The following is a 288,358-nucleotide window of genomic DNA, read 5'->3' as shown; positions in this document are numbered from 1 at the left end:
TAGAATGTTAGCTTTGGTAGCAGCCAGGTTATAGGAATTCAGTTAATAAAACTCTAAGCTTAATATATGAACTATAAACATGTAAAGAATAGATTCCTGAGCATTTACTGTAACTTCTTTTGTGCTTCAACTGTCTGTATTCACTTGTTGGTGCTTACGTTTTTGATCCCCAAATATAAAAGGTTCTTTGTCACTTTCTTCATGATTGAAGGAATACTGACTTTTTAAAATACAGTTCCTTCCCCTATCCCAAGTAATTTCAGGAACCCCAAGTCTCCAGAGTTCTCTTCTGATGGTTGCTCTTTGCTTTTGAGTGTAAATAGTTATGCCAGAAGTTCCTAACATTTCCACAGTGGTGCTCGCTCAGCTAGAGCATCACTGCCTTCAATATTTGATGGTATGGCTAAATACATCCTCACCTTGTACATATGGGTATAATCTGAAATAAATCATGTCCAGTGCCAGTGGAACCAGAAGCAGGTTCTTGTGCTTCAATCACATATATTTGTGATCGGCGCTGCTGAGAAGTCAAAAGGAGAATTGCCTTCTTTGTTACTCTTGGGAACTTGCACAGAAGACTATGGGAGGTTCGGTGTGGCCAGTGGTTACGTGATGGAGTTTTTTCAGGTACTTTCACAGTTAGTCAGGTGTGTGTTCTGCAATCTCAGTTCCATAGAGATGTAGCCCTCAACCATAACACTGCTGTCTTTATGAGTCCAAACCCAAGTGGTAGTGGAGTATAAATCTGCTACCTCTTTTGAGGGCTGCTTCTGGTAGAGCGTAAATTCAGTCACCTATCACTGTCAGCTATCATCCATGGACCTGAAGGCCTGACTTGTTCATAATTGCTCTAAGGAAGTGAGGGGAAGTCTTCAAGTCTCAAAGCAAAGTTTCATAAGCGCTCCAAGTGTTACAGATATAAATATGATGGGGCGCTTTTGACAATTCTTTTCAACATCTTTTATAACAAAATAGTGTTACCACTTTGTCCAAAGGTAGGCGGATTTTATGCTGGAGCAGGACTACCATTCATGGTTAATCTCAGTCTTTGGCCTTCTTCTCAGGCTTTGTCACTGTATCCCTCCTGATAATGAGTTTTCTCTCAGTACACTCTGCAATTTTTCCTGTCAGGGTATTCCAGTCTAGTAAACGTATATATATATATATATATATATGTCTGGACATCATTGTGGAAAGCCTTCAGGCCCCGTCTCCTCTGCCTACCCTTTCAGAAAGCAGCTCAGTTCTTATTTGATTAAGTCAATTCATCCACTCTACATATTTATTCACTGTTGACTATGTGCCTGGCAATGATGTAGGCATAGAGAATACAAGAATTTATAAAAAGAGAAATTTGTTAACTCATATAGCTTTCTCACTACAGTGATGATAGAATAAACAAATAAAAAATAATATGTCAGATGGCAGTAAGTACTAAAGGGATAAATAAAACAAGTAGGACTACAGGTCATGCTAGCCAAGATATCCAGGAGGAGATCATTCTAGGCAGAGAGGGCAAAAAGTGTACAGTCCCTCAGGAGGAAGTGTCCTGGGTGTCTAGGGCAGGAATAGACATAGACCTGAGATCTGAATTCCATGGAACAGCAACTCTCATGTTCATTCTCCAGCCCAGTCAAGATACCCATTTATAATGAAAGGAAAAAGAATAGTTGACATGATCAATCTACTGCAAATTAACATGGGACATATGGTAATCAGCAGACTGTGAAGAACCAAAATAAAGAAAAGATGCTGAGGCAGCAAGATAAAATCAGGCGTCTTGCCATAGCTGGCAAGATTAAAAGATATTGCAGGACTAACATATATTTACACTTGAAAGCATTGGCCCAAGTTCTCTGCTTAATAATCAGTGTATACAGTGCATGGAGTAGCAGTTTTAGAAGAGTTAAATAATTCTCAATTGGTTTAGTGTTTTACTTACAAATTTTATCAAAGGCAGGAACTTTTAACAATGAAAATCCAATTATAAGTATATTCGAACTTTGCTGCTTTTAGTAAATAACTAGAACAAAATAATACCTGGCAACATTTTCAGAAGCTGTTTCAAACAATGTGTTATATTTTGATGTGCCCAATTTAGCACACATCCCTTGATGTAGAGTCATAGTTATTCATTTAACATGTATTTCATAGGTATCTATTATGTGAAAGGCTCTCATATAGGTGCTAAGGATATAACACTGAACCAAATTATATCCCCACCACATATGCTCATGGGCAAGGCAGACACATGACCAGTACTAAATTCTATAAAGAAAAAGCTGGGTAAAGGGATAAATAATTTCCACGGAAAATTCTTTGGGAAGGCATATCAATAGGAATATGCTACAGTAATGAATTAACCTCCAAAGCGTAGTGGCTTTAAAAATGTAAGTTTCCTGCTCATATTATATGTACATTGTAGGTTGGCACCAAACTCTGATTATTAAAATCATTCAGTGACCCAGACTAAAGAATCAGGCACCATCTTGCATGTTGTTGGTCATTGTGCTAAAGGGAAAAGAGAGTCCTGGAGGGACTTGATCTAGAAAGCAGTGTGACACATCTCTCTTCCACTTGTAATTCATTGCCCAGAACTAACTCGTGGCCCACCCAATCACAGGGTAGCCAGAAAGTGGGCACACCTAAGTATGTTTTCACCAGCACTAATAACCACCAAGAAGGGATGTCAGACAAAGAACTTTTTGAAAAGGTGACATTTGAATTGAGACCCAAAGGAAATGAGGGAATGAGAGCTAGAGACAGATCATTCATAGCTAAAAGAAGAGTGAGGAAGTTAGAGAATATTGGCTCAGAAAGGAGTTAAGACTTCATCAAAATGAAAAATACAAAATGAAAAGAGAAGCTACAGATGGAGAGAAAATAATCAGAAATTATATATCTGGTAAAGGACATACATCCATAATATACAAAGAACACATAAGTTAATAATAAGAAGACAACTCAATTTTTTAAAAAATGGGCAAAAGATTTGAGACACTTCACTAAAGCAGATGTAGCAATGGTAACTGAACACATAAAAATATTTTAAACATAATTAATCATTAGAGAAATGCAAATTAAACTATAATGATATCACATACACACTGGAATGGCTAAAAAAACAATAAAACAATAAAACACCCAACTGGCAATAACAAGTGTTGCTAGACTGTGGAGAAACAAGATCCTTATAATGTTGCTGGTGGGAATGTAAAATGGTGCAGTTGCTTTGGAAAACAGTTTGGCAGTTTCTTAGAAAGTTAAACATACACTTATCTTATGACCCAGTCATTTCATTCCTAGTTATCTACCAAAGAAAAATGAAAAACTATGTCCATACAAAGACTTGGATATTAATAATCATATCAGCGTTATCCATAAGAGGCAAAAGTTAGAGATGTCCATGAAGCGGTAAACGGAAGCACAAAATGTAAAATATACATGGATACCAGTCAGCAATAAAAATGACTGAATTGTTATATGCTACTATATAGGTAGGCCTCAAAAACATTAGGCTAAATGAAAGAAGCCAGATGCAAAAGGTGATATATTGCATGTTTGTATTTATATTCAATTACCAGAAAGGGAAAAACTATAGATACAAAAAGTAAATCAGTGGTCTCTTGGAACTGTGGGTGGGAATAGGAATTGACTGCACATGGGCACAAGATAACATTTTTGGAATGAAAGAAATGTTCTAGGACTAGGCTGAGTTGATAGTTGTACAGTAGTATAAATTTACTAAAATCATCAAAATGTGTACTTAAAATGGGCAGGTCTGTCGTGTGTAATGTATGCTTCAATAAAGCGGGTCAAAAAAAAAAGAAAAGAAAAGAAACAGTGAGGTGGCCAGTGGGGATTTTATAGTGTGAAAATGGAAAGGAGCCATAGGGGATACAGTCAGAGGTGTAAGCCAGTGACCTTATCACGTAATCATTGAAGTCCTTGGCATCACAGTTCGGACTTCTTTATAAGTTTATGGGAAGTCAAGGGATAATATGAGTAGTAGAGAAACTGGAATTAATTTATTATTAATTAATTAATATATATCCTTTTTAAAAGGATATTGTATGTTGACTTACCATAGGAGGTAAGATTGAAGTGAGATAAGCAAGACACTTTTAGAGTAGTTCAGGCAAGAAGGTATGAAAACTAGATCAGGAATGGTGCAGTGGAGGTGGTGAAAAGTAATCTGCTTGGGATATGTTTAAAAAGTAGAGCTTCCTAGATAATAAATGTATTTGAGCATTAGATTTTTGGCATTTTTATTACCAAGTAATATGAGTAAATAACAACCTTATCCCATTCCTGAACCTCAGTCCAATGCTGAACGCAAATCTAAATCAATATTTAAGTTTCAAACTCAAGACTTAGGATTAAAGGGAGAAGCCACTGGTAGGATGCAGATCAGAGAAGTTTGATGCACACACATTTTAACTGTTAAAAACAAAGAGAAAAAAATTTTCTTTGTTTTTCATATACTTTTTTAAAATTGGAGTATAGTTGCTTTACTATGTTGTGATAGTTCCTGCTGTACAACGAAGTGAATCAGCTATATGTATACCTATATCCCCTCCCTCTTGGACCTCCCACCACCCCCCTTCATCCCACATATCTAGGTCATCAGAGAGCACCGAGGTGAGCTCCCTGTGCTATACAGCAGGTTCCCACTAGCTATCAGATTCACACATGGTAGTGTGTATATGTCAATTCTGATCTCCCAGTTCATCCCACACCCCCTGCACCCTCTGTGTCCACACATCCATTTTCTATGTCTGCATCTCTATTCCTGCCCTGCAAATAGGTTCATCTGTAACATTTTTCTAGATTCCACATATATGTGTTAATATATGATATTTGTATTTTTCTTTCTGACTTACTTCACTCTGTATGACAGACTCTAAGTCCGTCCACATCTCTACAAATGACACAATTTTGTTCCTTTTCTATGGCTGAGTAATATTCCATTGTATATATGTACCACATCTTCTTTATCCATTCATCTGTCATTGGACATTTAGGTTGCTTCCATGTCCTGGCTATTGTAAATAGTGCTGCAATGAACATTGTGGTACATGTCTTTTTGAATTATGGTTTTCTTAGGGTATATGCTCAGTAGTAGGATTGCTGGGTCATATGATAGTTCTATTTTTAGTTTTTTAAGGAATCTCCATACTGTTCTCCATAGTGCCTGTATCAATTTACATTCCCACCAACAGTGCAAGAGGCTTCCCTTTTCTCCACACTCTCTCCAGCATTTGTTGTTTGTAGATTTTCTGATGATGCCCATTCTTACCTGTGTGAGGTGATACCTCATGGTAGTTTTGATTTGCATTCCTATAATAATTAGTGATGTTGAGCATCTTTTCATGTGCCTCGTGGCCATCTGTATGTCTTCTTTGGAGAAATGTCTATTTAGGTCTTCTGCCCATTTTTTGATTAGGTTGTTTGTCTTTTTTATATTGAGCTGCTTGAGATGTTTGCATATTTTGGAGATTAATCCTTTGTTAGTTGCTTCATTTGCAAATATTTTCTCCCATTCTGAGGGTTGTCTTTTCATCTTGTTTATGGTTTCCTTTGCTGTGCAAAAGCTTTGAAGTTTCATTAGGTCCCATTTATTTTTTATTTTTATTACTCTAAGGGGTGGATCAAAAAGATCTTGCTGTGATTTATGTCAAAGAGTGTTTTTCCTATGTTTTCCTCTAAAAGTTTTAGAGTGTCCGGTCTTACATTCAGGTCTTTAATCCATTTTGAGTTTATTTTTGTGTATGGTGTTAGGGAGTGTTCTAATTTCATTCTTTTACATGTAGCTGTCCAGTTTTCCCAGCACCACTTACTGAAGAGGCTGACTTTTCTTCATTGTATGTCCTTGCCTCCTTTGTCATAGATTAGCTGACCATAGGTGCGTGGGTTTATCTCTGGGCTTTCTATCCTCTACCATTGGTCTATATTTGTGTTTTTGTGCCAGTACCATAGGAGTCAAAGACCTGTGCTCAGAAAACTGGAAGACACTGATGAAAGAAATCAAAGGTGACACAAGCAGATGGAGAGATATACCATGATCTTGGATTGGAAAAATCAATATTGTGAAAATGAATATACTACCCAAAGCAATCTACAGATTCAATGCAATCCCTGCCAAATTACCAATGTCATTCTTCACAGAGTTAGAACAAAAATGTTTACAATTTGTATGGAAACACAAAAGACCCCGAATAGCCATAACAGTCTTGAAAAAAAAATGGAGCTGGAGGAATCAGGGTCCCTGACTTCAGACTATACTACAAAGCTATTTTATTTTCAATATCAATAAAGCTGCATTGAAACAGCCATGTCAGGTTTCTCTTTTCACTCTTAAAATATATTCTTACTTGGGACTACAAACTGTTACTCCATTCCTTCATGATAACCATCCAAAAGAGCTGAGCAGAATTAGGTAAATAGACCTTAATTTTTATAATATATGATGTGCAATTTGGGTTAACAGCTTAGTACTCAAATAAATCAAATACACGCTATAGAAGTTATTGAGTAAAATTTACCTTCTCAAACTTTAAGTATGATTTTCTATTACCATAAGGCATTTTATAATATTTTTGAGGAATAATTTCAGTGTAATTTTAAGTAATTAAAATATTGAATGGTAATTTTGAAAAATGTCTATATGAGGAAATATAACAAATTATCTTTGCTTTTTATAGTTTGAACTTATGGAACTAAACACGAAATCTTTAAATTTTGAGGGAACAAATAATTTAGGAAGAAACAAATTGTAAAACTGGCTTTAAGAATTTTCACATTAGAGTTTTAAAAATCTCTCTTCAGGAAATTACGGTGATAGAAAAGTTCACATTACTACCAATTATTGCAAGTAAGAAATTTTATTCGAAAGTTTTTTCCAAGAACTTTAAACTATAAACTCCACATCTAAGTGTTCAACTATTTGTTTGTGTCCATGTAGTGAATGCTCAGTGATACTTTTTTTTTTAATTAATTAATTTATTTATTTATTTTTGGCTGTGTTGGGTCTTTGTTTCTGTGCCAGGGCTTTCTCTAGTTGCGGCGAGCGGGGGCCACTCTTCATCGCGGTGCGCGGACCTCTCACTATCGCGGCCTCTCTTGTTGCGGAGCACAGGCTCCAGACGCGCAGGCTCAGTAATTGTGGCTCACGGGCCCAGTTGCTCTGCGGCATGTGGGATCCTCCCAGACCAGGGCTCGAACCCGTGTCCCCTGCATTGGCAGGCGGACTCTCAACCACTGCACCACCAGGGAAGCCCAGTGATACTTTTATGACTATCCAGAGAGTCAATTTCATTCTTTTGGAATACAAACTCTGTTACCTGAAGCAAAATAATTGTCCTCATGTGATGCGTCTGATTATTTTGGTTTTATCATAATCGGTTTGCTAATTTTGGAATTTATCTAGCAAGAATAGTTTCGTAATTAAAAAAAAAAAAACTCTCCGGAGTAACAGATAAACACCAACATCTTAGAGGCAGAAGATAGCAAAAGTTTATTTCTTACTTATTTAAATACCAAAATAGATGTTAATGATTGTCTGAGAAGCTCTCTTCTAGTAACTGTTTCATTGAGCCAGTCTCTTTGCTTGTATCTATGCCATCTTTAACACATGGCTTTCTTTTTGCTTGTTTGTATTAAAATGATGAATCAAAAAGACTATAGAGCATCTTGCATGAGAGGTTTATCTGGGCCAGACTGAGAAAATGTGCATGTCAATACTTTCCTTTCCATAACTGGTCAGGACTCGCTCATATGATCACAAATAATGATGAGTTTGGTTCTTTGTCCAAAAGTAAAAGGAAATTAATCTGGTGAAGAACCAGTAGTCTCTGTCACAACTATAAAGGAGATATACATTACTTTTGGATATCTAGAGAAAAAATCCACATTTAAAAATTACTCTGATATTTATATAATGTCCAGATCAAGATGGGATTCTTTCATCCTATCATTTCTTTCCTTCTGTCCTTTTAAAAAAATAATAGCTTTATTGAAGTATGATTTACATACCATAAAATCCACCCTCTTCAATTATGTAATTCAGTGGTTTTTAGTATATTCACAATATTGTGCATCTAATACCACTATCTAATTCCAGAACAAATTCCTAGTTTCAAAAAGAAGCCCTGTACCCATTAGCAGTCACTCTCCCCCTCTTCCCTGTTCCTGGCTGTTAGAAACCACTAATTTACATTTTGTCTGTATGGAATTTCCTATTCAGAACATTTCTTATAAATGGAATCATACTATATGTGGCCTTTTGTGTAAGGATTCTTTCACTTAGCATGTTTTCAAGTTTGATCCATGTTGTAGTTTTGTATAGTTTTGTACTTCTTTTGTGAAATTTATTCCTAAGAATTTTATTTTTCTCATGCTATTGTAAATGAAATTGTTTTTTTAAATTTTATTTTCAGAACATTTCTTCCTAGAATATAGAAATATAATTGAACTTTGTGTATTGACTCTGTATTCTTCCACCTTGCTGATCTCATTATTAATTCTAATTGTGTGTGTGTGTGTGTGTGTGTGAGTGTGTGTGTATTCCTTGGGATTTTCTATATACAAGATTGTATAATTTGCAAATAGAGATCATTTTACTTCTACTATTGCAATCTGCCTTTTATTTCTTTTTCTTGCATAATTTCCTTGGCTGGAACCACCATTGAAATGTTGAATAGAAGTGGTGAGAGCAGGCATCCTTGTCTTAATCCCAATGTTAGGGGAACGTGTACAGTTATTTATAATTAAATATGTTAGCTGTTGGTTTTCCATAGATGACATTTATTAGGTTGGGGACATTCCTTTCTATTCCTAGTTTGATGGGTTTTTTCCTCTGTTTTTATGTTTTATTTGTTTTGATTGGAGACATAAGAAAATTTCTGTGAAAACCACAGCTTGATGAGCTCTAAAAGGAAGTTATACTTGGGGTTCACTTTTTAAAAGAATATGCATTTTAATATACAGCACTTTGTCTGCTGTGTGGCTGAGTTAACATTCCTATGGCAACACTGACTTTCCCAGCTACTCTGCCAAATTTTATGCTTAATTCACAATGTCACAACATTCTAAGTACTGTGCTTTTAAGAAAATTCAACATGGCATGTAAAAAATATTAACTAGAGAGGGGGGGGTTCAAGATGGTGGCATATGAAAACCCTGAACTCACCTCATCCCCCTACCTCCAACATGGTAATGTGCAGTCGGGAGAAATATCACAGAAGCCCGCTGTGCAGATTTGCCTACCCTGGGACACAGCAAAAAAACAATGGTTTAAAGGGCACCTAGACTACATGTGAAGGAAATCCATTTACTATCCCTAGAGCATTTGCCAAATGGACAAAGAACTACTAGTACTCTCTCTGGGGTGGGAGGTGCTGAAGAGTGGATTTTTGTGTGTGTGAGTTCCTTCTCCATCTTGATAGCAAGAGTGGTAACATGGTCCAGGTGCTCTAGTTGGCCTGAAAAGCCTGCCCCAGTGCACCCCAGGTCCCTGGTCCACACCAGCCACAGCCATCTCCCTAAGGTGGCCCTGGTGCTAGCCTGCCCCAAGCCCTCCAGCCTCTACCCACTCCAGCTCTACCTGGCCAGCCAAAGCTGCCTGGCATATGTAGTCTACACAGGAGACATTCCTACACAAAGCCATGCCTTCAATATCAGGAGAGGTAGCTGTTTTACCTAATTAATAGAAACAAACACAAAAGTGTCAAACCAAATGAGGAGATAGAGGAATAAATTCTAAACAAAAGAAAAAAATAAAACCCCAGAAAAAAAAACCCTAATGAAATGGAAATAAGTAATTTACCTGTTGATAAAGAGTTCAAAGTAATAGTCATAATAATACTTGCCAAACTCAGGAAGAGAATAGAGGAAAACAATGAGAACTTAAACAAAGAGTTAGAAAATATAAGAAAGGAACAATCAGAGCTGAGGAATATGATAACTGAGAAAATGAAAAACACACTAGAAGGAATCAACAACAGATTAGATGGTACAGAAGAACAGATCAGCGATCTGAAAGACAGAATAGTGGAAATCACCCAATCAGAACAGCAAAAAAAAAAAAAAAAAAAGAGAGAGAGAGAAAAGAAAAATAAGAATAGTCTAAGGCACAACTGGGACAATATCAAGCATACTAACATTTGTATTATATGGGTCCCAGAAGGAGACAAGAGATAGAAAAGGGAAGAAAACTTATTTGAAGAAATAATGGCTGAAAACTTCCTTAACCTGGGAAAGAAAACAAATACAGTAAGTCCCCTACACATGAATGAGTCCCGTTTGGAGAGCACATTCATAAGTCAAATTTGTTTGTAAGTCCAACAAAGTTAGCCTAGGTACCCAACTAACACAATTGGCTGTATAGTACTGTACTGTAATAGGATTATAATACTTTTCACACAAATAATACATAAAAAACAAAGAAACACAAAAAATAAAGAAAACATTTTTAATCTTACAGTACAGTACCTTGAAAAGTACAGTAGTACCAGCTACATCACCACTGCTTTTATGCTTGCTTCCGGACATCCTGGGCTTGAAATAAAGATACTTTTCTACTGTACTCTATACAGTACTGTACAGTAAAGTACACAAAAGCACAACCAATTGTAGAGGATTCACATAAGTGACAGTGTACTCCAGACACGTGAACTAACTTATGTGATTGGACATGCGAACCCACGTTTGCATCTTTGAAAGTTCACAACTTGAAGGGTTTGTATGTAGGGGACTTACTGTATTGAAGCCCAGGAAGCACAGAGATCCCAAGCAAGTTGATCCCAAGAAATCCACACAAAGACATATCAAAATTGAAATGGTAAAATTTAAAGATAAAGAGAATTTTAAAGGCAGCAAGAGAAAAATGAATAGTCACATACAAGGAAACTCCATAATACTACCAGGTGATTTTTCATCAGAAACTTTGTAGTTCAGTAGGGAGTGGCATGGCACATTTAAATAGCTGAAAAGGAAAATTTACAACCAAGAATACTATACCCAGCAAAGTTATCATTCAGAATTGAAGGAGAGATAAAGAGTTTCCCAGAAAAGCAAAAGCTAAAGCAGTTCATCACCACTAAACCAGCTTACAAGAAATGTTAAAGGGTCCTCTTTAAGCAAAAATGAAAAGGCAGTAACCAGAAATAAGAAAGTATATGAAATAAAAAAAATTTCACTGGTGAAGGCAAATATATAGTAAAGGCAGTGAAACAGCAACTTAAAAAGCTAGTATGAAGGTTAAAAGATAAAAGTAGTGAAGACACCTATGACTATATATATATATATAACTTAAATATAGTATTTAAGGAATATGAAAACATTCTTAAATGTAAAATATAGCATCAAAAACATAAAACTTGTGGAGGAGTAAGAATGTAGTGCTTTTATAATGTATTTGAACTTAAGTGACTAACAGTTTAAAATAAACTGCTATATATATATAGGTTGATATGTATGAACCTCAGTTTGGGTTATTTACCAATCTTTTAATCAGTATGTATAGTCAGGTGATTAGAGAAATTTGATTAACCAGTCTTTGACATATAGTTTCTATAGTTTCTGGAAAATAAATTCAGCTTTGACCTAAAGAGGTCTGAGAATATGATGGAGTAGTTCCCCCAAAGAAATATTTTATAGTAGAAATAAAAAGAAAATAATGGATAACCATTATTTTGTGGGAGGAAAGCCATAATTACAATGTTTTTGTTGTTTTTTAAAGTCTTCAGATAATGAAAATGGAAAACCATATAACTTATATAGTTATTCTTGCTGAGGTCACCTAGAGAGTTGGACCAAATAATGAAAAATGATCAAGTCATGCTTTCAGGAATGACAGACTGAATCATTCCAGAAGATCTTCCTCTGGAGGAAACAACTAACAACCTAGACATAGTACAAAAGCAATCTGAAAGTACCAGAGGTGAAGAGAAGCAGTTGGACTCTGGTGAGGGGTTCACACTGGCTTGGAAAAATAGAAACAGGGAACTTTGCAAGTAAGAAAGAAAATCTGCTGCCAGCAGTCCTGCTCAGTAAGAAATTCTGAAGGAAGTTCTTCAAGATGAAGGGAAATTATACTAGATTAAAAATTACAGGCAAAACAAAGCCTGTAAGACAAAGAGAGAAATCTGAAATAAGACCAGAGCTGTTGCCCGGTGTACACGGGCACATGAACAAATGCAGGCAGACTCTGATGGGGAGTGCACATTTACCTGGAGGAATTGACATGTGGGATATCAAGTAAGTTCTCTTCCTTATAACTTTTAGACTGGGGATAATCCCAATCTTCACAACATGTACAAGAGTGGTGGTGGAGGTGGGAGTAGGAGGAATTTCTTGAAAAACCTTACCATATTTCCGCTGGGGAATCAGAAGAGTAAAGCCAGGAAACCATGAATACTGAATATAGGATTCCAGAGGAGAAAGAGCTAGAGAGAAGATTCCCCAAATCTGTCTATTCACATCTCTGATTGACACCCAAAACATACATGTGCAGAACAGACTCAAAGAAGCCCAATTAAAGAACAACTATCAGAACAAAACTGAGAGCTGTTGCACACTAAACAAATTATTTCAGTCCAGGCTCAGCCTAGAAAATTATTTCCTAAAACAAAACAAACAACGATATTCAATGGAATAAAATAACAAAATCCTGAATCGTCACAATTTAACATTGATAATGTCCAGGATAAAATTCAAAATTGTCTGACATTGGAATAATCAAGAATACGAAACACAATTTCAAGAGAAAAGGAAATCAATTTTTTTCTGGCCTTGAGATAAAACAAACGTTTGAACTAGGACACATAAGTTTTAAAGACATTTTTATAACTATCATCAATGAAGTAAAACAAAACATGCTTCCAATGCATGAATGTATCAGTAGAGAAATAGAAACAACAAAAGTGAACCAAATGGAAATTTTAGAACTAAAAAAACACAATATCCAAAATAAAAGTTCAGTGGATGGACTTAAATAAATGGGCATGACAGAGAAAAAAATAATAAATGAACTTAAATATAGAATCACTGCATATTTTTCAAGTAGAAGAACAGACAGAAAAAAATATTTTGAGAAAATGAACAGGGCTTCATGAACCTGTTAGGTGATACCAAATGTTTAAATGAATATGTAATTAAAATACTAGAGAGAAAAGGGAGACTGGGACAGAAAACATATTTAAAGAAATAATGGTTGAAATCTTCCAAATTTGGTAAAAATCAGATACTTGTAGATATAAGGTTCTAAACTAAATGAACTTTAAGCAGAATGAATTCAAAAAATCCCATGCTAAGGTACATCACAGTAAAACTCTAAAAAGCCAAAAGATAAAGAGCAAGACTTGAAAGCAGCAGCAAAAAACAAAAAATGTATTCCGTGCAGGGGAACAATGATTCAAATTGTGGCTATACTCCGCCCCCCCCATAAAAAACAAGAATGGAAAATTATCTTTAGAGTGTTGAATTAAAAAGATCTGTTAACCCAGAATTCTATATATGGCTAGAATTTATTTCAAGAATGAAGGTAAATTAAATGATTTTTTTCAGATAAAGTAAAATTTTGTTACTAGCAGACTTGTAAGAACTGCTAAGTAAGTCCTCTCAAGATGAGGGGAAATGATAGCAGATGAAAATGTACATCTTTAGAGAATGAAGAAATGATAAATGAACATTTTTTCCTTTTTAATGCTAACTTTGTTATAAAACTTATAAATTGTTAAAATAAAATTATAACATTTCCTTATGGGATTTATAACATATAATTGTATTACATAAAATCTATAACATAAATGAGGGAGTAGATATAGGTATATAAGTTTAAAGATTTTTATATTTTACAATTTTACATGTAGTAATTAGGTTATGTTGAAGATTTTATATGTATGTATATATATATATGTATAGTCTTGCTTTTTACTTTTTAAATTTAATTTAATTTATTTTTTATACAGTAGGTTCTTATTAGTTTTCCATTTTATACATATTAGTGTATATATGTCAATCTCAATCTCCCAATTCATCCCACCACACCCCCCTCTTTCCCCCTATATGTATAGTCTTCCATATATAATATTTACATGACAACCACTATGAAAATAATTCACAAGAGAACAGGCAAAAAAGCAGCAGAAAAATTAAAAGTAAAAGAGAATTCTGAAAAATATTTCAGTAATCTTGTAAAAAGTTAGGAAAGGAGAAACAGGATAAAAAAAGATAAGTAGAAAACAAAAAGTAAAATGGTAGACCTCTATTATATTAAAATTTTAATGAACTAAACACTCCAGTTGAAAGGCAAAGACTATCTGAATGGGGAAAAAACAAAAACAAGATGTAACTATATCTTTTCTTCAGGAGACATATTTTGAATATAAAAACACAGGATGGAAATAAATGAATGAGAAAAATTTATCAGGCAAATAGTAATCTTGTGAAGGCTGGATAGACTATATTAATACCAGAAAAAATAGACTTTAAGTATAATTTATTAGCAGACATTGGAGGAACAGTTTATAAGGACAAAAGCTCAATACAACAAGACTATATAACAATAATAAATGTGTATAATTTCAATGACAAAGCTTCAAAATACATTGAGCAAGTTTTAACAGAATTAAAAGGAGAAAGAAACAATTCCACAATCATAGTTGCTCACTTAGTAATTGAAAGAACCAGTCAAAGAATCAGGAAATACTAAGAAGTTCTCAACAGTACTATCAACCCCAGTGATTTAATTGATATTTATATGTAAAAAATGCACTATATAACAAGAAAATACACATTTTCTTTAGGTGCACATTATATGTTACCCAAGATACAAACATGTATCAACTTATCACAATGCTTTTTTTTTTTTTAATTAATTAATTAATTAATTTATGGCTGCATTGGGTCTTTGTTGCTGTGCGCGGGCTTTCTCTAGTTGTGGAGAGTGGGGGCTACTCTTCATTGTGGTGTGTGAGCTTCTCATTGCAGTGGCTTCTCTTGATGCAGAGCATGGGCTCTAGGCATGCGGGCTTCAGTAGTTGTGGCATGTGGGCTCAGTAGTTGTGGCTCACAGGCTCTAGAGCACAGGCTCATTAGTTGTGGCGCATGGGCTTTGTTGCTCTGCGGCAGGTGGGATCTTCTCGGACCAGAGATCAAACCCATGACCCCTGTATTGGCAGGTGGATTCTCTTTTTTTTTTTAACATCTTTATTGGAGTATAATTGCTTTACAATGGTGTGTTAGTTTCTGCTGTATAACAAAGTGAATCGGCTATACATAAACATATATCCTTATATCTCCTCCCTCCCACCCTCCCTATCCCACCACTCTAGGTGGACACAAAGCACCAAGCTGATCTCCCTGTGCTATGTGGCTGCTTCCCACTAGCTATCTATTTTAAATTTGGTAGTGTATATATGTCCATGCCACTCTCTCACTTCATCCAAGCTTACCCTTCCCCCTCCCCGTGTCCTCAAGTCCATTCTCTATGTCTGCATCTTTATTCCTGTCCTGCCCCTAGGCTCTTCAGAAGCATTTCATATATATATATATATATATATATATATATATATATATATATGTGTGTGTGTGTGTGTGTGTGTGTGTGTGTGTGTTAGCATATGGTATTTGTTTTCCTCTTTCTGACTTACTTCACTCTGTATGACAGTCTCTAGGTCCACCCACCTCACTACAAATAACTCAATTTCGTTTCTTTTTATGGCTGAGTAATATTCCATTGTACATATGTGTCACATCTTCTTTATGCATTCATCTGTTGATGGGCACTTAGGTTGCTTCCATGTCTTGGTTATTGTAAATAAAGCTGCAATGAACATTGTGATACATGGCCCTTTTTGAATTATGGTTTTCTCAGGGTATATGCCCAGTAGTGGGATTGCTGGGTCATATGGTAGTACTATTTTTAGTTTTTTAAAGAACCTCCATACTGTTCTCCATAGTGGCTGTATCAATTTACATTCCCACCAACAGTGCAAGAAGGTTCTCTTTTCTCCACACCCTCTCCAGCATTTATTGTTTGTAGATTTTTTGATGATGGTCATTCTGACCAGTGTGAGGTGATACCTCATTGTAGTTTTGATTTGCATTCCTCTAATGATTAGTGATGTTGAGCATCCTTTCATGTGTTTGTTGGCAATCTGTATATCTTCTTTAGAGAAATGTCTATGTAGATCTTCTGGGGAGGTGGATTCTTAACAACTGCACCACCAGGGAAGTAACACAATGCTTTTCTAAAGTTTGAAATTATACAGAAAATTTTTACTTACCACAACAATGGAAATTAAGTGAAACAGTAATAGGAAGATAAAAAGAAAAATGTCAAATATTGGGATACTAACCATATACTTTAATTATAGAGTCAACAAAGAAATCATAATTTAGATTTAGAAAGATCAGAAGGAGAAAATATAAATTAGAATACTGTGATATGAATAATAATGAAAATGCGGTGTCAAAATTTGTGGGATAGAGATAAATCAGTGCTTTGAAAGAAGCTAATGCTTTTATTTTTTAAATTAACTTTTATTGGAGTATAGTTTATTTATAATACTGTGTTAGTTTCTGCTGTATAGCAAAGTGAATCAGTTATACATATACACATATCCACTCTTTTTTAGATTCTCTTCCCATATATATAGGTCATTACAGAGTATTAAGTAGAGTTCCCTGTGCTATACAGTAGGTCCTTATTAGTTATCTATTTTATATATAGTAGTGTGTATGTATAAATTTCAATCTCCCAATTTATCCCTCCCCTGCTTTTCCCCCTGGTGACCATAAGTTTGTTTTCTACATCTGTGACTCTATTCTGTTTTGTAAATAAGTTCATTTGTACCATTTTTTAAAATTCCACATATAAGCGATATCATACAATATTTGTCCTTCTCTGTCTGATTTACTTCACTCGGTATGACAATCTCTAGGTCCATCCATGTTGCTGCAAATGGCATTATTTCATTCTTTTTTACAGCTGAGTAGTACTCCATTGTACATAGGTACCACATCTTCTTTATCCATTCATCTGTTAATGGACATTTAGGTTGCTTCCATGTCCTGGCTATTGTAAATAGTGCTGCAATGAACATTGAGGTGCATGTATCTTTTTGAATTTTGATTTTCTCTCAATATATGCCCAGGAGTGGGATTGCTGGATCATATCGTAGCTTGATTTTTAGTTTTTTAAGGAACCTCCATACCATTTTCCATAGTGGCTACACCAATTTACATTCACACCAACAGTGTAGGAGGTTCCTTTTTCTCCACACTCTCTCCAGCATTTATTGTTCATAGTTTTTTTGCTTTTAAATGCCATTGATAGAAGGAACAATCTCAAATCAATGATTTAATCTTCTGCCTTAAGAAACTGGAAACAAAATAGCAAGTGAAAACAGAAATTAACAGATGAAAGTAAATAACAACAAAAAAGCAGAAATCAATGAAATAGAAAAAAGAAAACCATAGGGGAAAATCAATGAAATCAAATTCTGGTTCTTTAAAAAATCAGTATAATTCATAAACCTCTAGCCAAATTGATTAAAAAGAGAGAGAGAGAGAAGACACAAATTACTAATACTAGGAACGAAAGAGGGATATCACTATAATCTCTTCAAACTTTAAAATGATAAGAAAATATTATGAGCAACTTTAAGCTAATAAATTTGAAAACACATATTAAACATACATTTCTGGAAAGATGTAAATTAAGAATGAGTCAAGAATAAATATTAACTCAAAATGAAATCTTAAAGGTAAGAATTAAAAAACTTCTAGTAGAAAACATAGAAAAATATTTGTAATATTGAGTTAGGCAAAGATTTCTTTAACAAGAAAGAGAAAGCACCCAGGAATACAAGGAAGGAAAGAAAGAGAAATAAATAAAGGTAGAACAAATTGAAAGGAAATTATAATACAGTAGTTTTAAACCCAAATATATCAGTAATTATATATCAGGATATATCAGTGAGATTAAAGTTATAAGTATTAGAAAGGTAAAAATTTTGAGAAAACTTAAACAATATGATTGTGTGTATAGAAAATATAGAAGAATATATGGATACATTATTAGAATTAATAATAGTTTTACAAGGCTGCTGGATACTAAGTCAATATACAAAACTCAACTAGTATATTTCTATGAGCAGAAGTAAACAGAAAATAAAATATAAATATGTCACCTAACAGCATAAAATATGACACACCTATAAATTACCCTAACCAAAGATATTCAAGGTCTTTATATGGAAAAATTAATTATTTTATTATGTTTCTATAACATAATAGAGAATAATAAAATAAAAACCTAACCAATTAGAGAGATATACAATATTTATAGATTTGAGACATCAGTCCTATAAGGAAGTCAGTTATTCTGAACTTGATCTATAGTTTCAAATCAATCCTAATTGCTTTGTGCATGTGAGTCTGTATACATGTCTGTAGAACTGTTCAAGCTAATGCTAAAATTTATACAAAAATTCTAAAAATAAGCAAGACATTCTTATACGAAAATAAGCGGGAGGTAGAACTTGCTGAACCAGATTTCAAGACTTGTTTTAAAGGTACAATTATATAGCCAGTGTGACACTGGCTCAGGATTGGACAAATAGCGGAACACAAGACAATACTGATTTTAGATGTAGACGTATAAATTTTAGACACCTCTTTATTAAGAGGGGGAAGGGTAGTCACGTCAATAAATGATCTGTGGAAAAATTATAAAATTTATGTTTTAGAAAGTCTACATCATTTCATACGCAAAAATCAATTTCGGGTAGACTGGAGACTTAAATCACTTCTATAATGTAGTACTAGAGAACATGTTTATGTCTTCAGGATAAGGTTATTTCCTCAACAGGTGACATAAGGAAATGATTGGCAAAGTTCATTTATTCAAAATTCTTTTTGTAAAATGTTGTAGTATGGGAGATGATATTGGAAACACATATGTATAGATAACAAAAGGTTCATATAAAGAATATATAAAGAACTCCTACAAACTATAAGGAAAAATAAACAGACAACCTAATAAAGAAATGTGCCAGAGACTTGAACAAGTACTTCACAAAAGATAATTTCCAAATGGAATATATGAAAAAGTATTCAACAAAATAACTAATCAGAAAAATGGAAATTAAAGGTACAATAAAGTACTACTAGGCACCCTCTATAAGGGCCAATATTAAGACTTACAACACCAGAAGTGGGAAACAATGTAAGACTCTGCCAACTCTCATACACCCCTGCAAAGAGTGCAAATGTTGGTAACCACTTTGGAACAGTTGGTATCATCTACTAAAAATGAAGATTATACATACCTAGAAGCTAGCAACATATCATTCAGTATAGTGCAACAATAATATGCAAACTTGGGCAGCAAGAGACATGCAAGAATTTTCACTGCAGAATTTTTTCTGTTAACCACAAATTGGAAACAATCTAAAAGTTTATTGTCATTGAAATGATTACATAAATTTTTGTTCTATGTGGTAATGAATAAACAACTACACATAGCATCATGATAAATATCACAGACATAAAATTGAGCAAAAGATGACAGACACATAAAAAACCAATAATGTTTGACATGGTTTGTAAAAACTCAAGACACATGAAACATACCAATAGTGTTTAGAAATTTATAGGGATATAGACTTGGTGGTTAAAGACATGAATAAAACACACAGGTGGTTATCATTACAATCAGGATAGTGGTTTACTTTGGAAGGAAAGGAGTAATGTTTGGGAGGAGACATGAGGTAGATTTATGAGTTACTGATGAGATTCTATTTCTTGGCCAGGATGACAGTAACACAACTAAGATAATCCTTTGAGCTGTGTATCTATATTTTGTGCACTTTTCATATATGTTATATTTCACAATAGACTAATATATATTCTGTTATATTTTATATATTTTGTTAAACCAAAATTTCTGAAACAGAGACCTGATTGAAATAAAGAGGTGTTTATTTGGGGTTTGTTAGGACTGCAGCCCTGGAGACACAAATTCAAGAAGAACTTGAATTGCGTTCTGCCAGACTACAAAGTGGGGAGGTTTATAAAGGCAAAAAAATGGCAAGGTTATATAAATTGATTATCAAGAGTTGGGATTTGAGATGGCAAGAAGTAAAGGTGCTTGTTAAGCAAGAACTGGTTGTGGTTTGGAATGATTGCACAGTTGCAAAGGGGGTGGGGGAGACTTAGGAACTACAACGATGCCGCTAGCAGCTGTTAGCAGTTATTGTTTTGAAAATGGCTGGTGATACCCTTGAGTTTGATACAGTTCAGAGGAAATTCAAGTTCTTAACTGATGCAGGAACATGTCTGAAACCATATCCACAGTGGTTACCTGGCTCCACTTTGGACCATAGTTACTCCATTTTGATCTTGTAATGATCTTAAGTATGTCATCAACTTCAACAGTTCAGAAGTCTATATTTTAATAGAGTTGGGAAATAAATGGTAATTCTTTAAATCTGCCAAGGTATGTGGTGGTATGACAAGAGGGTGTTTGAAGCCAAGTGATATATGTGATACCACCTTTACTTGAAGTCTGGAAATGGAAAGGGAGAATTTTCATCACTAAAGATAAACCATGATTTTATATTAAAATGATCACAAATATAGTATAGAATGCAAGGTTGCATGACTTTGAAAGCTAATTTTGGTTCAAATATTTTTCACTTTTAAGACATGTCTTATTTTCCTTGTGCTACTTCAAGCTATATTCCTCCAAAACCCACCCAAAATATCCCAGCAAGTTTCCCCCACTGAACATAAAAATACAAACACACATACTCACATTACACACATACACACACACACACACCTGGTTTGCATGGAAATTTCTGGGGTTCACTACTAAAAGTCACTGCTGAAAAATCCTCCAATCCAGACAAACTGGGAAGGTTGGTCAGAGGCACTTCAGAAGCAAAGTTTTAAAATCTCTTTCTTACACCATTGTTTAATACTGTGAACACTAACAATTTTAAAACAAAGAAAATAAATTATAATTTCAGAATCTAGAAATATATTAAAACCAAAAAAATATTTTGAAGTTAAATTATGTTATTTGATAAATTGAACATGAATATTTTCTGCTATTTTGCCCATATGAAGTTTCTCCTCATGTTCAGTGGTAATGATAAACCTTACCCCCCAGGCTTCCTTTACCTGATCTGAGGTGAGACAAGGCTGAGCTAATTTTAGCCAGAGGCAGGCCTCAGGCAAGATTAAGAAATGACTGAATTTTGAAGGATATATAACCATAAAATAAGAGAGAAGGAGAAGACATCTGAGAAAGAATGATAGAATAGGCTGTTGGAAGAATATTATGTGATTTATGGCCAAAAAATAAGGACTAGAATTAATGATTGTGGCATTAAAACTTTTAGTATATAACATTTTTATATGAGATGAGATGAGAAAATTTAGTGTTAATGCATTAGATTTTGAATCACTGACTCATGTGAAGATATTTTATTCTCCTTTATTTCTAGATATTTTAAAATTAATTTTTATCATACTCATATCTCTATATTATGTCCCCTCTACCTTTTGACATATACCAGTATGACCACTAAGAAAGTCATTCTGATTTGGAAATCTTAACTATATTTCCTGCTTTTCTAATTTGAACAGGCATAATTTAGTGTGTCTTTTTTTTACTGTATTACAGCATAAAGACATTAATTTCCCAGAGACAGAAATGACTATGAAATTGGTAAGGCACAGAATTTAGCAAAAAAATGGGTTTTATTTTATATTAAATTGCTATATAAGGAAACGTATCTCCTGAAAGTATCAATGAATTCCCGTGAATTATATGCCTTTGCAGTTTGCTTACATGTGCAGAGGTCAATTTACCTTTTGGTGAAATAAAACCAAACAAATGGAATTATGTTCAGTTGAATGATAGAGTCTGTTGAATCTCTCGTTAGGTCTGGTGAACAAGTTCATTTTGGAAACCAGCAGTGTGCAAGAGAGGTAACCAGAGCTCCTACCGTCTGCTTTGGAGTATGCTTAAAATCTGTGAAGACCTATTTTATCCTCTTACCTTTCCAAGAAAGAATATTTCCATGAAGTTTTTAGAGTTTTATGCTATTAAATCTTACCTTTTTCTATAGTGTCGCTTTCAGTCCCATACCTAAGAATGTCATTTTAGATAGCAAGGATTTTATGAGCCTTCTTGTATCTTTTTGTGAGTAACTTGGGGAGCTGCAAAGTCAGGCAATCCACCCTGTTTTCAACCCAAAGGGGCAGAAAGGTGGAAACATGTTTTATAACACTCTCAGCTCTTTTTAACTTAAGAGACATGCTTTCTGGCCTTGTGCCCATGGAAAGAGACAAATGAGATGAAGCCTGCTTTTATTCCTGTTCCCAAGGCTTTCCCATCTAAGAATGACAAAAAAGTAAACTGCCTTGTTGGAAAGAGGCCCTACTTTCTTCACCAGGTCAGAAGTTTAAAGGAAAATAATTGTATGCAGTTTTTAAACTGAGCATTTGTTTAAGAACAACCTGGCTGCTATTTTTGGTATTTATTGTGAGGAAATAAAGAATATATGGAGAAGTTTGAAAAATTGAAGGAAAGAAAGGATTTTTTGAAAGAAAAATCCTATTGTTTGCTTTCCAATATCATCACTGTATTATAGTACAAAGAATAAAACAGAGTAAAAATTTTCACTCTCTATTTGTCTGAAATATTTAGCATGGGCCTCCTTGATTTCTACTGGCCACCAGGAAATATTTATTCTTCAATTTCAAAAGTTATAGGAAATTAGATATGTGGTAAAGGGAATATTGTGAAGTATGGAGAAGTATGAAGAACATTTGAGAGAAGTTGTTTTCCTTCACTTGTCTCAAGAGTAATGATGTTAGGTTTCAAAATTGTCATGATAGGAAAAAAAATGAAAATCAGGTAGAAATACTTAATTTATTGGTGTCTCTTCAATAGAACCTACTTACCTCTGATGATCTTTCCAAGATTAATTGAATCTTATATAATGGAGTCCAAATTGGAGTGGACACAAAAACTCTCTTACATTGGTTTGTTTCCATTTGAAAGACTTCTGAGTAGATTGATTCTTTTTATTTTTTTACCTTTAATAATATTGAGACTTCATTTTTTAAAAAGCAGTTTAAGGTTCATAACAAAATGGAGGGAAAGGTACAGAGATTTCCCATATAGCCCCTGCCATGCACATGCATAGCCTCTCCCATCATCACCACCTCCCACCAGAATGGTACATTTGTTACAACTGATAAACCTACATCAACATCATAATCCATCGAAGTCCATAGTTTACCTTAGGGTTCACTTTTGGTGTTGTACATTCTATCAGTTTGGACAGATGTATAGTGACTTGTATCAATTATTATGGTATCATTCACAGTATTTTCACCGCCCTAAAAATCCTCTGTGCTCTACCTATTCATCCTTCCTCACCTCCAACCCCAGTTCGATTTTTTTTAATAATTAATTTTGATTCTGTTGGAAAAGGTTAAAAAAAAAAATCTCATTTGGGACACTGACTCTATAAGATGCAGGCACAGCAGTGCAGGTCCCCATAAAATTCGACCCGGACCCTGGAGTAGAAAGACCTTTTATTCATTCAGTCTCTACTATCCTTGTGATTCCCAGTTACCTCTCTCCCATCTTTTCTGGATTTTTTTCATCTAAACATCAAGTATAATATGCCCAAACCTCTTTCCTTTTTCCCCAGACTTTTAAAATAACCTCTTTCGGGCTTCCCTGGTGGTGCAGTGGTTGAGAATCTGCCTGCCAATGCAGGGGACACGGGTTCGAGCCCTGGTCTGGGAAGATCCCACATGCCGCGGAGCAACTAAGCCCGTGAGCCACAATTACTGAGCCTGCGCATCTGGAGCCTGTGCTCCGCAACAAGAGAGGCCGCGATAGTGAGAGGCCCGCGCACCGCGATGAAGAGTGGCCCCTGCTTGCCACAACTAGAGAAAGCCCTCGCACAGAAACGAAGACCCAACACAACCATAAAAAAAAAAAAAAAAAAAAAGTGTCCAATAGAAAACAAGTGCTCAATAAAAAGGTTTCACCCCCTTTTCTCATCAAGAGAGCTGTTAATATATCACTTTAAAAAACAAAACAAAACCTCCTTCTACAACCACATTCTACAAAGAAAATAAGAATAAGGTGTCAGTTAACTTTTTCATCTGGTGTTACGACCAAATATTTTATGAAGAGTCTATCAGGTTGTTAGAAAAAGGCAGTGATGATCTACAATATTAAATAATTTTTGGACTTCTATAATGATATTTCACTCAGGGGAACAGATGTCACATTTTCAGAAATTTTGATGATAAAAATACATTTTTGAAATGGTAATTTATGAAAAGTTGAAATGCATATTTTTAATATCACCTTTCAATGATGTTATTATGATTTTATCAGTTTGGTATTTACAAATGCAGCACATATGTTCTGAATATTTATATAATAGTACTGATTAATATCACCATAATTAATTTTTGAATAGGTCAAAATGAAAGGAAATAGAAAAATAAACTATTGGAAAATTTCCCCCATTCTAATATCTTTGCTGAGACAAAATCAAAATAATTTACAAAAGGAAAATTATCTTCATCTCTCTATACCAAGTAGGATGGAGGTGTGAGGCTTTGTCATTTTTGCTTTACATATCTATTTACTTGTTGAAATAATTATTCTAGATATGTAGACATAATTATTTGGTCACTGGTTTCCTTATAATAACAATTGCCCACTGAGCCTACGGTGTAACTACTGACCATATATCCCAAAGCAAAATTTAAGATGACAACATAATTCCACAGGCATCAGCAAGGATCCAGTTAACCACACACAATTACTTTATATTAGCTATAACAAGTTATTACTAAATGACACTTTTTAAGCTTGAAATTATAAGAAAAAGAAAGAGGCTATAATAAGCATTTTGATATGTTTTCAGTTCAAACACAACTTCACATGTTCTGTGTAATAGGAATGAGCTTGTTTTGAGGTTTTAATATCTTCTGCGTTTTATATTTTCAAAATTATTTATGCTGAGTAATACATTCTTCGTATTTTGCCCTATAGTTGTTATTTATTTTAACATGAAGAAATAATCTGCTTTGATAAAATGATTGTATTTTATTTACAACATCAGTAAGGTCCTAGGTGAATTGAAGCAGTGTGACATAATAGTTAAGAACATACCTTATTGAAGTATAATCGACAAATTAAAAAAAACTGGAAAAACTTAGATAAGAACATGAATCTGGAGCCAGAGTAATTGAATGTAAATCCTGGATACATCACTTCTATCTGAGTATATTGGGATGAATTACCTGATCTCTGAGATCCAGTTTGCTTAAATGTAAATGTAAAAAATGGCTAATAATCTCTACTTTACAGAATAGAGATTAATGCTGAGAGACAGGAGCCATATCTGACTCATCAGAATTACTCCATAAATGTTTAATTAATAAAATCTTTACAAGATTGGACTTTTCCAAAATGAAATCAATAAAGAACAGAGAAAATTGGCATCCTTAGAGATTTGTAACAATTTTATCATAGTATAGATCATTCAATTTCATTTTTAATAATATACAGTTATAATTACATTGCCAATGATTTGATGTCATTTAATTTTTTCATTTGCATTATGGCTTTTTCAATGTAGTATTCTATTTTATTTATCTGTGTTAGTAGACAAATATAAAATAATTAGCAACTTTACTTTGCTCTTGAAATTTAGATAGATTAAATGATGAGAAACGATGACTAATAATCACATCCTCTAATCAACTACCAAAGACCAGAACTGTTGTATTGGCTCTCAACATATTAAGAAACAGAAGCAAATTTTTAAAGTACCTTCCAATTTGACCAAGAGTGTTTTTAGTTTGAAAAATGTGATAATAAACACTTCTTCATAAGATTTTTAAGACAGTGACATTATCCTTGCAAAAATACGACTACAAAAATACTTTTAGAGTTTGTCACTTAAAAAGGCACCAAACAGCAAAGATTAATCTATTACCCTGGCACATCTTTGCATTTGCCAATTATACCAAAGACTTCTGAGTTCCTTCTGTTAATAGTAAAAATAAATGGGGTAATAAATGCATGAGAGATGTTATTTGAAAATTTCTGAATTCTGTAGTTTAAATGTGAGAAGAAGAAAAATCTCTTGAGATAGTATGTTAATATTCCAGCTCTCTGTTTCTGTTTCTCTCTCTCTCTTCCTCTCTCTGTCTGTCTCTGTCTCTTTCTTGCACTCTCTTTCTTTCTCTCTCTCTCTCTCACACACACACATACACATGTGTGTGTAAGTAATTTGGTCTTTAAAATGTTTAGTTAATCACAGATGTGGAGGATGCCTCATGTACTATTGAGCAATCAATTGAATTATTTAATTTTTCTGCGTCACTTAATAGAGTTTAGATACATTAAACTATCATGAGTTTCTTTCTACTGTAATGGAGTATCAGCACCAAATTAAATGGTGTAACAATTCCATAATATTTTAGCCCAGTTTTTAGGAAACTTGAGCCAAAGCTTAATTTTATACAACCTCAATTGTGTTTCTTCCCTAGTGATGACATACTGGTTTTACTAGCCTTTCAATAGTTTTGAAACTTTCACATTAGCTGAGCTTCAATACAAATGTATGGCCTCTACCTGCTTACTCTGTCCATTTTACTGAGTTCTTCTGAAACGAACACATTAGGTAACAAAGACAAGTCTCAAATAATTAAGCTTTTGCAAAAACTGGAGGCTTAGGCTGTGCTTATTATCCACTAGCTGGGTTGGTGGCCTAAACTTTTTGGTTGAAGACACCAAAAATAATATCATAATTTAGTGTTTTCTCTAGAAACCTTTCTTCCATGCACTAAGATGATATAGTTATGTGTAAATAGTCATTTACTAAAGGGACGGATTTAGAAGGAATAGTGTAATAAATATTCAAATGTATTCTATAAAGGATGGGACTACTAGGAAATTTATTTCTGATTGCTATACATATTTTAAAAAATCATATAAAATCTCAATCACTTAAAAAGACTCATCAAAAATAAAATATATGGAAAAAGTGAAAAAAATTTTGGTAATTTTGAGTCTTTCATTTAGGATTCAAACATTTGGAAGTGCAGTGGTTTAGAGGTGATATTTATCGTGGAAAAAGATGTTAGATAAACACATTATTCTTCTTGGTTGTGTCTTCTTTGAAGTTATGTAAGTATGGAGTTACTGAAGGTAAACAAACAGTTACAATGGCATAGTGTGTCAGTTTCTGTGTATTATGTGTGTCACTAGTGTGTGTATGCTCTTTGTGTGTGCGTGTGTGTGAGAGAGAGAGAGAGTGAGAGAGAGTATGGGAGGGAGAGAAGATAGAGAACTTCAGAGAAAGAGAATGAGAAATTTCAAGGTTTACAATACAAGATTCTTCTGAATATTTTTTTTCAATATTGATACACTATTATAATCTAAATGCCACACTCCTTTGTTTTAACCTATTCTCCTTTTTCTGTTCCAGGATCACATCCTGGCTACCATATTACATTTAATCATCATGATTCCTTAGGTTTCTTTTGGTTTCTTTTTGACATTTTCTCAGACTTTTCATGTTTTTGATAATCTTGTTTGAGGAGTATTGATAAATTATTTTGCAAAATGTCCCTCAACTGGGATTTGTCTTATTTTTTCCCTTATGATTACAGTGGGGTTATGTGTTTTGGGGAGAAAAATCACAGAATTAAAAAGCCTTTCTCATCACATCATATACTATCTATATGACTTATTTCTATTAATTTTAACTTTGGTCAACTAGATGTAGTTATTTTCCCTTGTTTTTCCATACTCTTAAGAATGAAGTCACTATGTGTAGCCCATATTAAGTGTATGAGGAGTTCTCCTTTACTTCCTTAGAGGTGAAATATGTATATAAATTTTGGGGGAATTTTTCTGCTTACGAAATTTATTCTCTCCTATTTATTTATTTATTCATGTAATCATTTTTTATATTGGTATGGACTCATGAAAATTTATTTTATACTTCAAGTTACAATCTAATACTACCTCATTTTTCTTGCTTAAAATGCTCCAGCTTTGGACATTGGGAGCTCATTCAGTTGGCTTCTTTTGACATACATTGTACTTTTCTTTTCCTTTCTTTTCTTCTTTTCTTTCTTTCTTTCTTTCCTTCTTTCTTCCTTTATTCTTTCTTTTTTTAAGTATTTTCTTATTTTCTGGCAATATAAGATGTTCCAGGCTTATCTTGTATATTTCCTGCCCCAATCTTTGAGTCAGTCATTTCTCTGAGGAGCAGTAGTTTATTTTATTGGAGAATAGTATTAGAAACTAAGATCTGAGCACAAGATGTGCTCATTGTCACTGGGGTGTCATTAATTCTAGGCCCTCTCGGCTGATAGAGCAATGACATATATGTGTGTATACTAACCACATGTTTATGCACATATATATAAATATTTCTGGATGTAACCACCTGTACCTATATTAAATGGTAAACATGTGTTCATATGGATGCTTCTGAGTCTCTTCCATTGCTACATGGATCATTCTAGCCTTCTCTTCCTTATTTGCAACCTCCTACTTCCACAATGAGAAACCTGGTTCCTATCATTGACTATTCATCTACTTAATTGTTTAATTACACTACACATGTACACTTGTTTAAAAATTAACCTGTACTCCCATGGGAAACAACTTTCTCTACCAGAGTGTAGTACTTGTATGCAGTTCCTTTGTCTTTAGTCTTATAGATTCCACTCATTTCTATAGTTACCTAGGTCAACACCTTTTTTCTATCCCTTCCATTGTGGTTGTTTCTTACATATGTAGTATAGTTTGATTCTTCTGTCACATTCTGTATGCCATCCTGCAGAGTCTCCCAACCTCCCAAGTGATTTTTTAAAACTTTGCATACGTTAAGATTTGCATTTTTTGCTGTAAAGTTCTATGGGCTTTAAGAAGACATAGTGTCATGTATCTACCATTATAGTACCATTCTGAATAGTTACAGGTCACTAAAAAAATTGTCTGTTCAATGCTTCTCCCCCGGTTTCCTGAAAACCTCTGCTCTGTTTACTGCCTCTATAATTTTGCTTCCAGGATATCATATAAATGCAATCATATGGTATGTAGCCTTTTTAGACTGGCTTCTTTATCTTAGAAATATGCTTTTAAAATTTATTCATCAAGCTGTGACTTGATATCTCATTGCCTTTTATTGCTGAATGATATGCCATTATATAAACCTACCACAGTTTTTTTTATCCATTCACTTATTGAAGGGCATCTTCATTGCTTCCAGTTTTGGGGAATTATGAATAAAGCTCTTATAAACATGTATGTGCAGGTTTTTGTGTGGACATAAGTTTTCAAATCTGTCTATTTTTTTTGATAAAAAGAAGATAGCTATTTGTTATATCTGTCAAAATGAGATAAATATACACTGTTGAATTAATTGCAACATCAATTTTACTAATGTATGATTATTTCATAAGTGGTTTATTAATGCCTTCCAAAGCACTCCAGTGTCTCCGTAGTATCTAATTAAAAACTGTTAAGTGATATATACAGTAATGTTTCCTAAGGAATTATATTTTGCTTTGATCACCAATAGAAAAGTATGTATATTTGAAAAATTTGGGGCTTGACGATTGTGTCAGAAACATGAGTTGATATTAAGAAATACTCTTGGCAGGATAATTGTAAGTTTTAATCAGAAGAAAGCTTTAAGATGGGTTCCCTTCACCAATGAACTTTTCAATATAAAATAACATACTTAGAATAGTTCTTACTGACAAACTTGAACTCTGAGAAAAAAGTATCCAAACATATATATTCTTCAATCATTTTTATCATTTAGAACATGTCAAAAAATTTGTTTTTCAGTATGGTGTATAATATTACAAATACTTAAACAAACAAAATCTGATCCCTGCCTTACACAGATTAGGTAATGTCACAGAAATATCAACAGTCACTTAACAATGTGGCATGGACTGTGACAAAGGTATGTAGGATATATTGCAGAAGTACATAAGAAGAAACTTGTCCTGCAATGAACATTTAAATACTGTTCATAATTATGTGGAAGTATATTGGGCAGGGAAATAAAAGAGATGTGCAAGGAGGTGAGTGGCAAAGGCATTCTAAACAGAAGGAACAATATTTTGAAATGAATGATTTATTTGGAGATTGACTAATCATTTTATATGACCGTTAACAGTGTGGTGGGATTAGAAAAAATAGAGTGAGGGCAGATAATGAAGAACTTATGTAATTTTATCAAGGGATATATTTTGACTTTATCTGGTGGGCTATGGCAAAAAAATAAATGATATTTGTTTTAAAAATACCAAATGTTTCACTATTTGGAATTCTGTGATGTACTATAAATAATTCATTTGACATATTGGATCATATTCTTGTTGGAAATCGTGTATTTGCCACTCTCTTTAATATTTTTGTTTGTACATTTGTTATGTTTTATTTTGCTTTGCCTCACTTTCTCTCATCTTACATAATCCCTGACCTCTCTTTGTCTCTGTTCAAGCTGTGTCCAAGTTAACTTTTATATGGAAAGACCACTCGAAACATACGGAAACAGTCTTTCTTATTAGACAGCCACCACATGTGTCATGCTTTCAGGTACCAATATCTTAGTAAAGGAAGTACTTTGTGTCTAGAGTCTAAAAGCTCTATTAATCCATGGATCTCACTCACAGGACCACCACATTCTTGTGGTATCTGACAACTCACTGGACTCTTCTCAGTTGTTTTTGGACCAGTTACACTCGGTCACAATGCCTATCTTTGTTGCTATCGATTTGGATCTGTGAAACCACAGTGACTTTCTTATTTTATAGGGAACACAGAGTGAGAGGTGAAAGAGACCCAGTCACCAAATAAATGATTCACTGGTATTTGCTGTCTCAAGAGATTGAAGTTCCCTTAGTTTATTTGTACTCTCAGCTTGATGTTTCCTGGGGGAAGGAGCGGCTGCCTCCTCCCTGAGGAAACATTCCCTGGGCTTGGCCTGAGGTGAATAGTGGTCTGAGGAGCTGTGCCAGGAACTCTGTTTGCTTAGTTAGTTAAAAAGTACATAGCAAACCGAGAACAGCAGCTATAAGCTGTGCACTTTTTTAAAAAAGTGCTAATCATAGAAGAGAGGGAAGAGAGAGGTGAACAGAATAGTAACTGACAATGAAGCCAATGTGGTTTTGATAAGGATTACTGGATTATGAACACATTTATAGCTGATGAAATATGCTTTGGTAAGAAGATTGCTTTGTTTTGTAGGGAGATAAATGTTTTGCGTCTTTGAATTATGAGCATTAAATATGACTTCTGAAACTGCTGAGCTCTACATTTTGGACAATTTAAGCTCAATGAATAAGGTTTTTTCCCCAAGAAATAAATAAACAAATAAAACATGCCCCACACCCAAAAATGTGTGGGTAGCAACTGAGAACGTAAATAATCTAACTTCATAAAGTAAATTCTTTCTCACTCAGGACATTATTATTAATATGAAACTATGCAGCTCCCCTATGGGTATTATTATAACTTACTTAGAAAGTACAAGTGAAATAGATGTTTGCACTCTAAAAGCAACAAACAATAACTAAGGGTAAAGATTAAATTGATGCCTGAAGGGGTCAATGAGCAATGTGTCTACTTCTGAGTCAGTGAATAACAAACAATGGCACAAACAAGAAAAAGTTATATTTTTCTGACCCATGAACTGATTACAAAAGATATTCTGGAAAAACAGATGGTTTAACTCTAACAACCTGCACCTATAAGGCTGAGCGTTTAAGGATTCACTGACTGGGTAGAATTACAGGGATAATATTTTCTCAGTAATAAATTGCATTTGAACAAAGTAACTGGCACAAGTAGACCGCTTCAGGAGGGTGTAGCTTTGTTCCTGAACAGAAATGTTTGTATGCAGCCAGTTTGTGGAAACAGACTCTTCTGGTATTTGAATTTCTTTCTACTTGCCAGAAATGTCCAAGGATACACACTGAGGACAGAACCTCGTTTCTTTCCTGCTGGGCTTATTTGGTACATAGTGAAATACTTTCAGCACCCCAATGTGGGTGGCAGGTGGGAGTGACCTCCTTCGTAGTTTTCTTTCACAATTAGAAAGGAAAGTGGTTTTAAGCTTGGGTGTCAAAAAGCATGTTTTATGATAATACTTTAGAGAAAAAAGCAGAATATACATATGCCACAACAAGGAAGGAAAGTCACCCTGTTTCTTGAATACTAAACAGAAATCATATTTGCTGAGTAAAATCAATCACAAATGTAATCTCAACCAACCACTTACCAGCTGCTTGAATTTCCTAGTCTTCTGAGCTGCTATTACACCTGTGGTCTAAATTAACATTTATGTCTTAAGTTTGGAGCTACTTGTAAAGGGTTAAAACATATTGGGTTTTTCTTTTAATTTGTTTTTCCTTTACATTTGCAAAAACACTATTATTATTTTAAAGAAAAGCTTAGAGAAAAGAAAAAATAGACAAATCGCTTATAATTCCACTACTCTAACCGAACAATCTTCATAGACATTTATCTTTTACAGTATATCTTAAAACTTAAACCATTGATTGTTTTCCTTTGTACCTTGCTTCTCGGGCTCTTATACTGACAAAAAAAATTTGATATTTTTAATAAAACTCTACTTTTTTAACTTCAAAAACACTTCATCATTCTTCATTATACAAAATTGGCATTGTACGTCTTGTTTTAAATACAGATTTTTTAATAGGAATTTAAGTAGCTGAATCGGCTCTTCATTTGCTAAAGTAAGTCTATCATTTTAGTTAGAAAACTGCACTTAACTAACTAAATAAAAGAAATTATTATGCCAGATGAAACCCTTTCCAAAACTAAGAATGAAAGTAAAATTCTAATTCACTGTGTACAGTATAATGACTCTAAAATTAATTAATGCACACTACAGCATAATTACATCTAATTTGTTCAAAGGGCAATGTTACTCTATGAAAGCTAAAAACATCAAGGTAATTTTCCCTTTTAAATTTATCAAAATTCCAAATATGTTTCCAACAATTTTGTAGCTTTTAAAAATTGCATGAGAGAATTTACTGTCTAGGATATCTAAGACATTTTTTAAAAATTGCAAAACATTTAAAATGCCATGTTTACCAAGAGCAAAGTGCACAGAATGAGGAAAACAGAACAGCTTTTGATTTTTTTAAATGGTTAGAACGATATGCACAATATTCATGAAGCATGGCTGTTTTATGTATGCTAAGCACACAATCTAAAGCATCTTTAGCAACTATAATGCAATCATAATCCAATTTTGAAAGTACATTTAATGAGGCCAATAGAGAAATCTCAAAACTAAAGTGCTTCATTTGTGGTGTTTCTCCTATTCTAAGATATGCACATAGAGATTGGTGTTTATATTATTTTACATGATTTTATTTTATTAAAATATTTTATTTATTTTATTTTATTATTGTCTTTTTCCTCCTCTTCATTTTCCTCATCTACTTCCTTTACTTCTTTAGTTGCTTTTAGTTGTTTTCTTGGGATATTTGAAACTTTCTTTAAACTTCAATTGCAACACCTTTCATACGATTCTTAATTGTCTGCTTTACTATTTAAAGAGTGCTTCTAAATATTATTTAAATTGTTCCACAGTGGAGCACATGTCCGTTTCTCCTAATAGATATGTCTGGATGTGTAGCATTGTCGTGAGGCAGAGATTCTGAACCGAATAGGAAGAACCTAAAATAGTTTGAGGCAATGGGATCCCTTTTCTTTAGCTCTCTTTTAGATGTTCCCTAATATTTCCTATTCTGTCACATCAAAGCTTATCAGCCTTTGCCATTTTATCGAAGTTGGGTTTCGCTCCCTTCTTTTTGTTGTTGTTGTTGTTGATGAAGTCTATCTTATTTTTGAAAACCCGTTTAGAAATTTTTGTAAAACTAAAAGGAACTTTTGGATTCCTTTTTATTTCCCTCACGTACTATCTTTACAAAAAGGCATTTGCATACATCCGTTAGGTCTTTTTTGGAATAGCTTTTGATATGAGTTCCTTAGTGTTCTCTAGTGTCTATTTGATGTGTATATTCTTTTAACAACTGCATAAGCAGCTTAGGTATAATTAGCTTTCTCTATGTGTATTTGTATGTTTCTCTCTGTCTCTGCTCAGTCTTTGTCTCTGTCTCTCTGTCTCTCTCTCATACACACACACAGGTGTGAACATTCAGCCCACCTCCCCATTAACATTCAATTTTTTTAGTGGTTCCGGTAAATAGAACACTTGAGGAAATAAATGAGTTTAGTTTTAAGGAAAGTGATATTGGATTTTGTAGCAGGACATTAAAAGAACATATTTCTACCATTCTATTTTGTATAACTGTTGCCTGAATCACTGTTTAACGGTAAAATTTGTGTGTTTTATCCTCCTCTTGCATTCCCATCTTGTGATAGAATATAGGCAAAATCATTAACATCTAAAAATTTCCTATATTTTTCACACATATCTTTTTGTTATTTGCTAGTTGATAACAATAACATGCTATTTGATCAATTTGAAGCCATTATGACCAATAATCACGAAAAGATTTAAATAAGATTTTTCTTTAAAAATTGCAGATAGTCCCTACTTGTATTGCATTTTTAACTTCATTACATTAGAGAAAAATAGCTTAAACTTATTGTCTAACTAAAACTGGATACCTATCGTATTTTAAAGTTTTGACTAAAATTGTTCATAAGAATTTAATAAAACTTCTGTATAATGTTAATTAAATTATCCAGCATATTAGAATCAGAATTAAAGCAGCTGAGAGTGTGAAGAAGACCATTAGAATGTTCTCATTTTGAGGTCAAAATAAACCATGTATATTCTTGACAATGCTGATTGACAGATGTACACTAAACACTGGTGATCAACTCTGAACTCTCTTTTTCTGATTAAAAATCACTGTATCATTTTAGATCCATTGCAATTTATGTTATGGCCTTCCTCCCTCCCTCCTCTTTCAGCAAACCCAAACCTCATTATTAGATGTTGTGATGTAGTGATAAAATGTCATAAATATCAACATACTTTTTTATCTACAAATTTACTCAGTATCTCTCATTAAGTTAATAGATGTCCACTAGCACTCTGTAAAAAAAAAAATCTTATTTTATATTTAATTATAGTTATAAATGATTAAATATGCTTTAGTAAATGTCTAATACTAAAAATGTAATTTCTGTTAATATTTTCACTGACTTAATTATTGTAACAGTTTTATGTACCAAAAAATTATTATATCATATATGAAAATATCAGTGGTGCTATCTAATGCTAATCCCATTATAACTGTTAATTTGTAATAGAGTCCTTGGGACTTTCCTCTTGCTCTGAGATATTTGGTAATTCACTTAGCATAGATATATCACTTATATCCATAAAAAAGATATAACTCTTCTTCGGTGAGTCTGATTTTGAACCTGACTCTTGTCATGTAAAGGCAAGGATGCATTTTATATGAAACTCAAGAATAACAATTTCAAAATTTGTTCATCAATCAGATAATACTACTGCAAACTCTATGATAGAATTTACAATGTACTTTAGTTTTGCAATAAAATCTTGCAAATATTTTTAATCTTAAATCATTAAATAGAAAGATTTGGTGTGACCCTGGCATCTCTTGCTAATGCATCAGTGTTTTTTCTTGCTAATTGTTCTCTGTTCTCCTCTGCTTATCTTCATCACAAATCTCTCTGATAGTTTATATATTTGTTATTGTTTACTTTATGATACCAGCACTTTAGTTTTTAACATGACTATATGTATATACATATACAAAATTGGTATATGTATATCCCATGTTTTTTAAAATGGGAAAGAGTTATATATGTAGGAAATGGGACTGGCCTTAAGCATAGGAAGATTTAAGGACAGCCTGCAAACTAAACCGAAGTTTTTATGCACACTCGCACACACACTCTGAAGAATGGGTGTGAGCACCCACCCTTACCTCCTCTCATTTACTGCCACCCTTTTCCATGTGAGGTCTGAAGATGGAGCTCTTCGCGTGCCGGCCTCCATCTGCCTCCTCCACTTGTCTCTTGAGAGTCTCCAATTCGAGAACTTTTGAAAATTTGGTCTCAGTGTTTCTAAGTAAACAGAATTGTTGGGAATATTTTTTGAGTCTAAAAAACTCAGTATTATTGAGTCAAATCCATTTATACTCCACTTCTACCAAGAAGGATTTGCAGCCCAAGCCCTCAAAGTAACTTCTCTCTGAAGAGCTAATTCCCAGAACTGGAGGAACAAACATCTCTGTGGTAAGAGATTAGTGATGCAGAGATCTGCTCAGGCTACTCAGAGGGAACAAGTTTGACAGGAAACACAATTTAGGGAGAAATCTATTAAAGATGAAATACATATTCTGGTTTCATAAAAGTGGGGCTGAAGGGGTTAATGGAGAATTTTTTTAAAACCCTATTAAAGTGCAATGAAAAAAATGACTAAAACTAGCTATTGTAATCCCAATCAAGTCACCATTATATGTTCACATTCCTCTGGAATGTAGTAGAATTGTGGTGGATTTTTATGCATTAACTACTGGGGAAAAAAACACTAAATTGAAATATGGAATACATGTGACCTGAATTAATGTGAGCAACTTACTTAATCATGGAGCATGTTACTTTATTTTTTATGGCATGAGTTGATTTATCCATAAATTTCAAAAGTTGGAATGTAAGGACCCTAATATTCTTTAAGAATTTTAAAGTATGAATTTGGATGTTCTGGAATTCTTTCTTTTCTTCCAATTTTAAGCTGTCTCCTTTTATCCACAGTTTGTAACATAGTGATGGTTGACTTTTTTTTCAATACTTCTAAGTGTGGTGCTGGTAAAATATGCATAATTATGTCAATCAATAATGAGTTTTTTTAACTTGCCATATGGGAAATTTTAGTTTTCTTATAGTTAGGTTTTTCATGCACAATTATACTCCATTTTCTTTTTAAATGGGAAAGAATTATATATGTAGGAAATGGGACTGGCCTTAAGCATAGGGAGATTTAAGGACAGCCTGCAATTTTATCATTAGTGGTTCATTCCCCAGTATTAAGACATTACATATCCATTAAGACTCCAGTTAAACTATAGATACCTATGGGAGATATTGAACATGGAATGATTAAAGTCTATAATAAATTAATTTACTAGAGTAACAAGCAGGTTCCTAAAGACGTGACTGTGGAATACATAGATTTTAATATGGCATGGTTTGGGGGGATATATCTGGAGGCAAGACTCAGCTACAGACCACTAGAAGCCAAAGGGTATACATATCAACAAAGAGGAGGCTTGCGTCAAGGGGAATTTGGTCACCGCTTCCTGGTATTTGTATTTCCTTTTATTTCTGGATATGCTTTTCTATCACAATTGTCTCTACTCTCATGATCTCACATTTGTATTATTACCAGAGTATCTTACCTTGTTATCCTGTTCCTTGTCTTTCCTCCCTTCCATACAGCCTCTCTGCAATTTCCAGAATGCTCTTTGTAAAACACAGATATTCTCATATTATTACAGAGAGTATGTGAATTTCCTAGTTTGGCAGAGAATCTTTCTAGTCCAGCCTACCTCCTTTCTCTGTCTTGCCACCTTTTCCTTCCACGCCAACCATCTTAAATTACTTGAATTTCTTCAAACAGAATGTCCTCCTGGCTGTCTCTGTGCCTTTGTACATGATATTATATATAGTTGCCTGTATTACTCTTGTCACTTTCTTTTTCTAACTCATGAACTCTTTACTAATTTTTGCAGTCACAGCTAAAATATCCTCTCTTATATCAGGATTCCTTGGATTCACCAAAACAGAATAATCACTCTTCCTTTGTTTCATTTCTTTATCTGGTACAGACCTCTATTCATTTATTGCCACACTTTATTGCAAACACTTGATTAAATACATGTTCCTTGAAGACCGGGCTGTGTCATATTTGTGTCAACATTCTTAGTTTCTTGCATTATGTGAGGCATATGATATATGGTAGAGACTCAATAAATCTTTAATATAAGTGATTGTATTCTGAAACACGTCTTCGACTAACTTTCAACAATAAGAAAACTTATAAGTCTCGGTTTAATGTTAAGAAATAATTGATTAGGACTTCAAATTTCTTACTTCGTTATTTTCTTTAATATTATGGTCTTTAAAATGTTATTAAAATTTCAGACACTTTGGAATATTTATAATTTTCTGAAGTTGGCAATTAGACAACTGTTAAATTAGTCCAACTGTGTCCTACAGACTGGATTCCCTGGGAAACAAACTCTGAGGTGGGACTCTGTATGCAGAATATTAGTTGGAGCATTCTGTTGGGAACAATTCCTGGGAGCAATGAGAGAAACAAGATTGTGTAGAGAGAGAACTTGATTTGTACAATTGCACCAAGGCCTTAGCCAGTCTCAAGCAGAGTATAAGCTTGTATAAGCATTCAGAAGTATCTCAAACTGAGGCAAGGGGGCCAAGCCTCCACGTAGACCAGTCCTTTGATGTGTGATATCCCTGAGAAGAAGTGTAATCCTGGGTGAGATAGTACCCTTACTCTAAGGGCAATTCCTAAAGATGTCTCAGTTGTGACCTCAGCAGCCAAAACTCCCAGGAGCTGGAGGAATGAGGGCCTTAGTTGTGGAAGGCAGATCTGGCTAGTAGACCACAGTGTCCCCTACTCTGCAGTTCTTAGAGGTCTTCTTTTTTTTTTATTATTAATTTTATTTTATTTATTTATTTTTTATACAGCAGGTTTTTATTAGTTATCTATTTTATACATATTAGTGTATATATGTCAATCCCAATCTCCCAATTCATCCCACCACCATCAGCCCCCCCACTTTCCCCCTTGGTGTCCATACGTTTGTGGTACATATATACAATGGAGTATTACTCAGCCATAAAAAGGAACGAAATTGGGTCATTTGTAGAGACGTGGACGGACATAGAGACTGTCATACAGAGTGAAGTAAGTCAGAAAGAGAAAAACAAATATCGTATATTAACGCATATATGTGGAATCTAGAAAAATGGAACAGATGAACCAGTTTGCAAGGCAGAAATAGAGGTCTTCTAATTAATGAATGTTTTCATTAGTCTTTTACTACTAGTCTTTCGTTAGACTGGGCCTCAGACTCTGATGAGGTTGATGATTTGCTAGGTAGGGCTAACTGGTATCTAAAGTTCTTTCCATTCCTCTTACAATGAAATTCTATGCTTTACTTAATGTACTCTCCACCTCTTCGCTGCTGTAGCCACAGGCTTTTATCTTCTTTTTATGAGCAGCAGCTTTGGAAAAATAATTAGAAAAGGTAATCATTTAGAACCACACTAAAACAGATAACTCATAAATAAGTACAATTAAGCTATTGTGTTTATTTACAGGGCTGCTGTTAATATAATTAAAGAGAGAAAGTAATACTGTGTTTAGACAGAAACAGTGGGAGGAAGAGGTTGGGCTTGTAGAACAAATTAAGCCACAAGAATATGCTTTACTGACAAATATGACTCTTATCAACATGTTTTCACTTAACTGTACTGACTAAAGCAATTCTCAATGATAGTGACTCCTCTGGCTCCTTAGATCCATCACTATCTTGTTCTCACTGCAACATTTTTAATAAGTGAACTCTGTTGGATGGTGACTTTAGGAAAACATCATGTGGAAGCCAAGGAGAACAACAAACTGAAGTGAAAGAAATCGTCCTAAAGTGGCTAAAATTATGAGCTTTGAATTATAATTTATTGTAAATGGTACATTCGGGGCCTCAGGATTTTTTCACATGAAGGGTCAGATTGGTAGCCAGGGAGACATAAAAGGGAAAACTTCCCCTATGAGCACTCCCCTCTTTCAAAACAAGGAGAAATAAGATTAAATGCAAGTTTTATGATATTGTCATAGGAGCTGGACTTTTTTATGATTTGGCTTATTTTGCTCTAGGTATTATTTGTTCCATTTAACCCTTCATTTTTATTAGAAACACTCATATAATTGCCCTAGACTGTCAGTGCTGAACTCTGATTGGAGATCATAGCAGATCTCAGTGGAATTAAAATATATGGTGCCTCTAAAGTTGTTTCAAATATAGGTGTGTTTTCCTTTTCCCAAAATCATAACGTTCCACTACTGCTAAACTTTGTGTGTGTGCATGTATATATGTAGTAATATAATTTAAGTATCTCTATATAGATAACTCTAGGTTCACTCACCTTCATTGCCTCAGGATCTGTCTCAGCAGAGTGTCATGTATAAAAGAAAATGCAAGTCAAACATTAAAAATAAAAGGCTTGAAAAGTATGTCTTACACAAAAGAGGAAAGTTAGAGAAATGCTTTGCATAACACATAGCAAAATGTCCTAATTTCTCCTTTCTGATCTGAGTCCCCTAAACCTCATTTGTCATTGGATCTGCTCCTCAAGTAACTGTCAATCTCCCTTTTCCAATGTGTTCCCCATTCTAGTCTCTGCTGGTTCTTCTGTCTCCTCCCACTTCTCCCTCCTAATTGTGGGTTCTATCCCATTCTGATGTACACATGCCAACCAATTCAACTCAGCCTCTCTTTTTGTTGCAGCTCTCTCAATCAAACATTGCACTAAAAGGCAAAGAAGGCTGCTAATGAAATCCATGGTGCACCACAAACGCAGTGCTCTAAATAGGGTTTTGAATACTCAAATACCATCACTTTTGTATCTATTACATGTAATTTTGCCTATCATTAGTATTCTACAGTTTTACACTGATTAGACATTCAGTATAAAGTCCAATACAGGATAAAGGCCAATATAATATAAAGGCCAATACTTTAAGAATATATGCTAGAAAAAAGATGGTGTGTTAGGACATCTTATTGCTTGGATACAATAAGATAATGTAATTTCTAGAAAGAACCCATATGAAAGAGGATTGCTAAGGATTCTGGATGGTTTATTTAATGTGGAAGAGATGACTACAGGACCATATAGGAAGATGGTCCTCGTAATTGATTCTACTTCCTCTAGAACTGACTTTCCTGAGTTTATTAGTTGATATGTATATATTTAAAATTCACAAAACACTCATCTATATTTTATATAATTCTTTTGTCAATATTGGAATAACATTCTGCTGTTTTTTGCCTTAGCTGACTCCATATTTCATTCTGTTTAAATATGTCTCATTTGTCTCTTATCTCTGTCATAAAATTCATTTGTTTCTATCTCAGTGATCCTTGAACAGTTATTCTCTATCATAAATGGGAACAATAAGGCTCAAAAAAGTTAAAGGGCACAGAGATGAATACACATTAGAAAGCTAAACAAAGATACTAAATCCCTTCTTTTACCTCTAAATCTAGTACTGTATTCATTACACCTCAGAATCCCATTCAAAAGGGCACAATTGGGACATAAGGTATGAGAATAGACTGTGGCTAAATGTTCCACATAAAGAAGGTTTAACAGTTGATAGAATGGGTATGAGAGATGGGGATGCTGAATAACATATCCCGTCCCTCTTGCGTCTCCCTCCCACCCTCCCTATCCCACCCCTCTAGGTGGTCAAAAAGCACCAAGCTGATCTCCCTATGCAATGCAGCTGCTTCCCACTAGCTATCTCTTTTACATTTGGTAGTGTATATATGTCAATGCTACTCTCTCACTTTGTCCCACCTTACGCTTCCCCCTCTGCATGTCCTCAAGTCCATTCTCTACGTCTGTGTCTTTATCCCTGTCCTGCCCCTAGGTTACTCAGAACCAGTTTTTTTTTTTTTTTTAGATTCCATATATATATGTTAGCATACAGTATTTGTTTTTCTCTTTCTGACTTACTTCACTCTGTATGACAGACTCTAGGGCCATCCACCTCACTACAAATAACTCAATTTCATTTCTTTTTATGGCTGAGTAATATTCCATTGTATATATGTGCCACATCTTCTTTATCCATTCATCTGCCGATGGACACTTAGGTTGCTTCCATGTCCTGGCTATTGTAAATAGAGCTACAATGAACATTGTGGTACATGACTCTTTTTGAATTATGGTTTTCTTAGGGTATATGCCCAGAAGTAGGATTGATGGGTCATATGGTAGTTCTATTTTTAGATTTTTAAAGAACCTCCATACTGTTCTCCATAGTGACTGTATCAATTTACATTCCCACCAACAGTGCAAGAGTGTTCCCTTTTCTCAACACCCTCACCAGCATTTATTGTTTGTAGATTTTTTGATGATGGCCATTTTAACTGGTGTGAGGTGATACCTCATTGTAGTTTTGATTTGCATTTCTCTAATGATTAGTGATGTTGAGCATCCTTTCATGTGTTTGTGGCAATCTGTATATCTTCTTCGGAGAAATGTCTGTTTAGGTCTTCTGTCCATTTCTGGATTGGGTTATTTGGTTTTTGGATATTGAGCTGCATGGGCTGCTTGTAAATTTTGGAGATTAATCCTTTGTCAGTTGCTTCCTTTGCAAATATTTTCTCCCATTCTCCTTTTTCATTTCTAATTCTGTTGATTTGCATCTTCTGCCTTTTTTTCTTTATGAGTCTGGCTAGTGGTTTATCAATTTTGTTTATTTTCTCAACGAACCAGCTTTTAGTTTCATTGATATTTGCTATTGTTTCCTTCATTTCTTTTCCATTTATTTCTGATCTGATCTTTATGATTTCTTTCCTTCTGCTAACTTTGGGGTTTTTTTTGTTCTTCTTTCTTTAATTGCTTAGGTGTAAGTTTAGGTTGTTTATTTGAGATGTTTCTTGTTTCTTGAGGTAGGATTGTATTGCTATAAACTTCCCTCTTAGAACCGCTTTTGCTGCATCCTGTAGGTTTTGGGTCGTCGTGTTTTCATTGTCGTTTTCTTCTAGGTATTTTTTGGTTTCCTCTTGGATTTCTTCAGTGATCTCTTGGTTATTTAGTAGTGTATTATTTAGCCTACATGTGTTTGTATTTTTTACAGTTTTTTCCTGTAATTGATATCTAGTCCCATAGTGCTGTGATCAGAAAAGATACTTGATATGATTTCAATTTTCTCAAATTTACCAAGGCTTGATTTATGACCGAAGATATGATCTATCCTGGAGAACGTTCCATGAGCACTTGAGAAGAAACTGTATTCTGTTGTTTGTGGATGGAATGTCCTATAAATATCAATTAAATCCATCTTGTTTAATGTGTCATATAAAGCTTGTGTTTCCTTATTTAATTTCATTTTGGATGATCTGTCCATCCAAAGTGAGGTGTTAAAGTCCTCTGCTATTATTGTCTTACTGTCAATTTCCCCTTTTATGGCTGTTAGCATTTGCCTTATGTATTGAGGTACTCCTATGTTGGGTGCATAAATATTTCCAATTGTTATATCTCCTTCTTGGATTGATCCCTTGATCCTTATGTAGAGTCCTTCCTTGTCTCTTATAGTAGTCTTTATTTTAAAGTCTATTTTGTCTGATATGGGAATTGCTACTGCAGCTTTCTTTGGATTTCCATTTACATGGAAAATCTTTTTCCATCCCATCACTTTCAGTCTGTATGTGTCCCTAGGTCTGAAGTGGGTCTCTTGTAGACAGCAGATATACTGGTCTTGTTTTTGTATGCATTCAGCCAGTCTATATCTTTTGGTTGGCTCATTTAATCCATTTACATTTAAGGTAATTCTCTCTATATATGTTCCTATTTCCATTTTCTTAATTGTTTTGGGTTTGTTTTTGTAGGTCTTTTCCTTCTCTGGTGTTTCCTGCCTAGAGCAGTTCCTTTAGCATTTGTTGTAAAGCTGGTTTGGTGGTGCTGAATTCTCTTAAATTTTGCTTGTCTGTAAAGTTTTAAATTTCTCCATTGAATATGAATGTAGTCCTTGCTAGGTAGAGTAATCTTGGTTTTAGGTTTTTCCCTTTCATCACTTTAAATATGTCCTGCCACTTCCTTCTGTCTTGCAGAGTTTCTGCTGAAAAATCAAGTGTTAACCTTATGGGGATTCCCTTTTATGTTATTTGTTGGTTTTCCCTTGCTGCTTTTAATATTTTTTCTTTGTATTTAATTTTTGATAGTTTGATTAGTATGTGTCTTGGCATGTTTCTCCTTGGATTTATCCTGTGTGGGACTCTCTGCTCTTCCTGGACTTGACTGACTATTTCCTTTCCCTTGTTAGGGAAATTTTCAACTATAATCTATTCAAATATTTTCTCAGACACTTTCTTTTTCTCTTCTTCTTCTGGGACCCCTATAATTCGAATGCTGGTGCTTTTAATATTGTCCCAGACGTCTCTGAGACTGTCCTTATCCTTTTCATTCTTTTTTCTTTATTCTGCTCTCTGGTAGTTTTTTCCACTATTTTATCTTCCAAGTCACTTATCTGTTCTTCTGCCTCAAATATTCTGCTATTGATACCTTCCAGAGAATTTTTAATTTCATTTATTGTGTTGTTCATCATGGTTTGTTAGCTCTTTAGTTCTTCTAGGACCTTGTTAAACGTTTCTTGTATTTTTTCCATTGTATTTCCAAGATTTTGGATCATCTTTACTATCATTACTCTGAATTCTTTTTCAGGTAGACTGCCTATTTCCTCTTCATTTGTTTGGTCTGGTATGTTTTTACTTTGCTCCTTCATCTGCTGCATATTTCTCTGTGTTCTCATTTTGCTTAACTTACTGTGTTTGTGGTCTCCTTTTCGTAGGCTGCAGGTTCGTAGTACCTGTTGTTTTTGGTGCCTGCCCCCAGTGGGTGAAGTTGGTTCAGTGGGTTTTGTAGGCTTCCTTGTGGAGGGGACTGCTGCCTGTGTTCTGGTGGGTGAGGCTGGATTTTATCTTTCTGGTGGGCAGTGCTGCATCCGGTGGTGTGTTTTGGGGTGTCTGTGAACTTATTATGATTTTAGGCAGCCTCTCTGCTAGTAGGTAGGGTTGTGTTCCTGTCCTGTTAGTTGCGTGGCCTGGGGCATCCAGCACTGGAGTTTGCTGGCTGTTGGGTGGAACTAGGTCTTAGTGTTGAGAAGGAGGTCTCTGGGAAAACTCTCACTGATTGATTTTATGCAGGGCCAGGATGTCTCTGGTGGTCCAATATCCTGAACTCGGCTCTCCCACCCCAGAGGCTCAGGCTTGACACCAGGCCCGAGCACCAACACCCTGTCAGCCACATGGCTCAGAAGAAAAGGGAGAAAAAAAGAAAGAAAAATAATAATTTAAATATATATATAATAAAATAAAAAATAAAAAATTTATTAAAATAAAAAAATTAAAAAGTAATTTAAAAAAAAGAAGAGAGCAACCAAACCAATTAACAAATCCACCAATGATAAAAAGACCTAAAAACTATACTAAGGTAAAGATAAAAATCAGAAACAAGTCAGTCTCAGAGAGCAAACCCCAAGTCTACAGTTGCTCCCAAAGTCCACTGCCTCAATTTTTGGTTGATACATTGTCTATTCAGGTATTCCACAAATGCAGGGTACAAGTTGATTGTGGGGATTTAATCCACTGCTCCTGAGGCTGCAGGGAGAGATTTCCCTTTCTCTTCTTTGTTCACACAGCTCCTGGGGTTCAGGTTTGCTTTTGGCCCCACCTCTGCACATAGGTTGCCCTCACACTTCTGTTCCCAGCCAGACAGGATGGGTTAAAACAGTGGCTGATTAGGGGACTCTGGCTCACTCAGGCCAGGGGGAGGGAGGGATATGGTGGTTATAATTGGAATGTAGGGCGAGCCTGTGGCTGCAGAGGCCGGCGTGAAGTTGCAACAGCCTGAGGCATGCTGTGTGTTCTCTAGCAGAAGTTGTCCCTGGATCAGGGGACCCTGGCAGTGGTGTGCTGCACAGCCTCCTGGTGGGGTGTGGAAAGTGACCTGTGCTTGCACACAGGATTCTTGATGGCTGCAGCAGCAGTAGTGTTAGCGTTTCATGCCCATCTCTGTGGTCTGAGCTGACAGCCACAGCTTGTGCCCACCTCTGGAGCTCATTTAGTCAGTGTTCTGTCTTCTGTGGGCAGACAGGAAAGGAATTCCCTCTCCTTGCACACCTCAAAACAATGGTCTCTTGCCTCTTCTGCAGGTCCACACTTTTTCCCGGACTCCCTCACGGCTAGCTGTGGTGCACTAGCCCCCTTTAGGCTGTGTTCACACAGCCAACCCCAGTCCTGTCCCTGGGATCTGACCTCCGAAGCCTGAACCTCAGCTCCCACTCCCCACCCGCCCCGGTGGGTGAGCAGACAAGCCTCTCAGGCTGGTGAGTGCTGGTCAGCACCAATCCTCTGTGTGGGAATCTCTCCACTTTGCCCTCTGCACCCCTGTTGCTGCGCTCTCCTCCATGGCTCTGAAACTTACCCCCCCCCACCCCCAACTCCGCCAGTGAAGGGGCTTCCTAGGGTGTGGAAACTATTCCTCCTTCAAGCTCCCTGCCAGAGGTGTGGGTTCCATCCCTATTCTTTTGTCTCTGTTTTTTCTTTTTTCTTTTGCCCTACCCAGGTACGTGGGGATTTTCTTGCCTTTTGGGAAGTCTTAGGTCTTCTGCCAACATTCTGTAGGTGTCCTGTAGGAGTTGTTCCACATGTAGATGTATTTTTGATGTATTTGTGGGGAGGAAGGTGATCTCCATGTCTTACTCCTCCACCATCTTGAAGGTCCCCCTGAATATCAAATCTTATCAAACCAGCAAACTAAGAATTTTGGAACCATATACATATACTATCAAATGCTTTTTGTATCTCAAAAATGTTGTATACCTGACATCCTTTAAAATTTTACATCTGCTTGTAGCCAGGGAATGTATTTCAAGAAATATTTGTCTCCATTGCATCTCATTCCCTCAGTTCTCTGACATTAATTCTCCCTTCTTTCCATGGTGCTTTTCCATGAGATAGTATCAAAACTCTTTTCCTTTATTGCTCTTGGCATCTGGAAGAAACTTTTTGCATTTCTCTGCATCACTGATGCTATCTCTTCTTTTTTTTATATGGTTCTTGAAAGTCTCTTCTCTGCCTAAAGCTTTCTTAATTTTCTTCTCCCTTTGTGGTTATTTAACTGTGTAATTGTATTATTTAACTTTATAAATCATTTTGAAATTCTGTGTATGTAAGTCACAGTGTGACTAAAGTACTCATTGAATTGGGTTTGTGAGTTCAATGGAAAGTTTTGCTTAAACAGCAGTTCCAATAAGTTGGATTCTTTACTGATCTTTACTTTTGCAATTTAAACCAATATGATACAGGAAAGGAAAATTGTTTCTATGTGATCAACTTAAGTTTTTTATTTTGCATATAAAATTGATTCTGCATTAAACAAGTTAACCTCCTCCCTCCTTATTTTAGTGAGTTTCCCTAAACACTACAATACATTTTATGTTATTTGGAAACTGGTTGTTATTATATTACATAAATAGGCAAGATAACATTGACGGGTCATATGGTAGTTCTATTTTTAGTTTTTTACTGAACCTCCATACTGTGTTCCATAGTGGATCTATCAATTTACATTCCCACCAACAGTGTATGATGGTTCACTTTTCTCCACACCCTCTCCAGCATTTATTGTTTGTAGAATTTTTGATGATGGCCATTCTGACTGGTGTGAGGTGATACTTCATTGTAGTTTTGATTTGCATTTCTCTAATAATTAGTGATGTTGAGCATCTTTTCATTTGCCTCTTGGCCATCTCTATGTCTTCTTTGGTGAAAAGCTACTTAGGTCTTCCCCCCATTTTTTAACTGGGTTGTTTGTTTTTTTGATACTGAGCTCCATGAGCTGTTTGTATATTTTGGAGATATTTTTGAAGCAATTGTACTCCAATAAAGATGTATAAAAAAAAAAAGATAACATTGGCAAGTTTCAAATTCACTAAGCCATGTATAATCCATAGTAACAATGATAAATATTCTTATAGTTTGTTTTGGTTTTGTTTGTAGGGTGACCTTCTATTGTAGATGCTATGAATTGCTTACCCATTATCTGATTCCTCTGGTTTCCTCACTAACAGAACTTCAATTCCTCTGAGGGAGCAAGGCAACAGCAGTTAGGTGTGCCATAGGAACTGGTTTTGGTCAATGAGACAGAACCAGAAATTTCTTGGGAAAGGTGTTTGGGAAATATTTTCAAGGGGCTAAAGTTATTTGACTTCTGCCTATTCCAATTTGCCCTTTGCCTTTCTCCATTCTTAATCTTTCTCATTCTTCCTATGAAGGAATAAAAACAATGCCTATAAATTTAGGAATTATGCTGCGAGCCTAAGGAAAACAGTCACACACTATGAATGGTAGAGCTGCAATAGATGAAAAGTCTGGATCACTGGTGACAATATGGATCTGCCATACTAACTTTGGACTACCTATCTGAAAATTTTTTGATAGGTGACAGAAAATAACCTTTTATTCTTTTAAGTGAACATAGTTCAGTTTTAGTTACATATATCTGCTTGTAAAACTTAATGATTGTATTATCAGAATTGGAGTGGGTTATGGGCTCCATTCTAGTTGGGCAACATGAAAGACCGATAATGTTATCTTATGAGGGAGGCTGTCCCAACCCCTCCTTTTTGCATCTCTACAAACTATCAGGTCTGTGTTGAGTGCTCTTACTATGCTTCAGTGGTGCTGTTGTTTACTTCTGTCATATCTTTTGTTGTACAGATTTATAGTTGTTTGTTTGACTGTCATCACTTCTTAGATCAGGTTGCCTGGGAAACAAACAATGAGACAGAGATTTGCTTGGAGGACGTTTATTGTGGTGTATCTTCCAGATCAATATTTAAGGGGGACTATAGGAAGAGAGCAGGGGAAGAGGGAAGATTTAATCTGTGATATAGTCACAACAAAGGCCTCAGAAAACCTGGGAGGGGGCTGCTGGGATAGTGCTTCATAATGGACATTTTTGAGGCAAGAGGACTGGAATATTGTATTCACTCCTTTCCTTTATACAACCAATCTTTGGATATGAGCTTTTCTCAGGGAAGGAAGATGAATTTTAGCAAGGAGGCTTTCTTTGATTGAGGTCAATTCTCAAAGGGACTTCCAGCTCATGGCCATCAGCTACTAACACTTTAGCTGCTGGAGGAATGAGTACTATAGTCCTGAAAAGTAGATGTGCACTGTGGTAGACATGGAGAAGTTCTGCCCAAACTCCCTTTAAGAAAGCACTTGCTGTCTAGCTGCTGGGAACGTAGTCACCAGATAGTCGTCATCCATCAGGGCCTTCATGGTTTGGCTCAGCTGCAAAGAGCTGCCTTCACCGAATTCTAAGGAACCCCATGCAGTGACTGATCAAGGTGTAATATAAAGGCCTATCCATTTTGGCCCAAAGCATGAAAACTCCAATGAGATATTTAAGTTCCAGAGTTCCCCCTGGAGTGGACTGAGGCTGTCCAGGTCTACATCACAGCTTGACTTCTGCACCTGCCCACCTAATCCTACTTCCTCCTTCTACCTTCCACCAATGTTGATCATAAGGGCAAGCCCTAATAAATATCCTGCAAACTAAACTCTTTCAGAGTGTGCTCTCTGGAGAGCATACCTGCAAACTCAAATGACTTTCAAGCTGAGAATTATTTTTGTACATCTCTTCCCAACTTTATGTTCAGCTACATTGGTAGCTTTAAATTAGCCATGATGAGAATACTTACATTATAGCATCCACCATAGTTCAATGCCTGTGCTGGTTGGATCCACTTGCTTCATTTAATAATTTATGCAGATAACTCCTTCGGAATCCTGGTGATCTCCTTTGTAGTAGAAACTTAGAGAAAAAAGTTAGTACGGGGTATGGGGAAGCAGCCCCATTGCTGCAACTGATTTTGAGGCTGCAGTTGGTTCTTTTTTTTAATGGAAGTATAATTGACTTACAATTTTATATTAATTTCAAGTGTACTATATTGTGATTCAATATTTTTATACATTACAAAATGATCACCATGATAAGTCTCATTACCATCTGTCACCAAAGTTGTTACAATATTATTGACTATATTCCCAATGCTGTACATTACATCCCCAGACTTATTTATTTTGTAACTGGAAGTTTATACTGCTTAATCTCCTTTATGTATTTCACCCATCCCACCATTACCCTCCCTCTGGCAACCACCAGTTCTCTATATCTATGAGTCTGCTTCTGGTTTTTAAAAATGTTCATTTATTTGTTTTGTTTTTTTAGATACCATATATAAGTGAAATCATATGGTATTTGTTTTTCTCTGACTTATTTTGCCTAGCATAATACTCTCTAGGTCTTTCCATGTTGTTGCAAATGACAAGATTTAATTCTTTTTTATGGCTGAATAATATTCCATTTTACATATATATACCACATCTTCTTTATTCATTCATCTGTTCATAGACATTTAGGTTGCTTCCATATCTTGACTACTGTAAATAATGCTGAAATGAACATAAGGGTGCATGTATCTTTTGAAATTAGTGTCTTTGTTTTATTCAGATAAATTCCCAGAAGTAGAATTTCTGGAGAGTATGATATCTCTATCTTTAATTTTGTGAGGAACCTCCATACTGTTTACCATAGCAGCTATACAAATTTATGTTCCCAAAAAGAGTGCATGAGGGTTTCCATTTTTCCACGTCCTTTCCAACACTTGTTATTTGTTGTCTTTTTTTTTTAAGAAATATACTTGCTTTCTTGGTAATTGTGGAACTGCCCTTTGACAAAACATAATACCAGGCTAGACTTCCCCACTGCAGATTCACCCAGCAGGAACAATTTGAACTGGCATATTTTGCTGGCCTGGGGCTGCCCATTGGGCCTGGCTGTGCTTCTGCTAGTCATGGCTAGATATCAGAGTGGGAGAGGGTGAAGGGAGGGGGATGCCACAAAGTGGCAGAAGGGAGGGGAAGAGGGGAGGGGACATACAGGTTTCAACAGTCCTGGGGCTCTGTCTCCCCTGTTAGGTCCAAACCTATGTCAAACAGACAAACAGATCCCTCTCAACCAAACCCTCCTGCCCCTCCTCCTTCTCCTTGCCCCTATTTGTCGTTTTTTTGACAATAGTCATTCTGCCAGGAGTGAGGTAACACCTCATTGTGGTTTTGATTTGCATTATCCTCATGATTTGTGATGTTGAGCATCTTTTCCTATCTGTTGGCTATCTGTATGTCTTCTTTGGAAATATTGTCTACTCAAGTCCTCTGCCCTGTCATCAGTGTCTTATAGTTTTTCAAGTACAATTCTTTACCTCCTTGGTTAGATTTATTCCTAGGTATTTTATTCTTTTTGGTGCAATTCTAAATGGGATTGTTTTCTTAATTTCTCTTTCTCATATTTTATTGTTAGTGTATAGAAATGCAACAGATTTCAGTATATTACTTTTGTATCCCATAACTTTACTGAATTTACTTATTGGTAGTAATAGTTTTTGGTGGCATTTTTAGGATTTTCTACATATAGTATCATGTTATCCCATATAGCAAAACAGGGACAATTTTATTTCTTTCCAATTTGGATTCCTTTTATTTTATTTTATTTATTATTTTTTTGTCTTATTTCTGTGGCTAGGACTTACAATACTATGTTGAAAAACAGTGGAGAAAGTGGACATCTTTGTCTTGTCCCTAATCTTAGAGGAAATGATTTCAGCTTTTCACTGCTGAGTATGTGTTGGCTGTAGGTTTGTCACAGACGGGCATTATTATGTTGAGGTATGTTCCCTCTATACCCATTTTGTTGAGAATTTTCATCACAAATGGAAGTTGAATTTTGTAAAAAAAAACTTTTTATTCATCTATTGAGATGATCATATGATTTTTATTCTTTAATTTGTTAATATAGTGTATCACGTTGACTGATTTGTGAATATAGAACCATCCTTGCATCTCTGGGATAAATCCCACTTGATAGTATATGATCCTTTTTATATATTGTTGAATTAAGTTTGCTAATATTTTGTTGAGGTTTTTGCATTTATGTTCATCTGTGATATTGCCCTGTAATTTTCTTTTTTGTGGAGTCTTTGTCTGGTTTTAGCATCAGATTGATGCTAGCTTCACAAAATGAAGTAGCAGGTGTACTGGAAAATTTAGTGAAACTCTTGCCTTGTTTTCTGCTGTAAGCATTTCCCATTTGCTAATCAGGTTTTCTTAACTGGCAGAACCCAGAGTTGTGGGGACAGGAAGAACATATAACTTATATAGTCCCTGGAAGTAATAATAAGCAGAGCCATTTCTATACACACTCTTGGTTCCTGAATCCATACATTCTCTCTGTTGGAAATAGCACTACATAACAACTATTGATTTGATTTAAAGGGTATACTACTTTCTGGATGATGGTGCCCCATTCTTACAGAGTATCGTCTCTAAGCTGGTGCCTCATTGTAGTTTTAAAGGACCATTCCTTTTTTGGGGTAACTTCTGGGTGGTATAGTATGTGATAGAATCAGTAGACTTCATAGTCCTGGGTCTTTTGATTGAGCTTCCTTGCCCTAAAGTGAGTTATTAGTTTAATGCTCTATTATGTGGAATTCCATATCAGTAGACCCAATCACTCATGAGCTTTTAGATATTTACACTGGCTAAGATCTTGTCAGTAGGAAAGGTCTCATACCTAGAATATAGATCAATTCCAGTTATGATGGATTGTTGCTCCTTCCAAGGTAGAAAATATCCAATGTAAAAACTTGACACTCAATAGCTTTTTGATATCCTTTAGGAAGAATGCCATAGCATATGCTCAATGTTGGTCTCTTTTGCTGCCAGGTTAGAAAATTGGTAGCAGTAATAGCTAGACTGGATCTGGTTTGTGGGAGCGTATGCACTTGGGCCTACACATAATCTTCAATACTGCCAGCTTGGCCTTATTTGGCTGACACTGGGTTAGATGATGATCAATGAATTGAATCATTCTGCCTCCCTGGTAGTTTATTGCCTGGTGAATGCTCTCTAGTGTGCATTAACATGCAATTTTTATGATTGCTACACTTTATTCTTACTTGCAATGATCAGTTGACATTCCTCTTCCCTAGAAGTCTTGTCCTCAATTTCATAAACCTTTTTCTTCCACAATCCTACACCATAAACCAAGCCATTTTCTATTGTTCATCATGCTGAGATGTATCTATATCGTCCCTTAAACCATTTTTATTTACATAAAAATGGATAAGCAGGTATATTGCCTGAAGTTCTGTCCATTGGGAGGAATTCCTTCATTCATGTGTTTCACAGAGACTCTTGGTGAGACTGTGGTTTAGCAGCAGTATATTAAACTTTTAGGTCATACTCACATACCAAGCCAATCCACTCATGAACCAAGTTTAGCTACATTTATTCTCCATCAGTAGAACATAAAATTCTCCCCTTCCCACATATGACTATATCTGTGAGATTAGGAAGAGTCCTCAGATTAAACAGAGATGGATGGTATAGGGGATTAGGTCATTTGCTTTTGTAGTTTACTTGGGACGTCTGGTGTACCACTTCCATCATACAATGGATTGCTGTTGAACTTATTATGACTTCATGTATCTGATATAACCTGGCTGTTGACGGGCAGTTCGGGACACATAGTTAATTGTCATCTCACAGTCAAGTGTTTTATATCAAGGCCCAGTAGCAGATCATCTGCTCCATATGGCATGGCTTTGATCCAGAGCTTTAGGAGCCTAGATTGTGTTTTCTATTACAGTTTGCCATAAACTCTGTACAGCATTTTTCCTAGTACTCCTATACCATAGGATCTGCAGCAGCAGGGCTCCTTGTGTTGTACCCTGATCCTGCTACAGAACCTTTTTTTCTCTGGTTCCCACTCAAAGCTTGCAGCCTTCTGTGTCACTTGGTAATTGGGCTGGATCAATGTATTTCCAAGTTGGAAGATATTGCCTACAGGATGCAAATAGTCATAATAGGCATTATACTTATTTCTTAGTAATAGAAGGTACAAGTGGCAATAATTTGTCCTTTCCTTTGTCTTGTCATACCCAGGAGTGCTGGATTCCTAAAAATTATACTTTTCTCCTTCATTCAGTGGATCATAGGTCCAAAAATTGGCTATCAGAAACCTGGCAAGGTATTATAGCTTTTTGGGGAAGTGGCGACCCTTACCATCTTAATCATCTATTACTGTTTACTTTTATTTTATACGTTGAGCAATATCCTTTTTGATTGCCCATCTATCATGACTGTGGAGTACAGTGTTCTTTTACTTAACTCCACAGCTTTCCTGGATCTGAGTTCCCATGGATGCAAGTCCAGAGAGTTCAAGATATTCTAGAGCTCCAGTGCTTTGAATGCATCATCATAGATATACTCATTTCCAAATTTCAGAGTTCCACTCCTTCCACACCGGGGCCATGATCTTAACATAGCATACTTGCTGGAGCAGGGACTTCAACTTTCCCTAGAGCTAAGTAACTCTTGTAATTAAGTCCTCAGCTTTTTAGCCTATGGTTGCAGGAGATAAGAGTTTTATTATGCTGCCAAGGAGATACTCTGATTGTCACACTTTATCTTCATTTGTTGATTCAATAACCTAAACTTTTCAGTCTTCCTCAATATACCTAGGCCACTCAACAGGGCCACCAGGTTCCTATTAACTTTGTAATTAATATTTTGTATATCCTCTTAAAAGCCTGAGCTATTGTACTTGCCCATACATTCCCTTCTACTAGTATCCCACCCCAGTTACCACTTGTGAAAATTCTAACAATTGCACTCTTCTAGGTTTCTAAGAACAATTATTGCTTCACTTTCACTTGTGATGACATCTTCATTGCCCTACAGCTGGCTCCAAAATCCCTTTTCTCAGTCCTGACAACCTCCTGGCATCAACTCTCTTAGTTTGTATTTTCCATGAAACAGACTCAGAGATGGAGATTTTTGTTCAGAAATGGTATAAGAGGCAGCCTAGGAACAATACCCATTGCGGATGACAGATATGGGTTTTTGCAAAGGGAAGAGTCACAGTGCAAATCAGTCGCAACACAGGCTTCAACCAAATCACCAGGAAGCTCTGGAATTCCTGGGATGTTGCTTCACAGTTATTCTCCTTGAGGCAGGGGAGCCAGAATTTTATTAGCTCATAGCAACTAGTCATTGGATGTGGATTGCCTCTAGGGAAGAGGTATGATATTATATCAAATAGTTCTCTTCAGCTAAGGGAAATGCTCAGAGAAGGATCCAGCTGAGAGTCATCAACCCTCTCAGCAGCTGGGGGAATGAACGCCTTGTGCATGAAGGAAGGATCTGGGCATTGCATTTATTGCACTCAGTCTGGACTCTGAACTTTTTTCAGAGAATATGACTTATTAATCTTCACACCCTCAGACCCTAAGATGATGCTGGCATTTACTAGGAGATCAAGAACTTCTTGCTGAATAAGTATAATACTAGCATTTATTAACAGACTGGTACAGCTGTTAATCAAAGATTTGAAATAATTATTTACCATTTTTATTTAAATAGAAGAAAATATGAAGAGTTGTTCTTTTAAGTTTGAGGTTATTAATAGCAAAACCTATTCACTTGTTTTTTGTCATCTCAACGCTTACTTGTTGAGTGCTTTAACATGTGCTAGGCATTATGTAACACATTAAGGCAAATGATTTCTCTTAATGGAACATATATTTCAGCTTTCTCATTTTGTTAAGGAAAACAGCTAGCTCCCCTTATCTTTTGTTATAGCCTTGTTTGAAAAGGCAGCATGGAAATTGATGCTATCTCATGACCTTTGAGTCTCCACTAGGCATTATAATGATAATCTCCTCTGCTCTTGAATGGCTAACATTTGTTGTATAGGGGAAAATAATGATAATTGTTGTAGCAGCCACTCCCATTACACCTGTGTGTTTAAAGCCTTCATTCTATTTGGAGTTCAATACAGACTAGATATAGGAACAAGAGCAATCTAAAATAGACAATCATCTAAATTAAAACTTTTCAATTGTAATTCCTCAACTGTGACATGTGCTGATATAAGTATATATACAATGTGTTTCTTCCTAGAAATGAAACTCCTCTTCATAACCCTTTTTCCACAAGTCACAACCAAACTACTGCAATAGTGGATATTTGTTTACCTGTATCTGCTGCAAAGATCAGTGGCACATCATTGTCTTAATTTACAATTGACTAGGAATTATACGACGACTTTCATTGATCATCTTAGTATTGTTCACTGGTTTATCACACAGACTACCTCAGTTGAAAAGAACATGCCATGCAACTACTCAAATATAGAAATTGTTTAAAAATATACTATTTTTTTTTACAATAGACTATTGTTTCTGTGAGCAGATCACCTGCTGACTCCCTAAAGTTGATGTTTTCTAGAGCAAATTCAGTTAAAAAATAAGCAAAGCTGCGACCAACTCAACACATCTCTTTCACCAGATTTCCCTATCCTTCTCAAACACGCTAAAAGAAAAATTACCACTTTGACCCATTACAAATACCCAATCAAATCAAAAACATATATATATTAGGTGACATCTATACAGTAGAAAGAAGAATGGGTATTTCCTTTGACCAACATGTTCTATGTTGTGTTGATAAAGCCACTAGAGGCAGCACGTGCTCCAGTAGTGGGGAGTATTCAGGTCTACAGTATACTCCATTTATGAGATAATGACATATGTATTTATTATCTTATGAATAATTAATTTTCAAAAGTATTTTTCTTACATTTCAGTTTCCTGCATTATTTCTTTACATTTCTCACCTATCATCTTATCCTAAAGTTACCATCTTTCATTCTTTCAGTAATTTAAATAATCACTGTGTTTCTGGGACTCTATATAACATTTGGGTATTAAAGTATAAAAACTCAATGTTGTTAAGATAGATAATTCTGCTTTAGAGAAGTCTAGAGTTTTGTTTTGCCTAAATTAAAACAGAAGTAGCTATATAAAAAAATTTTTTAGAGCCTAATCCATTTGTATCTGCTATCCCAGGTTTAACCATCCTTTATTAATTTTATTGTTGTTATTATTTTTTTAACCAAAAACTAGCAATAAAAGAGAGTCTTACTGTGGGTATTTAGAGTAGTTTTATGTTGGTTTCTATATAGATTATTTGTCTAGTTCAGTGATTGTACAACATTGATGTGCATGGGAGTCACCTAGGGATCTTGTTAAAATGCAGATTCTGATTCAGGAGGTCTGGGACAGGATCTGAGGATCTACATTTCTAACAAGTTTCAGATGATGTCAATGCTACTGATCTATGGAACATACTTTGGTAGCAAAGGTCTAGTTGATATGTTCTCCCACTAATAAATTATAATTATAAAACTTGCCTGTGAGAAACTAAACCATTATAAAACACTCCTAATAAAGAAAAAAGAAACTAGGAAAATTATCTCAGAAGATTGGATGCAAAATATGTTTTAAAAAATGTATAATTGAAAATAACATATGAGGGAAAATAACTCCAAGAGAATATAAAAGCTCAAGATTGTGAATTCTTTCTTGAAACTGTTTTTATTTCTTGGAAATGGTGAGCATGGACATCTTTATTGGTATCATTTTGACATTCTCTCTGAGATGCCTAGTGATAGCTAGAAGTATAGAAACAGTGGGAGGTTAAATAGGAGGAGTTGGAGCAAAACTTTCCGTTTTGAGTTTAAAAAAGAGATATTTGATACTTGGATGAAGTTAGGTGAAATTCTTATTCAAACTACTACAAATATACTTATCTCTGGGGAAATCACTACATTTCTATGTCTGTCATTTTTAATATGACATATGGAAGTGTTCTATTAAATATTCTCAAATATTCCTTCCAACTTTAATATCCTATGATGTTATGATTCTGGTATATATTCATGGAATGATTTTATAGCCTACTTCCTAACTCTCACAAAATTTTTTTCTTAGCTGTTGAGATTGATGCCAGCCAACACCAACATATGGCAATACATCTCAGATTCCTCTTTCTAATCTCTTTTCAAACTCTAAAACTGCATTTTAGTTCGTTAATAAATAACTAATTCTCTTTATCCATATTTTTCCTTCCAACATCACCCACTTAATGAATTCCAGATTACTTGTTCTGACATGCTCAGCTAGATGTTACTATTTAAGGTCAACCTTAATTCAAACTTCTCAAGTTTACTTTTGAACTTCTGGAGATAATCATGAAACACAGACCATCTATTAGGGTTTCTTAGAATTAAACCATCAGGATAATGAATATTTTAGGTTTGAAACAAATGCAACAACGTTGGTAATAATAAAAACCTAACTTAAATTAAAAGTACAGACATAATTGAAAATTCCTGAACTTCATTACAAACCAGTAAATTAAGAAAACGTAAAATGATGATTCAGTTTACACACACAGGTACTTCTGATTAATGCTTTAAAAATATGGAATTTATGTATTTAAAATATAATTGAATCTTAAAAGACTTGCCTATACCTGAAGTTTCAGAAACCCATCATTATATAAAGTAAAGCAACATTTGTTTAATAAAAAAGAGGCTGTCTTCCTGAGAGGTATAGGTAAGTAATAGAAACTCTGAATTAATGGAGGATACAAACAAGGGAATACATTCAAGCTTAGCAGTTAGGGATTAAATGAGCAAGCATGATGCTGTTGCTAATGCAGTATACTAACAATCAGCTCTCAAATAGGCTCATCAATGAATTAAATTTTTACTGTAATTTAAATTTTGAGAATAACTTAAAATAAAAATAATACTCAATGCATTGTAATAGGATGATTATAATAGGCTATAAATCCTACCCAAGATATTTAAGTTTACATTTACAAAGCTAATGCTGATACACTGACAATGATTTATTTATTACTATTCATTATTACAATTAATTATTTATTACTATAAAGTCAGTTTTCTTTTTATAAACTTTTACATTCCAGGAGGCATTTGGGTTGTCTTTCAAAAAATATTTAGGTGTTTTAAAATAAAGGTGAAACCTAAAAACGTATGCCATGTAAAGAAAGGGGTGATATATAGAAACAACGTAAATATCTATTAATGGTTCAATGGATAAAGAAAATGTGAGATATATATATACGTATATATAAATACATTCATAAAAAGAAAGAAAGCACGTCATTTGTGACAACATGGATGAACCAGAAACTGGGAGGGCATTATGCTAAGTGAAATAAGCCAAACAGAGAAAATCATCATGTTGTATACTTTAAATATCTCACAATTTTATATGTCAATTATTCCTCAGTGAAGCTGAAAAAAAATCTGGAAATGTGTATCCAAGATAAATGCACAGCCAAGAGGTTATTTTTAAAATTGGCAATGATTGAAGGATAATACAGAGGAAGGATTAAAGGCATTAATTACACAACAGATAAAGAATAAATGACCTTGCTTAAAGTGTAGTATAAACCTGTCTTGATAGTCAGATAATAAAGATATTTTTATTTCATTAAAAGAATAAAAGAAAGGGGTGATAAAAAACAGTGACTTAAACATGAAATAATAATGCAATCATTTCTGCCCCAAGCTTTCTTGCAACTAATGCACAAATAAGATAATATAGGTTGTAATATCTCCTCTGAGCATAGAGAGCATATTGATACTTCAAGAGAAATAAATATTTTCCTGACAATAAAATAATGAATATTTATTATATAGTTTTCTCTATAATGGTTATTGAGGAACATAATGGAATGTTCTGAGGAAGTGAGAAAATGTCTTTCTTATACCTGTTTTTTATACCTATCCTTACCAGTTTTAAGATGAATAAGTTATGGGGATCTAATGACAGCATAGTGACTATAGTTAACAATACTGTTTTATATAATTGAAAGTTGCCAAGAGAATACATCTTAAATGTGCTCACCACAAAAATGAATGGTATAGTAAAGTGATGGAGTTGTTAATATGTGTATCAAATCATCATGTTGTACACCTTAAACCTACACAATGTTATATGTGAATTATAGCTCAATAAAACAGAAAAAAAGGAAGATCTCAAATCAGTAACCTAACTTTACAACTTAAGGAATTAGAAAAAGAAGAGCAAACTAAAACCAAAGCAGTAGAAGAAAAGAAATAATAAAAATTAGAGAAGAGAGATATAAAATAGAGAATAGAAAAAAAATGAGTGAAAATTTTTAAAAAGTTGATTCTTTGTAAAGATCAACAAAGTTGACAAACCTTTAGCTAGATAAACTAGGAAAAAAAGAAAGAAGACTAAATTATTATAATCGAAGTAAAAATGGGGACATTACTACTGATTCTACAGAAATAAAAAAAAATTATAACAGAGCATTATGAGTAACTGTACACCAAAAAAATTGGATAACTTAGATGAATTGAAGAAATTCCTAGAAACACAAAACCTACCAAGAACAATAAAGAAACAGAAAATCTGAATAGACCTATAACTAGTAAGGAGATTGAATCAGTAATCAAAAACTTTCCATCAAAGAAAAGAGCTGGATCTGATAGCTTCACCAGCAAATTCTACCAAATATTTAAAGAAAAACTAACAACTATTTTTCTGAAACTTTTTCAAAAAACTGAGGAGGAATGAACTCCCTAACTCATTTTATGAGACCCATATTACCCTCATACTAAAGACTGAGATACTACCAGGAAAAAAACAAAACAAAACAAAAAACCAAAAACTACACACCAGTATCCCTAATGAGCATTCATGGAAAAAAAGCCCTAAAAAATACTAGCTTATCTAATTTAGCAGCATATTAAAATGTTATACACCATGACAGAGTAGCATTTATTCCTGGAATGGAAGGATGGTTCAACATATCAAAATCAATCAATATAATAAACCATACCAACAGAATATAGAGAAAAAAGCCACATGATCATCTCAATTGATGCAATAAAAGCATTTAATAAAGTTCAACACACAACATGATAAAAACACTCAACAAACTAGAAATAGAAGGAAACTGTCTCAAATAATAAAAGCCATATATGAAAACCCACTGCATACAACATGCTCAATGGTAAAATACTGAAAGCTCTTCCTCAAGGATGTCTGCCTTCTCTACTTCTAGTCAACATATTACTGGAAGTCCTAGTCAGAGCAATCAGACAAGTAAAAGAAATTAAAGATACTCAAGTTGGAAAGGAGGAAATAAAATTACCTGTGTTCACAGATGATTTAATCTTATATGTGGAAAACCTTAAGCATGCAGAAAAAGTCTCTTAGAACTAATAAAAGAATTCATTAAACTTGCAGAATACAAAGCCAACGCACAAAAATCAGTTGAATTTATATTCAGTAATGATGAACAATCTGAAAAGGAAATTAAGAAAACAATTCCATTTACATTAGCCTCTGGAAGAATTGAATACTTAGGAATTAACTTAACTAAGGAGGTGAAAGACTTGTACCAAAAAATTTACAGGACATTTCCAAAGAAATTAAAGAAAGCATAAATAAATGGAAAGTAATCCCATGTTCATGGACTGAAAAATTTAATATTGCTAAGATATTAATACTACCCAAAATGATCTCCAGATTTAGTATAATCACTGTCAAAATCCCAGGGAGATTTTCTTTGTGGAAAGAGAAAAATCTATCCTAAAGTTCATATGGAACCTCTAGTGACCTTGAATAGTCAAAATAATTCTGAAAAATAAGAACAAAACTGGAAGATTCACATTTCTTGACTTCTAAACTTACTATACAAAACTACAGTAATCAAAATTGTGTGTTTGGCATACAGACAGACATATAGACCAATGGAATAGAATAGATTCCAGAAATAAACCTTCATATATAGTCAGATGTTTTTTTGACTAGAGTACCAAGACCATACAATGGGGAAAGGACAGTCTTTTCAACAAATAATTTTGGGAAAACTGGATATTTGAATGCAAAAGAATGAAGTTTGATCCTGACTTTTCACCATATACAGAAATTAACTCAAAATTGATCCATGACCTAAATATATAAAACTCTTAGAAGAAACCATAGGTGAAAAGCTTCATGACATTTTATTTGGCAGTAGTTTCTTGGATATGACACTAAAGACACAGGCAACAACAACAACAAAACAGACAAATTGGATTTCATGAAAAATTTTAAAATTTGTACATCAAAAGACACTATGAACAGAGTAAAAAGGCAACCCACAGAGTAGGAAAAAAAATTGCAAATCATATATCCGACCAGGGATTAATGTCGAGAATATATACAGAACTCCTAAAACACAACAGAAAAACAAACCACCTGATCAAAAAATGGGCAAAGGATTTCGATAGACATTTCTCCAAAGAAAATATGCAAATGTCCAATAAGCACATGAAAAATTGTTAAACGTTACTAATCATTAGGGGAATCTGAATCAAAACTACAATGAGATACCACTTCGTATATATTAGGATGGCTAATATCAAAAAAATAAAAGACAGAAAACAAGTGTTGGCTAGGATGTGGAGAAATTAGAACACTTTTGCACTGTCAGTGGGAATGTAAAATGGCACAGCTGCTGGAAAACAGTATGGTGGTTCCTGAAAAAAATTAAAAATAGAATTGCCATATCTAGCAATCCAACTTCTGAGTTGGATTATACTCAAAAGAATTGAAAAGGTCTCATCATGCACCCATGTTCATAGCAGCATTATTCACATATAGTTATTCTTAGATGGCATCCAAGACAATGATAAGCAGTCCCCAAGGCTTGTCTAAACATGAAAGTCCTCCCCAAAACCTCTGACATCTCCAGTACTTTATTGCCGTATGGAAGAACATCTGCATGTTCTTGTGCCCCTTGGAAAGGAATGTAGAAGTTGGCTGGCAGAGAGATGATGGTTTGAGGATTACTCCACTGAATAAGCCAAGGTATTTAGGACCAGTTCTGGAAAAGAGAGGTTGAACATGCCAGAAAGTGACTGAGTTTTAAACCTGAGTGAGATAACTGATAATCATTAGATTGACAGTTTTCTATAAGCAACTAGATTTTCTGTATCAGACAAAATGGAGGCTCAACATAGACATTTTACTTCAGTTGTATAAAATAAGTGCAACTGACCCTTGAGCAACACGGATTTGAACAGCATGGGTCCAGTTATAAGCGGATATTCTTCAATAGTAAATACTACAGTATTACACAGTCCTGAGTTGTGAGAGTCAGAGGATATGGAGGGCTCACTATAAATTAAACTCAGATTAACCCCTGAGTTCTTCAAGGGTCAACTGTTAAATGAAGATTCAGCACTTTCAAGTGTGTGGTATAGCAAATGTGTGCCCACCACAAGGACACAAAGTGAAAGGAGAAATCGCAAAAGTAAAAATAGCTCTTGCTTGTTACTGGATTTGTTTGACATCCTTTGGCACTAGTTCAAAAAGCAGACCTAATAGAAATGTGCCCTATCATCAGGAGATTTCCAGCCTAAAGATAAATTATACTGGTCTTTTCCAGGCTAAAGACAAATTATACTGGTCTTTTCCAGTTGTATCTGCATTACTGTATTAATGTCAGCAAGGGGGCAACACTACATCGGATTATATGGTACATTTCCTTCTACTTTCTCACAGAGGACAGTCAGACATTTGTTACATACAATGTTGTAACTAGAGACACTGAGGCATAGAGCTGCTAAGAACCCTCTCCTGAAATTTACTCATGTAACCTTAGAGCCCCTACAACTAACTGAATGATTTATCCTGTCAAGCTCTGTTTCCCATTTGATTATTTTCTCATTAAAAAAATGATTCTGGTCACTAACAGGCTAATACTGGATTTCTACTGGGAGTTATCCACAGATTTGCAGAAAAACACCCTAGGCATATAGTCCAGGACCAGTCCTAGGTAAGGTATTGGGACCAAAAAATTTACTCTTCATAACTTTCCATATCCATCTTAGCTTACCAAAGAAGAAACATACTTATTTACAATGACTTTTTAAATTGTTGGGAGAAGTTACTAGCCTGGTTTCTCTAGTTTAGGAAACATTTGTCCGTTGAATTCCCAGCCACATAACTATCTTCAGTATGTCTGAAACGTTGTTTAATATAGGTTTGTTGGTTTTTTTTCAAAATGAAAACAAACTTTTTTGAGAATATTTTAGCTTACATTACTGGATAATAATTACATAGATTTTACTAAAAAATGAACTGAGTTTGGTTACAAATAACATACTACAAATAGCACTGAGAACTAGGATGCTCTCAGTTTTTAATTCCTTTACTCCAATGAATTGAAACTTAATCTGATGAGGCTGAGGGGAATATCTCTGTCTTTACAAGAGCCATATTCTCTTCTTTGCCTAATCATCGTTTGTTTCCCAGGTTAATGACTTCCTATTATCCATGTTCATACCTTTTATAGAAATTGTGAGACCTTTGTTCTACAATGGCTCAAAATCCACATTTTAGTACAGTTGTATTCATATAATTCTAACTTTTATTGTTGCTACTTGTTAGGTACTTACTTTTCATTCTTGGAGATTTGCTTTCTTTCAGTGTTTTCTCACAGAAATGCTTGCTATAACTGCTCATGGTCTTCAAAAGGGAAGCAGGTGTCAGTCCTGTTTTCTCATGGCTTGGTATGGTCTGCCTCTTTACCTTCTGCATTGAATCTGTGGTCCTTGTTTTAATGATGGGCAACACTACCCAACAGATCCTCAAGCTGAAACTCAGAAGTCATTCCAGAAAACTTCCTTCTCCCTCTCTCCTCCACCAAATTATTTTTGAGTCTTGTTGCTTCTACTTCGTATATTTGTCTGTTGTTTTCTATCTTTTGCCCCAATTCAGGTTCTCCTCAATGTTTAGTTGAAATTGTGTAATATTATTTTGACTTAATTCGGAGTGTCGCCAGAGTGACCTTTCCAATAAGCAAATCTACTAGTGTTACTCCCCTGCCCTGAATAATTTGTATTTCTCCATTGCCTCTTTGTTTTCTATTATGTCTCTCTTGCATCTTAGACTCCAGCCATATTAAATTCCTTGATGGCTCCATGCTCGCTCACATCTTCTAGCCTTTGCATGGTGTTTTCATTACCAGAAGTTCACAGCTCAGATTTATACACTTAGCAAATTTCTACAGGTTATTTAGATTTTAGTTCAATTTACCTTTTCTGAGAAGGCCTCTCTAACTCCCCTAGGCAAACTAAGTTGCTTCTTTTTCTGTGCTACCCCTCCTACTACTTTCAAAGCAGTCATTATGTTTATTATGGGTTTGTTTCCTTTCTGACTCCCTAGCAACATCCCAAATTTACATTGACAATTGGAGAGTTTAAGTAATTTGCCTAAGGCCACCTAGCTTGGTAGTAAAGATCAAAAATTGGAATACAGATGGTTGGACTTCAAAAATCAGGGATTTAACCCACTAGTTATGCCAACTACTGTCATTTATTATAAAAATGATTGGTTACAGACTGCTATTTGATCTGCTGTGTCAGGGTAGGTAGGCTAAAGTTTTTTTCTGGCTTTGTCAATATGAAATGAGATTTTGGATTAAAAAAGGCTTTCCACCAGGCTGAAATCCTCTAACTGTTTTAAGGACATTTCTTGAGTTTTTCCTATTAAGCGATCTTTTTGACCAAAACATTTTGGTGTTTTCTGTTTGATCATTGGATATCCTCTATGTTCAGGTTACCTTAATGACATCAAACTCTTTCTTCTGCCAAAGATCCCCTCTCACTCTTCCCCTAACTCAAAAAGTATTCTGAGCTTCATTTCCATCAGTCTTACTCAAACCATGCTGCCAACTAATTATGAAAAGAATTTAGTGAACCTACAGTGTCGGTTAGCTACAATTTGCATTATAATAGGAAATTCTTGAAAATAAAAACCTTTAAGATCCAGAAGTATGGGTCTCTTGTGGAATGACATGTTGTGGGTTTTGAAAGGACATACTGTCTAGAACTTATCTCAGATCACAATGATTAGATAAATTTCTCCCTGAATGAAGCTGGTCCTGCTTAGAAATTACCTTTTAACCCTGAAAAACTTACTACTAACATGTAGCCATGAAAACATGAGACTTTCTTCCAATATTTTATTCCTCCTAACTATACCTCATAGATGTATGAATGGCTCTCAATCTTAAATTTGCTAGTAAGTGGCTTCTATTGTACTTCAGAGGCAAGAGGAAATAGACACTGCTGATCCAAACTACCTAATAGGAGCTCCTAAATTCACTTCACTTTTCTACAATTCACATCACTTCATTTCATTATATTCCTTTAAAATTATCTGCTATGATCTCATCCTCCATTAAACACACAGAACTAATTAAAAATTAATCACGTGCTGCCTTTTCTTGCATTTCTTGTAAAGTTCAACACCATATAGTATAAACTAAGGTTATTTGTAAACCCCAAATTTAACACAATATTCTATCAATCTTTTGATTAATAGGAAATATTTACTTCATTTGCACATTAAACAGGTTTAAGATAGTAAAACAAAGAGAAGAAAAATTCTCTTTTTGCAACAGTATTCAGAAATCTAGTACTATAAAGGGGGGCATAACATGACTTTTTAAACCACAAAGCATGGATAAAAACTTGCAAAAGAACGTAAATATTCTGGAGCTATGAGATGTTTCCTTGTTCGTCATGGTTTTTGAGAACAACATTCAAAGAAAAAACTAATGACATTCTAATACTTTTTAATAGTTCACTTGGAAAATGTAAAATATGGGTAAACTGTTTTTAAAATGTAAATTAGAAAAACTAAGCATAAGTTATTGTTGGCATGAAGTTTAAGAGCATTGCATTGTTTGATTTAGGTCATGTGGAGCTGAGAATATGTGGATGAGTGGGACCAGACACAGAACAAAAGATCAATTATAAAAGCAAACCTCTTCCCCCATGGGCTGTTTGAAATTGGTTGAAATTTTCTGTGTAATCTTTGCTATACCCATTACGTTGAAACATGAGCCTCTCTCTGGGAGATTAGAGAATGGAGCCAAATGGCCATATTTCATGATGCATACATTGATCTGGGAGAGGAGATGTCATGACAGAAGAGAATGACATTCCCCTTCAACTGGAAGGTAGGATTGAGAAATCAGACTACTACTGGAAGACTAGTGTTAATGCCATCAGGAGATCGCATACAACTACTTTATTTGTATACAACTACTCATTTTCACTCACGTACACACCACAATTTTATATCTCTTTACAATTGTACTTTTCCTTTTTACTAGGATGAGATATCTCTGCTATTTTCCTTAATTAATCCTCTTAGATTCATCCTTTAAAACTCTGATTAAAAAATACACCTGAAAAGATTTTTACTAATGTATTTCTCATTATATTGTGCATGTTGTTTCTTTTATATAATAAAGCATAAGTTATTTGAGGGTTATGACTATCTTTTTTCCATCTTTGTATATGAAGAATGCATTCTATAAATATTTATCTAATGAATACATGCTAAGAGCTTGACCATATTTTTGGTTCACTGAAAATTTGTTTTACCACTTCTAACAAAATGTTCAAGCTACCGGTATATGACTTTGACCTAACTAATCTGAACAAGTTCTCTTGAAGAAAATATTCTATATTTATATTAAATGCTGCTTAAACAAATATTGTTTTTCCTATTTCTTTCCTTTTTTCTTTATTTTCTTTTTTTAATTGTTTTCTTTGTTTCTATTTTCTTTGTTTTGTTTAAGTATATTAGCAAAGGACCTGCTCAATTCAAACACCTTATCAAAATCACTTTATGTAATGTTACTAGAAGCTGATTTTCTGCTCAACTTTGCATCATTCCAGGAGTTAAAATCTTAAATAACTAGTTTTTATTGAGTAGGAATGAGGGTGTGTGTGTGTGGTTTTTGTTTTTCTTTTTGTTTTTGTTTTGCGGGGTTTTTTTTTTTTGCATTAATCACAGCTAACACAGTTTCTGAACTTCCAAAAGCTACATTTATATTTTAGTTTGCAATTTCCAACCTATACTGTTGAAGTTTAACCATGACTCCTATGTGCATAAGTAAAACAATCTATTTTGTTCAGTGAAAGCTCTCCTAAAGTTTACTCTATGTTTGTTGGGCTGTTGTAAAATGCTGTCATCGAAGTTTCTAATGAAAGAGAGACAGACAGACAGACAGAGAGACAGAGACCTTGAGGACAACAGTGATACATACCTTAAACTTCTTTCTCAATCCCCATATTTCTTCTTGAATGCTGATGACTGCTGGGTGAGAAACTCAAATCCTAAATTTGGTAGTTAGAAGCTGCAAGAGAATGTGGTCACTTATTTATGGACCTAATGCTCTGAAACGGTTCTATATCCACAAAGTAGCAATAAATAAAAAATGGGGCACATTACCTTTATTTAGCCAATATTTAGTGCATGTAATATAAGCCTAGCTTGGTAATGTAACATAGTCATCTACTACTGCCAAGGCATTAGTCCAATATATCCGCTCCCCTGAAAGACTCCCCATCTAGAGCTTGTCTGAAGAGTTGACCTTTATGATAATGACAGCATCCACATCTAGAGTGAAATACTCTCCATGATTATGGGGTTTCTTGTCTAATAAATTGTTTTAGGTTCTTTAATTGCTCAGCTGGTTGAATGAAAGCATATAAAGTTACATAACAGAGATTCTGAGGCAGCTGGTGTGAGTTTGTCTTTAAGTCTAATTTGTAAAGGTCATAGGTTCTGTAGGGGTAGAGTACATATCCTTATTAATCAATGTATTATTTTTAGCATTTAATACAATGTTAAAAGGTGGAAAAATGAAGATGGGGAAAAGTAATCTAATTTTTTTAATTGAACAGTTTCCTTAAGTGAGGAAAAGTTTTAAATATTCCTTTGTCTAATTTAATGCTTGGAACAATTCCATAAGTTAGATTTTATTATTCTTATATTGTAGATGAGCATAAGAGGTTTACAGAGACTGAGAAATTGTCTAATGTTACATTGAAAGTAACTGTCTGATAAGTGTTTTGAATTCAGATTTGTTTTACTTCAAAGACTATTAAACCAGCTTACTATAGTATCTGCAATATTTTTCCACTGACTCTGGAAGTTGTATGGTCAAAAGCAATGAACTTTCCTTTTTCTCTTCCTTTTCTACTGCCTCTTCCCTTTTTTCATTCGATTTTATTGGTTTTTTTTTTTTCTTTTTGAAATCATTGAGATGTATGTAATTGACATAAACATTATATTAGTTTCAGGTGTATGACACAACAGTTCGATATTTGTATATACTGTGAAGTGATCACCACAATAAGTCTAGTTAACATCCATCAGCACACATAGTTACAAATTATTTTTCTTGTGATGAAAACTCTTAAGATATACTTTCTTAGCAACTTTCAAATATATAATATACGTGTTGATGCATATAACTTTGTTTGTTTATTTTATCAACTCTACAGGATTCCAATATAGAATATACCACAGTTTATATTCAGAGTGTCATGTTGGTGAATATTTAGACTGTTTACATTTTATTTTGTTAATAAAAGTCAATGATTCAGTGGATAATCTTCTACACATTTTCTTGTGTACTGGTGAGAGTTTCACAAGGATATATACCTATACATGAAATTTCTGGTCTTATATATGTACAGCTACTAGATATTTACCACATTACTCTTTCTCTAAATGAATTGGAACAATTTGTACTCCAACTAGTGGTACTGAAAAGTTCACATTTTTCTATCCTTTGTCAATATTTTAAATTATCGGATATTAATTATCTTGCAAATTTGGTTGTGCTAAAGAGTATTTTCTGATTGTTTTAATTTACATTTTGTTAATGAATGTTGAGCATACTTTCATATGTTTATTGATCATTAGAGTTTCTTATTCTGTAAATTGTAAATTTGCCCATTTTTTCTATTCTTTTTTTTAAAAATATATTTATTTATTTATTTATTTATTTATTTATTTATTTATTTTTGGCTGCGTTTTGTCTTCGTTGCTACACTTCGGCTTTCTTTAGTTGTGGCGAGCGGGGGCTACTCTTCATTGCAGTGTGCGAGCTTCTCATTGTGGTGGCTTCTCTTTGTTGTGGAGTGTGGGTTCTAGGCACGTGGCTTCAATAGTTGTGACATGCAAGGCTCAGTAGTTGTGGCTCACGGGCTTAGTCGCTCCACGACATGTGGGATCTTCCCAGACCAGGGATCGAACCCATGTCTCCTGCACTGGCAGGCAAATTCTCAATCACTGCACCACCAGAGAAGCCGCCTATTCATTTTTAAAAATTTACATTGTATTCTTTATATATTCTGAGTACTAATTCTTTCCCTGTTATATATTGTTGAATTATTCTCTTCTAGCCTGTGTCTTTAATTTTTAGTTATTTAATGGTAACTTCTATTGCATGAATGCATATAAAATAGTAGCATTTACAATTTTAAAAATTTATGAAGTGTGACATTTGTGTTTGACTTAAGAAATCCCCTTTTACCCTGAGGCCCTAAATATGTGCTATATTTTGTTCTAAAATTTTTAAAATTTGCCTTTTCACTTTTGGGTCTTTTATACAACTGTAATTTATTTTTATGTTTGCAGTGAAGTATATATTTGTTTCTTATATATAAATACACAGTTGTCTCACTCAACTTTCTAAACTAAATAAGCGCTTTGGCTCTCAGACAACTAGGCATCTTTCAAGTAGTCCTGTCTCTTTCTTCTTCCCTCTGCCCCGTCATCTTCTCCAAATTCATGTGAGAAACATGGCACTTAGACCCACATTTCAAGATAAGAGTTCTCTAGACTCATAATGACATTTCTGAAATTGATAGTTTTCTTATTTTAGCCATGGACACAGAGCTATAGGTCCTGAAGAAAGGGTATCAGACCTCCAATCTGAGATACAGTTCCTCATAGGTAATAAGTAAAGTCACTTCATCTCTCTAAAGATCAGTTTCTTACACCTTAACTGTGGCAAATGAGCTGGTTGAGCTTTACTTTCTATTTGCTCTTATAGAAGCTTGGTATATGAAGTTCAAGTATCTGAAGAGACTGGGGTCTTTGCTCTATAGTATCATTGTCTAGTGGAAACTTTCCAAAACTACATACTCATGAATCCTGAAAGCATGTAAAGGTAAGTTTATGTAGTACCCCAAGTCTCTTTTCCCCATTTTCTCCCTTGTTCTTTTAGGGCATTTTTTGCTTTATGGCATAAGTAGTTCTTAGGAATGGCTGGAACAAAGTCACCTGAAGAGTTTTTAAAATTTCTATTTCCTGGGCCCCACCCACTCAAATTAAACTATAGGATGAGGGAAGAAGGGGTATAAAGTTTAAGCTTTAATTAAAAAAAAAAAATTAGCCAGCTAATTCTGAGGCACAGAGAACATTGAAAAGCACTGATTTACAAGGTTCTGATTTTTTTTTTATGTGCTCTGTGTTGGCTCTCTGAAAAATTAGAAAACATAAAAATGCTGAGCCAATTTGCAGCATGAATCTTTTTTCCCCCCAGAGTGATTCACAGTTTATGAATCATCACATTTGGTTCAAAAACTACTCTTTACTCTGCATTTACACTAAATAGTCCAAATTCTATGTTTCTGTCTCTTCTGCTTCTCCTTGCTATTATCCTTCATGTCTCCTATTGAACCAAGACAGGAGTTTCTTTGGATTTTCTTTAAAAAAAAAAAAAAGACTTCATGATTTATATACTGTTTAGTTCCCACACAAATGTTTGAATGTTTGCATACTATGGGGGGAAAATAATTTTCCCTTTACTCTTCTGAGTTCTTAGCCGAGACCCCTGTGATAAAAGACAGATTAATAAGAAAAAAACATGGGAGACACCCAGGGAAAAATGAGTAACTCCCTGAGGTGGTTTGGAATTCAGGATTAAATACCATCTTAATAGGAAAAGGTGAGGGGAGATGTAGGCCTCTTAGGGAAGAGTGATTTCCAGGAAAGATGAATGGGTGCTTAGAAGAATAGATGGGAGATGTGATAGTTTGTGACACAATTTGTCCAGAAGTGGTGTCAACTTCTAGTCTCCTCTCTTGTGATAAGAGTCAATCTTCCCTGCTTGATGAAGCTCCCTGGGGAGAGGATTTATGACAATTGAGTTCCTTTTAGAGATCTGTCTTTAGGCAGATAAGGGAAGCCCAGAGAAAGCCTCTCCCTGCATTTGCTATTTTTCAAGACCCAATAGCTCAAAATAATCAATATAACAGAGCAATATATTTTGGGGTGGCATGTTCTGCTAGCCTTCAATACAAATGGCATACACACCCCTAGTGTACTTTTGAAACACCACTTTTTAATACACTAAGCTTCCATATTCAAACTCTTCCATTTTATAAAATACTCTACAGAAATATGATGTTCTTACACTGTTAAAAAATGCCAAGTGATTTTCAGTTTTCTTTGAGGAATACTAAGAGGAAACAATTATTTTCAAAAATCAGATCTGGCATAGATTGGAAAGGAGAAATTGGAAAGGAGACCACTTGTTTTTCTCTTCACCAGTTTTCTGCCTTAGTCTTTAAATTATCGTTCAAGAGGCCATCCTCCCAAGAGAGATGAAGAGTTTACTTTGTAGAGTAATCAAGATTCAAGAAGAATCTGAGCATAATGTTAAAGTCCTGAGTGCTTCTGAGGTCACAGGAAATGGTGAATATGCCCAGGGACGGAGCTAAGCTAGGAGCAGAAGCCCAGCAGAATGAAGAAACAGTCAAGGAGAGGTAAAGTTGTTCCCATATCCAGTGTAAGAATTAATGCTTAATTTTTTTATATTACTTCTTCAGATCAAAGGAAAACCTCATCGCTTGGTGCAGTGGTGCATGGTCTGCCATGTTTGTTCATCTGGCTCTCTCTGGTCAGGGTAATGATGCACGAAATTATTTTACAACTCCTGATCTTCAATCCTAATTCTTGACTCATCAATGGCTCTTTTTTTTACTGTCTTTTGTTTGAAACTGGCCAAAAGCAATGCCTACAGAAAAATCCAACTAGAAAAGGACACAGGGTTTACAGGTTGGATGAGGCACCTTCTCTGTGGGTTTGACTACCCTCCTTTCCCCCATTGCTCCTCCGCTAAAAACTTGGCAGGTGGTTAGAGGCTCCTCATCTTGTGTTCTGCCTTACAGCAGACTGCCTATTCAGCTCTCCCTTCTGCTCAGGCAGACATATCAGCAGAGACAATGGCCTAACAGATGCTGATATTCAGCCTGGATCAGCCTGTGTTGATTTTATGCTTATTAGTCTGAGCTAGTCACAGCCAGCTGGTTGCTGTTTGCCTTGACTGAGCAGTAGAAATACACACAACTGCAGTGGCCCCTTGTGTACATAGACACCCAGGTGCTGGTTGCTGTAATCATTCCCATAGCCTGAGGAGTATTTTTGGCGTATTTAATGTTTTGATTTATTTTTGTTTTTTAGTCTTGGGACAAGCATAGAGAGGGAATAGTAAGGACCCAGTGTGTAAGACAGATATATTAAAAAGAGTCCCTGATATTTGACTCTGTGGTAACTAGAGAAAGAACCTAAAGTTTAACTTTGTTTGCTTCATAGTTTCCTCCTAATAGCAATGAGAAGCCAGTACAGATTTTAAAAGACCCATAAGCAAGCTTCCTTTAAGGCATAGCAGATGAAATGTTTCCTTGGCAACCAGGTGTCATGCTGGCTAGTGCTTCAATATTCACAACTTACTCCTTTATTGGTCCCAGGAGTAAAATGTTTTGAACTGGCCATAAGCACTGGGGGCTTGCTGTGACCTGCTCCACTTCAGAACTAGAAGCTTCCTGGATGCTTTAGACATTATCCTACCTCATAGTGAAGGAAAGTGGGAAGTCCTTTTCAGGGTTGCAGTTTAGCTTTTCTGGTCTAGCTGATGTTCGTGCCTTGATTTAGTTTTTAAACAGTCTTCCTGTCTTATAATCTCCCCCGCCACCACTGTCTGCCGTTAGCAATTTTTTTCTATACACTCCTTCCCCTAAACTGCTTATTCATCCTTCCTTTTACCCCTTAATATTGAATAAACAATAGTACTTTCTAAGGTAAGTATATGTAATTAATTATTCTTTTCACACTCATATTCCCATGAAATCATATTAAAGAGGAAATTGGAGTGGCTGAACATATGACTTGTTTGTTAGACCTGCTGCTAGACTGCTGTTAGATACACCCTAGGCAGATGGAATAATATTTGTTTTCAGTTTTGGTTTAGGAAAATGTGAGATAGATATTATTAAAGTATTGAAAATACCCTTGTTCTACATTTTAATGAATGATTTGGATAAATATATAGTTGTACTTACCAAATTTGTATGTGTCCTATGAATATAAAAAAGAGCAAACATATTTGATATCAGAATCAAGATTTGACAATAGGTCAACAGACTAGAATGAGAGGCTCAAAATAATAATTAATAACCTGATAAATGTGAAGTGTGAAATTCAGAAAAATCAATTTCAGTATTGGAGCTGTCTGGATTAAGAGAATTTTAGATTAAAAATAACAAATAATGGTAAGAGTATACCACTTTCTATTCCTTTGCCCAAGGCAGACATTTCCAATAGTACTCTTTCCCTTGGAACAGGATAAAATTTTAGATCTTGCTCAAGAAAATGACTAACAATTGATTAAAATTGGCACCAGAGTTAAAACCTACAGGTTTTGGACTTGGGGCCTGGTCCTGGTTCCATCAATACTAGGAAAATAAGCCATGTGACCTTAGTAAAACAGTTTCCTCTCTCTAGTCATCAGTTATTATTTGTTCATTTGTAAAACTGGGATTTGGACTATTTGATTATTAAGGTCTTTTCTAACTCTGATATTCTATTATTCTATCATTTTATGAGTAAACCAAAATATAAAAATATGATGTTCTACATTTTAAATAATCGATAAACTGAATTTTATCAAAGGAAACAATATTTCTAATGTGAAATGCTAATAAACATGTATATAATTGGATTTTCATATAATTTCCTAAATGTTATCTTTGAAGAATGATGTTAATGAGTTGGAGTTATACAGAGGAGGGAAGCTAGATGGTAAATAATCTGGAAAAATTATATATGGAGAAACTAGGTATGTTTCATCCCACAACAAAAAAAGAAAAAGAAAAAGAAAAAAGTGGACATGAGCAGTACTATATAATTATGAATAACTATTAAATAAAAGAGGCACTAAGTTTCTTCCTCTGAAAACGTAAATGGGACCAAAGTTCCAGGAAAGTAGGTTTGGTTCAATATATGGAATGATTTTCCTCATTAAAAACTATCCAACAAAGAATTGGGCAAACTTCTGAGCTCTAAAAGTACACTTTTAATAAAGACTAAAGATTTTGGAGATTCAACTGTGAGTCAGTCTGTCTGACTTCAGGCACTGTCTGAAGTGCTTTACTCATTTTAATGTCCTTATTGACCCAATGAGGTAGGTACTACTATGATCTCTGCTTTTAAAATGAGGAAATGGTGGGGCAGAGAAATTGAGTAATTTGTCCAGTATTGCAAAAGTAGATTTAGTAAGTTTAGTAAGTTTTCCAGGGTTGTCCAAGGTGGCAAAGGCAGGCTCTGTCAGAGCCTATGTTGTTAACCACTACTCCATACTATCTACAGTAAAAGTGAATATCAGCTTGAGTCTCATATTCCAGATACTGAAGAAGAGAATGGGAATCTGAAATGTGTAATATTTAAGGCCGCTTCCCACTCTACAATTAATACTGAATTGGAATTGCCTATATTTTACCTTTTCAGTTCATGCAAATATAGAAATTTGAAAGACTGTTTTAAATTATATGTTTTACTCTAGTTTCCTGCTGTTATACTTTAGCTTTATTGGTAGAGTTGCTGAAAGTAGTTAAAAAATATAAATAGTGACAATGTTATATGTAGGTAAAATTATCTAATTTTTTTTAACATATTTTCTCCGGTTTGATAACTTTTGGTAGTCTTAACTAGAAAATTCAAGCTTAGGAAGGTATTAAATACAGATATAAATGTAAAATAAAGATTTTTCTTAAAAAGTCACTGCCTTTCTGATGTCTAACATACAATATCCCTTTCCATAAAATATGCGTCTGTATTAGTGGCATAAGAAGTCAGTTTACAATAAATGTTACTAAAATGCATGCTTACTTATTCATTGTTTGTATGTACTCCGTGACTGAAGCACCTATGAGACCCATAAAGCTCATGGGAAAGCAGACTAATGAAGACATGAAGAATCTAGAGAAAATAAAAAGCCTTGGCCTGCCGTTTGTCCATGTGAAAGTATAGCCCATTACTCTTTGGATGCACCGTCCTTCACAAGTTCCTCCAAAGTGTCTGGGACATTCATGATCAAGCAATGCAGCGCTTGGAAAATCTGCGTGGGAGTTTCTGGCTTTCGTACAGGCTCTCCAAGGAAACAAAATCATATCTATTGATTCCCTCCTCTAGGTATTTTATTTTGTTATTTTTTCTTTCATATACAATTAAATGAATAACTCAATGGTATTAAGTAAGGTCATTACAGCTACAATTCAATAAGTAATGATAGAGACCTAAGATTCTGTAATCAGATTGTCCGTCACTATTGGTGCTATCATTCTTTTCCCAACCCTTTTATCCCTCCTGGATCATCAGTAAGCCTTAGTGACCTCTGTGGATGAAGCTAGGGCCCACAGCATCATCCATCAGGCTGCTTCATCTGTTGCTACTCAGAGATGCAAGAGTAGTTCTCTGGCATCTTTCCAATAGAGTTCAGGCCCGTGTTATGTTATATTATTTATTTATTTATTTTTTAAAATATTGCCCTTGCTTTGTGGTTGTCTTTTATTCTTTGTTTTTTAATTTTCTAACTTTTTATGGGCATGCTATCTCTTGATTTTTATATCTATCTATCTACCTATCTATTTTATATATTGTTTTATTTTACATGTCTGTCCAAGTGTCTTTTGCTCACAAATTAAAATGTATTATTTATTATTTTTTTTATGTACACCTTACCAACATTTCCTCTCCTAACAACTGATCAATAAAAGGTGAAGGATATGTGGTTTCTCCTCAGTCAGAATAACATTAAGCTTGGTTGATATATGAGTTTTGATGATAACATTGGCCTGCAAGATTGCTGAGAGAAATGAGTGGTGGAAACAATATATAAGAACACTGTCCGAGTGGAAGTAGTATCATCACTTCTACTGTTTACAAAGAAAGAAATTTATTATTTAAAAAAATAGCTAAAATGATTGAGGTTTTTCTAAGAGATTCATACTTTATATACTAAAGTTAGTTACGTACTAAAATCCTTGAAGTCAAGGATTATATTATGTGTAGTTGAGCCCTCCGACCATGCTTGTGTAATTACTGTCACCTAGTAAGTGTTCATTAAATCAATAGAATGAAGGAATAAATAAATAAATACATTTATAATTAAGGTATAAAAATATAGCATGGCTCTTATTATACCAGTTGGTGTGCTACATAAATTATTGTACCCAAAGAATAATAGAACCCATCAGGAAAAAGACATATTATGTGATTTTAATCAGCTTTCCTGATGCCACATTATACATATATTTTACTATGTTTTAAAATAAAAATGAATGTGTTTACCATACTTGTTAGACAAGTATATTTACACATCAAGAAAACAGAAAAGAAATAATTTTAACATGTACCCTTAGTTGGGTATATTGTCTGATTTACTGTTCCTCATTCATTAGTGTCTCATAAGTGTCATGGAACACATTAGACTAGATGGTCTTCAATTTGAGCATTAAATTTGAGCATTAAATATTTGGTAATTTTATAGTGTAAGTTTTTCCAATAGAAAGGGTAAAAACAATGTTTATGAAAAGTTTGAGAATCCTAATCATATAGAATTTTGGGAATTCAGATCTTCACTGAATCTTAGTGTCCATCATGTCCAAACCCTTTAATTTTTAGCTGAGTTAAGTGAGGTTCCTATGAATTCAGTATAATTCTCGGGAGTTGCAGAGTGAGACTGTAGTAGAACTTTATTTTTCTGGAACTGAGATTGTTAGTACTATTTTTAATTAGCTTTGTTCTTCCCACAGAAATTCCACTGTTTGTTACAAGTTCATTTCAAAAGAACTTGTAACCTAGGTTTTTTTTTTTTTCAATTTTTTTGTTTTTTTTTTCGGTTGGCTGGTTTGTTCACGTGTTTGTTTGATTTTACACCAGCCAGGAAGACCTTGCATTGATCCAAAGTGGCCAGTAAATTTGAATTTAGTAACTCCTGACTTGGGATAGACAGTAACATGTCAAGACCATGGTGTAGTAAATCTACTAAAGTTTTGCACGTCTACTGCTCCTTCAAGGTACCTTATACTAGCACCCACTTTCCTGCTAACATCAGTTTCCCCCTACTCCATGTTTGTATGAAGGTGCTGATTACTCTTTACATATCAAACCAGTTTTACACTGAATTTTCAGCAGCTAATTGGGAGGTGTTAGAATAAAAGCTAATCTGTGGCCCTGGACCGGCAGACATCTTAGATGCCCATTAACTATTCTCTTTCACTCTTTGACTCCTTTAGGCAAGAAAAACCAGTCACTGATACCTGCTCTAAGTTTGTTCTGAAGATTTCAGAACCCTACGCAAAAGTGAAAAAGATAAGCTGTGACAAAGAAAAGAGAACCCATGCGGGCTATTTAAAGTGTTGCTAACTTATTTCCTTAATGTAGGAAAGGATGAATATTTAAGTACATTAAATCTCTTTACTCCTTAATATTCTCTTAAAATTTGGGGGTTGTAATGCTAAGCTACTTAAAAACCATTCTGCTTCTTCTTATGTCGCTACATATTTGTATCTTTCAGGATTTTTGATTTGTTTGTTTGCCTTTGTTTTTAGCCAATCTTAATCTCATTTCTTGACCAAATGTATCTCAATTTTAGTATTATTTCTGCTATGTTATCTTTAATTTTTCTATTTTCAGTTCTTTGGTGCAAAAGATTAGATATGCTTCACCTTTTCTTATGTATTCATTATAGTTATGAAACTGGTACCTATCATCTCTTGATACTATATCCTCTAGGATACAAAAGTTAGAATGTCAACATCAGGATCTAATTTGGAATCTGTTTCCAAACTCTTATACAGGCCAAAATAGGTAATATTTTTGTTTTTGTTGTTTTTGGAAAACAACTCCATATTCACTTTAGGTTTGCATATTCAATTTACATTCATTGAGAAAATTGGGAGAGAATATGAAAATGAAACTAAAATATCTATATGGGATTTGCATTTGGGGATGAAGAATTGAGTCCTAGCAATTAGAAAGTACACACACACACACACACACACACACACATTTTTTTGGCTTCAAAAGATTTCCCAGGGTGTTTTTCTTTTTTGCATTCATTTCACTTTATTTCCTTTTGGTGCTTCCTCAGTTCTATTCCTTTTCTCTGAATCTTGTCTCCACCCAACTCTACATACCTGGGAGTGGAATCACCTTCATAATGGTTGAAGGAGAGATAAAATATAAAATGCACATTGTTTTAAAAAATATATTCAAGGCTACTGGAAATTTTATCAGGGATTAAATAGTACAAATTCAATCTGAAAAGTTGGAGCTGCTGGGAAATTTTTTTAAAAAGTGAAGTGAGGGCTTCCCTGGTGGCGCAGTGGTTGAGAATCTGCCTGCCAATGCAGGGGACACGGGTTCGAGCCCTGGTCTGGGAAGATCCCACATGCCGCGGAGCAACTAGGCCCGTGAGCCACAATTACTGAGCCTGTGCGTCTGGAGCCTGTGCTCGGCAACAAGAGAGACCACGATAGTGAGAGGCCCACGCACCGTGATGAAGAGTGGCCCCCACTTGCCACAACTAGAGAAAGCCCTCGCACAGAAACGAAGACCCAACACAGCCATAAATAAATAAATAAATAAAAGTGAAGTGAAAGAATACTGAAAAGTGGAAGGATTTAGAGGAAAGATGTCTTATGAATATTGTTGAAGAAGTCATCAGCAAGTAAGTCAGAAATCAATTCAGTTTAAACCTAGAATTTTGCTAAATGTAGTTTAGTCAGATGTTACAGTAAGTCTTTTGATTCTTCAAAGAGAACTTATGAATAATGTTATTTATTATATAGTAACTTGACATAAACATCTCAGAGGGGAAAGAATGAAAACCATACATACCAGTGAAGTTAGTACAACTTCACGAATTAATACTTCATAATAAATCTGGATGCTATCAAAATGAATCCTGCTTTTAGATCAAGAGAATGATGAAATAAAATTAATATTACTTTTCTGGCTGTGGGATTTGAGGTGTGTGTGGGATTCACCAGGTGCACAGAAACAGGTTTCACTGCACTTGATTTTCTAATTAGTCAAATCATTGAAACTACAAGAATGTTGCTCCTTGTTTATTGGGTTTTTTTTTTGGTCTTTTTTTGGTTGTTATTTTTTCCAGCCTCTTTGCATCTGTCCAATATACTTTAGCCTCCACTACTCGTTTTGAAATATTTTGGATAATTTGAGGGAAGTCCTGGAACCAAGGTTGAAAGCAAAACAAAAATAGTGTACTTGTAAGCTAGGTGTTTATTTTGGCACTGACTTGCCGTGTGAACGAGTTACTCCATCTTCTATTCATAAAAAAAGTTTGGAAAAATACTCGAACAAAATATCAGTAATAGCTATTGTATATATATATACTGCATATGAGCTGACTGTAAAAATATTTGATAATTGCTTAATTTTTCTTCAGGTCATCTCAGTACTTACAGTTACATTCCTTTACATTTTACTTACGTTCCCCAAGCATCAGAACGTTACTTGCCTTTGCCTGATCCTTTCCAATTTGAGAAGCTGTACATTTTACAACTTTACCATTACTTCCCTTCTCAGTCTTTTAACCATTTTTACATTATCTCAATGTCTGCATTCATTTAAATACACATTCCTATTAGGATGCATTTTATTATTGGGAATCTTCATATACCATCACCCTGCATAAAAGAGCCCATTACTGTAATCTATGTGGCTAAAGATGCTAAAGGAGCATATCAGGATGTTGCCCATTTGATGTGTTTTGAACAGAGCCAGAAAAATCCACTGCCTTTCAAAATATCACCCAGTGCCTGCATTGCTATGGTCAAAAAAGTTTAAAACCACTGGGAATCTGATATAAATTTGCACAAATAAATTTAAACAATATAGAAAACAAATACATAAAGCATGCATCAAACATTAAAAAATAGATACTGTTTTAAATACAAAGTACATATTCAAAGTTTTGATAGCATCATGATACCATTATGTAAGTGGACCTATAACAAGAGTGGATAATTAATTTTAAAAAATTCCATGTAGAAAACAAACATCTGATAGCATGAACAAGTACTCTACTAAGTAAAGACTTGCAAATTAAAACACTGAAAAGGTACATTTAAAACCTATTACATTAACGAACATACCTGATGCTAATGAGATAGGGATAAAACTGGTACATTTGTACATTAACTGATAGCATTGTAAATTGGTCCAAAGCTTTTGAAAAACGGTATCACCATTCTGAAGACGTTGAAAATTGCTTCTACACATTGATTTCTTAAACCCATTTTAAAATTATTAAAAAAAATACAAAAGCAAAACAAAATTTTCACCTCTAACATGTTATTTACAACATTTCAAAAAGTTACTGAAACACAAGAAAATGGTTTAATAATCCCAAATCTTACATTTTAATCTTAAGAAAAAAAGAAGCAGAGCTCAAAACTATATGAACATTATGTGCGTATATGGTCAAAGACTAAAGGGGTAGCACAAATTACAAAAGCAACAGCCTATTGTGTTGGGATTATTATTTAATTGGTTTTATTTTCAAATTTATTCTTTATTGTATTATTTTAATAATAGTTTTTGTAAAGAGACAAAACTTTTTATAATATAAAATCTTTTTAAAATTGCAACTCTCCTAGGAGACATAATAAGCTTAACAGGTGTATGTCGACAACAAACTAAAATCAAGCTAGCTAGCTTTTAGGATGCAGAAAGGAGAATTGTTTAGGAAAAGAATTAAGTTTCAGAAAGAGAAAGAAGCAATTGTGGAAATCTTTTAGTGAAACAAATTCAGACCTTTTTTACTTTGAAACTTTACCTAGGACTGAGTAAAGTCAAGGTACTAATGATCTTCACTGCAGTTTAAAAATGAGTGAAAATCACCTTGTTGGTAGTTGCTGAGTTAGCTATATTCCACCTGTTAAATGTTGATGTTTTCATATGTCTTTTTTAATCTGTATTTATTTGTACTTTTTTCCTCCAAGTTATGCTTTTAGGTTATTTCAATATCAAAGAATGAAAGTATGAGTTTTTAATATATAAATACTTCATAGAAACATTTTAAGCTCGCTACTTTGTATTCTAAATATCCCTTTATGATTTTTATATACATTTATTTTTTCACTTACTGAATATCCTGTGATAAATCTATTTGAGTTGCCATTTGAATTTCTAGCCTTCCTTTCCAATGTGAATTTGATTTTATTTCCATTTATCCCTCCATATCACTTTAAATCATGAATAAGTTATCCAAGGTGACAGTTTGGGTGAGCTCCAGATGTTTCAGGAAATGCATGTTCATTTTTTTGTTAGTATCTTTAATATAAGATAGTGTTTTTGGTGTTCTAAAATCGCTAAATTATTTTTGGCCTGTATAAGAATGTAAATAACTCAATAATCTCAAGTAAGTTATTGCCTGAAATAAAGGTTTAGGAATGTTCTCATGGAAGGTAAAAGTCCTTCTTCCATAGTTATGACTCTTGCAATCACCACGGCAATTTTTACCAACATACCTGTGCAATATTTCTATGCACGTGCAGCCTTTCTCAGATGGTTTCTTAGTGTAAAATATTTTTAGGCATTAATCTTTGTTTTCTAAGTATGTGCTTGAAAACTTTCTCCATAACAGTAAATATGCCTTTCAAGATCATGAATGAAAGCATGAATTGTATTATTTTCAAACACATATTGTTACAATAAATATAATTCATAAAATCCCAGTAAAGCCAGAAAAGGTTATTCCTCTTGAGACAGGGGAGCTTAGTACTATTAGGAATTAGGTTTTATCCATTATTTAAAAATGGCAGCATGGGCTAGTCTAAATAATGTTTTAATATTTAAATGTATTATCTTCATGTTAAAGCTCATAAGCAAAATTTAAATGACTTAGCGAGGATATAACAAAGAAGGAAAGAAATATGTTCTAGAATTCCACAATCTACACAACACTTTATCTAATTCCTACAAGACTCCAAATATAATAAAGGAACATACCATTTAACCCATCAGAATGCTAGAACATAGACACAATTTAACCTCATTTTAAAGGGGAATAAAGGAACCCTCTACAATGGTCAGTACACAAAACCTTTTAGGAAAACAGATAATCCCATACCTTCCTTCCAAAAAAAAAATGTACACAATAACTCTATGTTAAAATCAATCTTTCTTTGCCTTTCTCTCTCTCTCTCCACACACACACACATGCAAATATTAATTTTCAAATTTGCTTTGTTAATATTGAAGAAATCAGATTCCATGTATTCTTTCTCTCTCTTATTTTTTTATGTTCATCTCAGATTTTTACATCCAGTAGTTGTAAAGATCAGTTTCTGGTATCTTCAATGTCAGAGAGAATTTGCACTGAACATTTGTTAAAATCAGCAAGTCAGAGTATATTTGAGGTATTGCAGTTAGGAAAGAGAGACTTCAGTATAGAACTGAGCTCAACTTATAATATAGCAAAGATAGCTAGGGTTTTATAGTGGCCCAGTGGATAAGACTCCATGCTCCCAATGCAGGGGGCCTGGGTTCAATCCCTGGTCAGGGAACTAGATCCCGTATGCATGCCACAACTAAGAGTTCACATGCCACAGCTAAGGAGCCCGAGTAACACAACTAAGGAGCTGGAAGCTGCAACTAAAGGAGCCCACCTGCTACAACTAAGGAGCTGGTGAGCCACAACTAAAGACCCCGCCTACCACAACTAAGACCTGGTGTAACCAAATAAATTAAAAAAATAAATAAAAAAATAAAAAATAAATAAATAAATAAATAAATAAATATATATATAGTCAATGTACAGAGTGAGGGGGCAGTGGATGGAAATTATTAAGAGGAGATTGATTAGGTAACAAGGGTGGAGGTTTCTATATAAACTGGACTCAACAGGCCAAGGACAAGACTTAGGGAAGAACAGGGCTTCAAAGAGCCTGACTAAAGTTTGGTCAAGAAGGGAGTCCTTGTCATCAGTTAGCCATCATTATATTTTTCTGTGTTTTTGGCCACAATCTTAACATTAGCTATTCATTGGCTGTTAGAGCTGGAAAAGACCTCAAAAATCAACTCTTAGTGTACAGATGAGAAAACTGAGGCCCATAGAGGCTAAGCAATCTACACAAAGTCACCTGCTAGTAGGTAGGAGAGCCCCACTGGACATAGATCTCCAGAGCCTAAGCCAAGAAAGCTGTTCTTAAACCTTCTTTCTTACCTATGATGGTAGAAATTATCCATTTTCCTGTTTAAACAACCAACAGGATTTCCCTTTAACCAAACGCTTCATGGGTAGAGTTATATAGATACCATCTAAAGTCAATAAACAAAATTTGTCTATGTTCACCTCCCAACTGCCCCAGAATAAAATTATGTAGAATAGTGAAGCAATTCTAAGCACAAACACAAGTGTTAAATTAATTAGAGGAATAAATGAGTGAATGGCTTTCTCCTAACCTATTCCAATACATTAAAAAATACATTATTCTTTAATGAGTAATTTTTTTAGCTTATATGTATCTCCTCATAATCCTGGCAGAGGTTCACTTTTAACCTGACTAAAATTTCTATGTTGTGAACTTTAATGTACATTAACATTTTAAATAAGAAGACTTTTTCCCCAAAATTCTCTTTACCAAATATACTGTTGCTTTACCCAAGTGAAATATGTTGCCCCTACATATTTCTGGATTTTTCTCATCCTTAATGTATTGTGTGTTTTTCTTACTTGAAATTCTCCACTTTTCAGAGATACTGCCCTCTGATTTCATATCTTTTGTCTTATGGTCTTCTAGCCTAGAGCTGCTTTGGATTTAGCTCTTTCATTTTTCTTACCACCACAAGCCTGATAAGAAAAGAAAGAAGGCTTCACACACACACACACACACACACACACACACACACACGCACACATTTATTTATTTTTGCTCACTCACTTATCACTCTATGTTTAAGACCATGTCATCTGATCTTCAGTTCAAAGCTTGGCCTACTTGTTTGCTTTGATTAAAAAGCTTAACATTTCCGTGCCTCAGTTACTCATATCTAAAATGGAGATGATAATAGATTCTATCTCATAGAATTTGGGGGAGGATAAAATGAGTTATTTCATGAGAGGCGTTTAGATTAGAACCCGGCACACTGTAAATTACCCAAGAAGTGATATGTTTGTATTGAACACGCAGTAAATTATCTCTTCAGATTGCTGATTATTTTCAATTGTACTTGCAAAAATATTTTACAAAATTGGTGCTAGTAAAACTTTTTCACTAAAGACTGTTTGAAGCAATATTGCTTCCACTTCAAATTTATACTGTTTCTCATCCTTTATTCTAACTCAGAAAGCCATCTACCTGTCTCCTGTGGACTTTCTATCATACTCATCACAGTGGCTGCTCTAATACTTTCTGAGACTTCTCACACTATCCAAACACACCACCTTCTTCTTTACTCTCAGAGAATGACCTTGCTTCCCACCTCACTATGATTAAGTTCACCTTTCCATTTGAATTGTTTTCTACATCAAAATTTTCTTGACCTGTTTACTTCTCTCTTATTTCATAAGAAAATTTTCCTCTGCTCTTGCAAGTCCAACTACTCCATGCACCAACCCTCTTTAACCTCTCTCTTTCCATCTCCTCTATTCCTTGAGACATCTGTGATACTTTTTTGTGTCTTTAAGCTCTCCCATCTTGACTAGGTTTTTCTTGTTTATTCACATGTTTCCAGGTTCTCTGTCTTGTGCTTACTTTTTCTTCCATACTACCTTTCTTTTTTCTTTCTATTTCTTACGGCTATCTTTTCCTGCTCCAGACCTGACTGATATGCTCTATCAGTACTAATAAGTGTCAATTAGCAAATTCTCTCCATTCCCATGCTTCTTAATGTTAATAGCACAATATTTTAATCTTCCTTTTCTTCTTTCATTTTTTAATTTTTTACCTCAAAAACCATTTGTTGACAAACAACTAGAAACCAGTTTCTGTGATTAGGAGGGTACAGATATCTATAACAAAAGATTCCTGCCACTCAGGAATTCCCTATCTAGCAGGAAAGATATGTGATTAATTTCACTTTCAAGGGGAAAGTGATCATTGAAAGAGACACAAGTAAGATTATTTTATTTCCTTGATGCAATGAACTTTATAACTTTCTTTTCAGGATTTTTATTTGGGAGTTGTAGTAGATGACTGTCCTTTTCTTTTGGCAGAAGTTGCAATATGGTGATGATGGTATATTACCTTAGAATGTGTTAATCTGCTCTGTACAATGACTGTTGATTACATGGTGCTCTGAGGTGAAGGATACCTTTGGGAATCCACATACTTGGATATATTCAAAGTTACATGGATGCCTTAGCCTTTACTTAGTCTTGTGTGTTAATATGTGTTTACAAGGGAAATATATATTTATATTTTCACCCAAGGCAGAGGCAAGTTTTTTGGAAAGAACACAGGCTGGAGATTAAGGAGGCTGCATTTCTAATCCTGGCCCTGGAGATCTTTAGCTGAACTAGAGGAAATCTCTTAATTAGACTGGGTTTCAATATACTCTTCAAAATAGTCTCAATTCTTTTCTTTGTTGACGCTTGTGTCTTGGATGATCTCATCCAGTCATATGGCTTTAAATATCATAATTGCACTGACAACTTTCAAATGTATAATTCTAACACAGAACTTTTTTTCCCCTGAAATCCAGTTCTGTGTATTTAACCTACTCTTAATTGTTACCTCCAACTTAACATCTATTAGAATTTCAAGCTTTTAATATCTACAAGTGAACTCTCTATTACACTAAAGTCTCCCCCATCTTGGTAAATGGCAACTCTAGACTGTCTGAAGCAATGTATGTCAACTCCAAACCTGACTCGTTCTTTATGCTAACTCAGAAAATCATTTATCTATCTCCCATGGACTTCCTATCACAGCAAATGGTAACTCCATCTTTTCAGCTGTGTAGACCAAATCCTTGGAATTATCCTTGACACCTCATATTCTCTTACACCTCATATCTGATCTGAAAGCACATGCTTTGGGATCTATTTTAAAAATAAATTCAGAATTTGTCCACTTGTTACCACTTTCTAAAATAAAAGACTAAACTGCCATCACCTCTCAGAGCTCTTGCAACAAAATTCTACCTGGTTTCCCTAATTCAGCTCTTGCACTCCTCATCATCCACTTTTTACACAAAACAGCTGGAGTAATCCTTTAAAAATTTTGGTATGATCATATCATCTGCCACATTTAGAATTCAATTGCATTTAGAATAAAACCCTAAGTTCTCATCACAGCCAACAAGACTAAATAATCTGAACCTTGAATATCTCTAAAATTTATCTTCAACAATTCTTGCCTTATTCACTTACACTAGCCTTTTTGCTATACCTCATACATACCAAATATATTCCCTTCCCACTTGAAAACATTTGCCTTTTCCCTCCTCTAGCATATTCTTCTTCGGTTTATTTATTGGATCTTGCAGATCTTCCCTTAGACCTATCCTAAAATGCCACTACCCCCTGGGACTATAGCACCTTTTTCTACTCTATTTTTTTATAGCACTTATATCTATTTGTCTATCTACCTATCTGTCTATCTAGATATGTATATGTCTATGTATGTACATACACACATATATAAAATACACACACAAACTTTTTTTTAAAACTATTTATATCTACACTGACGTTTAAACATTATGGGAACAAGAACATTATCTGTTTTGTTTCCTGCCAGGGCAAGAACATAATAGCACTCAGAATTAGTAAATATTTTTAAAACTCGCTATCCAAGGAAATCAGAAAAGCCTTCACAAGAGAGGTGGTCTCACATATGAAGGTTGTGTTTACTAGATAGAAAGATGAGAGGGACATTATAAGAGGAAGGAATAGCAGGCAATAGTAGTACCATTATTTAGTTCCATATTTAATTTGGAACAAGAATGAACAATGAAATATTGTGGCAACAGATATATAAACCAAAAAACACACATTATTACCAGATTTCTTTTAATGTCAATGGAGGCAATAGCCACAGGAAGAATGCCCTGGGTTTAAGTATAACATCACTTCAAAGACACTCTTAATTTTTCTTTTACTCCAAGTGATAGACAAGACAATCATCTTCCAGGAGAACAACAGATAGTCCCTTTTTGTCATAAAAGTTAGAGTGGCTAGCACAGTTTTAGGGGAGGTGTGTATGCATGTAGTGAGAATCATACTTAACCACTTCAGCATGTCAAATCTCCATTAACAAGACAGTTATCAGCAATGAACAATATGATGACTTACACTTATGGAGCACTGTATAGTTTTCAAAATACATTCACATTCATTATCTCATTTTCTATTCCAACAATCTATTACTGAGCATCATAGGTGCTACCACTCTCACTAGGTTGTTAAGGGGCAGCACTGCATGTGTGTGTGTGTGTGTTTCAGGGGAAAGTAGTGGATAAATGCGTTCATTAATGAGAGATAAGAAAAATGTAAAGTAAGCTATGAGATGCTGTTAGAAAACAGATGGACCAAAGGCTGACCTAATCCTGGAGAAGGTTAAAAGAATGCTTAACTAGAATTGCTTTTGAAGATACTTGCTTAGCAAGGCTATCTGGTTAAGATGAGACGTGAGTAGGAAATTCCTATTATTGTCTATCATGGTTGAAATTTTATAATGTTTAAGAATTCGGAGGGAACATTTATCACCCAAATAAATTAGAACATGTGTCTTACTGTGAGATATCTAATCAGAAATTGCAAGGATGTTGGACACTTCTGTTAATGCTTTGAGGAAAGTCTGGAGTATAACCTGGTCTACTCTAGTGCTCAGGAAAGACGGATGTCAAGGGATATTTAAACATTGATTGTAAAATGGTTGAAGATGTGAGGTAAATTTATCTTATTTGGTTATTGACAATAAATATTATAATAGCTGAAATTTTTGGACATTTGTTATATGTCAGACACTATGCTAAGAATATTATAAACATTTTCTTACCTAACTCTAACAACCAGCCTACAAGGTAGGCACTATTATTTTCCCATTAAAAGTAAACTCAGAAAGATTAAGCAACCTGCCCAAGGTCACAGAAATGTTTTGTTACCGGCCTGGAATTCAAACAAAGGTCAGTGTAAATAGAAAATCAGAACTCTTGACTATGGCATATCTTGATGGCCTATGTGGTAGGTAGAATAATGCCTCTTCTTCCCCAAAGATATCCATGTCTTAATCCCAAGAATATTTATTTTCTTACAGTTCGGAAGGTTTGAAGTTCAATATCAAGGTGTTGGCAGGTTTGGCTTCTCCAGAGGCTTCCCCTTGGCTTGCAGATAGACATTCTCTTCCTGTGTCCTTCTATGGTCTCTACTCTCTCTGCACACCCCTAGTGTCTTTTTGTGAGTCTGAATTTCCTCTTCTTCTAAGGACACCAGTCACATTGGATTAGGCCTATCCTAATGGCTTCAATTTAACTTAATTAGCTCTTCAAAGACTCTACAGTCACATTCTGAGGTACTGGGGGTTGGGACTTCAACATATGAATTTGGAAGGCACATATTCAACACATGAGTTCAGTCCATAACAAACTCCCAGTCAAGGAGAGTGGGGTAGGAGGATGTAACCTTCTTCCCCTCCAGATAACTGAGAGGGCCTTCTACGAAGCTGCTTGGCATATTTGAAAAGTGTTCTCTGAAGCTGGAAGATGGACACAGAGGGTTTATAGTTGACTCATGGCTGAGAAAACCATGTGATCCATGATGTTAAGATATAGAAATGGCTGCATGCAGATCAGCCTGGACTTTCACAATTTATCTGGGAAAGAAAGGCATGCATATTTTCCGTGGACTAGACTGTGGGCCACATGGGTGAGAGAAACAGTGTAAGGTTATTTGGGGTCTTATTCAAGGGGGCATATATGGGGTAGAAGGACCCTAGTAGCAAAAAGATAGAGGTGAACTCTGAGATTTCTAGAAGTTATAGAAGAAGTTGAAAATGGCTATCTAGAAATAGACACATTTTAATCATCCCAGATTAAAAGAATTGAAGGAGATAAATCATCAGCAATAGGACTATGCAGCAAAAGTCAAAACAAAACAGAACAAATTAAAATGCTCATAATAAAAATAGTCAGTTTAAACTCTGAGCCCAAATAATAAAATATAACGAAAAAATAGGAAACCTTCCTGCTGCCTTTCTACTGCTTATCCGCAGACAGTCTAAAGCTGTTGGTAACTGGAGAAATAGAACTGCAAAAGAGAGAGGCCATCCCAAGTTCAAAACCCATTCCTAGGATAGGTTCCTCATCTGAAAAATGCTGGAGTTTGGGGAGAGGAGAATATTTAATGTTAATTCAAGTTTTGAATATTGATTATATCTTGGACTGGTTCATTCCACTTTTTACATGTGTACTTGAAGTATCAATAGGACAAGTACTGTGCTGGTTAATAACAAGTGGTTCCCCCCAAAATGAAAGCCTTGATTTGTGACATTTGCCCTTTTCTACAATGTAAGTTCCCCACCATGGCCAATTTCTATCTACCAACATGATGCCACTGAAACCAGAGTGGGGAGAGAGGAGCATAATTGGGTCTCCCAAGCCTATTAGCTGGCCCTAGCATACCACTTGTAGTACTATTAAAACTAAGAGCAAAAAAAAAAAAAAACTAAGAGCAGAGGCATATTTACTTAGACACCAGTGCCAGTTGCAGGGTCCCTCAATGTTAGGAGCCTGGAATCAGCTCTAGCAATGTGGTCACGTGGGCACTGGTTTTCATAAATTTTGCAAATGATATTTTAACCACAATCAGCATGGCTGTTCCCTTCCATTCGAACTTCCTACTATCACACTTGCCTTCCAGGTAAGTGGCTTTTATGTGACCATGGACACACTTTTAGGATCCAGCCGTGGAGAAGTTGCTGATACTTTCATTTGGGTTCCATGGAATATATTTATGTTCTTACTTGCTTCCATGCATAGTTAATGTACCGCTGGCCATGCAGGTGTAGAAACGGCTGCCAGCAATCCCCCTGCTGCCCGGTGCATAGACTCATCTGGCACCATTACGCAGGGGTGCAGTCATACGTCATATTGTGACTTGAGTGTTTCCATGCTGTTATTGGCACCAAAAATATGAGGGAAGAAGAAACAAGGCTTGTAATATACAGACTCAGAAGTTGGTTCGTGGAAAATTCTTCCACATCTGACAGCTCATGTGTAAAGAAAACTTAATAGAAGTTTCCCCAAGTTAAAAATTATCTTAAAACTTTAACACAAGGTGTAAGCTCAAGAAACTTTCTAAAATAAGAAGAATGAATCTCATTTTTTGCTAAATCATGATTAAAAACTGATGTATATTACAATGAAAAAAATGACATCACAAAATTGCTCAAATGTGAAGGTAATCAAAGGGAATGTTGCCAAAAAATGTAAGGAAAAAAAGATATTACACAGATGTTTCAGACAGGTAACTCATACAAATACAGTAGAGATTTTTTATGAGGATGAAGATTTGTGATGTTTGTGGTATTTGAAAAGTTTTAGAAATGTGCATGTTCTTATGATTTGTTTTTTCCTTCTGAATAAATATTCATTTTTAGTGTAATTTGTATTTCAGTGTTCATTTCCTTAAGGAAGTCACCCCAAACTATCTAAGCTTTAGGCCCTATAAAACTGCATATTCTACTGCCTGAGAGAAAAGAGAAAAATCATAAAATCATGGGGCTTTTCTATGTTTAATCCAGATGCAGGAGATGATTACTTCCACTAATACATTTTAAAGGAACAGTGGGAAACAAAATAAATTTGGTTTATGTCAGAAATCCAACTTGTTCAATATACTGTTATTCCCTGAGCATTTTCTCATGGAGGATTTGAATTGGGTCTCTGAGACCTAGAGGCATGGGGTTCTACTTGGGGTAGAACGTGGGGTTCTACTGCGACCCTAATTCATGAAAAAATATATCCCCTACTGAAACTGTCCCTTCTGAGTTATCTCTGTTCTCCTTTCCAGATATGTTCTATGTATTTTTAACAATTTTGGAAAATAAAACAGAGAAGTGTGTTAGTAAAAAAAAAAAATCTAGGCTATATGTGAAATCTGGCAGGTGACTCCTTTTTTTCTTTTAAGTCATTTATTGTTATAGTTAGATGGAGTTAAGATGATCTCCAGGTAATTTCAATCATAAAGAAAAGGAAATGGTTGTCTCATCGCTCAAGCAAAAATTCATTTATTGTGATACAAAAATTTTCAAAAACTAGAGTGGCTTCCCATTTTGTACAGAAAGGGCATGCTTTGTAAACCTTTATAATACCATCTGAAAGTGTTTGTCTTTTCAAATATACACTTCTTGCTACAGGATTGGGGAGAAGAAAAACATACTTAACATTAGTCTGTTTTATATACCTTTGACAATGCTAATAGTAATAGTTAAAAAGCTTTCTGTATTTCAAAAGTATGTCAGAGATACTAAGAGAGATTGAGGAATGGGTTTGGAATTCTAACTATAAGATGAATATTAGACCACAGGGTATTTTTGAGGTCTTGACTAAAACATACCCTATTTTGGCTATGTATATTTACACAATAAACTCATTAATTTGATCAAGATGTGGAAAAAAATGTCAAGCATTAAGTGATTTAAAAGACTTTATTTTTTTCCAAGACAAATTTGTTGATTTTTCTTACTGTTATCAATGATGCTAGAGATCACTCTTCGAAGAGAAAATAATGCCTTTTGCAATAATAGCACACCAAATAATTTAAGTTGTGTTAGAAAGTGCTATTTTGCATCATCTAGCTTAAATTTTAGGTCTATAAGAGAAGCATTTTTTAAGTCTTGAAATCTCTCTTTATTAAACATCTGTGCTCTTGAAATTCATTTGTAAACAACATTTATTCACAAACACATTAGAAGAGTGGTTAGGAGAGCAGGCTTTGGAGTAAAGTGTAACTAGGTTGGATTTCTGACTCTGCTATTTATCACCAAGTCACTTAGCTTCTTTGAGCTTACATTTTAACATCTGAAAATAAGGAAATGATAACTGCCATAGTCTATTATTGTTGGGATTAAATGATGTATAAAATACGTAAAATGTTAGAAGTAGCTATCATGCAGTAACCAATAATTACATAATAGCTATCAATACTCTTACTTCATTATTCTCATATCAATTATTTTAAAATAAAATTTTATATGCATTTTTGAGGAAAATATTTGCATGATTTAGTATTTTATGAAAAAAAAATCTGCACTTCAAAGTACTCATTAAGATGTGAATAATTTTCTATAACCAACCTAAAAAAAATCTGTGAAAAAATTACTTCACATTTCTCTTTAAAAACACCATTATGCTTGAATTCAAGTTCCCAAATTCTCCCTCACAGGCTTCCTTCAGTTTTTACTTGGTGGAGACTTGTCCTAAATGGCCATTGTAAGAAAGATCGTCTCTATATCAGAGAGTTCAGGTCAAACTCAAATCTTTATTTGGAAAAAGTATAAGACTGAACTTAATCATGTGAAATGTGCATGGTGAAAAAAGATAAAACTGTGAAGCTATCTTTACATTTGACACAAAGGTCAGTGGTAGGACAAGAATTCCTTCTTTCCCCCACCCAGCCAAGAGCATTTCTATTCTGTGGCATGTTGTGGAAGTTAATGGATTTTTAGATGTGACCTGGACTCTGGGCTGAAGGGAAAAGGAGACAGAGGAAGAGTAGAGGGACATATTAAAAATTCAGCATTTTAAATGGACAAATGGAACTTTATTTGCTGTAAGAGACAACTAAGATTCTGTAAAGTGATCCTTAAGGTATCAGATTCTCTCTGATTTTGACACTGTAGATAAATGAACCTTCTTTATATGTAAAGCACTATTGAAAATGTACAAAGTCATTTTAAATGTAATTGCGGAGATTGATTTTTTTTTTTTTTTTAAACATCTTTATTGAAGTATAATTGCTTTACAATGGTGTGCTAGCTTCTGCTTTACAACAAAGTGAATCAGTTACACATATACATATGTTGCCATATCTCTTCCCTCTTGCATCTCCCTCCCTCCCACCCTCCCTATCCCACCCCTCTAGGTGGTCACAAAGCACCGAGCTGATCTCCCTGTGCTATGCGGCTGCTTCCCACTAGTTATCTATTTTACATTTGGTAGTGTATATATGTCCATGACACTCTCTCACCCTGTCACATCTCACCCCTCCCCCTCCCCATATCCTCAAGTCCATTCTCTAGTAGGTCTGTGTCTTTATTCCCATCTTGCCACTAGGTTCTTCATGACCTCTTTTTTTTTTTTTTTTTTCCCTTAGATTCCATATATATGTGTTAGCATACTGTATTTGTTTTTCTCTTTCTGACTTACTTCACTCTGTATGACAGACTCTAACTCCATCCACCTCATTACAAACACCTCCATTTCATTTCTTTTTATGGCTGAGTAATATTCCATTGTATATATGTGCCACATCTTCTTTATCCATTCATCCGATGATGGACACCTAGGTTGCTTCCATGTCCTGGCTATTGTAAACAGAGCTGCAATGAATATTTTGGTACATGACTCTTTCTGAATTATGGTTTTCTCAGGGTATATGCCCAGTAGTGGGATTGCTGGGTCATATGGTAGTTCTATTTTTAGTTTTTTAAGAAACCTCCATACTGTTCTCCATAGTGGCTGTATCAATTTACATTCCCACCAACAGTGCAAGAGTGTTCCCTTTTCTCCACACCCTCTCCAGCATTTATTGTTTCTAGATTTTTTGATGATGGCCATTCTGACCGGTGTGAGATGATACCTCATTGTAGTTTTGATTTGCATTTCTCTAATGATTAATGATGTTGAGCATTCTTTCATGTGTCTGTTGGCAATCTGTATCTCTTCTTTGGAGAAATGTCTATTTAGGTCTTCTGCCCATTTTTGGATTGGGTTGTTTGTTTTTTTGTTATTGAGCTGCATGAGCTGCTTGTAAATCTTGGAGATTAATCCTTTGTCCGTTGCTTCATTTGCAAATATTTTCTCCCATTCTGAGGGTTGTCTTTTGGTCTTGTTTATGGTTTCCTTTGCTGTGCAAAAGCTTTTAAGTTTCATTAGGTCCCATTTGTTTATTTGTGTTTTTATTTCCATTTCTCTAGGACCTGGGTCAAAAAGGATCTTGCTGTGACTTATGTCATACAGTGTTCTGCCTATGTTTTCCTCTAAGAGTTTGATAGTGTCTGGCCTTACACTTAGGTCTTTAATCCATTTTGAGTTTATTTTTGTGTATGGTGTTAGGGATTGTTCTAATTTCATACTTCTACATGTACCTGTCCAATTTTCCCAGCACCACTTATTGAAGAGGCTGTCTTTTCTCCACTGTATATGCTTGCCTCCTTTATCAAAGATAAGGTGACCATATGTGCGTGGGCTTATCTCTGGGCTTTCTATCCTGTTCCATTGATCTATATTTCTGTTTTTGTGCCAGTACCAAACTGTCTTGATTACTGTAGCTTTGTAATATAGTCTGAAGTCAGGGAGCCTGATTCCTCCAGCTCCATTTTTCGTTCTCAAGATTGCTTTGGCTATTCGGGGTCTTTTGTGTTTCCATACAAATTGTGAAATTTTTTGTTCTAGTTCTGTGAAAAATGCCAGTGGTAGTTTGATAGGGATTGCATTGAATCTGTAGATTGCTTTGGGTAGCAGAGTCATTTTCACAATGTTGATTCTTCCAATCCAAGAACATGGTATATCTCTCCATCTGTTTGTATCATCTTTAATTTCTTTCATCAGTGTCCTATAATTTTCTGCATACAGGTCTTTTGTCTCCTTAGGTAGGTTTATTCCTAGGTATTTTATTCTTTTTGTTGCAATGGTAAACGGGAGTGTTTTCTTAATTTCACTTTCAGATTTTTCATCATTAGTATACAGGAATGCAAGAGATTTCTGTGCATTAATTTTGTATCCTGCTACTTTACCAAATTCATTGATTAGCTCTAGTAGTTTTCTGGTAGCATCTTTTGGATTCTCTATGTATAGTATCATGTCATCTGCAAACAGTGACAGCTTTACTTCTTCTTTTCTGATTTGGATTCCTTTTATTTCTTTTTCATCTCTGATTGCTGTGGCTAACACTTCCAAAACTATGTTGAATAATAGTGGTGAGAGTGGGCAACCTTGTCTTGTTCCTGATCTTAGTGGAAATGGTTTCAGTTTTTCACCATTGAGGACAATGTTGGCTGTGGGTTTGTCATATACGGCCTTTATTATGTTGAGGAAAGTTCCCTCTATGCCTACTTTCTGCAGGACTTTTATCATAAATGGGTGTTGAATTTTGTCGAAAGCTTTCTCTGCATCTATTGAGATGATCATATGGTTTTTCTCCTTCAATTTGTTAATATGATGTATCACGTTGATTGATTTGCATATATTGAAGAATCCTTGCATTCCTGGAATAAACCCCACTTGATCATGGTGTATGATCCTTTTAATGTGCTGTTGGATTCTGTTTGCTAGTATTTTGTTGAGGATTTTTGCATCTATGTTCATCAGTGATATTGGCCTGTAGTTTTCTTTCTTTGTGACATCTTTGCCTGGTTTTGGTATCAGGGTGATGGTGGCCTCGTAGAATGAGTTGGGGAGTGTTCCTCCCTCTGCAATATTTTGGAAGAGTTTGAGAAGGATAGGTGTTAGCTCTTCTCTAAATGTTTGATAGAATTCGCCTGTGAAGCCATCTGGTCCTGGGCTTTTGTGTGTTGGAAGATTTTTAATCACAGTTTCAATTTCAGTGCTTGTGATTGGTCTGTTCATATTTTCTATTTCTTCCTGGTTCAGTCTCGGCAGGTTGTGCATTTCTAAGAATCTGTCCATTTCTTCCAGGTTGTCCATTTTATTAGCATAGAGTTGCTTGTAGTAATCTCTTATGATCGTTTGTATTTCTGCAGTGTCAGTGGTTACTTCTCCTTTTTCATTTCTAATTCTATTAATTTGAGTCTTCTCCTTTTTTCTCTTGATGAGTCTGGCTAATGGTTTATCAATTTTGTTTATCTTCTCAAAGAACCAGCTTTTAGTTTCATTGATTTTTGCTATTGTTTCCTTCATTTCTTTTTCATTTATTTCTGATCTGATCTTTATGATTTCTTTCCTTCTGCTAGCTTTGGGGTTTTTTTGTTCTTCTTTCTCTAATTGCTTTAGGTGCAAGGTTAGGTTGTTTATTCGAGATGTTTCCTGTTTCTTGATGTAGGCTTGTATTGCTATAAACTTCCCTCTTAGAACTGCTTTTGCTGCATCCCATAGGTTTTGGATCGTCGTGTCTCCATTGTCATTTGTTTCTAGGTATTTTTTGATTTCCCCTTTGATTTCTTCAGTGATCACTTCGTTATTAAGTAGTGTATTGTGTAGCCTCCATGTGTTTGTATTTTTTACAGATCTTTTCCTGTAATTGATATCTAGTCTCATAGCGTTGTGGTCGGAAAAGATACTTGATACGATTTCAATTTTTTTAAATTTACCAAGGCTTGATTTGTGACCCAAGATATGATCTATCCTGGAGAATGTTCCATGAGCACTTGAGAAAAATGTGTATTCTGTTGTTTTTGGGTGGAATGTCCTATAAATATCAATTAAGTCCATCTTGTTTAATGTATCATTTAAAGCTTGTGTTTCCTTATTTATTTTCATTTTGGATGATCTGTCCATTGGTGAAAGTGGGGTGTTAAAGTCCCCTACTATGATTGTGTTACTGTCGATTTCCCCTTTTATGGCTGTTAGTATTTGCCTTATGTATTGAGGTGCTCCTATGTTGGGTGCATAAATATTTACAATTGTTATACCTTCCTCTTGGATCGATCCCTTGATCATTATATAGTGTCCATCTTTGTCTCTTGTAATTGTCTTTATTTTAAAGTCTATTTTGTCTGATATGAGAATTGCTACTCCAGCTTTCTTTTGATTTCCATTTGCATGGAATATCTTTTTCCATCCCCTCACTTTCAGTCTGTATGTGTCTCTAGGTCTGAAGTGGGTCTCTTGTAGACAGCATATATATGGGTCTTGTTTTTGTATCCATTCAGCCAGTCTGTGTCTTTTGGTGGGAGCATTTAATCCATTTACATTTAAGGTAATTATCGATATGTATGTTCCTATTCCCATTTTCTTAAATGTTTTGGGTTTGTTATTGTAGGTATTTTCCTTCTCTTGTGTTTCTTGCCTAGAGAAGTTCCTTTAGCATTTGTTGTAAAGCTGGTTTGGTGGTGCTGAACTCTCTCAGCTTTTGCTTGTCTGTAAAGGTTTTAATTTCTCCATCAAATCTGAATGAGATCCTTGCTGGGTAGAGTAATCTTGGTTGTAGGTTTTTCTCCTTCATCACTTTAAGTATATCCTGCCACTCCCTTCTGGCTTGCAGCGTTTCTGCTGAAAGATCAGCTGTTAACCTTATGGGGATGCCCTTGTGTGTTATCTGTTGTTTTTCCCTTGCTGCTTTTAATATGTTTTCTTTATATTTAATTTTTGATAGTTTGATTAATATGTGTCTTGGTGTGTTTCTCCTTGGATTTATCCTGTATGGGACTCTCTGTGCTTCCAGGACTTGATTAACTATTTCCTTTCCCATATTAGGGAAGTTTTCAACTATAATCTCTTCAAATATTTTCTCAGTCCCTTTCTTTTTCTCTTCTTCTTCTGGGACCCCTATAATTCGAATGTTGGTGCGTTTAATGTTGTCCCAGAGGTCTCTGAGACTGTCCTCAGTTCTTTTCATTCTTTTTTCTTTATTCTGGTCTGCAGTAGTTATTTCCACCATTTTATCTTCCAGGTCACTTATCCGTTCTTCTGCCTCAGTTATTCTGCTATTGATCCCATCTAGAGTATTTTTAATTTCATTTATTGTGCTTGTCATCGTTTCTTGATTCCTCTTTAGTTCTTCTACGTCCTTGTTAAATGTTTCTTGCATTTTGTCTATTCTATTTCCAAGACTTTGGATCATCCTTACTATCCTTATTCTGAATTCTTTTTCAGGTAGACTACCTATTTCCTCTTCATTTGTTAGGTCTGGTGTGTTTTGACCCTGCTCCTTCATCTGCTGTGTGTTTTTCTGTCTTCTCATTTTGCTTATCTTACTGTGTTTGGGGTCTCCTTTTCACAGGCTGCAGGTTCGTAGTTCCCGTTGTTTTTGGTATCTGTCCCCAGTGGCTAAGGTTGGTTCAGTGGGTTGTGTAGGTTTCCTGGTGGAGGGAACTAGTGCCTGTGTTCTGGTGGATGAGGCTGGATGTTGTCTTTCTGGTGGGTTCGTCCACGTCTGGTGGTGTGTTTTGGGGTGTCTGTGGCCTTATTATGATTTTAGGCAGCCTCTCTGTTAATGGATGGGGCTGTGTTCCTCTCTTGCTAGTTGTTTGGCATAGGGTGTCCAGCACTGTAGCTTGCTGGTCGTTGAGTGAAGCTGGGTCTTGATGTTGAGATGGAGATCTGTGAGAGATTTTCGCCGTTTGGTATTACGTGGAGCTGGGAGGTCTCTTGTGGACCAGTGTCCTAAAGTTGGCTCTCCCACCTCAGAGGCACAGCCCTGATGCCTGGCTGGAGCACCAAGAGCCTTTCATCCACACGGCTCAAAATAAAAGGGAGAAAAAATGGAAAGAAAGAAAAAAAGAGGATAAAATAAAATAAAATAAAGCAATTATAATAAAAAATAAGAAAAAAATTATTAAGAGTAAATTTATTAAGAAAAAAAAATTTTTTTAATTTTTAAAAATTGATTTATTAATTTTTTATACTAAAAATAAGAAAAAAATTATTTAGAAAAAATTTATTAAGAAAAAAAATTTTTTAATTTTTTAAAATAAAAAATATGAAAAAACTTATTAAAAATTTTTTTTAAAAATAGAAAATAAGGAAAAAATTATTAAGAAAACATTTATTAGGGAAAAAAAAAATTTTTAAGCCAAAAAAAAAAAAAAAAAAAAAAAAAAACGGACGGACCTAACCCTAGGACTAACGGTGAGAGCAAAGCTATACAGACAAAATCTCACCCAGAAGCATACACATCTACACTCACAAAAAAAAGGAAAAGGGGAAAAGTTAATATATCCTGCTCCCAAAGTCCATCTCCTAAATTTGGGATGATTCGTTGTCTATTCAGGTATTCAACAGATGCAGGCACATCAAGTTGTTTGTGGAGCTTTAATCCGCTGCTTCTGAGGCTGCTGGGAGAGATTTCCCTTTCTCTTCTTTGTTCGTACAGCTCCCGGGGTTCAGCTTTGGATTTGGACCCGCCTCTGCATGTAGGTCCCCTGAGGGCGTCTGTTCCCCGCCCAGGCAGAACGGGGTTAAAGGAGCAGCTGATTCGGGGGCTCTGGCTCAGTCAGGCCGGGGGGAGGGAGCGGTACGGAGGAGGCGGGGCGAGCCTGGGGCAGCAGAAGCCGGCGTGACGTTGCAGCAGCCTGAGGCGCGCCGTGCGCTCTCCCGGGGAAGTTGTCCCCGGATTACGGGAGCCTGGCCGCGGCGGGCTGCACAGGCTCCCGGGAGGGGCGGTGTGGAGAATGACCTGTGCTCGCCCACAGGCTGTTTGGTGGCGGCAGCAGCAGCCTTAGCTTCTCATGCCCGTCTCTGGGGTCCGCGCTGATAGCCGCGGCTCGCGCCCGTCTCTGGAGTTCGTTTAAGTGGCGCTCTGAATCCCCTCTCCTTGCACGCCGCGAAACAAAGAGGCAAGAAAAAGTCTCCCGCCTCTTCGGCAGCTGCAGACTTTTTCTCGTGCACCCTCCCAGCTAGTTGTGGTGCGCTAGACCCTTCAGGCTGTGTTCACGCCGCCAACCCCAGTCCTCTCCCTGCGATCCGACCGAAGCCCGCGCCTCAGCTCCCAGCCCCCGCCCGCCCCGGCGGGTGAGCAGACAAGCCTCTCGGGCTGGTGAGTGCTGCTCGGCGCCGAGCCTCTGTGCGGGAATCTCTCCGTTTTTCCCTCTGCGTCCCTGTTGCTGTGGGATCCGCGCTGATAGCCGCGGCTCGCGCCCGTCTCTGGAGCTCGTTTAGGCGGCGCTCTGAATCCCCTCTCCTTGCGCGCCGCGAAACAAAGAGGCAAGAAAAATTCTCTTGCCTCTTTGGCAGCTGCAGTCTTTTTCCCGGACTCCCTCCCGGCTAGCACCGAAGCCCAAGCCCCAGCTCCCAGGCCCCGCCCGCCCCGGCGGCTGAGCAGACAAGCCTCTCAGGCTGGTGAGTGCTGGTGGGCACCGCTCCTCTGTGCGGGAATCTCCGCTTTGCCCTCCGCACCACTGTGGCTGCGCTCTCCTCCGTGGCTCCGAAGCTTCCCCCCTCTGCTACCCGCAGTCTCTGCCCACGAAGGGGCTTCCTAGTGTGTGGAAACCTTTCCTCCTTCACGGCTCCCTCCCACTGGTGCAGGTCTCGTCCCTATTCTTTTGTCTCTGTTATTTCTTTTTTCTTTTGCCCTACCCAAGTACGTGGGGATTTTCTTGCCTTTTGGGAGGTCTGACGTCTTCTGCCAGCGTTCAGTGGGTGTTCTGTAGGAGCAGTTCCACGTGTAGATGTATTTCTCATGTATCTGTGGGGAGGAAGGTGATCTCCACGTCTTACTCTTCCGCCATCTTGCCCCTCCCTCGGAGATTGATATTTAAGTAATCTTATTTTGCTTTTGGTAAATACATGAAATGTTTGAGTCAGATTTATAGCCATTCCCACCAGTTTTTTAATTAATAAGTGTTTTCCCTATGAAGTTTGATTTTAAAAAAGTGATCAAGCCTTTACTGTCTATACTCTGTTTTTTAGTTATAATTTTAACACTGCTTTATGTTTTGGTTAGTTACAGTGATTTTCTCTTGTTAGTCGGATAGTTCTCCCTTCCTTTTCCAGTAGAATTTGGTCATTTGATATGCAAGAAAATGGACATGTAGATTATACCTACAAGGTCACTTCACTGATTAGAGAAAGTGAAACTCCAAGCCCGATGTGTGGTTCATTAGGCTACTCTCTTAACCAGACCACCGACAGACTTAAAGTCCATCGTTTGTTTTCTTCACAGTTCATAAATTACTAAATATTGTTGCAACCACTAGAGTCTGGATTTTCATGCCATGCTCTAAATAAGATGATTACAGAATGTTGATCTGTCAGTGAATAATTACTGTTGAAAGGTTTTAGAGATTTCAAAAGATTTAGAAAATGTGTCTTTAAAATTAAGATGAATGCTTTCAGACCTTTAAAAATGTGGACTCTCATTTCTTGAATATTAGTAAGATAAAGTTAAATGCTATCTGTGAAAAAGGGCAGACCAAATTATAGATGCTCTGACTTTGTGAGAGGAATTACATTTCAGAGGAATTTGTTTAAAAAAGAATCCTATATTATATATTTCTAAAGAATCAGAAATTGGGTAAAAAGAAAATCATCAACTACCAGCAAAGCCTTTTATGTAAAAATCATAACAAGATTATTATATTTTTCTGTTTCTTTCTGAATTATGATTAAGGACCAAACCTGAACACTGATGGTACTAAACACCCAATATTCTATGTTCAGAGAGACTGCAGCAGTGGGGGCAAACACTTCTCTGTTTCCTTTTGGACTTAAGAGGCACCAGAAATGGTCTTATAGACCTTAACATCACCCTAAACTCAAATCAATAGGAAAGGAGAATTGGAGAGATAGGAAACTAAAGCCTTCGAGGCATGCAGAATTCAAGGTGACAGAATAAGGAAGAGACCTCAAGAGACACATCTGTTTAGCCAGCAGACTTGCTGAACTGCTCTGTGTTAGTTAAACAAAGGAAAAGGACTAGAAAAGAGTTAGTGGAGTCAAGAGAGAAGGAAGCTATCTTCCTCCTCACACTTGCCATTTAAAATTGAATAGATAGGGAGTTTGCTTGAGTCAAATAAACACTAAGAAAGACAGCTGGCTCTGTCTTCTCAATTTTTCACCCAAGAAGGATATTCACTGCCTGAAGGTACTCCAGCAACAAGAAGTGGTGGAGTAGAGCTCTTCCACAACAGGAAACTACAATAGGAAGGCTCTTTTTCATCCTTTCCAAAGAATCCACACATATATTCTAGGGGAGAGTTAGGGCTTGGATGGCTGCCACACACAGTCATTTCTCTTTGTGTGAATGTCCTGAAGTGCACTGCCAGTTCCAAAAAGTGACTTTTATTTTGTGGTCTAAATTGGCACCATGCCAATATGAGCCAAAGAAGCAGAAGTATTAGAAGAGAGATATTTGCTATCTCAGTGATCATCACACCAAGAGAACCACAGCATGATAATGGATTACAGCTGAAAGAGCTGCAAAACAAAAGAATTTTCTGAGAAGTACTAAGGATAACCTAAAGTCATCAAGAGGGGAGACAAAAGCAAGGATACTAGAGGAATTTTAAGACTTTGGAAGGCAGCTATGCTCACCACTATACCACCAATGACACAAGTTATTTGAAGACTTTGGTACCTATACCTAAAGCAAACATTAAACACAGCCCAGCTTCTAGCCAGATTAACATAAATCCTCACACTATAAGCCTATTGATCTCAATTTTTATTACTGAAAACAAGACACCTGGTTTTCAGCAAAAATTATAGGGTGTTGATGAGTCTGGCTCCAGGTCAAAACCCTATGTATGATATTTTGGGCCCAGACATAGGCAATTACAAGCTTTGCCTGTCAGGTTTGTGGGGAGAGGAGGAGGCTGTCCTCCCCATACTAGACTAGGTAAACTGCCAGCCAATTGCATTTCTTTGGAAGGAATTGCAGGAATGCACTTAGAAACCCTCTCCTTGGGTCATATCTGCATTTCTAGCCCAGACACCTCCATTTGGAGGCCTTCTTACTTAGGGCCTTGGCTGATGCACTTCCCAAGGGCCTCTTTAAGACCTCCTTATCATAAGACCTTGGCTGAAGTACTTTTTCCCCACTCTGAATCAGTACTTTTCCACTTGTAGCCATTCCCCTTATTCCTCCCCTTCCCCCTACCACCTTAGTTCTAGAAAAAGGAGACTTGTGGTTAGGGCTTCTTAACAATGAGATGATTCCCCTTACCTGGGCTGAATATCATCTTACCATCACTCCTTATCATTGTGTGGAGAAAAAATGAAACACTATGGAGCCAGCATCTATTTTTAGCTCTTGATTACACTATCATATAATAAGTGAATAAAGCTTTAACAAATTGAAAAGAGCTGAAATCATATAAAGTATGTTTTCAGACCACATTGGAACTAGAATCAACAACAGAAAGATAGCTGGAAAATCTCCAAATACTTGGAAATTAAACAGCAGGTTTCTAAATAACACATGGGTCAAAGAAGATATCTTAGAAATTAATCACTATTTTGGACTAAATGGAAAGTAAAAGACAACTTATCAAAATTTGTGGGATGCAGAAAATGCAGTGCTTAGAGGAAAATTTATAGCATTAAAATGTATATTTAAGGAAAGAAAGAAAATCTAAAACCAATATTCTAAGCTTCTACATCAGGAAACTAGATGAAGAAAAGCAGTTTAAGTCTATCTAAAAGAAACAGAAAAATTAAACATAAAATTCAGAGCAAAAATCAATGAAATTTAAAACAGGAAAACAAATAGAAAAAACAAACAAAAATTCTAGTATTCTAGTTCTTTGAAAGTTTTAATAAAAAAATCTACAAACCATTTGCCCTGCTAACCAAAAAAAAAAAGAAACAAAAAAAAATAAAGAAAGAAAGAAAGAAGCAATGCAAATGAATAAAATCAGAAATGAACAAGAGGTCATCACTACTGATCTCATGGACATAAAAAAGATTATAAAGTGGTATTACAAACAACACTATGATCACCAATTTGATGTCTTACATGCAATAAATTCCTTGGAAGACATAAACTAACAAATCTCACACAAGGAGAAATAGATCATCCAAATAAGATTATCTATATCTATTCAATGAATTAAATCAGTAGGTAATAACTATCCAAAAAAATAAACCACTAGGCTCATATTATTTCACTGATGAAGTCTCAGGGAAGAAATATGACAATTATCCAAAATATCTTCCAGAAAATAGAAGTATAAGTAACACTTTGAACTTATTCTGTGAGGTCAGCATTACTCTTACAACAAAACCAAATAAAGATGTTATATTAGAGAATAACTACAGACCAATATCTCTAATGAACATATATTAGCAAATCAAACCCTACAATGCATAAAAAAACCAAGTGTTACTTATTCCAGGTATGAAAGGCTGGTTCAATATTAGAAAATCAATCAATGTTATCCACCATATTGACAGACTAAAGAAGAAAAATAATGTGAACATATCAATTGATGCAGAAAAAGAATTTTGCAAAATGACCACACATTCATAATAAAAACTCTTAACAAAGTAGGAATACAGAGAAAAGCCCTCAAGTTTATAGAGAACATCTACAAAAGTCCTTACAACTAACATTCTTAATTAATGGGGAGAAACTAGATCATGGAATAAGGCAGGGATATTCCTCTCTCATCACTCCAATTCAATATTGTAGTAGAAGTCCTAGCTATTGCACTAAGACATGGGAGCCAACTGAAAGGATTCCTAATGACCAAAGCTGAAACAATTTTAGCAACAAAATGGTGCAGCATCTTATGAAATAAATATTCATGAGTCCAAACTGATATAAGTAAATGATTAAATACATAAATAAATGGAGGAAAATATACAAACTTCTTTGTAGAAGAATTTTTAAAAGTATGTAGATACTTCACTCTAAAGGAGTTTGAGCTTAATTCCCACTTAAGTGTGGCTAGCACATAGTAGAGTATCTAAAGAGGCATACTAGAAACGGCATTATAAGGAGCAACTACAGCCAGGTGATTAAGTTTAACATCAACATTAATAAATAATATTAAAAAATATGCACCCTTGGTATGATGTGATGAGAATGGGACTTTACCTCTTTTTTCTTCCTCCTAAAACACATAACTCCAGTTTAAACACGAAGGAAACATCATACAAATTCTAATTGAGGCACATACTGCAAAATACCTGAACGATCCTTCTCAAAACTATAAAGGTCATCAAGAATAAGACTCTCACAGCCAGAAAGAGCTTAAGGAGATATGAGTAGTAAAAGTAATGTGATATCTGGGGTGGAATCCTGGAAAAGAAAAATAACTTTAGGTAAAAACTAAGAGTATATGAACAAAGTATAGTCTTTAGTTAATAATAATGTATCAATATTGGTTAATAAATTGCAGCAATTGTACCATAATGATATAAGATTTTAATAATAATGGAATTTGTGCAATAGTTTTTGTGCTATTTTCATAATTTTTCCAAAAATCTTCAACTGTTCTAAATAAAAAATGTATTTAACAAAAGGTTTTAAAAAACCACAAATCAGTGAGAAAGCAAAGAAGAAAAAAAGATGTCTAATGCATGCCGTATCCCTTTAGTAGCATGATCCAGAAGTTGTTCACATTATTTCAGCTCATATTTTATCTTATGGATTTTGGTCATTCAATCTTACTTAACTGCAAGTTTAGGTTATGAGCCTACTTGAAAATGTTTCATTGCTAAAAAAGAAAGAAAAGAAAGTAAAGAAAATGGATTTTGGAGAAATTTTAAGTTTATTCCACAATTCCGTGAGATTATTATTCTATTAGCAGAAATTCATATAAGATAAAAAATCCACGGAGAACACCCCGAGTTTAAAACACTCATGAAGAATACTCTCAGCGATGGACATGATATTTAATTATCAAGATTAAAAACTAGGTAATCACTATCGTGTTTGAGAAAAATAAGTCTAGGTGATAAACAGGATTATTTTCAAATCCAAATGGGAGTAATAGAGAATAGGTGAGTTCTGAGTAGCTCATCATAAAGCAGGTGTGTGTTTCTGTACGGTGTGGGTTGAGAGAGGAGATGGAAATCAGTGGACCATATGACTACAACCCTAAGTGACAAGGTCTAGCAGAGGAACCTGGAAAATTTGAAATGGATGACAGACAGTTCACTGCTTTAAACTTAATTAAAATAACCTGAATTAGGTAAAATGTGTAAGTGCTCTCAATTATACCTAGACTGAATCTCATAATTCACTTCTATTGTAATGGTTCCCTTCCCATGTCATGCACACACACACACACAAACTGAATCCAGTTAAATTTAGAGGGTCATGTGATGAGGAGATGGACTCTAAATTGAAACAACGGTAAAGGTAGGTGACAGTTACTGGCCATGTTTATTAACTAGCACTTCAGTATGCCAAATAAAGGCCAGGTGAGAATTAGGTTACAGAACAGATTAAGAAGCCAACTAAGGCAAGTATGGTACAAGTCAGAGCAGTAGGCCAGTATTAGACACTGGTGAAGACCTAAATATAAAGGCAAAGAAAGAAGAGATAATCAAGTTTTTCTCAGGGGATATGGCAGGGTTGTAGTGGTTTAGAGTGTCAAGAAAGAGGCTAATGAAACAATGCCTCCCACTTTTATTCAACCAGAGAAGCTTTATATTATTTTTTAATGTTGGGGTGATCTGTAAGATTTCTCTTGAGGAAATAGGGCTTAATTACTTTTTAAAAGGCTAAAAAGTAATAACTGAATTAGAGAAAGATGCAGGCATAGGCAGCCCTCCAACTTCTGAGGAGCTATGTCTTAATAATATTTTAATTCTGTTCCATTAAATATTTACTGATACTCTTTTTCAGAGTTAACTGGGGTTACAATAATGATAGAATTCCTGAAATGAGTTGAGAGCTCTCTTCTTCACAATCCTGTGCACATTCATTTGCTCTCTGTAACGTCTTCTCCTTACTTTTTTGTTTTCCACTGATCTTACGAAATCAAGGATTCTTCCTCAATCTTCCAACCAGTCAAAGTTAGAAGGTAGGTCTTCCAGCCTCATTGTAAGTCTGGATTGCCTCAAACACAGTTGGCAGATGTTTGAATTTAAGAGGGTGGAGAAGGTGAAGCAGAGCATGGTATTCTTTCTTATACTCATCATTAACCTAGAGATTGCATACTCAAAGGACAATGTCCTTTGTGAATGGGCTTAGCAAAAGGCAATAGTGAGTGGTGGTGTCAAAGGCATCTAAATTTAATTTTTTTTGTTAATGTCAATGTGCCAACAAAATATCTGAGTATTTTGTGCTAAACAAAATATCTGAGTATTAAATATGTCACTTCTGTGGCATATTTGATTGTAGAAAATATACCCTATGGAGAGTTTACCTTCATTAGGCCAAGGGCAAGATTGTGATTTGAGGAGGGTGCGTTATTGGAACACTTGAACAGACTCAAGCTGCACTATAAGGAAAGTGATACTAAACATGTTATTACAGGAGATGGTGGTGAGCAGGAAAGGGTCAAGGTGCTGACTACTTGATAATGTCAAAGCAAAATACAGATTGCTAAAGGCTGCAACGAAAAAGGCCAATGAAAGGCCAGGCAGAAGAGGCAGAAGGGGTGGTCTTGCCTGGGAAGTTTCAAGAGCTTGTTGCCAAGGTGTCATTGGGATCCACACATAGAATACGAGTCCTAATTTAAGTCAGAGGAAGGCTGTGGACCAAAATCAGCTGACTACTAGAGAATAAATCTTTTGAAGAAGAAATTTGTTATTACATCAGAAACCATTTAGGTAAAAAATAAATAGGATCCTGATTGGAAAGGCAGGTGAGGTCAGTAGGGAAGAATTTTAAGTGACAGAGCAAAATATAGCCCTGATTTTGTCTTTTGTGGTCCTTTTTCTCATAGTTAGAGGCTTGAGCAGAATTTCCTATAGTGTTTCAAAACCATGGAACAAAATTATTGCTTGGAGACCATGTGAGCAACCATTTGGCTGAAGGCAGTGATATCATTGCATCTTCTGGCATTAATTTGGCTAGGGTGAATTCCCACTGTGAACTCAGGCTTGTAGCTACCTATTGTCTTGGCAGAACAAAGAGTGGCAGCAAACTATGCAGGAATATTTCTGGAATCTTCAATCAAAAAGGAGTTGGTGAGGACATACTTAGAGTGGAATGCATTGGCCAGGGAATTTAAGAGACCTTTGTTTCAGGGCTGTCATTTCACAAATAATACTTTTCTTTGAGCTTGGGTTAAGAATAAAATTCTGTCCCCTTGCATCAGTTTCCATCCAAAGTAGGAATTCTGAGAAGAATAACATTCATAAAAGGAAATTAGATTCTATGGACAAATAATCACTATGCAAATCTAGGTTTTAATAGCTATAATATAGTTTCTATTATTGGGAACTGTGTAGAATTCAGTGATATTATAAGGAGTGAATCTTTTATTGATGTTAGCAGCCTATGTACAATTTAATATTCTTGGTCATTTTGAATTTTAGTTTATTTTTAGAAATGATTGAGGAAATTGATTTTGATTTAATTTTCTTTTTTTAATTAATTTTTATTGGTGTATAGTTGATTTACAATGTTGTGTTACTTTCTGCTGTACAGCAAAGTGAATCAGTTATATATATACATATATCCACTCTTTTTTAGATTCTTTTCCCAGATAGGTTATTACAGAATATTGAGTAGAGTTTCCTGTGTTATACAGTTGGTTCTTATTAGTTATCTATTTTATATATTGTAGTGTGTACATGTCAATCCCAGTCTCCCAATTTATCCCTCTCCCTCCCCCCCTTTTCCCCTTGGTAACCATAAGTTTGTTTTCTACCTTGAGCTAAAAATACAGATGGAATATTATTAAAAGACATCATCAAACATTATTATTATGAGATGTTGTATATCCCATTATTGTATACTGCTGTACATCCTAATACAGTAAATCAATTTTTGTAAAGAATTAACTTGTAATCCGAAGGGTAAATGCATTAAATTATACAATATCATTTTAGCTTCTATGCTTGCACATACTCTTTGATAAAGATTGGGTATTTCTTGACTCCTCTTAGTCCGAATTTTATAATTTGCACTCTCTGGCTGGAGAGATTGAATCTGTCTGAAGGAAGCCCATTTAATGGTGGTTTTCAGTGTGAGTCTAGATCCAGTCATATTCTGGGAATGAGTGCTACATAGCTGCAGGCCTGTCAGTGGGAGTGTGAGTGCTACATAGCTGCAGGCCTGTCAGTGGGAGTGTGACTGTTTAATTACCAACTCAGCTGTACTCTCTGACTAGATGTAGTGACAATAACTCTCTAAGTCCAGTGTTTTTCAATTTTCTTTTCCTTTATATATTTTCTGACAACTTTCTTTACATGTATGTATATATGTATGTGTTTATATATACACATATATATGTATTTATGTACATAAATATGTACTTAAATATATGCATGTGTTTGTGTGTAGAGGAGACTAAGATTGATTGACTAGAGTACTGATCAACAAAATGTAATATATTACCTATTCTAAGTATTATTAATTTTTGCTAATCTGGATTTCAGAAGATATTTGTTTTTTAAAATAAGTAACACAATGAAGAATGACAATTAACTGGACTGGAGAAAATGAATTCTATAGAATATAAAAGTTGCTTGTTATGCCCTAAAAAAGACATTTGAATTTACATGTTAAGATACCTTAGATAATTCTCTCATGCCGATCTTCAAGAAGCTTTCCTTTTTCCCCCAGCTTTTGAGGTATAATTGACAAAAAGTTGTAAGATATTTAAAGAGTACAGCATGATGACTCGATATTTCTGTAAATGGTGAAAGGATTCCCCCTCATTGAGTTAATTAACACATCCATACCTCACGTTTACCAATTTTTTCCTTTGATGAGAACATTTAAGTTCTCTCTTTGCAAATTTCAATTATACAATACAATGTTATCAACTCTAGTCACTGTATTATATATTAGATCCTCAGACCTTATGCATCTTGTAAATGAAAGTTTGTATTGTTTTACCAACCTCTCCCTATTCCCAACCCCCTGGCTCTAGCAACCCAATTTTCTACTCTGTTTATGATTTCAATTTTTTTTAAGATTCCACATATAAGTGGAATACCATGTGGTATTTGTCTTTCTCTGTCTGGCTTATTTCACTTAGCATAACGTCCTCCAGGTTCATCCATGTTGTCACAAATGACAGGATTTCCTTCTTTTTATAAGACTGAATAATATTACATTGTATATATGTATATCCATATACCAAGGAGCTTTCTTAAAACACAAAACAAAACAATAAATTTACTTCAGTTCTATAGAGCAAGTCCTTAATAATCTCTAAAATAGATGTAGTTTTTAAAAAAGAAATACAAGAAATAATTGTAATTTACTAATGCAATCTATGCATATGTAAGTATATTTGACATTTCTGGTCTCATAACTTGTAGTTTTACTTTTTAAAGTATTCTCTTGGGTAATAGAAAAATCTTTTCTAATCATCACCATATTCTGTATTTTGATGCAAAGTGGAAGAAATAATTTTTATATTAGAATGAAGGAGAATTTTCATTGAAAATAGAAGTATAAAATAGAGCCCCATTGTTCTTCCATTCTAAAATAAAGCCACATGTCTGGAAGAAGAAATGGAGAGAAGATTATGTAACATAAAAATATTGACTCAGTACACTATCACTTTTGCCTCTATTAATCATTTAGTTACTTCCAGTAGTTGTCCTGTAACAAAAAATCATGACTTATCTTGAATTAGTATAGAATAAATAATATATATTTAAATCTATACCATATCTTCTACTTTTCTTTTTAACAACTCTTCACTGCATAGAATATACTTTTATTTTAAGCATTACAGTAAGATGACACATGTTATAAAAGAAAGTATAATGGGGATAGGAGAAAAATGTTATTACAAGTGACTTAAAGGCAAATTATCCATTCAGCAGATGGCTACCAACAGTTCTTTCAATCTCTCATAAGATATGGAAGCTATTTTGCCTCTCCTGAATCGTTGCTAGTCTTATGACTTGTTTTGACGAGGAGAAAGAGGCAAAAGTGATATCGTGTGAGTTCTGGTGCATGGCCCTTCCTTATGAGACTTAGCAGCTTCCATTTTCATTCCTTTGGGATCCAGCCATAAAGTAAAAAAGCTATGGGCAAGATTACTGAGTGATTACTGAGTGAGAGAGAAAAAGCCCAAACCAGCCTGCAGGCATTCCAGATACAACAGAAGAGGTACCATGAGTTTGAATGAAGCCCTCTTGGATGTGCTGTCCCAGCCACATTCCCAGCGGAAGGTAGCCAAATAAGTGTTTTGTATCCTCAGCCAACACTCCGTGGCACAGAAAAAAAGCTAAGTCAGCCAATTCAAAAAATAAGAAACAATGAGAAATAGTAAATCATTGCTATTTTAAGGCACTAGAGTTTGGACTCATTTGTTACATCGAAATCCAGAACTGAAACTGGTTTCTTTGAGAATACACATTATTTTCAAGTATAAGGTTTTTTTAATTGAAGTATAGTTGATTACAATGTTTATTAGTTTCAAGTGTACAGCAAAGTGATTCAGTTACATACACACACATATATATTCTTTTTCATATTCTTTTCCATTATAGGTTATTACAAGATATTGAGTATAGTTCCCTATGCTATCCAATAGGTCCTTGTTGTTGACCTATTTTATATATAGTAGTGTGCATATGTTAATCCCAAACTCCTAATTTATCTCTCTCCCCACTCCCACTATACCCTTTGGCAACCATAAGGTTGTTTTCAATGTCTGTAAATCTACTTCTGTTTTGTAAACAAGTTCATTTGTATCATTTTTTTAGATTCCACATATAAGTGATATCATGTGATATTTGTCTTTCTCTGTCTGACTTACTTCACTTGATATGATAATCCCTAGGTCCATCCATGTTGCTGCAAGTGGCATTATTTCATTCTTTTTATGGGTGAGTAATATTCCTCTCTCTCTCTCTCTATATATATATATACACATATATATATATATGTGTGTGTATATATATATATATAAAACACCTTTTTTATTAATTCATCTGTCTATGGACATTTAGGTTGCTTCCTTCCATGTCTTGGCTGTTGTAAATAGTGCTGCTATGAGCATTGGGGTGCATGTATCTTTTCGAATTAGAGTTTTCTCCAGATATATGCCCAAGAGTGGGATTGCAAGATCATATTGTAATTCTAATTTTAGTTTTTTAAGGAACCTCCATGCTGTTCTCCATAGTGGCTGTGCCAACTTACATTCCCACCAACAGTGTAGGAGGGTTCCTTTCTTTCCACATTCTCTCCAGCATTTGTTATTTGTAGACTTGTAAATGATGGCCATTCTGACTGGTGTAAGGTGATCCCTTATTTTAGTTTTGACTTGCATTTCTCTAATAATTAGTGATGTTGAGCATTTTTTCAAGTGCCCCTTGGCCATCTGTATGTCTTCTATGGAGAAATGTATATTTACACTTTCCTCTCATTTTAAAATATTTTTTATATATTAAGCTGTATGAGCTGTTTGTATATTTTGGAAATTAATCCCTTGTCAGTAACATTGTTTACAAATATTTTCTCCCAGATTATAGGTTGTCTTTTCGCTTTATGGTTTTCCTTTAATGTGCAAAAGCTTTTTAAGTTTAATTAGGTCCCATTTATTTATTTTTGGTTTTATTTCCATTACTCTAGGAGACAATCCAAGAAAATATCGCTATGATTTATGTCAGAGTATTCTGCCTGTTTTCCTCTAAGAGTTTTATAGTATCCAGTCTTCCATTTAGGTTTTTAATACATTTTGAGTTTATTTTTGTATATGGTGTTAGAAAATGTTCCTATTTCATTTTTTTTTTACATGTAGCTGTCCAGTTTTCCCAGCACCACTTATTGAAGAGACTTTCTTTTCTCCATTGTATATTCTTGCCTCCTTTGTTGTAGATTAATTGGCCATAGGTGCATGGGTTTATTTCTAGGCTTTCTATACTGTACCATTAATCTATATGTCTGTTTTTGTGCCAGTACCATACTGTTTTGATTACTGTAGCTTTGTAGTATAGTTTGAAGTCAGGGAGTGATTTCTCCAGCTTCATTCTTTTTTCTCAAGATCATTTTGGCTATTCATGGTCTTTTGTGTTTCCATACAAATTTTAAAATTCTTTGTTAAGTATAAGATTTTTAAACTAAATAATTTTTGTTACAAGTAAAAAGGACCAAACTACTCCATCTATATTCTCATGAATTGGAAATAAATATAGTTTAATTATAAGAGAACCTGGGGTGATCAGTAGTTGTATCAGTTAGAGTAGTTTCAGCTGCAGGTACAAAATTCCTTACTTATACTTGCTTGAAGCAATAAAAACGTTAATCATGCCCAAGTCTAAACAGACAACCCTGTACTGATAGAGCCATTTAACAACATCTTCAAGCATCTTCTTTTCATCCTTCTGTGTATCATCCTCAGGAAGTTACTCTCTGTATCATGGTTATAAGATGACTTCTCTTAGATTCAGACATTATATTCAGGTTCAAGGCAAGAAAGATGCTGCCATCTACATGCTTCTTTTTTGTTTTTTTTTTTTGTTGTTGTTTTTTTAGATCTTTAAATCATTGGAATTTATTTTATTTTGTGTGAGTGTTGTCATGTGTTTCTTTTTGATAGAAAGTAAGTGTTCCTAGAAGCAATTCTAATCAAATAGTAGTTGAGGGCTATGTTCCCTTTGCCAGATGGGGTCTCATGGTCATAACTGGCTACAATAGGAAGCTGGTAAATTCCATATCTGGCAAATGAATAAAGATTGTCATAACAACTTAGACTGATTTTGCTTTGTCATGTGTGGAAGGACACCAATGTTATTCTGAACAAAACTGGATTCTACTAACAAGAAATAAAGGATGGTGAGTAGGCAACCAAAAAGATATCGTATATTGAATGAATTCACACTAGTACCCTATTATTCTGAGTTTGGAGAAAATATTTTGTTTGTTTTCTTTTTAAATCTGTGAGAGTTATTGTTTACAAAAACCCTGGCAACAGTGACTATAATCTTTTAAAGTCAATTAAAGGAAATTCCTGTTTATTCTTAATTTGTTGAGAGTTACTTTTAAAATATATATATGATATTGAAATTTGTCTAATTCTTTTTCTTTATCTATTAAGATTATCTTGATGAATCACATTAATCTTTTAATTTAGAAAGTAATTTTGCATTCCTGGGATGAATCCAATTCTATCATGATGTAGTATCCTTTTTATTTTTTAAAGTATTTATTTTGTTAATTTTTGTTTAGAATTTTTGTATTTATGTTTATGAATGAGATAAGCCTCTAATTTTCTGATGTTTTAATCTCCTTTTCAGATTTTGCGACTCGGGTTACTCAACATCATAAAATAATTTGAGGGGTATTCTCATTTTATTTTTCCCAGAAATGTTTGTATCTGATTATACTTATTCGTTCCTTGAATGTTATTCCTGGTTTGCATTGAAGGAGTGATTTTATAGTCAGATTTGTTGTGATGTAATTTATATGCTAATATAAAATTGACCCATTGTAGTTATAGATTGATGATTTAGATAAATATATACTAACTATATGTTTTTGGTAATTCCAACTACAATCAAGATACAGAATAATTTCATCAACCTCAAAGTACCACTTTTTGGCAACTGCTTATTATCCCACCCTCAGCCCCTGGCAACCAATGATCTGATTTCTGTTCTTACTGTTTTGCTTTCTTCAGAATATCCAGAATTATACCAGGAATTCTAAGATTCACCCTTTCCTCTTACCCCCACTCATTCCTGAGCTAAGATAAAACAACTTTTCTTCTTAATGTTTCTAAGTATATAAAATACCTCATAAAATCTATGCCTGTGTGGTAGGTAGCCTCCAACATGACCTCCAAAGATCCTTATCTCCTGCTATGCATGCCCTTGTACAATATGCTCTGCTTGAATGTACTTATTGACTCACTTCTAACTAATAGAATATGGCTATGTGATGGAATTTCACTTCCAATATTAAGTTAGAAAAACACTGTGGCTTCCATCTTGGTGCCTTCTCTTGCTCTCAGACTGCTCACTCTGGAGAAGCCAGCTGTTGTGAACTGATGCATCTATGTGGAAAGTACTGCATAAATGAGTTTGGAAGCAGATCTTCCGAGATCAGCCAATAAGCTTTATGAGTGAATTTGGAGAGAGATCTTCCCCAGTTGAGCCTAGAGATGATTACAGACAGCTTGATCATGGATCTGTAAAAGCTCTTAAGCCAAGGCAATCCAGCTGAGTCAATCCTGTATTCCTGACCCTGGGAAACAGTGAGAAAAATAAATGTTTGTTGTTTATAGCTGCTAAGGGTGTATGAGATTCCTATGGCTGCTGTAACAGATAATCACACATTTGGTAGCTTAAAACAGTAGAAATGTACTCTTTAACAGTTCTGGAGTCTAGAAATCTGAAAACAGTTTCACTGAGTCAAAATCAAGGTATCAACCAAGCCACACTTCCTCTGGAAACTATAGGGGAAAATCTGTTCCATGCTTCTAGCTTCTGGAGTCTGCTGTGTTGATTGGCCTGTCACTCCATTCTCTGCCTCCATCTTCAACTTGCTGTTTACTCTCTGTGTCTAATTTCTCTCTGTATCTCTTTTATAAGGACACTTGTGATGGGATTTAGGGCCAACCTGGATAATCCAGAATAATCTCCTCATCTCAAAATTCTTAATCACACCCCAAAACCTTTATCATATAAAGTAACATCCATGGGTTCTAGAGATTATGACCTGATGTCTTTGGGTCTACTACATAGGGTAATTTGTTATGTAGTAATAGATAACTAATACACTACACAGGGTAATTTGTTATGCAATAATAGATAATTAACACACTGACCTTTATTGCAGAGTTAAATCTTCATAGGTCTTTGACTCTCAAAGTCCCTCTTAGTCTTATGTCTTACCACTTGAGGTCTAGAAACAATTGCCTTTTCTGATTCTTCTCTGCTACAATTTTTTTTAAAAATTTATTTTCTTTTATCTTGGCTGGCAAAGTAAAAAATTCTTATTTGAGGTTATATCTATCTTGTGATACCTTACCAAAATCAGAATTCAATGTATATTACTACACTGACTCTTTGCAACTATTTACTAGGAACAGCAGACTAAGAAGACATATGGTTTGCCTTCCAAATTATCATAGGTCACATATCTACAGGTGTTTTGCCAGCCATTTCATGGTTCCCCATTTTTTTTATCTTTAATAAGAATTCATCACAACCTAATGTGTATATATGTTTATATGCTGATATATATTTATGTTTATATATATAAAATGATGTATTGCATTATACCACTTCTGATATCAATTTCTGTGTTAGATATAATAACACTAGCATTTGTAACAGATAAACTCAAATCCCAGTGAGTTAACAAAATATAATTTCATTTCTTTTTTGTGTAAAGCTTCTAACACATATGTTCTTGATTAGGAAGAGGCTCTTCTCTAAGCAGTGATTCAAGATTCCAGGCATTCTTTATATCATGGCTATAGTATCTTTGCACAGGGCTTCCGTTTCTTTATACTTATCACCATGAAGGTCATATGGGAATGAGCATGGAGAATTATTTATGAGAGGTGTTTATAGCACATGCTTGGAAGAAACATACATCATATCTGCTCACATTCCATTGAATAAAATAGCATCTGTGGCTAAGTGTGCTACATGCACTTTCTTGTCTCAACTGGGATCAAGTCTGGGAAGTGGAATCCAGCTATTTTCTCAAAAAGCAGATATGGGTTTGGTGATGACTTAACATTCTCTACCACATTGTATGATATCCCTTTTTTGAAATTTGTTATAACTTGTTTTTTTGGCTCTAAACATAGTCAATTTCCACGAACATTACATATATGCTTTAAAAAATTGTATTTATGACAGTTTTTATTTGATCATTCTTGTTAAGTATGTTACTTTAAAATGCCATGTCTTAGTGAGTTTTTCTCTTACTTATCTAAAATTTGGTGAGCAAAATTGTGATAAAATGTCTTATACTGATGCCAGATTTATAAATTTCTTTTAATTATGATTAAATTTGTTATATATTTTGAAACTATTTTATTAAGTTTATATATTTAGAATTTTTAATTCTGTCCTTATGAATTAAACACTTTATTAACACAGAAAAGTCTATCTATAGTAAATTTTTGCCCTAAATCCTATTTCTTTTCTGAAATTAACATGCCTACATCAATTTTGTTTTGGTTTATATATGCCTGGTATATCTTTCTCTTTACTTTGTCTTATCCTCATTTTATGTTCTTATACACTGAATACCACTAGCTCTTTTTAAAATACACTTGGATAATCTTTATCTTTTAAGTAGAAAATTTTTCTTTTTACATTTAATATTATCACAGACAGATTCAGATTTATGTCTGTTACTAATCTTGTTTTGTCCCTTTTATTTGTTGTATATTATATAGATTTTTTTTCTTCCTCATTGCCTTATTTTACATTGAGTTTTTTTGTCCCTTACATCCACTCTTTTTTTATATATGTCCTAGTTTGGAAATTATGTATTCTAATTTTTCCTTTTATTAGTCTCCCTAGAATTTACCATAACTGTTTAGCTTGTTAAAGATTAAGTTAATATTTACTTTACTCTCCTCCTGAACAAGGACTTAAAAATGTTCTGACCAATTAGCCTCTTCCCATATCATATTACTGACTATGATTCCAGTTTTATCCCTCTTGATTCTCTTAACAACACAAATAAGATTTTTTAATTGTTTTATATATTTTAATATTTATACATAATTTTATTATTATCTTTGCACATTATTCCTTCTTAAATTATATCCTTTAGAACTGCTGTCTAATACATAGCCATTAGCCATATGTGACTATTTAAATTTAAATTAATTAAAATTAAAATTTAAAATTCAATTCCTCAGTCACAGTAGCCACATCTCAAGTGCTTAAAGTTACGTGTGGCTTGTGGTTACCATATTGGACAGAACAGATGTAGAATATTTCCATCATTGCAGAAAGTTTTATTGGATAGCACTGCTTTATAAAGCCTTTTAGTGATACTTTTTTGACAGTGAACAGAACTTTTGTTATTTTGAAAGTGTGTTTACTTTAACCTATTTCTTAAAAGATAATTTAATGGATATACAATTCTAGTACGGTGGTTATTTTCTCTAATTACTATGAAGATATTATCCAATATATTAGTATTTCCATTACGATATTGAGAAGGCAGCTGTTGGACTAATTGTTATTGAATGGTAGGTAATCCATCCTAACTCTAACTGCTTATAAAATTTCTCTTTCTCTTTGGTGTTCTGCCATTTCACCATACTCCATCCAAGGGACATTTTTTACTTGTGCTCCTTGGACTTTTAAGTATCTGAATCTGTGATTTTATCTTTTCTAAATTCTGGAAAACTATTAACATATTTCTCTTTGATAGTTGCCTGTCTCCACTTTTCTTTGACATGCTTCTAGATATTTAATTTCCAGTCTGTCTTTCTCTGTCTGCTCTCTTAACTTTTCTTAGATATTTTTTCTCTAGTGTTTTCATGCCTCACTTTACATAATTTCTTTATATATACATTTTCCACTTTACCAAATCCTTCTTTATTTAAGCCTAATCTGCAGTTTGATATGACCATTTTTTTTTCAGATCTTAATTATTCTATTTTTGATTTCTAAAAATTATATTTAGCTGTTTCCCTAAATAAGCTTGGTCTACTTTTTTTCTATTTTAAGTATTCTCTTCATATTTTTTAAACATATAAAATACTTTTATATTTTATAGCTTTCAACTTCAACATATGAGATCTTCAAGGACTCAATTGTTTAGTTTGTGTGAATTTTTTTTTTTGCTGACTCCTATTTATGGTGGTAGATTTCTTCATTTGTATGTTGATTTTTTTAAAAATTGTGAGCTCCTGTTCCTATGAACTATTTGTTGGAATCATTTGAAAATTGTATTAAAATGCACTGCTCCAGAAATAATTTCTGCTTGCTTCAGTCAGCGGCCTAAAAATTTGACCAACTTATCACCCTTTAAATTTTTGACTTGGAGTTTTTATGCCCATGCTGGTAGAAATGCTGGCTCTAAAACTACAAGGATGGGACTTCCCTGGTGGTGCAGTGGTTAAGAATCCACCTGCCAATGCAGGGGACATGGGTTCGAGCCCTGGTCCGAGAAGATCCCACATGCCATAGAGCGACTAAGCCCGTGCTCCACAACTACTGAGCCTATGCTCTAGAGCCTGCGAGCCACAACTACTGAAGCCCATACACCTAGAGCCCATGCTCCTGAACAAGAGAAGCCACTGCAATGAGAAGCCCACACACCACAATGAAGAGTAGCCCCTGCTTGCCGCAACTAGAGAAAGTCCGCGCACAGCAACAAAGACCCAACGCAGCCAAAAATTAAAAAAAAAAAAGACTCAAAGAGCACAAACTTGATGGATTTGACTGTATAAAAATGAGAATTGTTCTTGAACTAAGGGTACATTAGACAAAGTAAGGAGACAAAGACAAACAGGGAGGAGATATATGAAACAACAAAACCCAGCAAGGGATTAATAATTAGATATGTACAGACATGCAAATCAGAAGGAAAAAGGCTAGAAACTCAATAGAAAAAATAATAATAATAATAAATAAATAAATAAAGCTACAAAGATTTAATAGATAAATAGTTAATTATTCTGAGAATCTTCTGATATCTGGTGAATTTTGCTTGTTGTTTTTATTTTTCCTTAACCAATGATGTGTTAAATCATGTCCAAGTTCTATGTGGGTGGAGAGTTCTCCTCCTCTGCTTAGACCCTATGATTTGCTTCTGTTCTCATTGCCAAGAGGCCATGAAAGCCCATGATGTCTTTAGGCTGCCAGAGTTGAGCAGATGTCCTCAGTGATAATGTATTTCCAGGGTTCACTATCTCATTGTGTACTCACTTTCCAGCATTTACTGGAATAGGTTATTTGTTTCCTTCACCACTAGCTTGGCTGTTTCTATAAAGAAATTAGCATGCTGACATCATTTATCGTTTTAAAAGTTTGATGTTTCATGAACTTAGTAAACTGAGATGTTTGAAAAGCTTAAATATTTTCATCTATGAGATTTTTGTTTTTCATAATTATTCCGTATGGAATTATATTTTCAAGATCAAATGTAAAATACATTTTAAAGTTTAAGGTAGTATATGCTGCCTTAGGTTTATTCCTCAAGTCGCATGTGATATAAACAGCATATATACCACAGTAATCAGAAATAATCAATTTTTCCCACAAGATACAAGTTTTAAAACTGTAACCTATAGTCTTCATAGAGTTCAGAGGCAGTGACTCATGTCACAAAGTGAGATAGTAGGGACAAAATTTGGGCATAACCCCTCCCCATCCTATCCTGCCTCAACCCAAGTAGCTCAACTTTTTCCTATTTTACAAACTGGAATTCTAAGCAATATTTTATCTGAATAAATGACTATATCAGTTTAGAAATGGTTGATAATTACTGCTGAAAATCCCCATATTTTCTTCTAATGTTCTGGGCACTGATTCAACTACAGAGGGGAGCAATGATTATCTCCTTGAGAGTACTCTGGTTTGTCTGGTTAATTAGATTCCTTTTGGAATAACATTTATTCATCCATTCATCTTGAGAGCAGGTAATTAGGTGCTAATTCAAAGATTCTATAATATAATTTATTATATAAGAATTATGAATATATATGATAACTATAAGGATATATATATATTATGTATTACAAGATTTATTGGTAAGGGGTTTTGTTCATACACTTGTTTAGATTATAAGACCTAAACAGTTCTGAATGTAGCATAAAAGTGTAGATGGTCTAGGAAGCAGAAAATCCACAAAATTTCTTGTTATCTGAAACGTGTATGGTGATTATGAGTCCTTGTTAGCCTGTATGTGTAGTGTACAATGCTTATATAGACTTGAGAGTTAAACTGAAGGAGAGAACAAGAAGATGGACAGAAAAGCAATGACATTTGAAAGAGAATTGAATCTTTTGGATGTTAACTAAATTGGCATAAGATAATAATGGAACTTAAAGCAGAAATTGCAGTTTGAAATATGGTTATTGAATAAGTTTAGGATGATTTATAATCACATTAAATGGCTAATTCCTGACACCATATTAGACATCTCTGGGAAGGAAAGCAGTAAAATACTTGGAAAAGAGAGGGTATCTTGACAGAGATCATGGGGAGGGAACATTTCTTAAAAATATGTAAAATTTCCACCAAAATGACAGAAGACATTTTTTTGCAAATATATCTTTTGGTCACTGAAATGCACCAGAATTTCACAAACTCTCTCTGTTTTTTTCACCTGCTGCAGATGGTAAAAAGTGTTTGGTTGCCAAAGGGGTAATCTCTTGAGAGGGTTGAAAAATAAATGATCTATTCTAAGATGACAGAGACCTGTTTTCTTACCAGCTGTTCAGTTTAGATATGGAATTCTAGGAGGAATTCCCGGAAGTGATTTTGTATCTGTTACAAGTTTATTAGAGAGAGGCATGATATGTCTTAATGGTCATTTCCAAAGAGAGTGGTAACAATACTTAAGTTGATCAGAATCTGACTGGTTAAAAATTAAGTGCTTGATTCTCTGTGCAGAGAGTTAACTGACTGACTGCAGATTAGCAGTTATCTTAAAGGAAGAAACATTTTTAGATATAAGGATATTTTATACATACAAACATTAAGGTAAGAGAGATGATTTCCATCATTCTATAGATTTGACAAATCTAGTTCTATAATTAGATCATAATTTATGTCATCATGTTGGGAAATCTTAGACAATTAAGATCAGATTTAATACTTCCTTTAATACTACCTAAAAATGTTGTTGGTGAGAATTAAAATCTACTTGCTCTCTAATGGAAAAATACAGATGATAGCAGATCTCATTTACCACTGACAAATGGGAGGATAGAAAGTAGATTACCCATGAGAAAATATACCAATGAAAAATTATTGTTCAGAAGTAGCTCTTTGATTAAATATGTTTTAAGGCCAAAGTATTCCATTTTAAAAATGTGCATTCTGGATTATCTGCCATTGAATCAGTAAGAGTTTCCTCTTATTTGTTACATTAACATTTTTTATTCTTAAAATCATTCTATTACATATTTAATTACATGTTTCTAGCTCCTGATGGGAAAACAAGGACATCTCTCTCCTACTCCTTCAAAGTCATTATAGAAACTACATAGAAATGGTGTTACTTAATACTTATAAAAATTTTTCAGCTATAACAGTGTTAGAGTATAAGAAAGTTTGCCATAGGAAAGTTTGAGTTATTTCAGCAATACTGACAGTAGAAAGAATGTGAATGGGGAAGAAATCAGAGCAAATAATGGCCCAAGTCTCTAGGGATGTGAGGCTCTTCTCAAGGAGGCCTCAGTGAACTTCTAAGTCAAGAATCAACAAAGCAGGATGTGGAGGGTGGGTGGGAGGGGAAGCATCAGATTAATTCATTAAAGAACTATATTAAAGTAAGTTGGCTCTTAGGACAGCTTTTGTTTTACTCTCTGTAAATCAAGCACTGACTCTTGCTCACAGTACAAATCTTGAGAAGTTTTGTTAAATGAATTGATAGATACATATTTAGAAGAAATTAGAAAGGGTGTTTGTCCTAATAGTGTAGTGAACAGAGTGAGGTGTCAATTGAACCTCTTCAACAGAAAAGGAGAAAAAAATATACGGTGGGATAAGGCAGACACTTTGGTAGAGCAATAAAATACCCTGAATTGCTTCACCTTTCCAGGGTAAAGCCCTATTTATTTGGCAGTTGGAATCTGTTCATTCTGTCTGCTTTCTTCGCTTTTCATTCCCACTTGTGAAGCCTGCCTGTTAAAATATCAGTTCTAGTTATAAAAAAATAGTTCACGCTCCCATTCAACAGAGAGGTTTGTTTGCAACCTAATACTATCCTTTGCCAGCTACCTATTCTAACATCATCCTCCGTTAATAAATATGACTGAAGCACCAAGGACACAGCCTCTTAGTTAAACCATTAGCATGAAAGAGAAGGCCCACGAAGAACAAAAAGACAGACCCTAGGGGAAAAGAAAATGTAGCTGTAAACATAAAAACAAATTCCAATTAGTATTCTCAGAATCCTTGAATAAGTATTTCCTGCATAAAACTAAAGCTATCTAATGTGGAAAAGGGTGTGAGAGACATGTGGAGGAGAGTTCAGATTTCCTTATCTTCATAGTCATCCCAGGTGTTCCAGTCAAAGGCCATCCTAGAAGAGACAAAATCCAGCCAACCTCTAGACAGGTGTAAACATATCAGAGGACTTAGACAGGAACAACAAGGCAACTGCCTCAACTTTTGACTAATTGCAGACAGGTGAGTGAGTTTAGCCAAGACCAGAAGAATGGCTCATCTAAACTGTATTTTCATGAGCAATATTAAATGAGAGGGCATCTGTTCTTTACTCAGACAGGATGGGGTTAAATAGCAGCTGATTAGGGGGCTCTGGCTCACTCAGGCCAGGGAGAGGGAGGGGTACGGAATGCGGCAGCAGAGGCCAGCATGATGTTGCAACAGCCTGAGGTGTGCTGTGTGTTCTCCCGGGGAAGTTGTCCCTGGATCATGGGACCCTGGCAGTGGTGGGCTGCACAGGCTCTTGGGAGGGTAAGGGAGGTGTGGATAGTGACCTGCACTTGCACACAGGCTTCTTGGTGGCGGCAGCAGCAGCCTTAGCATCTCATGCCCATCTCTGGTGTCCGTGCTGATAGCCGCGGCTTGCGCCCATCTGTGGAGCTCGTTTAGATGGTGCTCTCAATCCTCTCTCCTTGCGCACCCCAAACCAATGGTCTCTTGCCTCTTAGGCAGTTCCAAACTTTTTCCCAGACTCCTTCCCTGCTAGCCATGGTGCACTAGCCAGCTTCAGGCTTTCACACAGCCAACCCCAGTCCTCTCTTTGGGATCTGAACTCCAAAGCCCGAGCTTCAGCTCCCAGCCCCCGCCCGCCTGGGCGGGTGAGAAGACAAGCCTCTCAGGCTGGTGAGTGCTGGTCGGCACTGATCCTCTGTGCGGGAATCTCTCCACTTTGCCCTCTGCACCCCTGTTACTACACTCTCCCCTGTGGCTCCAAAGCTTGCCCCCCGCCACCCCCTGACTCCACCAGTGAAGGGCCTTCCTAGTGTGTGGAAACTTTTCCTCCTTCACAGCTCTCTCCCAGAGGTGCAGGGACGTCCCTATTCTTTTGTTTCTGTTTTTTCTTTTTTCTTTTGCCCTACCCAGGTACGTGGGGAGTTTCTTGCCTTTTGGGAAGTCTGAGGTCTTCTACCAGCGTTCAGTAGGTGTTCTGTAGGAGTTGTTCCACATGTAGCTGTATTTCTGATGTATTTGTGGGGAGGAAGGTGATCTCCACATCTTACTCCTCCACCATCTTGAAGGTCTCCCCCCATTAGCATATTAATCATAGATATTTTTAAATCCCTGATGGATTGTTCCAATATCTGGGTTGTATCTGAGTGTCTGCAGCTCCCAAGGGTTCTATACGCTAAATGCTAGCTGACACTAAACCTTCAGAAGTTTATTAATAAAATCTTCTTACTCTCTTTTATGCCAGTCCTGTATTTGTCTCTTGCTCTGCCCCAGGTAACCTAGAATATTTGACCACATCTCTCTTTGATGCTTTCTACTTCTCTTTAGATTTAAGGCTAGCTGATTGCCCTCTGATCTCAGCTCTCTGATAGGTTCAAGAAAATACATGGATTTGTAAATCACCCTTCTTTCTCCTAGGTGCTAAGATGGGAGCAGCACTCTTTCCTGTTTTCTACATCCTTTAAACAAACTGGAATTCTTTTTTTAAAGTTTTTTTTTTTTTTTTAATTTATTTATTTATTTATTTTTGGCTGTGTTGGGTCTTTGTTTCTGTGCTAGGGCTTTCTCTAGTTGCGGCAAATGGGGGCCACTCTTCATCGCGGTGCGCGGCCCTCTCACTGTCGCGGCCTCTCTAGTTGGGAGCACAGGCTCCAGACGCGCAGGCTCAGTTGTTGTGGCTCACGGGCCTAGCCGCTCCGCGGCATGTGGGATCTTCCCGGACCAGGGCTCGAACCCGTGTCCCCTGCATTGGCAGGCAGATTCTCAACCACTGCGCCACCAGGGAAGCCCCCAAACTGGAATTCTTAGTTACCAATTTTTAATTATCGTTTTTTTATACCTTTGTTTCTTGACTTAACTTTAGGTAGTAACTAGAAATTTTCATTGAGTAAATGAATCTATTTATATTATATTTTACCACTTCTACCCTCTCCACACCTTCTAATTAGAATAAATTTTTCTAGTTATTCTGATGATTGTCATTACCATAAACACAACCTTTAAATCTCTATTTCTTAATTTATAAATTGTAGTCATATTCTACTTCTAAGTATGAATGTTGAGAATTTAGAGCACTTTCACTCTCACATGAATTACAGGTTTGTAAAATTTTTTAAATTGAGATATAATTGACATATAACATTGTATTGGTTTTAGATATACAACATAATGATTTGATATATGTAAATATTGTAAAATGATCACCACAATAAGTTTAGTTAACACCCATACCCACACATGGTTGGGAATTTTTTTCTTGTGATGAGAACTTTTAAGCTCTACACTTAGCAACTTTTAAATACACAATACAGTATCGTTAACTATAGCCACCATGCTGTATATTGCATCCCCAGGACTTTTTGTCATAACGGGAAGTTTTTTACCTTTTGACTACCTTCACTCATTCTGCCCACCCTCTACCCCCCACTTCTGGCAACCACTAATCTGTTCTCTGTATCTATGAGTTCCGTGTTTTTATTAGATTCCAGGTATAAGTTTAGATTCCACATATAATATTTGTTTCTCTCTGACTTCTTTCACTTAGCCTAATGCCATCCAAGCCCACCCACGTTGCAGCAAAAGACAGGGTTTCCTTCTTTTTATGACTGAGTAATATTCCATTATATGTATATACCACAATTCTTTATCCATTCATCATTGATGGACACTTTTTTTTTCATGTCTTGGCTTTTGTAAATAATGCTTCAGTGAATGTGGGGTGAGGGGTGCAGATATCTTTCTGAGACAGTGATTTTTTTCCTTCAAAAAAATACCCAGAGGTGGAATTGCTGGATCATATGGTAGTTCTACTTTTTTAATTTTTTGAGGAACCTCCATACTAGTTTCCACAGCGGCTGTACCAAATTACATTTTCATCATCATAATATTCTAATTTTTGTTTTTGTGAGTAGTTATCTTTATTATTTAAAAAAATTTAGCATTGGTTGAGTCTACAGAACTATAAAGATGAAAAACATTATGTGTTTATTCTTTATTTCTGCTCCCTTCTCCAAAATATTGATACTTAATTTAAAATTTGCAAGCTTTTTAATACTTATACTCAATTTGTCCACATTTTTCTAAAGATAGTTTCTAAATATGTAATCTAATGAACTGATTTTATGATAGTAATTTGTTAATACCACTGAACCAAGAAATAATACTGTGCCTAATATGTGCACAGTTGATTGTGTACACAATAATAAAGATGTGCACAGAGACTGTTGTTTTTCAGACTACCAAGTGGAACTTTCACCTGAGTGTCTATTTTCACACATCCATGTCATTCTAAATTGCAATTAAGGGAAAAGATACCCATCTGTATATAAAACACTAAGCATTTAAAGAGTACACAAGAATTTGAAATGTACATTTCTTATGTCTTTTCTCTGTGTAACCAACTATTGCTGAAAATAGCTACAGATCGATGTAGCTCAAATGCTCTTACTTTTTACAAATATATACAAATCAAGCAGCTATAATAGACATAACACTACATGTACAACATTAGTTTTGTATGTCACAAAGAGCCTGAGTATCTGTTATTTGTAAACTATTTTTACTTTGCTTTGGGTTGTAAATTCTTTTAATTCAGTTTTATGATTTATACCAATCCAGTTTTAGTTCTTACGGCTATCTGAATGTAATAAAGATACACAATCCCCCACACAATGCCTCTACATTCATTTACTGTAGACTTGACTGAAAATGTTTTGTAAGAGACCCACTCCAAAGCTTTAAAATTCTTAGACATAAATGGTGTATTTTATACCTAAAACTCAAAGTCCAAAAGAAATTGCAATATCTAAACTGACAATGAAAATTGAGTGGCCTTGGTGAAATAGGGATTGCTACCAGCTTCATAACTAGTTAGTGGGTACACATTCTGGGGGAGTTAATAATATGTCAAATTTGTCATGCAGCAAATTGGTCTTATGAAGAATGGCTATTGGCGAATGAATTTTCTGAAAATTGATCTGGGGCATTTAGTTCAACAACCCAAAATGATAATCCAGGAAGGCATCCTCACCATGTTGACAAACTATTGAAGGTAGCATGCAAGGATATACAGATACACTTGAATGGATGGTCTTGAGAATACAATGTCATGCCTATAGGTTTGCATTGCTGCTGTGAAGAGTATTTTCTAAAATTTTAAATATGAATATAGATTGCTTTTGGAATTATATCAAATAAATGAATGGAAAAGCATATAAATTAGTAACATTTATAATATTAAATCTGATTTCAAGTATTTTCTCCATAGGTCACTTTCAGTCCAGTCTTTTTTTTTTACTTCTATTTTGAATCACCTCCCAATTCATATGTTTTATTAAGGTACACCAAAAATTACCTATTCAAATAAATTTTCACTTTAACATTAATTTGAGGTAAGATATAGATTGGGAAAACAAACTAATTATGATAGTTTTGAGCATACCCATTCTAATAGATTCACATAATTGTGCCAATTAAATTAAAGAAAGAGTTGTAAAATACCATATTCCCTCTTTTTATGCTTGTGTTTCCCTTTACTAATCTTTATGAAGAACTCCAAAACTGGTTAATTCTTTCATAGTATTTTCTTTTCATATGATTTTTTCTTGTACTGACATTGTATTTTTTTTTCTTTCCTCAGAGAACCATAAACTGCATTTTTGTGCCTTCTTTCTGGTTATGCTGCTTGGGTTACACGATCCTACTTCAAGAACTGCTTGATCCATAACCATGTGACTTTGTGTAGTTTATTTCAGGCTTTTCTTTTCTACCTTCAGCTCTCCAAATGTGTCTATTTTCTGTTACTTGATTTCTGAGTTAGATTTCTTATCCTGAATCAGAAATTTGGCTTCAACCTCTAGTTGACTTCCATTTCATTTTCTTTTGGCTTAATCTTCCTTTGTTTGTATTAATGTCTTCCTCCTCCAGTCCCTTTTCCCCCCATAGTTAGACTTCACACAAAGCTGTGTGCTCAAAAATAAACATGCTCTGTCTCACTCACTCTGTAAGAGCTGTCTTCCTCCTGCTGCTTTCTTGCTGTACTTCTTGTTTATCTCTAGCTACTTTACATTGTGCCCCTTATCTTTCCTCATCACAACATGAAATCCATCTTCTTTATTTTTCACTTCTATTCTTAAAACGTCTCTTATTCCCTTTGTCTTTTATTTATTTATTTATTTAAATTAATTAATTAATTTTTGGCTGCATTGGGTCTTCGTTCCTGCATGCAGGCTTTCTCTAGTTGCGGCCAGCGGGGGCTACTCTTCGTTTTGGTGCACAGGCATCTCATTGCGGTGGCTTCTCTTGTTGCGGAGCACAGGCTCTAGGCACGCGGGCCTCAGTAGTTGTGGCTCGTGGGCTCTAGAGTGCAGGTTCAGTAGCTGTGGTGCATGGGCTTAGTTGCTCCGTGGCATGTGTGATCTTCCCAGACCAGGGCTCAAACCCGTGTCCCCTGCATTGGCAGATAGATTCTTAACCACTGCACCACCAGGGAAGTTCCCGCTTTGTCTTTTAGAGCCCCAGAAGACTCCCCTGCAGGTGGTATGAACTGAGAAATTTGTTTATTTAGTTATTTATTTATTTTTACCCCCTTGAGCCAATGAAAGAGGTCACACTTTGCCTGCCCAGCTTTATTAAAGAATGTTCTGGGGAAGCTTGAATAGCTATATTCTTTTAATCACAATGGCTATACCTATTTCCAATTTTAGAGGAAGAACTGAGAGCTAGTTTAAATAAATATTAAGAACATTGGCTTTGGACTCAGACTCCTTTTGGACTCCCAATTCTACCACTCACAGGTTTTGGTTCTTAGGGAAATTCATTTAACCTTTCTCAGACTATGTTTTTTTCATTTGTAACAATATTAGTATGTATGGTAACTTGTAGTCTGTATGTGTGTATATGTGTGAATTAAATGATATTTATAACACTTTCCTGAATGTCTGGCACATTAACACTTAATAAATAAATGCTGTAATTAGTACTTATTACTTCTGATATGTAATTGTTCTTTGTATCATAGAGTCTTTCTGGTTAAACATCACATTAAGATGATGTCCTAAGCCTCATATTGAGAATTATTGGGGCAAAATTTTGCAATTATTATTCTCTCCCCTCACTCAGTGAAGTCACCCATAAAGTAGATAACTTACCCTCCCCTTGCTAGAGCTCTATTTTATAATTCTATTAGCTAGACCAAGATCCAAAATTGTGTACTATTTTAACAATATCTGTTAATTTATCCCAATTTACCTTAACTAGTTCCCAATTTCTCCTGTGTCCACTGTGTTATTTTAAAAAAGAAACTGCAATTTTTGGTTTTGACCTACTAAGTTGAATCTCATTGAACTGGTCCTTTTTTCAATGATAAAAATTTTTACATGACTTTTGTTGTTCTCTAATTTAGATCTTTTATTAAACCCCTAAGCAATTGAATTACTTTGATAGCAAATTCAGATTTATTTAAATGGAATATTTATGACCCAGTACATTGTTTCTTTCTGAGAAGATGTGCTAATATTTATAAAAATGACCCTGACAACTTCTTCTTGTACAGGAGTCTTTCTGCTCCTCTTCTCCCCTCCAGCAGGGCTTAATATTGTTTACTTTCATCTGTTCCTCTTTTCAAACCTCACCCCTCACAGCCTTTTAAGAGAAACCTGGCAAACAAGAACACCGTTTTTTCTTTCTTCTTACTCTGTAATTTTTTTTCTCGCCTATCTACTTTCCATCCTTTTTCCGTTCTCCATTATTTTGACTTCTTTACTCTTTCAGTTGTAGGTAATTAGTAATCTTGTCCTTACTCTTTATTCAGATGAGCAGGGTAATTTTGGACTCCACAAGTCTTGTTTAGTATGGCTCTCCTCCTGATGCTCTTCTGGAAGCTTTCTTTCTACCAGGTTTTTATCCTGGCTTGTGCCTCCATCATGATTTAACTGCTGCACCTTCCACTACGGCTCCACATGTCCTTCATAATTGCCATTTGTTCTTCTTGGCTTTTCTCAGGATCCATGACCTCTGATAGGGGATGTCACTTAGAATTCGCAGCAGTTTTTGTTTTTTTAAAGATAATTTGTGTAAAAGGTTATCCCACTCCCCAAAGTGACATTCAGAAAAATCGAAAAGTCATCTTTTACAGAGAATTCATCACTTGATTTACACTTTTGTATAGTTATACTTTCCAGCCTTGTACTTTAATTAACTCTTTAAAAAAATAGAGAGAGAGCACATTCTGCATGACCTGGACATTTCAGTTTATTATTTACCACTTTTCTTTCAAGTAAAGTAAAACATTGAGATCCTTTCCTGGTATGAACAGGTTTAATGCTTCTAGAACTGGGATTATGATTCCACCAAGGGTAGTTCAAAGAAGTAGTGAATATATATATTCACTACTATATATATAATATATTATATATATAATGTTTAATATTAGACAGGAACAGAATAGATGGCTGGTTGTCTTGACTTCATTGTAAGAATATTTATATAAAAGACAGTCTAAGATTTTCATGACTTAAAAATCTAATTAAAAGACATTCATGAGTGTTACAGGTTTAAGCAACACTAACAAAGCTTTTCAACTCAGTAGCCCAGATCTCATAGAATACTTGTGCCTATTTCATAGAATCTTGTACCACATTTCACACAGAGCTAGCATTGTATCAAAGAAAATCTCCATAGTCCTTCTTTTCTTTAACAGCTGATCATATTCTTCCATAAGGCTTTCTCTAAACACACTGTACAGAATCCTTAAGGATGTGGCTTGTAACAACTTTTCAGTAGTGCATGGTGTGACATCACCACACACACACACACACACACACACACACACGGCTGGTAGCTGAGAACCCATTCACAGAACAGCATGGGAACGCACAAGCCTTTCAAAGAGTCACAATGTAATTTTGCAGTGTGGCAAATTGCGATCCACGGGAGATGATGGCAGCCAAAGGAGAATCTCTCCTTTGCAAGATTTAGGAGGGGAAGTCAAGGGCTTTATGGGGCAGAATCTTTTTTTTTTCCTTCACAGTAAAGAAACTCTATAATGAGTGTTTCCACAGCCATTGCCGAGTCATGGCTGAAAGAATCAGGTTGGTAGGTTTAAAGGGTATTTTACTTCCAAAAATTCTGGTAAGGTATTTTCCCTGAGTTTTTCACCTCACTGCTTTTACTAGATGCCAGATGTGGAGGCTATATGGTGACAACCAGATGATACAGCTTGTCTATGAGAGAAAGGGTGTGTGTTTAATCCACATGCAAATGAGCACTAAACAGTTTAACAATAAGCTCCTGGAATACAGCAAGCAGGTAAGGTGAAGTCACAGCAGCTGCTTTGGTGGAACAAAGTTGGAGTTTCTTGATAACTGAAAGAGGAAATGACTATACAGGGAAGAGAAGATGAGAAATATAGGTGATTTTTGCAAGTAACATTTAAGATGATATTTTCCCAGTATCATCTTTTTGATAATATTGAAGAAGAGAGGAGATGAATAAAACCAGTCCCACCACAGATGAAGCAGGCAATCTGGAAAGAGCACTTTGTGGAAGGCATTCCATTGAAAAGAGCTTCTGAAAAGACATTAACAGATTTTCTTTCCCTACATTTGCTATTTCACAAGTACAGGAAATATAAATTGTAGTAGATATAACTAGAAGAAAAGAAATTATTGATGAAATATGTGTAGTCAACTATTTATCCTGCTTTAAATACTGATCTTTAAGCAGTTTCAGACAGAAAGATAATTTTCTTTAATTAATATACTGGCTCTGAATAAAGAAAGTAAGCAGTCTGCTATTGTCCAGCATGAATCAATGTGTATAAAAGCAGATAAAAAACAATCATGACAGTAAAGGAAGAAGAACATCTTGACAGGGTGAGAAAGGAGATTTTTCTCAGAAAATCATAACTAATGATTTCCACCAAAGCCCAAAGAAAAGTGATTTGTAATTAGCATAAGAATCACACTATAGTGATGTGTAAATTTTTTTCATTTTTTCTATACATTTAGGCTTATGTTCAATGTTTTAAAACACTGCTCATTTCTCAGTGTGTTTAATTATTTAGAAACTAAATTTAAAATTATTTTTATAAGATTGCTAATTGAAAATAATGGTTAGACAGTACAATGGGAGTTACCTGAACAAGAAGAATCTAACTGAGAATTTTATTCAACATATTTTTGGGGACAGATAATCTCAGTTCCACTTTTTGTATGGTGTCTGAAAAGGTATAGTTTCCATTTGGACAGGCCAACCAATGTGCATTATATTTCCAGAGATTTTGTGTTCAAGGGTTAGGCCAATTTATTACTGGATTATGTTTATATTTGAGGAAAAAAATGCCACTGACCACAATTGCCTGACATCCTATTTGTCAATCCTGGACAATCTTGCACTTTCCTGTTAATTGTTTTCTATAAATCAACATTTAGTTATTTTCTATTAAAATTTTTTTCAAATGTTTCTACTTTAAGTTTTATTACCCAGTAGTTGGGATTATGGCAAGTTTTAAAAAATTCTTTCCCTGTCAGTAAAACATCTCTAATAATTCTTTAACTCGTATTCCTTTTCCAGCTGTGTCCGGAGAGAGACTGTACTTGCAACTATGCTTTGCATTGAGGCGGGGCCCCATTCAACAGTTAAGGCCATTAGTGTGTGAGTGGAAGTAATGAGTGTCATTTCCAGAGGTCCCCAAAACCTCTTGCACAATCCTCCATGGTCTCTCATTTCCCTTATTTGCCAGCTGGTTGCAGACTCTAGTTGAGGGTACCAAGGCTCTAGAGGTGTGAATAGCAATTTTTTTTTCTGAAAAGGCCAGATAGTAAATTATTTGCTTGCCATACACATTATTTTTTTAAAATATCTGTTAAAAATGTAAAAAACACTCTTTTTCCACATGCCTTACAAAAACAGGTTTGGGGCCCAAATTGTTCCATGGGTCGTAGTTTTCTGACTTTTGCTCAAGATGGTGGATGAACTTCATGGCAGAAATCTGAATTCCTAAATAACTCCACGGGGCAGTACCCTGCTTACCCCTTTCTTCAACCCACAGTGGACTAGGATGCAAGCATTAAACTTCTGAGATTTGGAAGTTGTTTGTTTTACCTGTTTCTCTGGCATAATATATTCTCTTTCATCTAATGCTTGATCCTATTATGATCTAACCTAAAACTGAGCTGCAATATTTTTCCCAATTGCCTCTTAAATTTGCTGTTTAATAGCCTTCAGATATTTCTAGTGTGCTTTGAATCCCATTCCCTATTGTAGTTTGACATTCTGTTTACATTTAACACTTTTAATCTTACCTTGTATCCATCCAGATTCTTAATCAGTGAATACTTTCTGCTTTTCCTCCTATTTGACAGCATCTTTCTGGAATTCAGGGACCCAAACTGTTGATAGCAGTAGAGAACTGGTAGAAGGTTATTACCAAGTAACGTGATCTTGCCATTTGTGAACACTAAGTACTCCAATGCTTCCCGTAAGTAGCCCTATCACTCTAACCTGCAAAACCATTTGTTGGTTTCCTCTTTCAAAATGAACAACAAAACTCTGCCAGCCTGGGACCGAGCACTGAGATAAGCTAAAAGTAAGCTGTATCAGGCAGCTGTCATGTTAGATTCTGGCCTTGTTGGGCACTTTAGAGAATTCAGGTGTTTAGATTAGTAAGCCAGACAAAACTTTTAGTTCATTTCATACGTGATGGCATATCACTCACACATACAAAAATGATTGCACTCTAAACGATAATGACAAAAACTCTAGATCAAAAAAGAAGTTTGGCATGAAAATGGATAAGTTTTTTTTTTGTTGCTGCTGAACAAATTATCACAAACTTTGTGACTTTAAACAAAACAAATTTATTATCTCACAGTTTCCATGGGTCAGGAGTCTGGGTGTTAATTAGCTGGTTCCTCTGATCACATCTCAGAGGGTGAAATCAAGCTGCTGGCTGGGGCTATGATCCTCACATGAGGCCTGGGGGCCTTTTCCAAGCTCATTGGCTGTTGGCAGAGTTCACTTCCTTGTGGTTTTAGGGCTAAAGGTCCCTGTTTTCTTGCAGGCTGCCAATTCAGGGTAACAATCAGCTTCTAGAGGCTGTCCTCCAACAGCAGTTCAAAAAGTAGCTGTCTGGTTTTTTTCTTCGAAGTCAGCAGGAGTGTTTTTGACTTCTTTTGCTGCATCTGTTCTGTCTCTAGGTGGAGAAACTTTGCTGTTTTGAAGTGCTTGTGTGATTAGATTGGGGCCACCTGGATAACCTCAGATTATCTCCCTATTTTAAAGTCTGTAATTTCAATCACATCTGCAAGGTCACCCCTTTTTCTTGTCAAATAAAGTAACATATTCACTGGTTCCAGGAATTAGGATGAGGATGGTGTTTTTTTTGGGGGGGGGGGGTGTCGGGCACGGCACATTATACCTACCAGAATGGAGCTTCAGGAAAAACACACAATTCTAAATATATTTTGAAAGGTATAATTCTTGTTAGTGTCTGTGCTATTTCTTCATAAAACACATAGAAAACTTGCTGAAACAAAATAAAAAATACAACTGTGGCACAATATGTTACAAATTAGAGCTTATGATTTAGATAACAGAATTCCCATCAATTGTCCTTCTCATGTTGAAAAAATAATTTAAAACTTTTTTGTTTATTAATTTTTTTCTTCCTGCCAGGAAGAATTTTGAAAGACTCTGAAATGAAAAAAAATTTAATGTGTGTCCTGTCTGGTTCACGTATATGTGTATATCTGTCTACTATCGACTTTGGGTTTTAAGTTATAGAATACTGATCATAATGCAAATGATTCTTGTATAAGAAATGCAAATTAGTTGTGACCAGTGAAATGCAAGTGATTATTGCTCTGTGGATAGACCATTTTGCATCTATTTGTAAATTTATTTCAGAATTCATTATTCTCTCTTTTTATATATGGTTCTTAGAATTCTTCTCTGAGGGTTTCCCTGGTGGCGCAGTGGTTGAGAATCTGCCTGCCAATGCAGGAGACACGGCTTCGAGCCCTGGTCTGGGAAGATCCCACATGCCGCGGAGCGACTGAGCCCGTGAGCCACAACTACTGAGCCTGCGCGTCTGGAGCCTGTGCTCAGCAACAGGAGAGGCCACGACAGTGAGAGGCCCGCGCACCGCGATGAAGAGCGGCCCCCACTCGTCGCAACTAGAGAAAGCCCTTGCACAGAAACGAAGACCCAACACAGCCAAAAATAAATATAAATAAATAAATAAATTTATTTAAAAAAAAAAAAAAAAATTCTTCTCTGAATTTGTTGCAACATATTACTGTTCTCCACATTAACTGTTGAGTTAGGTAATATCTTGGACATGTGTTCATTCTGTATTTGTATAATAGTCATGATTTTATCCTTTTAAAAAAAGTGATCCTTTAACAATTTTCAGCATGGAAACAACCATTCTTTCTTTGTTTTCTACATTCTTACCTTCTACCTCAAGGCTATTCTTCAGTTGGAGGCTTTTCGAAAAAGATGTCCCATTGGGAGATTCCCCTATTTGGTATGAGATAGCCCCAAGGTCATACCAGAAAGCTGAAAGGTCTAGGTCAGTGCTCTCCAATGGAAAGGTAATGGAAGTCACAAGTGTGAGATACTTAGGTAATTTTAAGTTTTCTAGTAGCAATATTTTAAAAACTAAAAAGAAATAGGTGACACTAATTTTAATAATCTAATTTATTTAACCCAATATGTACAAAATATCTTTATTTCAACAGATAATCAATAAAATAGTTAATGTTATTTTACATTTTTATTCTAATTCTTCAAAATCAGGTGTGTATTTTACACTTACATCTCAATTCAAACTATCCACTTGTTAACTGTTCAATAGCCACATATAGCTATTGGCCTGCATATTGGGCTGCTGCAGCTCTAGCAATACCTTGAATTCTATTCATTTTCAAAACATTTCTCCTAGGCTTTAATTAACTTTGAGCACCCAATACATTTCTCATAAATTCCTTTTTTTAAAAAAACTGTGATAGTCCTAATATTTTTGCAGCTTACAAAAATATTTGGTATTCAACAAACAGAACATGAATAATTTTTATTTATATAGTTGTTTTAATTTACAAAGAGCAATCATATGTGTTAGTCCACTAAATCTTAACCACATTAGGAATAGATTATTTTAATCTTATTTCTTAAAGAGAAATTAAAGATGTCAGAGATTTCAAAGATAGTATTAGAGCTAACAACAGCTCCTAGACATTTTTATTGCTGTACATATTTGTCAAGAGAAGTTACCTCTGCTGCCTAGGTAATAACTGCATAACCTATGCTGCAGTAGTAAACAACTTCCAAATCCTGATGAATTAACACATCAAATGTTTATTTTTCATTCACTTCACAAATCAGTGTGAGTAGGGTGCCTCTCATAAGGGCTCTCCGCCAAAGTTTGGGTTAGAGATCTAAACCTCTTCCATTTTGCAGCAACTCCATTAAGGTATCCTTGCTTTCCAGTGCTGGGAATGAGAGAACAGGGACAGGAATCACCTGCTCTAAATTGTCTCATTCTTGCTGATGTTCTGTTTGTATAAGAGTTAGTCACATAGTCCAACCAGGATTCATGCCACTGGAGAATTTAGAGCAAGACAGGTTATTTTGTCTACAATAATAACCTCAGCCACTTTGAGCAATGGTCAACCCAGTGATTTAGGAAAATTTATTTTGTTTTTGAATATACAAAAACCTTGTGTTTCTTTCCAAGTTTAAAATGCCTAAAATGAAATTTGCCTTCTTCTAGTCCCTATTTTCTGGTTTGTCCATTTTGCCTAATGGCATAACAATTTTCCCTGATAACTTTTCATTCTTTGTACCTTATTGGCTTTCATATCCATTTTATTGTCCTATGCTGCATAATCTGATGATATAATTTTTTCACTTCACACTCTTTTTTGTTTCATTCATACAATTGGTATCTTATTTCAAAGCTCATAACATCTGAATCATTTGATAGACTCTGATTAATATTTTCTGAATTTAGTGTCTCTCCATTCTTTACTTGAATCCTGGCTTTACCAGTAACTCATTGTATAACCTTGTGCAAGTTGTTCACCTTATTTGTGCATCAGTATTCTCACATGTAAAACTTCAAAAATAATAGAAGTATTTTAATAGAATTGATAGGAGGATTACATGAGTTAAAACAAAGTGCTTCGAAGAAAGCTTAGTGTATGCTACACACTCAAATATTAACTCTTATTATTACTAGTTCATCAGTGCTTCTTATACTGTTGTTTTCATTATGATCCAGCATTGCAAATCTCTTAGATTGGCATTTGATGCCTTCCACAATAATATCCCAAACTATTGTTATATGACTATATACCAGTATCTCCATCCAGACTGAACCATTCATTAATTTTCAAACACTATATCAGAATATCTTCTCCTGTAATCATGATCTTCTACTTGAAGCAGGTTTCTCCTGCACTTCTGTCAAAAATTGCATCTGTTTACTACTACCCTAACAATGAAGGGTTTCCTGATCCTGCAAAGGGTGGAGGAAAGAGGTAGAGATGTGGCAAGGGAAGAAAACATAAAAATATATAAACAATCTTGGGACTTCCCTGGCAGTCCAGTGGCTAAGACTTCACCTTCCAAAGCAGGGGGTACGGGTTCAAGATCCCTGGTCAGGGAGATAAGATCCCACATGCCTCGCAGCCAAAAAAACCCAAAACATAAAACAGAAACAATATTGTAACAAATGCAATAAAAACTTTAAAAAAAATTTTTTAAATTAAACAATCTTAGTCATTTTAGGGAAAAATGTTTCATCTTCCTACACAGTCCCAGTGGCTAACCTCTTACATTAGTCAGGGTTCTCCAGAGAAACAGAACTAATAGGATTGATTAGTTTAAAGAATTGGCTCACATGATTATGGAGGTTGATAAGTCATGAGATCTGCAGTCAGCAAACTGGAGACCCACGGGAGCCAATATGTATTACAATCCAAGTCTGAAGACCTAAACACCAGGAGAGCTGATAGTGTAAGTTCCAGTTTGAAAGTCATCAGGCTCAAACCCAAGAAGAGCTGATGTTTTAGTCCAAGTCTTAAGTCCAGAAAAGACCAATGTCCACGTGAATGGATCTAGAGACTGTCATACAGAGTGAAGTAATTCAGAAAGAGAAAAACAAATATCATATATTAACACATATATGTGGAACCTAGAAAAATGGTACAGATGAACTGGTTTGCAGGGAAGAAATAGAGACACAGATGCAGAGAACAAACGTATGGACACCAAGGGGGGAAAGTGGTGGGGGGTGGTGGTGGTGGGATGAATTGGGAGATTGGGATTGACATATATACACTAATATGTATAAAATAGATAACTAATGAGAACCTGCTGTATAAAAAAATTTTTTTTTTAAAAAGATCAATGTCCCAGTTCAATTTGTTAGGCAGGAGGAGTTCTCTCTTACTTAGACTTCTTGTTCTTTTCAGGTCTTCAATTGATTGGATGAGGCCCACCCAAATTAGGGACAGCAGTCTGCTCTACTTGTTCTGCTGGTTCAAAAGTTAATCTCATTCAGAAACCCTTTCACGGCATACCCAGAATAACGTTTCACCAAATGTCTCAGTATCCCATGGCCCTTTCAAATGGATAAATAAAATTAACTATCATACATCTCCTTCAATTATTGTTGCTTTTAAAGTTTTTAAAGTAATATAATTCTATCTTTAAATATTAATACTGACTATCTCATCTTCTTGTCTGCAAATTCTTGAAGGAAAAGATCACATCTCATTTTTAATTTTCTTCTTTTCAAGAGGTTGTACAATGATGTGTAGCTTAGAATTTCTCAATAAATACCTGACCAACAGACCTTGAACTTGATCATATGGCATAGAGGGAGACAGAACCTAACATCAATTACTGAATGACAAGTCTTCTGAGCAGCAACTAGTTTTAATCTCATAAATAGTACCCAGTGGCCCAGATCAAATAGTCAATGAGACAGCACATGTGGCATGCTGCAAGTTTAACATCAGGAAACAAATGGATAACCAATGCTTACCTACAAATCTATATTTTCAATAAATTTTAGGAGTTGTGGAAAGCCTACAACAAATTCTAACCTGTATGCAGTTCATCCATAAAAAAGAGTACTTTACGCCCCATTTTTGGAATATTTTAGATGTAGAATTTTGTTTATATTCTTAATTGTTTTGACATATATTTGTTAAGACTACAAATCTTCTGTTACTTCTTGCAAATTAAATTCAGTGGACATGTTTAAATGATGTCCTTTTATAACTAATAAATATGTATTTTTCTACATAAGAAGTCTGCAAATATGAATAATTGTTTTAAATATTGATTAAATATTTATTTTTATTTATTGAAATTGCTGAAGTTTTCCCAAATGTGATACTTCCTTAAATACAACACACACACACACACACACACACACATATATATATAAAACTCTTTATATTTTCAATTATTTAAACAATGTTTGGTAAGGATTATTTATTATTATTTTATTAGTTATTATTAATACTGAACAGAAATAAATTTCCTAAGAAATTATGTTACTATGACAAATTATGTACCAATCTGTAAATATTGTAGCATATATATATACATATACACATATATATATATATATATATATATATATATATATATATACACATAGACACACACATATATAGTTTAGAAAGTTTGCTAAAGCAAATTATAAAGCAATTGGGACTCTTCATATCAGTAGACTAAGAATTAAAGTCTCCTCATAAGGAACAAAATAATATCAACTGTGATGTTAGTGTGGATTTTTCTTTTTTTATGGGAGTCAAGTTAAATACATGCTTGACCTTAACCAGCTTTAAAATTCTGTCCCCATGAGAAGTAAAATACAATTAGTCGGAAAAAAACATGAACTGGATAAACTAAATCATGGTCAGCCAATGTTGCTCCAGGAAATTCAGCTTGATGTAATGATTAATCTGTTTAGATTATATGAAATACACATATGTAAATATTTAAATTATCTAGATGACTTTAATTTTTCCATTTTAGAATGATTAGTATGTTCTCTAACACAGCTGAAAATGCAAAACAGAGAAAGCAAAATATGACATTAATTTCTATTTCAAACTATGGTTTTATTTTCCACCCAGGATTCTGCAATTTTTCCTTAATATCCTACTATCTAAGTCACCTTTGCCATTTCAATGCTGTTGTTGGATTGCAAAATACATATTTACACATCCATATATTTTAATCATTCAGTTTGAGTCTGCCAATATAACCAAAAGAAGTCTTTATGTATAGTTGTAACTCTTTTTTATGAGATGACTTTGATTTTACAATTTCATGTTCTAATCCAGACAGTGGTCTAAAATATATTTTATTTGCATTCTCAGTTTTAACCCTACTGAAGTTTTTTATAATACCAGCAGAATCCTGCACTGAAACTGCTAACGCAATAAGTATGCAGAGGGTGTGAATTATTTATTTATACAGATGACTTTTAAGTTGAGGCCAACATTAACTTGACTAGGTCACTGGCTTTGGAGAGCTGAAAGCCATGTAAATAGCTGGGGAGCCAATGTCTTTTAATTAGCATACTAAAGCCTACAGTTTTTGAATAATATATATTCACTTCAAAAAATTATTTGTTGTTGATAAAAATGATCTTTGTTATATATCTTCATTAGTCAAATTTTCTCATGTTTAATAACATGACTTCATATAATTTTCTGATCATTTATTGCTAAATGCCAAAACTCTTTATATGCTAAATTATGTTAAATATGGAGCTAACACTGGTTCCTCTTCTGCTGTTTTATAGATGAAGGTGAGCCTTTGCAAGAATTATAAATCAATCCAACCTTCTTTCCCCCTCATCACCATGTACAGTTAGCAAATCTGAGCTAATTTCATAAACTCTTGATGGATTTTTCGTTGATTTTTCAAGATCCACATCCCCAAGATAAGAATCCTTGTGTTGAACTAAGATATGGATTCAAGTTTTAGAGCATCTGAGGTCTCTGCACAGGGAATACTCTCCATTATTGAGAATTTCAGGTTGCTGCTCTGATTTCACTTCACCTTGCAAGATGGATTTAACGGTGGAATTAGACGTAATGCCTTTTGTTAAATAACACACTGATCTCTGTTAAAACAGCTCACCTGCTTTGGTTATTTAAATTCTCTTCTTTTCCTGCATGTAAGTGTACTCATTTGTAAGTCTCTTTTTATTTATTTTTTTTCTCATGCTGGCATTTTTATGCTATGGGAACTGTGTTCTCTCTAAACTACAGATTTTTTTTTTCTTTTCCTGCAATTAATGGAACATATGCATTATGTAGGAGTCCCAGTTTTCATCTGGCCTAGGAAACAGTTTAGGCAACAACATGATTTGTTTCAAGTTTATAAGTGGACAAAAGCCAACACATTTCTCACACCTCATAGACTTGCTTGGCATTTTATGCAGCATTCAGTTTAAGCAAACAGTCTTTGAGTATGGTTTAAAAGCATCAAAATCTTGCTGGTTTAGTTAGAAGCCACAATGCAGGACTTAAACTCTCTGGGAAGCTGCTCATTTTCCTACTCTTGCCCTTTGAAGGGGTTCAGAACAAGTATCCCCAAAATATGCCACTTTGGCACATGGACTATTTTGAACTGAAAGCAATCAAGACCCAGCAGATTCAAGAAAAACATTTACCTCTCCTTTAACTGCCTAAAATAATTTAGATAGAGGGCCTGGTCTAGGAAGATAACTATCACCAGAGATAACTATGAAGACTATGGGCTGGGTGTGGTGAGCTGGGGGAAGCTTAGATGGGTCTAGAGACCAAATTCCTCTCCGTGTCCCCTTGTCTCTGCATGGCATGGTAAACATTCATTTACCAAACATTTGTTCTTCCCATCTTCCTGTGAATTGTCTTTCTCCCCCTTTGAAGTCCCAGACCCTCATCCCTTTTTCTTAGCTCAGGATGGCATATAAGCCTCATTTGTCCTACTGCCTGTGGGTCTCATAGTCTTATGGAGCCCCCATACATACATCATTAAATGTGTTTTTCTCCTGTTAATCTGTCCTATGTTGTTTTGATTATTAGACCAGCCAAAGAACCAAGAAGGATAGAGGAAAAGATACTACTCCTCTACATTTCAGAGAAGCAGAGTGTTGATTCCAGACAATAGGCAGTTAGTTAATTATGGTAACATTTATTTCATATTTTCTTTGCTTAACCACACTAAAACATAAATCTAAATTTGACTGTACCTTCAGGGTCTTTATATAAAATATAAATCTCATTTATTTCTCCACACATCTATTTTATTGGTCAAAAGAGAGATCTTTTGGTTAAAAGGTTTGGAATCTCCTTTTAACTCCTAAGTAACTCAGGGAACCTGATCAACCTATATGTGATCAGCTATTCCACAGTACCATCTGCAAAAGTCTGTACCTGTCTGACAAGTCAGAGTTACCTTCAGTAAACTTTCCAATATAGTTTTCCAATAGTTTTCTCTAACTCTCCAGGTTAGAGAAAAACAAGTGCCAATTTAAGACATTCTTCTCACTGCATACTCTTGTAGTATAGGAGTGATTAAACTTCTTTATAAATAAAGTTGTCAACCTAGTTTAAATTTTTTTCTTTCTAAAACTATAAATAAATACAGCCAGATTCAGGTCTATCTCATGGTGAGTTCTGCTATTGGGTGAACACAGTTATAATGAAATGACACTGCATTATTATGCAGATGCACGCATATATTGATGTGTTTTTTTCTTTCATGTTTAGATTGAAATCAATTCTACTTTAGTGTCTGTACATTCTGGGTAGAAGGGCTATCCTACTGTGATTTCAGCATAATAAAGTCTGATTGAAGTGTCAATGATTCAGCTGTGTTTTGTATTACAAAGTTAAACATGGGCTTTTCATTTAAACAAAGTGGTTCAGAATAGATGTAGGTGTCAGGACAATAGGTCACCGCGGAACAATTTAAGTACATGGCAAACTCCATTGGAAAATAAAAAAGAATTTATTAACTTGACCCTGACCATGACTGGAGTTGTACCTCCCCCTCTCTCACACTTCAAGAACAAGATCTTCACCAGCAGCACAACTTTCTGAACATTACTTTTTATTTTCTTGGATGTTATTGCAGATGATGTGATACCATTTGACTGAATTGTTTAAAATTTTGAGAAAAGGGGATTCTAAATATTAAAAAAGTCTAGAGATTTTTATTCATATATTTAGAATAATTTTCTTTTTTGGGGGGATGGAAACAGGTGTGGGAGAATAGCTTCCAAATACAATGACTGCACTCTTGAAAGTGAAATGGGATATCTTTGCAAAGTGTAGATAGCTTCATTCAGCTTCTTAGTATGGCCCTGGATTTTAAAATTACAATAATAAAAGAATTTTGAGATTATAGTAGGAATTTAGAACACACCCTTCTTTTAAAACATTACATATATGAAGATAAATTGGGAGTGAATATTGTTCATAATTAAGAGTCAGAAAGCGTGAGTATAATCTTACCTCTGCAGCTAACTAGCGGTCCAACCTTAGTCAAAATTTGGCATTCTGTACCTTTATCTGTTAAAATAAAGAGTTGGGCCAGATCTCTAGTCCTCTACTTCAGTGTTCTACCCTCTTCTGATTCAAAAATCAATGCTCTAAACTTGAGTTTTCTCACTTATAAAAGTGGGACAACAACAGCTGTACATGATCTATAAGATTATGTACATAAAACCCTAAGCAGAATGCCAATATGATGTAAGTGCACAATATATGCTAATTGCTACTATCATTATCATCACAATTGCCATTGTTGTTGTCATTATCAGTCATCATCATCATCACTGTCATCATCTTCAGGTATAAATATTATGGGTGATTGTTATTGTCTTCTTTGTAATTTTTCTATGTATTTCAGAATTTTGAATACTTATTATTTATTAATGTTATAATGTCATCTACTTATTGTAGGTTCATGGAAGAGGTATTGATTTTTGTCATCTGATTTAAAACTTAAATTTTGGTGTTACTGAACTAAACTTGGGTCTGCATACCTGCATGCAGTAAAGCCAATCTATTGACACCAGGCTGTGGTGAAGGAAAGTGCAGCATTTATTGTAAGGCACCAGACAAGGAGTCTGGGACAGCTAGTGCTCAAAAAGTCTGAACTCCATGATGGGTTTCAGGGAAACATTTTTAAAGGCAAAGTGAGGGAGGGGATTCACAGGGTATATGATTAGCTTGTGCAAAATTCTCTGATTGGTTGATGGTGAGGTAACAGGGCAGTATCACAGGAGTTTACATTATCAATCCTTAGGCTCCAGCAGGCCTGGGGGCTATGTGCTCATGGTCGTCAAGTAGTTAATGTCTTCCATTTGGTGGGGGTTTTAACATCTGTAAAACAACTCAGAAAATGTGCATCAGATACTATTATCTAGGTACTTCAAAGAGGAGCTAAAGCAGAGGATATGGGGGAGGGCTCTGTCCCAGGAAGGCCCCATAGGGTCCTGCTCAGTTACATTAGCAGAATTCCCTAGAACAGACCAGGTTATACTCCCCTCCTTTCCTTTAAAAAATGTTACTTATTAGACCCTAGGAAGAGACAGATTGTAGCTAAAATTAAAGGACAACAATTTGTCTTACTTATAAAATTTATTCACTAGAAAAGGGAGAATACGGTGCATTTTGATCTCTTCTCCCCAAAAGTTTGACAAAATCTGCTGGCACCTCACCAAGTGACCATCTCTGTCTGTGTTAGCAAGGGCACTGTCAGGGAGGAAAAACTTTTCCAGTACCCTCTTAGGTTTAGTGTATGTGGTCCTGCAAATTAAAGTGACAAAAGACAGATTAATAAAAGAAAAGCCAAAATTTAATCATGTATTTTTATTAACGTACATATGGAAGTTCACAGAAAAATGTGATTTCAGGAAGTGATTAGAAATTGAAGCTTATACACCGTTTTAAAAGGGGAAGGAAAGGGGGAGAGGGGCACTTCTGGGAAAGTGAATGATGTCTTAACATGGGAAGAGGTGAAGAAGCAAAGGAACTTATGGGAAAACAAATGACTTTTAGGAAAGATAATAGATGGGCCCTTAAGATAATAGATGGGCAATCTGAGTTTTGTGGCAACGTCTGTTTACGTGTGGTTCTGACTTCTCCCATGCAGTGGTAAGAGTCAATCTTCCCTGGTTGTGAAACTCCAGGGTAGGGTATTTATGACAACTGAGTTCTTTTGGGAAGCTCTGCTTTTAGGAAGATAAGAGAGTTCAAAAAAAAAAAAATCTATTCTCAAATGCCTTCAGCTCAAGGTAACTTTTATTCCACAGTGGCTTATCCTGGACCCCTTCAGTACTGTGCATTTCATGATGTGAGACAAGTTTTAAAACATGTTGGATACTCCCTCTGAATAAACAGCTTACTGGAATCAATATATTTTTTACCTTACTAGGTGGCATTCCTTTAAAAATACACCCAGTGTACCAATGGATATTATGGTTGTACAGAGTCTGAAAATTTGCTGTTGGCTGATAAAGAGTGACAGAGAGAACCTGCTTATTAGTGGATCTTCAGGCCTTATCCTTTCTGGGACCTCCCTGTTTAAGTGGAATCACTGCCCAAAGGTTTCATAGAGGCAATATTTGTGTGATCCTGGCATTCACAGATGGAAAGAGTAGATTATTTTATTTATTTTACATTTGAAGAAATTGAGATTTTCAACACTATTCCTCACTTGATTTATACTGTTCAGATTGACTTAATTGTGCATATCTGATAGATGTACATTCAGTTAATGCATTAACGTTTTTATACCCATAACTCAATTTAGCTCTTAGATGACTCAGTGCCACACTAACATTTTCTTTCCAGCAGCTTGTTATCAAGAACGGATTTTAGAATTTTTTAATGTAATTAACCCATGTTCACTGTAAAAAGTAAAATAGAAAAATCATATAAACAAAAAGAAAAATGAAAAACCTTATACAAATATATGAACAAGGGATAACATAGTTAAAAATTTTATGTTTTTCCAGGTATGCAACACAAATTTATATAAATTATTTTTATGAAATGGGGGACCTATTGTCCATACTGTTTTGTAATCTGCTTTTCTCCGTAAGAAATATGTCGTGAATATTCTTCCATGTTAATAGGATAAAATTCTTTTCAAAACACTGCCTTTGTCCACTTATAAAATTGAAGCATACTTTAAAAACCGTAGCCTATAATTGGATATTCAGATTGTAACACTATTTCAGTAATAAAAGCATTTTACTTTGAACATCCTTTTTATATATGTTCAAACATATGTCCCATTATATCAGATATACATCCTTATTCCTCAGAATATATCTGTAGAAATATAATTCTTCAAAGTTTACATATATTTTTAAGTAACCAAATTATAATCTTTATTTTTGCAAATTATAATATAATTATAATTATAATCTTTGTAATTGCAAATTATAATCTTTATTTTTTATAAGTAAGTTTTTTCTATTTGCTGTTGATAAATAACCTCCCTCTGCCCTCCTCTCCTTTGCCCCCATTATAGTCCCATGTTCTTGCTTCTCTGGTTTCAATTTTTTTGGTGTTTTCCTTTTTCTTCTATTTAGTTCTTTTAATTTATGTTTCTTACTGCCTATTGAATTGGCAAACAATAGATCAAAGATGAAAAATAAAGTGATAGTTCAATATTACTTAAATGCAAATGCATAATATTGCATTTCAACTTAGAACTATAAAACTTACATAAATGATGAATGGAAAGTAATTTGGGAATAAAAATATAGGCCTATGGAACGATGGAGAGATACAAATATTTAAGATAATAAAGAATTTCTCTTTTTTTTAATACTCTACTTTCCTATTCTCACACCAACTTATGAAAGTACTCAGCCTCAGTCCTACCTTTGACTGCCTGTGAAGTACACTATATTCATATCCATTGTTGTCAAGGGATTTATATATAAAGGACTTTCAAAACTTTACGAACAGTGAATAGAGTAAGAATGTTTTTCACCATTTAGAAAAGTAAACATACAAAAGTAACTTGTCAGTTATTGAAATTAGTTTACTTTATGCTGATAGTTTACAAAATGAAAGTTATTATTGAGAATAAAGAAAGTAGAGGTACAGCTTTGTGGAATCTTGGATAGATTAAATAAAAGATCCATGTTTCAGAGTTCAGGTGGGTGGTTGTAATGAAATGATCTGACATATGTCACTCTTTGATAGAGCTATTGAGAAGATTACAGAAAGACTATGTAATCAAAATCATAGTTCTCTTAAAATGAGTAAAATTGTTTAACATAGAGATTATTAAATTTTTTAAACTCTTATATTTGAAAATCCTTCTTTTGTATACCCAAGGTCCACATATCTATTAAATAAAACTGAAATGTACCTGAAGCTTCCATGATATCACTAGGATTCGTTGTTTTCATTGCACTTAGTGTATTCCTCTGTTAAAGCTCTTTGCCATATCAGAATGTCATTAATCATTTAAAATACCTTTCTTCTCTTCTAACTTTTGAGCAGCGTAACTCTTATTCATTCTTGTGTCCTTAGTAGCTAGCTCAGTGATTTGTACATTGAAAAATGTCCAGATCAGGTACTGCTTTGTCACCCCAAAATCTTACCTAGGTATCACCTGTTGGCTTCACCTGGGTGATACTGTACATATCACCCAGGTGAAGCCGATAGAGAAATTGACAAGCAAGTTTTTGGGCACGGTGGAAAATTTTTTCTTTGTAGATTCATTAATGTAGTATAGGAATAATCCTGAAAATTTAAAAATTGTAGTTTTCCCTTTGCAGTGGATGCATTCTTATAAAAACAAAGGTTTTGTAAAAAAACAAAATTTGCTTATAAAACTAAATAACTTATAAAAACCAAAATTAGATATAGATTCCTCAGTGTCAAATTTGCGTTTTGCATTTTACACATTACATTTATTTTTGTTTCGTTTTGTTTTTGGCTGTGCCGGGCAGCATGTGGGATCTTAGTTCGCAGACCAGGGATTGAACCCACGCCCCCTGCAGTGGAAGTGCAGCGTCCCAACCACTGGACCACTTGGGAAGTCCACATTTGTTTTTGTTAATGTAATAATAGGATAACTCTGGATGGGCTTTGGTGGGAACCTTTTTCAAGGTATAAAAATAAGATTATTATTTGTTAATAATCATTACTAAGTAGTAATGAAGTGCCTGGCATGTACAGACTTTCTTTTCTGGCCTCTGTTACATTACCTCCCATGTTATAACAGTTCCCTGAATAGTTATAGAGGCTGATGAGATCAGCTGTCCTAGTGTAGGTATCCGTGCCTAGATAGAGGTAATTGCCTTCCCATGACATTTCTCATTTCCACCGGTCATTGATTGGAAGGAATGTAGAGGAAATAAAAGATAATAAACATTGAGTAACTTCAATTCTTATATTTCTAAAGATTCAAAAATATTATTTTTACCTGGAGGTTTTACCTTTTCTATCAATAAAAATGAGAACATATTATCTTCATTTTAATTAAAAAAATTTTTTTATATGAATCATTATTACTATACTTGTAACTCTTCATGGGGGTCAGACCAATTGCTGAAATTACATTCAAAAAAGATATTTTTGATATTTTAAATGATTACTGCTGAAGTTAATTTAGCTTGAAAAAGATAAATCTGCTGACAATCTAATATACTCAGCTTTTGTTCTCCTGTCATTCTCCCAGCATGTGACCTGCTCTTGATTATAATTTAGAGGTAAGTTTTTTGCTGTCACATAGGCTGAACTAGAATGACATTTCTTTTTCTGAAGATATGCATACCGTGGAGATGGTTGGTTAATTATAATGTGAAGCAAGAGGTGAAATCATGTGACACATGAAAATCAAACACTGTTATGTGCCCATGATTTCAAAAGGCTCATTTGGGTTTCTGGAAGACCATGGGGGAAGTTTGGTAGAGATAAGAATGTAGAAGTCTGGTCTAGAGGGATGATCACCTGGCCAAGAGAAATTACGTGCTTTTAACTTCCCAAGAATGTCTATACTCCATGGGAAACAAACTTAACAAAGTGACTATTTCTGGGACAGGAATGAGGGGAATAGGTTTCAGGAGGGATACAAAGAGATGTAAACTGATTCTATACTGTTTTACTCCCTAAAAAAAATGAATATGGGAAAATTTTAAGATTTTTAAAATCTTAATGGTACATAAATATTATGAACATTGGTCTCTGTGCTTCTGGATACGCTTGAATTTATAAAATATAAATTGAAATAAACAATATGTTAAACGGAGAAATGCAAAGGTAATTCCTCATTATATCATCCTGAAATTTTAAGAAGGCAAAAATCTTTCAGATAACTAAAATATTGAGAAATATGACCTGAAAATAAATATAAATAAAGTTAGTAATAATTTACTGCAGTAGGCTAGATAATAGTCTTCACAAAATTTTGAGTGCATTTATAAGTGGCAGATCATTTTTTTTGTATGAGGAAGTAGTGAACATGAGAAAATAATTTGTATTATAATTATCAACACTAAGGTATCATTTAAGACCTCAGTCTAACAGATAAAAGCTTAAAATTTGACTTGATCAAGAATACAACTAAAATATCAATCATTAGCATATGTCATATTAAAAAGAACATAAAAGATATTATCTAAGTCTTTGATACTATTTTGATGCTTTGCCATCTGGAAGAAATGTTTACAGCTTTAATTGTCACAGCGTGAGATAGCTAAAATTGAAATAGAAAAAGTCTAAGAAAGGTTGCAAAAACAATGCAGAAAAAGAGAATAGGGTGAGATGTTGCATGAGGATTTTTCAGTTGTGAAAGGTAAACTCTGGGAGAAGGTATACAGTTAATATCAAGAAAAGTATGGACACTATGCATAGGGTACCTACCCACGCCTAGTGTAGCTTACAACTAGACATACCCTCACAAAACAGATAACACTTCTTAAGAGTAGGGTGAGATAAAACTACAGATGGATTGAAAGTTCAGAAAAAATCATTAACCATTCATCTATAATGGCAAACTGAGGGAACTGCAGCTGTTTAAGAGAAGAAAATCACTATTTCTCTCCTATCCTACCTACCATGTGACAAAGACTCTCTCTTTGACCAAACTTTAGGCAAGCTCCTCTAAGCCTTCTTTTCAACTGGGTTTCATCCTTGGGCCCTGTTGGGCCTGTCTAGTGTAGTTGTAATGGGAAAACTGCTAAGTCAATTTAGTGAGAATCCCTCCACCCGTGATATCTGATAACCTTGGTCTATCCTCAGTAAGAATCCTGCTAGGTCAGTGTAGCAAGAATCTCCCTACCCTTGATGTCTCCTCTTAGTAATTTTCCATCCACTGACACTGTTCATTTTCCTGGTTGACTCTAACTCTCCAGCTGCCTGCTGTATCTCTCTCCCCTGTTGGGATAATCTTGACACCTACTGCAATAATCCTGATAAAGTTTTTCTTACTGTTTTCACAAGTGTCAGAATAAATTTTTTCTTTATACATGTTTGTTCTTTCTTCTGTTACAGACAGAATGCTGGGGTCAAACCCAGCGTAGGAAGTCTCATGATCTTTTAAACATGGTATAGATAGGAATAAGATATTTTAAATTAACATTTGTGTCTTGAGTGGTTCACAAATGAAGGGTCCTGTTTGTACTAATCACTTGGGAATATATATAACTTCAAAAGCTTATGGGCAAAATAAAAAAATCACACAAACGCAAAATAAGAATAAAAGCACAAGGGAGAGATCACATTGAATCAATATCAGTAGATTTCATAAAGAATTAGAGGAATGTATAGGATAACAAAAGGAAGAGATGGAGTGGATTTCACAAAGAAATAACATTACAATGATTCAAAACTGAGAGGCATAAGTAGTAAACTTAATTAAGGGTGGTGGTGATAACATATAAGATCAGAGTGGTACAGTAAGCCCTCCCAGTGGAAGACACTGAATGGCTAAATGAGAAAAGTTCCTCTGTATCAAAGAAGAGTGGATCTGAGTACAATGGATATGATGTAAATCTCTGTCACTAACCACATAAGCCTATTCAAAAATTCTACCTCTGTGCATCTCAGTTTCCTCATTCATAATAAAAACTAGAATATTTTATAAGCCTAGTTCTGTGACAAAAAAATATGATAATGGATGCAAAGTGCTTAGTTAATTGTAAAACATTATTATGCAACTGTAAAGGATTATTATTTAATTCTCAATACATTGGGGAGCACTGAAAAATTTTGGGATGCTAAAAAGTATAATCATTATCTCATTTTAGAAATATTTACCGGGCAAAGTTACAGGGAGACAACATGGAAAGCAGCAAGCCTATTACAGTGGTTCCAATGAGAGATAAGGAGAATTAAAACACAGCTATATGCAATTAAGAGACAAATTGTATTGAATTTTAGCAACTGGTTAGAAATGCAAAAAAAAAAAGAGAGAGAAAACAAAGATGACTCCAGGGTTCCAACTTTGGTTAGGATGATGTCATTAACAGAAAGAACAATTCATTAGAGAAAGAGTTTAGAAGAAAGACAATGGGTTTTACTTTGAAAATACAGATTTAAGGATTCCAATGAGATATACAGGCAAAAATGCCCAGCAGGGATTGAAAATGAAGCTTAGTTGAGGGATCTGGGAAAGAGATAAAGATTTGGAAATCCATTATTAGTCATTTAGTAATCATTGATTAGTATCAGTTGATACAATATAAATGGATATAGATGGTGATGAAAAAAACAAGGGTGAAAAAATAATGCAATGGTAATGTTCATAAAGCTCTCACTGGTAGCATCTACTTTCAAGATTATAAAGCAAAGTCATCTGTTGAGAGTGGGAGTTTATGGATAATATTGAGACCTTGCAGATTATCTACTGAGAATGCCAGATCATGTCAGTCAACTATAGACTGATAATAATATTAGAAAATAGCTGTGTTAGGCCATCTGAGTTTCTTCTGAAAATGCATCTGTTCTTTTAAGAAAGTGTTCTGTCAGTTCAGGTTGCTGTAACAAACACCATAGACTGAGTGGCTTAAATAACAGAAGTTTATTACTCACAGGTCTGGAGGCTGGGAAGTCCAGGATCAAGGTACCAGCATGGTCAGGTTCTGGTGAGAACTCACTTCCTGGTTTGCGGGTGGTTGTCTTCTTGCTGTGTGTTCACAAGGCAGAGAGCAGAGAGAGCTCTTCTCTCTCTTCTTGTAAGGACACTCATCCAATCATAGGAGCTCCAATATCACGACTTCATCTAACCCTAACTACCTCTCAAAGGCACACATGCTAATACCTTCTCATTGGGGGTTAGAGTTTCAACACATGAATTTGGGAGCCACACAAACATATCCCCATTTGTAGGGCTATCATTCAAAGAGCACTGTTCTACTACCATAAGGGGAAAGGTGTTTCCAGGCTTGCCTATGGTGGTAGGCAGAAAAACGGCCCCTAAAAATGTCCATATTCTTATCCCTGAAACCTAAGAATCTGTTGCTTTACATAATAAAAAAGACATTCATTGCATGTGTGATTACATTAAGGACCTTGAGATGGGGAGCTTATCTTGGATTATAGGGGTGGGTCCATTGTATTCACAAGGCTCCTTATAACAGCAAGGCAGGAGAGTCAGTCGCAGAAGGAGATGATGGAAGCAAAGGACAGAAAGGGAACAGATTTGAAGATGCTATGCTGTTGGCTTTGAAGATAGAAAAAGGGGCCAGGAGCCAAAGAAAGCAAGCAGGCTCTAGACAGTGGAAAAGGGAAAGGAACAGAGTCTCCCTTATAGCTTCTAAGAGAAATGCTGGCCTGTCGACACATTGATTTTAGCCTAGTAATACCATTTCAGGCTTCTGACCTCCAGAACTATAGGAGAATAATTTTGTATTGTTTTAAACTGCTAAGCGTGTGGTATTTGTCATAGCAGCAGTATAAAACTAATATACTCAGCAACATACTTCACCCTCCTTTTCAAAGGAATCATTTCAGGCCATCTAACTATAAATTATTTCTCTTGTTTGGTGATCTTGTTTGGTGATTCAAACAGGAACAATACATTTTTTTCATTGATTGATATACATACTGGAAGATAGATGATTAATGCTTGATAGATGATTGATGTTTGATAGATCTATGTTTGGGTAACTGCTACAAAGGACCCATAAGGCTGGATAAAAAAAGATCATCTTTTATTATTATATGGAGAACTCATGCCTAAAAATAGCACAAAGCATTATCAAGAAATTGGGAAAAACAAAACAAAAAATAGATTCCTGAGGTCCTTGGCTGACCAAGGATCCAGCCATAACAACTTCACTATTCCATGAACCAATATTTTCTTTTAGTAAAATTTGAGTTGAATTTATATCAATTGTGACTGAAAAAATCCTAGAACAATACACAAGGTAAAAGACATAAGATGACTCAAAAAGAAAAGAGTGGAGCTGGAATTGGAGCAAAACATGTTAAGAAACTGTAAAGTTTACAGGCATACTGAAGTTCCTGAAATTGACATTATGGAGAAAGGGAAAGGAAAATGTAGAAAACAGGTGTTAAATGATTGAATTGGGTAGAAATGAGCTTAAAGATTGGTAGATGGTAGAAAAAGGTAGAAGAGAATATTAGAAAAATTGGTATGACTTCTAAAGGGAGTTGTATAATGAAGAAATTATGAGAGACACCTAGAAACAATACTACGGGCAGGCGTAAGTGTGACATCCTTAACTAATAGGAACATAGGAGGAAGCTAATGAGAATAACTCTGCATTGGAAGAGCCAGTGTTGTTCAAAGAAGAAAAGTGGAAACATGTAATGGAATTATAAAATTTAAACAGCCTATGTATTTCAGAAATTTTAGATTTGTGATTTTTAAAATTTTTTTAGTCCTTTAGCCAAAATTTAAAATATAACCAGTTAGAGAAAATTTCACCTGAATGGATCCTATGGTACTCAACTGAGCTAGAGTCTTAATGCATAGGAAATTAATTCTTTTCCTAACTGTTAGTTTATGATGGAAGGAAGAGAAGAAGCAAGAGGAGGAGGTGGAGGAAGGGAAAGGTAGAGAAGGGGAGAGGAGGAGAAAGGAAAGGAAAGGCTTTAGGAAAAAGATCTAAAGCTCAGTTAACAACAGTGATCAAGATTGTCTCCTGTTACTACCACCTTCATTTGATTCCCCACGATTCTGCTCTTTTTCCAGCAGAAGCAATTTAATTTTCACAGAACATAGAATCCCTAAAACAACTCTTAGTATAATGGCATTTACTCCCAGAGCACTCAGAAAACATTTGCTGATGAAAACGATGTTTGTCTTCCAATTATCATCATTCTAATGAGCAGTGAGATGGATTAAAGGTGAGAAAAGGGGGGTTCTGGATTACTCACTTGGGGATAACTAGAGTTGAATAAAAAGTAGAGCAAAAATTTGATTTACTCTCTCCCTTTCTTACTCTCTAGTGGATGTAGATGCCAGAGGATGTAGTGAATTGCATTAGTCAAGCATAAACCCCATTCCTTCTCAAGCCTAATTCCAGAGTATAAAGTAACACTTCTCTAAGCATGACTTCTCTTAAGAAGCAGAGATGTTCAACTGTGTTAGAGCAGGACCTCATCCAAGATAATCCTGTATTAAACTTTAAAAATGGTCATGAAAACAGTGGTAACCATGCTACTTGAGTGTAAAATATTTAAATACCGTTTTGACTGTTGCTGGGCCTGCAGATTTGAAATTTGGCAGAGTCCTCTGTGTTCACTGCTGATCTATTTTGGGGTTTCCTCCAACTTGAGCAGAGCAAGGAAAATGCCACCACCTTCATCTGGGTTAATGTTGAGGAAATACTGTTATACGATGCAGCTCTGGTTGTTTTGTAAGGCCTTTTGAAAATATTATCTGCACAAAAATTGTTTCCTATTGTTAAAAAAACACAAAAACTAACCTTTCCTCTTAATGTTTTCCATTTTTCTGTCTAATGAGGATTTTAAGTTTCTAACAGCCGTTTCATCGAAATGCTTGGAGCTGACTTTGCCTTTTATAAAATGGAACGCTTAGTGAGTCAGCAAGGGAGGAAAAGCGCTAAGATTTCATCAATTTGTTGACCAATCTACGTGTACAGAGAAATGTATATGGAAACCTTAAAAGAAAGGAAAAAGCAGGAAAGTTTTTTGCATTTTAATACACATACAACTAAATGTTTGTCATGTTTCATTACTAAACCTCCAACCAATCCCTCAGAGCTTTCTGCTACCTTTTTCCTAACACAAAGTTTTTGGACATAAGTCAACCTTATTTTAATTTTTCCTTTGGGTGGGCAAAATAATTGTGAAGCATTAGACAAATACAAGTTAGGGAAAATTGTGTCATTTTTTCCAATGGAAATTAAACATGTTGTCAATGATAAAGGATGAGCCTCAGAATGTCATGCTTTTCCGATCTGCTCCCAGGCTGGCTGGGGCTCACAGCCTCCTCCTGGGCCATCAATATGCAGCACTAGGAGTCCTTCCACTTCGTGCACAGGCCTTTTGAATTTCCTCCACCAGGCTGAATGCTAATGAAGAAGGTTTGCAGTGTCACCTGCCAGTGGCAAATCCCAGGATATATCTACCAGCAACCAGAATAGGAGGGTTAAATTGTCTTGAGCTAGGGACGCTCTAATTAGGAGAACACAACTAAAAGCTTGTCAAAATATATTCCTTTGAGTTAAAGCAAGTAAACTGTGATGTCTTGAAATGTATATATAATGAGTAATTTGCTGGGGTCAATTACTAGTCTGTTTTGCATTTGATCATCAGTCATTTATTACTATATAAAAAGACGAGTATTATTATTACTGAATCATTTATACTATTAATTTAATCATAAGAATAATAATTATATGTTAATTCAAGGATGGTATATTATAAAGTATGTATTTATTAAAAGATTAGTCATAATTATTTCAAATTGAAAAAGAATGATATTTCTTCATGATTCTCCCAGAAATATGCTTCAAGTAAAACATGCCTTTGATGTGACAAAGTGTTTATAGGAAACATATTTTTTAATTTAATTTTGTTTATTTTTTATACAGCAGGTTCTTATTAGTTATCTATTTTATACATATTAGTGTATACAAGTCAAACCCAGTCTCCCAATTCATCCCACCCCACCACCCACCCCCACCCCTGCTTTCCCCCCTTGGTGTCCATACGTTTGTTCTCTACATCTCTGTCTCTATTTCTGCCTTGCAAACTGGTTCATCTACACCATTTTTCTAGATTCCACATATATGCATTAATATATGATATTTGTTTTTCTCTTCCTGACTTACTTCACTCTGTATCACAGTCTTTAGGTCCATCCACTTCTCTACAAATGATCCAATTTTGTTCCTTTTTATGGCTGAATAATGTTCCATTATATATATGTACCAAATCTCCTTTATCCATTCGTCTGTCAATGGGCATTTAGGTTGCTTCCAAGACCTAGCTATTGTAAATAGTGCTGCAATGAACATTGGGCTGCATGTGTCTTTTTGAATTATGGTTTTCTCTGGGTATATGCCCAGTAGTGGGATAGCTGGGTCATATGGTAATTCTATTTCTAGTTTTTTAAGGAACCTCCATACTGTTCTCCATAGTGGCTGTACCAATTTATATTCCCACCAACAGTGCAAGAGGGTTCCCTTTTCTCCACACCCTCTCCAGCATTTGTTGTTTGTAGATTTTTGAATGATGCCCATTCTTACTGGTGTGAGGTGGTACCTCATTGTAGTTTTGATTTGCATTTCTCTAATAATTAGTGATGTTGAGCAGCTTTTCATGTGTCTCTTGGCCATCTGTATGCCTTCTTTGGAGAAATGTCTGTTTAGGTCTTCTGCCCATATTTTGATTGGGTTGTTTTTTTTTAATATCGAGCTGCATGAGCTGTTTATATATTTTGGAGATTAATCCTTTGTCCGTTGATTTGTTTGCAAATATTTTCTCACATTCTGAAGGTTGTCTATTCATCTTATTTATAGATTCCTTTGCTTTTCAAAAGCTTTTAAATTTCATTAGGTCCCATTTGTTTAGTTTTGTTTTTATTTCCATTACTTTAGGAGGTGGGTCAAAAAAGATCTTGCTGTGATTAATGTAAAAAAGAGTGTTCTTCCTATATTTTCCTCTAAGAGTTTTATGGTGTACAGTCTTACATTTAGGCCCTTAATACATTTTAAGTTTATTTTTGTGTATGGTGTTAGGGAGTGTTCTAATTTCATTCTTTTACATGTAGCTGTCCAGTTTTCCCAGCACCACTTATTGAAGAGACTGTCTCTTCTCCATTGTATATCCTTGCCTCCTTTGTCATAGGCTAGTTGACCATAGGTGCGTGGGTTTATCTCTGGGCTTTCTATCCTGTTCCTTTGATCTATATTTCTGTTTTCTGTGCCGGTACCATATTGTCTTGATTACTGTAGCTTTGTAGTATAGCCTGAAGTCAGGGAGTCTGATTCCTCCAGCTCTGTTTCTTTCCCTCAAGATTACTTTTCCTATTCGGGGTCTTTTGTGTCTCCATACAAATTTTAAGATTTTTTGTTCGAGTTCTGTAAAAAACTCTATTGGTAATTTGATAGGGGTTGCATTGAATCTGTAGATTGCTTTGGGTAATATAGTAATTTTCACAATATTGATTCTTGCAATCCAAGAACATGGTACATTTCTCCATCTGTTTATGTCATCTTTGAATTTTTTCACCAGTGTCTTGTAGTTTTCTGGGTACAGGTCTTTTACCACAATAGGTAGGTTTATTCCTAGGCATTTTATTCTTTTTTTTTTTTTTTGCAAAGGTGAATAGGATTGTTCCCTTAATTTCTCTTTCTGATCTTTCGTTGTTAGTGTATAGGAATGCAAGAGATTTCTGTGCATTAATTTTGTATCCTGCAACTTTACCAAATTCATTGATTAGCTCTAGTAGTTTTCTGGTGGCATCTTTAGGATTCTCTATGTATAGTATCATGTCATCTGCAAACAGTGACAGTTTTGCTTCTTCTTTTCCAATTTATATTCCTTTTATTTCTTTTTCTTCTTTGATTGCTGTGGCTAGGACTTCCAAAACTATGTTGAATAATAGTGGAGAGAGTGGACATCCTTGTCTTGTTCCTGATTTTAGAGGAAATGCTTTCAGTTTTTCACCATTGCGAATGATGTTTGCTGTGGGTTTGTCATATACGGGCTTTATTAGGTTGAGGTAGGTTCCCTCTATGCCCACTTTCTTGAGAGTTTTTATCATAAATGGGTGTTGAATTTTGTCAAAAGCTTTTTCTGCATCTATTGAGATGATCATACGGATTTTATTCTTCAATTTGTTTATATGGTGTATCACATTGATTGATTTGCATATATTGAAGAATCCTTGCATCCCTGGGATAAATCCCACTTGATCATGGTGTATAATCCTTTTAAAGTATTGTTGGGTTCTGTTTCCTAGTATTTTGTTGAGGATTTTTGCATCAATATTCATCAGTGATATTGGTCTGTAATTTTCTTTTTTTGTAGTATCTTTGTTTGGTTTTGGTATCAGGGTGATGGTGGACTTGCAGAATGAGTTTGGGAGTGTTCCTTCCTCTGCAACTTTTGGAAGAGTTTGAGAAGGATGGGTGTTAGCTCTTCTGTAAATGTTTGAAAGAATTCACCTATGAAGTCATCTGGTCCTGGACTTTTGTTCTTTGGAAGATTTTAAATCACAGTTTCAATTTCATTACTTGTGATTGGTCTGTTCATATTTTCTGTTTCTTCCTGGTTCAGTCTTGGAAGGTTATACCTTTCTAAGAATTTGTCCATTTCTTCCAGGTTGTCCGTTTTATTGGCATAGGGTTGCTTGTAGTCGTCTCTTATGATGCTTTGTATTTCTGCAATGCCCGTTGTAACTTTTCCTTTTTCATTTCCAATTTTATTGATTTGAGTCCTCTCCCTCTTTTTCTTGATGAGTGTGGCTAAAGGTTTGTCAATTTTGTTTATCTTCTCAAAGAACCAGCTTTTAGTTTTTTTGATCTTTGCTATTGTTTTCTTTGTTTCTATTTCATTTATTTCTGCTCTGATCTTTATGATTTCTTTCCTTCTACTAACTTTGGGTTTTGTTTGTTCTTCTTTCTGTGGTTCCTTTAGATGTAAGGTTAGATTGTTTATTTGAGATTTTTCTTGTTTCTTGAGGTAGGATTGTATTGTTATAAACTTCCCTCTTAGAATTGTTGTTGCTGCATCCCATAAGTTTTGGATCGTCGTGTTTTCATTGTCATTTGTCTCTAGGTATTTTTTGATTTCCTCTTTGATTTTTTCAGTGATCGCTTGGTTATTGAGTAATGTATTGTTTAGCCTCCATGTGTTTGTGTTTTTTATGTTTTTTTCCCTGTAATTTATTTTTAATCTCAGAGCATTGTGGTCAGAAAAGATGCTTGATATGATTTCAATTTTCTTAAATTTTCTGAGGCTTGATTTTTGACCCAAGATGTGATCTATCCTGGAGAATGTTCTGTGTGCACTTGAGAAGAAAGTGTAATCTGCTGTTTTTGGATGGAATTAAATCTATCTGGTCTATTGTGTCATTTAAAGCTTGTGTTTCCTTATTTATTTTCTGTCTGGATGATCTAACCATTGGTGTAAGTGAGGTGTTAAAAGTTCCCCACCATTATTGTGTTACTGTTGATTTCCTCTTTTATAGCTGTTAGCATTTGCCTTATGTATTGAAGTGCTCCTATGTAAGGTGCATACATATTTATAATTATTATATCTTCCTCTTGCCTTGATCCCTTGATCATTATGTAGTGTCCTTCCTTGCCTCTTGTAAAATTCTTTATTTAAAGTCTATTTTATGTGATATGAGTATCGCTACTCCAGCCTTCTTTGGATTTCCATTTGCATGGAAAATCTTTTTCCATCCCCTCGCTTTCAGTCTGTATGTGTCCCTAGGTCTGAAGTTGGTCTCTTGTAGACAGCATATCTGTGGGTCTTGTTTTTGTATCCATTCAGCGAGCCTGTGTCTTTTTGTTGGAGCATTTACTCCATTCACATTTAAGGTAATTATCAATATGTATGTTTCTATTACCATTTGCTTAATTGTTTTGGGTTTATTTTTGTAGGTCCTTTTATTCTCTTGTGTTTCCCACTTAGAGAATTTCCTTTAGCATTTGTTGTATAGCTGGTTTTGTGGTGCTGAATTCTCTTAGCTTTTGTTTTTCTGTAAAGCTTTTGATTTCTCTGTCGAATTTAAATGAGATCCTTGCTGGGTAGAGTAATCTTGGTTGTAAGTTCTTCCTTTTCATCACTTTAAATATATCATGCCACTCCCTTCTGGCTTGTAGAGTTTCTGCTGAGAAATCAGCTGTTAACCTTATGGGAGTTTCCTTGTATGTTGTTTGTCCTTTTTCCCTTGTTGCTTTTAATAATTTTTTTTTGTCTTTAATTTTTGTCAATTTGATTACTATGTGTCTCAGCCTGTTTTGCCTTGGGTTTATCCTATATGGGACTCTCTGTACTTCCTGGACTTGGGAGGCTATTTCCTTTCCCATGTTAGGGAGGTTTTCGACTATAATGTCTTCAAACATTTTCTTGGGTCCTTTCTCTCTCTCTTCTCCTTCTGGGACTCCTATAATGCTAATGTTGGTGGATTTAGTGTCCCAGAGGTCTCTTAGGCTGTCTTCATTTCTTTTCTTTTTTTTTTTTTCTTTATTCTGTTCCGCACAATGAATTCCACCATTCTGTCTTCCAGGTCACTTTTATCTGTTTTCTGCCTCAGTTATTCTGCTATTGATTCCTTCTAGTGTATTTTTCATTTCAGTTATTGTATTGTTCATTTGTGTTTGTTTGTTCTTTAATTCTTCTAGGTATTTGTTAAACATTTCTTGCATCTTCTTGATCTTTGCCTCCATTCTTTGTCTGAGGTCCTGGATCATCTTCACTATCATTATTCTGACTTCTTTTTCTGGAAGGTGGCTTATCTCCACTTCATTTAATTGTTTTTCTGGGGTTTTATCTTATTCCTTCATCTGGTACATAGCCCTCTGCCTTTTCATCTTGCCTATCTTTCTGTGCATGTGGTTTTCGTTCCATAGGCTGCAGGATTGTAGTTCTTCTTGCTTCTGCTGTCTGCCCCCTGGTGGATGAGGCTATCTAAGAGGCTTGTGCAAGCTTCCTGTTAGGAGGGACTGGTGATGAGTAGAGCTGGGTGTTGCTCTGGTGGGCAGAGCTCAGTAAAACGTTAATCTGTTTGTCTGCTGATGGGTGGGGCTGAGTTCCCTCCCTGTTGGTTATTTGGCCTGAGGCGACCCAGCACTAGAGGCTAAGGGCTCTTTGGTGAGACTAATGGCGGACTCTGGGAGGCCTCATGCCAAGGAGTACTCCCCAGAACTTCTACTGCCAGTGTCCTCGTCCCCTTGGTGAGCCACAGCCACCTCCTGCCTCTTCAGGAGACCCTTGAACACTAGCAGGTAGGTCTGGTTCAGTCTCCTATGGGGTCACTGCTCCTTCCCCCTGGGTCCTCATGCACACAATGCTTTGTGTGTGCCCTCCAAAGTGGAGTTTCTGTTTCCCCAGTCCTGTCAAAATCCTGCAATCAAATCCCACTATCCTTCAAAGTCTGATTCTCCGGGAATTCCTGCTCCCGTTGCTGGACCCCCAGTTTGGAAGCCTGACGTGGGGCTCAGAACCTTTACTCCAGTGGGTGGACTTCTGTGGTATAATTGTTTTCTAGTTTGTGAATCACCCACCCAATGGTTGTGAGATTTGATTTTATTGTGATTGTGCCCCTCCTACCATCTCACTGTGGCGTCTCCTTCGGCTTCAGATTTGGGGTATCTTTTTTGGTGAGTCCAGTGTCTTCCCATCGATGATTATTCAGCAGTTAGTTGTGATTCCGGTGCTCTCTCAAGAGGCAGTGAGCGCACATCCTTCTACTCCGCTATCTTGAACCAATCCTCGGAAACATTTTTTTTTTTTAATTGAGGTATAATTGACAAGTAACCTTATATTAGTTTCAGGTGTACAACTTAACAATTTGATGTTTGTTTATATTATGAAATGATCACCACAATGAGTCTAGTTAACATCCATCACCATAAATAGTTACAAAATTTTTTTCTTGTGATAAGAACTTTTAAGATCTACTTTCTTAGCAATTTTCAAATAGGCAATACAGTATTATTAACTATTCTCACCATGCTGTACATTACATCTCTATTACTTATTTATTTTATAACTGGGAGTTTGTATGTTTTGACCCCCTTTGCTCAGTTTTGCCCACCCCCCCCAACCCCCTGCCTCTGGCAACCATCAATCTCTTCAGTGTAACTTTGATGCAGGAAGCAACTTAAGTGTTTTTTAAAATTATAAACTTGCTTGTTTAAGGTATTATACCCACATATTTTATATGCAAATTTATTCCCTGTCCTCATAAGTAGCTATGTAGTCTGGAAATTCTTGGTAGTGGAAATTAAAAATAAAGTAAAACCTGTTTTTTTTTCCATTTCCATCTCTGATATTTTTTATACTTACTCCCTTCTACTTTTGATTCTTTCTTTGATGGCAGATTGTAGGATAACTTTTATGTAAGTGTTTTAGTTTTAGCTTTATTTAAGACAAAGTAAAATGTATAAATAATGATTTAGCTTAGAAATGGAACACGGTTTCAACAATAGTAAGACCTATGGCTTTTTTGTCCAAATTTTGTGGTATATTTTTAATGTGGTGTTCACAAAGGCAGTGTAACCTGTAAAATGCTAGATATTTATTAACATCTAATATATATTAGGCAACGTGTAGACAATGAACTTATAGGTATAATAAGATGCAATGGAAAACAGACCTTGTTCCCTTTCAGTGAAACATTCTTTCCAACATTTGAGACATTTGCAAAGCACAATATGTTTATTAGAATAAAAGGTATTATTTTAAGAAGAAATGCTCTGAATAAGGAAGCTCATAATGTACCAGCAATAGATTGATACACCAGAAGTTATTGATGGTGTAGCAGCTAACAAAAGCGATAATAAAAATCACTGGAAAAGATCATTTCAGGCGCCAAAATCAAATTGAGTATGACTCAAAAGAAGAAAAAATCTAATAATAAGTTCCATTAGGGTTTAAACTCCCAAAATATGATACCCCGTATGATTTACAGATGAACCAAGGGAAGGAGTAAGGATATTATCTGTCATTACATACAAGAAAGAAAAAGAAACTAGATTGGAAATGCTGTTCTGCCCTAGCATCAGGCCTGGTACACACATGAGTCTATTTAGGTGGGGAATGAAGGGAATTCATGAGGGATATAGGCCTTGATGTTATAATTTAAAACTAAAATCAAGACCAATCTGAAACTATCTTAGAAAATAAATAGAAAATTGTAGCACATTTTTTCTATCAGCCAGCTAGTTGGTGAACTTTTTACTACTTTCGGATGCTCAAACTTCAGTTCCCATGTTTGTGCTCACAAAATGTTCCCATGCACATAAAAAAGGTAATTTCATGCCCAAATGGAATTTTCTGCTTGCATTTTGCATATAGAATATTCATTTACATAAACAAATTCATGTTTTGAGGAAACACACTTTGTGAGTTCAACTTAGGTGTCAATGGATGAAAAATTTCCTGAATATCAGGCCTGGTTGGATGACTTGAGACAAACCTTTTGTTAGTTAGCCAGTCCCCTTCCCTAACCTGTTAAATGCTATTCATCAATTTTAGGCTTTATGAATCTCCCTAAATTCCTTCCATGTATGGTTCAATTAGTACATTGTACCATTGCCTTTTGTAATGTAGGACAAAACTAGAGATAAATTGAGAACAAAGGAGTAATGCTATTGTGATATTATGAACTGAAGATCATGTCTTTTAGGTAAAAATCTTGCCCCAAAGGATGGAAATTCCCATTTTAACAAGAAGATGTGTTTAATAAGTTGTTAAAATACAAAGTTAAGAAAATGAATCAGAATATTAGATCTGTAAGAAACCTTGGCCTTTACTCTGTCTAATCCTTTTGATTTGCACAGATTGGTTGATGGTTAAACCACAAAATTTTCCTGTATATTTCCCTCATCATGTTCTCTCCAAAGAACATAAAATTTGTAGGGGAGGAAACAGCTTCCCTCAACTCTCTTAAAGTTCCTGGCTGGATCTGCAAATTAAACTGACAAAGACAGATTAACAGGAAAGAAGCATACAGATTTATTTAATATAAGTTTTATGTGACACAAGAGCCCTCATAAGGAAATGGACCCAAAGAAACAGCTAGACCTGAGTCTTTTATGCTAGTTGTGGAGGAACATGGTAGGTTAAGGAGTATGAGGTAATCATAGTAAACTAGAGAAACTTAGCAAGCCCTGTTTGTTAGGGTTCTTCTCAGCATCCTTTGTCTTCAGAGATAAGGATACTCCTTTCCTCTGGGTATAGGGAGGGCACTTTTATTGAGAGTGTTATGGCCTGTTTCAGGGAAGAAGGGTGGAGTAGGGGGAGGTCAGTGTGACCTTCTGCTTCTAACATTTTCTCAAACTCCTTCAGCTTAAGATATTCAATACACCAAGATGCCATATTTTGTGGTAGCATGTCCTAAACCCCATAACATCCATTTATAATGGAAAAAAATGTTTATCATATTGCCAAATATGGTGGGTGGATTAAAGTTCCTGAGACAAATGAGTGATCAAAGAAATGGGAAGGAGGGCATGTCTCAGAATCAAGAAGCTTGGTGATATATACTTAGGTATTTATACTAGTTTTTATGCATTTTTTGAAAAGACCATCTTGGACTCTGTGAGCATTGTTTGCTTTAAAATTGTATTTGTCTTTTCAACCCTGTCCTTACTGTTGGTATGACAATTCTTTTTATAGTTTGCACAATTTCAGACTTGAAAAAAATATAATACCCTAAACTTTAATTCAAAAGATTATGAAAATGTTCACATGCACTCACTGCCTTAAAAATCCCCCAAATCCATGAAATAAAATATGACCCATTTATACTTTCCTTTGTCAGACTACCTTGGTGTTCTTGGCTAGAGCTGCTTAGCTACCTACCATTTTTTTCCTACTGGTAGCAAGCAGATCCTTCCCCAAAACAGTGTCATCTTTGCATGTGTTATGCCCCAGCTAACGTCTGTCCTCCTGTCCTCCATTTGACATCCCGCTCATCTCAGGTGCCCTAACAGTCACATGTGGTGAGTAAGTAAATTGTTATTTTCAAATCAACACTGGTTTTTCATATGTTAGTAGATAGTTTCATTTTTCCCATTACAAGCTCAGGGGACCTCAAGATGTATTAGTTTTCCCCTCATTCCTAAAATACAGGTATAGGAATTTTTAAAAATCTTTTTATTGGGTTTTCTTAGAAATTGTTGTGAAGGAGTATATCTAAAATGCGATAAGTTAGACAGGAACCAGGCACTCAGGCATTCCATTTGCAAAACAGTGAACTGAATCTGGCTGCTGATCAAGTAAATCTAGTCTGCTGTGGTCTACACAGTGGGTGGTACTCAAGAGGTCAGCTAGCCTCTAGACATGGGCTCAGCCCCCTCCAGGTTCCAAAACACATCAACAGTGACCCTCATCAGGTCCATCCATTGCTACTTTGATGCCAAGCTTGGATTGTGTGTATCAAGACACTATAAGCATCTTTTTCTTCAGTGAGTGTTGGTTTGGAGAACTTCCCATTTCCTCTCTTCTCTCCTTTTGATCCTCACACACTGGTTGATGCCTAGCTCAGAACATTCTCAAGTGCATTTCCCTTCATCATATCTTCTCCATGGAAGCCAGATGCATCAAAAAGAAGATTCTGTTATAATGAAAAAGTTGTTTAAAGGAGTTAAGTCACCTGAGACCAGTGGCTGATCAAAGAGTTGGGAAGGAGGGCACTTCTTAGGACCCAAAACCCTGAAACAATTGCTCCCTCTTATGGACCCACAGTTTGATAAGTTTTTGTGTTAAGATTGAATTTCATTTTGAAGACACTGAAGTAGTAAGAACAATGGTTTTCCAATAATTACCTTCTTTCTCTTTTCTTTTATAAAGATTTATGGTGTTTAGGAAGGTTGCATTAAAGTTGCAGATAATCTATGTATTTCCTCTCCTCCCCTCCCCTCTACTCTCAGCTTGTCTTCTTTTTTCTTTCATCACATTTCTGCTGTATCTTTCTGGTCAAAGGGGATGATCTCCTTTCTGAGTGCTTAAGCTTTCTAAGCCCGTATATTCCTTTCCTTTACCTCCTCTCTAAAAAGTTCTTCACTCTTTTCCTTCACAAAATACTTGATAGCTCATTAGATCCAGGCTCTAAACAACCAAATAATCTTATTCCTTTATAAATTTTATATCCCTTCCCTAGATGACGAAAAGAGTTTCCAAACTGAATCTTGTAACACAGCGAAAAACAAACAAAAACATCAGGAAGGAAGGGAAAAAATTTTGCATTCAATAAATCTGAAGGTTTACATCCTTCTACGCTCAGAGACTAGGTCTCTTGTTCTCTGAATTTAAATATATGCTAGCTCTTTAGGAATTTTCTTCTATTTCAAAGCTAGAATGCTACTCTGATCTCTCATTAGTAAGTGGCATATTATTTCTTCAGCCTCTACTCTGTTCAGTCCTGTTTATGAAGTTCTCTTATCTGAAGGAATCTTAGTGGTGTTCCCATTGTTACTACTCCGTTTACAATAATAAATAATCTTTTCTTTTTTCAGAAGACTGAATGATCCATCCTTTACACCACATTTCCCAGCAGTTTAGTTAAGAGATTGCCATTGTGATGCAGAAAACTGTTACCTCTTCCACTATTGACCAAGGACAGAAAGCTACCTAAGAGCATCTTCATGTTGCCCTATTACTGTATGATTAGGCATACTTTACATTTGTTTTATGTTAACTATTGCACTGTATTATTTGTAAAGTATAATTCATCAAAAAGTATGCTGTTTTCACTTACAAATAAACTCCTCTCCCTTCTCCCCTGCCCCCACATGCAAATACAGATTCAGAGACACACATATATTCTGTCTGTACTGACCTCAAAGCCATAACCACAGAGATACCCTTTATCGGGTGACAAAAAGAAAGAAAAAGCCTCTTGAGGCCTGAGTTTGCAAGCCTAAACTTGAAAGGTGACACTAATGCCATCAAAAGGAATATATTTTCTTACAGAAGGATCAGAGTGCAAGATATATCATCAAATGAAATTGGGCCCTTGAGTGTTCTTCATAGCTCATAATTATTGATTGGAATGGCAAATGGAGTAATTTGTAGGCAGCTAGCTTATGACACATTGTAATGAAGAAGCCATATGTAAAAGTACGTGGAATTAACAGGAGCAGTGTTACTCCTTCAGCATTTTAGATGAAAAACACATGCAGTTTTGTAACTTCAGATTTGCTATTTCAAAGACTGTAAGAGCATCTGTTAGGTATTTTATGATCTCATCTCTAACACAGCACAAGCAGTCAGCTTTTCAGCATGTCACACCATAACTAAGTAAGGAGCCAAAAAATGATCAGGCAGGTCACTTTTCACCTCATTAGCACAGCAGGAGGGGGCTCTGGAAAACTAGATGCTAGCAGAAGCCGAGGGGCTTGCTGGTATCTTTTTTGAATAACAGAGAAAGGACCCAGCTGTGTACTCCTTCTAACTCTGTACTTCTGTTCTTTCCCGTATAACCCCTTCCCTTTTTTTCCAACCTTTCATCAGTTTGACCCCTGTAGTGTTCATAAACCATCACAAATTTCTGTCTGTGGAATAATTAATCTCTACTTTTCCACGTGGTAGATCTTGGTTTTAATACAATTGTATTCAATATGACATGAATACACAGTCTTTAATGTCCTTGACAAGATTGAAATTCAGGGTCCTTTGGACACAAACATAGAGAAGATAATGGGAAAGCAGCTATCATTACATTCTATGAACTGCTTCTTGCATTTGTAAAACTATCAAAAGTTTACTTTCTGTTCTGAAATTTGTTTTCTATTTCTTCATCTTTCCTTTCCTTTATCAGTCTTATCATTACAATGGTGACTCCTTCATCAGCCTCCATCAGCCTTAATTCCTGGGTGACTACAGTGTTCAGATCACTTCTGCCAACCCACAATGGACAAAATATATATAATTTCTTTTTTAAGCCATTAAAATTTGGGATTGTTACACAGCATAATGTAGCTGATCCTGAGTAAAAAATGAGCTAAGATGTATTGCACAAGGACATTGTACCAGGCAGTGTGCTAAATACTTTATAATCACTGTCGTGATTTCATAACAATGGTATGTGGAAGGTACTACACTCATCCTCCTTTCAGAGTGAGAAAACTAGAACTTGTAGGTATTGTTTTCACACCTCTCCTGCACCATCCCCAAATCCTTTTGCATCATCTCCTCTTCTAACCACTGCCTCAGAAACCAATTCCAAGTCTACTTCTTACTTCTTGCCCCAGGCTTCTCCTGCTCCACTGCATGGGGCAACCACAACTCTGCTTTGGGAAAGCACATAAACAGACCCACGTAACCAGGATATGGACCAGTGAAGTCTGGTGGTATTAATGCCTGACCCAAGGGTCAGGAGACAACGGCAAGTGTACCCCTGACCTTTTCTCCCATTGCAGACAGTCCTGAGACATATTTCATAAGATTCCTCATAAACGTCCTAAATTCAGTGTTCAATTTGATAAGACATTTTTTGAACTGGCTTTTTTTTCATTCCCTTTAACTCCCATTGTCCTGCATGCCTTTTCCCTCAGATCAGGTAACTAGGCAAAGTACTGGCATGTAAGCCTTTATCTCAGACTCTACTTTGAGTAGAACCAAGAAAAAGACACTAAGTGACTCACCCAGGACACAAGGCTTCTGTGCAAATCTAGGATTAATGAAGGGTAAAGGTGAAAAGCATACCCCTAATCACTATTAGGCACTGCCTTAGTGTATGTTGTTACAATTTTCATTTTTTTTGTACCATGACAAGTCCATTAAGTAATTGGCTCTTCTTTGGCACTCGGTGTTTTCTCATACAATGATGACTTTATATGTGTTCTATTAATATGTATCATTCTTTCTTTTCTTTTTTTTTTGAGTGAACACTTTCTTATTTCTTTACAAAACGTCTTCCATGTTCTGACTTTTGAAAAAACAAACATTAGTCTACATTTTAGGCTTTAAATTTCCATTTTTAATGTTACCTATATAGCAGTATATTACCCATATGCTCTTCTAAAGACTTCCTATCTTGGGATTTCTACAAATAAATTTTTATAACACTCTATCTATAGAGACTAACATATTACAGTATACAGAAAACAAGATTGAGAATTTGCACCAAGAGAGGCCAATATGTAATTTAAAATTTTCTGATAGTCATATAAAAAGAAATAAATTGTAATAGTCATAATTAATTTTAAAATGTTTTATTTAATCCAATATATACAATATATCAGAAATATTATTTCGACAAATAATCAAGATAAATAATTATTATTGAAATGTTTTGCCTTTTTTATACTAAACCTGTGAAATCAGGTGTGAACTTTACACTTAACAGCACACCTCTGTTTGGTCTAGCTACATCTCAAGTCCTCGATAGCCACATGTAGACAGTGACCACCACATGGGACAGAGCAGCCAGATCTAGAGCTTGCTATTTTTGCTTCTAACTTAATAATTCTTCCAGTCATAGTTTATTTTACCTGTTGTATATGAGGACTTTTTGGTTCTAACTCCCTGAATATGTTTAATCATTTGGAGAAACATTTTTCAGATCAATTTTTTAGAACTTGATTTCCTCTGCTTCATTTACTATAAAGTGCCTAATGAAAACCTGTAGTTTACTTTTTATCAAACGTATATTTGATGATTGTACAACTTCAGGGCCCAGTTGCAAGACAAATATATCAGACAATGCACATTGAGAGTTTAATCTTAGGATGGTCTGATTTAAAACATGTTCCAGAAATATACTATGTCCATAAGCTGAAAGTGTCTGTATTATTTAATGCCCCAAGCATTAATTTACTAAGATAGCCTAATGTCTAGGAAGAGGTACTAATACAGCCAATAAAATGTTTACAGAACAGTTCAATTTGAAGAATTACTTTATCAATTTTTTTAATCTTTTCTGAATCAGATTATTTGTCTGTAAAATTGGGATAATATAGTACCTACCTCATAGGAACATAGTAATAATTAATTAGCTAATACCTAGAGCCACTTAGAAATATGACTGGTACCTAAATAAGCCTTCAGTAAATGTTAGCTATCATTATTATTACAATTACTGTTTTATAAGAATTTTTTTTCCTAAAAGGAAAATGTGGAAATCCAACTGTTTTGAGTAGTAATGTAACTATTACTAACAGTATTACCATTTTGAGTATTGAGTATTAGAGGCATAATTTGTACATATAAGAAGACTATGTATAGAAGCATATATGTAAATACATATATACTTGAGTATAAACCATACTTTTTTCTCCATCAGAAAAATATAAGGTGAAATTATAAGATAGCAAGAAGCAAATAATTCACAATTTTCCATCTTTTCCCATTTCCCTGTAAAGGAAAACATTTTCAACATTCTGATCTCAGTTTAATCTTTATTTCAATACATTATCCCTTCCCTGTTAATATATTTGGGTAATTTCAACTACTTACCTACCATTGGCAAGTTTGTCAGAGAATGCTTATATTCTGGCAACTTTTTAGGAAGAGGTCCATGGCTGATCATTGAGTTGATGTTATAATGTTATAATGGAATTTACCTGGTTAAATAAATAGACCACGTGTGATTTTATGTGTTCATAAATATCAGTGTGTCTTTTAAGGTAGTGGTGAATGGAGGGCAAAGAGAGTGGTAGAACTGCCATCTGTATGAACTATAGATTATCGGCACTCAAAAGAAAAGTGGTAACTTTTCTTAAAAGGCAGTAAAGACCTAGACCTTGACATATTGTTTCATAGAATAGTTCAGCAATTTGTTGGCCCCAAATTTTTTACTATTTCTGATTGTATAGTTGGTGGAGAGGATAAAAGTTAGCAAGCTGGGAAAATGAAGCTTTTATGGTGTGTAGGAAAGAGAATTTAATGCCACTGCAAGTAAATGGATAGCTGCTCTTACGCAGTTTAGGTACTACAAAGAAAGCAATTATTTTGACACTGGGTAGCTTAAACTGGGAAGTTACTCATAGCATCCATTATTCAACATTTTTTGGTGATGCATTCTTTTGTCCAAACCAATCATTATTCTTGTAATTATTCCAAGTGCTGTGCAAACTTCTCCTAGAATCAAGTCACTGTGAAACATCACCTTGAATCGATAAGAAGAGCAGAATTCCCTGGATTTTGGAGAGTTCTCCAAGGGTGCCCACTGGCTCCCCACCAAGAGTTTTAAGTTAAAATGTTCTGAAGTAGGATTTTCCCCTTGCTAAGATTTCTCTTGTAGTACTTTGAGCACTTTCTTATGTCTCTCACCCCACTTATCCCCATAGCCCAGGCTGCATGACAGTATTCCCTTTTATTTGGTTCTGAATGGGAAAGCATTAGGTTCCAGTAAGTATACCTGGAGCTGAAATAGTAAGGAGAATCCAGCACTTAAAAAAGACCAAATCAAGCAAACCTTACTTCCTTTAAGTCGGCTGTCAAGATTATAAACATCATCTATGAATAAAGGTAGTATAGAAAATGTCCAAATGTGTTTTTTTTTCTAATTTTAATAAGCATTACTGAATGGCTAATATATGATATAGTTATTTGAGCTAATAGGTCACAACAATTTGTTGAAAGACGTACTTCCTCCTGTGCCTATCCACTCCACAGTCAAGAATAATGGTTCACTGAATATTTTTACTGGAAAGAAGAGAGCTAATTATTGCTATTTACTGAAAATCTCCTGACAGACTGCCTTATGAGAGAATCTACAACAGTTAAAAATTAATCACGTAGCCTGCATATCAGCATGTTTACTAGTTTATAATCAATTTGATTTTGCAGCAGTGCCAAGCAATGCTTTGAAATGTTTTTTTACAGAGGATCCAGATGTACATAAGGCACCAAAAGTGTATTGTCAGTTTGAACCAGATGTACCAAAGAAAGTCATTTGCAGAGCTAGGAGTAGACTGATACCTAGGTGCCTGACTCCAACTCACTTTTCTCCCCAGGAATCTTCACTTATAATGTTTTATTTCACAAAATCACCCCACATTTCTTTTTGTAAGCTAAAAGAAATAGAATAGAGCATCAAATTATGTTACACAGCAGAGCTTGAGTAACAGACCAAAAAGGAAGAAAAAAGAGAAAGAAAAAAAGAAAAAAAAAAACAACTAAGGAAATAGAAATAAAGCATTTGCCAACTGCCAGGACAAATTAAATCATCTTACACTATGCACCAATGACAATTGCCCTTGAACTACAGCACATTGCTAAAGGAAGGTAGAAGGGTATGAAGCTTTAATAGTCAATGAAGAGATTTAAATACCTTATCCTCTCCATCTTCTGAGATGATGGCATGTGGGAAAAAGAAGTGCATGTAATGAGTCTCACAAATGATTCAAATTGCCTTTGGTAAAATATAATGTGACACAGACTACGGTTTGATTACCTTTTTGTTTTTGTTTATTGTTTGTTTGGTTGATTTTGTTTTAGTACAGAATTTCATCTTGCTTTTGCTATTGGTTTATAAATGATGGGTTGAGGATCTTAAAAATCTTGTGAGTAATTCCCCACATTAAGTGGGAATCTGAAAGAACCCAGGGAAGACTTTTAAATACCCGAGGATAAATCAGAGCCCATTATAAGGAAGAACCCATGGCTCTTAACAAATGAACTGAGTTCCAGGATTCTGGAAATCCAATAGCATTTCCTCTGTTCCTATAGCTTGAACTAATCTAAAAAAATGTGTGAGAGATTGGGTTCTGATCCTCAAAACAATGGCATAATAATCTTCCTAGAATGAGTGTGGTGAGCTCTTTCTAACCACATGTAAAAATAAGCCTGAATTCTTTATTAATGCATGAAAACCACCACTAAAAAATAATTTATCTATATTTCCTTATATGTAAAATTTTAGAATGGAAAATTCATTTCAAACTGACTTACAGTTATCTATAAATGTTGCATCTCTGTGTAGTCAAACTCCTACATTCCTCCATTTTTCTTTGGGACTTCTTAAATTAGATGACTTCTGGGAAATATTCTTGTTCAGTACTTACCAATGTAAGAGCCTTAATATTTGAAAGTTGCTATATCATGTATTGTGTTCATAGAAAGCCAATGTTCTGTATAGTAGGGAAAGTGAGTAAATATACTCTAAATACTCAGAATATAATTCTGAGTTTGAGACTGCCTAGGGCAAGCTACTGTAGATTGAAAGTCAGTTGAGTGCTAGGAGCATATCATTTTTATATTGTATCTTAAAACCATCTCAGTACCTAGCATGTAATTGGGAATCTACATGAGATTGTTTACTTGCAATAGTAAGATCAACAATAAAACACTCCCTGTGGTGCTGGAATGTCAGCCCAAGGAGCAAAGAACAGTATTGAGTGATCTGGAGTAGACAATGGTTAAAAGTATAGTCAATGAAAATTGAAATTTGCAGCCGTAAAGTCTCAAGGCGTCTAGTGGATCTCTGCCTCTGGGTTAAGATTCAGGAGCTGGAATCCAGTCCAGAGTAGAGATGGGTTTGCTAACAAAAGCAAAGTAATCTATGTCCTGAAAGTTTGAGGCTGGTTAACAAAATGGAGAGATGAAACAAATGCCTAGTTATCACCATCAGAGAACAAATCTCAACTTGAATTCCTGGCAAGGCTGTCGAAGATGAATCTCACAGCATTGAGCTGGAGAGATCTTTATTGCTCCTTGCGATGGTTTACCCTTCACAATGGAAGTGTGGGGCAGAAATGCAGAATAAGCACCTTCTAAGATGGTATGGAAATCAGGTATCAATTTTCAAAGACATTTTGATGTATGTTTATGTCTGTTTTTACTAGGTTAATTAATTTATGGGTTTTCTTTTTTTTTTTTTTAATCTATAAGATGGGAATGTAACTGCACTTCATGGTGCTGCTGTGAGAATTCAATGAGGTAATGTAAATAAAAGCATAGCTACCGAGTGTCTGTTACAAAAGAAGCACTCAATACTCACTATGAATAATCTCAAGGTAGTATACATTATATATTACCTGTAGTATTATATCTAATAATTCATAATGTATTGGTAGTGATATTAATAATGAGAGTTATGGTTTATTTGGAGATTATTCTTGTTTTAATAAATGATCTTCCAGTGAAGACCTGAAAGGGAGCAGGCCAAATTACTCAAAAATCAGTTCATTACACAGCTAGCTTGTTGAACTGTAGAGAACTTTTCTGAAGATTTGGTTTACGGCTGAGCTGCTTTGAGCTGTTTAAGGCAGCTCCTTTGTAGAGCAGCTGGATTTAATATCTCAAAGATCTTGTATTCCTGGTATTCCCATTACTTGTCAATGGTGGGCTTTCCCTACAATGCATCTCCTGTCTTTATTTTTGCAGAGCTATTTCTGCCCGTCCCAGTTTCCCTTCCCTTGTCCCTGCCAGGACTACCTTTGCCCCTTGTCTTGCATGTCTCTCTTTCTAAACTCTTGCTCCTGCCTTTTTAGCCCACCCTTCCCCAGTCCCTTTCTGCCTTGGGTTCTGGTAGATATTCAGTTGCAACAGATTGTCCTAGATACTGTGGAAAGTGTTTGTTGAACAGTTTTCATAAACTGACTATTCTGCACATCAAGCTTTTGGTGAATTGACTTTTGTAATTTGACAGATTGAGAGACACCTTGAAAATTTCAATACTAAAGAATCATATTATTTCCTTTTTATTGAGAGTGTATTTACCTGACTCCATTTTACAACTTTTCTATTCAGCACAGGTCTTCAATTACTATCAATCTTTTCTTATCTTACAAAATTTTTCTCAAAGTTGTATTTTTTTTCTCTTTTTAGTTCCTTGGGGAATAATTTTTTCTGGGGCAAGCAACAAACATAATTAAAGAGTCTATGTGCTTTCTTACAGTCTTTTTTTTTTTACGTGTTGGGGACACCGTTGCTCTCTTAGCAAAGTTTGTTTCTGCCCTTAATAATATAAAGATCATTTTTCCTGATAGTAAACTACAGTAAAGGGTTCTTATTCTCCACCTTTCCTTTTCCCTTTTCTTCTTCTCTGTCACTTCTTCCTCCTTTCTCTTCCTGCTCTAAATAGAAAAACATGATCCTCTTTCATAGTCCCTATTTTATATTAATCTAAATTCATCATGACCTTGATTCTCTGATGCTGCCCTTAATACGACCTAGTGATACTTTTGAAAATACTCCCTTATTTCATTTGAATAAAGTCTTTAAAAATCTGAGTTATTTTTAGAGCTCCTTTTGTAGCCATCTCAACATTTTTTTTATAAACTTCTCTTCTTTCAAACAGATAGTATGCATTAGTTTTTGAAAAAAAGTTACAAAGTTTAAAAACATGAAATAATAAGGACAAAAACACCTCAATCTCACCAAAGATAGCTACACATAATACATTATTAAATTTCCTTCCATTTGTTTATATGCATATATATAATAGGCATTACATATATTATACACATTTTCTCTTTTAAAAAGAAAGGGATTTATACTAATTCATAACCTTTTATATTAAAACATTTTTCACATTAATGAATATAATTGTATTACATATATTTTAATGGCCACATGATATTTAATTTCCTGGAGGTAACATGAATTACTTACCCAAGGCTTCACTTTTGCCACTTAGGCTATTTCTAATTTGCCATAATTATAAACAATATTATCATGAATATCTTTGTGCTTACCTATTAAAGGTATTCTTTTTTTTTTTTTAATTTCCATTTGATCTCTTGTTTAGCATGTTTTTTTGTTGTTTTTGTTTTTGTTTTTAATTTATTTATTTATTTATTTATTTATGGCTGTGTTGGGTCTTCGTTTCTGTGCGAGAGCTCTCTCCAGTTGCGGCAAGTGGGGGCCACTCTTCATCGCGGTGCGCGGGCCTCTCTCTGTCGCGGCCTCTCTCGTTGCGGAGCACAGGCTCCAGACGCGCAGGCTCAGTAGTTGTGGCTCACGGGCCCAGTTGCTCCGCGGCATGTGGGATCTTCCCAGACCAGGGCTCGAACCCGTGTCCACTGCATTGGCAGGCAGACTCTCAACCACTGCGCCACCAGGGAAGCCCTAAAGGTATTCTTAAATCTTTATTCTTGAAATGGAATTTCCATGCTCATATATAAATGGAAAAAAAATGTGCATTATTAAGGCTTTACACAAGGATTTGCCAAGTTTTCTTCCAGAAAGATTTTATAGGAGTAACAATCTCACTGAACCTCTTTAATAATGTGTATAATAATGGCATTAACTGTTGGTTTCTTTTATTACTGGTGAAGTTGAATTTTTCTATACCAAATGAGAAATTATATTGATTTTCAAATTAAATTTCTATTCATTTCCATAGGCTATTTTTTAGGGGTATGTTTATCTTTTTAGATTGATTAGTAAGGGCCTTTGAATATATTTAAGTTGCTTTTGGTCACACCCTTTGTTTTTCTTTTGTTTTTAAATTTTATGTGTGAGGATTTAAATTTTAGTGTAGTAAATACATCAATTTTTCTTTTTAATTACATATTTTATTTTTTCTACCCGTTTCATAAGTAATTTTTCTAAACATTTTTGAATATTCTTATAACTACAGAAAAATTGAATTAGCAGTACAATAAACAACACTTAAATATTGGGTTGGCCAAATGTTCACTCAGGTTTTTCCCTAAGATGCTAGAGAAAAATCGGAACGAACTTTTTGGCCAACCCAACCTTTCGCCTAGACTCATCAATTTTAAACATTTGCTACATATATTTTCTCTCTCTCTCTTTCTGTTCTCCCCTGCCTCTACACATAGACACACACACACACACACACACACACACACACACACAGAGGAAAGAAGCTTCAGTATTTTCAACTTTAAATATTTCAGCATATGTCTAAGAACAGGGTATTATTTTACATAACAGAATATAATTTAACACTGATAAAACAATATAAATGACATTTAGTTTATATTCCAGTTACTTTATTTACCCCACAAATTTCCTTTATACTTTTAAAAAAAAATGTTCTTGTCCAGGAGGTCATCAACAGTCACACATTACATTGGGTTGTGATATCTTTGCTCTATATTTGGTTCTTAGACTACAGCTACTAAGTGTGCAGTTTGAATTCTGTTCTCACTGGTTTGTTTAATTTTACTCTTATATTTGCTTTTTCTTTTACTTTTTCTTTAATTTTATTTTTAAAATATACAAAACATTTACATGTCTCAAAAGTCAAAACTCAAAGTGTTTTCTTAGTGCCCTTATTCCCAAACCTTTTCCTTCTCCCCTTTTTCCACTTTCCCCATTTAGGTACCATTTTCAGCAGCTTCTGGTTTATCCTTCTTGAATTTCTTTTTGCAGACCAAAGGGGGCACGGACTATATGCACATACACACACGCACACACTCACCTAAGCCTCACTCTAAACTAATTAAATCAGAATCTCTGGAGAAGAGGTATTTTAAAGATTTTCAAATCTGACTTCTGTAAAGCCTGGTACCCACTGCTCCCCTTCTTCACAAGATCCCCATAACTTCCACTTCAGCAAATATTCTTCCTCCTTGTCAGAATTCCATTCAGCGCAGAAGTTTTCTCATCACTTCTGCCGAGCTTCACGATGATGAAACTGTCAAGAAAAGTCAAGAATGTATTCAAGTCAGTACTTTTAGTTGAATAAGACAACCATCTGCATTGGTTGCGGTTTTCATCAGTGTGCATTTATTAAAGAAAAGAATGTTTGAATAAATGTATGAATGGGTGCAAACATGAATTAATCAGAGAATAGGCTTGTGGCAGTTTTCTTTTATGCTTCGTGAATCAATCATGCATTTTCTTCAACTCTCCAAGTAACTTTCTGTAAACCACTGCAATGATGTCACTTCTGCTCGTTAATTCTAATACCCTCCCTCACAAGATCTTAAAGGACATTTTGCTATTAACTGTATGAGGTTGGAAAATAGCACTGAACTTCTCCAACCTTCATCTTCTATAAAGTGGGGCATAATAATGATACCTTCACAGTCCTCTTTTGAATATCTATATAAAATGTGTATAAAGTCCTTTACAAAGCTTAAGGTGATATATCCATAAATTAACTACTATGATATCAAGAGCAAAGATACCTGAAAGGCTGCATTTATGTCTTTGTATTAAAACCATAGACACTCTCCTGTGTTACAAATGATCTGTGAATTGGCAGGTAGAGATCTAAGGCCACTAGTATTATTTTTTTGGTTATCATTAGAATTTTCTCGAGTTTTCTTATTTTATATCATAATGTTCTGCTTTGCAGTATTTCAATTGATTTTTCTTGGAAATGACTATAATGTTTCAAGCTGAGCATTATAACTTGAAATGATGAACAGTTAATGATGTTATCTTTTAAAAATCTGTTATTATGTAAAAGTCCTCCAATAGAAATAAAGGAGGAGAAAAAATAGAAAATGAAGGATATGCCACAAAAATTTCTGTCATCAGAATCAAAAGAATTAAGGCAATACATTAGTAAATGGGGTTAGGTAATAAAAGCATAGGATCAATTGAGAAAAATGTTAATGTGTTATAAACAGAGGCTAAATAAGAGAATTTGTAGGTCCTCAGACACATCACTTTTTATGTCTTTCCTTTCTTTTTTGGCTGCTAAATTCTCCTTCCCCCAACCGTCCAACCAGTAGTTCCCTTTCAGAGTTGAGATCAAGGACTTATGTTTAAGTATGAAGTCCATGTTCCTTTTTTGTATTTTCTTTTTCTAAAATATTCAGGGAAGCTCCTAAAAAGTCAGAGAAATTCACAGCTTATTAAAAAATAAGAATATTTACTTTGCAATTTCAAGCTTGTGAGAATACCTATAAATAAGAGCCTATGTCCACATGCCAGAAAAAAGAAAAAACCCAACTTTTTTTGGTAAGACCCTAATGCAAGTACTACAGCTAACTATGATTAGTTTAGATCCTGAATAAAAAGGCCAAACACCTCAAATCAAGGCTGGCTTCACAGCCATGTGATCTGGCCTTGCACTGAGAAGAAACTGTACTTGGTTTAATGCTCTGCTGTCACGTATTAAAATTCTTAATAATTTTAAACAGGGGACCCACATTCTTACTTTTCACTTGGCTCCACAAATTATGTAGCTGGTGCTGTCCAAAATTAATTATTCAGACAGCTTTTTAAGCAAAAACAAAGTGAAGCTTAAGGAATAAATGCTGTGCAGGTGCCTGCATAATCAACAAGAGATAAAAAATCTACTCAACACCAATGGATGTAAAACATAGCCTAAAAAATTCAGTAGTACCCTTGTGGAACCATCCCCAGCCACAAATGATTCCTCATTCCATGGACTCACAAAGTGGTGTAAACGAGTTGACCAAAGGCACTCAAAACTTGAGAATTCCACATTAATTTAGTTGACATTTAAATGAGAAAGAGAGAGAGAAAGAGAAATAGTGAGAGAGACAACAAGAATGGACTCACTTCCCCATAAATATCCAATAAGGACCACAGACAATTTACATATTTATGTAATACTAAAAAGAGTCATGCTAAGGTAAAGTAACTCTTAGGATAATGTCATTTTGTTGCATGAGAATAGCAATAATAGCTAATATAGCAATGTCTTCCTCCTTGTGCCAAGCATTGTTTTAAGTGCTGTGTATGTATTAACTCATTTAATCCTCAGAAAATTTTACCATGTAGGTACTAGTTATTATTCCCTCTTTTAGAGAAAAAGGAAGCTAGGCACAGAAAGGTGAAATAACTTGGCAAAACCATGGTCAATCTTGGAAGCAGGGTTATACCCTGAGAATTGATGACTGTACCCTCTTCTTTGCCTCTCTAGCAAAAGCAAGCTTTGGCCAGAAAATCATGAAACTTTTGTCTTGAGACCCAGGAATACGATTCAACATTTTCTAGCAATAAATATCAAACCCTTTAATTCTGACTACTGTGTCTTTAAAAAGACCTTTCTAGAAGAAAATATGTCTTAGAATAAACACAGATTTTGATTTATTTTATTTTATTAAGCCCAGCCCCAAAAGCACAGTTTTAAAGATGGGAATGGTCATTGTCTAATGGTTTTCACAGACTTCTTTTTCTCAGCTCACTAGTCTCTAGATTGAGGGAAAACATGCATGGCAAAGGTGATAATATTAGCTTAGACTTCTAGGCTGCCTTGGCCTCTCTCCTCTGCCAATAAACAGATTTTAGTCTCTGGGGCCGTCAGATGAGCAACTTCACAGATGCTAAACTTCCTGCAAATTAAGCACATGTAGGAAGAAAAAATTACAATAAGAGCACATGCCACCCTGCTAATGGTTTCAGTAGGGAAATTAGTGAATTAAACTGGTGTTGGAAACCAAACCTCTAAATTTTGCTTTTATCCACGTTTTATAATGTATTTAGTTTTTGTATGTACCACAGTGGACTTTTCCTTTACATCAGTTGACAATATCATCCTTTGTTTTCTTCTTTAGAATGATAGACTGTGTGGCTATCTGGTTGGAACTCAGAGGTGATCTCTGCTCCAGCCAACTCCTGCAATTTGTTGATGGATAATTCAACATATTTTTATACCTGTCAAACTAGCTTTATACCAACATCAGCTTTGACAATTCAGAGAGAGAGATCAGTGCCTGTTTACTCGGGTTCATGTGAAAATGGAAAATTTAAGCAGAATAGGTTAATTGTCCAACTTAATGGCCAGGTGTAACTGACTTCTCTATGTACCCATCACCTGCCACTTTCTCTGGATGGTGGGTTTGTTTTATCCTTTCTTTGTTCCTTGTTGGTTGATGTACAGCACTGTCTCTAATTGTAGAAATTGATTCATCTATAGCGGATGAATGAGAACACCACATAACAATGGGCAAAATAATTGAAATGGTGTATCTGAGGTGAAAACATATGGCTCTGTTGGCTGTGTTTGGTAAAGAGCCTAATCAGAAATTTCTTGTTGTTTCTTTGAAGTCTTACACTCCCTAGAAAATTGTATTCATCTCAAGTGTTTCCAATATTTGAAATAATTCTGAAAACTCCCTTGTAAGCAAAACATAGTGATATTGAAAATTAATATATTTCTCTTTGTCCAAAATTCTTCTAGATAGTTGCCTGAAAATAGTAGGTTCACTATTGTAAGCTGTGGCATTGAACTATTTGACCAAATTTTAGTTTTCCTCTACCTCAGGAATACAATACATGTGTGTTCACCATTTTTATTTTGGTTTTTGTGAGAGAGTCAATTAGATAACATTTATGGCTTTTTCCAGTTGTAGAATTCCACAGCTAACTGCTCAGTCAATGAAGCAATGGGTACATATGAATCAAATAAAAATGCTTATTAAAAATGTAGATTCCGTACTACTCCTCCAAATATTCTGTTTTAAAAGGATCTGGAGGAGCCAAGATATCTGCATTTTCCTATGTTTCCAGTAATTATTAATTCAGGTCCCCTGGAAATTACACTGCCACAAAGTCACTTGAGATGCCTATGGCTTTCCCTTTGTCTTCTATTGCTCCCTATCATGCTCATAAGCAGCTAAATCTTATGAAGCTTCAAGAAACTTGAGAGCACTGTAGTTGACATTGGATATAGAAACATGCCTAATACCTGGAAAATACCATTGAGAGGTTACAGTTAGGTATGAATGGCTAGAGGTTCACAGACAAAATTGTGTAAAATGAAGCAGCAGAAATAAAGTACTAAACAAATGGTACATACAAGAGTGTCCCAAGAGTTTAGTGAGAGATTGGTCGCTTAGGATTTCAGATGTGGGGGAGGGCTTCCCAGAAGTAGTGATATTTCATTTCATCTTTGAAGTAACAGCTGGACAGAAGGGAAAATGAAACCCCAGACCAAGAAACGGCACTAACAAATGAATAGAGATGGAGATGCATATTGAATATTTGGGGAGGTGACAGAAAAATCTTGTTAGAGGTCTATGGTTACAAGGAGCAACCACCAATTAAAAATAGAAAAAGAAAAATAAGACTGAAGTTTGCAGGCCTTCAACACCCAAGATGCTTGCTTTCTCTATCTCAGGGGGCCATGTAGACAAAAGAGATCTCTTCTGTCAGAGAGCTTTCATCAAACTGCTCTTTCTTTTCTGTCCTTCTCTGTCACTATCATGAGGGCCAGCTTAGTCCCCATCTCATAGTACATCATGCATATCTGTGGGGTGAAATGGAGTACCCCATCCATACCGCAGATTCTTGATGAACGATATAGGCATAACTCTTCATGATCAAGGAAATTCAGAATTTCTATGTGTGTGTATGTGTGTGATGTGTCATTTAACTAAGAACTAAGACACATATTTTGTTAGTATGACAACAGTAGTGTTAAGTTCTTAAGGATTATAATGAGGACTTCCAGGTTTTGGTTCTGCATGTAAGGATCATGGAAGTCACCACTAGTTCCGAACAAGTAAAATGTTGAACAGATTGAAAAATCAACATTTCATCTTGTATCCATAAGAGAGAGGAGGACATAGGGCAAACCTCTGCCCCCAAGATTGGAGAGAGACACACGAATACAGAGAGAAGCGGCTTACCAGACCAGAGACTCAGGAGTGGAAACTACTGTGGGAACCAGTGCCTGGGTAGAAAACCTGAACTGTAATTCATAAATGGCTGGAGGCTCAGTGTGGACAACTCTGAGAGTTAAAAACTCCAGGGAGACCCAGTCATAGGGGAGCCCCCATAATATTGTGAGACTTACCTCCAGGAACTCAACTAGATTCCCACAGCAAATATTGGAGAAAAATCCCCACATGCTTCCAGCAGGGGGATGGGAAAAAAGCACCTTTTGAAATTAACCAGAGCATTCTGTTCTTCTTAATGACATTCAATAATAAGAAGACTAATAAGAAAAAAAAAAAAATTGGTCAAAGGCCCTAAAGACACCTCACCAAAGAAGATTTTGTAAAAAAATTGATAAGCTAAAACCTCAATTGAATAGAGTCAGAAGACCAGAAGGGGAAGCTTTTACGCCCTGCAAGGATAGCAAAGTCCAACAGAAAGAAGAAAGACTCCTCTTCTTTCCTGACAGGGACTCAGCCAATGAAAAGCCATAGACTCTGTTTACTGTAGTCCTCCCAACTTCCTCCTACTCCCTATAAGAGCCTCCTCTTTCCCTTACGGTTAGGGGACTTGCACATGGCTTGCCATGGTTGCAGATTCCCTAACTGCAATTGTCTGCTGATTTCCAATAAACCCATCTTTACTAGAGGACTATCTAGCAGTCTATTTGTTTCAGGTCAACAATAAACAGATGGTAAATACGCATATAAAAAGTGCTCCACATCATATGTCATCAAAGAAATGCAAATTGAAAGGACAATGAGATGCCACTACACACCTAATAGAATGGCCAAATTTTGGAACACTGATAACACCAAGTGCTGGCAAGTATGTGGAGTAACAGGAACTCTCATACATTGCTGCTGGGAATGCAAAATATTACAGCCACTTTGGAAGACAGTTTGACAGTTTCTTATAAAACTAAATATACTCTTACCATATGATCCAGAAATTGTGCTCCTTTGTATTTACCCAAAGGAACTGAAAATTATATTCATGCAAAAACCTGCATATGGGTGTTTATAGCAACTTTATTCATAATTGCCAAATTTTGGAAGCAACCAAGATGTCCTTTAGTAGGTGGGTGGATAAATAAACTGTGGTACATCCAGACAATGGAATATTATTCAATGCTAAAAATAAATGAGCTATCAAGCCATGAAATTACATGGAGGAAACTTCAATGCACATTACTAGTGAAAGAAGCCAATCTGAGAAGGCTGCATACTATATGACTCCAACTAAATGAGTTTCTGGAAAAGACAAAACTATGGATACAATAGAAAGATCATTTGGGGTAAGGGGTGGGGGCAGAAGACAAAGGATTTTTAGGGCAGTGAAAATACTTGTATGATATTATTATGATAGATATACCTTATACATTTGCACAAACCCATAGAAGGTACAACACCAAGAGAAAACTCTAAGGTAAACTAGGCACTTTATAGATTCATCCTTTGGAAAAATGTACCGTTCTTGTGACTGATGTTGATATTGGAGGAAACTATGCATGTGTGGAGACTTGGGCGTCTATGGGAAATCTCTGTACTTTCCTCTCAATTTTGTCATAAACCTAAACTACTCTAAAAAGAGTAAAAAAAAAAAACCACCTGTAATCAAAGGCTAATAAGAGGATATACAATGTTTATATTCAGAGTTATACAAGTGGTTTTCTTAGAAAAAAAATTAATCTATCTCAGTAATAGATGTATTTGATATGATTTTAAAAATCCTGGGAAGAGTCAGCCACAGCCTGAAGTACCTCTTGTTTCTTCTTTTTTCTTCCTTAAGTCAACTAAGTCGCTTCCTATCCCTTTCAGTCTTCTTTGAGTATCAGTGGCTAGGCTTCTGAGAAGAGTATACAGAGGTCCCTTGTGATAAAATTTCCACAGATGGTTCCACAGCTGGAGTGGTGGTTAGGGTGGGGGAACAGTACAGAATATGACTGTTTCACAGCAAAGGCTGTGGGCAAGAAGAGTACCCTGAAATGTATGTAGCTAAAGAATATTTATGCAGGAAGAAATAAAAATGCTCAGTTAAATTTAATTAGCAAACATTTTATCAAATGCATACTACTCGCAAGGCACTGAGACAATCACTTTGAAAACTTCCAATGGTTTTATATTTTCTTGTAACTCATTCTTCTCTCTTAGTTTAAATTTTCTTCTCTATAGCATATAAAAGCAAGATAATATCTCAGTTGAGAAGGGCTTTGGTTGCCATTTGTGTTTATCCTGCAGGCAAAGGTCAGCTATTGAGGGGTTTTGAGCACAGAGGACACTGGGGCCAAAACACTGTGCTGAATGTGTGATCCTATTGACGTGCATCCAGAGACTGGAGGCTGCCAGACCAACTGGATTGGAATTGTCATGCATGAGGGTTGACTGGGATTTTAAGATGGAAAATAAGCATAGACTTGATTGGAACTAGGTGCTAAAATAATTTGTTCTTTGTGTCTGGCTGCATGTCAGGCAGAAAGATATCAGATAGAATCAAGACCTGAATGCCTAAGCAACAGGTCTTTCTTTTAAAAGTATTTCCACATTATTTTGAACTCTGTTTTTTCTTCATCAGCTGTTATCAGAACAACTATACACTTTCCTTTACCTCTAAAGTCCACAGGCAGTATTTTCCTTCGTTTGAACATCTTTCTCAAAGTCTTTTCTACTAAACTGAAAATACATTTCTCTTCAAGGGATTTCTTGCCCTCACAGAACTCTGAAAAAATGCATGAAAAATTAATATTTTAAATTTTAAATTCTCCTTTTCCAAGGATCTCTCTGCCACTTGAAATTGGCCAAATTCTTTCTATCTTGTAGTCCAGGTGTCTTTAATAAAACAAGATATTAAACCAGTTAAATCATTCTCCAACAATGTTACTGTGAAAATATCTTCAACTCATGTTATTATTCATCTGATGGTTTCAAGGTTCTTTCCACAAAAACTTTGCCCTTTTCTGAAACTGTGAGGATAAATGAGAAATATACATCCCCTTTAAACCAAAAACAGGACAAGAAAATGGTCACTGTGCTGGTTCAGAGTTGCCTGTCTTCTAGTCTCCTGAGCCTTGAAATAACAACTGTTCATCCATGGGCCATAAAGTGTTGACTGATTTCTTTCCATTAGACTGTTTGACCCTGGAAGTGTTTACTTAAACAAGGAAGGAACTTTAAAAAAAAGAAAAGAATGTTTAATGAAGCAAAAAAGGCACTATTCATTGGTCAAAGAGAGAGAGTGCAAGATTCTTGTGTGGTGTAGGGTCAGTAAGGAGGATGCAACTAACATTTAAGTGTCTGCCACATGCCAGGATTCACTTGGTGGTTCACTTAGGCTATCTCATCTAATTCTCAGAAACACTGTCAAAATATTTGTTTTTACCACTGCATAAAAGATGAAATTACTTATTTTTCCCTGGGTTAATGTTAGGATAAAGAAAAGAGCTAGTATTACCCATAAATATTCTGTTCCAATACTTAAATGTTTACTTTATTTCTATATGCCTATGAATCATACATATGAAAAAAATATTTCTCTATATAGTTTTCTTATATTCTCCCTAAAACATCTTAACTACTAAAGATTCTATTTTTTTTTTTTAACATTTTGGTTACAAGAGAAAGCAAGGCAGATGGCAATTGACAGGTACATCTCAAACAGTGGTCTGCGGATGCTACATAGAAAAAGAGGTTCTATGATAAATTTTTTTTAAGTCTGTATTAAACAATAATAGCAGGTGAGACTTGGAGCTATTAATGTGCTAATGTGCATTGTGAATCTTCAAGAAGGGAGACAGGGTGAAGAATTTATCAAAGTTATGTGAGAGAAGTCCTACATCACCCAGGAAGTCTCCATTAGTATACAGTGCAAAGAATACTCACATCGTCAACTCTGGTGATTGTTTTCTCATGTACAAATGTACAATAACTTATTTAGCTAATCTCTTATTGCAGAACATTTATCTTATTTCCAAGGTTTTGATATTTTACATATCTACATGTACATAGACATTTTAATGTGAATGTATGTGAGCTTGTGTGTGTGTTTGTATGTATCTTTCCTTACTTTTCTATAATTTCCTTAGCATAAATTCCTGAAAGGGGGATTTCTGGGACAAAAGACATGTACTGTTTTAATATATATTGCAAAACTGCCTTCCAAAAAAATTAATGCAATTTGAACGTCTACTTGGAGGATGTGAGCAGGCCCTCACACATCCATCATCTCTTCCTATTCTATTTCTTTGCAGTTTTTAACTTCATGTAATTTGTTAATTTAATCAACATTTTTATTACTTAATAAAAAATATATTCTATATCACTTTATATATATTGATTTAATTATATACACATATATTATATTATTTAATATGTACTTTCTAAGAACATGTATAAGTTATTATCCCAAGAAGAAATCTGAATAGCAAATAAATATGGAAAAGATTTCCATTTCACCGATCTTCATAGATAAGAAAATTAAAATCATATATATATTTAATAATAATATAACAATTATATAGTGATGTATAGCATATTTATTATTATGATTGATAAATTATGTTATATACATAAAGCATAATATACTTTATAATTTAAAACATTTACTTTATAATATAATAAACATATAAAATATAAATATATAATATATAAAGTATATAATTATACTTTATAAAATAATAAATATATGTTGTATATTACTTTATATGTATTGTCTTAATTATCTTATCTATAAAAATTGGTGAGAGGGAAATCTTTTCCATACTTATTTGCCATTCAGATTTATTCTTGGGATAATAACCTATACATGTTCTTATTATATTTTTCTGTTAAAAACCCCACCTTTTAAATATGATTTGTAAGTATCCTTTATAAATTAAGAATAGTATTAATCATATATCCATCATTATTGTTGCATATATTTTTCATCTCAGGTCCATTAAACATAATGTACCAACTCAGGTCAGGACAACAGCTGTGCAATTCTTCAATAGGCAAAGATTATTTTCAATGTGACTATGAAATTTGGTTTGGGTCTACCAAAGACATATATCACAATGAATGGTATCTCAGCCTACAGTCTCATAGGTTAATCAATTTCAAATTAATTTCTGTGTTCCTACATTGCAATCTCATTGTTGCTGGAGTGAAGCTACACTTCATAGATTAACACTGCAAAAAGACCAAACATTTATATAGAACTGTAAGTTTTCAAACACTTAGGCAAACATTGTCTCAGGCGTAATAGCAATGATGCATGCATGAAGTAAATGGCCATTGATAATCTGGCTCTCATCCTCCTCTTCCATCTTTCTTTATAACATGCTCATAATTTTCCATTTCTTGAAAAAAACATGCTCCTTCCCATAATAGTCTTTAAATCAATGTTCCCTCAGTTAGGGATGCATGTTATCTCAAATCAGATAAATATGAGTAATTAATTCCTATTCTCTTTCAAATCTCACCTCAACCCACCTCTGCCCTAGATTTCCTTAAGTGATTACTCCTACTACAAAATTTGTAGCACGATGTACTTCTCATTAATAGCATAAATCTCAATTGTTATATTAGAATATTGTGATTATTTACTCCCTTACTCTATTGTAAATTCCTTGAGCACTGAGAAATTGACCATTTTTGCTTACCATTGTATCCCAGGGGCCAAACACTGAGCCTAGCACAGCGTAAAGATTCAAAAATATTTATGAAAGAATGGATATGTGTCATTATTATACTAATTTTACAAATAAACATTGGGACTCCTCAGGAAAGCAAATGTTTTTGTAGTTAATGATTATACAAACAATAACTAGGACAACTGAGACTTGAATACCTTCACAGTGTTTCTAAATTCTATGTCTTTCCCATTTTATAGATCACCCAGATATTTTCCATTGCCTACTCTTTTTTTTTTCTGATTTTTTCTTTCTCTTTTTTGGACTTTAATGTGGTCAGTTATGGAATGGAGTGGAAGGTGTCATTACTGAGAGTCCAAAGTCAAACACGAGAAAAAAATGTTGGAATAGTCATAGTTCCTTCCAGAAAAGCAACAAATTATTTTTTAGAATGTTTTCTAGCAAACCCCAAATCCTCGGGTTTGTTTTTTGTTTTTTTTGCCAAGGCTTAAGAAGTTAAGTTTTATTAGAAATACATTTGCTTCAGTTTTTCAATTAGGTGTCTCCAGAGCCAACTCTCTATGGTATGGATTGCTCTTTCTTCCTTTCCTTTCTTTATTTCTTTTCTTCTTCACATCTAATGATTATTTTATGCATTACATAAACTTACTTTCTGTACCTCAGTTTTTCCATTTGGAAATGTAGTGGCTAACATGTCACATTTTATACATTATTAATGCTGGAAATTTCATAATTGCAATGAACTTGACTGAATGTCCTACTAAGAATGAATTTAGAAGGGCTGGAAGAGATGGTCAGATGAGGACAGAAAAAATGTAGTTTATCAAAATGAAAAAAGATTGGGGTAAACTGATTTAGGTATAGTGTCTGACCCCAGTATGGAAAGTTTACTTGCCCAGCCCCTGTTAATGAGGCTGATACTAGAGTCTCTGGCCTGGGAAATAATCAATGGTGGCATTGTGTTGGAGAGTTCATGATAACAGAGATCTTTTATGTGATGCCTGTCTTTTTACGTAAAGCTATGGGGTGGGGGGCAAGCATGCATGTAAGGGGAGGTGGCAAGAAATAGGAAGGATTCTATATATGCAGGCTTTATTTTGGCCAATATTAAGATCTTAGATGACATACCAGACTGTTAGTTAGCACTACAAATCAGTGATAAGGAAAGAAGGAATGAACTTAGAACAACAACAACAACAACAAAAGGTCAGTACATCACTTATGGCTAAAAGAGCAATAAAGGCTTTTCTATGGTTTCAATAATCTTTGATCTCCTTACTAGTGAGGTCAAACCGGTACTTAACATCAAGAATGCAACAGACAGGGCTGGATGCCTAAATCCAGGATGAATGATTTCACTCATTTCTTCCTGCTTCAACCTGTGGCTTTAATCAAGCCCTGAAGGAAAAGGAAAGCCCTAAGGCATTTTAAACATCCCATTGAATACTTCATTCTTTCAAATCAGATATTTCCTCTCATCAGAAAGCCCCGAAATATGTCATTAGAAGCTAAGAGGAGAAAGAAGAAAGGCAATGGTTTCAAAAGTTTAATAAACAGAATCCAAATAGAACCAATGCAGGGGAAACTTTATTTAAATATTTATTTAATTGTTGGTTTTCATTTTTTAGAATTGAGACCAGGTTGGAAATTGGAAATTGCCAAGGGTCTGTGTATTGTAGATGCTCTAATAGCCGAGCTTCATTGGCCTCCACACACCCAAAGAACTGTGTTCTTAATGGATGAGAATTATAATCACTTTAAAGAAGTATGTTTTTAATTTTAGAAATCCATGATTAAACTACAATATCAAGAATAACAAAAGGTACTCACTATTCCAGAATACTTCTGTCTTCTTCACTATCCTCTATAACATTTGCCTCAACTCTGAGTGCATTTTTGTGTTTGTGTGAGTGATATATAATTATCTTTAATTTTTCAATTCAATATAGCTACACAGAAAGATATAAGATAGAGGGCACTATCTTGAAACTGCTTCTTTTTTTTTGTACTAAGTCTTCAAAATCCAGTGTGTGTTTTATATTTACAGCACATCTTAATTCTTTTTTTTTTTGGAAGGTGCATGCCACACAGCTTGCGGGATCTCAGTTCCCCAACCAGGGATTGAACTTGGGCCATGGCAGTGAAAGCCTGGAATCCTAACTACTAGGCCACCAGGGAACACCCCTTGAAACTGCTTCTTAACAAATGTTGTACTGGCATGGAAAAGTCAGCTAAATCACAACATCCAAGATTTTTCTACCCAGTTACTGTATAGTCAGTGACCATCATATAGAAAAAGAAGAATGTTTTAAAAGTTTATAACTTCCAAAATATAAACACATTCAAGATTTCAAGATTTAGGAGGATGAGATGGGCCCTCAGACTATTGAGAAAATGGCATACCTGGCCATCAGAATTATGAGGTTAGCTTCTGTGTTTCAACTTCCTTCTAAAAAGTAAGAGCATTAAGTAAAATTTCAGTGAAATGTTACCTCTTACTACCAACAGGGTTATGGGAAATTCTAGGAAGAATTGTGATGCACTCTTCATCAAGAGAGATTAAGGGAGCACAGTGCCATTGCTAGCTGTGGAAGATCTAGGTTTAAATATATTCAAAGAATTAACCAAGACCCTTAAGAATTTTCCTAGCCTGCTCTCGTGTCACTTCCCTCTCACTTTCCTTTCCCTTATGTCCTTGCTCAGGATTTTGATGATGGGTTCCCTGCAACCAACATGAGAAGAGAAGAGGGAAATATGTAACACTAAAGTGTCAGTGACCTGAAGTGTTTGCCAGTGAGGGATATTTTCATTTGAAGGAGTATAACAAGAGAGGACACTGCTCTACCCAACAAAATTAGCCTTGAGCAATAGAACTGCAGTCACACTGGCACCAGGTGAAAAAGGTACTTCTCAGCAAAGAGCTTTCTCTACACTGCTCAAATAGTACTATGCAGTATTGATTACTATGCCTGACAATAAGGCAGGCACTGATACAAATCCAGCCATCTTATTAAGAATAAGTGCATTTTTGTTTCAGAAATTGATTTGGCATATAGTACATAGCAAATAAACTGATCTAATACTTGTGTAAAAAATGATAAATTATTGAAAATGTGACCTGATAAAGACTTTAAAAATAATTTTTCTTCTGAGGTTTTAACTTCTGACTTCAGGAGTTATGTGAATCACTGAATTTTGAAATTAGAAGTCAAGCTATAACTTTTAGAGTTCCCTTAGGCTAACATGATAGTAAGCAATTTTATTTTGGCATTGCTGCAATTTATCACGTCAATAACAGTCTTGTAGCAAGTGGGGTTTACCCCTGAGTAATTAATACCCCCAGGCCTGTTAGTCTTCCTTATAGGCCAAAATAATTGCTAAAGGAAGATGAGCAATCTAGGACCTGTTGTGTCATTGAATTTTTAAATGTTCTAAATATACCAATCTGTCCCTCCCTACTTCTATTTACTGCCCCGGAGAGGAACATTAGGATGACATGTTGCCCAAAGTGGAATAGTTAATAGCATGCCCACCAGGCATAAGAAAAAAAAAAAAATTGAAATAAATAACTCTATTAGATGAAAGGCTAGTAAGCTGATATATTGTATGTGGATTTATGCCCGTGGCAGCAGTAGCTAAACACAAGTTTTGGCATTCTTAGAGGAGTACGGCCTAATAAATGAGCTCAGCTGGTCAAAAACTCATGCCTTACCAAACGGTGGTATTTGAGTCAAGTCTTAGACTCTAGTGACTATTTTCAGTACTTAGAACTGAATGAATACTATTCAGAGGCGGTATGGAATGAGCAACCCATAACTATACATGCTCCCAGATGAAACTTACAGAGAAGGAATAACATCAGAATGGTTGTGTATATAATATTTCAGCGCAGACCAATTGAATACCTGGCTTAAACAGAACCATTATCACTGTTTGACAGACACCTAGTCAATTGGGAAAGAGGATACAATTGATCCTTGTCTTACAAATCCATTCATCCCAGTCCCCACTGATCAGGTAGAGTAATATTCTATTTTTCATGGACCTAAGGATATGAATTACATACCTCAAAAAACTTAGGAGTAGCAGGGACTTTAAGGGAACGATCACATTGAGGACATCCAGTTATTCAGCATAGGCAATCCTATTCCCATGATGACATAATTGATTTGTTCCTGATACTGAAGACTGAGTATCCAATGAAAGGGAAAACCAAACAGTTATCTCAAGTATTCAGTTATCTCTGTATTCTTCTGGATCCAAACATCATTTATATTCTCATTGCTTGAAAAAATCCACCTCCTTGCTTTGACCTAGAAAGTAGTGGTCCCTTAGGGTAGGTATCACACTGTAGAGGGCCCTAGAGTGTCCTACCTCTTGTCAACCCTTTCCAAGTAATATGGAGTTTGTGGAGCTGAGAGAATATGCTCACTCAAAGCCTGTGCACCCTCCTTCAAACTACACTCCAGCTTTGTTCTGGAATTGTTTGTGTACAAACAACTCTGCATAAATTTCCAGGAATTACACATGCCCTTCACTAGCTCTGTTTTCCCAAGAATATTATGTTAATGATGGAGAAAACAAAGGTGAAATATGCAAGCTAATGGGGATTATAGGAAAAGGATGTAAAAATAAAATTATTTACAGAAGGGAGGGAGCGGTTTCACAGATGCAGGGAATTCGATTTATATATGAAGAATTAGAAAGGAAAGAATACAAATAAAGTATACACGATCATGTTTTAAAATGTTCTAAATGTCTAGGAGAACATTTAGAACATCTAGAACATTTAGAACCAAACAATTCTATACAAACTCAGTAAGAAAGAAAGCATCACAATCATCAACAACAAATATATAACTGCGAATAACCAAAAATCTGACTAGATTCAGTCATCTCCTCTATAAGAATAGGTATGATATGAAAGATACTGTTGTGGAATTATGAGGAGAAAATATTGTGAGGAAATAATACTATTTTGGGAAACAAAAAAATAGTGGCCCAAAGGTGTCCATATTCTAAACCCTGGAATCTGTGAATATGTTACTTTATATGACAAAGGGGACTTTACAGATGTGATTGAGATTATAGATTTTAAGGGGAGATTATCCTGGCCCAGTATAATCACATGAGTTCTTAAAAGCTGAGAACTTTTCTAGGCTACGGTTGGAGATGTTACAATGGAAGAAGGTCATGGTTAACATTAACGATGGGGGAAAGGGCTGCAAGTCAAAGAATGTAGCAGCATTTAGAAATGGAAAAGTGCAAGAAAATATTCTCCATTACAGCCTTCAGAAAGGAACTTGGTCCTATAGACACTTAGCCTACTAAGACATGTGTCAAACTTCTAACCTACAGAAACGTAAGATAATAAATTTGTGCTGTTTTAAACCCCTAAATCTGTGATAATTTATGATGGCAGCAATAGAAAATCAATAACTGTATCAAGAGTTATCACTCATTGGAAAATAGAATAGTGAAAACATTTTCGGACATTCTTTCTCTTAGAAACTACTGCAAAAGACACAGGATGAAGTACTTAAATATTAATCTAATCAAAGAAAGATGAATATAGATAAAGAATAATTATAATAGCTGCCATTTGTTAAATGATATTTATTATGTGCCAGGCATATGATGAATGTTTTAGATACATTATCTAATATAATTTTTAAAATCCCTAAGAGGCAGTTATTTTTAATCTCGTTTTATACATAAAGGAATTTAATCTCAGCAAGTGAAGGTCAAACAACTAATAATCAGAGAACATATAATGCCAGTCTGTATCTGTCTGACTTAAACATCCTTACTCATAGCATATGTCTCTTCCAAGATTGGGGAAGTCAAAGTAAGAGGACTAGTAATGAGCCATGAACCTAATTAACCACAGAGGTAATAACACAAATATCAAGAATATTGAGGCAGATGTATAGATTTGAAATTACAATAATGATAAGCATTTGGTTAAAATTTTCTGAATTAAATTTTTTATTATTCTGAAAATGTGACAAAGAGGAATGATGGAGGAAAGTAATTAAATTACAATTTACTCTTGTACTGAAATATATGTTATATCTATAACTATACTTATATTACATATATAATGGTAAAGGCAGTCAGTTTCATTTTTAATGTTGGTAATTAGATGAGAATAATCTTAAGTATTTAATTTCAAAATGTCATCTGGTTATCAAATTCTAGTATAGCCTTTTCCAATTTATCACTTAATGCAACATGTTCACCATTATAAACAAAGGAAATGACAAGCAACTATATAGAGCAGAAATCATAGAACAGTGTGGGAAATATATGTTCAAACATCTCCATTATAATGACGTATATAATTATTTCCTTCTGTGGGACAGAGTGAAATAAACTCCATGAGTATGTCAGAATTTCTACTTTAACCTAAAAGGGAATCAACTCAACTGGAGAATAAAAATATCACAACTAAATTCTTACTTAGGTAACATTCAAAAATATATTTCCTCCCTCACCAAAAGCACTCTTCGGGTCTAAGGCAAAAATATGCAAAACGGGAAGATCTAAAATAAAATGACCTTCAGAGATCTTGGGCAAACTATCTAAGTTGTAGTCTGAGCACAGGAAACAATGCAAGCTGTCCTGCCCACTGCCAGGCTGCCCTGCTGTGTGAGAGACGGGGAGGGGCTGGATGTGTACACAGGAGAACAGAGAGAACATATCTCCTGCTTTCATACAAAATTGACAAAATTTAGAAAATCTTATTTCATATTTTCCTGAATGCTTGTGACCATGTATCACACAAGGTCACTGAAATTTCATATTCAAGTAAATAGTAATCAAACAAACAAGCAAAACTAAAAACAACCTGCACAAAACTCAGGGATTTGCATTGTTGTAAACACAGTTCACAACAAAGACTTGCATGTTATGAATCATTTTGTGCTGAACAGCATGGCACAGAGATACATGAAGATGTATTTGTAACTTTACTAAAATTCTCTTAGATTTACCAGATCAAAAATTCAAACATCAAAATAAAGGACAAAATGTTTGTTAAAATAACTGAAAATATTCAATTGTGTTAAAGGCCAATGCAGTTATTAAATAATGATCATATAATAGGCATAGAGAAAATGCAATTAAATTCTGGGAAGAAAAAGGTAAAAGAAAAAGAATATAGTTAGAGGTTGAAAAATATAAAAATGGGAAAATAAAATTAGTTTCATATATATATATATCAGTAATGGTGGCTTGAAAATAAAATACTGATTTTTAATGTCATTTTTTATTCACATAATAAATTCTTCTATGGACTAGAATGTATCTTGATGTTACATTATCTTATTTTTATTAGAATTTCTAATTGGATTTTAATAGAATTTAATAGATTTCTTAGTAGAATCTGTCATACATTTAAAAATTTTTCTTTTCTTTTTTAATTTTATTTTATATTGGAGTATAGTTGATTAACAATGTTGTGTTTCAGGTGTACAGCAAAGTGATTCAGTTATACATATAGTTGTATCTATTCTTTTTCAAATTCTTTTCCCATTTAGGTTATTACAGAATATTGAGCAGAGTTTCCTACACTATACAGTAGGTCCTTGTTGGTTATCTATTTTAAATATAGCAGTGTGTATATGTTTGGGGTTTACATTATCTTCTTTTGATATATCTTCTACTCTTGTTGCAATAACATAGTTTAATTATGATACCTGTATAATAAATTTTACTTCCAATTCTCTATTACTCTTCTTCTATTCAGAATTTTCTCTGCAATTATCACCTTCTCATATCCCCAGAGATATTTTGGAATGATTCTGTCAAATTAAGACAAAACAAACAAATGAAACACTGAGATTACATAAACAGTATAAATTAGTTTGAAGACAAATGACATCTATTATTTTTAGTCTTCTCATTTATTCAAAATTTTACTTTTAGAAAAATTTGGTTATATCTTAATAGACATTATATATATTATATTTACTATGTTATATGTTAACTATTTAGTACATATATATACTACACATATACAATAAATGTTATATTTACTGTATATTGTATGTTATATTTTGTTATATTCATTCTTGTTAGGTGTACATATAAATAGTCTATATTTTGGTTACTGTTATGAATTGAATAGTTTTTTTTCTTTTCTTTTTCAAGTAGTTTAAATAACATAACATGAATGAATAATTAGCATATTTCTATTTTGCTTTGCTGCTCTCAACAGAGCATACATACTCTTTATAAACCCAAGAATAATTGGTACACAATGACAGAAAAGACTTAAAATATTAAAAAACTCAGAGAATTCTGAAAAACATAATTTTACAAGCCACATTTCTTTAGAAAAATGAGGCAAAGCTTTAGATTATCCACAGAAGTAAAAAAATAAATAGCGCGCACTTCTAGAATATGAATTTTTTTTTTAATTTTTTAAAATTTTTATTAGAGGATAGTTGGTTTACAATGTTGTATTAGTTTCTGCTGTATAGCAAAGTGTATCAGTTGTACATATACATATATCCACTCTTTTTTAGATTCTTTTCCCATATAGGTCATTACAGAGTACTGAGAAGAGTTCCCTGTGCCATACAGTAGGTCCTTATTAGTTATGTATTTTATATATAGCAGTGTGTATTTGACAATCCCAGTCTCTCAATTTATCCCTCCCCCCACCCCCTGCTTTCCCCTTTGGGAACCATAAGTTTGTTATGAATTTAAATGAGTATTCCAATATTTTGAAGATATTTAAATTTAAATTGCTGTTTTATGGATAATTTCTCCTTTGTTTGTTTATACCTTTATGTTCCATACAACTTTTTATAGTAAACATGGATTCCTTTTTCTGTACAAAGAAAATGCTTTTCACAAAATTTTAATTGAATTTATGTAGTAAGTGTTTTACAACAACAATAGTACAAATGTTTTCTTTGTGGTAAATGTTTAAACATGTACAAATTTATTTGACATATATAATTCAATTCAAATGAGTTGCTCATAAAATTGTTCATAAAAGTATACTTTAAGTCATTTGACCAACATTACAAGATGTACTTTCAAGGTTCTTTTCTTTAAATTTCTGAATTTCAATAAAATTAATAACCATTACCTGAGTCACATTATTTTTTTAACACTTACTATGAACAAAACACTGGCCTTGCCACTTGCGAGAGATTAAAATGGTATAACTCATAGTCCTTATTCTTCAGGGTTATACAATGATATATGAAATTCAAAACAAAAATAAAAATTAAATATCTTTAATTATTGGCTACAATGACAAAGATAACAGAATGCAACTGTTATTTGTTATCTCCTTAAATTTCAAAACTCAACTAGCTTTTGGAATGAGATGGAATACTTAATAAAGAAGTTATAACATTTAGGGGAAAATCCATATCATATTTAGGGAAAAGTATTGGTTAAAGAAAGATTATAATCACCAACAAAACCCAGTTGCCGCACATCTTAATGGTTAAGAGTATTGATTAGAATCTTACTGCAGAAATCAAATCTTGGCCATGCCTCTTACTAGCTCTGGGACCTTGAGCAATTGATTTAACCTCTCTATGCTTCACCATCATCATCTGTATAATCGGGATTTGAGGTTAATAGTATTTATCATATGATTGTTTTAACTGAGTTAATATTTTTAAAATGATTAGAATAGTGATTTGCAAAACTTGTATTTGCATTACTATTATTTTTTATTGTTATAATTGTGATGGTAGAAGTATTAAGAAGTAACTTTGAGTTCTTGAGTAAGATTCTGGAAGCATCCTGAATTCACACTCTGTACAACTTTAGCTCCAGCTGTTAGGATCTATGTTGAGTGGGAATCTGGATTAGGTCAGCTGTTTATTGGATATTGCCCCATTAAGACAAACTATAAGTGTCTTGTATTCTTTAGAAGTAGGTTTTTAGAAACAAACAAAAAACTGGATTGTAATGCTGTTCTGGAAGATAGAACAATTTAATAAATCTGAAACCAAATGAATATCAAATGCTATTCCAGATTCAGCTAGAGCAGATGTTGAAACATTGAGAAAAGCCCCCTTGAGAGTCAGTTTTGCACTTGAAAACAGAGAAAATTATCAAGCAAACTCAGCATTAGAGGGAAAATGTAGACGGGTTTTACTGTAATGATTTTGTAAATAATAGTTCTAAATATAAATGGAGATTTTATAGAAGATCATTTTAGAAAACGTACTCTGCAGTGAACAATAATGATGTTTGATTAGACTGTTTTTTAAAATTAACAATTCCTAAAGAAACTGTATCAGTAAACTAGAGTGGATAGAGGAAGCAAAATGAAAAAATAAAAATACTTTTCCAAGGGGAGGAAACTTGAAAAAATATTTTAAAATAAAGATCCCAGGGATTTTGTAATCTTCACCCACAGCATAGAGATTCTGATGGAATAACCTGGGGCGGGGCCAGGGTGTCTTCTATGTCAGCAAGCCCCTGAATATGCTGAGCCAGCTGGTGACAGACTGCTCTTTGAGAAACACTGTCCAGGTGATTGTGTGTGCTTCTGTGTTCTGGAAGCGACAAGCCTTCGCTGGAATCAGCTGGGCCGATAATGAAGCAGAGAAAAGCGGGAAAAGAACCAAAAAGATAGAAAAGAAAAATATAGAAAATATTAATTTCAAGCAGGTATTTTGCAATGATACCTATAGGAAATTCTTTCAATTTGCTATAATAATTGTGATGGACCAGAAAAACACAGAAAAACGCACCCAAACTGGAAATTACTTAAATGTCTAATGAAAAAGACATGGTTTAGTGAACTAATGAAAACCATGTAATCTTTGGAAATTATGATGAAACACGAGTAGTGTTTATTGATATGTTATTTGAATAATATTTGAAAAGAATTTATAAGTATGTATGCAAGTACAAATAAATTAAATGTAAAGTGCAAAAACTGTTGTGAAATTGGAATTAAACGTAATATTTTTATTTTTTAGGAAATTATTTTTAATGATATATAATTATTTCAACAACATATCATGTCATTTTGATTAATAATCTATTTTAAATTGGCACTTTAATGTCCTTTTATGCCTTTTAAAAGGCACTTTTATGTCCTTTACCATATCTATTGCCCTGTGTTTACAAACACAATGAATTTTTAAAATATACACAGTCTGAAAAAATTAAGTATCATTTGGGAACCTATAATAGGTTGCTTAAATATTTCTGAGTGGATGCTTCTTCAGATAATTATGCAAATGTAAAATTATGAATTAGAGAATGTGATGATAAATACAATATATATACATATACTACACACACACACACACACACACACGCAATTTTGTGTTTATGTGGGCTGGATATGTTTCTATTAAATGACCTGAAATGCTGAATACTAGAAGTTTTGTGGTGCTTCTTTGAGCATATGTTGGATTAATGACTTATAAAGTAGAAGAGAAGATAAATTTTGTGTTTTATGATGTTGTCTTCTCCAAGACATTTTTCTAAGTAGTAGATAAAAACACTTGAAGAATGTTTGAAAACATGTTTTTAAAGAGTCCATTCAGCAAACTTTCTCTTTTAAAAACATGAGTTTATATGGTCATATTTCTGTCTCTTTTAAAAGTTATTTCCTAGGGGTGTGAAGACCTCATTTTGAAAGGTATAGGCAAAGGGATTGGGCTGAGAGTTAATGAGCTCAGTTTAAAAACCTTCTAATTTTAGTAAAGATCTGTAATTAAAGGGTAAAAAAGCCCTTCATGATCACAAAACATCACCATATTGATCTCTTAAGCCCATTAAATATGGAAGTTTAAATTCATGTATCCAAGCAACATATTAGAAATCTTGGAAATTTTAGAAGGATTATGGATTTGAATGTGGAAGACATAAAAGAAGGAGTCATTGATCTTAGTAATGTTCCCAGGGAGAAGGCCAAAAGATGCTTCAGTGCCAGACAATCACGATTACATCTTCATTCTTCATTTCTGGAGAAAGCAAATGTTAGATGGATAGCTTCTGTATGCTACTACCATGATTGAAGTTCTTTTCTTTCCTTTTTTTTTTTTTTAAGGTAGGGAAGAATAAATCAGTATTGCTTGGTCACTGTGTTCTCTACTTCTTGGAATGCAATTTTGTAAGTGTGGTAAGCAGACATTTTTAAATGTCCCTCCAAAGGTGTCCAGCTCTAATCCTTAGAACCTGAGATATCATATCGTGCTCATGGTTGTCATGTTATATGGCATGATTTACCTTAAAGTAAGGAGATTGTTCTGGATTACCCATGCAGGCCCTATGTAATCACGTAAACCCTCATAAACAGAGAGCTTTCTTTGGCTGGGGGCAGAAGCAAATATCAGAGAGATATGAAGTCTGAGAAGGACTCAACACACTTTGCTTGTTAGAGATGGATGTAGTCACATGAGAAGAAATGCAAGTGGCCTTTAGGAAGAGAGAGGCCCCTGACATCCAGCCAGGAACAGAGATCTCAGTCCAACCACTGCAAGGAACTTAATTCTGTCAAAAACTTGAATTGACTTGGAAGCAGATTCCTTCCAGAACTTCTAGATAAGAAGCCGGTCTGGCCCGAGTGGACTCACTTAAAATGACCTACAGAGTTGTGAGGTAATGGATAGGTGTTGTTTTAAGCTAAGTCTGTGGTAATTTGCCACACAGCAATAGAAAATCAAAACATAGTTTGAAAGATTTATTGTCATTGTGATTAATTTTAATGTCATATATATGTTATATATTAAAGACAAGAGAGCAGTAAAATTGGGTAATTAGTGTAGTTCAAGTGAACTGAGGTTCCATATTTATGACTGACTCTACCAAACCCCACCTCCTTCTTTTAATTCCTTTCTCCCTGGCTCGTGTCCATAGTTTGTATACATTCTTTCCTATCTGCCTCGTAGATGTGAATACAGCATATTCTGTTACCATTAATATGATATTTATTTTGCCAAAGGATATTAAAAAATGCTTTAAGTAAATCTCAGTTATTGTATCATTATCCTTATGTTTACAGGTTAAGATATGCTTTTCTTTACAAAAGGGCTTAGTGATATACTTTTGATATGTATATGTGTGGTATCTAGTCAAAGAAATAGCTTCGTGTGGTATCAGAGCAATGGGCCGGAAATTTGCATCTCTGAGCAGTGCTTTTCTCTTTCTCCATGTCTTCACTTATTTATATATGCTATCACCAACACTACCACCAAACAAACAAACAAAAAAACAAAAAGAGAAAAGACAAAAAGAGGATTTGGAACAAAATAGATATTTAATAAGTGTTGGTTTTTATTTGGTATCTTTGAATTTCTCATAGCACCTAGAATTATGCCTTGTATATAATTGATGCAATACATATTTTAAGAACATATTTATGAATCACTTTACTTGGTCTATAAATTCAGATTGTCCTCATTTAGGGTTTCATTATTTGGTTTCAACACAATTTCGAAAAATGGGATACATTGTTTGCGGATAAAGGAAAAATAACGAATCAGACTTAGGACAAATTCAGAGCATGTAAAATATGAGTATCCTTCAACCTCACCATCTTGTATGTTCTAGGAAAGGCTACATTCACTTCTCTGTCCAAAAGCCCTACGTACCAAGTGATCACATCCTAGTCCTCGCTGCTTCTCTTTTCTTAGCAGCTGTCTGCAGCTCCTCTGCTCTTCTGTTTCTTTGGGACCCACCAGCGTCTGCTCCTCCAGCATATAATTGCTGTTATTAATTACTACAGTTATTGCTGATGTTCTAGGCTCCACTAAGGCATCACAGATGGTGGCAGCGACTTATCTGTGACCTCAAATGCCTTCAGACAGTTGCTCTTGATTGCAACGCTTTATTTAATCTTCTCCTGTTGGACTCTGAATCTCCCGTTTTTCTCAAAGTAGGTAGGGTCTCTGTGTGGGGGGTTGGGGAAGAGGTCAGTGGAAATACTGAATTCGAGTGGAATCCAATGCATCTGTGCACTGAACCCAAGACAGCCACCACCTTTGGCTCAAGACACTCCCTTTTCGATTCTAGCTTACCCTGTCAGATACACTTTTCACTTCATAAAGCATTTCTTTCAAGTATACTTACTTTATGCTTTTTAAGAAAAAAACAAAACAAAACAATCTGCATTTCCCTGGAATATGCAGATATGTTGGTACATTAGTGACTAAATTCCAATTATGGCCATGAGATTTCAGGGGATATGGTTAAAGGCATATGCATTTAGGTATTTCATACATTTTAAAGTAGTTGAGGACATTTTATTCTGCTGAAAACACAGAGAAATTTCAAAGAATCCTTAGTTCTTACTGAGTTAGGACACTAACATATATGTTTGAAATGTTCATAAAAATGTTCTAAGATAACTCAAGACTTTAAATACAATTTTATAGATTAAACATTTGTTAGTATTTTAACAAGTAAGAATTTGCTTTCACAGCAAATTGTCTGATATATTAAAATGTAAGTTCTCCTCAGAACAAGTTTTGAGTTTCTCAAATGGCATCTTTATAATTATGTGAAAAGATTTGTGGTTTTTGTTATCCTGTTTTTTAACAGAGATCTGTAAATATATTTCATTTCTATTTTTCCATCCCCCTTTTCACTCACGTGCAACTTTTTACTGTAGGATGTTTAATTTGCCAAACACTATTTTAATGCATCACACAATAAATTACTATCACACTGTACCTTAGAACATGTGCCACATTCCAATTAAAGCATAAATCTCTGTTCATCTGGCCACCCAAGAAGGTGTCATGCATTTTGATTTTTTAATTCATTCTATGTGTCATGAAACATTTTCATCCAGAAAGCCTTCACTATGAAGAAACATTTTTATTCCTGACAAAATATGAGGAAATGCCCTTAAATTCCAGGTCTCTTATAATTCATCAGAATGAAAAGATCTGGACATTTAAATAGGTAAAAAAAATGTAGACTATCTCTTTATTCAGCATGTTAAAACAAACCTCAACTTTTCAATGAAAATGAGGAAGAATTCCGTCTTTCTTTTTTTTCTGGCCAGTTTCCAAAGTTGGCTCTCATTTTTTTATCATATGTGTTGATATCTATAGCCTGTTAAACACTAATAACAATCTCAAGTCTGTGATGTGACTATTGTCCTTTTACACGGCATGTATGCTAAATGCTAATATGCATAACTTAGTGCCTGGTATACTTATACTATTAAATGTGGTTGAACTCATCCACAGGGATTCAATAAAAAATTATTGTCTAATTTTGGTCAACTGATTCCTGTGCCATGAGGACAAATCTTCCCTCCAAAACCTTGTATAAAATGACCTTTAATCCTATAACTTTTAACATTTGCTCTCAATTTCCTCTTCCTTTAACTGAGGCAGACACAAAAGCTGGTCTGATATCTGGCTAGTGGGAGAGACAGTAGCTCTCATTGTCCCTGCATGAGTGGGATATCTGAAAAGGGTAATGCCTGTATTTGAAACTTCAATGTTTCTTTTTGAATTTTGGGCCCTTGGATACTACTCATTTAGCAGTAAAATGATCTGTCAACATATTATAAGTATATTGCATGTATTTCTAGCTTATTTTAGAATTGATAAAATGGAATCTTATATTACTTTGGCAAATTTCTTGTTTGTTTTAATGTTAACTGTCCCCAATCACCCTATTTTAAAAGTGAGAAAATAATGTTTAGAAAATGTTTGTGCATTTACAGCACAGCTTATAGCCCCTTGACTTTTTATTCTGTTATTTGGTCTTGGACTCTTGAAGTTAACAGTACATGCTAAGTGACTGATTCAGATTGGAAAGAAGTGTCCCTAAGGATAATGACGAATGGAAGAGCAGAACTTCTATGTTGGTGCCTATTGAAAGTGTTAATTGGTGAATAGAGAGTAAAATTTTGGTTTGTTTACTGAAAGTTGTGAAGTCCTGGAATTATTTGTCCATGGTCCCTGGGTATTGTTGAAAATAATACACAGATAAATAAAGTTCATGACTGGCTGAATTCAAGAACTCATAATCTTCCAATACCAGTACCCTGTCCCTCAGAGAGAAGCTCATCTCCAGATATAATGTCATTTGTACAGCCCATTTGTTTTACCTCCTAATAGCTGCCGGCTAAATTACAGTGACATTATCTCTTAGGCCACCTGCCCCTCCACCCCAATTTGCCCCACTGCTTGAATGTCATTCCTAAGCAGAACATTCTTACACACACACACACACACACAAAACATGCATCTCCTTATTCATTTAGCATTCGTTTCTTTACTCCCTCACAACACAGCATGGTAATTGATTATGTCTGTTTCCCTCACATATTATATTCTTCCCTGCTCTCCCAGTTTTATTAATCATCATTTTATGACTTCAGTTGTAAACTTGTTTGCCAGCTGTATTGGTTTCTTGAGGCTGATATAAAAGATTGCTACAAACTGGATAACTTGAAACAGAAATTTATTCTCTGCCAGGTCTGGAGGCCAGAAACCTGAACTCCAGACGTCAGCAAGGCTCTGCTCCCTCCGGAAGCTCCAGGCTAAATTCCATTCTCCCAGCTTCTGTTGTCTGTCAGCTTCATGACTCCAGCCTCTGCTTCCATGGTCACATTGCCTCCTCCTCTTCTGTCAAATCTCCTCTGCGTGCTTCTTATAAGGACAGTTGTCCTTGGATTTACTGGTAATCCAGGATGATCTCGTCTCAAAATCCTTAGCTTAATTAGATCTGAAAAGATCCTTTTTCCAAATAACTTTCACTAGTCCCAGGCATTTGACTTGTATATCCTTTGGAGGACAATTTTTCTGCCTACTACATGAACATTGCCCTGCAAGATTACTGAGCTCATGTGTTTCTTTTCTCCGACTCCTACCAAGAAAAAAACTGGAAACTGCTTTTGTCTTAAAAATGAACACACTAAACTTCCAATCGTTTCACAGGAAGGGGTTTCCTATCTAATGAAAATAGGAAATATTCTTCATGAGCTTCAGAAGTAGAGACTGAAAACCTGGGTCAATGCCTATGGAACTAGTTTTCAGTGAAGTCCTCTACATATATAGATGTAAATCAGTTGAAATAGATCAGGAATTATATTACAAAATTCAACAACTGCTCTGAACTCAGTGATTTTCGATTTGACTTGTCTGAATCCTTAGCGATATGTAATACCAGATTAAGGAGTGAATAACGTAACATGTAAACAGAAACCAGAACAGCCTTCAATAAGCAGAGAATGCCAAGTTCACTTGGGAGTCTCAAATGCTCCCCAAAATAAAGGTACGGGTGTACTATGTAGATATTCTATGTTCACATGTTGCTGACTAACAACACATTTCTTGACGCTGTCTCAAATTTTATATCTGAATTAAAAATATATATGACTGTTTTACACTTAAGTTTAATAACTCTCTGAAGGAGTGTGGTGTTCATTAATAGCCGTAACTTTGAGATACAGTTTTTGCTTAGGTTAATGTAATATTTCATCTCACTTTAAGCTTCCAAGCTCTTAATTAAATAAGCAACAAGAGTGAAGATTAAATGAACATTTGTCCTGGAAAAAATGTGCATTGGTAATATTTTGAAGAGTAAGAACACAAATGATGGCTTATATATATATGTGTATTTTTCCCAAAGGGAAAAATTGTGAAAAATCTTTTTGCCTTATAATTTTTTCCCCAGAGACTATCATTCTACTCTGCTAGCATGACTTTTTGTTTTCCCACTTTGAATACACTTCTGTGTGTGTGTGAGAGAGAGAGAAAGCTATGTATATGTATCAACTAGACTTCATTAAATATATTTATTGACAGCATTCATCTATTGAATAACATAACTGGTACATATTTTTTAAGGATAACACATTTTTTATTTAACAACCTTCCCATATGCAAAAATTAACAATGGTGACTGATTACTCTTCCTGGTCACTGGAGTGCTAAAACCCTGTGATTCTAGAATGCTACCAAACTGTACCTTGTAAGACATGTCTCTCAGTGTACTGGTAGAATAAGAGCAATCTGAGTTAAAAAGAGTAGTAATAATAATTTGGTTGAATGGAGGGAAATAGGAAAGTGACTACACATATATTTCTTTCTGTGAGCCATTCTCCACATTTCAGAAACATGAGGAGATATTCAGATGACTACTGTGTGAATAAATAATAATTCTATCATTGTCCATCTCTTGCTTTTACAAAGATCTTCTGAGAAAATTGAGATTATGTATGAACTTCTCAGGAAAGTGTTATTTTTGGCTTTTTACCCAACATTCTCAAATAATAGATGATAGTGAGAATGACACTCCAGTATTCAAATTATACATCAAATCACTCCTTTAATATGTAAAGTTTTAGTTGCAAGCAATTGTTTTGTATCTTTGGAGTGATGGACATGTTAATTTTAATGACTGATTTAGGAAACAATCTTCTTGAGGTCACTGTGGAGATAATCTCATCAGGCATCATATTAACTCTTATTTGATAAAGACTATTCTTGTCCCTCTGAAAATGACCAATTAAATCAATGAAATGGTGTCCAAGCTAATGTTTAAAGAATAATAATGAGGTGAGAACTGGACTTGAGAATTTAGTTTAAATTTTAAATACTTATTATTCCATTGATTCCCTCAAATCAGAGGCTGGCTGCTTCTGCTTAAGGACAACTTGCTCCAGACATTATTAATCTGGTGAGGATCATTTTTCTGGAGAGCTGGATGATTCTAGTTTTATACCTTTTGAGTAATCATCCCAACTCGTGAGCTAATAGTGTTAACATTGTCCTGACGACAATCAACTTAGCACTCACTCTCTGTGTAGTTCAATAGGTTAGTATTCTTATGGTTATATCATATTCAAGCTATAGTATCATAAACTTTAACTTGAGAAAAACTACAAAATATGTTTAAGAAGAAAACATAATATAGAAAGTAACTGGGTAAATCATCACAGCTGCATGAAACGATATTTGCATATGTGTAAGTATGTCTCTATGAACTGTCAATTTTTGCATAGAAGCTGTTAGAAACTCCAGCTCTGATGGCTCTGATTGAGTTTGGCTTCTTCCGCAGTGCTTATTGGTTTCTTGGAGACATTTTGCACATCACCACATTTTCTCAGTATTTGACGAGAATCGTACAAGATTTTACCACCATTACTCCAAAAAATTACTCTCTACTCTTACTTTTTAGGACTGCCTCTATTTCTGCCACTAAAACCTTTGTATTTTTGAAGTTATATGACTTCATACATGACTTGAGCTCCTTCCTGTTCTTTCTTGTACTCTAAAAAGGGTAAGTTTAGTGAAAAGAACATGAGATCCAGAACCTACCGATTGTGTAAAGTTGGTTGCATTTCTCACTCTGAGACTTGGAGCTGTTAACTTCACCAAGCCTCGGTTTCCTAATCTCTGGGCTCTACCTAATAATATCCACACTGCAGCTTCACTGTTATTTTCAGAATTAGAGATAATATATCCAAGAACCTACAAGTTATTGAAGCTGTTATTATTAGTGTGACAGGTTATAAACGGACAACCTGTTTTAACAGGAAAACAACTATTTAGTTCCACTTTGTGTTCTATGATGTGCTTGAAAGGTGAACCATAAATACTTCATTTTATCTCCTGGGACTATCTGAAGACAAATCTCCTCCCTGCTCTTGTTTTAATGTGCAGTCATGTTTAATTTGAAAGTGAAAAAGAGAAATATTATTTGAAGCAAATAAGATTTGGGATATTTGTTGGACATTGAGGAAGAGTGGGCTGTGAAAGAATAATAAATTTTTGTGAGAGCAACTACAGGGGGGTTCAGGGAGAGAAGAGCAAACAAAGGCACTTTGGAGGTCTGGGAACTAATTTTATTTCCCAGAAAGAGTTGGGTGTTTTGACCTAGAGAAGGATCACTGTGAGAGAACTTAAGTGTCCTGGGGGCACATGGGAGTGTAGTCTTCCAGGCCACCCAGCTTCACTCAGGCATGAACCTCTCAGCCTTGTACCGTGTCTCAGCTCAATGATTCCTCAAATAGATGCATGAGAGCACTTCGCTACCTATGCTCCATGTTACCTGTTAGCTGAACAACAGGAATGACAGACACCATTGCAGCAAGGATGTTTCTGTGTGTCTGTCCTGTGCGAACTATTGAGGAAGAGTGGGCGGTATGAACAATTCTCCCTTAGATGTCTCCTCTAAGGGACACCTAGAAGTTTAGTAACAGGTAAAGTCTTGCACTGTACCTGTACTTGGAGAAACAGCCTAAACAAGCTTAAAATCCCTAAATGGGAGTAAGATGATTGATTGGTGACATTTTAAGGACATTCGTAATAATTAGCAACCCTGCATTTCCACTGATGTCTATATTTACTCTTATTTTCCAAGGATAGACATGCTCCTCTACCAGGTCTCTTTCTTGTTACATGGGCACAGGCTTAGTGACGGCTGGAATTCCTATTTTATTCTTTAGGTTACTCTCCTGTGGTTACAGAGCAAAGAATTGCTGGCCTCATTGTTTCAACATTTTGACTTTGTTGACTTTTGAATTTTGCTGAAAATTAATCACTAGGCAGTCATAACTTATGTAGAGCACTAAGCATAGATCAGGATACATAATGGGTAATCAATAAAAATGTGCCTGCACCCTAGTGACCAGTTCTGATCTCATCTTGATTTTGTAATTTTGGGTTCTTAATGATACAATAATTTCCACTTAGCATACCAGCCTGAGTTCAACCTCAGGGTAAGGACATAAAACTCATACTTAAATTTTTTTTTTAGCCTGTGATCATTAAACAAAAGCATTTTAATTTTTTTTCCTGCTCACTTCTTGTGACAGGAATGTCCTATAAAATCATGCTTTGGTCTTCCCGCAGTGGGTTTACTGCAACAATAAGATACTTGCAGGCTCCCCATACCTATGTTGATAGCATCAAGGATACTGTAACTGAAAAGAACCTGGGAAATGACTTGCATTTCTTATGCGAGATGGCAACATTTATTAAATTTTGTAATTGTTCCTTTATGAGCACTCATGCTGTCAGATTTAGCCCACATGCCTTAGGTGTTTCTACATTCAGATTTTTTTTCTTATTAACAAGCTGCTAACACAGTTGTCCTACTTAGGAAAAATAAAGCCTTAGCTGAGAGAAAGTATTTGTGTGTTTGGAGTTTCAACATCTGTATTCAAACACAGACCATGCTTCTTATTTTAAACCTGAAATTGATGTTGACAGCTCGTTTTTTTTTCCACTGGTAGTGGGAAAAGTGCCTGTCTTGAGGCACTAATTTTAGAGAACTAAATTTGTTTGAAATTAAAGACTATAAACTTCAATGAGAGAAAACATATTGTTTGGTCCTCAGATTTGGATACAATCTGCACTGGTGACAGAGGCCCCATTCAAAGGTACTTCTGGGAGCGTTAACACCTTGAGAAACAAATGTCCAAATGTAAATTAAAAGTGGTAACACTTCTTGTGTTTGTAGTTGTTTGTTATTAGGGGAATTTTGACAAAGACAAAAATAGTTTCTTTGTGAAATGCTACCTCATTTTTTTTAACATACATTGACTTTTTTTCCGTTGCAATTTACTTAAAATTTTAACCTCTTTGAAGAGTGTACAAATAGGAAAGGGATCACGGATGCGATCATGAGAGTTATCAGTGCCAACATAAAAAACCCTTACCCAAACCTGACAGGGAGAGAGAGATTTTCAGATTTCTGAGAGTTGTTCATCTTTGCTCCTGTACACTCTGCTCCTAGTTTGAGTTCAACTTTAATTTCTAATATTTTTATTAGAAATGAAGTTTGTGCCAAAAAAATGTTCTGGATGCTGAATGGGACACAAATACACCATTTGATTTAATATAATTTCAACCAACATTCATTGATGTCTACTGGGAGACCATAATAGTCTCTTCTCTTATGTAGCTTAAACTCTTACTGGGTAACAAATATTTTATGATAAGATTATTTTCAAATATTATATAGTTAAGTGCCAAAATGTATGAATAAAACCTATAGGAAATCACACTAAACATACCAGCTTTTAGACTTGAGGAAATCTTTTTGTAGGCATTGGGAATGTAGTTTTTTCTTTTCTTTGTTTTTTTATTATACCTTTTCTTCCACGTTTATTATTATTTTTTTTAAACATCTTTATTGGGGTATAATTGCTTTACAAAGGTGTGTTAGTTTCTGCTGTATAACAAAGTGAATATGTATACATATATCCTCTCCCTCTTGGACCTCCCTCCCATCCCCCATCCCCCACCGCATCCCACCCATCTAGGTCATCACAGAGCACTGACCTGAGCTCCCTGTGCTATACTTCAGGTTCCCACTAGCTATCTATTTAACACATGGTAGTTTATTTATGTCAAACCTAATCTCGCAGTTCATCCAACCCTCCCCTTCCCCCACCCCATGTCCACACGTCAGTTCTCTACGTCTACGTCCCTATTCCTGCCCTGGAACTAGATTCATCTGTACCATTTTTCTAGATTCCACGTACATGCATTAATATGTGATATTTATCTTTCTCTTTCTGGCTTACTTCACTCTGTATAATAGACTCTAGGTCCATCCACATATCTACAAATGACCCAATTTCATTCCTTTTATGGCTGAGTAATATTCCATTGTATATATGTACCACATCTTCTTTATCCATTCGTCTGTAGATGGGCATTTAGGTTGCTTCCATGACCTGGCTATTGTAAATAGTGCTGCAGTGAACATTGGGGTACATGTGTCTTTTTGATTATGGTTTTCTCAGGGTATCTGCCCAGTAGTGGAATTGCTGGGTCATATGGTGGTTCTATTTTTAGTTTTTTAAGGAACCTCCATACTATTCTCCATAGTGTCTGTATCAATTTACATTCCTACTAACAGTGCAAGAGGGTTCACTTTTCTCCACACCCTCTCCAGCATTTATTGTTTGTAGAGTTTTTGATGATGGCCATTCTGACCGCTGTGAGGTGATAGCTCACTGTAGTTTTGATTTGCATTTCTCTAATAGTGATGTTGAGCATCTTTTCATGTGCTTCTTGGCCATCTGCATGTCTTCTTTGGAGAAATGTCTATTTAGGTCTTCGGCCCATTTTTTGATTCGGTTATTTGTTTTTTTGATATTGAGCTGCATGAGCTGTTTGCATATTTTGGAGATTAATCCTTTGTCAGTTGCTTGGTTTGCAAATATTTTCTCCCATTCTGAGGGTTGTCTTTTCATCTTGTTTATGGTTTCCTTTGCTGTGCAAAATTTGTTTCATTAGTTCCCATTTGTTTATTTTTGTTTATATTTTCATTACTCTAGGAGGTGGGTCAAAAAAGAACTTGCTGTGATTTATGTCAAAGAGTGTTTTTCCTACGTTTTCCTCTAAGAGTTTTAAATTGTCTGGTCTTACATTTAGGTCTTTAATCCATTTTGAGTTTATTTTTTTGTACGGCATTAGGGAGTGTTCTAATTTCATTCTTTTACATGTAGCTGTCCAGTTTTCCCAGCATCACTTATTGAAGAGGCTGTCTTTTCTCCATTGTATGTTATTGCCTCCTCTGTCATAGATTACGTAACCATAGGTGCATGGGTTTATCTCTGGGCTTTCTACCCTGTACCGTTGATCTATATTTCTGTTTTTGTGACAGTAACATACTATCTTGATTACTGTAGCTTTGTAGTATAGTCTGAAGTCAGGGAGACTGATTCCTCCAGCTCCATTTTTCTTTCTCATGATTCCTTTGGCTATTCATGGTCTTTTGTGTTTCCATACAAATTGTAAAATCTTTTGTTCTAATTCTGTAAAAAATGCCATTGGTAATTGGATAGGGTTTGCATTGAATCTCTAGATTGCTTTGGGTAGTATAGTCATTTCCACAATGTTGATTCTTCCAATCCAAGGACGTGGTACATTTCTCCATCTGTTTATGTCATCTTTGATTTCTTTCATCAGTGTTTTATAGTTTTCTGAGTACAAGTCTTTTGCCTCCTTAGGTAGGTTTATTCCTAGGTATTTTATTCTTTTTGTTGTGATGGTAAATGGAATTGTTTCCTTAATTTCTCTTTCTGATCTTTTGTTGTTAGTGTATAGGAAAGCAAGAGATTTCTGTGCATTAATTTTGTATCCTGCAACTTTACCAAATTCATTGATTAGCTCTAGTAGATTTCTGGTGGCATCTTTAGGATTTTCTATGCATAGAATCATGTCATTTTCAAACAGTGACAATTTTACTTCTTCTTTTCCAATTTGCATTCCTTTTATTGCTTTTTCTTCTCTGATTGCCATGGCTAGGACTTCCAAAACTATGCAGAATAATAGTGGCAAAGGTGGACACCCTTATCTTGTTCCTGATTTTAGAGGAAATACTTTCAGGTTTTCACCATTGAGAATGATGTTTGCTGTGGGTTTGTCATATATGGCCTTTATTATGTTGAGGTAGGTTCCTTCTATGCCCATTTTCTGGAGAGTTTTAATCATAAAATGGGTGTTGAATTTTGTCAAAAGCTTTTTCTGCATCTACTGAGATGATCATATGGATTTTATTCTTCAATTTGTTAATGTGGTGTATCACATTGATTGATTTGCATATATTGAAGAATCCTTGCATCCCTGGGATAAATCCCACTTGATCATGGTGTATGATCCTTTTAATGTGTTGTTGGATTCTGTTTGCTGATATTTTGTTGAGGATTTTTGCATCTATGTTCATCAGTGCTATTGGTCTCTGATTTTCTTTTTTTGTGATATCTTTGTCTGGTTTTGGTATCAGGGTGATGGTGGCCTCATAGAATGAATTTGGGAGTGTTCCTCCCTCTGCAAGTTTTTGGAAGAGTTTGAGAAGGATAGGTATTAGCTCATCTCTAAATGTTTGATAGAATTCACCTGTGAACCCATCTGGTCCTGAACTTTTGGTTATTGGAAGATTTTTTTTTTTTTTTAATTTATTTATTTATTTATTTTTGGCTGTGTTGGGTCTTCGTTTCTGGGAGAGGGCTTTCTCTAGTTGTGGCAAGCCGGGGCCACTCTTCATCGTGGTGCGTGGGCCTCTCACTATCGCGGCCTCTCTTGTTGCGGAGCACAGGCTCCAGACGCGCAGGCTCAGTAGTTGCGGCTCACGGGCCTAGGTGCTCCGCGGCATGTGTGATCTTCCCAGACCAGGGCTCGAATCCATGTCCCCTGCATTAGCAGGCAGATTCTCAACCACTGCGCCACCAGGGAAGCCCCTGAAGGTTTTTAATTACAGTTTTAATTTCATTACCTTTGCTTGGTCTGTTTATATTTTCTAATTCTTCCTGGTTCAGTCTTTGAAAGTTGTACCTTTCCAAGAATCTGTTCATTTCTCCCAGGTTGTGTATTTTATTGCCATATAGTTGTTTGTAGTAGTCTCTTTTGATCCTTTGCATCCCTGCGGTGTCAGTTGTAATTTCTCCTTTTTTAATTTCTAATTTTATTGATCTGAGTCAATCTGAGTCTGATCTGAGAAGAATGTGTATTCTGCCACTTTCGGGTGGAATATCCTATAAATATCAGTTAAATCTATCTGGTCTATTGTGTCATTTAAAGCTTGTGTTTCCTTATTTATTTTCTGTCAGGATGATCTGTCCATTGGTGCAAGTGGGGTGTTAAAGTCCCCACTATTATTGTGTTACTGTCAATTTCCCCTTTTATGGCTGTTAGCATTTGCCTTATGTATTGAGGTGCTCCTATGTTGGGTGCATAAATATTTATAATTGTTATATCTAATTCTTGGGTTAATCCCTTGATCATTATGTAGTGTCCTTCCTTATCTCTTGTAACAGTCTTTATTTTAAAATCTATCTTATCTGATATGAGTATTGCTACTCCAGCTTTCTTTTGATTTCAATTTGCATGGAATATCTTTTTCCATCCCCTCACTTTCAGTCTGTATGTGTCCCTAGGTCTGAAGTGGGTGTCTTGTAGACAGCATATATATGGGTCTTGTTTTTGTATCTATTCAGTCAGTCTGTGTCTTTTGGTTGGAGTACTTAATCCATTTATATTCAAGGTAATTATCGATATGTATCTTCCTATTACCATTTTCTTAATTGTTTTGGGTTTTTGTAGGTCCTTTTCTTCTCTTGTGTTTCCCACTTAGAGAATTTCCTTTAACATTTGTTGTAGAGCTGGTTTGGTGGTGCTGAATTCTCTTAGATTTTGCTTGTCTGTAAAGCTTTTGATTTCTCTGTCGAATCTGAATGAGATCCTTGCTGAGATGAGTAATCTTAGTTGTAGGTTTTTCCCTTTCATCACTTTAAATATGTCTTGCCACTCCCTTCTGGCCTGCAGAGTTTCTGCTGGAAAATTAGCTGGTAACATTATGGGGATTCCCTTGTATGTTATTTGTTGCTTTTCCCTTGCTGCTTTTAGTATTTTTTCTTTGTATTTAATTTTTGTTAGTTTGATTAATTTTGTGTCTTGGTGTGTTTCTCCTTGAGTTAATCCTGTATGGGACTCTGTGCTTCCTGGACTTGGGTGGCTATTTCCTTTCCCATATTAGGGAAGTTTTTTACTATAATCTCTTCAAATATTTTCTCAGACCCTTTCTCTTTCTCTTCTGCTTCTGGGACCCCTGTAATTTGAATGTTTTTGCATTTAATGTTGTCCCAGAGGTCTCTGAGACTGTTCTCCATTCTTTTCTCTTTATTCTGCTCCGTGGCTGTTATTTCCACCATTCTATCTTCCAGCTCACTTATTTTTCTTCTGCCTCAGTTATTCTGCTATTGATTCTTTCTAGTATATTTCTCATTTCAGTTATTGTGTTGTTTGTCACTGTTTGTTTATTCTTTAGTTATGCTAGGTCCTTGTTAAATATTTCTTTATTTTCTTGATCTGTGCCTCGATTCTATTTCTGAGATTTTGCATCATCTTTACTATCATTACTCTGAATTCTTTTTCAGGTAGGTCACCTATTTCCTCTTCATTTATTTGGTCTTGTAGGTTTTTGCCTTGCTCTTTCATCTGTAACATTTTTTTTGTCATCTTTTTTTTGATGGGTGGGGCTGTGTTCCTGTCTTACTGGTTGTTCAGCCTGAGGCGTCCAGCACTGGAGTTTACATGTGGTTGGTCGGAGCCAGGTCTTGGTGCCGAGATGAGGACCTCCAGGAAACCTCACTCAGATTAATATTCCTGGGGTCTGAGGTTCTCTGTTAGTCCAGCAGTTTGGACTTGGCAATCCCACTGCAGGAGCTCAGGCCTGACCCCTGGCTTGGGAACCAGGATTCCACAAGCTATGTGGTGTGGCAAAAGAGAGAAAGAAAGAAAAAAAGAAAAGAAGAGAAAAAGAAAAAAGGAACAGAATAAGAAGAAAAAAGAAGAAGAGCAGAACAATAACAAAGAATAAAAATAAAATTAGAAAAGTAAAAACTATATTAGAAAAAATAAAACTCTAAGTGCAACAAGAACAACAAGACAAAAGAGAACCACAACAGCCAAAAAAAAAAAAAAAACCAGAAAAGACCTTGGCTGTGGGGGTGGGGCTTAGGCTGGGGTGGGGCTTATACAGGGTGGGGCCTAGGATTAGGACCAGCATAGCCAGAAAAGGTCCTGGGGGGTGGTGGAGGCAGGGCTTAGGCTCTGCATGGCTCTAGGAGACCTCTGAGGGTGGCGGTTCAGGCCGGGGACCCCAGCAGGCTCCCTGGGGCCTGAGTGGGCTGGGGGAAACACTGGATCTGTTCCCTTCTGATCCTCCAATCCCCCGAAGGCCCTCCTCATCCCTGCTGATCCCCTCACCATGAGTGGCCCTCTCTTAGTGTGGGAACCCCTCCTCTCCCCCAGCCGCCCCTCAGGGGCATTAGTCCCATTTTGCCTCTACTTTTCCTCCTCCCCTCCCTAACCCTCCCCCAGGACCTGTGTGGCTGCAGGGGGCCTTGGAGGGCAGAGATTCAGGCCCAGGACCTCAGCAGGCTCCCCAGGGCCTGAGTGGCTGGGGACATTCCCTTCTGATCCTCCTACCCTCCAAAAGTCTCTCCCCATCCCCGCTGATTCCCTCCTTGTAAGTGGGCCTCTCCAAGCATGGCAACCCCTCCCCTTCCCCAGCTGCCCCTCAGGGGCGCCAGTCCCATCCTGCCTCCACTTTTCCTCCCCCTCCTTCCCCACTACGTCATACCCAGTCACACGGGGGGGTCCTCCCATCCCCTTAGGTGCCCAAGGTCCCCCACCAGTGCCTGGTTGGTGTCCTAGTTGTGAGGAGATGCGAACTCCACATCATCCTACTTTGCCATCTTGTCTCAGTCCTCCTTCATTTCCTGTAGTTGTGTTTTGAAAACAAATTTAATAGAGTAGAGGGAAAAAGAGGGTATTCCAAAAAAAGTTATTGGTGTGAATAAAGGGGCAATGAAGCAAAACATATTAACAGGACAATAAAATATATCATTCAGATGTGCACAGATGACAGAAGATTCAATGATAAATTAGACAGGATTGTGAATACAAAAGTGGCTCTTCTTACTCCACATTGTCTTATATTGCTTCAAACTTTATTCTGCCTTTTTGAAATTAATTTTATTTATATAAATATAATAATTTAATAAGAATTGCATATATATTTACACAAATTCATATCCATATGTATGTACACATACGTATACACACACATTAGACAATACGAATTAGTGTGTAAAGAGAAGCAACACCTCCCTGCTTCTTCCCTCCCGACCATACAAACCTGCTCCTTAGAGGGAGACACTTTAAATTATTTTAACTGCTTCTTTTGATATTTACACACATATTTCTGGTTAATACGTATGTATGTTTTTTTTACTCTAGTTTAAAATCAGCTATGGACTTTCTATTCTCAATCACAAATTATGACTACATTCATGTTAATCATTGCTGATCCAAGTAGTAGACTGTGATTATGTTTCCTCTTCCATATGTTTTTCCTGGAGTTGATATTTCCTCATCAAAAGAAAAGAATTCTGAATTTTCTTCCCATTTTCTCCAACAGACTCTCAAAACCAATTTCCACGCAAACCTATCAGTTAACCATTTCCCCTCCAGAGACCTTCCCTCCTGGATTGTTTAGGAGGATTGTTTGCATTTTTTTGCCCTGTTTAACTACCTTCATTCTTCGACTTCCCTTCACCTCTCCCCTGTGTAGGATCTTGTTATCTAAAACCTGTGTGTATCAATCAGCATATGCTAACTGCTAAAATAAACCACCCAACGTTTATAGTGTCTTCATGTAATAAGCAGCTGTTTCACACTCTGTGTCTGACTTGGGCCACTGTGAGGACTCAGCTCCAAAGTCCCGCTGAAACCTTTCACTTCATTGTGTGGCTCTGCTGACATCTGGATTCCTCCACAGCGTCTTCTGCTTCTGCCTGATAGTCAAAGAGAGGATAAGCGTGGAGAAACCGCAAGAGGATTGAGGTCCAGACCTGGAAGTGGCATGCTCCACTTCTGCCTATGTCCATTGGCCAAACTCGGTCACATGGCCACAGCAAACTGTACCAAAGGCTGGAAAATATCTTTCTGTGCATTCAGAAGAAAAATGAATCTGTTTTTTTTGCACACATACTATCATCTCTGCCATATCATCTCTTCATTTATGTTTTCATTTTGATGGAAAACTTTCCTCAGCTGTTACCTAAGAAAGAGTGTATTTGGTGACACATTTATTGAGACCTTTTTTGTTGAAAGTACTATTTTCTTACTTGACAATTTGGCTGGGTACTGATGTTTATATGGTATTTAGATGTCTAATGATATTTAACAGCTAGTATTGTTCCTAACAACCTTGATCCTTTTTGGATAGTTAATCCTTTCTATGAAGTTTTGTTTTTGTTTTGCTTTTTAAATAAATCTCTCAAAGCACTTGCTGCTTTCTTTTATCACTGGTGTTTAGGATTTTACAGTGATGGGCTTTTGTGTGAGCATTTGTCATTCATCGTAACAGATAATCAGAAAGCACTTTCTGTTTAGAAGTTCAATCCTTTAGTTCAAGGAAATATTTAATAATATATTTTTAAATTTCCTTCTGCTTCATTTTGTTTTCTGGAACTCCTATTAAAAAGATAGATTGATTCTGTTACTGAAATGCAAGTCTGTGTGCCCGACACACAGTGAGACCAAACAATACTGAAACGCCAGAGTTTGGAACAGAGAAAGGTTTATTGCAGGACCATTCAAGGAGATGGGTGGCTCATGCCTTAAAAAACCCCAAACTCCCTGAAAGCTTTCAGCAAAACTCTTTTATAAGAAAGGTGAGGGAGGGGCGTGGTTAGTTGTTGTAAACTTCTTGGTGTAACATCCTTTGTTCTTCAGGTCAGATCAAAGTCAGGTAAGGATGTTCCTGAAAATCTCCACCAAACAAATGTTACTCTCTGTTCTGACAAGAAAGGGGAGGGTCCCAAGGCACAACTTCCAAGGCTCTAACCATCCTGTATTAATGGTCCCCAGTAACTGTTGCCTGGTAACGGGGTGCTGGGTAACAACTGGTAGCAGTGGCCGAGTGCTAAGAGCTTCGCACTGCAGCGCTCTATTACAATCCTATAATTTTCTTGTTCTTTCTATACTACCGTTCGTATTCTTAGTTCAACTACTTGATTTTCTAGACTTTATCTTGTAATTAATATTTTATTTTGGCTATCTTATTCTACATTTGGCTTTGATTTCCTTTTTGAAATTTAAATACTTTTGACCAACTATTGATAAAAATTATTTGACAAATTATTTGACCAAAAATTATTTGATTTATTCAAAAGTCAGAACGCCTCAGGAAGTGAAATGATATACACAGACAGATCTTGCTTCCATCCTGCCTTCTCTACCCTGTTCTCCTCCCTCATCCCATTATGTTGTCATCATTATCATTACATTGTTACTTCTTGGAAATGAAAGCATATGTTCGTGTCTCTGTATGTGTAGATAAATCAAAAAAAGATCCTTATTATCCCACATTCTATCTAACATTAGTTTTTATATGTAATGTTCTATACCTTAATTTTTCTCTTTTCCCTAATCTATAGATCTTGCCATAATAATACAATAAGATCACTTTTCATTCTTAATTATGGATGCATAGTACTCCATGTACATCAGGGTTTCCACCTTCAGCACTATTGTTGTTTTGTACCACATCATTATTTATTATGAGGGGATTACTGTGCAATGTAGGAGTTTAGCAGCCTGGCCTGTACTGACAAGAGGCCAGCAGCAACACTTCACCACATGTTATGACAACCAAAAATGTCTGCTAACATTGCCAAATGTCCCCTAAGGGGTAAAATGCCCCCTGCTGAGAACCACTCACATAGGTTTACCATGTTTTTGTTTTGCTGCTGCTGTTGTTTTCAACAGCTCCCCTATTATTGAATGATTGCTATTATCTTAACTTTTACTGTTACAAATAATACCATCAATCTGAAAAATAGATGCTTTTATACTTAAACAGGCAAAATAGGTTCTAGGAAGTGAGTGTAAGCCAGCTATTAAGATTTTTTTAGTTGGAAGATCTATCCATATCTATGCTAGGAATCAGTTGGTATAATCTTGAGGTCCTACTGACATCCAATTCAAATTTAGAGTTACTGAATTTCTACCTAATTTAAAAACTATTTTTCTTCTTTGTATCTCTTAAACTGAATGTCTTGGTTCCTATCAAGATTAACACATATAATTATTCAATCATATACATATATAAATTCAGTTATATATTTCATATATACATTATAAATTATATATATCCATATATAAATGAATTCATATATACAAATATTCATATATATTCATATATGAAAACCATATATAAATTCATATATACATGCATATAAATCTCTGTGTTGTTATGCCACCAATTTGCTACTCAGTGTTTATGTTTCATTTTGTTTTGATTTTAAGGTTTTTTAAATTTAATGTTTTTTATATTTATATAAAATATTTATGTGGTTCCAAAGTCAAACCTACAAATTAGGTATACATCAAGAATTTAGTTTCTTTGTCCATTCTGTTTTCTCCATCCTCTCTGCTAGTCACTTTTTGTTAGTTTTGTTTCACTGTTCTATTTTTTAAATAAAATAAATGTATGCCCTCATGTTCCCTCCTGTCTTAAGTGTCATACTATTCATGTTTCTTTCTCCTTTGTTTTTTATCATTTATTATATCCCAGAAATTATTCCATATAGTTTATAAAAAATAGCCTTCTTCCTTTTGACATGTTTAGCACTCCATTGTGTGGTTACATCACAATTCATTCCAACAGTTTGAAAGGGAGTAAAGATGAAAACATGTGCTCAGTCTGCCATCTTTATCTGAATATGTCATATTGGCATCAGGTTAGGTTGCAGTTCTTTACTTAGTAGCTTCTTGAAATCAAGTTTGAACATATAGTTCAAACTAATACATAAAGATCATTTTAAACAGTACTAACAATTAAAAATGTCAATAAACCTAATCTAACTAAAGAGTGAAATAAAAAATGAATGTCTTAATCAGAGACTTTTCTGACCTAGGAGTATAAGAATAGGAACAATTGTATCAACATGATAGTACTTAAATTGTGCCTTGACTAATGTGTAAAAGAACAGAGGCTCTCCCCAGATAGTGGGAATAATGAGAAGAATGGCATGTGTTTACTAATGTGTTTACAATATTTAAAGGAAAGAGTTGATCAGTTTGGTTAATTACTAATACATTCCATTAATGAAATTCAATTCATGAATCTAATTGTTTAATTAGAACTTTAATTATAAGAATAAATAGTATCCTTCAACTTTGCCAAGTATAATTGAGTCAGTATTTGTAACAAATATGATAGACAAATTGGTGTTCTCATTTAAAGTCTCCTTTAAACTGAAAAATATTAGACCACTTCTGGCCATGTTCAGTGTTGAATCAAAAGGAAACTCAGACCTCACACTAAAATCTTTACTAAATAATGTAGGTTTGCTACTATAGGTTTTATCTAGAGTGACAATAATGATGGTATTATTACTGCTTTTTTCCTATATCTTTTCAACATTTCCTATCACATGGCACTTGTACAAACCACTCTTCTCTCTTTTTCTATAAATTCTTCAACTTCAGGCTAGACTGCTTCTAGGTGCAAAATTCTCTCTCTTTACTCTGAGTCTCTCTGCTTAGATGGGCACTTGAAAAGTACTGAATGCTCCCAATTCTGAATGTCTTTTTGTTTGTTTTATTGTTATTATAAGAAACAGTGTCATTGGAATGCTAGTGGGGTTCAATGAGGAAAATATGTATATTGTTAATATAAAAAGGAAGAATTTTATTTATTTTCAAAAGCAAATAAGAAACTTTGTATCAGTATTAACTCTACATAAAATAAAAGAGTGTATAATATTCTTAATATGGTGCCAACTCTTTTCAATCAATAAGCAGTAACCCAATAGGAAAATATAGAAAAAATATGAACAATTCATAATGAAGAAACCCAAAGGGCTTGTAAACATATCAAAAAGCATTCAATTTCATAAGGTATCAAAGAGATGAAAATTAAAACACGAGATCTTGTTTTTTACCAAAATATTTAAGTGATTAAAGCTATGATAACTGTGTTAGTGAGAGTCTGAGGACATGGGATTTTTTCTCATATATTGCTAGTGGGATTGTATATTAGCAAAATAATTCTGGTGTGATATTTGGAAGAATGTTTTGAATGTCTTAAAATTTGTGCTCCTCTTCAGCAAATAATTCTCCTTGTCAGTATCTATCAAAAGGAAATAATAATGGATACCTAAATATAGATATATATTTATAAATATTATGTAAAATTTTTATATAATACAAATATTATATATTTATAATTACATTACATATATAAATTATATATATATAATTTTATTATGTCTAACCATTAAAATGGCCCCTAATGATCCCCACCTGCTGGTATTCAGGCCCTTGGTAACCCTTCTGCTTGAGTATGGGCTGGATAGGGACTTAACTTCTAATGAATAGAATACAGCAAAAGTGATGGTATGAAATTAGGTGTTGAAAACCTCTGACTTCCATCTTGCTCACACTCTTCCTTTGAGTCTTCCCACTATATGGCTTGGATGACAAGCTGCCATGTTTTAAGCTGCCATATGAAGAGACCCACATGCTAAGGAGCTGAAGGTGGCTTTCAATCAACCAGAAGCAAGAAACTGAAGCTTTAAGTGCAAAAACTCATGAGGAATGGAGTCCTGCCAGCAACCCCTGAGAGAGCTTGGAATTGAGTCCTGCCCTGGCTGACACCTTGATCTTAGTCTTGTATGGTTTCTTGACAAGGAAAAGTCAGTCAGCCATACCCGGATTCCTGACCCACAGGCACCATAAGTTAATAAATGTGGGTTGTCTAAAGCTACTAAATTTTGGAGTAATTTTATATGCAGCAATAGATAACAAATAAACATGCAAAATTGATCTTGCTATATAGATGAGTGAGAAAAACATGATCTAAGTAATAACAAAGTAAAGCATAATCCAGGTTTAGGCAAAAATATAACCATGCCCACACATAAATATATGGGTTAAAAAACTGGGAGAATATCAATAAGATAATAAATATTAATGTTTCTGAGCTATGAGATAATAGGTGATTTTAAAATGATTTTCCTAGATGTTACTATATATTTCAAATGTTTTAATAATGAATTAATTTTAATTCTGATATCTAAGGGAAAAAAGAAACAAAACAACTTGGCCAGTAGAACAAAACACCTTTAGAGTCCAGTTTAGTGCTTTGCACATAGTTGGAAATCAGTTAAGTCTTGGATAGAATTTCTTTAATGGATGAATTTAATGGAAATTCCCAGAAGTTCCTCAAGACCAAAGAAGCTTTAGATATTTTCTTACAGTACAGACAGTCAAAACACTGGTTTTTGTTTCATATTTTTACTTTAAATTTTGTCAACATGTAATGATGCACTAAAGAAACAATTCTGTTTAAATCTGGGCAACAGGAACAGAACGTCTAGATAACCCAGAGAGTACCTTACTATGATTTACATTAACTGTAGAACACATTATTCCAAGAGGGAAATGATCCCTGCAAAAGCTGAAGATGAAACTGTGTGATGGAAGCCCATCAGAGAGTGCAGACACGAGGCCACCTGCCGAATGGCTGCTTGTCTGTGGCAGAAAAAGCACTTATCAAAGCTGATTAGTTTAATATGCCAAACCAATTGCATGTTTTAGTTACGTTCAGCTTCTCTGAAAGTCTATATTATGTATCATTTGGTACACTATAGACACTCTAGCTTGAGATTGAACAAGAGACAACATACCTTGGAGCAGACATTTAACTTGGACTATCCATCTTTTTAATATACCTAACAATGGGATAGTCAGACATAATGAATGACACAGTTTTATATATTTGAGGAACATAGGATGGTTTGGCTGTGCACAGCTTTCTCTCCCTTAGAGTATTTTTTTTTTCAGGCCTTATCCCTGGTGAATTTGAATGTGGTACACCTGGAGATATGCTTGTCAAAACAAAGGACAATTGTCTGCGTATGCTATTAAAATAGAAATAGCAAGAATTCTTTCTTTTGATACTTCTAACTCCAAATCATTGACTTCAAATTGTTTACCTAAATATTGAGAATAAAGGAAGTCAATACAGCTTAGTGATTAAGTCTTTGGTCATCAGGAGACCTGGAGTTCCTTTCCAGTTTTAACACAGCCTAGGTGGGGAAATGTTGGCAAGTTATTTACATTCTAGGAAACTTCATTTCTTCAGCTATAAAATTATTGATAGTTTAATAATCAGGACTTACCTCATGGATTTGCAATGAACCAGTATATTTAAAACATTTTGCACATTAACTGACACAGAGTAAACACTCAAAACATAACAAATGTGGACATCTATCTAGTTTCCTATTTATCTATCTACATATATTCTTGGTGTTGTAGCAAATTCAAAATAGCTAAAGCTTATTTGAAAAATGTTTACTGAGTTAAGAAACTGGGAGAATATCAATAAGATAATAAATATTAATGTTTCTGAGCTATGAGATAATAGGTGATAATAGGCATCAAGTGCTCAGTACCAAGTCAGAAGTTAAAAATACCTCTTTATAACTAATTTTACCTACTTTCTTATTATATGGCATAACTTGTCCCTATAGATTATTAATTTTTAGTTTCCATTTCAAAGGTTCTTTTTATAAGATGCATTTCTGAGTTAATTTGTTGGTGGGGGATCCTTGGCTTTCATTTTGCATTCCAGCTATGTTCTCAGGGCATCAATTAAGTTAAATTGTCAACTTTCTTCCCTCAGGAAGAACATAGAGCATTTAAGATATATATTTTCTATAAGGTTTTTGTGTTTCTGTGCTACCAAAGCACACGGATTAAATGATTACCAACAGCAATTTCTGTAGCACTTCAGTTTTTCTTTTAGATCTTCTAACGAAAAGTACTAAATAAATTAGGGTAAAATTCAGAAAAATACCTGACATTCCTCTCTTTCTACCAAGAAAGGCACTATTCATTTTGGTACTGGGAAAGCCCCTGAAATTCCTCATGGCTGCCAAATCCACAGCATTTGTGCCAGGACACAAAGAAAACACACCTCCCTGAAGCATATACTTAGAGACGCTCTACCTGATTAGTCAGTGAGCAGAAGAGATCATTTTTTGGACAAGCACTATCTCTTGTGAAGAGGCTTTGTAAGAACTTTATTCTTTTGATCTAAGCCATGAATAAAACAGAGATCTGAGTTTGTTATCATCTCACATATATGAGAATAATGGCTACTTTGCACATCACTGCAAGCGTTTTCCACTTTTACTATATATATATATATATATATATTAAAAAAATAAGGCCAAAGCACACCCTGCAGTATCTCTAAAGCTAAATGTAAGACCAGGATATGGGAGAATTTCTAGAAGTCTTTGCCTTCTTGAAATAGTAGGAAGTTAGGGTTGTGTGGTAGGAAGAGCACTGGAATAGGACTCATAATCGGGCTTCCTATCTGAGCTCTGCCATTAACTTGTGTTATAAATTTTGCTATCTACTTAGGCTCTAGTATTTTATTTTCCTTACCTGTAAAATAAAGAGGTGGGACAAGAAGATGTATGTTTCCACTCTGATCCTGTACTCTGATTTCTCCCACCACTATAACTATTATATGTCTCAGTTTTTTAGAGTTCTTTAGAATTCCTATGTATTTTTTTGTCTTACTGACTATAATACAAAGAGGCTTTAACAAAACAAGTTATTTAATTTGTGAAGTGTAGTACATTGTCTCAGTTTTTGTTTACAATTGATCATTCCTTCACACACATTGGGGAGGCTTCTCTGTACTTCAGTGATCCACAAGGGTCCTAGGTGTTGCTAAAACTGCCTCATGGTTTCACTCAGGTTCCTCAAAAGATTCTTTTTGGCATCCTCACAGGTTTTCTTATCTATATTTCTTTATTTTCCTCCAGGCTCCTCTGAGTTATGGAAACTCAGTGCTTTCTTACCCAGCAGATAGGTTCTGCATGCTCCTGAGTGCTGATGGAAGGTTAACTCCCCAAGCCCTTTGCTCGGGTGTATTATGCCTCTAGCATGCCCAGGTCTTAGACTGGCCTGTGAGGCTATATCAGCCGTGAATGTAGATAAGTCACTTGATCATATTGAATCAGTTATCTTATAGATGGAGATGATAATGAGCATTTTATCTTCCCATTTTTTCTGTTGTGTGCACCAAACGAGACAATCTATTAAATTTTAAGTAGAAAAATGCTCTCCAAACTCTGGGGAAAACAGCTAGCTCCCTGAGTTGTCAGACTGCCTGATAGTAATCACAGACATTACTCTTTGGAAATGGTCATAACAAAATTTTTGCAAGTGACTTCTAGTACCTATTGATGGTGAATGGCAATACCAGGCTTTGTTAGGGGCAGCCCTTGGCTTGGGTGCAGAGCTCTCGGAGAGCCTTAGTAGGTGTGGTGGCTCTTAATCACTCACAGGAAGTGGAAATGTTAGGTATTTAGACTTAAAACAAGCAGTTTGTCAATAAGCAATTATAATCTGCTAATACAAATTGCAAGGCCCAGGGAAACTTTTGTCAGGTATTTATAGTATATGAAAACGTGAAGAAGAAGCAACTTTAAAAGAAATAAAGCTATATTTCACTTTGTGAATGGAATAGTTAACTTTTTGTTGTTTTAGTTCAGAGAATTTTTTATAGACTCTGAGGTGGTGTAAATGTAGGTTCATAGGGTTTCAAAGGTACAATCTCTGAGAGATTTTGTAGTCTTTTGGAGTCCATTGGAGAACATGTGCCTTCAATGCAAGAAACAGACTAAAGAATATTCTTGATTTCAAAACTCCTTCCTTCTCTTCCCAATGTACAACATTTCACAAATTAAGTGACTTGTTTTGTTAAAGCCTCTTTGTATTATAGTCAGTAAGACAAAAAAATACATAGGGATTCTAAGAAAATACAGTCTGTAGTGGGAATGTCTCTAGTGGACATGTGTTATTTATTATTATTATTTGTTGTTGTTGTTTTCTGTGCTTGTTTAGATGATGCTTACACAAACCTGCAAACCTTTTGGGTTGGAACAGTGTTTTCTTTTCTGGCCCATGCAGTGCACTGCTTAGAATTCTGAAAATACTCATCGCTCAGCTTGATAATGATAATGAATATTAATTTCTTATTGGCTGTGCATGGAGACCTATAGTAAAGGAGTTTTAATTTTGTTTTCAGGAAGCACACAATTAAAACATTTTGCTTCTATGCTTTTTTTTTTCTGTATTTAATATGTATTTTATTTTCCTATATCTCAATTAGATGTCTGGCATACTGCAGGAATACATACTTGTGCAATGAATGGATAAATGAATGAATAAATAATTGAATGAACAAATATATAAATAAGTCAATCATTGAGTAATAAAACAATTCTCATCCCTTTCATCTTATACTTCTTAGATTTAGTCATTTTCCCATGACATTTGCTTTTGATTCAGGATGATTTAATGGGGCTAATACGAACTTGGCTTCAATGACCACACGTGTAAGTCCAGATTCCACCACATCATGTAATCTAGGCTATAACTCAGCTCTACTTTTCTACTTTTTCCTTTGTAAATAGAGGATAGTTCTGACTTCTCCATGTTTCTTTGAGATGAAATGAAATATAAAATTGTGAGCATCTAGCTGTGTGTTGCTAGCATCTAAGGTTCAGTAAATGTATTTTTAAAAAATCACTGCAAGTGTCAAGACATCTAAAAGAAGCAAAGATCTTTAGAGGAAGACAAGAAAAAGAATAGCCAACTTTATTTGAATTTCGCTTTAAGGCATAACAATTGCCTTGAATTCGTTGGATAGGAAAATTTATACTCCCGCCCCAATAACAATACCCAAATCATACTTAACACCATCAAAGAACAAGCCCCAGGGACTCCTTTCCAATTCTTCCTTAGTTACTCCTTCTATACTAGCATTAAGGGTCCTTCATTTATCCATCAAGCATATCTGTGTAGGGAAATCAATATTCTTCCCATATTTACTTAATCCTGTTTCCCTTAAAAGTAAACACATTACCTTTTAGTCCTGAGACTGTTGAATACTAATTTCTACAAAGAAACTGATGGTTAATAATAAAATAAACAAACACTAGAAAATTATATACTTATAAAATTATAACAGTTGTTGACCTCTGTCTTTCTGACCTAAGCTGGTAGTTGATGATATAGGTTGCAGCCTTTCTCTTTAATCCCCTAAAAGTGGATCTTACCAATTCCCCCCACTAACCCAGATCTTCTATCTAACCCTTCTTTTAGTGATGATTTGTAGATTCTTCCTTTCAAGGCTGAAGCTCTTTCCAGTTTAAGGATTTCAGCAATACAGAAAAACACTCATTTATGTCAGTTGAATTGGTCCTTTGCTGTCTGAGGCCACCAGAATGGCCAACATTCTATTTTATAAGCACCTTCAGTTCAGAAATGACCCCTTTGATAATCAAATTTACATCATTTGTAGCTATAGTAGATATCTTTGGATGTAGTGGAAGGACCCAAGCCATCTCAAATAAAAGAAAATAATGAGGATAATAACAATAATAATAATTGACTTAAAAACTGCCAAATTATTTGTATAAAGTCCTTTGACTAACTGATTTTACAGCTTAATATGGACAAAGAAGAAACTACTTAAATTGTCACTGGAGTAATTAGCTATCAGGAAGGAAAAAAAACCTGTATTCTGATTATAGAAATCGCAACTACAAGTTACATTATCGCACATTATAATTTAAAAAAATAATTGTTTCCTTGTTTATTTCATCAGCTAGTCAATCAAAAGAATAATTTTTATAATATTTTTGGAATTGTTTTTGCATTTCCTATCCTTACTAACACTATATTTGCTGATTTATATCATACAAATCAAGAGAAGCTAGTGTGCTTGCAAGTCACATCTTTCATCGCCATATGCATTCCCCTTTCCAAGCAGTTTGTAGCTCTTAAACACCTTTTATGGAGAAATTCTGGAGCCATGACAGTTTCCATGGTATTTACATTTCAAGGCTAAAATAGAACTTATGGTGGTTGGCAAACAATAGCCATGGGTAATAGGAGGTATTGTGGGCCCTAGAGCTTTTTTTGTAGACCTTTCCACTCTTAGCATGATGCTAACACAAAAAGTCTTTCTGTCCTGAAAATGTCTTTTTCCAGTGAGTTAGTTTTGTATAATTGTAAATGATCTGAATCTCAGAAGCAAAGTTCCAGAGCTATAATTTTAGGGATTATTTGAAAGAACATTTGAGTACAGCATACTCTAGTAAATTCTTACTAACGTGGTCCTCTGATTTTTTTTTCAAATGTCATTACCTCATCGCTAATTATAACTACTGTACTTTAAACTCTTACCACTCCAATATTGTTCTCTGTGCACCATTTCTCGCTATTGCTCTAAATCCCAAGGGGATTCTGCCCTAAAAATAAAAACAAAACAAAAACCAAACAAACAAAAAAACCTCATTTGAGCGGAAGGTATCAGAGCACAAAGCTGGATAAAGTAATTAAAAATAAATAAGATAAGGACTTCCCATGTTACTGCAGAACCTTCTACACAGTCATAAGCATTTCCATATGTGGTCATTGGAATATAATAATAAAGGACAGATTCTGGATTTGTGCAGTGGCCTGGTGCCTAACACTTCCTGGATCATACACTGTTTCTGCCATCAATTTGTTATTTATCTGAGCCTGTTATTTATTCTTTTTCTGTTCTCTTTAAGTAAGTGCAACACCACAATCTTACTAAAGATAGAGAAATAATTTGCGATTCTGAGAGGAAAAATAAGCAGCAAATTCTAAGCTCCTAACTTCCCCACAATTGTGCACTTTATTCTCATATGCTTTGTGTAATAAGCACCTGAGAAACTGCCTTTTCCTCATAAAATGATTTCTCATCTGGCTCAGAGACTTCATGTGTGGTCAGATAAAAGGAGTGAACTAATTCTTTGAAGTCAGAGGACGTAACCTAGTATCAGACTCAAGAGAGTTCAAATGCAATATATGCTTTCCCTTATTTTTTAAGTGAAGAGGCCAGGCAGATTTTCTTGATGATATAAGCTCCCTTCGGCAATTAAGCATTCACTCCAACTTCATCTCTCTTACTTGCCTCACTCTTTTGCTGTTAGGATATTTTGCAATAAAGCTACCATAGCTGAAAGCAAACTGGGCATTATTAGAGTAGAAAGGGAACTAAAATAAATATTTTGCCTTTCCAAAGAAATGGAACTTTAGATTCTTTTCTAGAGAACTCCTCCCAATAAAATTTCCATCAGCAACCCACTAAATATTTCATGTTATCCTAACAGAATGCTCCTTTTTCTCAAAGGGCTGTGACTTGGCCACAGAGGAGAGTGGGAGTTGTTTGTGCGTGTATTTGGCAGGGGATGGGGGAGCATGGAATACATAGGTCATTCAATTATCATTCCAGGAAATTAGAACTTTCAGAAAGTTAGAACCAATCCATGATAATGATGGGTGTCTCAAGGGACTATCACACAAATAAATAATGTATCAAAGTGTAGTTAGTTTCCAAATATAGCTGACTCAAAATGAAAAACAAAATGAAAAGAAAAATCTCTTGTTGGAATGTGAAAGGAAAAAACTTGCAGATATCCAGGGAATACCGTCACTAACATAGAATACAAATCTTTTTTTTCTCCAAAGAGCCACAATTCTCTTGTTGCTTGTACTCCTTACAATACTATTAGTCATTGCAGAAAGTTTTTATAAACCTAGTCTTAAGGGATCTTGTCTGTCACTCTGTTTCTGGCTGCCTCAATATTTTTCTCCCCTTTCTTCACATTCCAATAAACTTGGCTTTTCCATTTTTTACATATTTGAATAGAACATTACTTTCAGTTGAATCTTAAGCAGGGGTTTCTAGTTCTTCAGTCCCGGCATTTATCCCACGAGGAATATTTCTCTGAGGGCTTGTGCTTTTGCTGAATGGGGGTGGGGAGAGTTTTTTCTCTAAACCATCTTTTTCTCTGTTTAGGTCTACCAGGGCACTTTGCCCATTCCTTTCGTCTACAGAGCAGTGAGCTTGGGTGGCTGCCACTTCGGGTTTCTCCCAAAGAGCCATTTTCCCAGAGGAAGCTGAGCCTGGGAAAGAAGCAAGGGCAGCATTCCCTTTAGTTCCTAAGTTGTGAGCTTTTCTCTTATTTTAGTAGAAGAAGAAACACTGCCAACCTGCCACCTTCTTCCTTCTTTCTACTCTCATTCTAAAACACTTCTAAATATAGCAAAGATCCCATTCCTTGGCAAAGAAAAATGAGGGACCTCTTTCAATTCCACTAAGAACAAGGCAATGTTGGTGTGAGGATATTATTGTTATTGTGAAATAATAGCTGTTTCCTCTCGAAAATGCTACCTGGCATAGGTTTGCAACTCCAGATTACAAGTAGGGTGAGGGAAGCTAGACAGGGGCAAGCATCACTAATTCAGCACACTAAATAATTAATTATCTGTGCCTCTTCATTTTCTATAACTCTATATAACTTGAAATTTTTATGTAATTTTAAGTAATATGCATGTGTTGCCACATATTTAATCAAACAAGAAAACATAGAAAGTATATATTTAAAGCCATATTCTCACATCCCTGCTTTCGTAATCTTATTCCTTCTAGGTATGCATTGTTAAAGGTTTGGGATATTTCTTTCTAGACTTTTTCAATGCATGTGAACACACATGCACAAAAATGTAGAAAAAATTGAAACAATGATATTATACCATAAACATTATTCTACTTGAGTTTTCTTTTTTCTTTTTTTTTAACCTAATAATACATCTGTGACATTTTCAAAAATACTCATACATCTATATGTTCTTTTTAATGTGTATGGGTAAGGAGTATAGTGAAATTCCCCATTCCCTTGATTTATTTACATTATAGCAATTTCCATTACCTTTCCCCATTAATTAAATTGCCCACTTTTTTTTATAATTTTAATCATTCCTAAAATTTGTACAAGTTTCCCAGAAATTCTTGTAAATGCTATTACTTGCTGTTAAGCTGACTCCAAAGATAGAGAGGTGTCTACACAATTCCCTAATTATTTGGTTTGTTAAAAAGGAGAAAAGCAAAACCATAACTTTTCTGAATAATTTTAGATATTTCTGTAGTAATATGAGAAACTTTTAGGGAAGACCAAGTACTTGAAGTGGGAATTGATCTGCCTTCTTCATATAAAGCTGTTCTTGTTATAGAAAGGTTTTAAGAAATGTCAATCAATAACCTAGAAAATGTGTTTCCTTAATGTATTCTTTTTTTCACTGTTCACATTTTCTCATATATACATGGATAAATTATGCATTCAGTAAATATTTATTAAATTCCTAAAGACATCTAATCATGCTAGATGTAGGATATCTAAAGTGATTAAACTCCATTCTGGGTTTCAGTCTAATGGGGAGACAGATGTTTAAAAATTAATTTTGAGAGTTATAAATATAAAATGATAAAGGCATCCTAGGAAAATCTAGTTCAGCAAAAATTATAATACAAAACTGGAGATGCCATGTAATTTGCAGAGAATTTGGTGAATTTTAAAGCTGTGCTTAACAACACATAAAATTTATGAGAAACTCACGTGGAGACACAAGGTGGCAAGATTTGTCATTGTGGGAACTTCATGCACTGAGAGATATGCCTGGATGCCTGGAGTAATAAATGCACAGGGTCCAATGCAGGGGGTGGACAAAAGGAGGTCTTTCTAAGTAGTAATGATAATCCCCCACTGAAGTTGGAGGGATCTTTATCAGCTCTTTTTCTGATAAGAAAGATAGGAGCAGTACCAGTCTAAGGTGGCCTGAGGATCAAGTAATATCCAGATGGCCCTGGAATCTGTCCTAGGTGAAGAAAAATAGCAATGATAGGTACAATTCCAGTCCTATTTCTTAGTCCCTAAACCACCCCTGCTTCATGTGCTGAGCAAATACCACAGAGAGAATTTCCTCTGAAATGGTGATTTCAGGAGACTTCTGCCTCCAAGTCAGATGGAGAAATTTGAAACAGTCTGGCTTCCAAATGAAAATAACTGGAAAAAAAACAGTAAAATACAAAGAATATTTTTAAGAACCAAAGAAACGCTGCAGCAACCAGGGCTAAGGGGTGGAGATCTAAGACAGAAAAGAAACATCAAATGAGAGCAACTCCATGAGCCATTTTCCCTTCAAGTTACTGGCAAACTCACGAAATGCTCTGAAGCTAAATAAGATAAATAAAAAGAAAACCATGTGTAGATATAAAAGTGATGAAAAAAAGAAAAATCTTAAAACCATCTAAATAAAAAGATAGCAAAATATCAAACCAATACTGGAAATCATTACCCTTATTATTTATTTCATAAACAGATATAATAAAAGATAAGACCTCATTCAACATAACAGTAAAAAGATAACATATCTGTATATAAACTTTGCAAGAAATTTGCAAGACCTTTAAGAGTAAAACTTTTAAAAGCTACAGAAGAACACAAAAGTGACCTTGCAAAATGGAAAGGAATAACATTAGTGGATTGGAACACTGAACACCATAAAGATATCTGTTCTTTCTAAGTGAATATACGAATTAAAGTGATCCAAAAAGAACATCATTAGACTTATTTAAAATTCATGTGAGAAAATAAATAAAAAAGAGTAACCAAGAAACCCCTGAAAAATACAAAATAATACAGGATTTGTAATGCCAGTTATTAAAAATTATCATAAAATCTCTATATGGTGTGATTTGGTACATAACAGGAGAACAATGGAACAAAATAGAAAATCCACAAATGAACCCAGGTGAATATGACAATTCTATTGTTTTTCTGTTTTTTCTCTCCTTGGTTTCTACATTATGGTACATTTCTTTCTTCTCCTTCCTTTTTTTTTTTTTTTTTTTTTTTTTTTGCTGTGTCACATGATTGCTTGGGGATCTTAGTTCCCTGACCAGGTATCCAGGGATTGAACCCAGGCCAGCAGTGAAAGCACTGAGTTTTAATCAACGGACTGCCAGGGAATTCCCTCTTCTCCTTACTTTTATTTGCTCTTCTTTTCTCAGTTTTTTACAGTGATAGTTGAAGTCATTGATTTGATAGACTTCTTTTCCACTGTGGGCATTTTCTGGTAAATATTTTCCTCTACATACTACTTTATCAGTACCCCCCCAAATTTTGATATGCTTTGCTATTTTCATTCAGTTCAAATAATTTCTAATTTGCTTTTTGACTTCTTTGATTAATGGATGATTTAGAACTGTATTTATTTTCAAATTATTTGGGGATTTTCCAAATTTTTTTTCTGTTATTGATTTTGTTTTTCTTTTTTTTTTTTTAGTTGCGGCACGTGGGCTTTTTAGTTGCAGCTTGCATGTGGGATCTAGTTCCCTGACCAGGCATCGAACCCAGGCCCCCTGCATTGGAAGTAGAATTTTACCCACTGGACCACCAGGGAAGTCCCTGTTATTGATTTTAAATTTAAATTTAATTTGTGGTCAGAGAACATACTTTGTATAACTTGAATGCTTTTTAAATTATCAAGACTTTTTTAGGCCCTGAATATGGTTTATCTGTATAAATGTTCCATGTACAGATGAAAATGGTGTATATTCTTCTGTTGTTTAGTGGAGTATTCTACAACTGTCAATTAATGGTTTGACAGTATGTGTATCAGTCTTCTAAGGCTGCCATAAGACAGTAGCACAGACGGGGCTTAAACAACCAAAATATGTTTTCTTACTTTCCTGTACAAGATGTCAGCAGGGCTGGCTTCTTCTGAGGTTTCTCTCCTTGACTTGTCGATGGCTGTCTCCTCTGTTTCTTCACATGGTCTTCTACACATATCTGTGTCCTAATCTCTTCTCTTTTTTTTTCAGATATATACACACATGAAGTTTATTTTAGTTTTGAAAATGAACATTCTTTCTCAGTTACCACTCTCCCAATTTATTTAGGAAATATATATTTCATTGTTTTTTTTTATTGGAGTATAATTGCTTTACAATGTGTTAGTTTCTGCTGTACAATGAAGTGAATCAGCTATATGTATACATATATCCCCTCCCTCTTGGAGTTCCCTCCCCTGCCATCCCACCCCTCTAGGTCATCACAGAGCACCAAGCTGAGCTCCCTGTGCTATATAGCAGCTTCTCACTATCTATTTTACACATGGTAGTGTATATATGTCAATGCTACTCTCTCAGTTCGGCCCATCCACCCCTCACCACCATGTCCACAGTCCTTCCTCTACATCTGCGTCTCTTTTCCAGCCCTGCAAATATGTTCATCAGTACCATTTTTTAGATTCCATATATATGCGTTAATATACGGTATTAGTTTTTCTCTTTCTGACTTACTTCACTCTATGACAGACTCTAAGTCCATCCACCTCACTACAAATGACCCAATTTCATTACTTTTTATGGCTGAGTAATATTCCATTGTATATATGTACCACTTCTTCTTTATTTCTTCTTATAAAGGCACCAGTCATATTAGATTAAGACCCACTCTAATTTCTCATTTTAATTTAATTACCTCTTTAATGACCCGATCTCCAAGTACAGTCACAGTCTGAGGTACTGGCTGTTTGGACTTCAACATGTGAATTTGGGAGATACAATGTAGTCTATAATGAAATGGGACAAGTATTCTATATCTTTTTTTATTTTTGCCTACCTATTCTACTAATTATTGCAGAAGGGGTGTTGAAATCACCAACTATGATTATGGATTTGTCCATTTCTTACTGAAGCCTATTAGTTTTTGCTTCATATATTTTGAGTCTCTGTTATGAGGTGTACAGTTACAATTTTTGTCTTCTTGATTAATTTACCCCTTTATCATTTTGAAATGGCCCTTTTCATTGTTGATAAATTTTTTTCTCTAAATATTTTTTACTTGATATGAATATAGCTACGACAGCTTTTTTTTAAATTGGTATGGATTTCTTGTAGGCAGCATAACAATTTCCCATACTCATTGTAAATAATGTATTATCTTTAAGAATATTTTTGAATTCAAAGACTACCAGAATTTTTTGAAACTTATAATTTATTTTGCATTTCAGATTTTATACACACATATGCATTGTATACAAATATAAATACATTTATAAAACAGATTATATAGGCAAATATCAAATATATATTATATATAAAATCAGTTCACTACTATTTCTCCTGATGCTTTTAAGCCAGCTGTGAACCACCCAAGGTCCAATTATGACACTTTGAGAAAGAAACAGTGAATTTTGCCTGGGCTAAGACGGCTATTTTGGCTGTGATATTTTAAAATTCAGCCCTTAGTTAAGAAAGTCCAACTAATCATATTTTCAGAGTTCAAGTGAAGAATTAGCCTGGTGACACACTGCAATACTTAGAACTAACACTTTGCTGTTGAATGTAAGCAGTAATTAGGAAACTTTTCAGAATATAGAATTTGATTCTTCTGTACTCTTTCAAATCAGATTTGCAAGCAGTGAGAATAAAGCTTTTGTCACAGATTTTTTTTCAGACCCATAATGTTATAGTTTAAGATTCTTTAAAAATATCAATAATTAAAGTATGTATTTTAATGAATATTAATAAATATTTTGTTATAATTCTACTTATTTAATTTTAATATTCACCTTTCTTATTAAAAACTAATATTATTTTCTAGAGTCTCTTTTATTAGTTTTTTTTATGGTGAGTGGAAAAGGAGTTGATTTCTTTTTTTTTTTTTTTTAGCTGCATTGTGTCTTCGTTGCTGTGCGCGGGCTTTCTCTAGTCACGGCAAGCGGGGGCTACTCTTTGTTGCGGTGCACGGGCTTCTCATCGTGGTGGCTTCTCTTGTTGCGGAGCACTGGCTCTAGGCGCTCAGGCTTCAGTAATTGTGGCACGTGGCCTCAGTAGTTGTGGCTTGCAGGCTCTAAAGCACAGGCTCAGTAGTTGTGGCGCACGAGCTTAGTTGCTCCGCGGCATGTGGGATCTTCCCAGACCAGGGCTCCAACCCGTGTCCGCTGCACTGGCAGGCGGATTCTTAACCACTGTGCCACCAGGGAAGCCTGAGTCTCTTTTAAAGTAACCTTTTATATGAAAGTGTAGTAAAGATACAGAAGATTACATGAATTGATTATGTGAATGGTTAATGGATTGTCCAAAGTGAACATACATATGTAATCATTAACTTCATCAAGAAGAGATCATTACCAGCAGCCAGAATCTTATGACCCATCTCAACCACTATGCTCTCCTGAATTACTTCTCTATGTATTAGTTTTATCCTTTTGCAGAAATGTACACAAATGGAATAAAATAGTATGTTTATTTTGTATCCGGCTTCCTTTGCTCAAAATTTTGATCTGAGATTCAAAAATATTGTTAAATGTAGTTGTAGCTTATTAATTTTCATTGTGCATAGCATTTTTATATGAATATATAGCAATGCATTTATTCATGCTACTATTGGTGGGCATTTAAGCTGTTTACAGATTTTGGCTGTTATGTATCATGCAACTATAAACATCCTTGCATATATTTTCTTGGAGCACATACATATGTATTTCTAGGGGTGAAATTACTGGATTATAGGGAATGTGTAAGTTCAATTAGTAGGTAATATTTCTATGAAATTATATCCTACTAGTAGTGTATGAGAAATGCAGTTGCTGCAAATATTGACCAAAACCATGGTATTGTTATTGCTTTTCATTTAAATCTTTTTGGTCACCGTGTATTGATATCTCATTATGCTTTTATTTTTTTAATTTCCGTGATGATTCAATGAGGTTGAGCACTTTCAAAAACATTTTTTGGTCATTTGGAAATCCTTTTATTTGAAGTATACTTATACAAATCTCTGTTAGTTTAGTTTAAATTTCTTTATTTTTTGGTTGTGCTGTTTATCTGTTTCTAACTGATTTTTAGGAAATCTTTACATAATCCTTTTCATTTTTATGTATTATAAATATCTTCTTCCTCACTGTAGCTTGGCATTTCACTATCAACTATGATAGAAAATTCTTAATGTTAATGCTATTTAATTTATTATTCTTTTCCTTTGTGGCTTCTGGTATCTGTCCTCTGCTATATGTATACATATATCCCCATATCCCCTCCCTCTTGTGCCTCCTTCCCACCCTCCCTACCCCACCCCTCTAGGTGGTCACAAAGCACCGAGCTGATCTCCCTGTGCTATGCAGCTGCTTCCCACTAGCTATCTATTTTACATTTGGTAGTGTATATATGTCAATGCTACTCTCACTTCGTCCAAGCTTACCCTTCCCCCCCCATTCCCTTATTTTAGATGAAAAGGAAAATATGACTGTGGTCCACATTCAGAATTTATTCTACTTTTTATAAGAACAGTATGAGTAACCTAAGCTTTGGGCATTCTTTCTTTTCTTTTGAGGCCAAAAGAAGAAAATACATGGCTTCCCATTTGGGAATAATCTAAATTTAGAAGCCCCAAATATTATCTTGATTTGTGTCTCTGTTATATTTACTTTACTGACAACTGAATTGTTAATATAATTTTTTAAAAGATTAACAAAAAATAGATGAAGAAAAGAATAAAAAGCTGTTACTTTGGACTGTTCAGTAACCTTAATAATAATAATAATAAATGTGTCTATGGAAGAGTGGCTGTTTTTAACACTAGCAAATATTCACATATTTTACTGGAAGATAGTTGAATGTTTTCCCACTTCAGTATGCATAATGAATGCATTGTTTATAAAATAGAGTTTGAAGTGTGAGTAATAAATAATTATTAAATGCCTAAGGATGAAGAGACAAAAAACAGTATGTTTCTAAAACATGAGGGAAGCTCACATATGTAATGGGAAAAGCAGAGTGCTGTGAGTTAGGATATCTGGATTAAAGAGGCAATGTAACATTGTACAATTAGCAGTGATTTTTGAAGGCACACACACACTATATACAAGGTAATCGAGGTTAGGAAAGTCAATTAAAAACTGGATCTCAGTTTTTTCATCTGGAAAATGGTAATACTATTATCAAACCCACAGTGTAGATGCCACTTTAACAACCAGTGTTTATTTTTATTGTTTTTTTCCTCATTTCCACAACTTAATCAGTAGATTATAGAGGTTTTAATGTATAGATACATTAAATAGAGCTACAGAAATAAATTTAAGGAAGTCCTTTTGGCTTGAAAGTGATCAGAAGTAAATAAAACCATCAGGGATGAAATACCAAGCAGAGATTGAGGCAAACTGGACAAAGTAAGTTTAAGTTAGGGAACTGAGCTAAGGAAAATAATAGAGCAGGAGTCTGAGATAGTCTGGAATGCAGGGCAAATGGATGTTAGGTAAAATTTGTACCAAGGAAGAAAATAAATGATGGAATGAATGTGTGAATGATAGAAAGCAAACTGCATCCAAGGAAACAGACTAAATAGCGAAAAATAATTCTACTAATCCTACTGCTTGTTGAATTTGATGGGGCAAATTGGTATGTTCATGTGCCACTCCCCCTGGAGTTACTGTCTGTGCCTCCACCTCTGGTCAGGTATTTTGTTAGTCCATCTGTAGACTCTTCCCTTGTTTCATTTGTTTATTCACTTTTTCTCTAAATATTTGTTTAAGTATTTTGTGTTGGGCATTGTAACCTTAAAAGAGATAATAATCCCTGCTCTTATAAGGGGTGTCAGGCAATAAACATAATCAATATATAAAAGCTTTTATGCATGTTGGAAGATAATTTGATTTGTTCTTTGGAGAAGAACAAACCAAGGGTGTATCAAAGGGACTTCAACTGCAAATAGGTTGGTCAAGGATGGCCTCCTAAGGAGGTAAGCTAATTTTCAAAGTACATGAAGTATAGTCATGCAGATATATAGATGAAGCCTCCAGAAAGAGAGATTAAGAAAATAGGTAGAGGACCCCAGGACCTGGCTCTAAAACTAAAAACCATAAAACTACTAGAAGAAAACATAGACAGTAAACTCTTTAACATCAGTCTTAGCAACGTTTTTTTTTATATGTTTCCTCAAGCAAGGGAAACAGAAGCAAAAATAAAACAAATGGACTACATCAAACTAAAATGTTTTTACAGAACAAAAGAAACCATCAACAACAAAAAAAGCAGCCTATTGAATGGGAGAATATATTTGCAAATGATATATCCAATAAAGGGTTTATATTCAAAACATATAAAAAACTTATAAAAATCAACATCAAAAAAACAACCCCATTAAAAAATGGGCAGAGGACCTGAATAGACATTTTTCCAAAGAAGACATACAGATGGCCAACAGACATAAGAAAAGATGCTCAGCATTACTAATCATCAGGAAAATGCAAGTCAAAACCACAGTGAGATACCTCCTCATACCTGTTAAAATTACTATCATGAAAAAGGCAACAAATAACAAGTATTGTCAAGGATGTGAAGAAAGGGGAGCACTTTTGCACTCTTGATGGGATTGTAAATTGATGCAGCCACTAAGGAAAACAGTATGGAGGTTCTTCAAAAAGTTAAAATTAGGATTGCCATATGATCCAGTAATTTCACTTCTCGTATTTACCTGAAGAAAACAGAAACACTAATTTAAAAAAACATATGCACTTTAATGTTCATTGCAACATTATTTACAATAGCCAAGATATGGAAGCAACCTATGTTCATTGATAGACAAATGGATAATGAAGATGTGGTATACATACGCAATGGAATATTACTCAGGTGTAAAAAAAATCTTGCCATTTATGACAACATGGACGGATCTAGAGGGTATTATGCTAAGTGAAATAAGTCAGACAGACAAAGACAAATACTGCATGGTCTCTCTTATATCTGGAATCTAAGAAATAAACAAACAAACAAATAAAACAAAACAAAAATAGACTCATTGATACAGGGAAAAAATGGGTGGTTGCCAGAAGGAGCACAGCAGGAGGGTAGACAAAATAGGTGTAGAGCATTAAGAGGTACAAGTCTGTAGTTATAAAATAAATAAACTATGAAGATGTAATATATAGCATAAGGAATATGGTCAATAATATTGTAATAACTTTGTATGGGGACGGATGGCTAGTAGAGTTATTGTGATGATCATTTCACAATGTATGAAAATGTCAAATCATTACGTAGTACCCCTGAAACTAACATAATATAGTATGCTAACTGTATTCAATTTTTTAAAAAAAGAAATTAGGTAGATGAGATAAAGTCAGAAAAATACCAGGAGAGTAAATTGTGTAGAACCTTACAAGCCATCCTAAGGACTTTGCCATTCATTTTGAGTGAGATAAAACATTGGAGGATTCTGAGCAGAGAGCATATTATGATAAATGTTTTAAAAGATTACTTTGGTTATTACATTAAGAATAGATGCCAGATGGGGGAAAGGACAGAAACAGAGAAACAATTTTAGAGACTATTGCAAGAATCCAGAGAAGAGATAATGTGGTTTGGTCCCAAGTGATAGCAGTGAGGTACTGATAAGGGATCAGAATATGAAACCCACAGGATTTCTTGACAGATTGGACATAATATGTGAGAGAATAAGTAGAATCAATGATGATTCTTAGAGGTTTTTTTGTTTGTTTGTTGTTGTTTCTGTTTTGTTTTGTTTTGCTTTGCTTTGTTTTTTGGCCTAAGCAGCAGGAAGAATGGAGTTGATTTTAAGTGAGATGTGAAAGACTACAGGTAGAACAGGTTTGAGAATTAAGATCAAGAATTCAGTTTTGGAGATATTAAATCTGAGATTAAATTTGAGGTGTATATTAAATACCCAATGGTGATATTGAGTTGGCAGTTGAATATACAAGTCTGGGGTTCAGAGTAGTGGTCTGGGATAGAGATATGACTCTGGGCATTATAAGCTTTAAATAATATTGTCAAAGGAGTGTATGTAAATAGAGAAGAGATCCAAGGACTGAGCCGTGGGGCACTTCAGTGTTAAGAGGTTGGGAGGAAAGTAAAAATCACTAGCAAACAAGACAGGAAGGGATATTAGTGAGGTTAAGGTAAGAGGAAAACCAAGCATTTGTGATTTTCTGGAATCCAAATGAAAAATGAGTTTCCAGGAGTAGATAGTGATCAATTCTACCAAATATTGCAGATGGGGCTTATAATATGAGAACTGAAAATTGGCCAGTAGATTTAGAAAACTGAGGTGATCTCCACAATAGCAGCTTCAGTAGAGTTTTGTAGGCAAAAGTTGAATTGCAGTAGGGTTGCACTTTCTAAAGTTGGGCCTGCCTTCTTATTTTTAAGGATTTGGATAAATTTTAAGTAAAGTAAGGGAGAGGTTACAGTGAAAAATATTTGTTTATTTCCTTTCAAAGCCAATAGTTATAAAGAGATGACATTTGGCTGTCATTTAGGATCTCTGAATGCAGTTTTCAAATAGCTGTCTATTACTACCACAGATTTTTGAGTGAAATATGCAAATATGATACTTTAGGAAAAATACGATCTGTTTTTTATTATAAGAGTTTTGTTTCATTTTTGTTTGGTTGGTTGTTTTTTGACTCCACCTCCAATAGAATCTCTTGGTGATCTAGGGAGAAAACTTGGAGGTATAAGCAAAATACTTGCCTTTGCTAAATAAAATATTTTCCTAATGTAAGGAAAGCAGCCTCTTTGCTATTCTGTAATTGGTTTAATGTAAGTGGTGACAGTAGGTAATACTAAGAAAAGCATTCAGAGGAAAACTGATGCAAATTGAGTTTCTTCTTAAGGCAACAGAAGTCCATGTAAATTTATTTATCGTGTTGCTCACTCTGATTCTTATCAAGTTTTACTAGGTTTGTATGGGAAGTGAGATGCAGGAGGATGTTTCCTTTGGAATAATGAAGATCCAAAACCCCATGTAATTGCATCAAACCACTAAGGAGCTAGAACTTCTGAAATGTTAACCGTAATGTCTAGAATTTCAATTTCAAAAAGAATTTCAAAATCCCATGAAAAAATATCAGAGCATATCACCATGGAAGCATGAGGTTTTAACTGACACTTAAGCTTCAATTTCTAGCAATATAATTCAATGTGTCCTTGATTTTGACTATCCATATCAGTCTTACTAATTCTTTGGGCCAGTTATGGGGATTCAGGATGAGGGGTCGTCTAGAGGTGACTAACTTCCTCCAGTGTGCAACAAATGTATATGAATTAAGAAAAACAAATTAATAGTGTTTGCTTATAGCTCAGAGTTAACCCCATTCTTTTCTCATTTACCCTTCTCTCACTTTCCATCACTTCAAGTCCTCCCCCAACCCCTGCCTAGTCCAGAAGTGGTTTTCTCTCAGGGTTCACTCAATCTCAGCTTGCTTCATTTTTCAGCACTTTTTTCTTCCTGAAATCCCAGCAGACTCATAGCCATTCCCTTCTGTTCTCCCACTTCCCCACATGCTAAGGTCCCATATAGCTTCTTTATAATTCTCTAATAGGCACAAATACACTTAGAATTCTTGTTCCTGTCCTTAAAGGACCAATCAAGGAGTAGATGTCTAGTTTTTGTTTGGGGGGTTTTCCCTTGTACTAACAGGTTGACATACTAAGTTAGCCATAAAAATAACTATAGACGTAGTAGGCTTTATGTTAAACATTTGTTACTAAAAACTGGCACAAGCAATCTTTCGGTAAATTGAATAATATTTTCTATTAATACATATTGTCAAATTTTGACCTGATTAGGATGACTGTGTTATTTTGGCAATGATTTGTTAGTAAAATATTAACAGTGGCATTCAATTCACTGAATCATGAAACCTTAGTGATGTAAGGGACTTTATGTGTCATCAAACTCAATGCCCCTCATTTCACCATTGTGGAAAAATGAGGTTAGAGGTGTAAATGACTTGTGGAAGTTTCCTTAACCAGATCTGACATCTTTCAATAGTTGGTTCAGTATTTTTTCTGGTGGCTCAGGTATTCAGGTTCTTGCTCAGGCTTGTAGAACTAGAAGTTCTTTACCTCACTGGAAGAATGCTTAACATTTTAAAACACTTAATTCATTTTATTAGAATCAGTTTTAATCATTTTTGTTCCAGGTCATATACCTTTCTTGGGCATCTTTCTATGCATTGTCAGTATAAGTAATGACCTTAGTTTAGAAAGGTAGTGTCGGGCAGTTGCACGACCATCAGGATGTGCTATTTCTTTCAGGGTATAAGATGGAAGCTGAGTTGACCTAGCAAAACTTCTCTAGTCTCAGCAAATAAGGGGTTTCTTTTTCTCCTCTGCGCCTGCTTGAATTACAAACAACTCCTTGAAGCATCTGTTTTCACTAAGTTTGACAGCCAGGAAGGAAGGTTCACAATTTCAGCAGCTGTTATTGGTTTTTTTTCCTTTACCAAGGTGAGCAGCGAGACCACAGTGTCTAGAAATTTGTTTGATTACTCAGCAGGACAGTAGGAGCTAAAGCAGAAAGACGATAGAAAGCATGAGAAGGGAGAGGAAGGCATGACGTGAGCGAACATCAGAAAAGCACGGTTTGATAAGTAGGATCCCAAAAATAAAGTTTACTCCAATGACATGGGGACCAGAGGGAAGATTACTGATGCAAAATAGCTAAAATCAAGGGCTGATTCAAGGGCACATATTAACATTTATAGTATATAAACTGAGTCCCAGACATCTTCATTTCCAAAGCAGAGTTTTATGTTATTGGACAGTAGGTTGACAAACATTCTGTAACTCAGTGTCCTCTCTTTTAAACAACTATTAATAAATTCCAGGTGGGGGAGTGTATGTTTCCAAATGGCTTTAAGACAGAATATTTGCTGCCTGGCTTAACAAGGGATTGAAAGATAAGTTTGGGACCCAGGGTGTGAAAAAGCAACCCAAAGGCAGAGAATAAAAGTGCAGAGCTGAGATGAGCAGAAGATTCAGGAAAGATGCAGAGAAAAGCAGGGTACCAAAGTCAGCATTGAGAAAATGTAAGCAAATGAGCCTGCTAGAAAAAAAATAGAACCCCAAACCACTCAGCTTTCTCAGAGGAAAACATACGCATAACATTCAGTAAAGTGTGAGGAACTAATGACCTATTCCTCAGGAGTGGAGAGCCTGAGCATGGAATCACAAAATTTGTTTCTGTGCATCAACCCAACTCATGAGACAGGGAAAAGCAGTATATCTCTGTGCAGATTAGAAGTGAAATCTGAAGAGTCCAAGACAGATAGGGAAAGAAGGTCCAAATCAAAGTGGAAACATTATGAGAAAAATTGTGTCTCCTGAAGATGTACCAGAGAATGTTGAGATATGTTTTGTAAGCAACAATACTATTAAAATTATAGTTAATATAAAGAACCCTATTCTCAAACAACCATAAACAAAACAATTGATGGTTGTTTGCCAATTGCAGAAGTAGAAAGTGTCGAAGGAGGGTTTGAAGGGAATGGAAAGGTAACTTTTTCTCATCAACTAACATTGTGAAGATATCAAAACAAAGCATATTCTGCATGATCCTTTTAAGGGGAAATTTAATTTTAGCTAAGTGGATTTTTTTCAGTTTTCTATTCAATCTTTAAAACGAAATATTTTCTTTAAAAAAAAAGAAATCTTTATCTTCAATGTGGGTCACAGTGACCTTAAATTATTTATTCTTTGGAGAACAAAAGAGTGCTCAATGCCGTGAATGGAAATTGTAGAAATTTGCTAATGTTTTATAGGAGGTCTTGATAACAGAATTCTTAAAACTAAGAGCAGTTTTAAAACTGAGTTTTTGCTAACGAAAATAGTGCTACGCACATTTTGACAGGGAGAGAAACATGGTCCAGGTTTTATCAGACTTTCAATGTTTGCTTGACATAATTCAATTTATTGGTAAATTAGATCGATAAGCTTAGAGAAACTTTTTCCTGTTCTCCTTCAATTTTGATTATTTTGATTAAATACAAATTATTAGTCAAAGACTATCTTGATTTTATAAAATAGAAGTGACTTCTTTAGGGAAAAAGTAACAAAACTGTAGTATTGACAAAATAAATGGGTGAATAGAAATTCTAATAGGGTTGATGTTGTGGAGACAGGTGTGTTTCAATTCAGAGAGACTTATTTCAAGGCAGAATAATAGATGTTGGTTTAGTAATATAACATATGTCAAAATCCATGTAGTATTACTTGGTACCTAGGAGATACTTGAAGTCAAATTCTGGGAAAGTTATGTTCTACCCAGTGGCAGATATGAAATATTTATTTTATAAATTTTTCAAAATGTCCAGCTGATGGAGCATCTTATAGAAGAAAGAAATTCAATGAGTTTATAACCACTTCAAAATAAATTTTTGGATATATTTATATATGAAGAATATACAAGAACAATTTGAATGGTTATATCTGATGATGAAATTATGGATGATTTTTTATTCTTTGTGTTACTCTTTATTTCTATTTCTTTCTATATGTTTCTTCCATTTGTTTTGTATTAAAAGTATAACATTAAACATTTTCCAAACTGGTCATCTATTTGGTCCATCTAAACCTGAAAAACTAGAGTCACTATTGAATTACATTAACTCAAACTTCACTGATTAAAACTTTTAGTATGGTTTTAGTCATATTATGTTAGTTTAGGCTAAGATAAAAAATCATCTTAAAATATCAATGGCTTTAAAACAGAAAACATTTATTTCCCAAGGGTAAGGCCTTATTCACTATTGTACCTAAAATGATGGCACACAGTAGAGTCTCAATAAAATTTTGTTGAATAAATAAAACACACACATGCACTCCCCCATTCTCTGTCCCCGCCCCCCAGATTACCTTCCTCCCAATTGATTGGCTCAGCCTTCCAGGATGCTTAGATATTATCTCCATCTAAACATACTGCCCTATTCACTGTAAACTAGGAGAACCATGGAGAATTGTGTACTGGTTCCATAACTCTTCCTCCTAGATGTAACACATATAGTTTCTGCTTGCATATATCATTGCTCAAAATTAGTGGCAGGATATAACTCAAAGAGCATGTGCCTGTAAGGAGAAGAGGACAAGATTTCTTGTGGGGACATTAGTCATTTTTACCAGAATTAACATTTGTAAGTTTAACAATATATATACTCTAATGAGCATGAGTATTGAAGTTTAGTGGCTCAATGAGCAATTTAAAATTTAATGTAATTTGGCCAGTGGTGGGGATGGGGCAACATACAACCAGTCAGTAATTCCATAAAGAGTAAAGGTGATTCATTCATCAAAAGAAGGTCAATGTTATATTGAAGAATTATAAATAGAAACCAATTAGTCAGACATTCCTGGACAAGTAAGAGGAATCATAGAGGAATGGTTCCTTCAAAATTTTCTGAGATTAACTCAAGTTCATATATAATGTGGACAATGGCACTTCTAGTTTACCTCTAAATTTACACAAATGTGTTCCCTTAAAAGATATCAGTTTTCCTGGGCCTGAAGGGGTCATGCCTACAGATAAGGAAAAAACTGCATGATGCTACATTGAGTGTTCTTTCAGTTTATAATAGTAGTTCCCTGTAGTAGAATTTACAGAAGACTGTTGTAAAGGAGGTATATATCAAGTATCCTGACAGAACTCACTAAGCCTTTGCCTCTGGGGGGAAAGCTGCTACATTTATATAAGTCTTAGTTTGCCAGTGAATATATGACCAGATTTTTCCCAAAACCACAGTGGAAGTTTGAGATTTGTGGAATATTGGAAAATATTATAAACTTGAAGAAGAGTTACATTTGCCCTACATTTCAACTTGTTTTAATGTAAACCTGCTGTGATTTCTACTTACTACCGTATAGTTATACATTTAATAACATGCCTATATGTAATATATTTTGTAATCACATAATCATTATATGCCTTATAGAAATGTAAAATAAAACAGCAAGATACCCTAATATAAGAGCAAGAATTCATGTTTGTAAAGAACAATAGATAGTTCTAGAAACGCTCTCTATCTGAAACAGCTTAAATACCCCCAGCCACTCAGAAACATATACACAACCCCACACTACCACCACTCCATACATGCATCACAAAATTCTATAAATCTTCACCAAGAAAAGGACTCTAGGTATTCTAAGTGGCATATAATTAGTCAATACTAAAATATTTTTATTTTATATTATATAGTAGTCAATATAGAATTCTTATTATATGTATGCCTCCTTGATCGATTTAAATTGCAAGGAATATTTTTTACTTGTTTCATATTTCATTTTTGGGTGATCACTGTATTTATGATAAACCTTTTTTTAAAAAACATCTTTATTTACAATGTTGTGTTAGTTTCGGCTGTATAACAAAGTGATTCAGCTATACGTATACATATATCCCCATATCTCCTCCCCCTTGATTCTCCCACCCTCCCTATGCCACCCCTCTAGGTGGACACAGAGCACGGAGCTGATCTCCCTGTGCTATGCGGCTGCTTCCCACTAGCTATCTATCTTATATTTGGTAGTGTATATATGTCAATGCCACTCTCTCACTTCATCCCAACTTACCCTTCACCCTCCCCGTGTTCTCAAGTCCATTCTCTACGTATGCGTCTTTATTCCTGTCCTGCCCCTAGGTTCTTCAGAACCATTTTTTTTTCTTTAGATTCCATATATATGTGTTAGAATACGGAATTTGTTTTTCTCTTTCTGATTTACTTCACTCTGTATGACAGACTCTAGGTCCATCCACCTCACTACAAATAACTCAATTTTGTTTCTTTTTATGGCTGAGTAATATTCCATTGCATATATGTGCCACATTTTCTTTATCCACACACCTGTCGATGGACACAGGTTGCTTCCATGTCCTGGCTATTGTAATAGTGCTGCAGTGAACACTGTGGTACATGACTCTTTAAATTATGGTTTTCTCAGGGTATATGCCCAGTAGTGGGATTGCTGGGTGGTATGGTAGTTCTATTTTTAGGTTTTTAAAGAACATCCATACTGTTCTCCATAGCAGCTGTATCAATTTACATTCCCACAAACAGTGCAAGAGGGTTCCATTTTCTCCACACCCTCTCCAGCATTTATTGTTTGTAGATTTTTTGATGATGGCCATTCTGACTGGTACTAGGTGATACCTCATTGTAGTTTTGATTTGCATTTCTCTAATGATTAGTGATGTTGAGCATCCTTTCATGTGTTTGTTGACAATCTGTATATCTTCTTTGGAGAAATATCTATTTTGGTCTTCTGCCCATTTTTGGATTGGGTTGTTTGTTTTTTTGATATTGAGCTGCATGAGTTGCTTGTGAATTTTGGAGATTAATCCTTTGTCACTTGCTTCATTTGGAAATATTTTCTCCCATTCTGAGGGTTGTCTTTTCGTCTTGTTTATGGTTTCCTTTGCTGTGCAAAAGCTTTTAAGTTTAATTAGGTCCCATTTGTTTATTTTTGTTTTTATTTCCATTTTGATAGGAGGTGGGTCAAAAAGGATCTTGCTGTAATTTATGTCATAGAGTGTTCTGCCTATGTTTTCCTCTAAGAGTTTTATAGTGTCTGGCCTTACATTTAGGTCTTTAATCCATTTTGAGTTTATTTTTGTGTATGGTTTTAGGAAGTGTTCTAGTTTCATTCTTTTACATGTAGCTGTCTAGTTTTCCCAGCACCACTTATGGAAGAGGCAGTCTTTTCTCCACTGTATACTCTTGCCTACTTTATCAAAGATAAGGTGACCATATGTCCGTGGGTTTATCTCTGGGCTTTCCATCCTGTTCCATTGGTCTATATTTCTCTTTTTGTGCCAATACCATATTGTCTTGATTACTGTAGCTTTGTAGTATAGTCTGAAGTCAGGGAACCTGATTCCTCCAGCTCTGTTATTCTTTCTCAAGACTGCTTTGGCTATTTGAGGTCTTTTGTGCTTCCATACAAATTGTGAAATTTTTTGTTCTAGTTCTGTGAAAAATGCCATTGGTAGTTTAATAGGGATTGCATTGAATCTGTCGACTGCTTTGGGTAGTATAGTCAATTTCACATGGTGATTCTTCCAATCCAAGAACAGGATATATCTCTCCATCTGTTTGTAACATCTTTAATTTCTTTCACCAGGGTCTTATAGTTTTCTGCATACAGGATTTTGTCTCCTTAGGTAGGTCTATTCCCAGGTATTTTTTTCTTTTTGTTGCAGTGGTAAATGGGAGTGTTTCCTTAATTTCTCCTTCAGAATTTTCATCATTAGTGTATAGGAATGCAAGAGGTTTCTGTGCATTCATTTTGTATCCTGCTTGTTTACCAGATTCATTGATTAGCTCTCGTAATGGTAGCATCTTTAGGATTCTCTATGTATATTATCATTTCATCTGCAAACAGTGACAGTTTTATTTCTTCTTTTCTGATTTGGATTTCTTTATTTCTTTTTCTTCTCTGATTGCTGTGGCTAAAACTTCCAAAACTATGTTGAATAATAGTGGTGAGAGTGGGCAACCTTGTCTTGTTCCTGATCTTAGAGGAAATGGTTTCAGTTTTTCAACACTGAGAACAATGTTGGCTGTGGGTTTGTCATATATGGCCTTTATTATGTTGAGGTGAGTTCCCTCTATGCCTACTTTCTGGAGTGGTTTTATCATAAATGGGTGTTGAATTTTGTTGAACGCTTTTTCTGCATCTATTGAGATGATCATATGGTTTTTATTCTTCAGTTTGTTAATATGGTGTATCACATTGATTGATTTGCCTATACTGAAGAATCCTTGCATTCCTGGGATAAACCCCACTTTATCATGGTGTATGATCCTTTTAATGTGCCATTGGATTCTGTTTACTAGTATTTTGTTGAGGATTTTTGCATCTATGTTCATCAGTGATATTGGCCTGTAATTTTCTTTCTTTGTGACATCTTTGTCTGGTTTTTGTATCAGGGTGATGGTGGCCTCGTAGAATGAGTTTGGGAGTGTTCCTCCCTCTGATATATTTCAGAAGAGTTTGAGAGGATAGGTCTTAGCTCTTCTCTAAATGTTTGATAGAATTCGCCTGTGAATCTATCTGGTCCTGAGCTTTTGTTTGTTGGAAGATTTTTAATCACAGTTTCAATTCAGTGCTTGTGATTGGTCTCTTTATATTTTCTATTTCTTCCTGGTTCAGTCCCAGAAGGTTGTGATTTTCTAAGAATTTGTCCATTTCTACCAGGTTGTCCATTTTATTTGCATACAGTTGCTTGTAGTAATCTCTCATGATCCTTTGTATTTCTGCAGTGTCAGTTGTTACTTCTCCTTTTTCATGTCTAATTCTGTTGATTTGAGTCTTCTCCCTTTTCTTGATGAGTCTGGCTAATGGTTTATCAATTTTGTTTATCTTCTCAAAGAACCAGCTTTTAGTTTTATTGATTTTTGCTATTGTTTCCTTCATTTCTTTTTCATTTATTTCTGATCTGATCTTTATGATTTCTTTCCTTCTTCTAATTTTGGGGGTTTTTTTGTTCTTCTTTCTCTAATTGCTTTAGGTGAAAGGTTAAATTGTTTATTTGAGATTTTTCTTGTTTCTTGAGATAGGATTGTATTGCTATAAACTTCCCTCCAAGAACTGCTTTTGCTGCATCTCATAGGTTTTGGGTTGTCATGTTTTCATTGCCATTTGTTTCTAGCTATTCTTTGATTTCTTCACTGATCTCTTGGTTATTTAGTAGCATATTGTTTTTCTTCCATGAGTTTGTATTTTTTACAGTTTTTTTCCTGTAATTGATATCTAGTCTCACAGCCTTGTGGTCAGAAAAGATACTTGACATGATTTCAATATTCTTAAATTTACCTAGGCTTGATTTGTGACCTAAGATATGATCTATCCTGGAGAATGTCCCATGAGCACTTGAGAAGAAAGTGTATTCTGTTGTTTTTGGATAGAATGTCCTATAAATATCAATTACGTCCATCTTGTTTAATGTATCATTTAAAGCTCGTGTTTCCTTATTTATTTTCAGTTTGGATGATCTGTCCACTGTTGAAAGTGGGGTGTTAAAGTCCCCTACTATGATTGTGTTACTGCCGATTTCCCCTTTTATGGCTGTTAGCATTTGCCTTATGTATTGAGGTGCTCCTATATTGGGTGCATAAATATTTACAATTGTTATATCTTCTTCTTGGATTGATCCTTTGGATTGGTCTTGTTTTTGTATCCATTCAGCCAGACTATGTCTTTTGGTTGAAGTACTTAAACCATTTACATTTAAGGTAATTATCGATATGTATGTTCCTATTACCATTTTCTTACTTGTTTTGGGCCTGTTATTGTAGGTGTTTTCTTTCTCTTGTGTTTCCTGACTAGAGAAGTTCCTTTAGCATCTGTTGTAATGATGGTTTGGTGGTGCTGAATTCTCTTAGCTTTTGCTTGTCTGTAAAGGTTTTAATTTCTCCGTTGAACCTGAATGAGATCCTTGCTTGGTAGAGTCATCTTGGTTGTAGGTTTTTCCCTTTCATCATTTTAAATATGTCCTGCTACTCCCTTCTGGCTTGCAGAGTTTCTGCTGAAAGATCAGCTGTTAACCTTATGGGGATTCCTTTGTATGTTATTTATTGCTTTTCCCTTGCTACTTTTAATATCTTTTCTTTGTGTTTAATTTTTGGTAGTTTGATTAATATGTGTCTTGGTGTGTTTCTCTTTGGATTTATCCTGTATGGGACTCTCTGTGCTTCCTGGACTTGATTGACAATTTCCTTTCCCATATTAGGGAAGTTTTTGACTATAATCTCTTCAAATATTTTCTCAGTCCCTTTCTTTTTCTCTTCTTCTTCTGGGACCCCTGTAAATCAAATATTGGTGTGTTTAATGTTGTCCCAGAGGTCTCTGAGAGTGTCCTCATTTCTTTTCATTCTTTTTTCTTTATTCTGCTCTATTGTAGTTATTTCCACTACTTTATTTTCCAGGTCACTTATCCGTTCTTCTGCCTCAGTTATTCTGCTATTGATTCCTTGTAGAGAATTTTTAATTTCATTTATTGTGCTGTTCATCATTGTTTGTTTGCTCTTTAGTCCTTCTAGGTCCTTGTTAAACGTTTCTTGTATTTTCTCCATTATATTTCCAAGATTTTGGATCATCTTTACTATCATTACTCTGAATTCTTTTTCAAGTAGACTGCCTATTTCCTCTTCATTTGTTTTGTCTGGTGGGTTTTTACCTTGCTCCTTCATCTGCTGTGTGTTTCTCTGTCTTCTCATTTTGCTTAACTTACTGTGTTTGTGGTCTCCTTTTCGTAGGCTGCAGGTTCGTAGTTCCCATTGTTTATGGTGTCTGCCCCCACTGGGTAAGGTTGGTTCAATGGGTTGTGTAGGCTTCCTGCTGGAGGGGACTGGTGCCTGTGTTCTGGTGGATGAGGCTGGATCTTGTCTTTCCAGTGGGCAGGACCGCATCTGGTGGTGTGTTTTGGGGTGTCTGTGACCTTATTATAATTTGAAGCAGCCTCTCTGCTAATGGGTGGGTTTGTGTTTCTGTCTTGCTAGTTGTTTGGCATGGAGTTTCCAGCACTATAGCTTGCTGGTCATTGAGTGGAGCTGGGTCTTTGTGTTGAGATGGAGATCTCTGGGAGAACTCTCTCCAACTGATGTTATGTGGGGCCGGGAGGTCTCTGATGGTCCAGTGTTCTGAACTCTGCTCTCCCATCTCAGAGGCTCAGGCCTGACAACCAGCCGGAAAAGCAAGACCCTGTCAGCCACACGGCACAGAAGAAAAGAGAGAAAGAAAAAAAATAATAAAATAAAATAATTGAAATAAAAAACTAAAAAAATTATTAAAATAAAAAAATTAAAAAGTAATAAAAAAAAAGGACGAGAGCAACCAAACCAATAAACAAATCTACCAATGATAACAAGCGCTAAAATCTATACTAAGATAAACATGAAAATCAGAAACTAGTCGGTCACGTACAGCAACCCGAAGTCTATAGTTGCTGCCAAAGTCCACTGCCTCAAATTGGGATGATTCATTGTCTATTGAGGTATTCCACAGATGCAGGGTACATCAAGTTGATTTTGGAGATTTAATCTGTTCCTCCTGAGGCTGCACGGAGAAATTTCCCTTTCTCTTCTTTGTTCGCACAGCTCCTGGGGTTCACCTTTGGATCTGGCCATGCCTCTGCCTCTAGGTTGTCCTCTGGTGTCTGTTCTTTGCCCAGAGTGGCTGATTAAGGAGCTCTGGCTCACTCAAGCCAGGGGGAGGGATGGGTACAGAATGTGGGGTGAGCCTGCGGCAGCAGAGACCAACATGATGTTGCAACAGCCTGAGGCATGCTGTGTGTTCTCCTGGGGAAGTTTTCCCTGGATCATGGGACTCTGGCACAGCCTCCCGGGAGGGGAGGTGTGGATAGTGACCCGTGCTTGCACATAAGATTCTTGGTGGCTGCAGCAGTAGCCTTAGAGTTTCATGCCTGTCTCTGGTGTCCACGCTGATAGCCGCAGCTCGTGCCTCTCTCTGAAGCTCGTTTAGGCGGTTTTCTGAATCTCCTCTCCTCGCGCATCCCGAAACAATTGTCTCTTGACCCTTAGGCAGTTCCAGACTTTTTCCCGGAATTCCTCCCAGTTAGCTGTGGTGCATTAACCCCCTTCAGGCTGTGCTCATGCAGCCAACCCCAGTCCTCTCCCTGGGATCTGAACTCCGAAACCCAAGCCTCAGTTCCCAGCCCCCACTCACCCCAGTGGGTGAGCAGACAAGCCTCTCAGGCTATTGTGTGCTGGTTGGCATTGATCCTGTGTGCGGGAATCTCTCCACTTTGCCCTCTGCACCCTGGTTTCTGTGCTCTCCTCCGTGGCTCCGAAGCTTCCCCCTGCATTCCCCTCATTTCCATCAGTGAATGGGCTTCCTAGTGTGTGGAAACTTTTCCTCCTTCACAAATCCCTTCCAGAGGTGCAGGTCCTGTCCCTATTCTTTTGTCTCTGTTTTTTCTTTTGCCCTATGCAGGTATGTGGAGAGCTTCTTGCCTTTTGGGAAGTCTGAGGTCTTCTGCCAGTGTTCAGTAGGTGTTCTGTAGGAGTTGTTCTACATGTAGACATATTTCTGATGTATTTGTGGGGAGGAAGGTGATCTCCACGTCTTACTCCTCTGCCATCTTGAAGGTCCAGTCTATCATAAATCTTAAGGCCATTGAATATTGGCGCTAGAAGAATGTATGGTTTATGTGTTGAAAAACAGAAGCTAATCTGAAGATAATATCAACACAATTGAATGGGTCTCTTTAAAAGAAAGACAAGCAAAATCAATACTTAAAATATGTATTCTATCTGAATAGTGTAATGGCCTATATAATATATTCTTACTTTTAATTGATTATTAACTGGTGATTTAGGGCTTGTAATATATATTTTCATCTTTTACTTAAAGTTTGGGACTTTAAAATATCCAACTGGGAATAAGGACGTTTTATATATTTACTTTTTAAAGAAAATTTAGAGTTAGTAATTAAGTATTTAGAAGATGGATAATGTTCAGCTTAGAACATATAACCTAATGTGTTTCTTTTTCTTTACCACTAAGTCTATTTTGTTGTCTATTAAAATAGCTACACAAGCATATTTAAATTTGGTGTTTTTATGATACATATTTTGCTACCTTTTACTATTTACCTGTCTTATGTTTAAAGACATATAGTTATTATGCTCTTGGAAACAGCATATAGTTAGCTTTTGTTTTGTATCAGTCTGCATTTTAAGTAGTAGTTTAGACCATTTACATTTAATGTAACCGTTGATATACTGGATTATTTCCACTTGTCCAATCTATTCTTTACTCCTCTGTTTATCCTCTTTTTGAAATTTGAAATTGAGGAATTATTTTATCATTTCTATTACCTTTTTATTTATGCAACTTTCTGATAGTTTATCTAGATATTACAAGATACATTTTATTTTATGATAGTCTAGCTTCAAAAATTGTCCAAATCTTATGAAGAATGACAGAGTGTTAAAAATATATCTATTTACCCCTGATTGTTTTCATATATTATGCTTCTATATGTTAAATAAACCTATAGTATGCTATTTTTAAAATTACTTTAAACAGTCAATAAACTTTAAAAGAGCTTAAATAAAATAATATCCAATAAATATCTTACAATATAAATATGTATGAAATATATGAATTTGTAATAGGCAGAATAATAGTCCCAAAGGATATCATATGCTAGTCCCCTGAGCATGTGAATACATTAGATTACCTGCAAAGGGGAATTAATGTAGCTAACCACCACTTGATTTAAAATAGAGAGGTTATCCTATATTACCTAGATGGGCCTAAGGTAATCACTAGGGTCCTTTACTGAGGAAGAGGGAGGCAGAAGAGTAGGCAAGAGCAATGTTATCTGAAAAGGATTTAACCTACTGTTTTTGCTGGCTCTGCAGGTGGAGAAAGAGGGCTATTAGCCATAGAATGCAGGCAGGCTCTAAAGCTGGAAAAAACAAGGAAATGAATTCTCCCTTAGATCCTTCAGAACATCAACACCTTGGTTTTAGCCTAATAAGACCAGTGTTGCACTTATGATCTACAGAAATGTAAAATAATAAATTTATGTTGTTTTAAGCCACTAAGTTTGTGGTAATTTGTCACAGTGGCAATAGAAAACTAATACACAAATATATAATAAATTTTTAAAGGTTTTTCATACAGATCTGCATTTGTATCTGGGATCATTTTGCTTCAGTCTAAATAACTTCTTTAGGTATTACTTTTAAGCCTAGTCTACTGGAGATGAATTCTCAATGATTTTGTCCACCTGTAGCTATCCTTAACCTTATTTTTTGAAGAATATTTTTGCAGTATAAAATTACACATAGAATGTTCTTTTTTTCTTTTTCATTCAGCACTACAAAGATGTTCCATATTTTTTTTCTAACCTTCATTGTTTATGAAGAGAAGTCAGCCATTATTCTTAGTACTACATATTCATAGGTCATAAATTCACCACTTCCCCCCCCCCCCCACCTCATCCCACTGTAAGATTTTAGATTTGTTTCTTTAGGCTTGGTTTTTTCAGCACTTCAACTATGCAATGCATAAATGTGGTTTTCTTTTTATTTAAACTGCTTGGGGTTCATTAAAGTTCTTAGAAGTATGGATTGATGTCCTCCATCAATTTTAGAAAATTATCTTCCTTTATCTTTTCAGATTTTTCCTCCCCTCATTCTTTCCTTACCCCTTTTATGACTAAAATTGCACATGTGTTCAGTGGTTTGATATTGTCCCACAGATCTTGGATACCCTACTGTATTTTTTTCATGCTTTTTTTCCCTTTATTTTTTTCAGTTTGGATCATTTCTATTGGGCTGTCCTCAGTTCACAGATCATTTCCTCCTCTCTACCTAATCTATTAATCCATCAAATGAATTCTTAATTTCTTACATTGCATTTTTTATTTATAGCATAATAATTTGGGTCATTTTAATAGATTTCTTCTTGCTGTTGAAAATTCCCAGCTATTCACAGATGTTGTCCATTTTTCCCCTATATATCATCAGAGTTATTTCTTTTTTGTATAGAAGTATAGTTGCTGTACAATATTATATAAGTTTCAGATGTACAATATAGTGATTCACAATTTTTAAAGGTTACACTCCATTTATAGTTATTATAAAATACTGGCTATATTCCCCATGTCATACAATATATCATTATAGCTTATTTTATACCTAACAGTTTGTACCACTTATTCCTCTGCCCCTCTATTGCCTCTTCTCCTTCTCTCTCCCCACTGGTAAACATTAGTTTGTTCTCTATATCTGCTTCCTTTTTGTTTTATTCACTAGTTTGTTATATTTTTTTAGATTCCACTTACAAGTGATATCATATAGTGTTTGTCTTTCTCTGTCTGACTTATTACACTTAACATAAAATCTTTTAAGTCCATCATGATAGTTATTTTCTAAGTCCCTTTCTGGCTGTTTGTACATCTGGCCCATCTCCTAGTTTGTTTGTTTTGGATGGTTTTCTTTCTCAAGTCACATTTTTTTCTTCTTCATGTGTCCTGTGATATTTGATTGTATTATAAATATTAGGTGTAAAAGGACAAAGAGATCAAAATAAATCATATTTTCACCTAGAGTGCACCTTTCTCTCAAGCCTCTAGAGTGAGCAAGAGAATCTTATTCTGTAATTAGCTGGGTCTGAGCCTTGTTATTTATTTAGCTAGAATCATTCACCACTGCATTCAAGGAATTTTAGCATGGGATCAAGATCTCCCTTCAGCAGGACTTGGGATTTGAGTCTGGGAAGACACAAAAAAATCTCTTTGTGCTTTATAGCCCAGCAACATGCATTCAGGATTTTGGGGGTCTTCACTCTGCCTTACAGTCTGGCTACCGTTTGGGGGCTGGGGGCTGGTGAGGAGTGCTCTCTGGACCTGCCATGATGGTATGTCTCTCAGAAGATCTCTTCACCTCTGCTGCACTTTCCTCAGACTCAGAGTGGAGATGGGCTGTAGCAAATGCTTCAGAGAAATTTTTCTTAGTTATCTTGCTCTGCACGCAGATCTCTTCAAGCTCTGTACACGTATGCTTCAAGGGGCCCTCTCTAAGCAATCCTTCCCCTAGTACTCAGTGAGAGCCTAGAAAGCTTCAGGTAGTTAAAATTAGATTTTTGACCTACCCTTAGTCCTTAGCCACCCCTGCAAGTCTGCCTCAGTTAAGCAGCATCTCTCTCAGGTCTCCTGCTCTGCTCTCATTCTTCTGCCAGAAAACTTAGTAATAGCCCATGGCAAAGAGTTGGAAAGGTGGATATAGGTTATCTTTGTTGATGAGGTTTCTTGGAATTTTGAAACATCATGTGGCCTTTTAAAAATTCTCGTTTCTTTTTACCCTCATCTATAACAGTGTTCTCTTCCTCTCACTGCTTCACCAAGGATGAAAATGTTCAGGTATTTTCTAGTGGGGTAATTATAACTTTTTGAATTTTAGTTCACTCAGGTTTCTTTTTCCTCAATTCCCTGATGGATTTTAATAAAATTATAAGTTTCTATTTTATCTGAGTTTTTGTCATTGTTAGGTTGGAATTAACACTCTTAGCAATTTTCTATATCCTTAACTGAAAGTGAATTCTAATCTGCTTCTTAAAAACTATGTTTACTTTATCATTATTTTATCTTATGTTGTACTAATTTATTGGGTTGTGAATTTAATCTCACAGTGAAATGATTGCATATTTCTGCTATCCTACTACTTTTTTTTTATTTTAAAAAATGTCAAAAAAGTTGCATGATATATGTCTAGAAATGGATACAGGTTTACACTGAATATTTTAATTAGTATTGAACACATAGAGCATTCTCTGTCATTTAGTTTCAACAGATGATATTGGCAAAAAACAATAAATGGAGGAACTAAGTTATTAAATTTAGAAGATTATTTAAATAGTCTTACACTAAGTTTCTATCTAAATTTCTCCTACTTTGGTAGAAACGTCACCAATACTTACCTTAATTAATTATTGATTTATAACGATTTCTTTTCATCTGGTCCTCAAACATCTATTACTATAACACAATTCTAATTTAGAAAATGCCATGTAGTTTTTCCTTTTCCACGGCATTTATTATCTTGTTCTAAGTCAAAATTACTATTTGATCTGACACAGATGAACCCTTGTAGCCGACAATCCTTCACTTAATGTTTTCTAAAACAGACTTGCTGTCTTAACCCCTCAGGAGATTTTTCTATTTCTTTTGCTTTCTGGTAAGTGATCCAAACAATCAATTCTTTCCTTATTTCACAATATTTTTTATTTATTTGAGATCATCTATTTTTGTCCTGGCATATCTCCATATACTGTCATCTTACTAGCTAACAATATGTCAAGAGCAGCAACAAATTTCCAGTTTGTTGAAGTTACCACTCTGTGAGAGGAGTTCCAAAGAGTATCTGATTTTATTTCATAGTAATTCAAGATGGAGGGAGGGATGTCCCTGGATTCCCTCAGTGGCCTAGAAGTAAAACTTATTTATTTACTTATTAATTTTTACAAACTGATGGTATTGAACCAGAATCTAATTATAATTCATATTTCAAAACTGTTTCACTTTTATTCCAGTATATATAACTCCTTATGTTAAAAGAATAGCCTGAAAATTGGTGTCAAAGAAATATTTGCCTCTGAATTCTACAAGGCTCTTAAGAAAAGTGAGTATTAATCTGGAGGGAATCTCTCTCTCTCTCTGTCTTTGTCTCTCTGTCTCTGTGTCTGTCTTTCTCTTCCAAGCTAGAAACAGTCCACCAAAACTTCCTTAAGGATATTGACTATTACTCTTATTTCAAAGTCACAAATCTTGAAACTTTTATCTAAATTTAAAATTAGATTTTTTGTGATAGCACTCTAATTGTACCCAACTTTCTTTCCAGTGTCTTGGGAGCCATGTTGTTTTGGGGAGATAAACTTAACCATCAACCTTCTCAAAATCATAACGACTGGCTCATAAACGACTTTACTGAATAAATAGCCCTGAAATCCTCACAAACATAAACAACTATATCTGCACACTTTACGTTCTATTCCAAATGTTTCAAATCTCCAAGCTTGTAAACCTTGAGGTTTTTGTTCCAAAGGGATTATAAAATTGTATATTGTAGAGGGAGAGAAAAGGCATAGTTAATTTCAACAGAAGGACAGTTGATACCACTCTTTTCATGACATTACTTTAGAGAGAGAGAAGAGGGCTGGCCATTGCATACTGAATGATTTGAAAATGCAGAACTAAGAGATGAACAGAAAGCAAAGCCTGCCTCAAAAGTCTCCGAAGTAGCTCATAGAAACAGAACATAATGATGTCTATGCTGACTTAGTTGTACCCCAGAGCAAGAAGGGATTATTAAAATTACTGTATGAGTTTCCTCAGGCATCTGCATATGCAGTATATTTTAACAATAAAGAGAGACTTAGCCTTAGTGTACTTGGTTAACCCCTTCCATACTAGTACTAACTTGCTTTCTTTAGGTACAGTTTGTTTCAAATAGAAATCTTGTATTTGGTAAATACAAGTGGATGATATCCTTCGGTGTTTAAAATGCTATATGTGGCTGGGTAATATTTTAAAATATGAACTTGCATGCTTTTAGTCTCCCTATATTTTGACATTTTTCCCCCCTCAGGAAAGATGTATGACAGGGTCTCAAGAATATATGAAGCAGGGCCAAAAGCACTGGTCAAAACCCTGAAATTCTTACTATTCTCCTGTACATACAACTCATGTCATCCCCCAAATCTAAGCTTTTAGTAAAATTTCTATGGTTGATTGAGAAGGCAGAAGTGACATAGGATGTGTGGAAGAAGTTAGCATGAACAAAAAGCATGTGGAAAGAAGGATTCCCTATAAAGCTAAAAAAAAGAGATTTATTGTGGCTATGCAAAATAAAAAGAGGTCTGTAACTCCTGGGACAATTTGAGATAGCTTCAGTGCCATTTCCTAGGAAGAGGTTGAAAGGGATAACTGCACAATCATGCAGGGACAAGGGATATCTTGTAGTAACATATGTTAAGAGCTAGATCATCTCAACATTCAGAGAGCCCCAACCCCACCCTGTCTATGCCTTTCCTCTGCCTTAGTACTGCTTAGGATTCTAAATCTCTGGTAGAACCCAAGGAAAGGGAACAAAACAAAATAAAACAAAATCAAGAATGACTAAGATTGCAGTCCTATGGATTGAGTGGACAGATCTTAAATTGGATTACTGAAAAAGAAATATCTGTTTCTTATATACCTGACTTTGTCGAATGAAATTCCAAAACTCTATGCATAACTGGGCACATGATATGCCAATGAGTTGCTGGAAGAATTAATTTCTGATCAAAGTGATTTCCTGTTCCAATGAAATACCTTCTTCTTACTGTTCTTTAGGCAACTAAGTGGTCATTACCTTCAGATGCTAACTTGGGCTTCAGTATCATGCCAACTTCCCTTTCAATAATCAAATCCCCTCAAAGTGAAAAAAATCTTTAAGAAATAAGTACTTTCAAACTGAGCCATGCCTCAGAGTGCCCTGTTGTCTATTTGCAACTATATATAACTGCATATGGTTCACATGAATGATAGACCAAATCAATCTATTAATTGACCAGTCTAGGAGATAGCTATATATAGCGCTTTAAATTATGAATAGACTTTCCCTACATATTCATGAGTTTGTGAAGGTAAAAAGATTGGGGGATGGGGAGGAGTTCCAAATTCATAGAAGTGTCAGTCAAAGAGGACAATGCTAAAAAGGTGAAGTATCTCTTAAATGTGGTCTTTCCCCTAATCCATTTCCTGAAGCTACTTTTTTATCCTTGAGAAAGGAAAAATTGAATTTCATTGTCATGTGCAATCTGGTGGTTTTGATATTTAATGCTTTCGTTATACAACTGTCAATACCATAATTCTCTCATTATACTTTAGAGGTATCTTTTCAAATTTTGTAACTCAGAAGTTTATATATATATATATACAAGCTTAAATATATATATATATAAATTTCAATACATAAAAAAAACTTTCTACATATATACACAACTTTATATATATGTAAATAGCTTTACTTTGGTACAACTAATATTATCTTTCTGTATGAGGGTGTTTAAAAAGCACAACTTTATATTTCTATTTTTTTTAATTTTTTAATTTAATTTAATTTATTTTTTTATACAGCAGGTTATTACTCATCAATTATATACACATCAGTGTATACATGTCAATCCCAATCGCCCAATTTATTACACCACCATCCCCACCCCCTCCACGGGTTTCCCCCCTTGGTGTCCATACATTTGTTCTCTACATCTGTGCCTCAACTTCTGCCCTGCAAACCGGTTCATCTGTACCAGTTTTCTGGGTTCCACATACATGCGTTAATATACGATATTTGTTTTTCTCTTTCTGAGTTACTTCACTCTGTATTACAATCTCTAGATCCATCCACGTCTCAACAAATGACCCAATTTCGTTCCTTATTATGGCTGAGTAATATTCCATTGTATATATGTACCACATCTTCTTTATCCATTCGTTTGTTGATGGGCATTTAGGTTGCTTCCATGACCTGGCTATTGTAAATAGTGCTGCAATGAACATTGGGGTGCATGTGTCTTTTTGAATTATGGTTTTCTCAGGGTATATGCTCAGTAGTGGGATTGCTGGATGATATGGTAATTCTATTTTTAGTTTTTTAAGGAACCTCCATACAGTTCTCTATAGTGGCTGTATCAATTTACATTCCCACCAACAGTGCAAGAGGGTTCCCTTTTCTCAATACCATCTCCAGCATTTGCTGTTTGTAGATTTTCTGATGATGCCCATTCTAACTGGTGTGAGGTGATACCTCATTGTAGTTTTGATTTGCATTTCTCTAACAACTAGTGATGTTGAGCAGCTTTTCATGTGCTTCTTGGCCATCTGTATGTCTTCTTCGGAGAAATGTCTATTTAGGTCTTCTGCCCATTTTTGGATTGGGTTGTTTGTTTTTTTAATATTGAGCTGCATGAGTGGTTTATATATTTTGGAGATTAATCCTTTGTCCGTTAATGCATTTGCAAATATTTTCTCCCATTCTGAGGGTTGTCTTTTCGTCTTGTTTATGGTTTCCTTTGCTGTGCAAAAGCATTTAAGTTTCATTAGGTCCCATTGGTTTATTTTTGTTTTTATTTCCATTACTCTAGGAGGTGGATCAAAAAAATCTTGTGTGATTTATGTCAAAGAGTGTTCTTCCTATGTTTTCCTCTAAGAGTTTGATAGTGTCTGGCCTTACATTTAGGTCTTTAATCCATTTTGAGTTATTTTTGTGTATGGTGTTAGGGAGTGTTCTAACTTCATTCTTTACATGTAGCCGTCCAGTTTTCCCAGCACCACTTATTGAAGAGACTGTCTTTCTCCATTGTATATCCTTGCCTCCTTTGTCATAGATTAGTTGACCATAGGTGCGCGGGTTTATCTCTGGGCTTTCTATCCTGTTCCATTGATACATGTTTCTGTTTTTGTGCCAGTACCATATTGTCTTGATTACTGTAGCTTTGCAGTATAGTCTGAAGTCAGGGAGTCTGATTCCTCCAGCTCCGTTTTTTCCCCTCAAGACTGCTTTGGTTATTCGGGGTCTTTTGTATCTCCATACAAATTTTAAGATGTTTTGTTCTAGTTCTGTAAAAAATGCCATTAGTAATTTGATAGGGATTGCATTGAATCTGTAGATTGCTTTGGGTAGTATAGTCATTTTCACAATATTGTTTCTTCCAATCCAAGAACATGGTATATCTCTCCATCTGTTGGTATCATGTTTAATTTCTTTCATCAGGGTCTTATAGTTTTCTGCATACACGTCTTTTGTCTCTCTAGGTAGGTTTGTTCCTGGGTATTTTATTCTTTTTGTTGCATTGGTAAATGGGAGTGTTTCCTTAATTTCTCTTTCAGATTTTTCATCATTATTGTATAGGAATGCAAGAGATTTCTGTGCATTAATTTTGTATCCTGCAACTTTACCAAATTCATTGATTAGCTCTAGTAGTTTTCTGGTGGCATCTTTAGGATTCTCTATGTATAGTCTCATGTCATCTGCAAACAGTGACAGTTTTACTTCTTGTTTTCCCATTTGTATTCCTTTAATTTCTTTATCTTCTCTGATTGCTGTGGCTAGGACTTCCAAAACTATGTTGAATAAAAGTGATGAGAGTGGACATCCTTGTCTTTTTCCTGATCTTAGAGGAAACGCTTTCAGTTTTTCACCATTGAGAATGATGTTTTCTGTGGATTTGTCATATATGGCCTTTATTATGTTGATGTAGATTCCCTCTATGCCCACTTTCTGGAGAGTTTTTATCATAAATGGGTGTTGAATTTTGTCAAAAGCTTTTTCTGCATCTATTGAGATGATCATATGGTTTTTATTCTTCAATTTGTTTATATGGTGTATCACATTGATTGATTCGCGTATATTGAAGAATCCTTGCATCCCTGAGATAAATCCCACTTGATCATGGTGTATGATCCTTTTAACGTGTTGTTGGATTCTGTTTCCTAGTATTTTGTTGAGGATTTTTGCATCTATATTCAACAGTGATATTGGGCTGTAATTTTCTTTTTTTGTAGTATCTTTGTCTGGTTTTGGTATCAGGGTGATGGTGGCCTCATAGAATGAGTTTGGGAGTGTCCCTTCCTCTGCAATTTTTTGGAAGAGTTTGAGAAGGATGGGTGTTAGCTCTTCTCTAAATATTTGATAGAATTCACCTGTGAAGCCATCTGGTCCTGGACTTTTGTTTGTTGGAAGATTTTTAATCACAGTTTCCATTTCATTACTTGTGATTGGTCTGTTCATATTTTCTATTTCTTCCTGGTTCAGTCTTGGATGGTTATAACTTTCTAGGAATTTGTGCATTTCTTCCAGGTTGTCCATTTTATTGGCATAGAGTTGCTTGTAGTAGTTTCTTAGGATGCTTTGTATTTCTGCGGTGTTTGTTGTAACTTCTCCTTTTTCATTTCTAATTTTATTGATTTGAGTCCTCTCCCTCTTTTTCTTGATGAGTCAGGCTAATGGTTTATCAATTTTGTTTATTTTCTCAAAGAACCAGCTTTTAGTTTTATTGATCTTTGCTATTGTTTTCTTTGTTTCTATTTCATTTATTTCTGCTCTGATCTTCATGATTTCTTTCCTTCTGGTAACTTTGGTTTTGTTTGTTCTTCTTTCTCTAGTTCCTTTAGGTGTAAGGTTAGATTGTTTATTTGAGATTTTTCTTGTTTCTTGAGGTAGGATTGCATAGCTATAAACTTCCCTCTTAGAACTACTTTTGCTGCATCCCATAGGTTTTGGATTGTCGTGTTTTCATTGTCATTTGTCTCTAGGTATTTTTTGATTTCCTCTTTGATTTCTTCAGTGATCTCCTGGTTATTTAGTAACGTATTGTTTAGCCTCCATGTTTTTGTGTTTTTTACGTTTTTTTCCCTGTAATTCATTTCTAATCTCATAGCGTTGTGGTCAGAAAAGATGCTTGATATGATTTCAATTTTCTTAAATTTACTGAGGCTTGATTTGTGACCCAAGATGTGATCTATCCTGGAGAATGTTCCGTGAGCACTTGAGAAGAAAGTGTAATCTGCTGTTTTTGGATGGAATGTCCTATAAATATCAATTAAATCTACCTGGTCTATTGTGTCATTTAAAGCTTCTGTTTCCTTATTTATTTTCATTTTGGATGATCTGTCCATTGATGTAAGTGAGGTGTTAAAGTCCCCCACTATTATTGTGTTTCTGTCGATTTCCTCTTTTATAGCTGTTAGCAGTTGCCTTATGTATTGAGGTGCTCCTATGTTGGGTGCATATATATTTATAATTGTTATATCTTCTTCTTGGATTGATCCCTTGATCATTATGTAGTGTCCTTCCTTGTCTCTTGTAACATTCTTTATTTTAAAGTCTATTTTATGTGATATGAGTATTGTTACTCCAGCTTTCTTTTGATTTCCATTTGCATGGAATATCTTTTTCCATTCCCTCACTTTCAGTCTGTATGTGTCCCTAGGTCTGAAGTGGGTCTCTTGTAGACAGCATATATATGGGTCTTGTTTTTATATCCATTCAGCAAGCCTGTGTCTTTTGGTTGGAGCATTTAATCCTTTCACATTTGAGGTAATTATCGATATGTATGTTCCTATTACCATTTTCTTAATTGTTTTTTTTTTTTTTTTGTAGGTCCTTTTCTTCTCTTGTGTTTCCCACTTAGAGAAGTCCCTTTAGCATTTGTTGTAGAGCTGGTTTGGTGGTGCTGAATTCTCTTAGCTTTTGCTTGGCTATAAAGCTTTTGATTTCTCCATCAAATCTGAATGAGGTCCTTGTCGGGTAGAGTAATCTTGGTTGTAGTTTCTTCCCTTTCATCACTTATACTTCATCACTTTAAGTGCATCATGTCACTCCCTTCTGGCTTGTAGAGTTTCTGCTGAAAAATCAGTTGTTAACCTTATGGGAGTTCCATCGTGTGTTACTTGTCATTTTTCCCTTGTTGATTTCAATAATTTTTCTTGGTCTGTAATTTTTGCCAATGTGATTACTATGTGTCTCGGTGTTTCTCCTTGGGTTTATTCTGTATGGGACTCACTGCGCTTCCTGGACTTGGGTAGCTATTTCCTTTCCCATGTTAGGGAGGTTTTCAACTATAATCTCTTCAAATATTTTCTCTGGTCCTTTCTCTCTCTCTTCTCCTCTGGGACCCCTATAATGCAAATTTTGTTGCATTTACTGTTGTCCCAGAGGTCTCTTAGGCTGTCTTCATTTCTTTTCATTCTTTTTTCTTTATTCTGTTCCACAGCAGTGAATTCCACCATTCTGTCTTCCAGGTCACTTATCTGTTCTTCTGCCTCAGTTATTCTGCTATTGATTCCTTCTAGTGTAGTTTTCATTTCAGTTATTGTATTGTTCATCTCTGTGTGTTTGTTCTTTAATTCTTCTAGGTCCTTGTTAAACATTTCTTGCATTTTCTTGATCTTTGCCTCCATTCTTTTTCCGAGGTCCTGGATCATCTTCACTATCATTATTGTGAATTCTTTTTCTGGAAGGTTGCCTATCTCTACTTCATTTAGTTGTTTTTCTGGGGTTTTATCTTGTTCCTCCCTCTGCCTTTTCATCTTCTTTATCTTTCTGTGAATGTGGTTTTTGTTCCACAGGCTGCAGGATTGTAGTTCTTCTTGTTTCTGCTGTCTGCCCTCTGGTGGATGAGGCTCTCTAAGAAGGTTGTGCAAGTTTCCTGATGGGAGGGACTGGTGGTGGGTAATGCTGACTGTTGCTCTGGTGGGCAAAGCTCAGTAAAACTTTAATCTGCTTGACTGCTGATGGGTGGGGCTGGGTTCCCTCCCTGTTGGTTGTTTGGCCTGAGGCAACCCAACACTGGAGCCTACCTGGGCTCTTTGGTGTGGCTAATGACAGACTCTGGGAGGGCTCACACCAAGGACTACTTCCCAGAACTTCTGCTGCCAATGTCCTTGTCCCCACAGTGAGCCACAGCCACCCCCTGCCTCTGCAGGAGACCATCCAACACTAGCAGGTAGGTCTGGTTCAGTCTCCCCTGGGGTCACTGCTCCTTCCCCTGGGTCCCAATGCACACACTACTTTGTGTGTGCCCTGCAAGAGTGGAGTCTCTGTTTCCCCCAGTCCTGTTGAAGTCCTGCAATCAAATCCCATTAGCCTTCAAGGTCTGATTCTCTAGGAATTCCTCCTCCTGTTGCCAGACCTCCAGGTTGGGAAGCCTGACGTGGGGCTCAGAACCTTCACTCCAGTGGGTGGACTTCTGTGGTATAAGTGTTCTCCAGTCTGTGAGTCACCCACCCAGCAGTTATGGGATTTGATTTTACTGTGATTGCGCCTCTCCTACTGTCTCATTGTGGCTTCTCCTTTGTCTTTGGATGTGGGGTATCTTTTTTGGTGAGTTCCAGTGTCTTCCTGTTGACGACTGTCCAGCAGCTAGTTGTGATTCTGGTGTTCTCACAAGAGGGAGTGAGAGCACGTCCTTCTACTCCGCCATCTTCTATATTTCAATAATGATGAAATCTTAAATGATCTTAAATCACCTTAGACTTTGAAATCTGAAGCTTTGAATCTAAGACTTATCTCTGTATGATTAGTTAATATAAGTATAGTACTTGAAGAGTAACCTTAAGGCCTGTTAAATATTATCTAAATATCTTCTATTATCAATTTATTATTTTTTAACTTTTTATTTTGAAATAAGTTTAGACTCATGGAAAACTTGCAAACATAGTTCAGAGTGTCCTCATACACACTTTACCAAACTTCCCCTAGTGTCAATGTCTTATACAACTGGAATAGAAGTATTGAAACCAAGAATGATATTATCACTAATGGAAAAGCAATGACATTTGATGTTAAAGCAAAGCACAACCCATCTCATCCCTGCTCACTGACTGTATAACTATACAAATATCTTTGATCTATTGTATATCCAAGTTCCTCATCTTCAAATTAGAAACTGGAGTGCCATTGCTTTATTTTCCAGGCCTAAAGTAGATAATAGCTACACAGTAATAAGCTCTTTAGAGAGCCATCAGAATGAATGACCTTGTTTTCTAAAAATTAGGCAAAGGAAGTAGGACCTAGAGAAGCCAGACATAATTTTACCGCTCTTATTTGGCCTTTTTGTAGACTACATTTTAGGCTACTTTAGATAACTGTGAACTGGCTGTATTTCCTAACATATTAATTGAGTACCAATTATGGGTCAGACTGGGGACACAAAAATGATAGCACATACTCTTCCCTCTTAATGGGATTATAGCCTGGTGAACTGTCAAACAAATTCTCAGGATTGACTTGTGTGCAGAGTCAAATGTGATCTTCTAGAAGGATGATAGGTAGAGAAGGAAGTAAACCAATGTGCATTTTGTAGATGTGGAAATAGTCTGCAAAAAAGTAAATGCTTTCCAATGTTCACATTTTGAATGGAAAGTCCAGACTCTTCAACGAGTGTCCCACCTGGAAATTTGTTGATTTAGGCTTCTGAGAAAGTTACTTTATATACATCTAATAACCTTGGGGCTATGTTTTACATCAACAACAATTTTAGAGCGACATTATTAAGAACAATAATCCAAGGTTTGCTTAATGTGGACTAAAGTAATAAATCAAGCTTACAACAATTGAAGAGTATACTGAAATTTATTAAAATAGCACTATGTACAAGATTATAGAGAAAATTTCATTAAAAGTAAATAGTAAAGTTTGTTGCAAAAAATGGCAGGTGACCAACCAGAATGATAGCAGACTAAGCCTGGATATGTTAAATCTATATTGAAAGCATTTTAAATCATGTTTTAATCTATCAATCCTCTATATGTGTATGTATGTATGTATGATGTATGTATCTGTCTATCTATTTTTCATCTAATTGGAATGGGGGATGTGAGTGAGAAGCAAAGTGAAAGAGAAATTCATGTATTTATCATTTCCTTGCAAGTTGTCTTTCTCACTGTTTAAATAATCCTGTTGAGGGTAATGCTTTTTGTATTAGTCAGCATGGTCTGCCATAACAATACCATAGACTGAGTGACTTAAACAACAGAAACTTATTTTTCCACAGTTCTGGAGGCTAGAAGTTCAAGATCAGGATGTCAGTATGACTGGGTTCTGCCAAAAGCTCTCTTCCTGGTTCGCAAAGACCTGCCTTCTCCCTGTGTCCTCACGTGGCAGAGAGAGAGAAGGAGTGAGCGAGCGAGCTGTCTGGTGTCTCTTCTTATAAGGGCACTAATCCCATAATGAGGGCCCATTCTCATGACCTCATCTAAACCTAATTACCTCCCAAAGGCCCATCTCCAAATACCATGACACTGAAGGTTATGGCTTCAACGGATGGATTTTAGAGGAACACAATTCAGTCCATGGGACCTTTCTACATAGGCTAGATTATGAATTATAAAAACATGTAAAGGTATATGGTATGAATTGAAGCTGATATCTGTGTTGATATAGACGAGTGTGATTAGGATAGGGTAAGACATATGGTAAATTGTTATTAATAGCTATGATCTTCAATAATATGTGTTATAAAAGAAAAGTTTGTTTCTACAACACATCAGAGAAAAACAAGTTAGAACCATATTACAGGTTTGAAGAAAGACTTGACCCTTGGGAGCAATCAACTGCTGATACAACAAATCATTTAAAACATCTTAAGCAAGAAGAAAATGTAGTTTTAATTTGTAACTAATATCAGAAGAAAAAAATAAAAGGTGTTTTAGTAACTTTTAACCTTATCTCCCACTCCTTGAAGGTTGGAAGGAGTGGGTCAAATACAATGGCAATAGTTGCTAAGTTGAGTAAAATAGCACACACTTGGCTGAAGTAGAATGCTCTATCTGCTACCAGTAACCTTAGAAATTTGAAAAGGAGCTGAAAAGGCAGCATTACAGAATTTTCATTTTTCGCTTTTTTTTTAAATTTCAATTAATTAACTAGGAGCACAATCAACTTAGCAGGCTTCCTTTAGAAATTTCTTCTCTATGGCACTTCACCACAGAGCAGAGAGTTTCACTAGATGGTTTTATTAGTATGCAATTAACACTTGGAGCCCAAAAAAGCATCCAACCCGTCTTTTTATTTAGCTCAAGTGAAGAAGCACCACATAAGGCTTCCACAGCAAGGTTCTGATAGAGGAGTGTTGACAGCCTGTGTCCTTTGATGACAAGAAATTTTAGTATAAAGAGACATATTTAAAATCCTTATGTCTGAATATAAATAAATTTGGTAGTAGAAAAATCAACAATCCATCCTTTTCAAAAACAGATCTAAAAAAAGCTGTGGGCCTTTTACCCAAAGTTTTAGGGGTGAAAATAAGGGCAAAGGACTTCTTTATGAGTTCTCACAAAATAATGCTCCAAATAGATTTGTGTTACTAAGAATCACATTTTAGATCTAAATAATACAAACATACTTGTGTGTTTGTGGAATAATAACTCTAATTTTGTTTTAAGTTTGAGGTTTGAAGTTATCATTCTGAAGAATCCAGAATTTTATATAACCAGAGATTTAAAATTAAGTTGGTGAGTATAAACCAAGTAGATATCTATGTAATTTTGTTAATACACACAGAACACATGTATAATACATTCTCTATCAGCTTTTTAGAGAAGTTTTCTTTGGTAAAAACATGTTCTATATTTATTAAAGTCATATTGTTATGTTCATTCTCCATGGAGTAGCTAGAGGGAATGGGAATAAATTCAATGGGTATCATTGATAAATGTGGTTGGAGACCACAAAAATGTGGTAGACTAAACATCATTCCCTATCCACTGATTTATGTGGAAAATTCTGATTCCCAGTTACATTATCTATTAGAAGCACTATAAAGAGAGCCTCATCTGAATAGTTTCCAAAACTGTTTATTATTGACTATACTACCATTGGATAAAATTTTTGAATTATTTGGAGCATCTTTTCTTGTTTTAACATTATTCTAATTTTCATAACAGAATCTATTGAATACTTAACAATTTCCATGCTTCATGTTATGCAGTTTATGTGAATCATTTCATTTGACCAAATAAACCTATGGACTAAGTAATGCTATTATACTGCCTTTTAAAAAAGAGTAAACGAGTTAGAAAGAGTATAACTGATGTGACCATAGTGTTATGTGATACAGATTTCACACACACACACACACAAACATACACACACAGAGTGTGTATATTCTGAAATATGAATTGGGAAGAGTAGAATAACTGTTCTTCAATGATAATTGTATAGCAGGTTATTCATCTATTATCCTTCCCTATTTCCCCTCTCAGTACTTCTCAGCTCTTCCTTCTTCACCATACCCTTCAAATATACAAATAATCCCTCCTAAGGTATAGAGGTTACTAAAAAGGTTACTAACAGTGCTATCCAATATGTGTCAACATGATCATGAATTCACAGCTATGAGGAATGTATGTTGCTTTCCTTCTTTCTAACAGTGATGAGCAAAAAGCCATAAATACTTGTCTAGTGAACATGAATAATATTGAACATTATTCACTCACAAATAGTGAACATTTATTCACTCATTCATCCAGTCAAAAAATATTAATTTGAGCCAAGGGTAATGATAGACCCTAGAAATAATGCAAAGAACAAGACAAACATGCTCCTTACACTCACAGAGCCCACTACTTTTATAAAATTGGAATGTGCACTGATAATTACACATGTAGTATAACAAAAAGGGAAGTAAATGATGCTCTGGGAGAGAAAACACAGAAGCATCCAAGCTTCTCTGGGAAGACAGGGAGCATTTCCCTGGAGAATATGGAATTGAAATTGAAAATTTAAGAATAAGAAAGAGCTTTGAAAGGAAAACATTAAAGGAAGAGTGTTCCAGGCAGGAAAAAAAAAAAAAGTTTGTGCAGTCAATGGAGAAGGTACTGAAAGAAGACAGGGTAGCTGCAGCCTGGGTAGCTACAGGAGAATGCTGCTTTAGAGAAGGGAGGAACCCAGTAATGCCATTCCTTTTTAACTCTGGCAAATATTCTGAGAATGGGATGCCACTGAAAGCTTTTAAGTGGTGGTGGCACAACTGATTTACACACCAATTTCTGTGCAGAGATTAGAGATGAGCAAGAGTGGAACCGGGGAAGAGTTAGGAGGTCATTATAATAGTCCAAGAAGGAAAGATGGTGGTTTGAACTATGGTAACACAATACTGAGGGAAGCAGTGGAAGGTAGAAGACATATGAATAGATTACTGAAGATGAAAAGAGGGAGCAGTTAAGGGCCACTCCTAGGATTCTGCTTGGAGTAGTTAAGTGGACCATGGTGGCACTTATTTAGTGTAGGGAGGCTGGGAGAGGAGTGGTTTTGAGGAAGAGGCAATAAATTCACTATATGATGTGCATTTGAGGTGTTTACATGACATATAAGTGAAGATGGAAGTAGGAACTTGGCAATAATTGTCTGGAGTTCAGTAAATATGTAGTTTCTGTATGGATTTAGCAATTATCAGCATATTGATGAAAACTGAAAAAATTACAAAAAACAGTTTCTCTGGGTACTAAGTTTACAGTGAAAAGAGAAGAATACCTTGCTTAGTGCATAGAGGAAGTTTAATATTTGAGTGTTGCTTGGAGGAGGAGTTTCCTTCAAAGGAGGCCAAGAAGTGAAAAGAGATAAACAAGAAAACCAGGAGTATGTGGTTCTATGAAGCTAAAGATCTCAGAGAGTGTTAAAATAAAGTAGTTTTCGATGTTTAATGATGCACTGAAAGGCCAAATAATTTAAGGACTGATCACTATCCAATGGAGTCAATTAATGAGGAGTCATTCACTTCTTTCAATGATAATCTCTCATCATTTCCTATGTGCATGACATAGTTTTATTGGAATTGATATGATTACTTTCAGCTTCAATTTCAATTACTATTTTACCTAAATTTGTTAGAATGATATTCCGCAGCTCTCAGGCATATAGCCATGGCAACTAGCAATTGGTTAAACACTTGAAACCTACCAGTTCATGCAGTTTCTTTATATTGTCTGTGAAACAAGGTAGATGACATAGCGAAACCAGAACTATTATTTTATGTGTATCTGATAAATCCATAACATGTCCTTTGGTAAATTCCATGTGAGCCCCACCCTAGGGTTAGGCACCTTCTATATGGGATTTCTTGGTTTTAAAAGAGTTATATTATGTACATACTTACCTTCTATGAAGAAATCCCTACAGACCAAATAATCTTCAGCATTCAAAAAATATTCTAATGATAATGTACATGTGATAGGCAGTTGGCAAGGCATTTTATTTATTGTTGGTTAGTGTGTACTTGTGTGGTAGAGCTACTTTCTGGAACTTCTCAAATTTCCCCTTCCTAAGAGTAGCCCTAACTGACCCAGCATGGGAAACAGAAGATTGTTTTGACAGGAGCCTTCCCAGAACAAGATGAAATCAGCACTGGGTTAGATAGCCCCAGGGAATTATTCAAGGGCAGATCTCATGGAAGATCTGACAGGACCAATGCCACCAGTTTCAGATGCTGTCTTTGATGGTTTAATGAATGTTATAAAGGTGTATATTTTTGCATATTTTCTAGGCATGCAGCATTATTTATAAGCTGATAAATAACCATTGTTTAGAAATTGACTTTTTAAAATTGCATGTTATCAAGAAAACTGCTTTCTTCTCTCTTAGTCATGGCTCTCCACGCTGGCTGTGCATGAGAGTCACTGGAAGGACTGTGTAAATTATACAGTGATCCAGAAGTCATCTCTGGAAAGTGTAGCTCAGTATTACTGGAGTAAGGCCCAGGACTCTGTATTTTAAATGTTTCACAGAAATTTCAAATGCATATTTCTGGCTGGGAATCACAGTAATGCTATCAAAGCTAATATCACTGATGGCTTGTTGGTGGCTGTCTCAGTGGCAGAAGTGCTTAGCAAAATGCTCTTTTTACACATTGCAAGACTGCAGAGAAACACTTCCAATGCTGAAAATAAACGTAACTTTTGGCTGTAAAAATGACTCAATCCTGTCCCTTGGAGGCAAGATAATAAATCTCTATGAATTTGTCCCTGAGGAAGAATTTTCATTTTCAGAACACTTTGCCATTTTTATAATGGAGGAAAGAGCAGTAAAATGCTTGTGGCAAAACAGCAGTTCAGAGCTCCACTTACTAACTTCTTTTGAACAAAAGTTGATGGTGTCAATGAAAACTGTCCGTTTACTTTGGTAACCAAAGAAGGTATGGTATTTTCCTATTTTTTTCTGTTAGGTGCAATGAAGATATTTTCATCAGCTTCAGGAAAGAGAAGCATACAATGTCTTAATACACCTATGTATCCATCAATCATTTTAATAAGAGAATGACAAAAGTTTATCTTTAGTGATAAAATTCATGGCCTTTTTGATTATCCATACATATGTTGGATATGAATCCTTTATTGTGCATAAGCCCAGGTAACCTTGATTAGCTTCGTTCTAAGAGATAACTTCTACGCCATTTATAGGCATGCTTGTAACTGTAAACAAGTCATTTATACTTTAACTCAGCTTCTTTATTTGGAAAACAAAGACATTTGGTGATATTTTCACATTGTATGTAATGTTTAGCATGTTCAAGTTTCCACAAACTAAAGCCCCTAGGCCAAATATGCTGATCTCCTAATTTTTGTATATAAAGTTGTAGTGAAACACTGCCATGCCCATCCATTTACATATTGTCTATACCTGCTTCTGTATTACACTAGCAGAGTGTAGCAGTTGTGACAGAGACTATATAGCTCACAAATCCTAAAATACTTCCTATATGGTAATTAATAGAAAAATTTTCTAACTCCTGTCTTAGACTGTTACAAAACGATATCCTGTTGAAAATTGCTGTAACTATAATGGATTGATTTGTTCACATATCCAGAGATAGGTGGGTCCTTAATATTAATATTTTTGTGTCACAATGATGTCATCCAGGACCAAGTGGTCTGTAATATCTCTGTACATGGTTGCAAGATGACTTTAACTAGTCAAAGCAACTTATAAAGAACTTATAATATCAAGTTAGAAAGAAAATTATTCTTTTAATTTAATGTGTATGGGTAAGGGTCTTTCTATTAGGGAAAAAAACATTTCCTAAAAGCCTCCAGCAGACTTATATTTGGTTCCACTGGCCATTATTTAGTCACATGAACATACTTAAATAAAACACAAGGTAGAAGAATAGAATTACTGAAACTGACTTAGGGCCTGGGAGAGAATCATCTGTGAACAACTGGCACTCTGTCAGCAAGAACAAGCTAGGGATGGATGTGGGCTAGACATCCACCAGTGTCTACCAATGGGCCTAAAAACAATCAGATGGACTGGTATTTGGATCGGTGCTATAAAATTTCCTAGCTGCATAACTAGCCACAGTAAATGTATTTGCCAAATGGTGATAGTGTCATCCTTAGTCTGTTTGTGTAAAGTGAAAATGTGATAACATGTGTTATGTTCCTAGCACATGGCTTCAACTTCCCAACTTTCCCTTTGGATGAATGGTGTGAGCATGAAGGCACTATCCAAGTTTTTCACCTAGTTCTCAAATTATTCATGTGATTTTGGGAGCTACCTTCAGTGGAGTCTCTATGAATGATGTACAAATCCAGCCATACAGGATGGTGAGTTATTAAAGAGACTGGACACTCTCTGTGCTCTTGCACACATAGGGCCAAACTTGCATTCATTTCACAAAGTGCTGTCTGAGAGATTCAGGTCATATGCCTTCCACGCTGCCTATAAAATAAAGCTTCTTTGGAGTCATCTAAACTTCAAGCTGTGAGCCTGCCTCTGCCAAAGGATTTTCTTTCAGTAATGAAAAGATAAGCACATGAGTCATATTCATATGTATACATATATATATATACATATATATATACACATATATGTATTTCTCTTAAACAAATGGTCTAAATGTTTACAGCTTCTAATTCTTTTTGTAAAATTTTTAAAACACATAACCATGATTTTCTTCTAGAATGAATTTCACACCATCAAAGATACTATCCTGGTTTCTTCTTGGGTCAAGATACATTTTATTTTTCTATTTACTTTGTATTCACTTAGGAATGAAAGAGACTCTTATTAACAAATGAATTTAAGATTATGAAGATTTTCTCTTTGACATAATTTTGTCAGTTAATTTTCATGCATGATGTGTGTTACAATTAAGAGTCTGCCTAAAGTCATCATCAGTAGAAAGTACATTGTAACAAAAAACAATGATTTATATATGGCTAATATCTGACAATATTAGATCATTCCAAACATTTTGTCTAAGAATCAAGAGACATTCACAGATTCACAAACATTTTCAGCAGGAGTGTATTGCAAATTATGTTTCTAAATCTGGTACCTATCTGATATCTACATACAATTTTACAAAGTGATATTAGCTAGAAATGCCATATAATTGGACCTTGGTCTTTGGTGTACACAACGTTTCCTCTAGTTCTAGTCAACATAGAGTTTAAGGGATGGAGCACAATATTTTCATGATATGTCACAATAACTTCTGTATATGTGTATACAGATATAATTTTATATTTATATAATTTACACACACACACACACACACACACATACACACACAGAGTAACTTTATCTGGTTTGGCTGAATGTCTTTTGATTAATGTATCAATCCTTAAAAGCCAAGATAGGGCTATTAAATTATATAATAAAATCTGCACATATACATTTATTAAGAGGGACTATAGCATACTGATTAAGAGTAAGGACTTTGAACTTTGAAGATATATTTCACATCTATTTATTAGCTATGTGCTTTGAAGATATATTTCACATCTATTTATTAGCTATGTGGTCTCCTTAACTTCAGTTCCTTATCCTTAAAATTGGATCTTGGAGCCACCACATAGAGTTGTAAAGGTTGAATATGCATATAAAGTATTTAGAGTGATACCTGGCATAGAGTAGGTGCTCAATAAAAATAGATACCACTCATTAATATTACCACTATCATTATTCTTATAACTCCATGCTGGAGAAGCAAAGAATAAAATAAGCACCGACGGGAATTCAAGGTGCTAGAGACAATAAAATGTTTGTTTAAAATGCTTAAAATCCAACCTAAATGCCCATCGACAGGTGAATGGATAAAGAAGATGTGGTACATACATACAATGGAATATTACTCAGCCATAAAAAGGAATGAAATTGGGTCATTTGTAGAGACCTAGAGACTGTCATACAGAGTGAAGTAAGTTAGAAAGAGAAAAACAAATTTTGTGTATTAACGCATATATGTGGAATCTAGAAAAAGGGTACAGATGAACCAGTTTGCAAGGTAGAAATAGAGACATAGATGTAGAGAACAAACGTATGGACACCAAGGGGGGAAAGCGGGGTGGGGGTGGGTGGTGGGATGAACTGGGAGATTGGGGTTGACATATATACACTAATTTGTATAAAATAGATGACTAATAAGAACCTGCTGAAAAAAAAATAATAAAATAAAATTTAAAAAAATTAAAAAGAAAATTAAAAAAAGAAAACAAAATCTGAAATACGCATTGTGTGTTCAATAATTACTTATTGGGGACCTGCAATGAGAAAGCACTCTTGGGGTGAGAGAGTATGAAGATAAATAAGACCACAGTCTCTGCCCTTCGTGAACTTACCGTCTGGAAGAGACATCAGGTATGTTTACAAATAATGAAGGGGTGATGGAAGAGAGAAAAAGCTCTATATGTGGGCTGTGTATGCAAGTAGTCCATCTAAAACTTCCTAATGGCATCATCAATGCAATGGTGCCTGGGGTGTCCCAGGGAACCCGGTATTTTTAAGGAATGCCTTTTACTTTTGGAAAATCAAAGTCCTAGAAAAGAAATCTGTATTATTGATTTCTCTTTCTCTAAGGCAATTACGGAATTCTTCTTCATAAAATGAGATGTTTTAAAGTGTAAATAAATAAATAAATAAAATGCTTAAAAGCATAAATCAAAACCATTAAAAATGTTAAAAGATAGGGAGAGGAAATAAAAGTAAAAAAATATTCATTTTATTAAATATATGTATATATAAATATATAATGAAGTACTGATATCATATATGTAAAACCAGTACATTATTATACGAGTATATGTACAACTTATGTATAATATATATCATATATCAGTACATTATTATACCAGTACATACATATAATAAAAACACAAAGATGAATTTAAAGGCAAAATAGATACAGCTGTGGAGAGAATTACCATGAACACAGCAAAAAGGGATAACGATAAGTAAAGAGGTGAGGTTGAGAGGCATGGGGAATAAAAGAGGAAGGTCTAACAGATGTCTAGTAAGATTTCCATAATAAATAGGGAGAATGGGGGTAATGTAGTGAAGAGAAATAATTAGAAATAAAGACTGAGATGATGAATAAATGAAAGACTGAAATGATGAAATAAAGTGAATCTTCATATTCAATAATTATACAAAGTAGGATATAAATAAAAAATTAATGCAGACAATAGAACAGTTTATAGGGCATAAATAACATAGTATCAATATGAATGCATTTCAAAAACACACTGTTGAGTTTTTAAAAAAGTATCAAAAGGGTTCATCTAGGGTTGACTCCATTCATATAAATTCAAAACTGCGCAAGAAAACTGTTTACAAATATAAACAAAAAGTAAAAGAAAAAACATTTCATTTTTATTCATACAGTTTAGGGATATAAATGTAAGGCAAAGTTTAAAACCATATTTGGAAATAATATACACTGGATTTAGTAGGGCTGAAAGGGGTATGAGATTTAAGCTATATCTCGAATATTTTATGCCTTTGAAAAATAATTTAAAAAGGGAACTGTGGCCAATATAGCAAAATATTAACATTAGTTTATTGGTAGTGGTTGGTGCATTAGGATATGTTGTAATCTTTTCTGTGCATTTAAAATATTTCAAAAAAATGTTAATCATTGAGCCCTAATGAGATTTAGGATTTAACAAAAGACTATTCTTAAGAGAAAATCCTATGGGGAATTCTTCATTAATTAGGTGGTTAACACAGACGTTTGGAAACAGAAAAAAAATTTTTTCCTGAAAGACCCAAATAAGCTGAACTACAAGGAATGTACCTTATCTCTCAGAAAATTAGGGAGCTATGTCAGTCTTGCCAGGAACTGAAACTGTGGTTCCAGAGAGTCTAAGAATTTCAGTACTGATACATATTCTACTAAGGGTAATTTCAAGAGACATCTATAAACCAGATGCTCCAAATTCAACCTTTACCAGCACAATTATAAAAATGATTTAATGTAGAGGATCTATAAATAGGTTTTCCTAAAAATTAAAAATGTCTTTACTGAGAACATAAATGTTAAAGTTGAAACAATGAAAACAAACACATGCAAACTGAGTAAACCCAAATCACACAAATGTTCTTTCTCTATGCTTGAAGGCAAGCATCTGTTTCCATAAGAACAGAAAAAATATTCAAGCTACCGTCAAGCAGCATGCAGTGATTTCACTATATTTTCTGTTTACAATGTGGTTAAGGTTCAATGATAAAAGAAATTTTATAGGGGTAAGAATTGTGTAGAATATGAGATCAGACCACGAACCAGGTCCCTTCTGTTTTCAATCCTCTCTCTGCTACTCTTATGCTGACACAGCAGAACGTTTCTAGAAGCAGGAGGAGTGAGCACTGCACTTTTCATGGTGTCATCTTTCAGTCATAATGTTACGCTATGGTCCCTTCTGCTTGACTCTCATGACTGATGGAAGGAGCTGATCAAATTTTAAAAATCATTACACCAAATGATGTCTTTCAGCATTACACCAAAGACAGTCTGTATCTTATTGGCACAATAAGAGAGATAGAAAATGGGAATTAGCTCTCTATGTCTTTACAGTGCTGTTTCCTTTATTAAATTTTTGTTTTGAAATTATGCACACACATATATATTCATTTTATAAAAATTTTGATGTGCTTAAGAGTAGCTATGTCTATACCTGTATCTATTTCTAAAAACTACAGTCTCACCACTCAGAAATAAACATTGTTATTCATATACATATTCATACTTATTATTCTTAAGACGTAAAAGCTCTTATTTTCCAGTTTTGTGATTTGTTTTATTTTTGGCCTAATAACACGGGGCAAATGTCTTTCTAGGCAAATGCATATTTATCAATTTCTGACGGTTTAATTACTACCAGTTTAACTTATTTCCATTGTATTTTAAGGTCTGGGGGTTCTGAACATCCTTGTACAAATGTGGAATGGCAGATCCTACAAAATGAACCTATGTAGAGACAAAGCATGATACTCCAAACTAGAACTTCTTTTCTCTGACTTTGAAGAGCTGATCTTGAAACCAAGCAGGACACTGTGAGGTCTTCCTGGGGACAGAAACCCTGACCCCCACTCCCTGCCCCATGTCGTCCATCTCCTGTTTGTAAAAAAAAAAAAAAAAAAAAAAGCTTTAGCCTCCTAGGTCTTCCCCGAGTTCCAAAAAACAAATTTAATCTGAGGAGTAAAAAAATGCAGGAAGAAAGGAAAACAGTCAAGCAGGACAAAATAATAATAGTTTAGCCATAAAACAAAGGCAAGGATATTTAGTTCCTCCTCAAGGGCTATAGATAATATCCTGAGCCATATCTTTGTGTTGCTTTACAGATACTAAAACTTCTACCGGGTGGAAGAAGCTAACTGCATGATGACCATGAAGACATAGCCCCCCAGATGGGCTGGAGCCTGAGGACTGATAATGCTGACCCCTGTGACCTGACATGGTTACCTCACCACCTACCAATCAGAGAACTGTACATGAGCTGATCCTGTACCCGGAGACCCTCTCCCTCACTTTGTCTTTAAAAACCCTTCCTTAGACGCCATGGGAGAGTTTGAGTCTTTTGAACAGAAGCTGCCCATTATCCTTGCTTGGTCCCACTTGCAATAAAAGCTGTACTTTCCTTCATCAAAACCTGGTGTCAGTGGATTGGCTTTATGGTGCATGGGCAAGAAGACTGAAGTTTGGCTCGGTAACAGTCTGAAAGCCAAATATCAATCATATTCTTCTTATTTATTTATTTATTATTGGAATAAAATTGCTTTACAATGTTGTGATAGTTTCTGCTGTACAATGACATGAATCAGATATATATATACCTATATCCCCTCCTTCTTGGACCTCCCTCCCACCTCCCCATCCCACCCATCTAGGTCATCACAGAGCACCAAGCTGAGCTCCCTGTGCTATACAGCAGTTTCCCACTAGCTATCTATTTTACACGTACTAGTGTATTTATGTCAAACATAATCTCCCAATTTGACCCACCCTCCCCTTCCCCCACTGTGCCCACATGTCTGTTCTCTATGTCTATGTCTCTATTCCTGCCCTACAAATTGGTTCATCTGTACCATTTTTCTAGATCCCACATATATGCATTAATATTTGATATTTGTTTTTCTCTTTCTGGCTTACTTCACTCTGTATGACAAACTCTAGGTCCATCCACATCTCTACAAATGACCCAATTTTGTTCCTTTTTATGGCTGAGTAATATTCCATTGTATATATATACCACATCTTCTTTATCCATTCATGTATCATTAGACATTTAGGTTGTTTCCATGTCCTGGCTATTGTAAATAGTGCTGCAGTGAACACTGGGGTAGATGTGTCCTTTTGAATTATGGTTTTCTCAGGGTATATACCCAGTAGTAGGATTGTTGGGTCATATGGTAGTTCTATATTTAGTTTCCTAAGGAACCTCCATAATGTTCTCTATAGTGGCTGTATCAATTTACATTCCCTTTTTCTCCACACCCTCTCCAGCATTTATTGTTTGCAGATTTTTTGATGATGGCCATTCTGAACAGTGTGACATCATACCTCATTGTAGTTTTGATTTGCATTTCTCTAATAATTAGTGATGTTGAGCAGCTTTGCATGGGCCTCTTGGGCATCTGTATGTCTTCTTTAGAGAAATGTCTATTTGGGTCTTCTGCCCATTTTCTGATTGGGTTGTTTGTTTTTTTGATATTGAGCTGCATGAGCTATTTGTATGTTTTGGAGATTAATCTTTTGTCCGTTGCTTCATTTGCAAATATTTTCTCCCATTCTGAAGGTTGTCTTTTCGTCTTGTTTATGGTTTCCTTTGCTGTGCAAAAGCTTTTAGGTTTCATTAGGTCCCTTTTGTTTATTTTTGTTTTTATTTTCATTAATCTAGGAGGTGGGTCAAAAAAGATCTTGCTGTGGTTTATATCAAAGGGTGTTTTTCCTATGTTTTCCTCTAAGAGTTTTATATTGTCCAGTCTTACATTTAGGTCTTTAATCCATTTGGAGTTTATTTTTGTGTATGGTGTTAAGGAGTGTTCTAATTTCATTCTTTTACATGTGGCTGTACAGTTTTCCCAGCACCACTTATTGAAGAGTCTATCTTTTCTCCACTGTATGTTCTTGCCTCCTTTGTCATAAATTATGTGACCATATTTGTGTGGGTTTATCTCTGGGCTTTCTATCCTGTACCATTGATCTATGTTGCTGTTTTTGTGACAGTACCATACAGTCTTGATTACTGTAGCTTTGTAGTATAGTTTGAAGTTGGGGAGCCTAATTCCTCCAGCTCCGTTTTTCTTTCTCATGATTGCTTTGGCTATTCGGGGTCTTTTGTGTTTCCATACAAATTGTAAAATCTTTTGTTCTATTCTGCGAAGAATGCCATTGGTAGTTTGATAGGGATTGCATTGAATCTGTAGATTGCTTTGGGTAGTGTAGTCATTTTCACAATATTGATTCTTCCAATCCAAGAACATGGTATATTTCTCCATCTGTTTATGTCATCTTTGATTTCTTTAATCAGTGTTTTATGGTTTTCTGAGTACAAGTCTTTTGCCTCCTTAGGTAGGTTTATTCCTAGGTATTTTATTCTTTTTGTTGTGATGGTAAATGGGATTGTTTCCTTAATTTCTCTTTCTGATTTTTCGTTGTTAGTGTATAGGAATGCAAGAGATTTCTGTGCATTAGTTTTGTGTCCTGCAACCTTACCAAATTCATTGATTAGTTCTAATAGTTTTCTGGTGGCATCCTTAGGATTTGCTATATATAGTATCACGTCATTTTCAAACAGTGACAGTTTTACTTCTTCTTTTCCAATTTGTATGCCTTTTATTTCTTTTTCTGCTCTGATCACCATAGCTAGGACTTCCAAACTATGTTGAATAAGATTGGTGAGAGTGGACATCCTTGTCTTGTTCCTGATCTTAGTGGAAATGGTTTCAGTTTTTCACCATTGAGAATGATGTTTGCTGTGTGTTTGCCATATATAGCCTTTATTATGTTGAGGTAGGTTCCCTCTATGCCCATTTTCTGGAGAGTTTTTATCGTAAATGGATGAATTTTGTCAAAAGCTTTTCCTGCATCTATTAAGATGATCAGATGGATTTTATTCTTCAATTTATTAGTGTGTTGTATCACATTGATTGATTTGCATATATTGAAGAATCCTTGCATTCCTGGGATAAATTCCACTTGATCACGGTGCATGATCCTTTAAATGCGTTGTTGGATTCTGTGTGCTAATATTTTGTTCAGGATTTTTTCATCTATGTTCATCAGTGATATTGGCCTGTGATTCTTTTTGTGTGTGTGACATCTTTTCCGATTTTGGTATCAGGGTGATGGTGGCCTCGTAGAACGAATTTGGGAGGGTTCCTCCCTCTGCAATATTTTGGAAGAGTTTGAGAAGGATCAGTGTTAGCTCTTCTCTAAATGTTTGATACAATTCACCTCTGAAGCCATCTGGTCCTGGACTTTTGTTTGTTGGAAGACTTTTAATTACAGTTTCAATTTCATTACTTGTGATGTCTATTTATATTTTCTAATTCTTCCAGTTTCAGTCTTGGAAAATTTTACCTTTTCATGAATTTGTCCATTTCTTCATGGTGGTCCATTTTATTGGCATATAGTTGTTTGTAGTAATCTCTTATAGTCCTTTGTATTTCTGCAGTGTCATTTGTGATTTCTCCCTTTTCATTTCTAATTTCATTGATTTGCATCCTCTACCTTTTTTTCGTGATGAGTCTGGCTAAAGGTTTATCAGTTTTGTTTACCTTCTCAAAGAATCAGCTTTTAGTTTTATTGATCTTTGCTATTGTTTTCTTTGTTTAGATTTCATTTATTTCTGCTATGATCTTATGATTTCTTTCCTTCTACTGACTTTGGATTTTCTTTGTTCTCTCTCTAGTTGCTTTAGGTGTTAGGTTAAATTGTTTATTTGAGATTTTTCTTGTTTCTTGAGTTGAGATTGAATTGCTGTAAACTTCCCTCATAGAACTTCTTTTGCTGAGTCCCATAGGTTTGGGTTGTCATGATTTCATTGTCACTTGTTTCTATGTATTTTTAAATTTCTTCCTTGATTTTTTCAGTAATCTCTTGGTTATTTAGTAGTGCACTATTTAGCCTTCATGTATTTGTGGTTTTTGCAGTTTTTTTCCTGTAACTGATTTCCAATCTCATAGTGTTGTGGTCAGAAAAGATGCTTGATACGATTTCAGTTTTCCTAAATTTTCCAAGGCTTGATTTCTGACCCAAGATGGGATCTATCCTGGACAATGTTTCATGTGCACTTGAGAAGAAAGTGTATTCTGCCACTTTCGGGTGGAATGTCCTATAAATATCAATTAAATCTATCTGGTCTATTGTGTCATTTAAAGCTTCTGTTTCCTTATTTAGTTTGGATGATCTGTCCATTGGTGTAAGCGGGGTGTTAAAGTCCCTGACTATCTCTGTGTTACTGTCGATTTCCCCTTTTATGATTGTTAGCATTTGCCTTATGTATTGAGGTGCTCCTATGTTGGATGCATAAATATTTACAATTGTTATATCTTCTTCTTGGATTGATCCTTTGATCATTATGTAATGTCCTTCCTTATCTCTTGTAAAAGTCTTTATTTTAACATCTATTTTATTTGATATGAGTATTGCTACCCCAGCTTTCTTTTGATTTCCATTTGCATGGAATATCTTTTACCATCCCCTCACTATCAGTCTGTATTTGTCCCTAGGTCTGAAGTGGGTCTCTTGTAGACAGCATATATATGGGTCTTGTTTTTGTATCCATTCAGACAATCTATTTCTTTTGGCTGGAGCATTTAATCCATTTACATTTAAGGTCATTATCGATATGTATGTTCTTATTACCATTTTCTTAATTGTTTTGGGTTTGTTTTTGTAGGTCTTTTCCTTCTCTTGTGTCTCCTGCCTAGAGAAGTTCCTTTAGCATTTATTGTAAAGCTTGTTTTGTGGTGCTGAGTTCTCTTAGCTTTTGCTTGTCTGTAAAGCTTTTGATTTCTCCATCAAATCTGAATGAGATCCTTGCTGGATAGAGTAATCTTGGTTGTAGGTTTTTCTCTTTCATCACTTTGAGTATATCCTGCCACTCCCTTCTGACCTGCAGAGTTTCTGCTGAAAAATCAGCTGATATCCTTATGGCGATTCCTTTGAAAGTTATTTTTTGTTTTTCCCTTGCTGTTTTTAATATTTTTTCTTTGAATTTATTTTTTGTTAGTTTGATTAATATGTGTCTTTGTGTGTTTCTCCTTGGATTTATCCTTTATGGGACTCTCTGCACTTCCTGGACTTGATTGACTATTTCCTTTCCCATGTTAGGGAAGTTTTCCACTATAATCTCTTCAAATATTTTCTCAGACCCTTTCTTTTTCTCTTCTTCTTCTGGGACCCCTATAATTCAAATGTTGTTGTATTTAGTGTTGTCCCAGAGGTCTCTAAGATTATCTTCAATTTTTTTCATTCATTTTTCTTTATTCTGCTCCTTGGCAGTTATTTCCACCATTCCGTCTTCCAGCTCACTTATTTGTTCTTCTGCCTCAGTTATTCTGTTATTGCTTTCTTCTAGTGTATTTTTCATTTCAGTTATTGTTTTTTTCATCTCTGTTTGTTCTGTAGGTCTTCTAGATCTTTTTTAAACATTTCTTGTATTTTCTCAATCCATGCTTCCATTCTATTTCCGAGATTTTGGATCATCTTTACTGTCATTACTCTGAATTCTTTTTCAGGTAAGTTGCCTCTTTCCTCTTCATTTATTTGGTCTTGCAGGTTTTTACCTTGCTTCTTCATCTGTGACATATTTTTGTCATCTCTTTTTTTTTTTTATTGGTCAGATCATGTTCCTGTCTTACTGGTTGTTCAGCCTGAGGCTTCCAGCACTGGAGGCTGTTGGGTAGAGCTGGGTCTTGGTGCCAAGATGAGGACCTCCAGGAAACCTCACTCCAATGAATATTCCCTGGGGTCTGAGGTTCTCTGTTAGTCCAGTGGTTCAGACTCAGAGCTCCCACCGCAGGAGCTCAGGCCTGGCCCTGGCTTGTGAACCAAGATCCCACAAAGAGTAAAAAAATAAAATAAGATTAGAAAACTAACAGATATGTTAGAAAGAATAAAAAAATAACTATTTAGATGAAACAACAACCAGAATGTAAAACAGAATG

This window comes from Eubalaena glacialis, chromosome 6 (assembly GCF_028564815.1).
Source record: "Eubalaena glacialis isolate mEubGla1 chromosome 6, mEubGla1.1.hap2.+ XY, whole genome shotgun sequence".
NCBI lineage: Eukaryota > Metazoa > Chordata > Mammalia > Artiodactyla > Balaenidae > Eubalaena > Eubalaena glacialis.
Note: the sequence above shows the minus strand (reverse complement) of the source record.